General features: G+C 40.7%; 1 protein-coding gene and 1 long non-coding RNA gene across 2 annotated transcripts; both read left to right on the top strand.

Annotated features, from left to right (window-relative positions):
- The first annotated feature begins 41,940 nt into the window (after positions 1–41,940).
- Positions 41,941–43,825, top strand: LOC130163733 (uncharacterized). The gene is made up of 3 exons (XR_008826513.1): positions 41,941–42,030; positions 43,532–43,593; positions 43,686–43,825. It is a non-coding gene; the product is annotated as an uncharacterized LOC130163733 (long non-coding RNA).
- Positions 43,826–132,373: 88,548 nt separating this feature from the next.
- Positions 132,374–248,264, top strand: large1 (LARGE xylosyl- and glucuronyltransferase 1). Its single transcript, XM_056367687.1, has 15 exons — positions 132,374–133,225; positions 159,769–159,955; positions 179,512–179,810; positions 184,555–184,637; positions 193,227–193,350; positions 193,553–193,724; positions 215,632–215,736; positions 219,346–219,458; positions 223,188–223,313; positions 224,947–225,102; positions 230,492–230,655; positions 238,995–239,273; positions 239,423–239,569; positions 243,447–243,642; positions 244,366–248,264. Exons 2-15 carry the CDS (start codon positions 159,850–159,852, stop codon positions 244,561–244,563), a joined length of 2,268 nt encoding a protein of 755 aa, XP_056223662.1. The 5' UTR covers positions 132,374–133,225; positions 159,769–159,849; the 3' UTR covers positions 244,564–248,264.
- The last annotated feature ends 12,462 nt before the right edge of the window (positions 248,265–260,726 follow it).

Raw genomic sequence — 260,726 nt, 5'->3', positions numbered from 1 at the left:
GCTGTGTTGCAGTATGACTGTAGAATTAATACAGACCATAAATATAATGTAGCCTACAGTATATTTATGAATGGAATTCATGCTACAGTCATAATGATGGAATGTTTGTGAGCTGAAGCTGATGGGAGGAAACAGAAAATAGTAAACGCTAAAGATAAGTTAGTTTATTTGGTTTCCCTGGTTCTGAATGGAAATCACTGTAAATGTCAATGACTGATGGGGACAGTCTCCCTCTGTCATGTTTCCCAATCCGCTCATTGAATCACACTGATGCCAGGTTTTGCTGTCAGCCAGCTACGAGCCTGATGGGATGGGCTGTGTGTGGATTGGATGCTTCCTGGTTGTCAGGAGCAGAGGAGACTGGGAAGAAAGCTTTTCATTCTTGTGCGTTGCCATGGGACACAGACTGGGTCACAGAGACAACTGCTGCCTATAGGATCACTCTACTCTGTGTGTCTGCTCACACACTCCATGATGTTACCTTACTGTGGTTGTTATCCTGTTATTCTAACAATGGTACAATCCATTCAGACTGTGGTGTGGAATACTCTCAATGTAACATCTACTGTGACTAGTACTGGTCATGCAGTTTGATCTTAACAGTTCATTCTGACCTTGGAAACAGCAGTTGGCAAAGCGACACTGACTCAAGGTCCAACTTTAGATTGCTCTGTTGTAATCAAACTGTAGAAGTAGATGCAGATTTCCCATGATTCTGCACAGGACAAGTTTTCATCCATGTTAACTAAAAACGGACCTTGAAAGTTCATTCAACAAAGGATTAAGAGGACCATGAGTTGAGATTGTTCCCCAATCAGTGGCTCTAGTGCAAATATAGGGAACAAGAGCCTAAACATTCACAAAATCGTGGAATTTCCCATGGAAAAATTGCTCCTGTGGGCAAATTTAATGTTTTTATCACTTTAATTTTAATTACCTCAGAAACCCAAGAAAATCCTTGGACTCACCTGTCCTGTGTCCTGGTGGATAAATGTCATTAATCCCAGTACCAGTTTTAGGTTCCCTAAAGGAAACTGTAGTATGTGATTGAGGATTGACTAATTGAGGCATCCCTATAGTTTCTAGGCAGGTGTCTGCTAAACTCTTTGTTATGGATACTAATAATAATGATAATAATAATAATAATAATATATTTAATTGGTATAGCACACACACATGAACACACTATTCACTCAGTTCATAGAGTGAACATCTGCACCTTTAAGTTGATGTGAAATGAAATAAAAAACTCATACTGAAATTGAAACCTTACCATTAGCAGGTAGCTATGTGTCAGTCATGTTGATCACACAATCATATGTGTGTGTGTGTGTGTGTGTCACCCGTCTTAAGCGGTGGTACAGGTTAGGTTACTCAGAGATGTAGACAAGCCGGGATTCTCATTTAGCTTACTTATCTGAGGATCAGCGTGCAGATCTTGTAGAGTTGGTTTTGCCACATAAGGTGTTGTTTTCTGATGTACCCCTTGCACTCAACTGTATTGGAACACGATATTGATGTAGGTGACTCCCCTGCAATTAAACAACATGGATATTGTGTTAACCTCCCTTTGAAAACGCTGACGCTTATCAGAGTTAAGTATATACTTGCTTGCTTGTCACCAAAATCAATTCAGTTCATCCTTGAGTCCAAGTGAATGTTTGTTCCAAATTTGAAGAAGTTCTGTCTAAGTGTTACTGAGATATTGTGTCCATGAGAATGGGACATTCATACAAATGGACGGACAGAGGAATAAAAAAATCAAGTTCTGTGAAGAGAAACGCCTTTCCTGGATGCCCAGACAGCGCTCCTCTAAATGACTAAACTACAAGGTCAATTTTTACCTCAGCGGTGTATCAACTCCTGCTGCCTTCTGGTGAGCTCCAGCACAACAGCTCCATTTGTGAAAGGTGTTAAAATCACTTAACGCCATGTGTTATCCATCATTAAAACAAGCCACTATTAGTTCCTTGAAAACAGATGATAGAACGTGAGCAACAGGTGCCTGTAGCTGAGAAGCCTGCCTGTCACAGTGAGGTAGGAACTTTATTGTGTAACGCACATTAACAGTGGTCCGTGTTTTGTCAGCATGATCCCAGCACCACTTCCTGGACAGCCAGATGAAACAGATCTGGAGTTAAAATAGGATATTGACTGGGGGTCAAGCACCTAATTGCACAAATGCGTTTGTAATAGGCAAGGAGATTGAATATCATCACACATAATGGAGTTAGGGTTGTGTGCTGTGAATAACAATGAATGTAATCAAATTGAGAGTGAGTTGCTATGTGGGTCAATGGAGGATGCCTCTTTGTTGAACACCTGCTGTAGAGAAGCAGTGTGTGCTTAGAGGCTCCATGGTTTTCATTCTGTTTGGCAAAAAGTAAGTCACGATATAAAAATGAATTAAATGCACAGACTGTAATTTCGGTCACTAGGGTTCTGGAGATGTAGCGTGGGATCATGGGAGTTGTCTTCACCAACATTACCGAAAGCTCCTCCCAGTTCAGATTCCTTCAGTGTGAGTGGATCGAGAAATCAAACAGACCCGGTGATTCTAACTGTTAAAAACACTGAATAAAACAGTTTCCAATTTAAAGCCAGTGTTAGAGCGACGCTGTAGGAAGACAGAGATGTCAGGGAAGAGTTTGAGCTGAGATTGATGCTAACCTTTGTTTAAATTGCTTCTTTCAGAGTGTGAAATTTGAATTGTGTAATGATATTATCCATAACATAACCAGAACTAGAAGAGCACGCAGAGAGCCAGACCTCCGCCAAGGACGGTATCAAACAACATGCTCTAGACTTCAGTGATAAAAATTCAAATTCACAGTAAATGTTCCAGATCTGCCCCAAAATGTAATGTGTTCTTCCCCGGCTTATGCCCCATACTTCCACCGAGTACTATGTGAATCAGTTCAGTGCTTTTTGAGTAAACCAACAAACAAATAGACATGGGTGAAAACATAACCTCCTTGGCAGAGGTAATAACTGGTGTGCTATGATATGTTTACTTGCTTTCAGTTAAAATGTGACTACATTACTGTACTGTATGCTAACGGTTTTACATCAAGTCTCCTGGTGGTTGATAAATAATCATTAATTAAGGGTCCAAAATGCTCACTGCGCCTGTCTACTAAGCCGCTCTGGTTTCCTGGCTGCTTGGGAACTGCAGGGAAGAGGAGGAGCACTTCCAATACACTCAGCCTAGCCTTCATTAGAGCAAATAAACTACTTTGATTCCATGTATCATTATTACTGAAGGAGGCAGAGGAAGAACTAAACAGACACACAGAGCAGAGAGAGCAGGAGAGACTATGACCAACTCTACATATCAAACAGAGGGAGTTAGACATAAAGACCTGCCTCTAATAAAAGTCTGTTACATTCTGGAGTTAAAGTTAATAAAGAATAAACTACTGTGGATCCAGACGGCAGCTATGCTCTGTGTGACAGACTGAATAAGAAAGTCTGTCCCCGGTGGTTCACCTGGTGGAGTGAATGCCATTTGCCATTTGCCATTTCCTTGTCATGGCGGCCTGGGTTTGAGTCCGGCCTGTGGTCGTTTGCTTGCATGTAATCCTCTTTCACTATGACTGAAATATAGCCTGAAAATATAACTTTATAAAAAAAAGAATGCCACTTCTAACTTTCTCTCTGAGTGATCATGTTACAGTAAATACAGCTGAAATCACAGCTCAATCTTTGTCTCTCATTTATGTGTTTGGTGATTTTTCGGTCTTGTTTTCTTGAGTGCCACAGGAAGACAAAATCCCCATCCCATTCCCAAAAGACAAAGCTGTGATTGGCCCTACAACCATCAGGGAAACAACTCCAGATCTATTTGAAGCTGGATGGCAATCATCCACAAGGAGCTGCAGACACTCGGCTTGAGCATTAGCCTGTGATGTGTAAAACTCTAAAAGGCATGCTGTGACTCTGTGGGCATACTGCAATGTTCCCAGGCTTTTTCTGTCTCCCTTCTGCATGCTCAGTCTGTCACTACATCAGGTAGGGCAGGTGTATGGGGAGGAAACCTGCCCCTGTGGAGTGTAAACAGCTAAGTTAAATTAGTTTGATAATCAGCAGCTAGAGAGGTTTTACACAGCAGAGTCTGCATCTCCCCTCAGCAGATTTTCCTCTTTGTTTTTATATCTACTTTATATTTATGTGACACATTGTATCCTCAAAATATTAAGTTACTGGCTACATAAAGCTGAGAACTTAATTGTGTTGATGCTATGTGTGTATTTTTTAAGGAAATAAACAAAACTTTACCATGCTGTATTATGACAGTAGCTAACAAGGACTGAGACTCCCAAGCGGTGTATAATGGAAACAAAGACAGTCAGCATGTACGACCACTGGTATCAACATCAGCTGAATAAAACTGAGTCTAAGGATTTGTATGGGTCTGTAGTGCTGACCGGTTTTGGTAGAGAGCGCGTCAGTCGGTTGGTTACTGCAAACCCTTAAGCATCTGTCACAGTGCTCCAGTGAGTTTGTATGCCTCCGCATCAGCAACAGTCAGAGGCGGAGGCTTATTGTTTTTAGGTTTTTCGTCTGTCAGTCCCATTCTCGTGGACACGATATCTCAATAACACCGAGACGGAACTAACCCTAACCTCACAAAACACAGTTTTGACCTTGTGAATGCGATATATCAGTAACGCCTTGATGGAACTTCTACAAATTTGGGACAAAGGGTCAATGTGACGGTTCACAATATCTTGAGAACACCTCAAGGAAATCCCTTCAAATTTGGCACAAACGTTCACCTGGACTCACGGATGAACTGATTAAATTTTGGTGGTCAAATGTCAAAGGTCAGGGTCAGTGTGACCTAACAAAACACTTTTTTTAGCCATTTTTCGCCAGAACAGGCTTCCATGTATATGGCTGGCAGTTAGATTGGTGGCATATTACAGTTTTTAAATGTTTTTATGGCAGTTAAAAATATACTGTGTCATTTAATTTGTGTAGGGGATAAGTTACATGATCACAGCTGACTGGAGGGTTTTGTTATTCACCTCTTTTGTCAGAATAAATGCAACAGTGTGACTTCAATTACCTGTAAAAATTATAGTAGAAGCCATTTGGTTATTCATTTAGGGCCGGCACTAGCACACAGTGAGAGTCAGCTGAACAGCAGAATGTAAATGTAAGTCATGCAGCTGAAGCTTCAGGGCCACAGTATAAATTAAAGTACATCTGTTTGGATGTCAAGGCCTTGGGGAACTCGAGTGAAGCCTTTGCATGATTGTGATTTCTGTAATGATATTTAAATACAGCCAACCTTTGTCATGAGTCAGCAGAAAAGTTCACTTCCTCCTTACTCCTGGGTGCTTGTTGACAAGTGAGGTGTCCATGGCAACTGCATTCTCCTCTTTTACACTTTACATCCTTCTAATGAATATGCAGTATGTTTATCCCTGAAGCACAATTGAGGACATTCTCATTTTCTATACTGGAACGCTGCTAATCTAAACCCATCTGTGTTTGAGTGAAGGTCCTTGAGGTGTGCCTTAAAGCATTGATGGAAGTCCTTAAAAATGTATAAGGTTAAAACATGTACGTGTGTGTCTGTGGACAGAAATAATGAAGTCATCCATAACTAAAAATCAGGTGTTGAAACCTTATATGAGATAATTACCAAAACGAAAGGTCCCAACTATTTGTGCAATTACATGTAAATGAGACCTACTTCAGAAAGAAGTGATGCGTGTTGAGAAAGCACTGTTAAGCACTGAAAGCACAGGATAGCCACAGAGTCCCTTTCAGGAACATTGTGTTCAACAAATTATGTTTATACCTACAATGGGGAATCTCTTGTGGAAGTATTGTGATCTATGACTGGATTATGTTCAGTTTTTATTCCTCTGCACCGGCGACAACCACAGACAGAGGCATATTGTTGTCAGGTTGTCCGTCCGTCCCGTTCTCCTGGACACGATATCTCAATAATCCCTTGGCAGAACTTCTTTAAATTTGGCACAAACAGTGACTAGGACTCAAGGATGAACTAATACAGCTAAATACAGCTGTTTGTAATGATAGTGTGGCTGTGCTGTTTTTGGAAACATTCCGGTGGCTGTGTCTTATATTTGTACAGATTTTGTGTATAAGGGAGTGTAATGTTATTTGATTACAATGTCTCTCAGCAGGAGTTGGATCAACTGCTGAGCTTGTTTGGCACTCAGCGGCACAACATAATGTTGAGATTTGGGAGGTGAACATTTCAGTTCCTCTGCATCGCCTGGTTATCCATAACAGACTCTCTTAAATGGGCCCGCAAGGACGTTTACATGTAGCCTTGTGTGCATAGCAACACTGATTTTGTATTGGGCTGAGAGTGTTGCCAAAACACTCCTAGGACCTATTTAACTGAAAATGAACACAAGCACAGATGCAAACACTTGGAAAAAAGCACAAAGATGTCCTAACACACATATACTGTTGCTTAAGAAAGTATTCAGACCCCTTCACTTTTTACAAACTTTTAAAAGTGAATTTATTGAAAATCAAAAACTGAAATTTATTCAGGCCATCCAAATTGTGCTTCCTGTTTGCCTTAATCATCCTTGAGATGTGTCTAGAACTTGAATGGAGTCCAACTGTGGCAAATTGAATTGATTGGATATAGTTTAGAAAGCTACACACCTGTGTATATAAGATCCCACAATTCATAATGCATGTTAGGACAAAAACCAAGACAAGAAGGAACTCACAGTAGACCTCTGCGATGACATTGTGTCAAGAGATAGGTCAGGGTCTTTCGAAAACCATTTCTAAAGCTGAGTGTTCCCAGGAGCACAGTTGCTGCAATAATTGGGAAATGAAGAACTTTGGACTGTTCCTAGAGTTGGCTGCCCAGCCAAACTGAGCACCTGGGCAAGAAGGGTCATAGTCAGCAAGGTGACCAAGACCCTTTTATCTTGGCCTAAAGATATCGGCCAAGATTTATGATGATTCAACAAATAGTCAATAAGTCTTGGCCAATATGTCCAATGTTTTTCACATTATGCTTATTACCTAAAAATCTAATATGAAGGACTTGTATATGGTGGCCTAGATGGGTCAACACAATGCAAAAGCAACAACATGAATGAAAATTAAGTCACAATGGAAGTGAGCAGTGGTTCGTCTATACTATTACTAAAACAACAAATATGAAAATGAAAAAAGGGACATTAGAGACACTAGTGAAAAGAGAAAAATAAGACGGACACCCTAAATGAGCACTCGATGATGCATATGTTGCTGGCTAATTAAAGCTAACATTGGGTCAATTGGTTTGACTGCAAAAACATTCCAGCTTTGAAAACGACACATTTAGACTTAGTTGTTCAAAAACAGTATTACAAAAGATGAGGTAATGAGTAACATGAACAATGTAACATGAATTATAATTCATAAAATACTCTCTTTCTTTCCCTTTGGCTGGCTGTCCAAAACCACTTCACCTAGTTGTGTAATCCTGTCAGATCTAATGACTCTAGTTAGACAGCTGTCAGTGCAGTATGAAATTAATGGTGCAGATCACAACAAACAAATACCAATTACATTTAATTGCAACAAGGATCTTCAAGGCATCAGGGCTGTTGTGGATGAAAATTAACTGTCCATCCCTGTCTCCAAAGACATTGATAAGAGAAAGGATCTTCTAAATTAGATGAAAGGTGCACAGGGAATTGTTCTTAACTTTCTGCCATCACTTCAGTCATGACAAAGCCAATCCATACTACAGCCCAACGGATACATCAGAGGACTAAGCTGAGCTACCTGCAGATAACGTGGTATCTACATTCGTAAATGCGTTTAAGTAACAAAAATCTAAATATCATGTGTCCATTTAGTTTTGTCATGGCCTGAGGATATCTGCCAAGATTTATGATGATTGGACAAATGGTTAATGATTTGTGGCCAATATGACCAATGTTTTTCACATTATGCATATTACCTAAAAGTCCAATATGGAGGACGTTCGTACGGTGGCCCAGACGGGTCAACACAATACAAAAGCCCTCCCCCTCTCTCTGCCTCCCCATTTCCTGTCTCTTTACTGTCCTGTCCATTAAAGGAACAAAAAGCCCAAAAAATTCTTTAAAAAAAAAAAACGAAAAACATTGCTCATTTGTGACAATCACATGGCAACATTGAAAAGTGAGTGAAATGTTGTTGCTAGACAACTGACAAACTGCTTCATAAACGTTCCCAGTCAAAACAATGTAAGCAGCTGAGTGGTTAGGGTATTGAGTGGTATTGACTGAGCAGCGACTCCCAGCTGGCCGGACTTCTTGCTGCATGTCATTCCCTTTCTCTGTCCCTGCATTTTCCGTCTCTCTACACCGTCCTGTCAAAAAAAGGCATAAAGAGCCCAAATCCACTATTGTGAGGATAGATGGCCTATTTATTTATTTATTTTGAAATCAGCATCAGCTATGTATAAGCCAAATATTGCTACCATTGATCTTATTACTTATTCAGATGTGCAAAGTAAATGTATATGTATAGTATCATTGTATGTATTGTTGATGAGCTGTTCTTTAAGATATTGGGGAAATTCATCCACAGCAAAGTTCACATGCAGACTGGCTGTGTGTTGAAGTATGACCTTCACCATTACCTGCTTTGTTATCCTATTGGCTGGCGACCAGACACAAGTTTCATTTCAGAATAAATCATTTACAGAGAGTGGCTGGTTGGAGACCTGCCAGTAGTCTGCATAAGTAGGATATAGAAATTCCTGACTTTGGCACCACTCACTGGTAGACAAACTGCAGCCTGGTAACAGGGCTTCCACAAAGCTCAATCCTCCATCTCCTGTCTCTCTACACAAGAGTGCTCGGTGCTGTCATACACATGTATTCTGTCACTGCTATATAATGACACCCAGCTATTCTTCCTCTGACACTCAGATGGAGGCACAAACTGCTTGCATGGCATATATCTCAGAGGCACCAATTAAAGCTCAGCCTGGACAAGGCAGCGCTTGAGCTTCTTCAGGTTGAAGGATGTCTGCACTGGGACCAAGCTATCACCTTTTACAACATGGAGTGATGCCAACTCCGACGCTGGAGAATCTGGATATGACCCTCGACAACAAGATTCCGCTGTCTGTCTGGTGTCCAGTCTCCACAATTTTCCCCACACTACTCCTTTTTTATTCCATAAACTGGCCCCGTGCTGAAGCTTGCATCCAGTGCTGAGCTGCAGGGCAGTAAAGGTAACTGCTTCCAAGCCGCATTAAGACCCTACACTTTAACCTGACAGTTGCACCCATCTGCCAGTTGAACGTTTTGAGCACCCTGTCAATCACAGGTAGTCACTCATCCTGGCTAAGGCATTTGTCTGTTCTGGCCCCTAGGATGCACGCCTTTGCTGGCACTTACCCAGATCTCATTTATTTAAAAATAAGACCTAGTATATACAGTATGTCTGGACCACGTATGGTCAAATCCTGATTTCATAAACGCAAGTCATCTGACAACATCACCAAACACATGAATTAACACTAGAACCGCCAAGACGGTCTGACAGACCGAGATTTTATTATGTGAATAACTTTGTTTAAATGAAAACTACAGGTCTCTCACTCCATGACTTTTCCTAAATATATGTTTTTGATGTTTTCTGAAGCCTGGAAGGTATTAAAATAAAAAACACAAGATTTCTGAGCATTTATTTCTCGGACCGCTGTGGCCAGCTGTAGGAATTATTACAATGTTTCTATTTCGCGGTTTTCGCATCTCTACTTTTTTCACTTATTGTTTTCATTTAACATTAGGTCTACATTTTTATATGTGGATCTGGAGGGAGAGCAAGAGTCACTTTCTCAGGACCTTAGCGAGGGGGAAGCTGATGGTTTAGTGATGAGGAAAGTCACCATCGGCTGGCACATCTGTCAGCATGTCCACTCATGACGCAGCCACCTAGCAAACCTTATTTTGTGAGTACGAACTAGACCTTGCTTTTGTTAATAGTCGGCCTGTAGGCTATAAACAGTAAGCAGCATTAAAACCACCCTCCTTTATAATGAATAAAGAGTTATAATACAGCCTAATAAATCTCAACTGTCTAGTCCAGTACACACAGTACACCAGTCTCTGTGAGAGCTTGTAGGCTAGGTCAGATCCAGGTGGAACGACTGTAAAAAACACTCTGGCTGTTAATAAACAATAACAAAAAATAAAAATCCAATAAACCGCAGAGCGAACAGCGACAGCAGCTCTCGACATGAGAGCAAAACACCGTCTCCAGATGTGCGTGCCATAGGTTAGTCAGGTGGTGCTGTGTGATCACTATTAGTCAATCATTCTCTAACGTAATCTACCACCCCCACCCTCATCCCCGACCACTGACATAACATTATATGAAGAAGGAGAAGTACTAACAGTTATTTTTTCTACTTCAAGAGCTGCTTGTAAACCTAAACAATGTAAATACACGTGACAGTCTGGGAGACCGTTGTTGCGGCTTTAGGGGGGGGCTAGAATGTGTTAAAGACATAAGCTGAGTTGTGATTTCAGCTGCATTTACTGTAACATGATCAGAGAGAAAGTTAGAAGAGACAGACTATCTTTCTTATTTAGTGTCTCACACAGAGCACAGCCTCCGTCTGGATCCATAATAGTTTAGTCTTTGTTTACTTCAACTCCAGAACATCACAGACATAAAGACCTGCCTCTAATAAAAGTCTAACTCCCTCTGTTTCATATGTAGATGTAGCAGCATAGAGGGAGCTGCTCTTGATTGATGCCAGCTGGTAGCCAATAATTGGTCCAGCTTTGTATAAAAGCAGCAGCCTGTCACCTTCCCTTCGTCTTGCGCTTCCCCCATTGTGTCATTTACGGACTGGAAGTTTTTGCCCTCTCAGAGCGACTCCTGTTCAATTTGGCGTCCTCTGTATTGGTAGGTGTCTCTCTCTCTCTCTCTGCCATTGTTGTTGTCTCCGCTGGCTAAACGCTAGTGTGGTTGCAGGTAAATGCCGGTAGCCGTGCGGGTTTCGTCTCTCCCTCACTCTCCGTATGCCTGTATGAACCCTAGAAAGGTAGGTGTTTGCTATTGCTGCTTCCCAAATTTCCTTAATTTCAGATTAGTGATGCTAATTTAGTTTTTTTTATATTAGGAAGTCTCATCAGTCTGCGCTGCTGCTAGCCTCTGCATCCTCGCTCAGTTCCCGGCTCGGCCCTGGCCGGTCGGCCGCTCCGCTCTCTCCCTCCCGCCCTTGCTGCTGTGCGGTGCTTGCTGCTGGGGCTGCGGTTGGCTAACAGCTGCCTTACACAGCTATTTGGGTTGTGTATGCAGTGCAGAGTGTTTGGTTCTTAAAATTGTTTATTTCATTTCGGGCAGTTTTAATTTAGTTGTTACCGGCCCACTTTTCTCATTTTGTATGTTTATTTTGTGATTATTTTTGTAGTAACTTGTGTTATTCATTCTTCAGTTGCTGCAGGCCGGTGCTTTTTGCAATAAAGTATACCTTTTTGTAAAGTATTCGGAATCACGTCTCTTGACTTGAGTAGAACGAACCTGTGTGTCCTATTGACTGGTAATGGTAAGTAATTCTTTGGGTGAAATTCCCAAGGTGGCGTTGTCAGGCAACTTAACGTGAATTTGTATTGGCGTAACCCTCTGCTCGATGCCGCGACATAGAGTTGGTCATAGTCGTTAGTATGAAGTCTCATTACCGATTACTTCTCTCTCACCTTTCCTCCCTCTTTCTGCTTGGTGTGTCTTATGTTTAGTTTTTCCTCTGCCTCCTTTAGTAATAATGATACATGGAATGAAAGTAGTTTATTTGCTGTACTGGAGGCGAGGCTCAGAGTATTGGAAGCACTACTCATCTTCCCTGCAGTTCCCAAGCAGCCAGGAAACCAGAGCAGCTCAGTAGACTGGCAGTAACAAGAGATGTAGCCCTAAGCCCCCGGTCTGCATCCATACAGTCCAGACCTGAACCAGGTTTATGCCCAGTCTGTTTGAAAAAAGTCTCTAAATCTAGAGACAGTTTGCTGAGTTGGCAACACTGCAGTACCCCTAATAGAATCTGTTTGCACCAGAAACCCCAACTTACTCACTAAGCTGACCAGTGGTGGAAATTTGATCAGTCAGTCAGTCAGGGACATTCCAGATTATAAAGAGAAAGTAAGCACTGAACATGCTTTTAGTTGTAGTTTTTCATGACAGCTAGCTCCTATAAACTTAATGTATCGTTGTTTGCCAAATGTGTAACGGTAGTATATAAAGAATTGCACTTTGGCAGCCCATTATTGGTGATGATGTTGCTTTTGTTAGGTTAGGGTTAGGGATGTTTCACCTGGACAGTACAGTAAATCTACTGTACTGTAAATTACAATTGCTTTGACTAATTAATATTCATTTATTTACCGTGATTTCCTTATCAAAATTTAATATACCATTCAAAATGCAATCTGTTTCAAATGAGGAAACAGTAGATTGACAGACTATGACTATGCTCTTACATCTCGTACCCTCCGGTTCCCTCTACAACGGCTGTCATTCAAATCACTTCCTGGCCCACAGAGAGCTGCTGAGCTTTGTGACATACTCTTAATAGAAAATTTCATCATCCCTCAAACCTCTTCTTTCACTCTAATCTGATAGAACTTAAAAAGGGCCCTTGTGATGAATTGAATGATAGATGAATGTGTTCTGGAGATTCACAGGTTTACTGCAAATGAATGATCCTGTAATTAGTATAATTAGGAAATTACAGATCTCAAGATAGTGATGATCTGCTGTAACTTGAACTTACATTTTCCCAAATATTTCCAGTAATTTGCAAACCAAGAGAAATATGTAATTTTAATCATGGTAACACTTCATGTCATTTGTCATTTGTCAAAATTGACTTTTATCTAGTTTCACGCTACATACACTTTTTACACCTGGATAATTTTGAACTATATATTTGAACCTGATGAAGGATTTTAGTCATTGGACATCTGGATCTTAAGTTATCTGAGAAAAAAAGCTGAGCTGCTGGAGAAGTCCTGTCGTGTTTCCACCGAAGAAAATCAGGGAATCACTGATTTCTTTTGTAAAGTAAAAGTGCTTTATTCGTTTACCATTTTTAATGCCCTGGCCTGTTTGTTATGGAGAGGAGGACACCTCTGGATAATTCAGTTTCTGGTAAAAACCTCCTGAAAGTCTGGTTCATAAGTTATCAGAGAAACAATCAAAACTAAGGTTAGCATCAATCTCAGCTCTAACTATTGGACGTCGCTGTCCTCCATACAGCGTCAATGAAACATTGATTTTAAATGTGAAACTTCTTTATTCAGTGTTTTTAATGGTTAGAATTTGTTTGATTTCCTGAACCATTGACACTGAAGGAATCCAAACGGGAGAAGCTTATGGTAATGATGGAAGACAACAACTTCAATAATCCCACACTCTTTGATGATGTCATCCAAGGCTGTTTTATCTTATTGTTTTAATTCTGAAGACATTCTGGAAGTAGTTGTAGAGCAATCAAATCTACAGTGCATCCGGAAAGTATTCACACCCCTTCACTTTCCCCACATTTTGTTATGTTACAGCCGTATTCCAAAATTGATTAAATTCCTTTTTTTTCTCATCAATCTACACACAATACCCCATAATGACAAAGCAAAAAAGGTTTTTTAGAAATTTTTGCAAATTTATTGAAAATAAAAAAAACTGAAATATCACATGTACATAAGTATTCACACCCTTTACTCAGTACTTTGTTGAGGCACCTTTGGCAGCGATTACAGCCTCAAGTCTTCTTGGGTATGAAGCTACAAGCTTGGCACACCTGTATTTGGGGTATTTCTCCCATTCTTCTCTGCAGATCCTCTCAAGCTCTGTCAGGTTAGATGGGGAGCCTCACTGCACAGCTATTTTCAGGTCTTTCAAAAGATGTTCAATCAGGTTCAAGTCTGTGTTCTGGCCGGGCCGTTCAAGGACATTCACAGACTTGTCCCGAAGCCACTCCTTCGTTGTCTTGGCTGTGTGCTTAGGGCCGTTGTCCTGTTGGAAAGTAAACCTTCGCCCCAGTCTGAGGTCCTGAGCGCTCTGGAGCAGGTTTTCATCAAGGATCTCTCTGTACTTTGCTCCGTTGACCTTTCCCTCGATCCTGACTTGTCTCCCAGTTCCTGCTACTGAAAACCATCCCCACAGCATGATGCTGCCACCACCATGCTTCACCGTAGAGATGGTATTAGCCAGGTGATGAGGTGCCTGGTTTCCTCCAGACATGGCGCTTGGCATTCAGGCCAAAGAGTTCAATCTTGGTTTCATCAGACCAGAGAATCTTGTTTCTCATGGTCTGAGAGTCCTTTAGGTGCCTTCTGGCAAACTCCAAGCGGGCTGTCATGCCCCTTTTACTGAGTAGAGGCATCCGTCTGGCCACTCCCTACCATAAAGGCTTGATTGGTGGAGTGCTGCAGAGACAGTTGTCCTTCTGGAAGTTTCTCCCATCTCCACAGAGGAACGCTGGAACTCTGTCAGAATGACCATCGGGTTCTTGGTCACCTCCCTGACCAAGGCCCTTCTCTCCAAATTGCTCAGTTTGGCTGGACGGCCAGCTCTAGGAAGAGTCCAGGTGGTTCCAAACTTCTTCCATTTATGAATGATGGAGACCACTGTGCTCTTCGGGACCTTCAATGCTACAGAAATGTTTTTGTACCCTGTACCCAGATCTGTGCCTCGATACAATCCTGTCTCCGAGGTCTATAGACAATTCCTTTGACTTCATGGCTTGGTTTCTACTCTGACATGCACTGTCTACAGTGGGACCTTATATAGACATGTGTGTGCCTTTCCAAATCATGTCCAATCAACTAAATTTACTACAGGTAGACTCCAATCAAGTTAGGGTCACTCATCTTACCTTGAAGCTGCAGACGATCCCAATGGGTGAGAAGCTGGCTGTAGAGGAGCAGATGGTCATTTTCAAATGAAGAAATAGACTGCAACACCTGCCAGCAAAACCACAGAAATGGGGCTTCAAGATGCTCTTCTTGGCTCACAGGGAGAGTCGTGCGACCCCCTGAGCTGCCAGATATAGGAGCAAGTGGCAACATTGTTGTCCAGCTGGCCCAGCCCCAGGGATTACAATAAGAATATGGGTGGGGTGGATCTGCTGGACTCTCTCATTGCACTATACCCCACCAAAATCAGGTCGAAGAAGTGGTACCACCGGCTGATGTTCCACTTTATCGACATGACCATCGTGACTGCCTGGCTGCTCTACAGGAGAGATTGCAACAGCACTTTGTATATATATTGCTTGTTTGTTCCTCATTCCACTTATTATATACACTAGAAAACCACTGCGTATATTTAAATGTGAAGTGCTCCAGCCCTTGGGTTAGTGTTTGGCAAATTACTCTGGGCATTTAGTCAGGGATTTAATTAACACATACCAAAATTTGTTCCTCCAGCTGACAAGACCAGGTGAGCATACCAAACTATTCAGGCTCATTAATGTAAGAGTTAATTTAAGTTACGCACCTCTGCTGAGGAATAGGGATTAATGCAGGCTTCCATAATTTCAGTGATTTGGATCCTGCTGTTTATTCACCAGAACAAGAAAAGATGATAGTCTACACAATTGTGATTGTAATGATTACCCATATTCAACAAAGGGATTATTATCCACAAATGATGGGAAGTCTCTATTTTAGATTTTAATAACAAAGGAATACATCAGCATACTTGTATCATTGTGTAATTCACACATTCTCTAAAGGACATGTTTGCCTAATTACAGGGACAATTGCTGAAGGAAAACAGAACAGTGAAACTGTGTCTATTAATAGCCCGGTTTAATTAATGAACACAAAATGTGGTGTTTTAAACAGGAAAAGGGACTCCTTATCTATGAAAGGACAAAATGTAAAATTTGATTAAAAAAAAAAATTATATTCAAAATATATAGTATAAATCACACCACAATTACATTAAAAATATGCTATGCTGTAATCAATATTTTATTTTTTGTTTTTTCAATCTCCAGTCTGCTCAAAATTCAACAGGCGGCTCTAATACTGCCATACAGTGGACATTTAGACAAACACACCACATTACATGAAGATGTCCCCATTAGGAAATACGTTTGGCTGGGGTTGCTGGAGTTTTGGAATTTTAGTCACAACATTCAGTGCCAATGCAGGAAGTAGTGTGTGGCATCATACCTTACATACTTGCACCAAAATTACTAAAAGGACTAGTGGGCTTTTCCTTGTGCAATTATATTTAGATGAGTCATGAAACTAAATAACTTGTTACACGCTCCTACTACTCTCAGTTCATTTGAGATAGCACATAAGAAACAATCATTTGTCACTAAACAGGCAACAAAGGGTGTGGCAAGATTAGAGGTAAAATCAGTCATGAAGTCATCGGCTTCATGGAGCTCTGACTGCCTGCACGCTGGGTTCTCCAGTCGAGCAGAGTTATTGCCTGTCTCAATGTATCAAAGACATTAATCCATCATGTGCTGAGAGTCTGCCGTACAATGTTTCATGCAATTAGATTCCAGAAAGTTTGTGGCATAATGTCAAAAGTCTTATCTATCTCCTAGAAATAAACTTAGCCTTCTTTTATTCAAGCGCTTGTGTTCTGCTATTAAATAACCTGCGTCTGATACCTCAAAGTCATTGATTTTGAAAGCTTAACTTCAAATAGGTTACCGGTGAGAAAAGCTTAATTAGCTTAACATGAAATCCTAAAATGAAACCTAAGGCAAAATGATACCCGAGGAAGTAATAATGAGGTAGGATTATGGGAATGTTTTCACAGCAGGTTGCCGAGAGCCTGATATGGAAATGAGGGTGAAATATAAAATAGAAGGAGAAACAATGAATGATGTTCACCAGTTCTGAGCAGGAGGGCTGCTGGGTTAGCAACTGAGAGCGCTGCGACTGGATGATTCTGTCATGCGCAACCGCTGTGAGGGGTGAAGCAAACCATTTACCAACATCCTAATTCTCTCTCTGCTAGAACCCACGCTGAGAGACAAAGTTGGAGAATGGGACTGTAGGGCAGGAAAAAAAAGTTTTATTTCTGTAAGTTCAGCTTCTTTATTTGTTGAGGACCATAAACTGTAGGGAATGATGATGTAAGAGTCTTTGGGTTTTAGTCTCATTTGCATGCTGATGATGAGTTTTCTTGCTCAATGCTCCTTTTCAGCTCCACCCATAATTATATCCACTACTGGTATAGAACCAACAGATCAGTTCCCATGAAATGTGGTGCATCAGGGTTAATCATAAAACTTCCTTTAGAAGGAGCAACAGTCCAAATTTCACTTCTAATATCTTCTCGTAACGTTTGAACTATTCAATGTATAGAGAACATTTTTCTTCCAGTATAGGGAAGGTTGACATTTTTATATATCTGTTATAAGTCAGCCACTTAGTTCATCCACCGCTCTCAACTATAAGATAAATTGCCATGAAATTTGGTACAAACATTCATCCCATCAGTCTATGCTGTAATTTGTGTTTAGACCTAATTAACTATTGTTAACATGCTAAGATGCCAAACTCACATTTTGAACAGGTAAATATTATGGGCTCTATTCTAACTAGTGCAAGTGCATCCAAGGTGTGTCCACGTTTCATCTGGTTCTTTTGATATTTTAATGGTGGAAAAACCAGTTGCTGCAACAGGCAAATGGTTCAAAAGAGTTGTACTTAGTTATGAATCATCATGTTTTCAGCATCTGGCACCTCTGCATCATGTGTCCACACTGAGGAACAGCTTTTTCCCCAGAGCTGTAGCTGCTCTGAATCAGTCCACCATGTAGGCCCCATAATCTGTCCACCTGTCCCCCATAGGTGTCTGACAACTGACCTCACATACACACACACACATACTACACTATGCCACCAAAAAAGCTACATTATACACAGGGGTCCATTCACCTCCATTGTGTTACTGCTTGGATATTGTGTTCATATCCATAACTACAAGACAGGGACAGCTGCTGTAATTAATAACCTCAGTGTGCAAGGACCCACCGACATTGTTATGTACTGTTCATACTCTTTTTACTGTGTATACTACATTACTACTTTACTACTTTCCTCTGTACTGTATATCGCAGAAAGCTTGTGCAAAAGTGGAAAGAATCTGAAGCGCAAGAGAGGTCGTCCCATTTCAGCAATTGCTGGGGAGTATGAAGGGAAGAGGAGAAGAGGACCCACTACACCCATTCCAGTCCCTGATGTGCGCCTGGATGCCACAGCCCAGTGGATGGTCATGGTTGAAAAGAAGGGGAGATGCAAGGTACCAGGATGCAAAGGCACACCCGAAGCCAAGTGCAGAAAATGTGATGTCCCCCTCTGTTTCACATCCACCAGCGACTGCTTCCTGAGGTTCCATACAGAATAGTACAGAGTGTGCTTTGTAAAAAAAGACAAACACTGATTCAATCAGTAACCCACAGAAACACACGTAGATTGATAAACCATTTGTGGTTGATGTTTGTTGAAATAAAACTTTTTCTAATGTGTATATTGCTTGTTTGTTCCGCATTCCACTTATTATATACACTAAAAAAACCACTGCGTATATTTAAATGTGAAGTGCTCCAGCCCTTGGGTTAGTGTTTGGCAAATTACTCTGGGCATTTAGTCAGGGATTTAATTAACACATACAAAAATTTGTTCCTCCAGCTGACAAGACCAGGTGAGCATACCAAACTATTCAGTCTCATTTAAGTTGCGCACCTCTGCTGAGGAACAGGGATTAATGCAGGTGCCAAACATACTGACCCCAAGTGCAGAGCTGTTACTATATTGCACATCCAAATTGTATTTTTAATGTAAATTGCATACTATATTCACTACTTCCAACAGCTGGCACTGTCAATACTCATTTTACTATTCTTCTTGTCACCAATTTATCTCACTGTAGCACTCTTCTTATGTAATTATTTTTATGCCTCCGCGTGGCGACAGCCAGAGCCGAGGCATATTGTTTTCAGGTTGTCCGTCCCAAACTAACAATAAATAAATAAATAAAAGTCCCAAATTATTGAGTTTAAATGGATCCTGAAATGCAGACTCCCCTCTCGGCCCTAACCAGTTGGCCTCTTCCACTTGCTGCTGCCACAGTACAACATGCCATGTTTAACATAATTAAAGCAAGCAAAAAGAATGTTAATGACAGAATATTAAGAAAAATGTGTGCGCTCAATTTAACAAACTGCCAAACTAATAAAGTGTGTGCTGTATGAAAACAAAAGGGCTGCGTGTACTGTAATTACTTAGTGTCTACATGTGTTGCAGCCACCACACACTGTAACGAGACTCCACATACTGTACTCCTTAAAGAGAAAGATAACATAGAAAGGGATTTTTTTCCATTAATAAAGCCATTACTTACATTTTTGAACCGTTCTATAAAGGATGTCTCATTACTGTTCAGTTTACAAAAAAGTTTGGAAGGAAACAGCCAACACATTCTGAAAAGGAAAGCAGAGAATACAGTACAGTACAGCATGTCAATACCACATGACAAAAAGAATAAAAAAAACAAAATGCTGCAACCTGAAAAGAAGATTTAACATTTGATCCACATATCTGAACTGACCTGAAGGTCAGCTGTGAGACAATCGGAGGGCCCTGACTTCATTAAGATTCGGATTCTGATACTAAGCTGAGCTGGAGGTCTGAAGGCCTCAGTGTTTGGGAGATGTGCTAATGAGCTACAAGTTTGGCAGTCTTCCCTAATGACTGCAAATCACACTTACCTAGCTCACAGTGGATGCTCTGAACTTCCAGCAGCATATATTCACAGGTGGGTAACATTCACTGATTATTATTCTTGTTTACATTATTGCCTCCAGCATGAATTCATTCTGCTGCAAACAGCATGAAACGATGTGATGTAAATTCTGGGAGGTGGACAAACACATATGTGCCCAGCAAGAGTCGTGCATCAGCATCTGCGTGATTGGCTATTGAACAGCTGTAACAGAGCCAGTGGACATAAAGCTGTAGCCAGTTCACCCCCATTCACAGCTAGTGCCCATTACTGTGAGCCATGCTTCGCTTGAACCACAGCCAAGGGGCATTCAAGTGTGCTGCTTTTGGACAGGGATCTGCTCTCTGTGGTCCAATCAGAGAACAGCTACGGATCTTGAAAACACAATCCCTTCAATTGCACATGCCAACTTTAGATTTGACAGTGTTTGAGAGGACTGACCCCACTGAATTTCATCAACATCCAAGCAACTTCAACTCTGTTTGTTATGGAAAGGAGGACACCTCTGCAGATGAATGCAGATGTATAGGCCATACAGTATATATACTATAGTGTCAGTCAAAAGTTTGGACACCGTTTCCCACAATACAACATGGTAAACATAATAACAGTATGTGAAAGAAAAATGAAAATAGTCATGTGAGAAACAGAATGACAGTGAATGACATAAGACAGAGAATAGATGTGTTAGTGTTAGATTGTAATGGAAGAAAGCTGGATTCAAGTGTCAAGTATTCAATTAAAAGTTCCTGGTTGGTCTACACCAATTTCACTTACCAGGTCCTATAGACACTTACAGTGGCAGCAATTACAAGCTTATGGAGCACCTTCACTGTGGTTGAAATGCATTTGTCACAGCATTACACCGTGTGTTACAGTATCATGTCTGCACATGCGCTGACGACTGCCTCTCGTTCCTGCAGTCACTCAGGAAATAAAAAACACGAGCTGCTACGATACAGCATATGCAGCAAGTTTGTTTTTACTGACATCCTGATGTTGTGCTTGTGTGTGGTTGTGTGGTTTAAGCAGGTGTGTGTGTGTGTGTGTGTGTGTGTGTGTGTGTGTGTGTGTGTGTGTGTGTGTGTGTGGGCCACAGATGACCTTGGGTCTTTTCTCTGCTCCGCTGGGTGCTGGGTCTATTTCTGCCAGGCTTGCATCTATAGTAGAAGCCTAAATTCACTTGTTAATGAATATTGACAGGTCACTTAAAATTATTTTTCTATTTCGCATTTCATATGCCACTGACTTCATCTTAATACATATAGCAGCAAAACTATTTTTCATTCATATAATTATGGCACACACACACACTGAGAAACCTCTGCACAGGAGCTGTTGCTGCTGACAATCGTATTATTTTATAATTAAACAACACGGGCGATTGAAGGAATTGCGCTGCTGGTAATCAGAAACACCACGGCCACACTGCTTGGAGATGAAAGAGTCAGGGCAGCCCCCCCAAAAAAACACACAAACACTGATTCAAGTGTCCTACGGAGACTCCCCGACGTTTGCACGGCAGCTAACAGCACGGACATTTAAATGAGTACAATAAAAGAAGAGAGATAGTGTTTATTTTCTTTATCTTTATTTGGTTACATCGAAGTGTTAAAATTGTTAAAAGTCCCATTGCATTTGAATGCACCACTCAGTTCACGCAATCCCAGGTGGGGGTACCTAGCCTTCCACGGCCAATCAGAGGCTACGCAGGTTACGCTCAGCCTGTCGGATCAGAGGAGAAGTGCAGGTGCGTAACCACTTACCTTCCATCTGGACAGCTGCTGCCTTAATACACAGAGCAACGGTCAGGTTGTTTAGGAGGACGGAAAGGCCTGAGGGACAAACTTCCGGCCGTAACAGATGGCGAGCCAACTACCTTGGAAGAAAAGATCAGCACCGAGAGGATCCACGTACACACTCATTCACACACTCTACACATTTACATTACACATCAGGTGAACCTGCCATGACTCTACAACAACAAAACTGCAACAATTCTTATTTTGTTTAAGGGCCCCAACGGTGTGCACACTACTTTTTATTTTCTGACAGTTTGGGTTACTATTTTGTATTCTGTACAAGCCAGACAAATTATTTCATTCACTGAAAAAATTATACGTGACAAACATGACCTGATCTGGAGACCAGTGCTCGCAAAAACTCAACAAAGAAGGTTAACTGAGTATGCTGAGAAAAAGGAAACAATAGCAGTTTGGAAACGGAAAAGAGATAACTCATGATGCATTCCATTAGTAGTTTCTAGTTTCTAGTGCAAAAGTCATGGCTTATGGTCCTCAGGATTTTATTTTCTGGGGTAGCAAGGTAAAAAGCAGGCAGAGTGCTATTGATTTCTTTGTTTGCCTCTCATATCCAACAAGCGTTCCACTTGGCTAGCTTTAAAAACACAGGATTAGTAAGAAAATGCCCCCAGAAGCCTCCAGGGTTTGTAGACCTCGCTGGAATGAGCACATATAGAAACCTTCAAAGTCTTAACAATTTGTTCAAAAATGTTGAAGACCTGCTTTATCTTTATCATGACCATTGCCTTTCATCACCTGTTTGTGAAGCCCCAAGGCAGCAGTAAATAGTTGGATAAGAGTTTGAAAAGTTCCTCAGTGCAAAATCCTCTATATCCACATGTGTTACTATGGAAGCCAAATGCAATCACTTGAGAAAAAGGCCGTTCTTTTGACAGAATTCTGGGATAATGATCTTGTTAATTCAGAAAAACAGAGCAGGTTCTTTTTTTTTTCTTAAGTGAATGCATTACACTTCCATATGTTACAGCCAAGTTGATGCGACCAAAGAAACTACCTGTGTGAGGTTGGACAAGACATGATTTTACAGCAGAAACATAGCTGTGTCATATTTGTCTTAGAATGAGGAATATGGATTTTGACCCCCGTTTCTTACAGCGAGCCACTCTGTAAAGGAATTGCTTCATGGGTAGTTGGAGGAGGGAGGAAATCAGCAACAGCCACTGGCTGAAATGATGTCTATGACCTCCAAAACCATTATAAGTCACTGAACTCTTACTGTATTAGGTCCAGACAAACGACTTTGTTAAGGATACGGACATTTTGAAGTTTGGGTTAAAACAAGTTTGTCAAGGTTAGGTAACCTTCATTGCCTCGATTAAAAAAAACAGATTATTAGTAGCAATCAACACCACATCACAGTGTGAAATGTATCTTATTTTCGTAAAGCAAATACATATAGAGCCAAATGTTAGCTGTGTTTTTCAGGACAGCAGAGTAACGGCAGTAAGTATCAGTCTATACCTCTCCAGCTGTGCTGATGCTCTCTGCAGCCAAACTGGCTTTGACTTCCTGCCCTCCTCTCGCTGTCAGCTCTGACTCCGTCTTCCTGCCCCCTGCAAGTTCTCATTATCTGCCTTGCCTCTGAATTACCTCATCCCTGTGTCTTTGACACACAAAAAACAAATGCTAGAATCACTTTTTACTCTCTTTTTTAATGGTGTAACTTTTGACAACATAAAAGAAAGACTTGTTGTCACAAGTGACTTCATGTCAAGCCACTGAATTCCACTAAGGTGTTAAAATTGTCACTGGGGTTATTCAACCGTAGCAACATACAGTACAGCCTACAAAGCTTTCTCCAGACAAAAAACCAAACATTACCACAGGAACATGGTCAGCGATATCCTGCTACCTATACACAAAACAGAATGAGAATCAGGATGGAAAACAACAACTCCTTGGTGGAAGTAATAAGCAGTAACGAGGCATCCAAGAATCTTAATCACACACCCTGAACACCTCGACGGGAGAAGCACTTCTACTCCCAGCTCCTTCCATATTTAGACTAAAAACAGCAGCACATTAAAACAGTGCAGTGGGTTTGCTTTGGTGGTGGCATGTTTTTTAATGTACCGCTGAGACATTGAAATATGACCCCTGATGTCCAGCTTGAGTAAAAAAATTTGTGCTATTAAAGATTTATCATCAGGTGTCAGAACACTGTAGAAGTTTTTAATACAAGAGTAATTGTTTTAGTTTTCTTCCCAGTGATTGCGAGCTAAACTGTAGAAATACAGGGTCCGTTTGATTACTTACATGGATTTGATTGCCCATCACAGTGTGTTCCTTGATTGCATTGCAGCACAGGTTGAGTCTGGTTTAACTTTTTTGCCAGACAACCCTGCAGCCCTCTGTGTTGGCACCCTTTTTTTTTTAATTACACTGTTGCCCATAAAGCTGGAATCATTTAGTTTTCAGACACAATCCTCTGTTTATTCCTATTGAACCCTATTGAGCATGTCTGGGATGCCTTAGGCTAAGCCATCAATGAGAGGGACAATATTCCTCAAAGACGCCCTGCCCACTGACAACATCAACAAGCTTGTGGACCGTACGCCATGACGTCTTAATGCACTGATCCGTGTCAGGGGTGGCCATACTCGATATAAGTGACTGTGTGACATTTGAAAGAGTAAATATTGGACATTCATTTGCATGAAATCTTCTCGAAAATGTGTTTCCTGTTAAACTGACCAAGGCTGAAAAATTTAAACAAAGCCTTAATCCTATTGTTTCAATGCCCCCAATTTTGTTTAAGCCTGACTACAGTTTGTAAAGGTTAATTGTGGTCTCATTTCCATTGTAATATGTTTGGAGGAGATTTACTACTAAAGTTTTGAGAAGATATACACTTTATCTGTCAAGAATAAATCACATTTCATGGAAAGAGGTAAAAAATATTTTATTCCAACTTTATGAGCAACAGTGTATTATTATAATTTATCCTTATTTCTTTATTTATGTTATTTCTTTTATTATTCCATCTCATTTTACATGAATATTTTTAAGGTTTGTCATTTTGCATAAATGTTTTTCATGTTCATTTTGTCTTTTCATGTGAGGCACTTGGTGCATGTCATTTATAAAGCACTTTGTGCTACATGTCTGGTGTGAAAGCTGCTACACAAATAAAGATTATTATTATTATTATTATTATTATTATCATTATTTTTATTACCAGACTGGCTCCATTTAAAGGAATAAGAGGGCTGTCTATTTCCACGCATGGCCACTGTGGAGCCAGCCTGTGCAGGCCACTGGTTTCAGCTGCTTACTTCCTACCTAAATTCTCATGAAACATGCAGAAAACCTGACTCTCTCTCTCCACCGTGCACCATTCCACCTGTCAATCTGTCACGAACTCATACCTCAAACCTTTTACTTCAGACGTGGGAATCTGTGTCTGTTAACTTTTGAAGAGTTGCACCCTTATTGTGGTGAAGTGTGCGCCTGTGACCTGGGAGCTGTTCTGTGGTGAGTAACAGCTTCTGGTAGGGTCTCACAAGGCAAATTACAAGTGATGGAAAGTAATTACTTACATTTACTCATGTGCTGCACTTAAAGGACCAGTGTGTAGGATTTAGTGGCATCTAGTGGTGAGGTTGCAAACTGCAACCAACTGAAAATCCCTTCCCTCCCCCCCTCCCTTTCCGAGCTTGTAGGAGAACTAGGGTCAAGGAAAGATGAAGAATTCATAAGGACTTAGTTGAAAAAAAAAAAAACTTAGTGCAAGTGTAATTGCAGTCAGATCCTTTTCCTAACTTTATTTATAATACATGGATGATAAATCCTCCTTTCATAACCACAAATACAAAACAAATACAATTGAAATGTTGAAATAAGATAACATGAAAGAAATATACAAATAGAGAAAGTTCAGCCATTAAAACAATAATCAAATAAAAAGAAGGAAATGAGCAAAAGATCAGAATAAATTATATTAAGTAATAAGTTAGAGTAGAAGTAGAGAACATGTATTTTAATGCTTTACACAATGGGAGGGGGTTTAATGAAACAACATTTATGTATAGACTATAGTTTTTAGTTATGATGATGATATTGTTAACTATGAATTCAATCTGCTTGTTCTTCATGATGACTCTTAACAGGATTTAAAGATCATCTATATTTATGGATTCGGGCTTCAGTCGATCAGTTAAGGATTTCCATCAGTTCTGGATCGTGTCACAAACATAAAACAGCTGCTCTGTTGTTTCTACATTTACATGGGTAAAGGAAGGTCTGGTGTTTCCTATGCTAAAGGAGACAAGATAGGAAGCACTGAAGCTCCTTTCCTCATCATGTAGAGACGTGGTCAGATCGTGGCTGCTGCTCAGATACTTCAGATCATTTCACTCAGTTTGGACCTTCTTAATAAAAATGTAATTTTTGACCACACCCTACGTAACATAAAAAGCAAAAGGCCCTCTCTTGAGTCAGTTTTTGGTTTGTCCTTACTGGGCTACTGTAGCATAAAATGGTGGTGCAACATGGCGGACAATTCTTAATTTCAGGGAATTATACACTAATGAAAACATAATTATGAATATTATATTCCTTTTCTGCTGATATATTCCCCTGAATCCGACACACTGGTCCTGTAAAGACAATTTTGAAGTTCTCATATTATGAATATTTTCATTTTATGCCATTTTATACCTCGTCCAATACATTTCTTTAACAGCTCCAGTTACTAGGGGCTTTTGTTTCACTCGTGTATTATATTTTTCCGGGCTCTTGCTTAATGTTTGCTGGTTTAGTCTTTCCTGTGTGTCATTTTGTGATTCCATCCCGCATCTGAGGAAAGGGCTGGCATGGTGCAAGTGGCGGGAAATGAATAAAATAAGCCGTTGTGGCCCATCGCCAGAACTAGTAATGAGCCGAGTCTAGCACTTGTGGTGTACTTCAGGCTTAGTTGTGGGTTGTTGGTCTCGGGCCACCAGTTGGACCACATTTCAGCTGTATCTCTCTTTGCCAGACTCTGTCCAGAACTGTCGGTCCACGGCCGTACCTCACGGACGAGTCTATGCTAATTCAGCCAGCTGCTGTTGTGGGGGCGAGTACTTTTGTCCCTGTCAAGCACTGCATGTAGACCGATTCAGCTTTTGCTAGCTGGATCTGAATAGCATTGCATGTCATTCGATGTGACAATAACACAGGAAAAGTGTTACCTATGTTTGGGCACTGTCGCTATGTATCCTATCAATCTGTATGTTACGGACTTCATGTTGTGGGTCCATGTTGAAAGAAAAGCATCCCGCTGTCATCCCGCTTTTTCATCAGTGCGTTGATGAATGGAGATGATCAGCGTATCCATGGTGAATGATGCTGCTGATTTTTCCAGCACGGATGTGACACTGGAATAATGCGAAAGCTATCAGAGAAACGAGGTGACACTGAGACCCCACCGCTCCTCATCTGTCTCTATTTTTCTGTTTTGTTCTGTGCAGCCACCGGCCGCTACCTTTCATTTCCATTTCTAACATTTTCCTGGACTGCAAAACAAGAGCAAGGTCATCTAACATTAGATAATATGTACGACAGATCCTCTACACTGGTTCTGTCAGTGAGCTCTGCGCAGAGATCCTGTTTATCACCACTGATAACTAGAGTTTCTAATTAAACATTGAGATAAGAATGACTTGTACTCTACTGCATGTCATCTCTGCTAATTGCAGCTTGAGAAAGCTAGATGTGATCATTGAGGAAGAGGAGCCTAAAGCCTTACCAGCAGTCCCCAGAGCCTGCAATGTTCATCACACCCTATAATAGTGTTAGAAGAATATTGAGAATATTGAACTCTACTTAGATCCTTTCCAGCTGCAGAGCTCAAATGTAAAAGTTGGCCTAATTGTGGCAGTAGCGGAAAGGTGATGAGGTTATCCAACTACGAAGAAAGACAAATACGCTCTACAAGTCATATGAATTAAAACTGGATTTTGGTGTCTTTTAACCATCACCACAGTCTATCTCCACCCCGCTTTGTCATTTCAAGCATTTCACTCATATTTACACCTCTGTTAGCCTCACAATCACAAATCTGACCACAGTCTGTCTACGTTTTCTTGGGCTACATGCAAAGCAGGTGTGGCAGCAATAATAGCTAGCCATTAGCTCGTTACAGAGCGATAGAAGCAATATTACTTTTGAGTATGGTTCTAAGATTTACTGATCTTCAGGTAACATACAGTAAAACAAAGCTGGTTCATGAACACAGGCACTGAATTGGAATCCCATAAACATCTCTTCCTATGCTCTGAGGAGTCTCCACCTATTGGTGACTTACTCCTCAGGTCATCCCCTTCTTTTCTTTACTAGGGAATTTTTCCACCATTATCTACAGCTTCTTTTCTTGGAGTTTCTAAGCCCGACTTTTCAAATTTGGCATTGGTCTAAGTGCATTATTTTTACACACTAATGGCCTTGAGTTCCCATTGGATGTTTTTGGTTTGCGTTGGGTTTTTTTTTTTCTTTCAGCACAAGCTAATTTTACGTTGCTTACATAGGTGTAAAGTCGTACTGTAACAAAAACTCATGACTTTACTATCATGAGAGCCACAGTAGAAGAAACTAGAGACCATCTTGTGATGGGGATCACATCGGCCACAATGCCTGTCAACATGTCGACATGCCGACCCATAAATACTCAGTAGCCATTACTACATTGTTACATGAGTAGTCATGGGTTGCACCACACCCATCTTCAAACTGGCCTTCATTCTGATCTCAAATACACAACAATAAAGTTTGGGGACTACATCTCATTGAACACAGACAGACATATAATTACTTGCTTGCCATCTGCCACTCTTTGCCATGACGACACACACACACACAAAGTTGACAACGATACTGTCACAACGGTCCCCAGGCCTTAGTGTCTGTCTTGTCATTTCCTGTTTTATTTTGGTAGTTTCCCTCTTGTGTCTTTACTTCCTCCCGTGTGATTACCTGCCTTCTCCCTAATGTGTTTCACCTGTGTCTCGTTATTCCAAACAGTATTTATGCCCTGTGTGTCCCTTTTCACTTTGCCAGTTTGTTTTCTTCCCCAGTGAGTTACTTACCAGCGGTTTCCTGAGATCTGCCTGTTCCCTGTCGGTACCGTTGCCTTCTTCTGCCTGTCTGTTTCGACCCTGCCCGCCCGACCACGTCTCTCAGTTTTTTCCCCCCATTGGATTCCTCGCCTGTTTCTTTTAGGCTTGCCAGTTTTTCTGGAACGCTGTTGTTGGGATTCATTGATTTAGATCAATAAACTGCCTTATTGTTAACTGCCTCTCTGGTCGTGCTTTTGGGTTCAACCTTTGTGTCCTGAGCCTGACAGATACCAGCCTGCTGTTGCAGCTTATTCACTATAGTTGCAATTCTTTTTGCACTTATTGACAGCTTTTCTCCCCACAGGATGGATAGATGGAAACCATAAACTGGTGAGGAGGAGACAGTCTTTCATGGATGTGTTGATGACTTTAGCCGGACCATCATCAAAACAGAGGCTCACATTTTCACAGTGCATTCTAAATTTGTCTAAATGAAACATCCTCAACAGGTTACTTGGAGCAAACCTAATATTCTGCAGTTCTTTTTTCTACCAAAACCTAATGCATCCATTCCATGCTCGCTCTCACATCCTCATATCTGTCAAACAGTGGCAACTTCAGGCTGTTGGTCCAGGTGTTCCCCATAGGCAAAAAGCGTTTGGGGCTGAGGGATTGAGCATGCAGGAAATCAATTGCCACAGGCTGAGGGAAGAAGCAAAATGGAGGGACCCTGTGGCAATTGCTGTGATTTATATGAAGCTTTGATGGTCACTCCTTCTCTAAGAACAGAAAAAAAGAAGAACCAATGAAAATGTTTAGTCATACTTGACAGATTTGTGATCACATGTGCGGATCCCTGTGTGACCCTGATTGCTGGCTTAGAGCCACACACTGTTTGGGGGTCAGTTAAAGACGTTGTTGGCTGTGGATTTCCCTTAATGATGCAGAGTCAATGAGTGATCTAAATACATAGTGGAGTGAAGACGGGCACTGTGAGGAGCATTTAAGACCCATCTAATCTGAGTGTAAGAAAATGTAAAGTTTTTAAGTCTTTTGATTACTAATTGTGTATTTAAGACTTTTTAAGGACCACTCTGTTTAAGAAGGGCTCTGACTGAAAAATTGCAAATAGAGAATAAAGATATAGTCAGACAGATGTTCCTAAATAAAATGAATTAAAATAATATCTGTTTTTCAAATTTCAAATCCTCCTTCTTCTTTTCGCAGCTACTTGTGTTCTGAGCGGCCGGTTTCCTTTGAGCCAAAATTGACTGTTAGTTTGAATTCTGCTGAGGGAGATATTCATCCTAGTTACAGAGGGAAAGAAGTTGCTATTGGAGGCTTTATGAGTTTTCTGTCCAGAGCAGGGGGTCATTACTCAAACCATGTCAGTGCTGATCTCAGCACCGACACTGCAGTCCCTACTGAATGAGGAGCCGAATAAAGAAAATACACAGTGCTGTTCCCTGCTGATCAGGCTGCTGTGTGGCACCTGTTAAGTGAAAAGTTGTTTAAGGGTCACTGCCAGCTGGTGTACTGATGGAAGGATTTGTCCTTCCATTTCATTTTGAAAGTTTTGTAGAAAACTTGAAACTTTTAAAAAATAGAAACATGAATCCTTCTTTTGACTGTCAGTTTAATCAAAACCTTTAACTACGTTTGGTTTGGTATCTGGATTTCAACATCTGAAGACCATAAAGTTCCGGATCTTCCAAGATTTCCAAGAAAAAGATAAAAAAAAAAAGCAGAAGGTAAGGGGAAAAAATTAATTTGACCCCAGGCCATCAGTTGCCAAGACAACCAAATTAAATGTAATCTAAGAACAGCTGATATTGACGCCCAGGATATGGCTCCTGGCTCAAATGTACCTCCATCCATCCCTCTCAAATATGATATAGTCCCTCTGAAAATACTCTGTCTTAACAAACCCAAACCACAATGCAAAGAGCATTTTAACATCCTATACTTTTTGGACAAGCTTACTGCTATTTAATCTGAAATGAAAAAAACATTATTGAGCATGGAAACAGTTGAGTAAGCAATCTCACCGAAATGTCCTTAGGGCTTGGAAAAAAATGTGAACATTTACAGTTACATGACACCTCCATCTGCACATGGAGATGATAAAATAAAATCCAAAGTTCTAGATCGGCCTCTGAATGAATGAATTGTAGTGAGATTATTCTCTCGAACTTTTGTGTGTATTCATTTTTCATGGTTTAGCACAATAATAATCTCTATATGACCTCCAAAACACATCTCAGTGCCAACAGCTTTATTCTATACTCAATAGTTCAGCTGTCCCGATCGTAGCATCAGTTTAGATATTAGTCTCAGCAATAGATCTTACATGTCGCAAAGTAACGTTCTTGAAATAAGGTCCAAATAATAAAAAATAGATCTGCATCCAAAGAAAAATTGCATAAAAACTGCATTTGCCCGCATACTGACTTGGCGACTGCAACGAAACAGAGCTTCTGGTCATACAAGTTATACCCAAGTATTTATCACAATGCTATGCTATTTTAAACCTGTTACTGTCCAGCATAACCTTCTCTGTACTGTTCCTCTTTGGCGCCATTTGTACGCCATCTTTGAGTTCCATTACTACGTCACTTCAACTCGTCGCCGTCGAGTTGTTGTTTGTATAATTGCCTCAGTTTTCTTGTTGTTAATCATCAAACATCCTGGCTAGGCTAGCTTTTGTGATCGCAGGCCATCGCTCTTTTGATGCTGCTGCTGATTATCAGTGTGTATGTTTGTATGTTTGATGCTTTAATGTGAATGTTGCAAAGACGCATAATAATCAGGCACATCAGGGGTTAAAAGTAAATCATTCAAAAAAGAAAATAAAAATGCTAAAAGTAGAGATTCAAGTGAAAAAAGATCTTCTTACGGATAGGCGAATAAAACAGAGCACACCAAAGCACAAGCGATGTTTTTTGCCTGCAGAAACGGTGGGTAGATTAAAGAGATGGCATTATGTTTTTTTTTCCTTTCACAGCATTTCATTTGATGAATGTAAGCTGCAGATGGCTGAGGCGATGACTGACATAAATAAAGGGGAATCCAACCTGGGATTTCAAATGTATGAGAAATGTATGTGAGTATGGAAGGAGATTGGTTTCCAGCATCAAGGAATGTGTGGGTGAATGAAAAGCTCTGTGATGTTGTAGTGTCTGACAAACTGAGAGACACTATTGAAAAGCTACTGGCTTTCCTGCTTTTGTAACCCCGATCACACTTATATGTGTATTAATACAGAGTAATAACAGCATTTCAGACATGAGACATTTATGCAGTTTACACACACACGTCACATCTCAAATTCAGTGTAACAGTACTTCAAAATAACCTCGATTTAAAACAAGTACATCAGACTTTATACACTGTGAACCACTGAGGCTTCACACAGAATGCAGAAATCATAAATTAAAATAGCTGTGCAGCACAGTGTGCTATTAAATCTTAAAAATCTACAACACTTACATTAAGTATTCACAATTTGGAGCCATTAATATTAAAGATGTGTTGGTAAAAGGAACAAATCATATTGAGAAGAAGTGACTGTTATAGTGAAATGGTAAAAAAAAAAGAAAAAAAGACTCAAGCCTAAAATGAGAAGAAGCACTTGTACTTTAAATTGTACTTTAAACAACCCATCATTAATAAAACACGTGTGAAATTGGGGTGTGAAATAAAAACGTCTCTACAACATGTGTATTGTAGTGTTTTGTTAAAGCATGTAAAAGCTCACGAAGACGCACAGAGAGGTCATTAACAAGAGAAGACAGTGAACAACAACAAATGTGCACAAATAAAACCAAAAGGATAAAACATGGTGACTGTTTTTACTGCAACCCAAGGCCAGACTGGCTGATTCCAACCCTGGTGGAAAACATGAATGATGAAAATATGACATTTCTGTTTGTTTCATGTATTAATTTGAGGAAGGTTACAGTCATTATCTCTCCAGCTGAAGCTCCAGTGGAACATGATTCAGGTACAGCATATTCACTTTGTCTTTTTCCATGATACAGAATGTGATGTTTTCACCACGGCCAATCATAAAAAGCATTTAATGGCAGCCTGGATTGTCAGCTTGGCTCTTGACTTAAATCATGTTGTACTTCTTTATATATTCACATATATAACAGATCTAAAGTGACTTGACTGAGGTTCGGAGAGGGAAACCCCTAAACTGAGCACTCCTGTGAAATAAAGAGCATCTTTATATTCTGCAACAAATAGCGGTGATCTAGCAGGAGAGGAGGAAGTGAAAAGAATAGTGCTGTATCTCTGCATGCCTGTTGTGCAACACCAGCTTCTGTTCGGAGGTCAATTCCTTCCCTCTGGAGACGTCACACATCTTTACTGGACAGAGGAAGGAGAAGAAACCAGAGAGCATCACGTGAGCTTCAGTACATGATGCTCATGGCCTCTGTGTCAGCAGAGGAAAGGCGTAACAGGCATGGGGATACAGCAGAGGAGGAAATAAAAAGTTAGATTTAAAGTTATTGTTCAGATTAAAGCTGGTCCACTCTTCAAAAGGTAAAACTTCAATAGGAAAGTCTTCCTGTGTTGGGTGTTACAGTTTTCTTGTGACAGTGGGGGTTTGGAGGGAATAAGGTTGACAGAATATTCACTGTTATTGATTGAATTTAATTCATTCTCCCTTCACCGGTCATACGTATAAGTCAACTTACACAGATCTCTTGCACTGACAAACTGAAGAAAATCAGTGTTTACAGGAACTGATTTTCAGCCTGAACGACCCACACTGCAAAAAATGGAATTTCAAGGAAGTAAAAAAAAGCATTGTTTCTGGGAAGTTTGTTTTATTTTTTGTCTAAAAAAAAAATTAATCTGGTCAAGCATGATTTACATTAAAAAGATCGCACTGTAAGAAAAAACATCTATCTTTGACTTAATAAAATATTCCAGCTAATATTGAGCTAATCTGAACCAGTAACAAGCTATAACAATGTTATGTTTAATATCCCAGCAGATTATTTTATTAGGAAGACCATGTGTACAACTTCTCAATGTAGGAATCTTACAAAATGACAACAATGAAAGTTTGCTGATCTTTTTCTATTAATTGAAGACAACGATAGTAAGAGAGTGCCCCATCCTGAAATGTACTTAGAGGCTGAAAAACACACATTCAACTCAACAGCCAGAGCCACAATCAGCTCTGCCTCCACTGAGACTGTTGGCTGCGGTAATAGAAGCAAAAACTGTACAGAAATGATAAAATTGCCACCTAGAATTAATATTAGTGTGCGTACAGTGTGGGGGCGTAAAAAAGTAAAAAAAATAAAAAACCTTTATTTTTTTTTGTATGCAAATCATCCCTTAAGGCTGTTAACCTGAGAGACCAAGCTCAGGGCCAAAAAAATACAAGTGTAAATCTGAATTTTTGCGGTTGTGATCAAATCAGCTCTCCTACACTCACTTTGCTGAACTCAGACAGACTTACTGCAGTACAAAAACATAAAAACGTAGCCTCACTCAGTTTAAATATATAGATATATACAGTACATATCAGATGAGAATGAAGGATATCCCTCCTGTTGAATTGAGGGTGTCCTGGTTAAAATATGTCTCAACTTCTAATTTTAACTTTAAATCTTTTCTGGAATGTGACATTATCAAAAATAAGTCCGTCCACATTGACAACAGACCAACAATGAGGCTGTATACAAGAAGGAGATGAGCAGACTCTATTTCCTGAGGAAGCTGAGATCCTTCAATGTGTGCAGCAGGATGTTGATAATCTTCTACCAGTCTGTTGTGGCCGGTGTGCAGCTCTCCGCTGTAGTCTGCTGGCGGAGCAGCATCAACACACTGAAGAAATTGATCAAGAAGGCTGGCTCTGTAATTGGCAGATACAAGAAATTTCCCCTATCCTCCCACAGCAATAACTCTGTATAACTCTTCACAACTCCACACCTCATTCTGGCAGAGAACTCGGCGTCATTATTTCTGGCTGTGAAGTGTACATGTGTGTTTCAGCTGGGTGTTTGAAAAACTCTAACAGTGTCATATTAATCATAGAATCATAGAACATTTTTTTATTTTGTATGAAAAAGGATTTCAACCAAAACCTGTTCTTTATTAAGGCAGACTTCATAGAATGTACCATTTTCAGTCTGGAGCCTTTCACTTTTATTCCTCTGCGGCAGCGATAGTCTGAGCGGAGTATCATTTTCGGGTTGTCCGTGTGTACGTCCCATTCTCATGGACACAATATCTCAGCAACGCCTTGATGGAACTACTTCAAATTTGGCACAGATATTCACTTGGACTCACGGATGAACCGATTAAATTTTGGTGGCTAAGAGTCAAAGATGAAGGTCATGGTGACCTCACAAAACGTGATTTTGGCCTTGTGAACGCAACACCATTTCCACTCCATTCAGCCTTTGCATCCTTGATCATTTTTTTTCTCCTCCTCCACAAACGGTGACTCAGCCCAGTTAAAGCATGCTGGGCTGTTCCTGACTTCGGGGCAGATGTCTTGCCTTCCAGGCATTTCATTTTGACAGTAGAATGTATTTTATGAAGCATTCATTGTGTGTAATTGCTCTCATAATAGGCTGCTTCCTCTGTATTGAAAATAAAACCAGTCATTGCTGAAAGTGCATCTGCTTAGTGCTATGTGTTTGAGAGAAAGCTTCCTACAGAGCTGAGCTGAGCTGCGTGCACAAACCAAATGAATGCATCCTAATCAAATGTGACCTTCCCCTTCTCCGTTCATCCATGTTAATAATGTCTTTCCCCTCTCTGCCTCAGGTGCTCTCTCACTCTCATCTGCTCCTTCCTGAGCCCTCACACTCAAATAAGATGCTTCAAATTATGAAATATGGTCAAATTAATGCAACAGGGTAACGACCATTTAAATTCAGTGTCATTATTATCTCTCTACCCTCCCCTTCAGAGAGTCTCCAGGGACTACTACTATGCTGAATATTGTTCTACATAGGACATAGGTCTTGGTCTTGACCCTGGCCTCGAACCCCGTTTTTGAAGGTCTTGGTCTCATCTCAGAATCTACCACATTTTTACTGGGTCTCAGACTAAAAAGGAGTCCAGATGTTATTTCAAGACCAGTCAAGACCAGTCAAGGTGGAGGCAGATTGCCGCCCCCCCCTGAGTCTGGTTCTGCCTCTTAAAAGGAGGTTTTTCCTTGCCACTGTCGCCTAGCGATTCCTCTTGGTGGGAATTGTTGGGCCTTTGTAAATAATGTTATAAAGAGAAGGTCTAGACCTGCTCTATTTGGAAAGTGCCTTGTGAATTGGCGCCATACAAATAAAAATTGACTTGACAAGACCACAACTGCAGGAATATCACTAAATTGCCTATGCATGTGCTGTCAAATGAATTTACTGTAATGCCCTCAGGTTAGCATTACAATGAGCCCCTTTGGAGAACACACCGCTATTCCAAGTGCTTCATTCTTTCTACTGTCGGGCTACTAAAACGCCAACAGTTGTCATTTTAAATGACTGTTATATTAAAATGTTGTATTCAGTAATTTATGTATATTAGACACTAACATAATGTGTTATTTTTTTAACTATTACCTTGCTGCTTGTTGTTCCTTGTATTAACCCACGTATGTTTATCTGTTGCCTCTGACATATAACTACTCTGCTTGCTTTATAAGTTGTGTATGTGGACTGGGGAAGCTGCAAAGGAATTGCCCTTCTTGGGATAAATAAAGTTGTCTGAATCTGAATTGTCTGATTTATTTGTTAACATAAATGCAGTGATTGGATGTAACATTTCCCACTTAAAATGCAGCGAATAACTTATTTCTAATTTGAAATTTTTAATGCCTGTCATCATCACCCCTCACCGTCCCCTATCACGCGCACTCCAAGAAAGTGAATCTGGGAAACAGGAGAGGAAGCCGTCTGAAAGCCAAGGAAATGTCGTCCAAATCTAAGGTGACCAGATTTCTGACATTTAAAAAAACATGGCCATTACCAGTTCGGCAGTCAATCATTCTTAAAATAGCCAATGTTTTTATTAACCCATTTATACCGGATGCTGCGTAGCGCAACATTGCCCCTCCCACCGGTTACAGCATTGTTGATTCCTTGTCATTTTCATGACGCATGCAGCATATAAATATGTAAAATATGTATAAATATATCATGAAAATGACGAGGAATCAACAATGCTGTGCTACGCAGCAGCCGGCAGGAGACTCAATGCTGCGCTATGCAGCAACCGGCGGGAGGGGCAATGTTGTGCTACGCAGCATCCGGTATAAATGGGTTAATGAAATTCAAAAGTGGAGCAGTCCCGCTGTCATGCATTCTAACCATGGTAACTGTTGTACTGTAATAAACTAAGGATATGTGGATATGCTTGTTTTTGTTAGTTTACTGCTCCTCCTAACCTATGAGTCAGCCAGCTAATCTTTTCTCTGCCTAGAGACAACAAAAAAAAAGATAATTTGATTGGATAACTCTATTTTGATGGTTTGCTGTTGTGGTTTGGTTTTGTGTTCATTTTGTTTTGCTTCTGTATCTGTGTTCTCTCTTTCCTGAGAAAGTGTGTGTGTGGCAGGAAGTGTGGCTGGTCACTCTTTCTCTCCCGGTCTCTGGCAGACGAGGCACACCTGGGTTCAATCTTCAATAATCGTTTGGCAGCGCTCAACCGTCCTTTTGTTGTAATTTCAAGTGTGTTTTTGCTTATGATTTTTTGGTGTGTTCATGCAGCGTTGCTTCAGTGCCAGTTTCCTCGGCCCCGTCTCCGTTCAGCTTCTCAGTCCTTTGCTCCTCGTCCCGGTGAATTCCCTGGAAACCTGCCTACCAGCATCTGATAACATTCACCTGGAAACCTGTACTCCGTTGAGTCTCATCACCCCTTGCCCAAAAAAGATTCAGCGAATATTAGCTATATGTAGTTAATATAATGCGGTATGTTTTAGAGCACTACTTTCAGGTGCTTGCCAGCTAATGTTATTTGCCACCTAGCTAGCAAGCTCTGTTGAAGGATGTAATATGCTGCAAAAAATCTAAAATCATCAGAGAGGAGCTCACAACACAAACCACACAAGCACTAGGCTTTGACTAGGTACAAAGTTAGATTTGATCTGCAACCAACTGTATTCAAACTCAAAATTAGTGTAGCTAGTGGATAATAAAAACATGGGGAGTATAGTTGGGTTCAGTTTGGGTGATTGTGGAGGCCAGGTCATGTGATGCAGCACTCCTTCACTCTCTTTCTTGGTGAAATAGGTCTTATAGCCTGAAGGTCCTGTTGAAAACTCAAATGTGGACTCATCAGACCATAGTAAGGATTTCCACTGTGCAGTCCTTTTGTTTATCTTCTTCTTCTTGGCCTCCCTCAGGGGTTGTTTCTTTGCAGCAGTTTGACCCTGAAGGCCTGATTCATGTAGCATCCTCCGGACAGTTGATGATGAGATGTGGCTGCTAATTGAACACTTTGAACCATTCATGTAGGTGCTATTAATGGGTGAATTCTGAGGCTGTTAACTCTGCAGCAGAGGTCAGTCTTGGTCCTTTCCTGGGACGGTCCTCATAAAGCCAGTTTCATCAGAGCATTTGAAGATACATACAAAGTTCTGACTGAGCTTCATGTCTTATAGTAATGATGGACTGTCATTTACTTTTAATTTGTCATGTCAGTTCTTGACATAATGTGGATTAATACAGTTGCTCAATAGGGCTATTTACTGTATACCACCACTACCACAACACAACTGATGATCTCAAACACATTAAGAAGGCAAGAAATTGAAAATTGAAAAGTCACACCTGTTAATTGAAAAGCATTCCAGGTGTTGACCTCAAGAAGCTGGTTAAGATAATGACATTATTGTGCAAAGCTGTCATCAAGGTAAACAGTGGCTGCTTTGAAGAATCTAAAATATATTTAGTTTTTTTTTGTTTACTACATATTCCATAGTTCTGATATCTTCAGTTCTACAACATTAAAACATAAAAAGTAAAGAAGCATCTTTGAACAGGTGGGAGCAGAGACACAGTTTGTGAACAGCAAAGCAGGCAACTATTTTTAGTAAAGCTGCGCATACATACAAGATTATTATTATATTATATTATTATCACTGTTGCCCTCGCGAACTTACACTTGGCGAGGTTAAATGTAAGACATGTGTCGGATAGGCGGCTAAACAGAGCCCGGATGCGCTCCAGGTGAGAGGCCCAAGTGTCAGAGCAAACCACCACATCGTCTAAGTAGACTGTACAACCCTCCAGATCCCCCAGAACCTTGGTCATAAGTCTCTGAAATGTCGCCGGGGCATTACGCAACCCGAAAGGCATTACTTGGTAAGAAAACAACCCATTTGGTGTTATAAATGCTGAAATTTCACACGCCCGCTTTGACAAAGGAACCTGCCAATAGCCTTTTAGAAGGTCAAATTTACTAACACACCTTGCATGGCCAATCTGGTCTACACAATCTTCCATCTGCGGGAGCGGAAAAGAGTCAGGCTTGGTCACTGCCTTCACCTTGCGGTATTCCGAACAAAACCTGGGAGTGTTGTCAGATTTAGGAACCAGGAGGCAAGGTGATGCCCAGCTTGAACATAATGGCTCAGCAATTTCATTGTCCAGCATGTACTTCACCTCAGCATCCAGATGTTTCCGCTTTTCAGGGTTTGCACGATAAAATCTCTACCGGATCGGCTGAGCATCTCCAACAACGATATCGTGCTCGATGAGATGTGTCCGGGTGGGAGTGTCCCCAAACAAGCAAGGAAAAGCGCGGATGAGCCCAGACAAATCAGCCTGCTTTGGTTCAGACAGATGGCCCAGCAACACCTGTAAATTGCACAGCGACTCTGAGTTCTTTAAACGACCTTGCAATACAGCAGAAACTAGAACAGGCAACCCATCCTCCAACTCCGATGCCACAGGTTGAGGAGCAGACACTACGGATACCCTCCCCACTGAACATGCTAGGTGCACCGGCTGTAGAGGAGAATGAGCCTCAGCATCAGATGGTCCTGACCGACGACCATAATATGGCTTCAGCAAATTCACATGACAGAGTTGAGTTGCCCTCCTGCGCTCAGGAGTGAATATAATATAATTATGCTCAGAAACCTGTTTTAGTACCCTGTGCGGAACCCGTAAATTTAGCCTGAAACGGGGAGGTAACTATAGGCAGCAGTGCCAATACCTAGTCCCCCACACTAAAGACATGGCGCTCAGCACGGCGATCATACATTTTCTTCATCTTACCTTACGCAGACGTCAAGTTCTGCTTTGCCAGCTCCCCAGCTGCATATAACCTATGCCGAAAACCGTTCACATAACCAATGAGATTCCCACGCACTGTATGTCCAAACACCAAATCGTTAAGACTGAATCGAGTGCTCTCCTGCGTCACCTCCCTAGCAGCCAGCATTAACCAGGGCAACCCCTCCTCCCAATCTGCCTCCATCTGGGTACAGTAAGCCCACAACAGTGACTTAAGCGTCTGATGGAAACGCTCTAATGCTCCCTGACTTTGCGCATGATAAGCGGACACTCGATTGTGCTTAACATGAAGCTGCTTCAATACCTGAGAGAACAGATGGGAAGAAAAATTTGAGCCCTGGTCAGTTTGAATGATTTTTGGAATTCAAAAAATAGAAAGGAATTGAGAGAGAGCACAAACCACAGACCTAGCAGTTATTGTGCGCAACGGGTATGCAGCTGGGTATCAGGTATCTGACACATCACTGTGAGAAGATAAACCGCACCAGACCTGGACTGGGGTAGCGGACCCACACAATCAGTTATCAAATGCTCAAATGGCTGCCCTACTGCTGGAATAGGAAACAACGGAGCATGGACTATACTCGGTTCGGTTTGCCAGTAAGCAGACAGGTGTGACACGTTTTAACATACACAGCAACATCCTTTTTCACACGTGGCCAAAAGAAATGCCGCAGGACCCAATTGTACGTTTTCCCGACACCCCAGTGCCCAGATTCATCATGAGCCAGCTTCAACACAGAGTCACGATATTTCGATGGCAACACAAATTGGAAGATGGGATCCCCGATGAAACTGTCACCGTGAGGCACCCACTTCCTAACCAGCAACGAGTTGTGCATAAAGTAACCCCGAGAGAAATTTTTTCCCTCCCCTCCCTCCCCCTGACCTTTTTTGACAAAAATTGCAAACCTTATCCGAAATACACGTGCCGCGATCCCGTAGCTCCGACCCTGGCTACCTGAATGGACAGAAGAATAAGCACCACCTGCGTCTGAACCATCCACAAAGCCAGCACCGCGAGCCCGTGATTCCCCAAAGTTACGCCTATGTGTCAAGACAAAGTCATCGGCCAGCACAGCCGCGGCGGCAGCAGTTTTTACCTTCTGGTCCCCAACATAAGTGGCAATTCTCTCAGGCGCTGAATCTTTAAACTGTTCCAAGACTATTAAATCACACAGTTGCTCAAACTTCTCCACCTTCAATGCCGCACACCAGTGCGTAAAATGCGCGGTTAGATCTCGGGCAAATTCAAGGTGGGTCTGCTTCTCAAACTTCCTACACGTCTGAAAACGTTGACAGTAAGTTTCAGGGACCAGCTCATAAGCTTTCAACACAGTAGATTTAACGATGGAATAGCTCTGACTGTCAGCAGCAGACAATGACGAATAGGCCTCCTGCACTCTCCCAGTTAATGCGCACTGCAGCATTAATGTGTGAGTAGAATCCGGCCACCTCATTGTGTCCGCCACCCGCTCAAACAAAGCGAAAAATGTCTCCGGATCCTTCTCATTAAACTTCGGCAACAACCTCAGGTTACCCAAGATATCAAAGCATCCCTCAGCGGGACCAGAACCAGCGGAACTCTCCTCCTCCCCATCATCGCGAGCCGGCAATTTACCAGCTTTAAGTAAATCAAGCCTATACTGCTCCAATGACAACTTCGCCTGTTCAGTCTGCGAGCGCAGCCTTTCAACTGCCAGCTGCTTCTCCACTTCTACCGTATGTTTCATTTTATCGTGCTCAAGCTGTAACATAAGCAACTCTTTTTGCTGTTGTAAACCAGGTGACAGGTTCTTCCTCTCTTTGTTAGTCAGTTCAAAATCTCGCGGAGTTAGCCCCGGTTCTCGCGTGGTCCCTCTGGGCCAATCACAGTGACGCGGTTCAGTGACGTCACGGGGTCACGTGGGATGGCGCGACCAACCACGTTTATGTATAGAGCCGCGATGTTCAGTCTCTGTAAGAGGTGGGGAATCTGCAGGAGAGACGAGCTACAGGTTGGGTAAAATTATAATTTTCCGCTGCTTTCTCATTGTTATGATGGCCGATTGTTAAGCGATGTGTTAACTTTAGGAGCCTCTTGCCGGGCCGAACTTGCCGTGCGGAAATCTGCAATGAGTGAGCGTGTAACTTGCAAGGAGACTGGTGAGTCCAATTGTTTGTAGCATTTAGCATTAGCCTAGCCGCGCCATTCATTTTAATAGACGTGGTTAGCGTTCGGTTGCTAAATATGCCTGGGTTCTCCAAAATGAAAGCTAAGGGTCCTGCAATGAATGAATTGTGCAGAAGTACATTGCTGCAACGTAAATGAATGTATTTTGAATCATGGCATTTGTAACATAATGGATGTATTTTTTATTAGTATTTTGAATTATGAAATTTGGATAAATGATATTGTAAATGTTGTTTATGATTCAAATGTTAACCCACCGGCTTCCAATGGCGGCGACACGACAGCAACGGGAGGTCGTTCCTGACCGACAGACAAAAGCCCCCACTTTGACATGACCCGGCTCGTGAGCCATGACAAAAAAGTGGAGAAAACACCAAACAGGCCCTGCTAGGCAGGGACCGTCACAGTGCTCATGACAATGTAGCATTGTTTGCACAGATAGCTCTACTACGAGTCCAACATAATAGAGAGAAACTAAAACTGGTTCCTATCGTATTGACACTAAAATTGATATTTAAAAACAAAACATAATATCAAGCGTATCAATATTTTGGAATCAATCTAGTGTCTTATATTTTGTTAATCCCCTGCCTCCTTTAGTAATATTGATACATATGATGAAATTTACATTACAGTTTATTTTCTGTAATGGAGGTGAGACTCAGTGTATTGGAAGCACTCCTCCTCCTCCCTGCAGTTCCCTAGCAACTGGTAAACCAGAGCAGCTCAGTAAACTGCTTGTAACAAGAGATGTAGCACTAAGTAAGGTCGGCCTCTATAATGTCCAGTCATAAACAAGGTTCATACCCAGTCTGTTTGAAAAAAGTCTCTAAATCTAGAGACAATGAGCTAAGTTGACAATAGTGCAGCTGTAAACATCCCTGTAAACGTGCAAAACCCAGGTAGTAAAGGAGTACCTTTCTTTTTTATGTAATGGAATCTTAGTTCATGTGAAATTAATATATATAAAATACTTAAAGGGACAATAGTGATATGTATCGCAGTGCTACCTGCGTACATTTCTTAGACGCTATCAATTTTACTATTTTATATGATTTAAATTTAATTAATTACTTTCAAGTGACACATGCTCTGATAAATCCAAGGACAGATCCAGTAACAGTTATGCAGTTTGGTTGTAGTCACTCAAAGCTTGAAAGTGATTGGTCTCCATAGTGATAAATGTCAGCTATTCTCACCTCAGGCTCTGGTTTAATTTATTCAGGACATTATGTTTCTGCATACTTCAGGTTCTGTCCATGCTTAGTTTCATGCTTTAACTCTCATCAGTTCCTATTGTCTGTGATACAGCTCTGCTGTTACCCTAGTTTATCTCCCTTGTGTTTCTGCTTGTTTCCTTGTTCTTCCTTGTGTCTCCTCCTCCACTTCTGTCTGTGTAAATGTGTGTGGGCGTGGCTTCTCACTCCATGCTGCTGGCTTCACTCCACACCTGCGACTCATCTAATCATCAAGCTCCAGTTCAGGAACGCTGGCTACCCCCCACTTATAGCCAGGTTGTTACAGTCTACTAAGCGGTAACATACGTTTGGTTCTAGAGTTAACTTACCAGTGTTGATCTGTTTTTCTTCTCGGGCTCTTTGACTTTCCTGTGTCTTCTTGTGTTCAGAATCCCAGTGCCTGCCTCAAGCGACACCATGTTACCCACACCACCACCCTGCATTCATCTCAAGCCGGTCTCCACCATTCCTCCACCAGCCCACTCCAGTCACCAGCTTCCCCTTTGCTCACCCATTTAACATTAAAACACCTTAAACCACCTCCAGCTTCTCTATGTCTGCTCCTCGGTCCAACTCTAAATTCACAAAGCTGTAACAAATCCTACTTCTATTGCCATGAAGAGATAGGTGCCCCGTCTCCTCACTGCAGCAATTACCATATCCACTGTAATTTAACTTTCATACAACTTTGATAGAACATCTGGGTATTATTTATGACTTTTCACAGCATGCAGTGAGAGGGAGGTTGTGAGGGGATACATTTGTAATGGTGTGTCTAAGGCCTGCAGAGGGACAATATATATCAGACTTTTAGATCAGGTCTCAGTGAGTCACTGGCAGCTGCTGCTTCACTTCAGTGGCTCTCCCAGATCGCACTGCTGCCCCACAATGCCTCTGGAACATACATAAAAAGCCATGACCTCCTTATTCAGACCAACCACGGTAGCCTGCTGGAAGTAAACCGCCCAAAAGTCTGTAAAAACCCTGGCAGACACTAAATATTCAGAGGGTTGGATTCACTGACTCTGAGGCAGGGGTCCTCAAAGTACCGTCCATGTCACCCTGGGGTGCCTAAAAGACATGCCAAGAAAGCCTAAAGACATACAGTTTTCTCGTACTTGTACTTTACCTCCATATTAACGTTTTTACTACTTATTTTTTCAACTCCACTATAATTCAGAAGCAGATATCGTTGTATTTTACTCTACTAGATTTATCTGACAGATACAGTTCTTGTTACTTTTCAAATGTAGATTTTACAATAAAAAACATGTGAACTTATAAAGTGCAAGGTTAAGGATAAAACCAGTGACTCCCATTATTTTGGACTACTGACCTTTTTACAAAAAAAAGGAATTTTTCCTCTTAACTTCTTTTTCTTTTAAATAACTGTTCAAGGCCCAAAGAGGTACAAGCGTATTTCATCAAATAAAAAAATGAAAATAAAAAAATGCTAAAAATGTTTAGGCTGTAGAACTAGTTGTTAGGTTTAGGGGGGGCTGTTGTACGAAAATAATATGATGCTCGATGAGGAACTTGTTAAGAAAAAGTACAGGTCAGCTCGCTCGCTCTTTTTGTTTCTTTGTTTGTTTCTTTTAGTCTAACCGATATCAGAACACTGTTGTGCAAACACAACAACACAACAGATAGACAGGACAATATTTGTGTCCTTGGGCGAGTCTTGTGGGTAAGTGCTGAAAGGTAGAGCTTAACAGGTTCACAGTTACAACTGAAATTTAAAAAACGGACACATAGACATGAAGCTACCAGTTCATAAAACATCTGTGTTTATCAGACACTCCACAGTGTTAAGCTTGCCCCCTCTGTCCGGTCTTGTTAATAAATAAAAAGTAGCAGTGTCTGCTCAGAACAGGGAGCTGAGAGACCTGTGGGACGACACAAGGCTGCAAAGTCTAGAGGCAGAAACAATAACATGACTAATCCAGTAGGACACAACCCACACCTCTGTTACATACCCTGTCTTGTCTCTCTCGCTCTCTCTCAGACACACACACATTCCAGTACAGGCATCAAAGTGAGGACCAGAACAATTCACACTGGGAGTGAGGACCACCCTTTCTGCTATACTTAGAGACAAATGGATATGGCACTTCAACACTAGGTGGCCCCCTAACTCCAATTCCCACCTTAATGAGGACTTTTTCAAGTGGGTGCTATTGGGTCCCTTTCTGTTATATTTAATAATAATAATATTAATATATATAGTATATACAGATCTTTGCATCTCAGCCTGGCATCTTAAGCTTTCTTGTAGCTGCTCTCCTATTTAAGGTCACAATTCTGTTGTAAACGTAATCCTTTACGTTCTTCCAGGTCCTTCCACCAAGGGTTTTCTCTGCCTGTAGTGCCCGTACACAATCTTGTTTGCCAGGTACTCGTCTCTCTGCCATAAACCTTCGAGGTGCTTTTTTACTGCAATCTTTTCGGTTTCAGTCCATGGTCGTCTCACTTGGGGTGGCTCCATAAATGACAAAGAAGGCAATGTAGATTTTTAAATGTTTATAAAAAAGAACTCTATACATTTCTTGACTTGGCTTTTGCACAGCTAGCAAACAGTCATGGAGAGAGGGAGTGGAGCAAAAAAAGTCATCTGGCTTTTTTTTCAGGCCAAGTTATCAATCACAATCACTAAAACTAAGATGTAACTGGCAGCACCAGTTTTCTTTGCCATTTTGTTAACTGCTGTATGACTGTGAGACAGCCCATGCAAGCACAGCAGGGTGTGGGAGGCTTGACTGACTAGGTGTGAGGATATTATGCTGAGGTGAGCTCAATTAATAATTAGAGCTATTTATAATGAAGGCTACTTTTCTCCTCAGACCTACACTGATCTCATGCAGTCTCTCTTTAGAATCCCACTAACAGAAATCAGTCATAACAAGGCAAAGTGTCCTGTTTATAAGAATGTACCTTCTTCTTACCAAAAAGCACTTGAAAACTGTCATTCCTTTAGTTTAAGACTTTGTGTTGCAATAATTAAAAAAAAAAAAAAAATAGGGGGCGATAGAGAGTGTATTCAGTACGACCAGTGTGTGTGTACAGAGTGTACTTTTTCTCAGTTTTGCACTTCTCTGGGTACCTCTCTGAAACTTTGAGAGAAGCATGTTTACAGCCTCTGGAGGCTATTGCAATGAAAATCTAGTGAGGACCGGCCTAAATGTCCTCACTTTCAAAAATTGTCCTCACTCGAAAGGTTAAAAACCCATCATGGTCCTCACAAATATAGCAGTACAAACACACACACACACACACACACAGCAAACAAACAACAAACGTGGGGTTTCCTCTTGTGGTAACACTGCAGCACTAGGAAAGCTGCACATCCTGACTCCACTTGCTCTTCACTGTAAACACTGTGCATTGTGTTTGTGTTTACAGTGGATGCAGGACAACTGCTTCCAATTTTCTGGATATTTAGCACACCTACACACTGTCGCAAGTGGGCTGCCCCAGTGTGTGTGTGTGTACTTGATCATAGTTGACTACCTGCTGTGGTGTTGTTTGTTTACAGAAAATATGTCTTTCAGACATGTCTTAGATCGAGCATGATTGTATTTGTGTGTAATATTGACATACTGTCATACTGTAAATCATTGTCCTATCCTGTTTTTTGTCATATTTCCATTTAGATTAGTCTGTCTGTACAGTTTCTGATTCATTTTTGTTTCATTGCCATTGATTTTACTTCATAACATAGTAACAGTTACCTTTACTTTCATTAATGCCTGCAGCATCATTTTTGATGATAAGTGAGTGTCTGTGGCACTTATTAAATGCACAGTCTATAACTTCTGCTTTTAGGGGTCTCAATCAAAACAATAAGAAAAGACGGTGTTGTGTGACGTCATGAAGTAGCATTGGATCATGGCAGTTGTCGTCTTTACCACCATTACAGTAAGCTCCTCCCAGTTTGGATTCCTTTAGTGTCAGAGGTTCAGGAAATCAAACAGACCCGGTGATTCTAACCGTTGAAAACACTGAATAAAGCAGTTTCACATTTAAAGTCAGTGTTTATTGTTTGTGATTTAGTTTTCTGGACCAACTGAGGCAGACTCGGAGACTGGCGGCCTTTTTTACGTGATTGCATAAGATTGAATCCAGGTGAGCCTTACTGCCAGAGAACGAGAGAGAGAGAGAGTGATCAGCCATGCCTCCTGCCACACAGATACAGAAGAAAAACAAAACGAACACAAAACCAAAAAATAACAGTTTCACCAACACTATGCGGAGGACAGAGGCGTCAGGGAAGAGATGGAGCTGAGATTGATGCTAACCTTTGTTCTGATTGTTTCTCTGATAACTTATGAACCTCGGTCTTAGAATTGATGGAAACATTTGGGATAATCTAAGAACATAACTCAACAACAAATAGAACATAAGTCTAGTTGTTTTTAGACATTTTAACGTGGAAAAGTTGCAGATTAAAAGTTTAACTTTAATTAATGCACTGCACATTCCTCAGTTCTACATGTATATTTTTCTATTTGTATTTTATTTTACTCTTTATGTATAGACAGCAGGGGAAGAAATGAAAGGAAAACATGAATAAATGAGTGGAGAAACACATATGCAGATGCCTCCACACAGGGCAGAGGGTCGATGAATGGTTGGACTTGAATCATATACTACAGCCTCTGTGGTCACCAGCTCTTAACCCAGTTGAACACCTAATGGGAGATTTTGGACGGACATGTTTTTCAACCCTCTTCACCTCAATAACCAAGTAAGGGGATATACTTTGGAAGATTGGTGTTCCATCCCTCCTGTAGAGACTTTGCTCTTTTTACATAGTCTCTTTCTCACCTCAAAAATCATCAAAAACAGTTTTGACTGGACTGTAAGTGAACTAACACTCAATTTCTTACCAAGCTGTCACAGTTTTTCAGTTTGAAAACCAGAGACAGGCTCAGCTCAGCAGCTGTCTGCTACAATTCAAACACTAAATGTTGAGTACTGTAGCTGTCTGTTTCTGAGAAAATTAGAGGGAACTGTACAAAAAAAAAGTAATGTTGTAGTGTGCTCAATGTCAACACATGCAGGGAGGGAAACACATGAAACTTCCTTCTGTAAGCAACCAATAGTTGTGCATTCAGAATTGTTGGGTATGATAGCGCTTCCAAAATCAGTTGTCTAATTATTTAATGTTCACATCATATTTCAAAAATAAGAAAAGTTCCAAAATTCAGATTTTATACATGTTGAATTTTAGTTGTTCGTGTTTTTGTATGTTTACCTGCCAGCCGATTGACATAATGTGTGTGTCACATCCCTTCCTTTCAAGTCATAACTCAGGCATATCAGAACACTGGTGCCACTTAAGCCCCTTTTCCGCTGGTTAAAAAACCCGCTAAGACCCTCTAACATCAGGCTTTTGTCAGCAATGGAAAAGGGTTCAATCAGCATTGACACCTGGGTTAAAAGACTCTGCAGTAGATGTCAGCTCCTGCTCTGATCAGCATTGATTTTAAAACACAACACCTGGGTGAACTTGCTAATTTTCACCCCCTTTCCTGCTGTCAGGTCTCTCTACAGTGTTTATAGCTCTGGAAAACATGACACCTGTCAAGCATCATGCTGTTACACCAGAGACACTGCGCCATGACATGAAGTGCGCAACGAACACAGGTATTGGTGCCTTACCGTGATTTCACAAATTCTGTCTGATCTGGATTTAATGTTTTTGGGAAGGCATGTTTTCAAATCTGTGAGCTAACACTTCAGCAACAACTTTATAATCCACATTAAGTGGGACTAACAATCCAGGAGAATCTTGGAATTTTTTAAGAAGGTAATGGAAGGATATTTTGAAGAGGGTGGGATATTACCTTTGCAAATATCATTAGCAAGCGTAAGAATTGGTTTGATCTTGGATTAAACCCATCCTGGTCCGTACAGGTCGCATTCAGCAATAGTAGGGAATTAAATTTTATTTAAGTAAGAGGCAATGTCGGAATAGAATAGAAAGCCTTTTTTGTCATTGTACAAAATATACAACGAAATGCAGAGTGCTGCTCCTGATCAGTGAAAACAGACGACATCAGCACTCAGAAACAATATTGCAGTTAAGATATATTTAATACTTGAAAAGAAATTAAGTAGTGCTCTGCTGAGCAAACTCTTATTTACATTAAATATTATACAAGCAGATGACAGCAATCCTCATATCGTGTGTACATATATGGAATTAAGAGTTCTGGTGGCCCAGGGAAAGAAGCTGTTCTTAAGACTGGTAGCCCGCTGTTTGATGCACCTGTACCGCCTGCCAGAGGGCAGGAGGTTGAACAGGTGGTGTCCAGGATGGAAGGGGTCCTTAATTATTTTTCTGGCTCTGCTGAGGCACCCAGAGCTGGAGATGTCTTCCAGGGAAGGCAGAAGGGAAGGTTTTGACGACCCTCTGCAGGGCTCTCTCTCTGAGCTATAGAGGGATTTACAAAAATCGCTACATGTGCTATTAATAGTCAATGGATCATGAGACATTGCCACATGGTGTCCTTATATTATTATTTATTATCATTATTATTAATAGAACTTATGTTTAGTGAAAAGTAGTAGTTTCTAAATGTGATCAGTATGATCCATGTTAAGTTTGGTTTTTGAAGCTTCCAGCGCTTTGAGATGCGAATCATTATGTAATTGTTCTAATCTAGTGACCTCTTTATGAAGATTTTTCTTATTTCTCTCACTGACATCCTTCTGGTGTGTCTGGTGATAAGGGATCTTATGTAAAGTGGCTTTGGCTGTAGATCATTGCAGGAGACACTGGGGAGTTTTTTATTATCAAGCCAAAATCATGATAGATTGTTCCGCACAAAGGCACAAAAAGGGTCACTGTTCAGAAATGATGTATTGAATCTCCAAGTTGGAGTCCGATAAGATGATAGTAAAGGTGCCCTATAGACTAAGTGTAAAAACTGTTTGAGGATAAAAAATAATTAAGCCTGGAGTATAAATTATGAGGATGTGAATAGAGTGTATATATCTAGCAGCGTCTGTGCATAGATTATTAAGGACAGTAGGTGACTGTGGATTTGATATGTTTGTGGAAGAGGATTTATCATTATGCCATTAAAGTCACCAGCAGTGAGCAGTTTCACCTGTTGCATTACCCATTGGTCTGGTCCTGAAGGCTGATACTGTGAAGCCGTCACTCTTGCTCACCGGCAATAGTGTCTGGTGTGGGGTATCAGGTGGCTGGAAGGGAAGCCCCCTGCCAGCTACTCTAGCGCCGTGTCCCTCCTGCTCACTATCATAAACCGAGAGGTGCTAATACAACCGTGTTCCTGTGTCACCCGGGAGCACTGTCGTCATGGAGCCCACCTCTTCCCATTCAGCCCCTAAACACATCATTGTCGCACGAGTTGTGGCACCCATGTGGGGGAGATCTTGGTCCCGATGAAGATCCTCAACCCAACAGAGACCTGTGGCAATGTGCCACAATGCAAGAGTGACAGATGTCTTCTAATGTGTCACTGTAGAGGACCTCCCCATCTCACAGGCTGGTCGGGCAACTGACCGGCTCAGATACCACCTCTGCCCCCTTGCAGGAGCTGAAGGTCTGTGAATTGGCAGACAACAACCTAGAAGGTCAGATGTCTTCTCCAAAGACAAGCTGGACTGTAGGGAAAGAGGCTGTCCATCATATCCACCTCACTCATTGTTTAATTTCCTGTTTTATTTTGAAGTAGAGTTCCTTGTGTAACTCGTAGTCATTTTACTTCCTGTCTTTGTCCTGTTTCCCTCCTTGTTGATTTCTTTATTAAATCACCTTTTTCCCAACCAAACCACTTTTCTGTCTGTCTGCATTTTGGGTCCTAAGCTTCTTATACCTGACACTCCCTCCTGCTTACTACCATAAACTGAGAGAGGTGCTGTCTGAGATGGAGTTGAAAGGCATCATCAGCAAGTCATTAAGTGAGATGCTTCGCTGCTGGTTCTGGTCTGGAAAAAGTGAGGAGACTTGAGGATCTGCACCGATTTTTGCTGGCTTAATGCCGAGATCGTAGAGGATAAGATGAGATAAGATAAGATAGTCCTTTATTGGTAGCACGGTGAGGAAATGTGTTGTGTTACAGTAGCAAAGTGGACAGTACAAAAAAAAAGGTAATATAATATGTAGAATCAGATATTCAAACATAAAAACCCACGACCAAAAAATAGCAGATAAATAATTTTACAGTTATTTTAAGTTAATTATTGTTGTTCTCCAACAATAATAATAGATTAGCCATCATCCTCCTGTCACCCACCCAGTCGACAGGGCATCCCAGGACAGACCTGAGGCCTCATTTATAAACAGTGCGTAGGAATGTGCGCACAAAAGCTGAAAATGGTATATGCAAAAAAAGGAATCTGGTTTATAAAACTGTGCGCACACACCTGCAGAAAATGTTCCCTTTGAAAATCACAATCAACTTGGAGATGTGCGCATGTGGATCAGCGTCATATCCCGCCATCCATACGCCCACTTGACCATAAATGGTCAATGCGAAGCACTTCATGAATGCCAATGCATGTAAATGACCCTGTTGATCAATCATTTCAGGAGGCAAATGGCACGTTCTGCAACAGAGTGGGGCAACAGGGGGGGCACTGTCACCTTCAGGTTAGAGTAACTGTACATCAGGCTTGAATAACAATTACTATAATATTTTATATTATCACACACACAACTGCTTGAAGTGTATTGCCTAGACTGCTGTGTGCCAGGATAAAAGAGTTGTGTTGAGCCAGCTGCTACCACATCTGTCAGTTAGAGTCACATATGACTTGGACATTAACTCAATGCACGTGCTTTCTATTTGCATAAACATAACAATATGAGAGCAGTGAATCACGCTGATTATATTTGAGAAACTGGAAATTGCTGCAGATTTACTTTTGACATGGGCCTGTTCTCCCACAGTGAAAGGGAACTTGATGTATCCACTACTCATTTTAATAATCCCATCCACAACTGCAGGCATTATTGAACTCAGGGAGGCTGCCATATCCCAGACCTGGGATAGAATTTATCAGAATTATAGTATAACCAAAAGGGGCTTTAGACAGACAGGTAAACATTATATAGTGTTCATATCAAACATACAGTATACTGTCATGTCTGCTAATTCCCACTGGGAACAAAACCCCCAGAGTGGTAAGAACTGTACTTGTATTTGTACTGGGATAGTGCGGCTCTGTCTGGTTGGTCTGTCCAATGCTGGAGCCAGTTCAGCACATAGATCTAGCACCGCTGTAGGGAATCTTAACCGGCTTCTTAGCCAGTCATCATCATGGGAAATCATTGTGGTCCCAACAACTTGTTCCCTTCTAACTCTTCCATTCACATAGTCCTCTAGCAGTGCCAGAGCATCCATCATGCAGCATTACGCATGAGTGTCACCACGGTATTCATATGTTTACAGAGATCAGGCTGATCGATCCACACCTTGCCAAAAATGCAACAATCATTGGTAGCCCATCACACACCCTGGGATAAGGTTAGAAAATGGAAATTTAATTATTCAATTGGTGTCTCCAGTGGCTCTGTGCACTTGACAGCACAGTTGTGTTCACTGCAGCGATTTTACACACAAAACAATATGAAAACTAAAACGGTACATAAACAGTAGTATTAGTAATTAAATATGCACATATATGTGTGTTGGTTAAATGTGTGAGGGCAATCAGTTCAATTCACCACCTCACCATTTGCGTCGCCAATTTCTCCTGTCTCCAAAATGTTTGTACACATGGGTCAGAGTTGGCATACAGGTGCAAGTTCGTATTTCCAGATCCCAACCTTTGCGTGGGAAGAGGTGTACGCATCTTTCAAGCCCCATTTTGTTTGCTTATAAATGAGGCCCCACGTCTTAGGAAAAACCTGAACAGACTGACTGTCAGCCATGAAAACCACCACATGATGCCACCACAGAATCATGAACAGTCCTCAGGAGTGCTGATTAGAGTCTGCTCTGTCCTTTGTTTTAATAAGTGTGTTAGTGTTGTCATCAAGCCCAGTTTATTATTCCGGTGATCACCCAGGCACCTGTTAGAGTCCACAATCTCAGTGTTACCTCGGTGTTCACTGGTGTAAGAGGAGAGACTTTGACCCTGCAGAAGTCCACTCAAGATCTATTTGTGATTGATCTGGATGCCCAACCAAACCGACTTCGCTGCCGTTGGTGGAAATGCTCTTGCATCACGGATCTCACACTGGTCTCACCTCCATAAGTCTGACAAGCGGTTCACAGGCTCTACGACACTATTATGTCTGATGATGGTCAGCATCTTTGGGGACTTGTATGTCTGCAGTCTCCTCTGTTATCTGGATGAGCTACTGATCTTTGCTCCTTCTTGAGGAGGAACCCCGAAGACGACTGGAGACAGTCTTCTCACGTCTCAGGACCAACAACCTTAGCTGGTACAGAAGAAGTGCCACTTTCTTCGCAATCCCGTGAGCTTTCTGGTGGTGACTCAGTCGACCAGGAGAAAGTGAAGGTCATCTCGACTTTCAGGAAGGAGGACTTCATAATGATCATGATGGCTGCACTTCGGGTCATTCCTTGGGATGGTGCTGTACCGACATTTCATTCCTGGCTGCTCTTCCATCGTGAGGCCGCTCTGTACTTTGACCACAGGGAAGAAGAGGAGTGCTAAGGGCTCCTTTTGTTGCCTGGTACCATGTAAGAACTGACTGCTCAGGACTGGACTCAAGCTTTTGAGGATCTGAAAAGCACACTCCTCAGTAGCGTGGTGCTGACTCGCCCCCACACTTTGATAGGCCTTTCATTCTCTCCACCGATGCACCCCTTGATGGCCTGGGTGCTGCACTGTCTTGGGCGCCTGCTGGCAAGGAGACCATTCATGTAATAATCAGGGTAAAAGCACATTTTGTTCTTCATAAAAAAATCCAAAAATTTCAAGTGGGAAAACACCCACATCAATTGTCGGGCTGTCAAAAACTGTTCACTGAATCACAACCCTGGTTTGGTCCCTGTCAAACAACTTGCCCACTTACTTGAGATAAATGGGAAAACGAAACCTGTAGGAGAGTTCACTGAAAGAGTTAGCTGAATAGCCTCTCAGTGTGATTGGCAGGAGATTTATAACTAATCTGACTGAGCATTAGTGAGCCTTTCTCCCTCATCAGTACATGGATATTAAAAAGATTAAACTGAAGAGCTGCGAGGGGGAGGCCTGACAAGTGTTTGGCCAAAAAAGTGAACTCAACACTTGCCTTCTTTTGCTGTGATTTCATGGATGCAAAACTCATTTCTTTGGTCTCGATTGTTCGTCCCTGTGGCTTCTGTCAGTCACACTACACCAAGTAAAGAGAGTTTGTCCAATCCATAAATATAGATTTCTTCTCTTTAAGTCCAGTCAGGAGTCATTATGAAGAACAAGCAGATTGAATATATACACTGTTGCCCATAAAGTTGGAATAATTTTCTTTTCAGACACAATCCTCTGTTTATTCCTATTTAAATGCATCAGTAATCACTTTTGACCAGCTGCAATGATTACATTATGTGTCCCAATTACCCAGGTGAAATGAAATAAATCACAATGTCACAATCATTTCATGGAAATAGGTAAAAAATATTTTATTCCAACTTTATGAGCAACAGTGTATATATATATATATATATAAATAAATGTATGTTGGATCTGGTAGGAATGTGTTTGGTTATTGAGTAATTTATTTTTATTTTTGAAAATAAATAAATAATTTACTAAGAAATTATTATTGGCAGTTTGCTTTGGGTGGAACTGTTATAAGGCTTTGCCTTTTGAGTATGTTTTTGAGTTGTCGTGTTTTTTATATCACAAAGTTTGGCCTAGAAATCAGCCTTACAATACAGGCAGTATGCCCGTGTGCACAGGGTTGGTTACCTCCTTAAGTAAACTAGCTCACAGAGAAAGTTGACCAACTTTGGTGTAGTTACAATGGAAAGGTGTGCAGCCAGTCTTTTTGTGTTCCATGCATTCCTCTTCCTGGTTAAGATCTAGTGCCTAATTTACCCACAATGCAACTCAACCTCCAACAGCTTGGTCAGATATTTGGGTTTGTTATGTTCATAGCGGTTAAGTTAATTTAGCCTGAAGTCAGAGAAGAGGAGCGGGCTACAGAGGGATGGCATTTTCAAACTCTTCAGCCCCAACTGACGCCGACTCAAGTGGCATCACTTGATAAGATTTGCTTGACTTCTCACTCAGCTCCCTCCGGAAACACAACATGCTTAGCTGCACTAAGACTTTGACTTTGAGAGGTCATCAGCAGTCTCTCCAGGTAATGTGTCAATAACCAGATTACTTTTAGACCCAAATCACCCAAATAAGCGTTTTGTGGATTCCCTGGTTCTTTAGCTCAATGCATCTTCGTTCGTTATTATATTTCTCATAAATAAAGTGCCCCTTCTTCTGTAATTGGGGTGTCCTTGTTTATCTCAGATTCACTCTCTGTGTTAACTCTGCTGCATATTGATCAGAGGATGTAACTTTGCTGGAAAGGTTTCCACTTGCAATGTATCATTCTAAAATTCTCACTGTTAAGACTTGTGAATCTCCAGGTACAAGTAGTGATGCCATGCACACTCAAAATTTCAGATGTCCAGTGAGCTTCAGTCAACATATCATAGCACACTGATCTCTGATCAGTATGATGAATTCATGGAAACAAATTAGAATGGAGATGTGTCTTAATGGGAGACTTTTAAAGGTTCTGTAAGCGATTGTCACCACCACTAGATGTCGCACTAGACCACCAGCATCTCAGACCAAAACAAATGCTTCATCAGCCACACATCTGGTCTCTATTTGGCCAGAACTCCCCCCCCCCCCCCCCCCCCCCACGTTCTCAGTCAACAAGGTGTTATGAAACAAAGTGAAAGTGTCCACTAAACACCCAATTACAACACAACTGAAAAAAGTTACCTTGTGAACACAGGAGCAGACAAAAAATAATTAACCACAGCCATTAGCGTACGCTAGCATTGCTGACAGCTAGCGATAGCAACATTTGCAGAACAAATTCATTATAATGGTAACAGCACGTTAACTAAGGTTATCATGTCTACTCTAGCCGTCACTAATGAAAACAGACATGAAACATTATGTAGCTATCAAGTAACTGACACATGGAGGGGAAGAAAAACCACTTCTGAGTCCAGCTGGAGCCTTTAGCAGCTTGTAAGGCCTTCCATCTCTGTAAAACCAGATTAGTATTGGCTCCATGGTGGGACTTGGAAAGAAATTAGGACTGCCCAAATACACCACACAAATGACACTGACTAAGCCGGTAAAGACTCTGATTGAGCTGTTAAAGCCATTGAAGGAGCTAGTAAAAACAAAAAAAAAACAACTTTATGTATGTATTAACAGGCCACCAGCTGACCAGGATTTGAGCCAGTAGTCCTCATGTCCAGTCCATCTGTGCTCTGGTCTTGGCTCTTTCTTTGTCTGAGGCCTTTTTAGACAAAGAAAATGGTTCGCTGAGTAGAGGAAATTCTGGAAGGTCACTTTCACCCGAAGGTCGGATACTGCACGGTGTCAGCTCGCATGTGCATCATGCCTGTCTTTTTATAATGTGCGCTAACATGCACACACTCCCAGACTAAACAAAGACCAGAGAAACTCAGATTACAACAGAGACGGGTTGTGACTTTGTTATCCGCTCAAGACGCCGTTACTCAACTATATCTTTACGTAGAACATAGTTGGTTGCTGCTGTATTATAGTTTAAAATCTCATTTACAGAACCTTTAAAGTTTTAATTAGGTGGCACATTATCTCATATCATCATATCAATCAACTTGTAAGAGGAGGCAACAAAAGTACTTGACCGAGATACAGTCTCAGCTTCCTGTACTTGATGTGGCCTGTAGGGGGAGACTGGATTACAAGATGTTCTCGACAAAATATTGAACTTAAGATACGAATATAATAAAATTGTTTGGTCAGTAGGTAAGCAGTCTCTTTTGTAAACTAAAACAGAGACATTTTGAGCCGTGCATTCAGGCAGTTAGATTGCTTTCTCATCAGCTTCAAGGTTTGCAGGCAGAAAAGGCGATCCGTAGGATTCGCTCCACCTCTGGGCAGATGGTTGCAGATTCTAAACAAATAAATTATAGGTTTATGGAATATTATGCAAATGTCTATTCCTCCAGGTCTATAGCTACAGACTATAAAATTACAGACTTCTTTAAATCTATAAAAACACCAACTCTCAGCAGTGATGCCAGGAATGAATTGGATACAGCTTTCACTCTAGAAGTAATCATTTCTGCTTTAAACTCCTGTCCTAATGGAAAAGCCCTTGGACCCAATGACATCGGAACTGAATTTTATAAAAAACGTAAGCAGATGTAATAGCACCATTACTGCAGTGGATGATCACATGCTTACTGGATAATGATATATTACCTGAGTCATTGTATGAGGTGAATATTTGTCTTCTATTGAAAAAAAGATAGAGAAGAATCTCATCGGGCCTCCTATAGGCCGTTAAGTCCGCTGACAATGACCAAAAGATAATCACTGAGGTTTAAGCTAATCGGCTCAAAAAACATATTGGTTATATACTGATCAAACGGGATATGTCCCTGACATACTCATGTAAAGTCAGGGGAGAGAGAGGGAGCGACTTGCAGTAAATGGACAAGAACTCATATCGCTGCAGTACGGACTCAGTACCTGGTGAGCAACCACTACACCCCTATTTTTTTGCTGTTCTTAAAGTCTGGCACTGCTGAAAATGCTGTATTCTTGTACAAGGTCTGCTATCATAACCACCTGTGACAAATCCGTTCAGTTTCAATTACATCAGGGAACCCAGCAGGGATGTTGCCTTTAACCTATGCTCTTCAACTTAGCACTTGAGCTCCTTGCTGTTTCTATGAGAGTTGGTCCACTAATAACAGGAATAATGCTTGGTGCCACTGAATCCATTATTGTCTGTATGTAACTGTCTCCAGTGTTCAGACTTCTCTTTCCCCCCTCCTACTCATGACAAAAAACTATAAGCTTTGATCATGGTAACAATCTGTGTCATTTGGTCGCCATATGTCAATGACATCATATCGTCTATGATCATGTGTCAGTTGCCTCCTTGAAGCTCAAAATGTCTTTTATCTAGTTTTAAGCCACATACACTTTTTACACCTTGGTGGTTTTCAGTTTTATATTTGAACCAGATGAAGGATTTTAGTCGTCGGACGTCTGGATCTGAAGTTATCAGAGAAAACAAGCTGAGGAAATGTTAGACAGCTCAGCTCCCAGCTGCTGGAGACGTCCTGTCCTGTGTCACTGAAGAGCGTCTGTGAATCTCTGATTTATAAAGGTGAAATTGCTTTCTGGGTGTTTCTACTGGTTTTAATCCCCTGGTGTGTTTGTTGTGGAGAGGAGGACACCTCTGTGGGTAATTCAGCTGCTGGTAAAAACCTGCTGAACGTCTGTTCTGATTGTTTCTCTGATAACTTATGAACCAAAGGGAAGAGCTGGAGCTGAGATTGATGCTAACTTGACGTTTCTGTCCTCTGTCCAGCGTTGGTCAAACAAATTAATGTGAAACTGCTTTATTCAGTGTTTTTTTAATGGTTAGAATCACTGGGTCTGTTTGATTCCTGAGCCACTGACACTGAAGGAATCCAAACCGGGAGAAGCTTATGGTAATGGTGGTGAAAACAACAATTCCCACGATTTCCTATCCAAAACGATGTGGATATACACATACAAGTACTCAATAAATGAAAAAATAATGACCGAAAAAAAGCTGCTACTCAATGTTAAGAGTCCAAGTCCTAGAGACCTGAACATGACTGTCAAACTCTGAAACCAATGGGGATAAACAGTATACAATCCACAATAGTGTAACGCAATAAGTGTATAAGTGTAATATTCTAAAAAATAGCTGGATTTTCCATATCCACGCGGTAACCATAGAGGGTTGTTATAGCAACACACCTGTTACTAAATGCATGAGAGGAAGGTCATGGTGTGGATGTGGCTCAGCAGAACAGCACAAAGTCTACTGCTGAGTGCTTAGTGTGCTGTGCCCAGGCTAAATACTACATGATGACAGCATTAGCATGTGTCAGCCTTTTCTGCCTGTTTTCTTACCTTTGAACTCTCTGTGGAACTAGATCTGACAAAACACTTGACATAAGCACAGCAGTTTGCAGCATCCAAGACGTTTAATTATTTGCATAATGTTGCATTAATAATAAATGTCTGCTGGAAGCATGGGTGTCAAACCAGCTGCCTCTTCTGTAGTGTCTTTAGAGCTGCTCAGGCCTCCACCTCAGAGCTGTGTACTGTAAATCTTTGAGTTAAATGCATTTTGACACTCAGAGACTGTCAGATGCTATAAACAGTGAGGGGCAGGGACTGAGAGATGTTATATCTGTTCCTCCTGCTGTCAGATGCACTTATATCCGGCTCACAGCCCGTCGTCTGTCATCCTGATACTCCCCCGATGCTCCTCACTGCAGAGCCTCAGCCAGGCCTCAGAGCTGTAAGTAAGCACACAGTAAATGGCCAGACTGCAGCTGAAGTCCCAAGTGGCCCTCTGGAAATGGACTGAGTGGCCACCTGTCAGATAGACTTAGACTGGACTGGCTGTGCAGGCTTAGGGCACTTCTCCACTGGAAATGCAGACTTGTTTTAGCAAAATGAGTAGAAATGGAAATGTGCATATACACTACTGTCACTATCGCTATTAATAGTTATTTTTCTTTTTAATCAGTTATTTCCATACGAAGGGCAGTAAACAGAAAAAAAAAATCCCGCCTTTGTGTATTTAAGTCTCCTCTTTGTCTCTGTCAGTTCGACTGTTTTGTTCCTGTTTTGAATTTTTGAAATGTCCCTGTCTTCTGCTCCAGTGTTTTCCATCTTTAGATTTTATGTTTTACTTCTGTTTAGTATCCCCGGTTCTCCTCGTGTTTCCATTTTTTGACTTTGTTTTTTCCTGCCTGGATTCATTTCATATGTAAGACTTTATATTTTTTTTGTTGTTTCATAAAACAGCTTTTTCACATAGTCCCTTGGATGGTCTGCATTTGGGTCATTAAAGCTACAAAAAGATGGAACAATTATCAGGAACGCCCAGAAGGAACTTCATCACTTCTGTCACACTGTGACCTCACAAAACACATTCTTACCCATAACTCACAAATTCATTCTCTAATTATGACACAATTGAACTCAAATGTCTAAGAGGATAAAATGAAGTGATGACATTTTATATCTAAAAGGTCAAAGGTCAACTTCTCTGTGACATCATAATGCTCTGCAAAAACACTTCTAGCCATTATTCAATGTGAAGGAGAGACTGTAACTATATTTCCTGACACTTGGCCAGTTGAAAGAGGAAACAACATGAGGATGTGATTCTAGTTTCTTTCTTCTTATTAGTGTTTTCTTGTGTTTGGCGTTTTTGTTCTGACACCAGGACACTGCGTTTTGAATGTTTAGCTACTTATGATGCAGTTCTAACCTACTTGTGGTGAGGTTATATTCATACTCATCATGTTCCCAGCTCTGCCTTTCTTGTTTGCTGCAGTTGTTGGATTATAACACACCGCAGCTTTTGAGGATATCGACCAATAGCATGGATAGCTGAGGAATCTTTTGGGCACTGGTATTTCTGCAGGTTTGACTCCCTATGGAGTTTGTGTCAGCTAATGAACACAATCTCCTAGATAGTCTGCGAGTCACATACTGCTGAGACTTTCTGCTTCAGACTTCACTCAAATTTCACCCCCACCATGCCATTACTACAGGCACGTTTCTAGAGGAAATACTACACAAGTACTCTTCCAAACAAAGGGATTCTTCTCACAGCAAAAGGATGGTAACTAGAGGCGGGAAGAAGAGGGGTGGAAATAGAGCCAGAAAGGAGAAATGTAAACAACAACCACTCCCCTCAGTCATCCCGGCTAATGTGTGCTAACAGACAAACTACAAGCCAATATTAATACCAGGAATCCCTATGAATACAGAACCGCCTCCACTCTCGCATTCACTGAAACATTGTTCAATAAGAATGACGACGATGATTAAAATGATGCAAACACACAAAAAACACATAGAAAAAAATATTTGTAGCTTACACATTACTATAATAATAAATGAATAAATTAAATAAACAGAAGGGATACAAGTGATAAAACCCAATGATAAGAAGTTTAAAACATGATTCACTGATTCATTTTTCATTTCATAAAAACAAAAAGCAGCCTCTTACACATAAGGAACATTTAAAAGAAAGGCAGTGGAGGACCTTAGTGATGTGAGTGGAACATAAAATGAAAGAAAATAGGGAGGAGCAAGGCCATTTAAAGCTTTATACTTTCAAATCAATTCTAAAAAAGGTAAAGGTAAGTGCCAGTACAGTATCTTTAACTTCTGCCTCTAAGGGTCTCTCAGTCAAAACGATAACAAGATGCTGAAGAAAAGCAGGGCAAGTACTGCACAGGGTCGAAAAGGTATTGCTATTATTATTATTTTTTTTTTTTCTGACTGCCATTTTACAGTTTCCACTCTAACAAGACTTATTATACAGTTTATCTAATAACAAAGTGGTGTTGGGTGACGTCATGAAATATATACACCCTCTGGAACAACCTCCTGGCATCAGACCGTCTCCATTCAAACTTTCTTTCAGACTTTTTTTAGCTTCATATTCTTTTACAACTTCAGGCTTTGTACCTGTTACCATCCTCCCACCAGCAGGTCGGCCTCAGTCTAAATAAGCCAGTGTATAACAGTATAGTCCAGATTGTCCTGCATCCCTATAACCGTTTGTTTTTTACCTCATGCACATGAGCACCCAGGCTGTGCTCTCTTTCTCTATCTTCTTCCTGCTCACTTGCTCTCTCTCTCTTTCTCTCTTTCTCTCTCTCTCTCTCTCTATATATATATATATATCTCTGTCGCTCCCAACCCAACGGGTCGAGGCAGATGTCTGAGTCCGGTTCTGCTTCTTAAAAGGACATGTTTTTCTGACCACTGTCACCTAGTGCAGCTCTTGGTGGGATTGTTGGGTCTCTGTAAATAATATTATAAAGAGACCTGCTCTATTCGAATAATGCCTTGAGATAACTTCTGTTGTGAATTGGTGCTATACAAATAATATGGACCCTCTCCAGTGTGTTTATCGTGCAGGCAGAGGGGTCGACATTCATTATAGACACAATATGTAAGCACTGCAGCCATGATAATGGACTTACCCACCTACAGGTCACAGAGTGCTGGTCAATAACACCTTCTCCAACCTCTTACACATCTGGCTCTACACGTGTCCTCTCACCTCTATACTGATGACTGCAGGACCACCCAGCCAAACTGTCCTCTGGTCAAGTATTTTCAGGCCCCTCACAGCACAGCTCTTCATGTGTTTGTGGAGTGGTGTGATCAGTGCACTCCACAACAAGGAGAGGAGGCTGCAGCAGTCATCATCACTATCCACAGGAAGCCTGTAGAGACGGTGGGCACACTCTACAATAACCTGCGCCAATGTCCCTCCGACACAGAGGAGATCCTCAGGAAATGCCAGCAGGGACAATATATCTTCTGAGGGAGCTCGACTCCATCAGGGTCAGCAAGGACATCCTCACAACTCCGTCACCGAGAGCTTCATGACATTCTCCATCACCCGCTGGTCCTGCTCCATCAGCCTCCAGTCACAGGACCCCTCACCCACTCTGTCCCTCCCCCTCAGGATGCCGGCTTTGCTGTAGGACACACAGGAGGACAACCTTTGTCCCCATGGCTCTTCAGCTCCTCAGCTCCCAACTATCCCAGTTGCTCTGCTTCCCTCCACTGGCCCCCTCTCCCCACACTCATGCACTGAACACCTCTGCTGCGCACAGATGCAATGACTTTCACACTGACTTTTCTGCTATTCAGCCATGCTCATGTCTCTCAAATGCCAAATATGCACCTCTACTGTAATTTTACATTATATTTGCACCCTTTTTTTTTAGTAAAAGGTTATTCAAGAGGGGGAATAAAGCTCGCCAACATGCTCACCATAAATCAGTTGAAAAAAATGTAAGCTCATTAGCTTAGCATTAACGCCTTGACGGAACTTCTTCAAATTTGGTACAAACATTCACTAGGACTCAAGGATAAAGTGATTAGATTTTGGAGGCCAAAGATCAAAGGTCAAGGTCGTGGTGACCTCACAAAATGCAGTTTTGCCCTTGTGAACACTTGCTACTGCAAGAACTGTTTAAGGGAGTCCCTTCACATTTGGCACTAATGTCCACTGGGAAATTTCACACAAATGGTTCATACAGACAACCACGAGGAGGTGATTCTAGTTTTACTATCATCTCTGGTCTCATAACTGTGTGTAAATCATTGCTCTTCTGTGGAGTAGTTTATATTCCACCAAAGCAGGTTAAAGAAAAGTGAATGGTGCAACACAACTAATGGTAGCTTCCTGTGCATGCAGCCATTAACTCTGATTCAAATGTCAGATGATAGGTTTCTTATTTTATAAAAAAGGAGACAGCCATGTATTAAAATCAAGAAGTGCATTTTGAAGGTTAAGGGAATATTTTTACATAGAGTGTGCTATGGCTCAGTAGTCAGTGCTGCTGATGTGTACTGTATTATGGGAAATCCATTAAATGTTGGAATATTTTATCATTAAATTAGAAAATGCTTAACATTTGATAGATATTGTATCACAGTAAAACAGGCCAGTATGACCATCAGCCTGTGAATAAGTGTGTGTCTGTCAGTGGTTCATGTGTTGAGACCTGCTCTTGGCTCTGTGTGTTTCTGTAGAGGTCTACCGAGCAGAGAGCTGCAGTCCACATAAGGTTTGGCTCTGTGGCGACAGACTGTAGCGGAGCAGGTGATTTATTCCACCTGTCAGTACGGCAGATGCTCCAGTAGGATGCTCCAATGTTTCAGCTCCAGCAGATGTCTCCTTTCGTATATAGGGTGACTCACATGCTGAAGCCAGAAGGCTCAATGACAATTATATCCACTCCAATCAATACTGGTTTCCAACAGGGAAGACCCCTAATATGCTTCTACCTAGTTCTGCATGTCTGACTGCACTTGAAACCGAACTATATGTGACTTGAAATTGAACGAGAGTTTGTCAGGAACATGTATTACATCCTAGATTAGATACAATCACTCAGTCTTTGTGAATATTCAGTCTGTGACTTCAGATGAATCCTGTCTGACAAATTCAAGACGATATCAATCTATTATGAACTCAGCCACAATGCCAGATTGTCAATGTATAGATTACATCTAAGCTTAAAGGACAAGGCTGGCGTTAAATTTCATATTATTCCTACTGAGGACATAAATCTTTAAAAACATCTCACAAATATTCACTTCTGGTAAAAAGTTTTTTTGTTGGGGTGTCACTTCTGTTTGCTGGTGATGGTGTTATTGTGTGTTGCTGCTCTGTCTCAATTCAGCTATCTTAGCTCTTTTTTTTCATTACAGCAGCTAATTACCTATTGAACATTTAAAACATATGGTAGTTCTGTTCAATCACTCATAGCTCTCTCCTTCGGGTAGCCACCTTTCATGTGTGAAAAACTGGGGACACCCAAATGATATTGTTACAGCACAGCAGGAGTCTAGGGGTAAGGGAAGCAACATAGGCTGGTGTATATTTGGCAAGCAAAGCCTTTTGTTGTTTAATGAACAACTAGTCAACTTAAAGGCAACAAAATAACTTACAAACAGGTCACTAATTCCAGAACACAAAGACACAGAGAGGGGGCTAGGAACAAAGGGAATGGCAGCGGGTGGCACCAAATCATACATTATCACATCCTGCAATCAGCCAGCAGGCTGTGGATTGGTAGACAGGTCACAAAGGAAGAAAAGGAAGGGCAAGTTGCGAAAGGGGAAGACCAGTTCAAGCACAGGTGGGCAGTCCGAGGACATGTGGCACAACCTTTAGAAGAATCCCCCGTTTGAAGAGCGGGTGACGTCATCCAAACCTACAGAGCTGAACTAATGGCACCAAAACAAGGTCGGATGGGTGTGGGCTAACAGGACCTGTGTTTGATATAAATGTACAGTACCGTGATGCACCACCTGCCGACATGAGAGGACCCAGTAGCTGCGGCACTGCGAGGAAACACAAATGGGCCAACCCACCAGAGCGGGACGGGCCTCAAGCATGTAAGAGGCTGCTTGATTTGCCTGACTCAAGGAGGCATATCACGCCAGAACCCTTAGCTGTTCTGATCTCAAGGGCGAGTTAGAGGTACTTCATACCACAACCGCTAGCCATGGCCTCACCCTGGCAGCCTTTGAGAGTGTTCTTCAGGTGTTGACAACGGAAGTATGGCCAACTCCTGAACCTACCAAGTCAGGAGGCCTGGGTCCAGTGTTGACCCGCCAAAGAACCCACAAAAAGCCCCTAGGACAGCATGCAACCAAACCAAGCATGGGAGCCCCCAACCCAGCAAGCAGACATCCATGACAAACCAGCGGCAGACGAAAAGGCAGGCAATGACCATAGTGGGCCCCCAGGGTATGATCATTTATGGTCATCTGATAAGATTGGAACATTGCAACAATGCATAAGGAGCCTAGAAAGTGAGAACTCACTCAAGTGAGAACTCAAAGTGAGAACTGGTTAAGGATATAGGACAGGTGAAGTTGGTAGCCCCCAAACGCCGTACACCACCCCACGAGCCTGGTTAAGAACCTGAATACATACAGTGCCTCCAGTCCCCTTTGACAACTGTGGTCACTTACATTTAAGATAGCGAGCACCTTGCAGAGTGCATCACCAGGTCACAAATCGGCGAGAATTAGCTGCCCTTGGGACCAGGGACCAGACAAGGATACTGCATTTGCCAGATTCCTTATGGAAAGCATAAGGACCAGTTCCCCTCTAGATAGTTCACTAGCCTCTCATGCACTTAACGTCATTCTTGCTTGTGTAGTCAAAGATGTACTCACAGAGTTACAACCAGATACACCTGAGAGATGTAGGCTGACTGCTGAAGTGCTAGCAAGGAAATTATCTGACATGCTTCCGAGCTTGCCTTCAGATAGAAACTTCAGTGATGTTTGGGACATCAGCGACAACCGGCCACTTTTAAAAGTATCCCATCAGTTAGCTTTCCTGCTCAAACCTGCTGGCAGTGTCAGGATTCCTATCATTCTGGCACTAGGAGAGGGTAGCGCAAGGCATCGATCAGAGCTTGACAGACACGATGGGCTACACGAACAACTGGATGTTTTAACACAAGTTGTCACTAAGATATCAGAGGATATTTGTCAAATCACTATCAACATAAGTTTAGATAGGATTGTTGTCCCGAAATTAGAAATGTTGCGGCAAGGTTTCATCCTTACCCTCAGGCCCAGACCCAGAAGAATCAGCAGCCAGAGTTATAGATGAGGTTCTAAATTGCTCAGAATGAATATATATATATATATATATATATATATATATTAGAGGACAGTAAAGAAAATGCAGGGAAAGAGCGAAGGGGAATGACATGCAGCAAGGCCTGTGGCCAGCCAAGAGTTGGAACCATTCAAGGAATCTTCGCCCACTTTGTATGTTTGTTTGGCCTAGCCACTTGGCTATCGGGTCAACCAATTCATGGATCGTGGATGTGGATAGGTGGAAGGTGCTGGGTAATAAGGCAAATTGGCCACTGTTGTACCTGTTTTATTACATTTACAGACACAGGATTGAACATAACCAGGAAGAAAACCAGTAGAAGGAAACAAATTAGGTTTTATTTGAAACTATGAAATTCTGAAATAGGGAAAGAAAATCAATTGACCAGGACAGGTGGCAACCCTCTCTCGCCTTCTTTTTGCAACTTTCTCGCTAAACCACAGCTGTTTACATGCTATTCCGAACTGCTAATTACTTTAGCTTAGCAGTTAGCAACCTCCTTTAGTGTTAACAATATGTGTAATAAATGTAGGTTATTTGTAGATATGGGTTCCCCTGGAAACACTTCCATTGTGTTGTGAGTATTTACAGCGCATGTGTTTTAAATTGAGTGTTTTGTCTATTTGCATGTGTTTTCTTTAGTTACAGTGTGTTGAGCTCTCAGGGCCACCGTAATATCCTTTAATCAGTACAAACAGAATTAATATTAGAAGTATGACATGAAATAGTCCTCAAGACCAAATGTCACATCCAGTTGCCTTTAATCTACTACTGTTACTGCCACTGCTACTACTTATATCCTATAACCTGAATAATACACACTCTGGAACACACACACACTCTCCTGCCCATGTTAGATACCAGAGGAGTAAAATATAGTTTAAGACAGATTTACTAGGATCTCCTTCCACCAGTCCAAGCCCAGTGTGAGCTGCCAAATCAAGGGTGTGCACTGTCAGATGACTTGCTATTTTAGCAGGCGTTCACCACCATGCAGTTAATACATGGATCATTTCCTCTCAAATCTGTGCACACTTTGCAGGGAGAGGAAAGATGCTTGTGACACAGCAGCATGCAGGGCAGACATGGCAGATGGCTGACTATCTTGGTTTAAAGTTCAAAAGGGACAGAGCTGAGCTGTTCCTCCTCCAGAGTGGCCGCCCTCTGATGACAGCATGTCTGCTCTGAGCACACAGATTATCTTCTATGTCTTAGTGTGTCTCGCAACGTTTTGGCTCTTTTCCATATGGCAAAGATCTTTTTTTCATCTCTTACTGCACGGAACCTTATGTCTATTCAGCTCACTGACTTAAGATGTGCAAGAATACAAACTAACTTTGCAGACAGACTAAAACAAATGGACAAGTTTTCTATACCGATTTATCTGGCTATTTAGGGCCACATTAGTCATTAAATGTTTTTCATGGGGATACTTTTAGTCAATGATAATCTGTTATCTGTTTGTTTGTTCAAACTGGGTGAATACATGTGTTCCATTCAAAGCTGATTCTGTCTTATGTGTCTTTTTTACCACTTATTTTTGGTTTCAAGAACAGAACATTCATGTAGCATTCCCACAAGCAGTGGTGCTTTCAACCAACCATGTGCCTCACAAAACATGAGGTAATTTAGTTTGTTTTTGTCTCAAGAGTCATACAAAATGCTACATCGCACATATACTGGGCTCCAGTAAATGTACAATGCTCCAGCCTTTAACGGGCTTGGTTTACTTGGCTTGGTTTGAAGCTCAGCCTTGGCACCCATCTGTTGTTGTAGGATCAGGATGACTTCAACTCCTATGGCCTGCATTAATTGCGTCTTGCTGCTTATGTCCGACACCCACAACGAGTGCCTCTACTGCCTCGGCCAAGTCTAAGCTGTGGGATGAGTATGGCAAGGAAGACGACCATCGTTTGTACAAGGAAGAGAGCCCAGGAATGGTCTTCGTAGGTGACCAGCCAGTCCACCGCTACCCCCTCTGCAACCTCCATGACCTTTTTGCATCGGCAGCTCAGTGGATGGAAGTCACTCTCCCTCCTCGATCACTACCTAAGGCTCTGCGGGATGGCCTCAGCACTTGCCTTGCCGCTCAGCAGCACACCAGAGAGAGACTGAGGGTTTCCTGTCCCCCATGCAGCCCATTGTGTATTAAACCAGAGCATGCACAGCTGCATGCCTCCCTGGAACAGGTGACATTAAGGGAGGAGGTTGCCTCACACCTGAGGAAGGGAGTTATCATGACAGCTCCTCAGTCAGAAGAGCAGAAAGGGTTTTACTCCCCATATTTCCCAGGAAATAGAAATAGAGAGATTAAAGATTGCCTAGTAGCCTGCAACCTCCTACCAAGTAAGAATCTAAAAATATAGGAAATCTATTTTAAATTACATTTTTTTTCAGAGGGAGGACCACCAGACCCCCCTCCAATTGTGCATCTTTCCAAGTTTGCTCCTGCATTTTAAAACATAACCAGGTGCCCATGTAATGGAGGAACGCTACTAACCACACACATAACCCTACTCATTGTGCAGCAAACTATAAACTGCTAAACACATTGTGGAAACAGAACAGAACAGTCAATTAATGCTCGCGTATCAAGTATCATCTGTGATTTAAAACAAAATTTCACTTAAACTGCTCTCAGGTTGTTGTTATTAGCTTTTCATAGGCTTTTCCACATTCATCCTGGCCCCAGGCCTGTAGTTGTCAGCGCTGTCCAGGGTGCTGGTTAGCTCCATAGCTGCTCTGCGCATCAGGATCAGCACCTTGGAGAGTGCCACAGCACACAGTCCTGACAGTAGTACTGCTGCCAGAGTGCAGTGAGGATAAAGGAATAAAGCCCTCCTCTGTATTGGATGCGGGAGGGCCTAAAATAATGTTAAGGCGAACCTGCCCATTGTATAAATGTTATTATGCCTCAGCGCTGACGACAGTCAGAGGTGGCCATATTCTTTTCATGTTGTCCATCCGTTCAGATCTCATGGACACGATATCTCAGTAACGCTTTGACAGAACTTCTTAAAATTTGGCACAAACATTCTAGATTTTGCTGTTTTGGCCTTATGATCGCAATATCCTGAGAATTTTTCAGGGGGATCCCTTCACATTTGGCACTCTGGGACTCAAGGATGAACTGATTAGATTTTGGTGGTCAAAGGTCAGTGTCACTTCAAAAAACACTTTTTAGCCATAACTCAAGATTTCACACAGCAATTATGACAAAATTGAACACAAATGGTTCATATTTTCTATGACTCTGGATAAACAGGGATGTAATCTGAAACTAGTCTGAGTGGAGGAGGCAGACAACCACGAGGAGGTGATTCTAGTTTTTTTATGTTTTGATCATTTTGTGTGTTTGCCTTTTTACACAAAAACCCTGGCACTAAAAAATACTTTGTTGTCCCAGCAGTGGATGGTAACCAGCCGAGTGCCTCCAGAGCCTGCAAATATCAAACAGTCCAGTTAATAGATGATTTGTGTGGTTTTGGAGTTTGGGTCTTAAATTACCAGTGAAATTGGGCAAATTTGTATGCCGCCAGAACACACTCTGTACTGGTTGTGAGGTATTTGAGTCAAGGTTGTAAAGGGCATGTGTAGGACCCAAATACAGCACACAGTTCAATAAAAGCAGTTTGTAGCGACCTTTATTTATCACTCAGACAGAGGCCAAAGTCACAAAGCAGCTCTAAAGGTCAGGGACAGAGGGCTGAAGTGATTACCAGGGTTAAGACAAGAAAGGCAAGTCGGGGACAAACAGGTTCAGCAACAGGGAAGCAGTAGTGATGTTACCTGTGACACACTGAAAAAAAGTTTTTAAAAAAATGAATCTATTTTCAGTCAAGCTTTGTATTGAGGCTTGATTCGTTCCGTCGAAATCATGTGACCAATGATGCCCGAAATCTCATTTCACACACACGTGATTTCTTTGAAATCTGATTCAAAAGGTTTAAAAAATGCGCAAAACGCCCCACCCACTTTTACATGCTGGTCATGAGTTACCTGTGTACCGCTGCTTCCTCTGTGCCATGTGAACATATTTTTTTAAAATGCAGGCAAAGTGTTCAGCAAGAAGAGGAACAGGCTCTGCCCCAGCACTGTGGAAACAATCCTGTTCTTAAACAAAAACCAAACCATATAAGTTCCCATAAGAACCTTCAACTGCCACAATAAAATTCCCCCTGTCCATAAGCACTGTCCATACACTGTCCAACATTGTCCATAATAAAATATTTCCTGTCTCCGTATTTATTAAAGCACTTCAACTGTCAATTATACAAATACTCCCAAGTACTGCATTGCTCCCAGTATTAAATACTAAGCACCAGACCCTCTGCCCAAACACCAGTAATTATATAGAACACTTCTGCCATTATTCTTCCTAACTGATCCAACTCAAGGTCTATGATACATGTTGTCCCTTTTCTCTCTCCCTTTCATTTTACTTCCTCAATTCATGAGTTTTACTTGTTTACAAAAGGGAAATTGTCCAAATCCACAATACAAAATGTTATCTTTATTGTTGGTCCGTTATTTGGAGTACGCAGTGGAAGTTTATCTACTTATGTATCAATTTATTTATTCATTAATTGATTCACATATTCATCTACCAATTCATTCATTTTTGCTTCAAGGAGATCGGTGTTGGTCGGTTGTGGGATGTTTTGCATCACAGCACTTTTGCTCACATTAACCAGCTGATGACCACATTGAGATCTGATGTGAAAAGCTTTGATTAATGAACCATTGTTCGATACGACTGCGTTGAAAGCTTCGCTGGTTCGGAAAGCTTCACTTCGCCATGACTGGGAAGCAGTCCAAAGAAACTTGGAGAGTCTGGCATGGAGAAAATCAAAAAACAATGTGGCAGAGAATGACTGGGTGTATACTGGGTGAGTGTAATCAGGAGCAGCTGTGTGACCAGGTGAATGGAGTTGGCTCGATGAGGTGGGCGTGGCTAATGCAGGGAGGTGCACAAGAACAGGGTGAATTGAAATTTACAGATTGGGAGCTGGATGACAGGGAATGCTAGAGGGAGGCAGGTGGCCTGAGATGCAGAACTGTGACAAAGGTAAACATTAGAAATGGGAAAAAAGCAAACAGATTTTTTATTTTACACACTCACCCCAGCGCTAAGACAAAAACTAGATTTTGAAATTGTGACGGACCCCTGTTCCGTCATCAGCTTTCAGGCTGTGTTTTTGTGTTCTCATCCTGATTGTCAATTTGTCTGCAGGTTATTTGTGGGCGGAGTTGCTAACCTGTAGTTGAAGACACCTGGGCCCGGTGCCGCCCACTACTATAAAGCCCCGGCTTCATTCAACCAGAGTCCTCTCTCTCTGACTCCATTCATTTTTCCCAGCATTGCTGTCTTTTGTTTTTTCTACATCCAACACTTTCACACACACACATTGCCTTTCACTCACACACTCACGTACACTCACCGCAGATTTACTGATGCTCACATCCCACTGTATTTTGCGTTGCTCAGGTGTTGATTTTGTCTTTTGTTAAATAAATTTATCCTTATTTTAATCTAGGTCTGCGTTTCCCTCCTTGTGTGTCACGGCCTTAAAGCCAGGTCGTGACAAAATGTAAGCCAAGCCCTCTTCCATCGCCAGCGGAATTGAAACAGCAATAGACAATGGATCTTCTACATAACAGCCAATGGTGCCTCAGTCATGGTTAAAGAAAAGCCAATTTCACCAAAATACCACAAATTAATTAGAATGCCAAAATATTGGAGCACCCTCTGCAATAGTCATTGTGCCACCACACAAATAGTGACACAACAGGCCGCAACATATCCTGTGCCATCAGTTGCTTACGCCTAAGAATGGATGTGTGTCTACCTAAAAGCCACTCAGTTAGATTCCTCTCCCGCCGTCACTCACAACCAAAACGGTAAAAAGAAAATGCAGTTTCGAATTGGTAACATTTTAAAATGGATCCAGGCATTTTTTTTCCAACCAAAAACACAATTATCTCTGGACATAAAAGTTTACTTTCAAGTCAGTTATTGTGTCAACCACAACTGGAAAACCTGAAGGCGAGGATTCAAAAACACAACTCAGAGGAACTGGTTTCCAAAAACAAAAGTCTTTACCTGAAAAATAGCTTGGTACACAGGCAGTCAAACAGGAACTAGCAAATAAATCCAAAGGGCTAAGTTGAAAAGGCAACATCAAAGAGTACAAACTTGTAACTCTAACAGTCGGACAGGCTTATCACAGGGAACGGAGACAAACTGGCACCGAGGGAAGGGAGCACAGAGACTAAATACACTTGGAAAGGTAAGTGACACAAAGGTAAAACAGGAAAAAGACAACATGATCTAAGATGCGGAGCAGGACGTATCAAACACATAATAGAATAAAAATTTAAAAAATACTGTTTTTCTGCCAGATGAGTCTGAACTGTACCACTTCTTCCTACACTGCAGTCTTACTTACCTGGTTTTGTGTCCCTATTCTGACCTTCCTGTTTGTTTTTGACCTTTGTTTTTTGCCTATTGTCAACCACTGCCCTCCCCTGACTTTGCCTCCCGTTTATCTCTGTCTGCTGAGCCTGAATAAAGATGAATGTTCTGAACTTTTCTTGGTGTCTCGGAGTCCTGCATTGGAGTCCTTCCAATCCTGACCCGTGACACAGATGCTTTTCTTTCTACCCACTTTCTACCTTTCTGCCATTTCCAGGCACAGGAAATCCCTCCAGCATATTCTGTGTCTACTTCCAGTTCAACCTAGAATCACCTCCTCGTGGTTGTCTGTCTCCTCCACTCAGACTGTTGTCAGGTTACATCCCTGATTACCCAGATTCATAGAAAATATGAACCATTTGTGTGAAATTGTGTTATAATTGCTGTGTGAAAACCTTTGATCACCAAAATCTGTGCAACGCTGAGTCAAGCCAACCTGTGAAGGAAACTTACTGCGGCTGTTTGTATCTGTGATTTTGTTCTTTTGGTCATTACATAAAGCTCATGACCGCAGATGACGGTTGGAACCTACATTCAGTTGTCACTTTATTAGGAACGCCTAACTAAAACTAATGCTGTCTAATAAAACAGTCCTGCAATAAATACCACACCTTCATGAAGGTCGTAATGCTCAGTTTTTGTTGAAACTATGTTAAAGTGATGTTTGTTCAATCGTATGATATGAATTTTGAACTGTGTTGTGTTATGTTGACAGCTCTTTCACCCAGTACAAACCAATGAAGGTAGGTTGAGCAACAGACACCTCAGCTCCTTCGACACGTCAGTGTGGTGCAACACTTGCCTGAATGTAAAATTTATCCATCAATCTTGGCAATGTTGTATTAAAGTAATGGCAAATTCGTTCAGTGCCAGCAATAACTGTCATATTTTTATTACTTTATTACTTCCCAGTTTTCTACTTCTTTTATAACTTTATTGTTACTTGAGTTTGATTTGACCAGTGCTGATTTATTAGCAGCACAGAATTCCTGTTGTACGAAGGAGTATTACCGGAGCACATATACAGATGAACGATTAAGGGTGGTGAACAGGGAAGTGCAATAATCAAGACGAGAGGAAACAAAAGCATGGATGATTTTTTCTAGATCTTGAAACGATGGTAAAGATCTAATTTTGGCGATGTCTCTCGGCTGGAGGAAACAGGTGAGAAACGTGAGAGAGCCACTCTGCCATAAGTAATTGCATCTGCCAGCGACATGAAAAAGCAGAATTGTGCTTCTCTGATGGACAATTCAGCACTGTGTCATCACAGGAGTTTACAGTACAAGACACAACAAAAGCCATGTTTTAACAAATGGCCCCTGCGTAGGGCAGCCTATTGTACGTCTGGATATCTCCTCCTCCCCTGCCATTTGCATGACAGCCCACATTCCTCTTGTTCCAAACTCCAGGCCAAAGGGGAGGGAGACTCTCCCAGTGCGGGGACTCAACTGGTTGTTGCATCTGAAAATGACAGATGGTGCCATAGCGGGAAGACATCTATCCTGCACCACTGATCAATACGTGTAATAAGCGTGATGACACCTTCTCACTTTCCACTCGCAGGTTTCCCTGTGCTAGGAGCTGCCTCTGATCAATGGCTCTCCAGCATGCTACAGTAAATAATGATCCCCATCCTTGTTGCCGTGGGAAATGTAGTTATTGCAGAGACGCAGCATTGATATGGACTATAGAGTTTAACTATACATTCATGCTGAATGGCACTAAATGCAAGCACTTTCTTATGGAGAAAAATAGAGCAGAAATCTCTCCCAGCCTGTGTGATTGAGTGACAGCCAGTATTGATCTGATGATCGCTGCAAACTCTGAGGCTTAAGATGTAACAACACTCGAACCTGAAAGATCGAAACTCTTTTTTTTGTTTTGTATACAGGCAACAACTACCTTCAAATGCAGCTCATTATGTATGCACACATATATTTAGCCCTGCAGTATAACTAGGAGGGATGATGTTACAACTCAGAACCTCAAACAGTAAAATCCATGCCTTTATCTTCTTCCTTATCTCCATCTGGACGGTTTCCAAGTGAAAAAATTCCTCCACACTACCGTCTGATCGCCATTCTTCATACACCAGGAATGTTTCAATACAAGCAGAATTAGCGATCAATACGAGTGGCAGCTCCAGGCCATCCTCCTCATGGATTAGCTGCCTGGGAGCCTGCCTTTGCACGGGGCCGTTCACTTGTCAGAGCTCTTACTGAGGAAGAAAAAGGCCATTTTCCTGCTGTGTTCAAGTGAAGGTCATCCAACGCAGAAGTCTCTGTGCGGAGGAAAATTGCAGAGCATCATTGTTTAAATTGTAGTCTCCAATATATCAACTGAGCAGTGCAGGTGTTTCCAGACATGACTCTTTGTATTTCTGTCTGTATTTGTGGTTAGAAATGAACAATTCTACTTATTTCTATCAATATACATTCTTTTTACACTTGGGTCTCATTTTTTAGATGATAATGATGAAACCTAACTCTATTTTATGCTCAATGCATGTATTTAGCTTTTTGTAATAGCCACATAAAAATGCACAATAATAACCTCTCTCAGTATTTACAGTTCAACCATTGCAGTATTTACTTTTAATTTTTCTTATTTGGCAAGACAAAGACAAGTGTAACAAAACAACTGAGAGCTTTTGTTATTGTTATAATATTTTGACTTATTGGGAGAAAAAAGAGACAAAAAGAAAGAAAAAAACACAAAATCACATATTTTCTTTTTTCCCCTCCTCTTCCCTCCTTCTTCCCTCTCATTCTTACAATCTAGGTAGAAAACAGAAAACAGGTACTTGGGGTAGGGGGGTGGGGGAGTCAGGACCATTCATCAGCGGGGGAAGCGCTGCACTACTGTGGAGGTGGAGGTTTGTTTTCTTATGGTCCAGTGATGTAGGTGAGGGGGGGGGGGGGGGGGGGGGGTGGGGTGGGGGGGGGGGGTCATTCTCTCCACTTTGTAATGATTTCATCCTCATCCCCGGTGCACCTCCCCAATCTGTGCTGGGCAGTGACTTGCCACTCCCACAAAAAGAAAGAAAAAGGAAAGTTTTTCTGACTTTAAGGTTCATTTCATCATGTACAGATAAATCAACGTAAATAAATAAAGTAAATGGATAAATAACTGCAAAAAGATAAAGGGATAGAGATAAATAATAGTACATAAGTAGTGGAGTGACTATATAATATGAAATATGCAGATTGCTCAGTGTATATGCTCCTTTTTGTTTTCTTCTTCCCTCCTCCTCCTTCTCCTTCTCCATCCCTTTTCCCTCTTTTTCTGTTGAATTATTTTGATTATCCCTCCACTTTCCCTCCAAGACACAATTTATCATTTATCATGTCTACACAAAATATCTGCTTGCAAAAATTTCTATGCTAAAATGTCAAAATGTCCCCTTGTCACAGACTCTAAGAGTCTTTCACCACCATGAAACAAGATAACCTTGACAGAGCATAAAATATATATTCATTGTGATGGATTACTAGCAAGCAAGTTCAAGCAAGGCTTAAGTCTCTGCAACACGCTTTTATAACATGGTGACATGATTGGAAGCCAATGGCTTGAAGAGAAATTTTGATAATTAGTATTAGAAATTAGTATAGTATTTAGTAATTGCGCTTTGGCAACACATTGAAAATGTCATGACAATAAAGCATGTTGAATTGATTTGAATTGAATTGAATTGAGAAAAACATGAAAAAAATATTGTATGCACTATATGCTTGTAAAGAATATGTGAATATCAGGGTTAAAACATTTAAAAACTTTATTTGATTTCATAAATAATGCATGAAAAATTAGATTTTCATGTGACTTAGTCTTTTATCCTCATATACTACTTCCCAAGACAAATAATACTGAAGAACTGCTCAGAAAGAACAAACAGGTTTTACAAAATGCATTATTTGTGCTTTGCTGAATATTGTATTCAGATTAAGGAGCCTCTGTATTGAGCAGCCAAGCCACAGGCTAATGTCCATCTTTCACATTAATCCTTTAAGCTCCCAAGGCCTGTAAGCTTACTCTAATTCAAAATCCAATCCAGCATCTGCTCTTCATCTTCACTCATCCATTTAGCAGGTACAACCCTCTTACCGTTTGTCCCCCTCATGCTTTATTCTCCTTTCTTTCATCTGCTTCTCCTCCTGCTTTGAACCGAAGCTCCCTGCCTTCATTTATTCCCATCACACACCGCAGGTGGATGAGTCACACCGAAATGACCTTTTCACTAGATAATTGTCAATGTGAGGCAGAGGTTGCGGAGCTCCCCGCAGTCGGGCCTCGGCCAGGGCCGGAGTTTGATAGGTTGCTGCCTGAAAACAAATGACAAAGTGGCAAACATGTTGTGCACATTATATATGTCTGTGTGCCTTGACTTGAAGGCTGCCATTATTAAATAAACCAGCCACAGACAATGTGTGCTTTATGTGTCCTTGTTCTGCGGCAGATCTCCCCTGTGGAATATCACAGCGGCTCCTTCTGTCTCCTCTGCTGCTCCGATGATGCAGGAAGGAGAAGGTAGGAGACGTGTGCTGAGTCTAGGGGTCAAGTGTTAGGGGCAGTAGTTTACCTGCAGTGTTTACATTTCAGATACATGTCAATATATATTTCAAACTGTACAATGGCAGTCAGAGAAAATTCCGGGGAACTCCGACAGTAGATGTGAAACTAAAAATCCTTTATTTGAATATGGACACGCCAATGCGTTTCAACTCACAGAGTCTTCATCAGGGCATAGGTGCAATGAGAAACAGGTGTGAATTTAAAGTCATCAGGTAGTCATGTGACATAGTCGCATGATGTGTGAATTCAACCACTTGAAAACAAACAAATAACGACAATAGAAACAAGACATAAAAAATTTAAAAAACATATTTGAACTGCATCACACACATATATAAGGTAAGTTTCTCCCCAGCCTACAGTCTTATTTGTAGGTTTCTGTCTAATAGTAAAGAATAATATCATTGTCTAGAGAATGCAAAATCAGGAGAATGACTTGTGCACAGACTGGAAAAATGCATGTGAGTGAAAATACAGTTCTAAAGCGTCTAATATAGTAACATCACATATTAGAGAAACTCCCTAGTTCACATGAAAGAAAATATTGGAAAAAATCACAATGTGAACAACAATATGGATATATAATAAACAGAAAAAAAAAAACATAGAGATATGCATATTGTATCTCATGGTAAGTAAAACAGTTTATAGAAAGGGGCTGAAATCAATTTCATCATTCAGGCCTGGGTAAGAGGTGCCCCCCCCCCCCCTCCACATAATCTGAGGGAAAACTTCAATGGCCATGGCTTGCAGAGAGTCTAGGTTAATGAATTTTGCATTTGAATGCAAAATTCACACACTATACTATCCATATTCAAATAAAGGATTTTTAGTTTCACATCTACTATCGGAGTGCCCCAGATTTTCTTTCTGACTGCCATTGTACAGTTTCAACTCTCACAAGACTTATTACACTGGAAAGTTTGTTTTTGTCTAGTTTATTTGGACCGGCCTCATCCTCATCACCGTTTTCTTTTTTACATTCTCCACAACACCTATTTGACCCTGTGCAGCTCCCTCCCTACTTTCCAAGTGTACAATGTGTTTTCAACTTGAATTAGCCTTATTCGAGGCTAATCTATTTGCTGGCTAACGAGCAAAGCTAACAAGCCTATTATGGTGAGCACAGACATTTGCTTTTACTACCAAAATATGAATATGATTTATGAGTTCATAAAAAAAACTGAACCTTTTAAATCTTTTTTGGCAAATGTAATCAACCTTATCACACACACAAACACACAGTCAGCTGCAGCACATGTCTCCACCTGTCCTCTGGTGCCATGCACAATCAGGCTGGTTGATAATCATGGAGGAGGAGGAGGAGGAGAGGAGGAGGAGGAGGAGCCAGAAGGGAGCAGAGGAGGTCCGATATTATCCACACAGAAATGTAATACAAGCTGCTTTGGGTTGGAAATATATTGATGTAACATATGTCTACAATATAAGCATACAAACATAAATGTACATATTTGTATGGGCTGGACATATATGTCAATATATGATGTTCTATTTTCTAGTAGGTTACATATCTAATTTTTAACATATGCTCTTTTATTTAATAAGTACACTGTTGGCTGTAAAGTTGGAATAATTTTCTTTTCAGACACAATCGTCTGTTTATTCCTATTTAAATGCATCAGTAATCACTTTTGACCAGCTACAATGATTACATTATGTGTCCCAATCACCCAGGTGAAATTAAATTAATCACATTGTCACAATCATCTCATGGAAAGAGGTAAAAAATATTTTATTCCAACTTTATGAGCAACAGTGTATATATCAGTTTCCATCTGACTGATATTACATTCGCGTATGGGTAGGACATCTTTTCTCAAATAGTCTCAAAAACAAGTTGTGAGCCACTCAGAATGTTTTTTTTTTTTGTTGACTGTGTGTAGCGTTGTTTGCTAGTTTGCTAACTAATCTTAAAATAATGCTGCCTGCCCAAAAGCTTGTTAACTAGCTAAAACAGCCACAGACGACCTAATCCAGTCAAAGAGGAAAGCAGCATGTGATTTTTGCTTGAATTTGAATATTCCATTATATTTTGAACTGTCACCTGGTGCCTGAATTTTTTAATTCTCTATCTTTAAATAATTAAAGACATACCCACCATAATTTATGCAGAAAGTTTCACAGAATGCAGGAAATTCACGGAATTGAGATTAAAATTCCCTGGGGAAGGTCCCCCACACACCCTCTGTGTTTCCTTACCAAAGTTCACATAGGCATGAAACCTATGCTCCAGGGTATCTGTGCATGTCTGCTTCAGCATTAGGCTAATTATTGTGTATGCATTTTTTCAGGATAAAAATTACGTGCAATGTAAATTGGTTTATTCCATGTCGATGCCAAAACTAAAAAAAACGACAAAATGTGGCGGAGATGTGATTCTTCTGGGACTGAAGAGGGCAGAGTGATAACCCTACAAGAGTCCTGGCCTGACATCAAACTGGTGGAGAAGAAGAAGAACGCCGACATAATAAACAACAACAACATGTGGAATGGCAGCAGAAAGGTCCACCACGGGAAGAAGAAATAAACACAGCCAGACTGATGTGTGAATAGTAATTGGTTAAAAAACTTTATTATCCCATAATTATGAGAATTTCTCCTTGTCAACACCACATGTAATGATAGAGGAGGAATGCCAATACAATTTAAAATGTAATTTTTGAATTATTGTTATTTAAAACTTATTCAGTGTTATGACCTTCACAGTGGCTGTTTGTGACCTCTGCTGGTGACTTTATAGATGCTGGTAGTGGATGTGGAGTATTAGCTAAGTAGCTTAGCTAACTAGCTAAGTTTAGCTTAATCTGAAACTACAGGCTACCAGTTAATTCACAAAATGCCTTGTTCTGCTTGTTCGACCCCTTTCACCCGCTCGCTATTCAAACGTTCATGGACACTGGAAAAATGCTTTTTCATTTTTGATTTAAAATGGAAAAAACGTGCCTATGTTTCCAGTCTTTTCTCATAATTACGAGTTCAGGTGTCATTTTTTTTTAATTCTGCAGAGGCCACAGAGGAAGAAGATGTGAGGTGAAAGTGACACGGGCATGTTCTAAACCAACGCGGTCAGCAGTTGCAGCAGCAGTTGAGCTGCAGCGGTGGCTGTGACACACAAGTCACGGAGGCAATTACGATACTTAATTGTCTACTTCCCCGGCGCCCCTGATCACTGCAATTAACATCACAAATTGCACTCCCTCTCAGAGTCATAACACTTTCAACACTGTGTTAGACTTTGAAAAACCCTGCTCCAATAAAAACCTAGTGTTTAAACTTCCTCTGTTAAATCTGTCACATTTATTTATTGTTTTTACACATCACGGTTTGTTTTCAGGTGGTCAGCATATGTAGAAAGAAGCCCTTCATGTCTCCAGAGAGAACTGTGGGAAGTCCAAGTGTCCTCAAGTGATTCATTCAAACCTTTATTTCTACAGGGAAGGTTATTGAGAACAAGCCCTCTTTTTTAAGGACGCCCTGAAACAAAATAAACAATACGAGAGACATTAATACATAAGTGTAAAAACAATTTTGAATGGATGACCAATATACAGCATCATGTATAAAAAAAAACATAAAAGCAATAAATCTTATAATATAGGACATAGTCCATAAAAGTAATATGACTGAATTGAAGCACACACATTCACACTGCCGTGAGTCAGCTAACGAATAAAAACATTAAAAGGGATTAACTCATATCATTTAAATCTTTTTTGCATGTTATTCCACTTGTGTGGAGTGGAAAATTTAAAATGTCCAATTTTTCCCAATCTCAGTGCTAACATGTTGATTCTCAAGGGTAAAATAGTCTTGGGACAGGGGGGGTAGCGCAGTGTGAAGTTGAGCTAAAGTTAAAAACATGTCAGGTACCCAGGAGGTTTACCAATAAGTGCTTTGTAGATAAAATGAGTCCTGGTGTTGTCACTTATTATGAATCTAAGGGTGGAATAAATAAACTGCATCTAAAGGTTTAAGAGTAGACGCAGTGCGTGTAAATGATATCACCATGATCCGTTAAAAGGTTGACTGAACAATTAGCTTTCTGTCATTTCTTGGAATACATGTCTTATTTCTGTAAAATAATGCCAGTTGTGCTTTTAAAGATTTAGTCATTTCATCTATCCAGAACCCAAAGTATTTATAAAAAAGATAATCTTTCAATCCCTGTTCCATTTAATGTGGTAACATTAACCAATTGCAAGACTTTAAAAAAAAAATCAAAACCAGTGAATTGCAGGTGTTTTAAAAGAATTCGGTGGTTGACACACTCCTGTCTGCTATTCATGTCACCTGAGTCTGTGCCGTTGAGAATGAAGTCTGAAAATGAGTATGTCAGTATGTAAAACCAAACCTCCGGGAACAGAAGTAGATACGACCCCTGCAGCAATGATGGATCCTTTTTGAAGAAAGTAAATGGTATTGACCAGCAGTCTGAAGGAAATCCAAGGCAGTCTGGTTATAAGTTACAAATCTGTCATTCAGTCAAGGATTTATAAAGTAGTCAAGAGTGTAACTCACATATAATAATTATTTTGCTTTAATTTAACTGGCTCGTGGTTGAACAGAATTCATGGTGACCAGTAGATTTAACATTGTAGAACATACAAAAACACAAACACTAGAATCACCAATTGTTTCCACCAACCAGCCGTGTATCAGCAAATAAAGTCACACTAATATCATCATTTAATTTTATCCTCATAGACATTTGAGTTAAATTGCATCATAATTAGTGAATGAATTTATCAGAATTTCTTCCAGCGTGAGCTCATGACACAGCTCTTTGTCCATAACTCACAAAGTGTTGCTGAGATATTGCGTCCACGAGAATGGGATGGACAGACGGACGTATGTACAGACAACCTGAGAAAAATATGCCTCTGGCTCTGACTGTCTACACCGCGTAGCCATAAAAAAAAAAAGAAGAATTGATTTTTTTTCTAGGTATATTCTGCCAGGACACAGTGAGCAATCATGCAGCAATACAATGTATTTTTCTCCAGATAGACATTATCACCTCTCTGTGTCCAGCAGTACAGCCAGCAAACTAATGCACTGATCACAGTATGGATCATTGTAATGAATACTCTCTTGGGGACTCTGCACCAACAGACGGCAAGTAACAAATAGTTAAACTAACGATCAGAATCTTGTTATACTATTTAAATAAATGTGCATTTGCTACTTTGTATTTCCAGACGATTTCACAAACCTGATGTAACCTGTAGCTTGATGGTCAGAGATTTTCTGGGAGCACAACCTGAGCAGGACAAAGCTTGTCTGTCTGAAAAGAAATGATTTGTTGCTCTTACATAAAGTAGCCTATAAAAGAAAATTGAGTGTAATGAAATATGTACGGCTGCAAAAACACTGCCAATAACCTCTCAAAGATCCCCTCCGGACATACATACATATATATATATATATATAATATATATATATATATATATACAATCTTTTGTATCCATATCCAATCTTGTCGTAATGTCATAAAATCATAGTGGATGTCCAGGTGTTAAACTCAGATTTAAGCTCTGCATAAACATCATTGCACACAGTGAAGTAATAACAACAAAACACACTTTGAGAATGATTTCTGCTTCTTCGCTGAGGGTTACATCGTACCTCCTCATAACGAGACTGTCCTCCTGTGAAAAACAAGCGGTCAGGCCGTTTGTTCAGCAGCTTATCATGACCCATAGTTACGTTTCGTTGCTAGGCGACATCTAGTGTTCTTACAAGTTAAGACAGGAGCGATGGGAAAATGCGGTGACGTAGTATAAAAGACAAAGTCCATGTCAGGAGGAAGATGTGGTGGATGGATGGGTTAACATATCACAGGAACGTGACACAGGAGATCAGTGTTTGACTCAATGTGAAACCAGTAATTAATATTGTTATTATTGTAACCATGACAACAAAGATCGCCTGATGTTTAGGAAGTACTTATTTTAATCCAAATCATGATCTTTTCCTGACCGTAACCAAGTAGTTTTTGTGCCTAAACCTAACCAAGCTATTGCCATTATTATAGTAACCAGGGCAACTATCGGTACGCCGCTCTCAGTACAGTCCTGTGTTTATTATGGTAACCATGACAACGGAGGTCCAGCACTCATGCCACCGTAGGGGCACTATATTAGGAAATACTCCTGGTCATAAATGAGGGTAGGAACATACGAGCCAACGGTTCCCTGACTGCTGTTATGTACCGGGACGAAATCCTCAGGGCGACTGTCAGACCTTGTGCGTTGGGCCCTGGGTGCCTCATGTGGCCAGAGTGTGTAGGCAGTTCCTGGATGACGAAGGCATTGATGGCATTGACTGGCCCTCATGTTCCCCTGACCTGTTATGTATCGGTGCATCTGACAGCGCCAAGTACCCCCACAGACCAGTCCAGGAGCTCACTGACGCCCTGATCCAGGTCTGGGAGGAGATTTCCCCCCCTCATCAGGAGCGTGCCCACACGTTGTCAGGAGTTCATACAGGCACACTACAGTCACATTATGAGTTGCCATGATGAAATTCACGCAGGTTGGATCAGCCTTTTTACATAGATTTTCGGTGCTATTGTGAATTACATTTTTTTTTTTTGACAGTACCAGCTTTTCCATTAAATGGCTGTTTTTCGCCATGCGTTTGTGTATTTGTTCAAATTGATCAAAGATGTTTATTGATTTTGTTGGTCTTTTGTCGGTTGGCGTGTACGTGTTTTTCTGAAGTTGCAGTTAACTGTTAACTGCAGCTCTCAGTCATTTAGTCTCCAATGTGCCACTCGGGCTCTGTGCAACATTTGTTACAAAATCATGAATCATGCTAAAATTATTTTTCCATACTACTCCTAGGCTGCGTGTGCAACCTGATTGAAACTTTCCACTTATCATTTATATTGTTTTTTAAGATGACACGTTATCAAAAGAGTTTTGATATTGCAAAATATGCAAAAATTAAAAAAGGAAAAACTTTGAATTCATACAAAGGAAGTGATATTTACTTTAGGTAACACAAAACTGTATTATGCCATAATAAGCTTTTGTATGAAATTTGGTGCATATTGGCCAATAGGTGTATGCTTAAGAGTTTATTGAAGTAAGTGATGTTTAACTCATTGCAGGCAAACTTTCACATACATGTGAAATTAGGGAATCTAAAGTGAAACAAATATATTTCACTTGTGTCAGACAGAAACTGTGCTGCCCCCTCTCCAGGGATGAGGAGTACAACGTAAGTCAGCATCCAAACAAAACGTGATCCAACCTAATGCTGTGTGTGCAGCAGATAAAGATTCAGAGGCTTCTGGGGTGCTGATGCTCAGACATAAAGCTCTCTGCCTCCCATTGCTTCTGCCCCGCGCATTAAAGAGATAAATTAGGGTTTTAGAAGAAGCCTGATTGGAGACTCTTAAGATAGCTGTCAGCGTTTTGCAGCTAATCCTCCTTTGAAACCGGCGCCTCTGAAACCAGCACTCAGTAGGAAAGAAAAACGCCAGTTAATCAATAGTGATGTGTGGTTTTAATCTTAGTCTAGAAGAATCCAGTGTGGTCAATGACTTTAAATGACAAGCAAATGCATTGATATTTGGACTGGATTCAGCTAATGTGTTCGATCTGCTCACTTAGCCTTCACTTGGATGCTTCATTGTGCACTGATATGTTAATAAGGGTTGATTCATGTCATAATTTTGGGGCGAGAACTGGACTTTTGAGTAGATACTGAATGGCTATTTACAATATACAAACTGATCCAGAATATTTAAATCAGTTTGATTATATAAAATAATCATGTTCGTAAACATGGAGCAGCAAATATACATACATGACAACCTTTTCTAAACTTGGCCATGGCTGTTTGGTTTGACATGACATTCAGTCGATGATTTTTTATGATTTTGTTGAGCTTTGTTACAATTTAATGGTTTGTAAAATTTAAATTTTATCTTTGAGACCCATGATTTAGGATTTTAATAATTGGATAACAATGTACATCTCAAGAGCATGAACTCCAACAGGCCTGGCTCTATTGATGGTCACAGGGGGTAATGTCCCACCAAATCCTCCGACTGCCCCACCAAATCGTCCTGCTTCATCTCTTAATTTAAAAAAATGACTGAAATATTTTGTTTTTTCCATTGTCAACTTGATCAATCATAAATATATCACATTCCAATAATCTTTTAGTTTATTTGTATCTGATTGGCCATATAAAAACCGGATACAGCCAGGACAGCAGTTCCTTCTCTATCATTTCACTTCATCACTTCTCTCTGGTCACCAGGCTTCTGTGCTCACACACAGGGACTCGACTCCGATGAGAACAGCCTGGTTTTATTAATCCATGAGACTTGATCTCCAGATCTGACGGATCTATTTGGCGACTTGCGTTTTTTGGGATTATTTATTGTCAGTCATTTGCAATCACTTTGTAGCATTTAGCTCCAAGGTAGCATTTTTAGCTTGTTAGCTGCGTGTGTGTTAGTGTTAGGTAACTTCAGTTTTACACAGCACTCTCTCTCTATGTTCCTCTGTCACCATGCACCAATTTGTGGTTGTGCAACCAGCAATGCCACTGTTACGGCGGCCGCAGTCGACAGAGGCTCCACGGTGCTGTCACATGGTACTACAGCTCGATCCAATCCCCATACCAGTTGTACAAGCGCTGCACCCCCTGACATTCCCATTTACATCGTAGTGTTCTATAGACAAGAAAAATATACTGCATTAAGGCAGATCTCTTATTTTTTATATATCAGTGCATGTAAAAATAGATAATCAGATAAAAATAAAGTTGTCCTACTATGATGGGGTGTAGGTACATTTTATAGCTTCCAGTCCCAAAGAACACTGATGTCTGGTAGTTAGTGACCAGTCATCATCTCTTAATGCCCCCCCCAATCAAAGGAGTCTATAACCAGGCCTGGATTCCAATGTTTTTGGTGACCCCCTTGACAGAAGTGGGGTGCTGAAAGGAGTAGGTGGTCCTGTCTTTAGATTGTAGGGGGATAAAAGCTTACTGCTTGTCACTTCAAGACACTAGATGAGCGATTTAGAACTGCACTTAGACTGACGATGGGCAGTTTAAACTGTGAACAAAAATAAACTGCCTATTGAAATCACATTAGGTTTGATATTTGATGAGGTTAAATGGTGTTCATGTGTGAGATCTATCCCACTAAAAGGGGCAGTTTTGTGTTTGAGCTTTAATTGTCCTGCTCAGTCTCCACCTTGATGGCTGATGTCTGCTCGGTTTTTTTTTTTTCTAAAGGCTGCCTGGTCTCTGCTGCCTGCTCCAATAAGCGCCCATTAATCTTCCTTACAGCCTTCATTAAAGCTGTCACTGATACACTCCCTCCCTCTCTCACATCTCCCACAATATTTTCACTTAACACATTATTATATTGGCTTTGTGTATCTCACATACATTCTCTTATTCTGCCACCATCAGTCTATAATTACTGCTTAGTTAGAACTGTGGTCCAACATCCATGAAAATGCCAAATATGCTTTATTCTGATAGGCTTTGACTTCAGGAAATGAAAACTATTTTTTTGTGACCCCGACGCACTAGCAATAGCCACATACCAAAATCTCAACTAGCATCACCTGAGTTTAATAACTGCAAAGGTCATGTTAGAGTATTAATGTTCATCCATAATTTGGCAGATTCAACTCTTCTAAGAATAAGATTGGCAATATTCTATATTTTCTTATTGTCAGCAAATCCCCTGTGCAGATCAAACAGACATTGAATCTAACCTACTAACAAGTGTGTGTATCCAAAGCCTGTTATATCTTATTCCTCTGAGCCACAGAGCTCCATTGTTGTCCAGAAACACACCAGTGAACCACACTGTTGTGCTGAATGACGCGTTTCTTGATTATTATATATTAAACCCTTAGACTGTAATGTAGTGTTACTCAATCTGCAGCCAGAAAATTTTCACTAGAGCTCCAAATGTGGATTAATTCACCACTGAAAATAGATCCCCAACAAATGCAGTATTTCCTCCTGTTTGAGTAATGTTGGATGAAAACCAGGGTTTTTTTTCTTTTTAGGAAATCAGCCTTTTAGTGAGACCCACGGAATAAAGTATTGTTTGTCAGTGATGGGCTTTGCCGCTCAGGTATATGATTGCAAGACCCTATTGTTCATCACATATAGTGGTGGTCCACAGTGCTGTAAATCCATGGATTGGTGTCCCGCATTCCCTATTGCCCCCTGTTTGTTCCACAGCAATTCCTGGAGTGGCATGCTCCAGCGGTGCTCCCGGGTGTCCAGGTGACACTGAGACGTCTCAGGAAGTGAGGAGTCGTTGAAGGCCGCATCAATCATTGCCGGTGAGGCTTTGCTTGGCACATCCGTGAAATGACTTCCTCTCATCCGTGTTTGTGAATGACGCTCCTGTCTTCGGCCTGTCTTTCACGATACTCCTGGAGAGCCGTTTACCTTCCCTCAGGTGAGTGGAGTTTACCTGCCCATCACATCTGCACATCACTGTCATGAGCCCAGCCTCCATCTGCAGCAAACAAAACCTTTGTGCTTAATGATTTTGCTCTGTGTTAGAATTTAGATTGTCTGTTTCTGAATGAAAGCTGGCAGAGGGACGTGGAACATGGAACTCCTCATTGAGCCATGACAAAAGGATTATACTTTTATCAGCTCGCAGAGGACCCCGGGCCGTGGTGGAGGACTTGCTGCATTGTTCAGGTTCAGGCTTGGTGTGTTGGCTGGTGGGCACTGGGTCTTGCTAATCATTGGAAGTAAAAATGATCAAAGTTGGAAGTATTCACCCCTTTTATTGCATTTATATTTAATTCAGTGAATATTTGTCCTGCATCTCTCAAACTATCCAGACTATTTATTGTTGTGATTTTAACATTGATGTTGATGATGATTCTGACCGTTTTGCCAGAAAAGTTATTCATAATGTCTTTTAAATATCAGTTGTCCAAATATTAATTCTGTTTATTTTGAGGACCTTTTATTACAGATCATAACTTTGTCTTTTAATCCAAATTTTCATTTTAACAAAGATGTTGATTTTATTGTGCAATCGTTTTTTCAATCATCATTTATTTCATTAATTCTACTCCCTGAATTAATGACTAGTTATACTGTTAAATGTACGGGACAAAGAGTTCACCATCTTAACTTTAAGGAACTTTTATTAACTTTTGACAATATGGTCAAGGATGCCAGAGAAACCGAGTTTTCCCATCTTATCTCCAATATTAAACAAAATCCTAAATGTTTGTTTCATGCTGTCAGTACCGTTGTTGCTGTAACATCACCTGCAGTGACAATTTTTTGGATTGCAATAATTTTCTCTCTTTCTCTGTAGATAAGATCATGTCTGAGGCGATATCATCACATCATGCTCTTCCATTAGGGAAAGGTAATGGGAAAATCTTTCTCCTATTTCAATTGTTCCTTTGACATTTTACCAACTTCTCTGTTTAAAAATGTCATTGTTACAATCGGTTGTTTTGTGCTTACCATAATTAATAGGCAATTGATAGTGTATCTGGATGTGTTCCTGTCTATTTTAGGCATTCAACTGTTCAACTGTTTCTTTAAAAAATAAAACCTGAGCCTTCTCTACACCAAAAACTATAATTGGTATCTCTGAGCAGCCTTTAGATGCACAGTCTGTAACTTCTGCCTCTAAAAGTCTCTCAAACAATACATGAAAAAAGTTGGTGCTGCATGACATCGTGAAGTAGCATGGGATCATGGGAATTGTTGTCTTCACCACCATTACTGTAAGCTCCTCCATGTTCGGATTCGGATTCCATTATCAGTGGCTCAGGAAATCAAAAAGATCCGCAGGTCAATGAGGTAAGGACAAAGAGGAGGAACACTTCCAATACACTGAGCCTCGCCTCCATTATAGCAAATAAATTACTTTCATTACATGTCTCATTATTACTAAAGGAGGCAGAGGAATAACTAAAAAGACACACAGAGCAGAGAGAGCAGGAGAGAGGGAGGGGGAGAGAGAAGTCATTGGTAACGAGGCTTCATACTAACGAAGAAGGATAGTCTGTCTCCTTGCCCAGGCGGCCCGGGTTTGAGTCCGGTCTGTACCTCTTTGCTGCATGTCATCATTTATCCCATCTCTCTTTCACCACGACCATGATCATGTTGCAGTTAATCCAGCTGAAATCACAGCTCAGTCTTTGTCTCTCATTTATATGTCTGGTGATTTTGTCAGACGACATCGCAGTTCTAAAATCAGGATTTGACCATAGGTCTAGACATATACTGGGTTTAGACCTGTCTTGTCTTATTTCATCTTATTTTCTGAGGCACTTTGTGACTTCTTAAATAGAAAGGTGGTATATGAATAAACATCACCAACTTACTGACTAGTGTAAACCATGGATAATTTTGTTTTGGTAGTTCCAGATAAACAGTAAGCCAACATGAAACATAACAGTCGTTGCCCTGGCTATCTGCAATTTATTATATCAAGCAAAGTGATTTAGAACAGTTGACCAGAACAGGTCTGAGGTATCTTTAACACCAACGAGCCAATCCCAACCCAGTGTCTTTGGTGGAAACAGTATCTATCTATCAACATTCTGTCTCAATGGCAGAGCAATTTAACCACGGTCTGGCCCTGTGAGTTGTGGTCCTGTGTGAAGGGCTCTGCCTTGGACATGCCTCTCAGCCCTGAATGACTAACACTTGCTGCGCTGTATGAAGAGGGAACACTGCGTTCAGTGGGAACGACAGGGTGAGTGAGTTCTATTAGAGAGGGCTATCCCTTCAAATCAAACACTACATCTCTCTCACAGCAATCCCACCTTCAGACCTCAGAGCCTCTTGGCCCATTTCTGCTCATTCATTTGCTTTCACTCAAGCTCTTGTTCAAAATGTCTGAGTAATGTAACTTACGATATACAGCAGCTGCTTTTAGCATCCATACCACTGATATTCATTTTCAAAAATACAGCAAACATTCAATGAAAGCTGTTATGCCAATGCCACATGGGCTATTAATTACATAACCAAATGAATATTCAATAATAAAAGCCTAACATTAGCTCAATGTGCTTAATTTCTATGACTGCAATAAAATAATAATATGAAGAATCTGTCTCTGATATAAGGTGGTTTGGGACTGGTTCACTCTCAGTCAATTTTCACTAATTTGACATATTTCTGGTTTTAATGTCACATTTAGATGTAACTTTCACAATTAAAGGTTCTGTAAACGAGACTTTAAACATAACGGCAAACAACTATTCTCTATGTAAGAATAGAGTGGAGTAATGACGTCCTGAGCAGAGAACAAAGTCACGCACCCTCTGTGTTTATTGTAATTCTAGTGTCTCTGTTCTTGTTTTGCTAGCTGGTCTGGCCAAAACAACCTTCCATAATTTCCTCAAATGAAGACAAATTTTTCAGCTAAAAAGGCCTCAAACAAAGAAAGAGATGAGACCAGAGCACAGACAGACTGGACATGAGGACTACCGGCTCAAATCGTGGTCGGCCACTGAACTATCAAAAAATCCATAAAGTTTTTAACGTTTTTACCGGCTCCATTAGTGTCTTTACCTGCTCCGTCAGTGTCATTACTAGCTCCGTCAGTGTTTTTACCAGCTCCCTTAGTGTCTTTACTGGCTTGTTAACCGGCTCCGTTAGTGTCTTTACCTGCTGCGTCAGTGTCTAGCTCCGTCAGTGTCATTACAAGCTCCATCAGTGTTTTTACCAGCTCCCTTAGTGTCTTTACTGGCTTGTTAACCGGCTCCGTTAGTGTCCTCACTGCCTGTATCAGTGTCTGTTCTGGCTCCTTTTGTGTCCTTACCGGCTCTGTCGGTGTCATTCATGCGGCCAGTCCCAGTGGATATGTCTGGGGCTGAACTTCTGTCCCAGTCCGACCGTGGGGCGTGATGCTAAAAGGTCCAGGTTGAATCAGAACTGTCTTTTCTTTTCCTTCATGTGTAAGTAACTTGATAGCTACATGACACATCTATTTTCATTAGTGATGGCTACAGTAGACATGATAATGTTTGCTAACTTGCTGTTACCAAAATTTATTTTTTAGGCAAATATTGCTATCGCTAGTTGGCTTAATGCCAGCAATGCTAGTGTGGGTTTATGGTTGTGGCTGGATTGTTTCTTGAACAGAGTAACTTTATTCAGTTGTTCTTCTTGTTGTGTGTTTAATGGCTGCTCTTACTGAGCTTTGTAAAGCCTTACTGAGAACATGAAGCGAGGGGGAGGGAAGTTATGGCCAAATCAGTGTGATGTGTAATGCTTTTGAAACAAAGACATCTTCTCAACCATTAACTTCCTGCTGGGGTTTGATCACTTGCAGTAGGCTGAACACTTGCAGACACAGCTCACTAATCTGATGGCAGTTCTCCCGCTCTGTGTGGATAAGCATGTTATTACATCAATAAATTACTCTCTTTTCTCAGGTCTGTATGCTACAATATTGAGAATAACAAAGGCCCACAGACCAAGTCCATAAGGTATACAGTGCTGCAGTATGACTCTATCAGATCTTTGTTCAGCTCTGTTATCGCAGCATCTTGTGAGCATGATAATAATGTGTTTGCTTAACAGACGGCAGTTCCGTCATCAGCAGAGTCTGCCCACTGTGCCGAGTGCCGCCAGAGCACCAGAGCTCAGTAAGTGATGATGATATACAGTGGATGTATGTCTGGTTATAATCACCTCGGGAACTCAAACCAATGCATCTATGTAGAAGTTCTCCATCTGCTCCAATTACTCAGCAGAAGGGTTTAGACTTGCTTGCAGAGGAATCATCTAAATACCTTATTATCTCATGATCATGCTTGTTGTTTTTTAGGTGTTGGGTTTTCACATTAAAACCAGTTTCAAACTACAGCTGAAAAAGTTACAGTACCTGTTTTCCTGCTTGACCAGATGTCCATGATCATGTGTTAAAGTGCCTGTAATATTGTTTTAAACTAAACACAATCAAATAGACAAAAGACGAACTAATTCAGAAAACTTCTTTTTGAATTCACATGTACTGAAAATACTCACAGCACAACGGAATTGTTTCCAGTTCATCCTTGAGTGCAAGTGGACATTTGTGCCACTTCATTTCCGTGACCTTGACCTTTGACCTTTGACTACCAAAATCTAATCAGTTCCTCATCAGTGTAGTTTTCATCATTGAATAATGTTCCTGTCACAGTTCATGAATCACTAACCGTCTTGTCATTGCAGACCTGGCCACTCCCACTTGCCCTGCAGTAACCCCAGCCCTTCAGTCACTTGATTCACCCAACCGCCACCTGCTCACCTGTTCCCAATTTCCTCATTAGCTCCCACACCATTCCCCTTCCACTCACGCTCTGCCAGAGTGTCCATTGTGCAATCCCAGCCTTTTTGTATGCACCTGTGTTTGTCTATTTTTGTTCTGCTGCATGTTTTTTGGACTCTGCTGCCTTTTTACGTGGTTCCTGCCTGCTGACTTCGCCCCTGAACTGTTTGTATTTTTTCTTTGGTGTCTGAGTCTTGCATTTGATTCCTGTGTTTCTGGGCTGTGACAGTTTACTTAGTTGTCATGGAAGGAAATCTTGAATGTTTTCTGATCAAATGTTTTTATTTTCCATTTTTAACAAACATGGACATAAAAATAATGATGTACAGCCAGTAAACAAAGTATAACATCATTAGCAACCATCCACAAAACAAAAAAACCCACAAAAAAAACAAATATGATATGATAGACAGAAAACAAAACTCCGGACCTTGGGAACAGTTTATATGGATCTATTAGATGGATGATGGATTGGATGTGGGTCAAGTATGTAGCAGACAAGAGATCAGGCCTTCACATTCATATTCACCTCTTTAGCCCCATTTATACAAGCAGTTGATAACTCCATATAAATAACACTAAGAAAAGTTGGAACCCACTGTCTTCTGGTCAGAGTGTATGGGGGCTTCCGATGTATTGCAATAATTTTCTCAGCAGGTGTTAAGCCTGCAAGTACTATATATGTTTCTGACATTTAGGGACCTTAAGTGAGGAAATGTCATAATGTCGACGTTGCAACAAAACCAGTATAGTTGCAGATACTGTCTCTGATATAAGTGTCATCAACTCAAGAAACACTGCTAAAATTGGGCAACAACAGGGCATTCGCATGTCAAGTGAAGAAATGTGCCAGGGGTCTTTAATGTTCACAAAGTGCACAAGGCATCATCACTATCTTTCATGTGATACCTCTTGCGAGGAGTCAGGTAAGTGCTGTGCACAGAATTATAATGATCTGCGGATGGTCAGGATTCCTCGGGGCCAGCTTAATATACTGTGCTACAATTAAAATCATGTACAAGTTCTCCCCTCCATATTATATTTAATGGGAGCATTTTGTAGGAGGCTTCATTAAGATATTGGTAAAGGGTGGACATCGTACCCCTTGAGACTTTTTGTAACGATCAGTTCGTGAAGTGGATGTGTGGGCAACGGACGCTGCCAAGGCACACTGTGCGCCTTGAGGGCCGCCCTAAGTTGTAAATAAAAAAAAAGAAGGATGTGCCGGGCAGATTTAAGCTGTTCCTAATGTACTGAAGGAGCATAAACCATCTATATCAAACAGATCCTCCAGTAAATGAATACCCTGATTTTCCTACTGAGAAAAAGTGACCCGTCTGCCCCCAATCAACAGATCATGATTATTAGTGAGGGAAGGGAATTTTCAAGGTGGAGAAGAAACGTATATGTTCTGTCTAAAGTAGCATTTACAGTCAGATTTTTATCCGACTACAGACTTAGGTTTCATACCAAATACATGACCCACTGGTCCGGGTCTGAAAGGCTGCATACCAATCAAGGTAAACATCACCCAAAAAGTTTTAAGTTTTCTCTAGTTTCGCTGGACTAACTCTATCAAACTGTGTGAATCTCAACATAAAGTAACATTGAAAACAGGCAGTCAACCAAAGACATACTGTGCGTGTGGTGGTTAAGGTGAGCCTGAGGTGTGCTGAAATGCCGCCGTCCTCGGTGCTTTCTCACTGAGGGCGAGCAGGCTGAGGTCACAACACTTCGCTGAGATCTGCACCATTGCAGGCAGCTGTGGGGGCATCTTCTAATGAGGCAGCCTTTTCTCTCAGGGACATCATCAGACAGCCTAAGTAGAGGCCAGATTAGAGACAGAGGAGAGAGAAGTAGACCGAGGAGCTGCCCTTTTGCAGCTACAGAGAAAAAAGTAGACACAATTATGTGTGGTTGAGGATTTAGTGTGACCTTAGTAACCGTTGACTGTCTGTCCACTAATGAAAAAGCCATAAATAACCATAAAGATTAGTTTCTAGTATATGGAGCATATCTGTCTCACTCTGAAAAGAGCAGTCACTGTAAATGCCAGTAGACTTTGTCCAGACATCCAGCTACTTAATGGGGGATCCCAAAGTGTTCCAAGGATACATGGGATATTGACTGGGGTTTTGCCCCACTATGTCCTCCCAGTTCTGGTTCTCTGAGCTCCTCACCCTGATGCTGTCAGTAAGTAGCGTGACACATCTCATCCTTTGCTCACTACTCAAAGCTCATGAAGTGACAGTTGGAATATAAATTAACTGTGACTATTTTCTAAACTTAAAACAGTAATCAGTGAGGTCTGTGGATCCTGAGTTATGTGAATATTAGTGAATTAACTCCTGTATGATTTGAGATTTTAAATTAAATTATTCTATAGGAGTGGTTCGAGAGGTTTCTGTGGATGTTTTAATCCTTGTTTCCACCATTAAAACTGATCACTTCCAGAATCCATTGAAACCTACATGTAGCGTTGGGGAAGCTACTTTGAAAGCAGAGCTTTGCAAGCTACAATGACTTCACACTGGAAGAACCTGAACTACAGGAAAGCTACAGGAGGGATACATCTAGTTTGGTTAATAGAAAAAGTTCAAACTGCCTTGTAAAAAAAAAAAGATTAAAGTGAACAAGTGATATTAAATTATAACAAAATATAATACAAAAAAGTCACATGCCAGTTTATTGCAAAAAAATCCAAATAATTCACAGGTCATACATAAATTACAAAAACAAAAACCCAAGATTCATGGGAAGGTGCAGGAATGTCAGCTTTGGTTTTGTTTACAGTAAATGCTGAAGTATGACCATGAGGATTGATTCAAAACATTTACCCATGATGACGTTGTCGCTGTGTGAGCACTGAGCAACACCACAGCCGTTGCACACATGTACAACACAAAAGTCAAATATGTGGTGGTGGCTGCCCTGACAGATGCATTGTCTAGGACTTGAGTCCAGAGTGGTCAGGATACAAGAAGAAGGGGGTGGGGCTGGTGAAAGTGGGTTCAATTACAGTAGCCAAGCTGGTAAAATAGAAATAAAAATATGATTAATTTCCTTTCATGCCCCAAAATTGTAGTTTTCTTAGTCAAAATGGCAACACAACAACTTAAAGGAGTTATTTGTAAGTTTTGCTATTGCTACATAACTAACTTTAGCATTAGCAGCTGTTTACTTACCAGTTTTCAACATTTTCTATGAGTTCAGCATCAAACTTAATTCCTTTACTCACCAAAAGCTATCTTCAGAGGTGGAAAGCAACCCTCTTGTTTTGCTTTTATTTTCTCCTCTTTTTTTGTACCGAAGTTAGCGTGCTAACAAGTTAGCTCCGGCCCATTTGGCCTGTCTCGTCACTTTCCGATACCGAGTCACTGTAGCGTCCAGTCTGCCTTGAAGAAGTAGCTGCTTAGAGGACGTATTATAACCTCTTGTAAACACAGCGACGACTGACACTCTTGGCAAGACTGGTAAGTAAACAGCTGTTAATGCTAACGTTACAAGTGTAATAACATGTAGTTCACTACTCTCCAACGCTGCACACATGTACTTGAACAACCAGAAGCTGCTGATCTTTTAGCAGCAGCTGTGTTATATGTGATTACATGAAATGAAAAAACCACAAAATATTTACAGCCACTCTTCCACATGGAGTATAGGCTATTGATTATTGCACTTATGGCATAGTAGAAAACTATTTGAGCGTAGCTCTGTCCCCTTTCTTATGCAAATTTGGGTTAATTTTGTTGACGTGACATTTCTAAACAGAACATTTCATATGCTGAAATAATTGACATAAATGATGGAATGTTCTCTAGGTGGCAACTGTGCCTAAAACAAGTCGTTCTGTAACAAATTAAAAACCCTGGCATTGGACAAAATCCTGGCTTTGCAGAATTGTCCAATACTGAAATTCTCTTGTGGCAACTGGGTTGGTTTCTCTGCAGTCCATCTTTGAGGTCAGAACCTTTTGACTATTAGTTTTTCAATTTGGAGACAAGACATTTCGAACAAGGACAGTCCTGAGAGGAGAATCTCTCCACTTCTTTGCCGTGTACACCTTCATCTCACCTTGCTTTGGTTTCTTTCTTTCTTGCTGTCCTTTATTTATGTATCTCTAACGCACATCTTTTTTTGGTCTTTCTCATGTGCTGTTCATTCACCTCCTCCGTCCACCTCTTCCCTCATCAGCTATTCCGTCCACACTGCTTGCGTTGCTGCTCTGGCCCTCAGGCATTGCTTCTCCTGCATGATTTATTGTCCTCCCTGGCTGCTCTCAACACTCCGGTCCTCGTTCCTCCACTCCCCTCCTAGCTCGTCTGACAAGAGGAATGAGTAAACTTCCACTGCTGGGACATCATTGTACAGTCTGATGAGATGGTAAAGCAGCCTGCTGTTTATCCCGCTGACATGAAGGACACGAACGACATCTCATATGAGGTTTAGTGTTTGCTTTTTAATTAACTTATCATTTCAACTCAGAAGTTTTGTTTTCCCTTCCCAGTAAAAGAACTTATGATAGAGAAACATTCACAGCAGAGACAATTGAGCAATTCCCATAAATTGAGAGAATCCCGAAGCTACCCTGGTAAGATGAAATCAGAGGTTAAACTCTGAGACTGCATGAGAGGAAGAGAAAATAGTATAGTGTGCCAAGGGAAGGAAGACAAATTAATTAGAGGAGCACCAACCCAGCTCAATAGTTTGGCTTGCCAGCATGTTTTAATCACTAACAGTATAATTAGGAAGGGGCACAGTGAAGCATGTGAGGGTTCTTCATGAGGGATGAGAGCAACTCCAACTTTCAATTACAGAACACACTCTGAGGATACGCCCTTGGATAAAGTCTTTGATGCTAAATAGAAGCACACGCTGACCCTCCAACTGTGCCTGATGAACCCCTTCTCTACAACATCCTCTTCCCAGAGAATGGATCAATAATAAGCAGGTCTGTCAGCCCGGTGCCTGGCAGGTACGAGTGTTACACACCATCAACTGCCCAGTGCTAATGGATTCTAATCAGAGCTACTCATCGTTATGCCCAAACCATTTCCAAATCCAAAAAATTTTGTTTTAGTGTTTCCAATTTAGAACAACTTGGGTCTTGTTTTCATAGTTTTTCCCTCCATCCAGTCGTAATAATAACACTGTACACACCAAGTTAATAGAATAAGGTCAAATGGGGACAAAAACAAGAAGAGTCGGATGATCAGAAGGGGTGAAAACAAACCTCCAGGTCAGTCAAACTAATTTCCATGAGAAATCAAAGGTGGACAGTAAAATATCACCCGAACTGTCTGTTGTAAACCCCTATCACAGTTTTCAGACCCACTTCAGCACTAATGGGTGTGACACATTCACACATTGATTAAAGAGGACATAATATGCATTTCTAAGTTTTCCTTTTCCTATAGTGTGTTGTATAGCTTTTTGTGCATGATTCTACAAAGTCGCAAGGCTCAAAATACACACCAATGGGAGGAGTACCTCTGTCAGGGTAAAAAAACACTTTTTTAATTTGCATGAAAGGCCTTGTTGGTTTGTTGAGGCCTTACTTCTTAGACCTACTGATGTCAGTATGTCCCTCAGTGCTGCCCACCTGCAGGCTGAACACTCCCTGCAAGATTGGCAGGAAGCAAAGCACACAATTACTTAAAATGAAGGCCAGGAAAAGTTTTTTTGTTATTGTTTGTTTTGTAGCAATGCCCGAAAAGACACTGTGTTCTCAATTCCCTGGAGAAATGTATTTTGTATGAACCACAAAGAACTCAGTGGTTGGGATTCATGTTTACCACGGTTTCCTCCGCTGTTCTAAACTGTACTATGTGCCCAGCACTTTAAGGAGGACAATCCAGCGTTGGATTGTCGCAATGATTGTTTCTGTCAGCCAATGGGACTCAGGCTCACAACCTTACCCCAATACTATTTGAGGATTTGTGATCTGTAATGGGTCGCTGGCGACCTAATCGCGTTAGTCTGAAGCAGCGTAGCAACAGGCACAAAGAACTTGAATGAGAATCACTACATTTTTAGGATTTCTTCATCATCAAGTACTTGAGTGATAGTTGTCTGTATATCTATGGGTACATTGCAAACAGGAAGTGATTATGGTTCCAAAATGTAAACAAATGTCAGCTAAAAAGGGGGTTTAGTTACAGCCCACAGTGATGGAAAACCGCTGCACTAGAGGAAAGGATGTGTCGTTTACTCAAAAGGTTTGTCTCGGAGGCCTGAATTGATCAGCAACTTTCGTGGCAACCTCTTAGACTATGAAATATCTTGTGTGTTAGGTGGGCACAGCTCAGGAATTTACCGAATTATAAGTTATTGGAAAGTTGAAAATGCTGCTAGATGGATCAACAGACTGCCTGTTGACCACCATCACCAGAGTACTGCAGCTCTGATCAGAAATGAGTTGCCTGATCCTGAGAAAGCGAATGGAACCAGGGAGAGAGAGGAATAAACAAAGCAGAGTGGCAGCAGAACACAGCAAACCCAGCCGGAGATATCTGGCACCAGAAGTCTTCTTTTGGCATTGTGCTGCATTCAACAAAGCAAGTCTGGCAGAATACTCGATTAATAACAATCCGGAGAAGTGGGCGGTGGGTCACAAAGGATTTCAGTGCTCAGCACTTACTATAAATGTTCTCCTTTTGTCTTAGAGAGGTTAATCTCTTCATGGCGCCATTTGTTCTTTCTGTTGCCAGTGTTGAACCCAGTCACACTGATAACGGTACAGAGCTTTAGTCACAACATGTTCAGCCCACATGGTTCATGCCATCAAACAAATTTCAATGTGTGATGTACTAATATGAAATAAATAAACTTCAGAGAAGAGGTCATTGGGTTTGAAAGTAGACATTAATGTTCACCCTCCATCTCTGTATACAGCCACAGAAAAACATTTCTGATAATGAGAGTGAATGAGAGCGCCTCAAAATGGATCACCTTATTTATTCTTAATTACACAGTTGTATCTCACAGTAAGGAATTTTCACAGCACTTGAATTACTAATTTATTTTCGCTGAAAACAACGTGGTCAAAATGAAATGCTTCTATTGAGGTAAATAGAGGCGTATTGCTGTGCAGCTGCATTATATTTATTTAGTGTATTTGGAAGTAGAACAAAGACTGTCCAGCAGCAGCAGTGCAATTTTTTGTTGATTATATCATTATATATAATATCATCTCTGAGAGGTGTGGTTTCTTTAGTAACAGTTTGGCAGCAGTCTTAAAGCTACTGTGGATGATGCCAGATGTAAATAGGAAATGTGGAGATTTCTGTACCTGTGCACAGAAGATTTGGAACATACTCTGAACTTGTTTCTATGGTCTTTCTGTTAATTAATTCCACCTTTTATCTAAGATTTCTTTTATATTGCTTTATGGCTTTTATGTCTCAAAATTGCTTTTACTATAATCAGTTGTTTTTACTACCAGTATCGTCTCTTTTATCTCTCTATGATCTTAACTCCTTTATTTTTTTTCAGTTATCGCTTTACCGTCTTTTATTGATTTCATGTGTCCTGTCTTGAAGTATGTTGTTTTGTTTTAATATCTCTTCCTGTCAAGCACTTTGACCTATATTTTATTTGATTAAAGGTGCTATATATGGCAATGCACAGAGCATGCTTGTAATACAAAACGTACTCATGCCATGAAGGCAGAAAGCTTCTAGTTTAGATTTACGTCATCTGCACTCTCATCTCTTGCAGAACAGATCTTTGGTGCAACTGAGGAGAGCAGACAGTATTTAAGTTACTAGTACAGTTTTCAACAGGGTCCGTTGCTGTCGTAAAAAGCTTTCTCTGTTTATCGATCAATTCTCATCCGCCATCTTTGCTGCTGACTACTAGAGTCACGTCACTGAATTGGACATTCCTATTGGTTCCAATGAGTGCTGTCACAGCCAATCAGAGTGTCTGATTCAGAGGCTTGGCTGTTGGTTGCTTGTATACCCAAACTAAAAGGGAGCAAAACGGTATTATTCTGAGCTCAAAGTGGGGAGAAGTTGGTCTGAGTTTAAACAGACAGAAGGATGTGACAGTCAGATAGTTAGTGCAGCAGAGCCATGAATTCTGTTCAAAAGAACAGATAAAGATAGAAACTTCAAATCACCTCTAGAACAATCCAAACTAATGTGTCCAACTTTCTGAAGTTTTTCTTTCATTTTTATGATTTGCAGTGTTTTTATAAGGAAAAATTCAAGGTTTGTTTTTTCTTGTTGTATTGGCTATTAACCCCAATTATGCTGCACTGAAGTCTTTATTGAGTGACATATATAATTAGCTGAGGTTGTGCTGATTCTGAATCTGTGTAGCACTTAGTGAAACTTTTATTAGCCAAAAGGCAAAAGGTATGAAAAAACAGAAAAGTCTATATGAGGGCCTCAGAGGGTTTTAAGCACCACCAGTATCAGGCCAAATGTAGTAACTACAAGATATGGATTAAATAGAATATAATTTGTAACAACACATACTGTGCCAGTGCTTGAAATGTATTCAAATCAGCAGCTTTCTAATTCATTCATTTACATGTACTGTATATTGAAAAAAGTCTTCTTCAGAATCCATGTCTACTGTGTCGTTTCCTTTATTCTGCTGAGAAGCATCGGCACTTATGGGCTAATGGAGGTTCAGCTATCTCATAATGAGCGAAACTGATTGGCGAAGCTCATGAGGTCACCGTTATTTACCTGAAGGAGAAAGACATGCAGTACGCGATCATCCCATTACTGTGTGCTCTGTGATATAAAAGTGTTAGGAATACAGTTTTTCCATCCATATGTTGTGCGCACATGTTGTTTTATTCCTGGCGTACATCTGAGCAACCGGACAAAAATAAACCCAGAGACACATTTATTAATTGGCTGCATCACTGACAATGATGCTCCGGGCTTATTCCCATTCATATGCTCTCCATCTGAATCACAGAAAAAAACTCTGGGTATTATATTTGCAGCAGATAGATATTTACTCCACCTCCGAGAGCAATATCTGATTTACAGTGATAATGGTGTGTTTCTGAAGGCATGCAGGGAAAAAAAAAGGGCAGGCAGAAATAAAAGAAGCAGTACACCAACTGGGAGGAGGGTGGGGAGCAAATAAAATGTAGCATATGTGGTTCTGATGAAGTATCATAATTCACCTGAACGCCAAGCTGCTGTAAATGTGGCAGTTACATGACACAGGGTGTAGCAGAAGCTGTGTGATTAACCATTCTCACATTCCCCATGATGATCAAAGCACTTTTCACTGTCTCCATAGCTGAGTATCTCCATGTGACACTTTGTTTGACTGACTGAGAAGAGCCATGAAGAAGAAAAAGGGCTAAAGGTGACTGAAGGTAATAATGAATTTGTTTTGTAGATTTTACTCTAACTAAATAAAGGCATTTTAATGATATCCTTGGCTCTGTGCGAGTGTGTCTGAAGTTAGCCCAGCAGCTTCCCAAAGAGAAAAATACTCAGTAAGAAACTTAATGATAATGCACTATTTACAACAGACAGGAGCTTTAATCTCCTCCTCTATATGACCACATGTTGCCATGTGACCCAAGTTCCATAATTAGGTTGGCTGTACATCTGTGGGTGCAGTATATTAAGTTTGATTTTGAATTATATTATTTTGAGTCAAGAAATACTAATATTAGTTTGAGTAAGCTGGCTATAAGGACCCATAAGCAGAATATGGATGATGTGATTTCCTGATACTCACCTGTGTAGGTGTTGATTACCTGAGGTGATCCTGCTGTGTTTTTTCTGCTCTGGCGGCCTTTAAGCAGGTCTTGGATTTGTTGGCTGTTCTGACATGTTTAATCACCAATCAAAATCCTGTTTCGAATTTTTTTTTCTTTTGGAAAGTCAACAAAAATATATTATTTAATAAAATCCAGTTTCAGTTATTGAATATATTATACACCCTTGCTTTATAGTTGTGTGTGTCGATTACCGCACCTAACCCTAAAATAATTTTAATGGATAAGCCGCTACACAGGTGATCTGATAACAACTGAATCATCATTAAGACCATTGAGCCAATCTGCTGACCGTATCTTGTGATAGAATTGTCAAACTGCTTCTTCCAAGGTCAAGAATGAACCTTCAAGTTCGATCCAATTCAGCACTGAAGCAACCGACTGATGCTCAACAAATATGGAGCAGTATAAGCTTCAGGAAGGCATTGTTTATTAATGGGATGTATTTGATTCAGTTATGTTGTACACAATTCTTGATATTTTGTCCACCACCTATATATGTCTTTGTTTGTTAAGTGGGTCACACAAACATAATACCCCCATAATGCCATTTTGAGTTTGTAAGTGTATGTCTGTGTGTTTACAGCCACTTCCACACACTCAGCAAAGAGTAACTGCAAATTGGATTTCTCTGTTGGAGAAAGCCACAAAACTCACTTTGATGTTCCCTCATCGAGTTACCCTGCATGAGTGCAATCCAGCCATCCAGTGAAGAAGAGAAGAGCGTCCGTACCAAAGGTCTGTGAAAAGACATCAAAAGCCTCATTTCAACCAGACTGGAGAAATTCTTCCAGGTGATCTTCTGTTAGGTCACACTGAAACGTCTATTCGATGGATGGGGTTTTTTCTTTTTTCTATTTTTTTCTTTTTTTTTGGGGGGGGGGGGTTATCAAACAAAATTTTTTCACAGTAAAGGCAGCTTTAGAAGCAGAAAGTCTTATTGCCATGGTGACTTTACGGTTTGCAATATCGCTTGACTAAAATATTCTGGCCTTGAATTTGAGCTCTCTTCCTTTCTGTAAAGATTTACCATGTCCATCCTATGTGGGACACACCAAGCACTGAACAACGCATTTGTTGTTCAGTGCTTTTAATTACAAAAGTCACAAAGCATTGAACAAGTGCGTCCAAGCCAGGTTCATCACTTCTGTTGTGTTGTCAAATTGATGAAGATTTTTTCATAACTTGTTTGTGTTTTGTCTGTTTGCAAGTTACACTGCTTTGAGATCTCAGGGCCACCATAGTTTTCATCTAAATGCTATCAGCATACTAACATGTCAGCAATGACAATGCTAATATGCTGATACTTGGCTAACATGCTAATTTGTGTTGAACACAAAATACAGCCGAGGCTGATAGAGAGGTCACTGGTTCTGCAGGTAGTTGGTCATAGACTGAAGAGCTGGACAATTTAAAGGTGAAGAGATTGCCAAAGTCAGTAGGATTCATCTTCTGGAGACCATGAATGTCTGTACCAAATTGTGAGCCAATCTATCGAGCACATGTCACACTATTTCACTGTATATGAGAAAACTTGATCTTTTGTCGTAGCATGAAAGAAGAAGGCAGATAATCAACAAAGTCTTTGGGGGCCTTTATCATGGAGACCATGAACGTCTGTACATGGTTGTTGAGATATTTCTCTTTGGACCAAAGTGATGGACAGACAGACAAACACTGCCATCCCTAGAGCCACGCCACAAGCACCTTCCAACAGGAACAGAGCTTTCATTCACATTTTCACAGCTGATGTAGCCATGATGAAAGAACATTACATTAGGAGAAATCACCAGGACAAATATGGGGAGTTGCAGCAGTTCAAAGCAGAGGCTTACGGGAGGTGGCAGAGTTTAAGAAGAACCTTTTCACAAGGTGAGACTATAGTTAAAGCACATTTCATCATGGGAGCACAAAGAGGGAGAATTCTACTCAAAGCTTGATGGTTGTGTTGTTAAGTGTTTCCGGTACAAAGGCAAGCATTTGCAAAAATCAGCATTAACAGAAATAAAGTGGCCATTTGGAAAAGCTCACCACAGCTTTACAACAGATTACTGGAGAGGAGAAAGACTGTTAAGTGCAGTCACTGTGGATGGTAATGCTGATGTTAGATGATGGAGAGGACGCTAGGAAAGATGCATAAGGGCGACTGCTATAGAAACTTTGTGGTAGAGAATTTACATCTTAAATGAATGTATCAACACATTAATACATTTGATCTGTGACGTACTGAGCGTACTTTGCACGGCGGTTGCAAAACGATTGACATCATGGACATCCAAATATAGCGGATATAGTAGATATTTCTGTTTCACCCCAGAGGCAATATGCCCATTAACAATTCATTCATCCTCACTCGTTTCATGTAATTTGTACTACAGTTAGTACAACTGTCTAAATGAAGTAAACAGAATCCAACTAACTGGAAAATCAGCGTGTAAAATTTTGGATCCAATGGGAAAGCAGTTGTCTAGTCATTTTCAGTCACTGCATCAGACAACCACAAGGAGGTGATTCTAATTTCACAGATGTTGTAGTGATTATACAAATTATATATGTGTGAATTGGTTTTAGTTACGTTCCGACAGAGCGATGCTAGCCTATTTCTAGTCTTCATGCTAAGCTAAGAAGCTGGAGGCTGTAGCTTGATTTTTACCATACAGACATGAGAGTGATACCAACCTGAACATCTCACTCTCTGTGAGAGAGACAATGATTGTTTTTCCCAAATTGTTGAACTCTTTGTTAAAGATACTCTTTCCATTGGTCAGAATAAGTGCATATTTTTGTCTCCAGCCATCCAAGGTGAACTCAGCCAGTGAGATTTCTGTGCCACCAGCTGCTCTGCCTCCCACACATTTATAGACAAAAAGCTTCAACCTGCACACTGTGCTTATTTGACTCTGCTCTCTGTGGTCTGGCCTTCAAATATTAACCACCCTGCTCATAAAATACCTCTACACTGAGGGAAATTCAAGTAATAAAACAATTAAGAGAAAGTTGTTATGGAGGTGACTGTCAGTGACATAACTTGAGAGTAGAGGTGTCCTGTACATATGAGTATGGCGACCTTCGATGTTTGTGCTGTGGGGACAAGCGGGGATGAGGAGGATGCCCTGCAGCATGATTAAGAATTCCCTGCTGGCGGCTGGCTGCTGCATTAGTATGGATGCTGAGTAGGTGAAAGTCCTCTCTTGATGCTGTGTCCCCTCGGCTGCTGTCAGGTATGCAAGGCGCCTTCATCCAGACAGGAAGCAAGTGCAAACACTTAAGGATGATAACATACAAGAAGCTCAAAAGTAATGAGCCCACAGAGACTCCAAAAGTGCTTCCTCATTGTCTAGACCTTACAGGTCTCTGTGCCCGCCCCTACAAACACACACAATTACTCTCTCTCTCACACACACTCTCTTTCAACCACACTTCATCGGCGAGTTCATTTCCATTCTGAGCGCCTGGTGCTGGTGGGTCAAAGCCCTGATTGTGTGGAGAGCTGATGGAAGCAAAGACTCTCACTTCCCAGTGCCTTTATTATGGAGGAGGAGGCTTCCCCTCGGGCTCCCTCCTCTTACATCACAGTCTCACAGACCCGGCTGCAGCAGAGAAGACTTAAACGTATAGCAGCCACAGCCCCTGGATTGTTAGAAATGAGCCTGCGAGGGGATGATGCAGGTGAAGAGCTGGTGGTGCTGGGAGATGGTGGGAAGGGGGGGAGGGGGACGTTGTTGGATTAGATGCAATTCAGCTGAGCACTTTTATTTTCCACAGTCAGTCCCACTTGACCAAATGTGACCAAAATGTGTGAAGTGTTTGCAAAAGCTTTCATTGGAGAAGCAGAGAGAATGAACATGAAGAATTCAGTGAAAATTAATACTAACTAGAAAATTCCAGGGAAATTTTGTTTGCTGAACAGAAGATTAGTTAGCAACAATTGTTTGGTGGCAATGGTGTCAGTGATTTGTGTTTGACGACAAAGCCACGTGTTTATAAGGTTGTGCCATGAGATAACTTCAGTATTTTAGATCAATATAAGTCATTCTGAGGTTCAGAATCTTAAGCTGGTATGTGGCAAGTGTGTTGTCTAACTCACCCGTCCCTCTGCTGACTTGCTTCTTCAACAGCTCCTGCGTGGTTGGGACAGTGTCACCTGACAGAGGGCCATGTTGACAGGGATTCTTTGGCCTCATTCCTCTGATGTCATAGCTCTGCGCCGTGGTATACCCTCTGTAGCAACCAGCCGTCGGTGCAGAATAGCACTCTGGAGGTCCTGGATGTAGTCCTTGTCCACCTTCATTGTGTACAAGCTCCACTTCCTGGATTTCTTATTGTACACCTTTCCATATCTGGCAAAGAAAAACAGAGTGTGACTTTAGTGAAATAATAATATTAACTTATATTCGAAAGTATAGTACAGTTCGTATTTCAACTTAGGATGCCATTAACCCCTAAGTCTTAGTTATAGTTATCTACCAGAAGTGGTTGCAGATGTCTGTGTTCCACATCTGTAAAATTGATCACCCCTTTTGCTGTCCTGCCTGGAGAGTGAATGATCAGTGAAATAATATTTTGATGTGATGTCAACTAGATTTATGACATCCATCTACAGCTCAGTCAATGATCAAAAGATGTCCAAAGAGTGGTCTGGAGGGTAAGAACAAGTCATAGAAAACATATACTATGTAATAACCCAAAACAATGTCGAATAGAGCTGATATTTGTTTATGCACATCTGTTCAAATTTTCTGTCACTGTAAGCTCTTTGCACAGTGTGTCGAATGTGTGCACGAAACCCTCCTTCTCCATGGCAACAGAGTTTCTCTGCATCTCCCGCTTGTCAGTGTTGACCATGCATATGATTTGCTTCAAGTCATTGTCCATGGCACTGTACGTGTAATGCTGCGCACAGAATCCTGGACTGTCCACGTGAGCATCTCCTTTGAATAGAAATGAGAACTAAACTAAACTGTTTAACAATGAGCTAAAAATGACATTTATGCTGCAAGAACTACATGAAACTACACTAGGCTAACGCTTTGTATAAATCGCAGAACTACAAACTTCTTATAAACACACAGAAGCATGAGTAGCCTGGCATCAGTTCATAATCAGCTGTGTCTGAACAAAGCTTACCACCAATAAACAAAATATTGACATTTTGTATTGACTCTTACCCTAATGTTTTATGTGCTGTACTTACTGCACTTTTGTAGATGTTACTGTGTTTGGTCTTTGTATTTTATGTCTGCCTGCTAATACTGTCTCTTGGGAACAAATAAAGTTCTCTCTCTGGTGTAGTCTGTGTGTGTGTGTGTGTGTGTGTGTGTGTGTGTGTGTTTGTAAAAACCTACCCAGCACAACAACAGGCCCTTTTGATTGAAGCTGGGTGATGGTTTTGGCTCTCTTCTTATTCCAGAAGTCCCTTATGCCGTCCACACAGTAAGAGTCCTGGATCCTGAAGAAAGGGGAACTCTCTCCCATGCCCATATTCATACATTTGTTACTGGCTAATAAGACCCCAGCACATACTTTATAGTGGGCTGGGAAGCCCATGCACTTCCACACAGCGTGACCATGAGGACACATCTGAAAAAAGATATAGATTGAGTGACAACAGTTATTACTAAACATAGGACACATACAAAAACCAACCATTTGGTAGCACACATCTTGAGTCAATATATCTAATTTAAAAATGTGTTAAACTCAACCTGATTGAGACATCTCTTCCACTCAGTTTAGTTACATTATGCCAAAACAAATCCACTAGATATCACTGTGTCTTTAAGTAGTATATCTTTTCAGTTTGCCGCCAAACCAGGAAGTGAGAAAGACAAAATTGACCCCTGACGTGGATCAGTTTGGCAAAATTTTCACAGGTAAGCATATTTTTTTGAAATAGCTTCAGAGGTCTTACTGAACAGAATTATGTAACTTGATGCAAAAAGAAGTGTAATAAGTGTCCAAATTTTTTTTTTTTAAAACGTGCTCTTCTAATCGGTAAAATTGTCATTTTATGGTAAAAAATAAGTTAGCTAAAGTAATTAAAATTGACTATTTACTATGAAATAAAAAACTTCTGATCATTCATTCACACTATCTCCTCTATCAAGGGAGCGTCCATATTTTACAACGTTGCCCTAACTGAGCAGGAGGAGGTGCTACTCCAGGGGCCAAACTGGTGACAACGTTATGCAACACTGCCACAGCCTTCAGTTGTCTTCTGCGACAACTGCTTCACCAGTTTCGACTTGGTCCAGAACCAAACCTGGGTGTCTGACCTGTGCATTGGCACCATCCTACCAAACCACATGGGTAGAGGTCCCTTTAAGACAGACAAACAGCTGATGAAGGAAGGAGGTGGAGCTTTTGACTACAGGTCTGCCGAAGGGGTGATCGCAGTGAAATGGTTTGACAATGAATGTGTCAACCCTCTGAGCGATGCCTGTGGGATTATGCCTTTTTCAACTGGTGGGCGGTGCAACCTCTGTCCAAAGTGTCGAGATAGAAATGCCAGAAAGGCAATGTTTTCCTATGTTTGAATGCGAAGCAGGAAAGCTCCTCAGCATACCACCAGAAATAAAGAGGATCTAATGGATATAATACTGTGAGTGCTGTTTCACCAGCAGTCAAAAACACTGTGTGCTGCTGTACCACAACGAAGATGAGCAAGTTCAATTCATTTCTTGAAAAAGTTAGCATTTTATTTTTACTTTTTCTAAATGTTTTTGGTATTTGCAAATGTATTTAATTTGTAAATGTATTTATACTTGACCATGAAGGGCCTATATCTAAATAACTGTGGGGTCTGTTAAAAAAAAAAAGGAAACAATGATTGTTGACCCAAGTAAATAAAAAATGCAAAGGAAAGATTTTTGACCTGAAACGGTGGAGGTGCACGGCACTCTAGCTTGGTGTTTGGGTTCTCTATCGGGCCGTGCACAGAGTCCTCCATGCTGATTGTTGGAAGTGAATCTGAGCAAATCTGAGTCTTTAGAGTGCAGCCAGTCCTGTTGTAATGGATATAGCTTTGAGAAATCAAAAAACTAAAGGCTGACTGTAAACGTGGCCATAAGGTGTTGAACCTACTGCACACAAATAAGAGGCATATAATCTTCATCATCATTATCATGGTAGTCTGTGTTGATCTCTTTTGTATCATCCTCCTCCAACGATGACACGGACTCAGTGTCCAGATCAGGATACCAGGTGTCATCTTCTCAGCCAGGGAAGAAAGAATAAATTAAAATAGAGTGTTATTCACACACTATGATAAATAATTTTCCTTCAAACATTGGGCTGCAGTGCAGCAAGGGGATTCTCAGTAGTGGAGCAAATGTAAAGTCTAACTTACACAGAGTTTTGAATGTCGTTGAATTTATTTGCATTGATGAGATCATTGTTTAAATTCAGCGAAGACATACTTAAAAAAAAATGAAATGGAAGTTACATGACAAGCTGCAAGAAAAGCAAGGAACAAGAATAAATTTCAATTATTTAGTAGGAAATATGCTATTAACATTTTTCACTACAATTACCAAACCTTGCATCTAAATCATCTGAATAGCTGCGTCCTGCTTTTCTCCAACTCCTCATATCCAACTACTAAAAAGACATTTAAATTATAAGATCTGAATCTCTATATAGGAAGTATAACACAAAACAAGACTATTGCTACGTATAAATACACTTTTTAGGTTACTTTCTTTCCCATATTCTTGTGTGGCTGACCGACTAATAAATATAGATATAAATATAATAAAAATAGAACCAATATTGTGAGGTGCACCTTCATGTGTGTAAAACTAATGAGTTACATATGTAAGAAGGATGCATATATATGAATATATTTACACCAAAGAGAACAGTGGTCTAAGCAATTACACCTTAAGAACACCTTCTAGAACAGTGTACGTTCCTAAACAGCTCGTCGGCGATCTGATATTTAGAGGGTGTAAGAAGCGAAGCCATGTTTCTATGGCATGAAGTTATACTCACCCGTCGGAGAGAGACTCAGATGAAATGGTGGAAACAGTAGGTAGTGGTGGTCTAATCGATCCGCTTTTTAATGGTGTGGAGGTCGAGGAGTCTTTCTCACAACAACAAAAAAGAAAAAGAAAAACACAAACGTCCCATTTGCAGCCATTACAGACATAAGATAATTACCATCAAACGACATCTGCTCACAACTACAGTGCAGACGTCGGCAAACATGCAGGTTACATAGATTACATACAAAGCAATGTTACATGTAAACATGTAAAGTTACCGGCTAGCTGTTGTTGCTTACACCCACAGCGTTATCTCATTCTAGCTTTGGATAATACATTAAACGTAGGTTGGTCTATGTTGAAACAGCATCTTTTCAGGCCCCTCTGTTCCCTCAGTTGTCTCCATCTTTGAAAAGCAATGCCAATCTTGAGTCTTGTTAGGCTTCGTGCATCGTCTAATTTATTTTTGGTTGTAGCGTTCTCTACAAACGTCTTCCTTTTGCGCATTCTAACTGCTGCTGAAGCCACAGCCTTAGGTGGAACTGGATGTGCTTTCTCTGCCATTGAGCTTCTTCTTTTCCAAGATACTCTGATCATACGCAATAGTAAGCACGAGAGAGCACAGCCAGACAGGTTCTTACAGCCCTGTGACTGACACAAAGGACTTATTTTTTTCTGTTTATTGTCAGAGCATTTAATTTATTCTTTGCTACCAGAATATTAAGAGAATTTAAAGAAATATCACAAAAAGTGTTTCTGGAACAGATTACCCACTGCAGCTTTAATAGGTGTGAATAAGAATGTGATTGCAATCTTCCTGCATGCTAGCTCACTACATTTGAGAAACTAGAATCACCTCCTCGTTGTTGTCTGCCTCCTCCACTCAGCCTGTTTATCCAGAGTCATAGAAAATATGAACCATTTGTGTGATATTTTGTCATGATTGCTGTGTGAAGTCTTGAGTAATGGCTAAAAAGTGTTTTGTGAGGTCAGACTGACTTTGACCTTTGACCTTTGACCACCAAAGTGTAGTCAGTTCACCCTTTTTTCGGATTATAACTCAGATGTTTGAATGATCTCCAGGGACAGTATGTATGCTTTGACATTCACCATCTGTGGCAGTCAGGGAGTGTGATAGTACTGTACACTCAACACACTGCTTAGAGTTGGTTCCTATTTCATATGAGCTGCCCAGATCAAAGTGAATGTGACATCTATGGCAGCATGATGTTGTGCAACGTGTCTGACTTTGACACTGGACACCATGTTTGCATCCTGTCTACAGTCAACATTTATTCCTGTTAACCATTACCACATTGTTTCCATAACATTAACCATGTAATTTTATTGAATCAAATCTTAACTGTAGATGTGGCAGATCAGAAGATGCTTTTAACCTGTTCTGGTACAACCATATTTCTTTGGATGACTTGTTGAGGGCTGAGGGTTGAAACTTGGTTGTGATTGGACAGTGAGCCCAATCCCGGAAGTTATAAATAGTAAGTTAAGAAAAATATAGCACTTATAGCACAAAATTCACATTGCTGCACAGATATAAAGAAACAAAACAATTAAGATCAGTGTAAAAATATAGAAAACACACAACACAGAGATACAATAAAACACATAAGAAAGCACTTTACTGGGCCATTGAAGTGCTTTTCACAGCCGTAAATAACTAAATTCAGTCAATAGAATAGCATAGAAACACACCACTCAGGGATACAGTAAAGTATCCAGTAAAATATACACAGTTTATCCAAAAGCCTGTTTAAAGAGGTGAGTCTTTAAATGCTTTGAAATTACTCCACAGAATCAGCAAACCTTAGAGGTGCAGGAAGAGCACTCCAGAAGCTACAGCCTCAAAAGCTAATTTACCACAAGTCTTTAAATGGGTGCGTGGGACAGACAGTAGGTTTGACTTATTTGACCTGAGAGAGTGAGCTGATGAGAAGGGGTGGAGTAGATCAGTTAAATATGCAGGGGCTTGATGGTGCAGTGCTTTCTATGTAGGAGTGAGAATTTTGAACTAGAGTTTGTATGTGACAGCGAGGCAATGACGGGAAGTCAGTATGGGAAGTATGGGAAGTCTTTTGGCGGAATTCTGGATTACTTGCAGAAAATCCAGGGCAGATTTTTATTAAGGGTGGAGAAGAGTGCATTACAGTGCATTTCTGATTTTGTATTAGAAACTAATGGTCTCAGTTTAAACAGGAGAATATGGGTGTCAAACGACATGGACAGGTCAAATATAACGCTTAAATTACGCAAGTTGGAGTGGGAAGCTGAGGAAAGAAGTCCTAAACTTTGCTTCATCAAGGGAAAAGTCTTTTCTGAGGCAAAAATCATGATCTCCATCTTGTCTGCATTGAGCTGTAAGGATTTTTCCACCATCCAATCCCTGATAGCTGTGTTACATAGCACGCTCTCATGCGCACCCTGAGTGATTGGCAACAAAGAGAGGGCAGGAGAGTGAGTGAGGGCGGCAAAAAATTTTAGTGATTTTTTGACAGTCCCCAAATTATGTAAGTGCAATCAGAGACCGTTAAATATATGTAGCTTTCTACACTAGTAAATGCCCTGTTAGTGGTGAAATCCATGGTGCCAGATGATTAACAGTGTCACCAGAGGCACATGTTAATAAGTATGAAGGCAGCACAACATTAACATAATGTTACATGGGTTCAGATGAGCTCTGGAAATCCCCTAACAGGCTCTAGTTGCCCCCCCCCCCCTCCGGAGTTGAAGAAAGAAACTCAACCTTTCACTCATTGCGCTGATCCTGAAGCCGCCGCTCCATGAAATGAAGATAAGAGCTCTCATTTGAAGACATGGACACAAGGGATGCTGGATCATCAGAGCTCAGGGATGCACATGTTCTGTCTGATCACATCCTCTGTGGTCCGTGTGAAGGTTGCAGACGTGACCTGAGTCTGAAGCTTTGGTTTGTACTGAGACATCGTTTTTGTGTGTGGACTTCTCTGCCGGAGCAAAATAACAGCGAGCGCTGAGCAGGTCTGGGATGGAGAATTGTTTTGCTTGTTTGTATGGGTTCATGTGAATGTCACTGAATGTTAGTTCAGTGGGCTGAATGGCAATCCATCTTCCCTGTTTTCATCACTGCAGAGATGACAAGTGATCAGATGACAGATGATTAGAGAGTGTAAAACAAATGATGCAGGCGTCTGATATCCCAGCACGGATGTAACACTGGAATAATGTGAAAGCTATCAAAGTAATGAGGTGACACTGAGGCCCCTCTTAGACCCCTCTTCATCTGTCTCTATTTGTCTGTGTTTCCAGCAGCCAGAGCATTTCAATCCATGCTCTGATCTGATAGTTTCCACATTACTAAGTATTCAGATCATTCATTTATGTAAAGATAACAATACACCAATATAAGAACACTCTTTTACAAGAAACACCCTGCATTGAAATTATACTTAACTAGAATCACCTCCCGCCGAAGCCTTACTGAGATACAATATCCATGAGAATGGGATGGACAGAGAGACGACCTGAAAACAACATGCCTCCAGCTCTGATTTAAAAATTGAATAGTTTCTTCTATGGCCCCTCCCCCATCCCTCCACCAAGTTTGTTGCAAATCATATCAGTACTTTTGGCTGACAAATCAACAGACATGGGCGAAAACATAACCTCCTTGGTGGAGGTAACGATAATAATGAAACTCTACGTTGCCACAAAATGTCAAATATCAGTCAGATTTATAAGGTGTAAACAGCTCCAGCAGTTTTTTCATGACCACTGTCTCCAAATGATTTAAATTTGGAAACTGGGGCTGATCAGATTTTCATCTTGTGAAATTCACAGGGGCTTAGATGAATCTCTCTGTCTGAACAGTCAGAAATGAGGACTGTTGCAGAATTATCTGCTGTGTTTGGGTGCAAATTGCTAATGTTAAGCTGACCACAGCAGAGGCGGGTGAATCTCCACACGTCTAACAGAATAACTTAAGTTGCAACAGGCAAACAGAATTAAACCCTCAGCACACTTCACACACAATGAAAGGGTCGTGATCTACTCGGGTTAGGGTTCACCTTCTATTTGTCCTCCTGTTTAAATCAGGTTCAGTTTTATCATGTTTGTGTTCCTGTGTTTCTTGCTTTGTTTGCTCAAGTGTGTCTCATATCATCTCAGACACAGGTGAGACAATGCAATATGATTATAGACTATAAAGATGGACAAACCCTCTGTGACGTCACCCACAGGTTTCTGAAGAGTGGTTTTGAAGCTCAGAGTGAGCTGCTCCATCGTTGCCATCTTGGCAGTGTATGACTCCTCTAACTCCTAGCTAATCCAAAAATTGTCAAAAGAGGAGGGGCGTGTGTGGAGCGGAGACTTCAGTGCATACTGTTTTGTGGAAAACATAGACTCATATAAGACTTCACACAGTAGTTATGACAAAATTTCACACAAATGGTTCATATTTTCTATGACTGGATAAACAGGGATGTAACCTGAAACTAATCTGAGGAGCGGAGGCGGACGACCATGAGGAGGTAAACTGTCAGAAAGAGCAAAACTAACAGTGAAGTATCAAACTAACAACTGTGCACGTATCAAAGCCTGATATATGTGATTTCTCTGAGCCATACAGCTTCATTGTTGTCTAAAACACACCAGTGATCCACTCTGTTACACTGGGTGACATGTTCCTTCATTATTATCAACATACACACTGTAGTTTGCTCTGATTCAGCCATTGCCAGTAATACTCACACAAAATGTGGATTAAACCACCACAGAAAATACTCCCCAACAAATTCACTATTAACTCCTGTTTACTAATAACATTTGCTAGAAGCTACAGTTAGCTGCTGTTTAAGGAATTACTGAGCTTTCTTTCCTCTGAGCCGGCAACAGCCAGAGCCGGAGGTATAATATGTTCAGGTTGTCGGTCCCATTTTCGTGGACACCATATCTCACTAATTGATGGAATTTCTCTGGCACAAAAGTTTACCTGGCAAGGATGAACTAATTACATTTTGATGGTCAAAGGTCAAGGTCAATGTGACCTCACAAAACATGATTTTGGCCTTGTGAACGCAATATCTTGAGAATCCCTTGAAATTTGGCACAAACATTCACATGGACGCAGGGATGAACTGATTAGAGTTTAGTCGTCAAAGGTCAAAGGTCAAGGTCACAGTGACCTCATAAGACACTTTTTTTTTTTTATCCATTACTCAAAACTTCACACAGCAATTATGACAAAATGGTTCATATTTACTAACAGGGATGTAACCTGAAACTGTCTGAGTGGAGGCGGCAGAAAACCACGAGGAGGTGATTCTAGTTTTTTTTCATTTTTTTTCAATGAAGCTATATATTATATGATTTGTGTCTTCAGTGGGAAACAGTTGGCCTGGAGCTGAGAGCCACAGACAGGGTAGAGAGACAGACTTCAGTCATAGGACTTGTTGACAATAAGAAAAAGTACTGAATAACACCAATGTTATCTTTAAGTAGATCTGCTGGGAGTATGCATTGGAGTGTATATATGTTTTCTTTTTTTTTTTTGATACTTGTTTCCTCATTACAAATGACAGAATCAGGGTGGCATTACATTACCTACAGCATATTTGCTACTAGTTGTATATGAATGGAATTATCTATAAGACACGGTCGCATTGCTGCGCCACCACTCTGGAAACCCACTGTAGCTTTAACATATCAGGGATGCAGATTAAAGTGTGTGAGTGGGCTGTACAGTCATTATCGTTGTGCACCCTCTCTCGACTATATTCAGTGAAGCCAAAGAGCAGTTTGTGCTACCTGACTATCAGTCAACAGACAGTGGAGATGACAGCAGCTCTCCCTCTCTCTCTGCTGTGTGTTTGTAGTTCTCCACAGCAAGGTGACATTGGAAGACTGTCACTGCAACAGCAGCGAGTCTGTTTCATTGGAGTGGATAATCATTCACTGTTCCGCTTCAGGGACAGCGTTTTAAACAAATCACTACCCCCCCAAATGTAATATCCCAAAATAAAGCCTGCCAAAGATCAAGCATCAACCAAAGACCCATTTTAGGCGGGTATCGCTCTACACCTGTGTGATGATGATATAATTTGATGTAAAGTTCTCTTACTACCTGTCTCATAAATACAGTACATGTTCACCTACAGGGATGTAAGGATGCACAGCTGACATAGAGATGCAGGATGAATTTTAAAGAAACACATCAGTCAGCTGTCAGTTGCCCCATTGCATTGCTCCCTGCAGGCGTGAACACGCTGATGGAACCTCTGGAGACACCGCTGAATATATCATGTGTTCATACACAGTAATAACATGTATAATATACTGTATAGTGTATGTGTATGTGTGTGATGAGAGGACAGCAGCTGAGAATAGGATGAAAAAAGACTTTGTGCTTTATAAAGATGTGTCATTTTTGCTTTTTCTTTGTATCACTTTCAGAGACAAGCAGCGCTCCGCTGGAGGAGCTCTGGCACAATGACTCTTAGTTCATATTCCACAGAGGGGAGATATGGTGCTTATAGAGAGAGGCAGCGCTACAGGAGACTTTATGAGTTCCCGTCCAAAGCAGGGTGTCATTACTCAAGCCATGTCAGTGACAGTCTCAGTTAAAACACTGCCGTCCCCGCTGACTGAGGAGCCAAATAAAGGAAATCCAGTTTATCTGGTCAAGTCTGTTCAAGAGCTGAGTGAAGCCTCAACACTGCATCTTTTCTTTTCCCTACACTGGAGATTCAAATGGTCACAACTGCCATAAGGACTAAAGGTCGTATGAAAATTACTGTGAATGTCAATGCACTTTCACAAAGTCTCTAATGGCTGACAGGAAATGTGAAGCTTCATTCCACAGTCAATGGAAATGGTAAATATTAAACATAAGCATCCTAGCATTGTCACTCTTAGCAGGTTCAAAAACATACTTAAATTTGACTCTCCTTTACTTGAGCATCACAGCCTCAGGGAGCTGCTAGTGTAGCTCTAGACAGGATTTTTTGGAATAACAAAATGTGATGCTACTCTAATAGATCTTGAATTTTTTGTCACTTTGGTTAGTTGTGGGTCTCCAGTCCCAGCCTGTGAATAATTATCATCCATTGCAGGTGTGGTCTCACGAGGGGGGGGGACAAATGAGCCTGAAAGCACACCATGATTTCACACCATGACAGTGATGAGCTGTACTCGCGCCTGTCTGCTGGAGTACTGCTAGTCTCTCTGAACTCATTCTTAATTTAGCTGCATAATTTGTATCTGAAATGCTAATGTTGACTGAGAGTATGTTTGAAATGCCTCTGCATTCTTTAAAAGGTCAGCCAAAATACAACAGGCAGTGTGAGGGGCCCCAGAACAAATATGAATTGCACATTAGTTTGCCTCCCTTGAGGTCTCATTACGACTAATTGATTTACTTGCAGAATAGTTTGCACACAAGCACAGCACGCCAATCTCAAATAGTATCTCTACAGTGTTTTGCGGTCTGAAGCCAGTCAGTCTTTTATTAATCCAGACACAAAGATCAGAGGACACAGCAAAGCTAACATAACAGCACGTCCAGGCAGAATTGGCCTCTGTTGTCCTCGGGGGGTCGCTCAGCTTCCTCACCCTCTGGATCCCTGCTCTCCTCAGCAGTGTGCAACAGACTGTATTCAGTGAGAGAGAAACCAGTGCCTGTTTACATCAGCAAAACCCGCCCTCTCTCTGCTTCCCTCTCTGTAGGGAGTTTTCATTTGGGGCTGTTTGATATAATATTGTATGTGAAACAGAGGAGTGTGCATGTGTGTGTGTGTGTGTGTGTGTGTGTGTGTGTGTGTGTGCGAGTGAGAGCATGTCACACAGTTGGTTGTAATTACTTCCCAAGGGAGCTCTCCTCCCCCAGAGATATCTGCCTCAGTAGAAAAACAGAGGCAACCCTGTAAATATCATCTAATACTTATAATCTTAACCCTATTAATGTATTAATGTACCACTATATCCATGTCTGATATGAGTGCATTTCTATTTTTATAAAGCCATTGTTGGAATGGAGCATGTGTTGTACATTTACATTGGTCTTTCCCATGAGACCCTAGATGCTTGATCCACAACCATCCTGTACCTCTGGCTCAAAAGTTTCTGTTCTGCTTTACTCTCATCATTGTAGGCCGCAACATTGGCTAAATAACTGATTGTGCAGGTGCAAAGCTGCAGTTTGTAGCCTGCTGTTCAATCAGCAAAGATGATCATGTTTCTATTGACTGCATATAAAGATGGACGTAGGCTCCATGGCATCATCCATAGGTGTCTGAAGAACAGTTTTGAAGCTCCGAGTGAACTGCTCCACTGTTGCCATCTTGGCAGTGCCTGACTCCGCCCGACTCCCAGCTAATCGAATAGACTTTGCTGCATGCCAGTTGAACTGTGCACAGTTTGGCGTCTGGGTGTCTTGCTTGACGGCTAGCCCAAGGTTACTTCATTTGCTGGCTAATTAGCTAGTTAATGAGCTAAGCTAACAAGCCAGGTACGGTGAGCACAGACATCCATACCAGATAAATAGTGCTAACATATGAATAAAATAAAACTAGAATTTCACTCGCCTCAAAAAACAGGAGCACAGACTTCCTCGTGTTCAATTAACCGCACAGAGAGCCATATTTGTCCAAGGTCACATTCAGTGACTCGAATTAGCTGAGGTGACACAAAGCAGTTAGCGGCTAGACACCAAGCAGTTAGCCAACTGTGATGGCACCCACCTGTCACTCAAAGCCACCATGCCCCCGATTCTACATAACTTTAAGCCTTAATAAAATGTAAACAGGTGAGTTATGTAAACAGTTGTCATGAAGGAGGAAATTAGCTCTAGAGACCCAAACTGTTTTTGTACCAGGATGTAAACATGTTTATTTCTGCTGTAAAGTTGGACATTTTAACATGTGAGTCTATGTTGGAGCTGGACTCTAGTGGTCATTAGAGGAACTGCAGGTTTTGGCACTTCAGTGTTGGCTTCATTTTTCAGCCCTAATGTTGTCATGACAACAGCTACATCTTAGTTATTTTTGCATGTTTTCTGCCATTCATCATATGCCTGCTCTAACTTCTCCTGGCAGTCCCTTCCCACCCAGCTGTTCCCGCAGTCCCCAGTCTCTCATTACATGTGTTACTTGCACAGCTGCAGTAGGGTTGCTGTCCATGATAATCATCACCAGCCTCTGTAACGTAGTAACAATATTATCTGCCATTCATATTTAATGATTCACAAGGCTCCAATATCCAACATATTGCCATATACTTTACTTTACTATATATATACTATACTTACTACTTTACTCTTTTCCATGCCATCAGCTTGTTCCAGTATTAACCATATGCACTCATTAAGTGGGAGCTCGGGCACCCATGGGCAATTGTGAGAAATCATACCAAGGTGACCATGGCACATGAGGTAATAGGCAAAGCTGAATTTTAGAGGTTATACATACACAAGATTTAAAGAATATATGTAAAGATAGTGGAGTAAAGGTGTTCTTAGAACAAATTCAAACCCCCTCTGCTTTGTATGTATTGTAGTCCATTTTTTTGTTTTGGTAGCCGGTCATGTGTGCGTGTGTACGTGCATGTTAGTGCATGTGAAGAAACCATGTTCTTCAGCTAAAAATGTCTCCAACAAAGAAAGAGGTAAGACCAGAGCATATATAGGCAAAATATCCATACAGATTTTTAAGTTTTTGCCAGCTCCATGAGTGTCATTCATACAGGCCGGTCCCAGCGGATAAGTCCAAGGTGGAATTTATTTCCCAGTCCGACCATACCAGAGTCAATATTGTTCTGGCTTTTCCAATATTTTGGACCCTACGAGCTGCTAAAGGCTCCAGCTTGACTCAGAATTGGATTCTCTTCTTTTCCATGTGTATGTAACTTGATGCTACATAATATTACATGTCTGTTGTCATTAGTGACCAGCGAGAGTTGGCATAATAACGTTAATTAACTTGCTGCTGTTGATGCTGGTGGTTTAGTGCAACATCTAGTGGAAGTGAGTGTCATATATATAGCTGCTATATTGTTGATTAAAATGTCATACACATAACCTTTAAAGTGTAAGTAATATCCAGTATAATGCATCCTGTCCATTAACAGTTAGACCTTTCACCTCCGCTCTCTGATTACACTAAAATACAGTAATTGCAATGTCAGGTCATTTTGACAGTAGCTGCACACTTATTCACACTGAACTTGAAAAAACTGGGTTCAGATACTGTGTTGCATACAAATGAGCTCCAAAAGCTTCTCTTGTTTCACTGGAACGTTCAAAAAGCTTGTATTTACATACAAACTTTTCTTAAATGTGAAAATGCATGATGTGTGTCTGTCTATGTTCATTTTTGTACACAGGTCTTGATCTCAATGAGATTACCTGTTAAAGGATTTATAAAGGGGGAGGTCCTGGTGTCCAATAGTATTGAGCCTAAGCTTCCAGTAATGAAAGTGGGATATCTGTTGCATGTCCTGTCATCTCTCTCTGCTGTCAGCTGTCCAATACATTTATATAATACCCAAAAAATGAAAATATCTGTCAAATTAATGCCAATATTTCATTGATAAAAACTAAGAGGTGGAGCTACATTGTCCTTTCACTGTAGCTTTACAAATATCTAGAAGCATTCTTTTAAACCACACAAAAAATATAGTCATACTAACAGCCCCTTGTTATGGGATGTACTTAAATGTAAGTATGCCCCATGGGTTTCCCCAATATCTTTGAGAAAGGGCACTAATAGAATGTTTTGGCTGGACCGGGCAGTTTGCACTGTAAATAGATGAAAGTTAATGAAATGAAGCTGAAAAAGAGCAAGCCGAGTTTGAATCATGTCTTCAATATACAACAGATTAGTGGGGTTGTTCATTGTCATGCTAATAATTTTAGTGGTGATGGTCTTTCATCGCGGGGGCCAGCCCGGTCTGCCACTACCACTGACAGTTTTAAGCTCGGTTGCTCTGCTGCCGTTCAGGCGTTTCCTGCAGACTTCTGCCTCCATGACACTCCTCTGTCGCAGGCTGCCACTCTGAGTTAAAGCCCCGAGACTGATGCAACGGCCCCCTCTCCCTTGCAACTCTCTGTGGCATGAAGTTCTGTTAGCCCACTTAACAAACCCACACCTCTTTAGTAGGCTTGTCTTGCAAAATAGGTTCAAAGTCAGTGGATGCTGAGCACTATGGAGAGATGGGTTACACCAGAGAGACTAAAGTGTACAATATCATCTGTCCCTGTTGACCTGAGTGGATAAGAAAGAGAGTCTTTAAAGAGAGCGCTCAAAGCAGCACTGAATGAGAGTGACGTGATGTAAATATCAGCGTTAAAGGATGTGCCTTCAGGCCTCTGGAAGGCCCAGGTAAGTGTCCCATCAACCACAACTAGACCAAAAACCTTTCTTGCAATAGGGGCACACTCCAGTGTTTTAGTATTATACGTCAGTAAAGTTGAGGGACATTAAATAAACAGATTTTTAAATCTGGGAGAGGCAGACTGTAAACTGAGACTGACCTCAGAGGTACGTTTGCCATATCCTGGACTGATGACGTCAACTCTTGCTTTTAACTGTTCCTGATGGAGCCGACCAAAGTCCTAAATGTGACAAACTCAGAGGAGAGGTGGACAGACATGGGTCTGTTGATTGAGTCTTGTGTAGTCAGATCCAGAAATGACTCCACCTCTAGTTTATGGAATTCAGAACTCATGCCACTATGTCAGTGCAGATATTTCATATGTTGTCACGGGTGATCCGTTCTCACAATAGTAACACCCGACTTGGCTGTCGCTGACTCGATGAGCTTGCTGCAACCCGACAGACTAGGGACAAGTGATGGGATGGAGCACCTGCCACTTCATCTGTGGATCAGCACCGTGTCCCTTTCAAAGGTCGCTGTCCGTTGACCTTGGAGATACGGGATCAAGATTTGGGCAGCATGTTATGCCAGAACCAGCTACTGGAACCCTGGAATATGAAGGTGTACACAGGAAAACCTGGTGGAGCTCCAGAGAAGAACTAGGTCTCCAGGGGAACAACATTCAGGACTCATTCAATATTCAGTACTTTGATAGTTGCCGGTCACATGGACATACCCATGTGAAAGAAACATCACACACTGGCCCTTGGTGGTGGTTTTTTAACATCTAGGATGTGTCAGCTGACAATACTTTTTCATTCCTAACTAGAAACCACCACTTTCCTCTTTTCAAACACAAGTCTGAAATGATGAAAAATTGCTGCATATCATCCCCGCTCTCTCTCTCTCTCTCTCTCTCTTATGTTGCAGTGAGTTGAGCTCTCAGGGCCACCATATTTTTGTGTCATCTGGGCAATACCTAAACTTATCGAGCAAAAGTTAAGCAACGTAATAGGAGCTTTATCTCACATCAACCCACAAGAGAACAGGCAGACGACACGATCGACGGGATCAACAGTGGCGCCAACAGAGAAAGTCCGCTGACAGACTGCCATGCACTGAACAGCAGAGAGAAACGGTGGACCCGGCTACCCATTAACTACACGTTGTTTCCAGGGAAACCACCACCGACTCTCTTGTGAAGAAATTTCTCGACGGGTTCCAACCAAGTAAATCTCCAGCCAAGGCACAACTCTACTCTTCTGCTCGTGACTGGATTGATGTCGAGAAAAATAATTTATCTTCTAATCAACTAATTTCATTGTGGACATCTCAGTATAATTGTTAGTATCGCAGTAAATTAAAAAGCCAAAACATATGCTCCGCCCAAAAATGGGGAGGTGGAGGTCATTTTTAAAGTGTGGCCTTTGTTATGTTGCAAAATAAAGTTAATAACTAACATCCGGTTGTCATTATGTATCATAATAGCACTGTAAAAGCTTATAATGGGTTGGACAATTTTGACTGGGATCACAAAAGCTGGTAATATAAAATGAATGCAAGCCAAAGACTCATAACTCTTCACAGCTGAATGGAATCAGAATCACTGTTATATTCCACATAACGCCTCTCAGCCCTCGGTCACATCACTGCAGGGCCAGTACGCCATTAAAGCCTTCATTACACCTATTGTGTTCCCTGCTAAATGACACAAATAGAATTAGCTTTCGCCAATCCAATTTATTAGGTGCTCCGAGTCCCTCGGTCCTGTTCTGTACAGATTACATCGGCATTGAGTGAGATAGCGGGTGTACATAAACACTCACATAAACTTGACAGTTCCCTGGAAGAGAGAGCTTAACGCACAACATAAGAAAACACATGCAACTGTACAAAACACAAGCTAATTAAGAAAACATTATCAATTCGACGACACATGCTGCAAATACTCACAATACAACCAAATACAGAAATACTGTGTTTTCCAGGGGACACAAAAAGATGATGAACTCAGCTGGCGTTTCTCTATTTGTTTGTGTTGTGAGTATTTGTAGCGCATGTGTTGTCAAATTGATGATGTTTTCGTAATTTAGCTGTATGTGATTTTTCTTATGTTGCAGTGCACTGAGCTCTCTTGGCCACCGTTTGGCACTGATCTGCAGATGGCGGGTGATAAGTAAGACACCCTGGACAAGTCAAATGATGTATGACAAAATAATGAAACAGTGTTTAACATGTAATAGCCCCATGTGATCCTGACAATAGGGGGTTTGGCGGTGTTAATGAGGCAGTAGCCCTGTGAAGTCCTGCAGTAAATCAGCAGGAACCCTCCACCTTTAATGCTGAGGCAGTGCCAAGCTCTGTTCTGACTACACTCCTCTTTCCCTCCCTCTTTATCTCTATCGTTCTTATCTTTTTATTCTACTAGTAGCATTGGTGAGTTTGTCCATGCAACACATGTCAACCAATAAACTGCCATTGAGTTTGTTATATATATTAACAATTCTGATGTCTGGCCTTTCCTCTAACCCCACTAACAGATCCAAATTTCTAAAACACAAGGTGTTTTAAAGCAATGACTCAATTTCAATTAAATTTACTGTACATGTTTATGGTGGCCAGACAATTAATTGTCATCAGCAGAGGATCGTCACATTCTGAACAGCCCGTGTGCTTTCCTCTAGCATCAAGCCAAAATATCCACTTAATAGGAAGAATATTTTTCTTTCTCTTACTTTTTCTGTGTGGTATGTTCATCAGGCCCAGACTGGCACTGACCTGGCCAGCTGTTTGGCCCTAGTGTCAGGCGAAATACCAAATGAAATGGGGAAATAAAAGAAGCTACAGTCACTTATAGCTGAGCCCTATTCCATTAAGGCAGATAAAGGACAACCCTGGCTTCTTTTGATAAGTCTCACTAATTTGAACAATCCGTTCTATTACTGTGGTTTATAGGATTCCCGGCTCAGTGACTGACTGAGCTAACCTGCTCCATAGTGGGCTAACTGTCAGGCAGCTTTAGCTGTGTTTCCAAGAGTTTACAACAGCCAGACCTTTTTCTGACAATGTGACCAAGCATGATTTTACTTAGTTACAAAAAAAATGTATTATTAAAAATAAACAGGTGTAAAAACCCAGCTCATCCATGCAGACACTGCTAGACTGTTCAGTCACATGTGAGGCGAACGCCACCGCCAAGTTCTTTTTTTGTTGCCCGTTGTGCCTTGTACCTTTATAACCCTGTGTTCTGCCTGTGCCTCAGGTTCGATACTCCAGTTAATCTGTGCTGTGGCCTCGTCCAGCTCAGTCTTTGTCTGCTGCTCACTGTTGGATTGCTGATTTGCTGCCTGCCCTGCTCTGCCATCAGCCCTCTCTGCCTGTCTTGCTCCAGCTCAACCACTTGTTCCACTCCGCCATTCCCCAGCCCCTCTGCCAGTCACTCATGCAGGCTGCTCCAGCCTCATCACCAAATCCATCCACTATTCAGGTTTACAATAAACTGCCTTTTAGCTATTCACATAGATGAATGAATTAAAATACACACACAAATCAGGTATTTGCTTCTTGCCTATCTTCATTCAGGAGCATGGTCTGTCATTTTCAGAGAGGCTATTTGAGAGAGAGGGTTTTGAGGGCAAGCATTACAGAATCAGAACAAGACGTGAAGAAATAATGCTTTAAATGCACTCTTAAATAAAGATAGTAAAGAAATTCTATATTTCATTTCCTAACCAAACATGTCATAGCACTAACATGTAGCTTCAGAGAGCCTCTACAAATCTTTGACAGTGTCAGACACAAAGTTCAAAATTCTTTTCTGTAATGGGAGACAAATGTTCAGATAATGACCTGGATTTCACACTTTGAAACACACCACCATCAACCCTTCTCAGTCATGCTGAGCCATTTTTAAAATATGCTTTGCCAAGCAAAGTGTGCCACATCATTGAAGGTCACAGGTTACGTCCACACTACTACATTTTCATTTTAAAACTGTGTTTTAAAACAAAAACGATTTCCGTCCAGACTAACACACCTGAAAATTCATATATATATATATGTACACATATACACATACACTAGCAAAGAAAACAAGGGAACACTTATAATTCATTATCATGTTGTATTCACCACGGTTAGTCGAACCTGATGAGCGCCAATCAGGAGAGACCATGGATGTCCACGTCATTGTTTCCAAAGGTCTCAGTTTTTGCCCGTCCAGACTACAACACAACCCCAAAGTTTCCAACCTTAAAAAGGGGCCAGCAGCGTTTCCCAAACTCTGTTTTGGCTGCTCAAAAACTCCAGAGTAGTGTGGACAGCAGGAGTAAACGTAGGACTGTATATAAAGATGGACGTAGCCTCTGTGACGGCAATGATGAGGACATGGTGAACAATATGTTAATTTTGCATTAAAGGTGTAAGTGTACGATCGTGCTACTTGATCCACCTCCATAGGGGGCAGCATTTCACCTATTCACCCCTGTCCAGTTAATCATATTGTTGTTTTCCTCATGTTCCTTATAATTTATCATTTATATGTGCTTTTATTGTTGATAGTTAAAATTGTTGATAGAACTGAAACAATTATGAATAATTGTAATACGAACAGTATGTTTTTATATTTCTATAAAAATATGAAGGCAAGGGGACACTGCATGACACATGGGTGTCAGGCTACAGCAGCATGAGGAAGGGATGATGACATCATCACAAAGGCAGAATCAGAGAATAAGGTTTATTGTCAGGTAGGTTTTTACTTACAAGATATTTGGCTTGCTGTTTGATGCAGTATCCAATAAACATATTAACAGGAAATAACAATAAAAAGGTAAAATACTGCAACAGTCAACAAGATAAATATAAATAGATACACATATTGAAAAAATAAAACAGTGAAAAAAAGTGTTGACAAAACTCCTGCTGAGCAGGATGTGCAAAAGATCACAATATAGACAATATATGTTCTGTGCAGGGATAATACTCTGTACATACAGTATACAGCCGCAGGAACAGGCTAAATTCTACTACATCGCTAAAACATCAACATCATACATTTATGCCACTTGAAGTGTTTGTCAGTACGGTTTGTCATTTGCACTAATGATACTTTTCACTACAGACCGACATGATGTTACTCACCAGTCTAACAGAGAAGTAACAGCTCCGCATCAAACCGCATCTCCAGGATTTACTTGTGTTTTCTTCCTTTCTTGTCTGGGCAGTCCTTCGGGATGGAGATAAAGATCGCTCTCTAGGAGCTTCAGCCATATCTGCGTTTCTGTGGTGCTAGGCTGGGTTTTTGGGGGGTTTTTGGGGTTTTTTTTATGTCGGGAGCTGAAGCGTAACTTCAAGTACTGGAGGAAGCTGTTCTTTTTCGTGGGACTGAGGGCAGACTAGACGCTACACTGACTCACGCAGCATCTAGTGTCATAAAGTGGTATTACAACACTGTACGTTACGCAGCTAGTTGGTTAGCATGCTCATTTCAGTAGATATCTCTGAAATACAGTAGATGGAGGTCTTGGTCATGACATCATCACTGTGGCTCTTTCATATACTATTGATAGTGTTTTTTTGAACATTTTTAAACTAAAATTCTGGCCAGATCTGGCCAGATCTTACACTTTGCACGTTTAAACATTTCTCTTTTTATTTTCGTTGATGTCAGAAACACATGTAAACTCCAAATTCATTCAGATTAAGGCATTGTAATTAAATATGAGTAAAAAAAAATTGGGTTTTCCACTTGTGGATAGAAGCTACCTGTAACTCACGTCAGGCAGGTGTGGATGTAATGTTCATAGTGGTCAAATTTTGATTCAGTTCACACTTTTAATAATTTTCCCCTTTCAAATTGCAGCAAAATGAAAACCTGATTGAAATAATGTATAATATGTTGTAGGACTTTGTAGGACTACGGGCAAAACAATTGAGTAAGAATATTAAAAGACCTGCACCACCTGTAAAACATTGTTATGCATATTTTAAAATTACAATTTATCCCATTCAGTTACGAAATGTCAGTACTTCAACACTGTCTGACATTCAGCATCTTTCTGGGATGGGATAATTAGCTCCTCATCCAAAACTAACCTTTGATGTTTCTTTCAAAGCTGGTATCCAAGAGGCTCGTTGCTTGGACTCAGATTGATGCTGACCAGAGTGAAGCCTGGTTAGATCTCCAGGAGGATTTTCAGGTTTAGAGAGTCCAGAGCCCCTGCCAGCCAGTAGTAGAGCTCAGAGACCGACTCCCTGCTGGGGGGCTTTGAAGGCAACCACTGCAGCTTTAAAGTAGCCTGCCACCACTGATCCTACTCCTAGGTCATCACCACACAGTCCAGAGCTGGCAGAAAGTCTCTAATGTTGATTTCACCTACAAAGAAGCTGCTAAGAACAGACTTAGATTTAAGCTCATAAAATTGCATGGTAGAATTGCACGAATATAAGAAGATGATGCAAGGCAATGAGAGTCAAGAGACAGAATGTGGTTCAAATGTAAGTGATCAAAGATGGAGGTGGGCTGACAGGGAAGTAAAGACCTGATTGGTTCAAACTTCAGCTCAGGGCGATTTTTGTCTATATTCAGACTTAATTTAAAAAATAAAATAGGTTGTTTTAAACTGGCGAACCATTCCCTCAAGGCAAAGACAACATCAAGAAGAAAAAAGTAATTAACAGTTGACTGTCAAGTTCCTTTGAGCTGCTGTACAAATTATATAAGAGAGTGCCTTTTAGGCAGAGACTATCAGTGTGTTCTCAGAGGTCTCAGACCCATCAATAACATCCCAAAAAAGTTTCAAGAGTTTTGCTTGGTCTCAAAAATTAAACTAATTGATTTGTATTTAGCCAGAGTAAAGGTTATTTTCATGTAACTGTCAATATGTGTAATCATAGTGTTTTAGAGACAGTCTGGTGATATTTTAGTGGTAGAGCACTGTCACTGAAAATAGTCCCCAACAAAGGCCCTATTCAAACTTAAGTATCCATGTGTTTTTAGGATTTCTTTTTTTCAAGGAAGTGTATAGAAAATTTTCAGACCCCTTCACTTTTTAAGCCTCTGCATCGGCGACAGTCAGCGCCAGAGACATTATGTTTTCGGGTTGTTTGTCCATATGTCCATCGGTACGTCCGTCCCATTCTTGTGAACGTGATATCTCAGTAATGCCGTGATGGAATTTCTTCAAATTTGGCTCAAATTTCAACTTGGACTCAAGGATTGACTGGTTAGATTTTGATGGTCAAAGATCAGAGATCAAAGATCAAAGGTCAAGGTCGCTAGACCTCACAAAACATGGTTTTGGCCTCTTGAATGTGGTATCTCAAGACCACCTTGAGGAAATTTGTTTAGATTTGGTACAAACATTCACTTGGACTCAAAGATTAACTGATTAGATTTTGGTGGACAATGTATGATGATGTTGTTTGGCCAATAATGTGCAGTCTCAGTTATCAATCAGTCTGTGGGAGGGATGCTATACTGAGGTACTGATAGCAATGTAATGTAATGTTTGCCATTGTTTTTTATTAGTATCATTGGTGTGTGTATCAGCGATGTGCTTACCCTAGCGGATGCTAATTGTTTGCCATTTTGATATGTGATAATTATATTTACCTCTTATGTGACAGTTATGGTGGTACATGAGTGATAGCATTATGATAGGTGACGTCAATGCTAACCCCCTTTATATAGATGTATATATTTTCTTTCTTTATTCATAATTTGCTTTTAGTTTTATTGTTTTTATTATTATTATTATCATTAGCTCTTCTCTTTATTTCTTTGTTACGTGTGATGTCACTGTTTGTTTTGTTGTTTCTTCTGAAAAGCAATAAAAAGTGAATTACAAGTGACAAGCTTTGCACATCTGGATTTGGGAATTTTCTGCCATTCTCCTCAGCAGATCCTCTCAGGCGCTGTCAGGTTGGATTGGTCTCTCCAGAGATGTTAGATTGGGTTCAAGTCGGGACTCTGGCTGGGTCCCTCAAGGACATTCATAGAGCTGTCCCTAGAAGGCACTCCTGCCTTGTCTCGATTATGTCCTTAGGGTCCTAACAGCCTGATGCTGCCTCCACCATGCTTCACCGTTGGGATGGTGTTGGGCAGGTGATGAGCCAATGAATTAATCGTAATTTGTGATAGGCCATTTTATGTTGATTTACAGCCATCCACACTTTCCTGCTAGTTTCTGTTTCGGTATTGGAAAGTGCTTCACACATTATACAATAATTTGAAGGAATCAACTTTTTTTTTTCTATTTACCATTGAAGAACTTCTGAACATGAACTGTTTTAACTTGAGGTTTTCATACTTAAAATGATGAATTGAATGAACTGCTGAAGTTAAGTACGGTAGCTGTATGTTCTCATGTAAACTAAAGAACTAACTCATCAAAAGGAGAGATGAAACAAAGATAAACTTTATAAACAGACTATTGAAACTGATGTTTATGTAAAAAAAACAAAACACTGAAGGATATTAAAAAATTAGCATCAAATCAAATAAACAAGACTTACACATACACTAGACAAGGTTTACACTACCTACGATTAAGCTATGATTTGCAAGTTCAAACAGCTACATAAGCAGTTAAACAAATTAACAAAGCTAAATCAACTAAACTAAGACTGGGGTTTACACAACCAGTGATATTCAATCAAGGTAACATTTAACAGTGTTAGAAGAACAAAACCCTTTCACCACCAGCAGTTCTATTAGTAACTCAGTTCAATCTTTCATGAGTCTTTATGAAAAAAATGAAGTGCTAACCAGGGGTTTACTTTCAATGTTCATCCACTACAATGCTTGCTACAAGAAAATGATACTTTTGTGATTTTATCAAAATTAAACAGATTATTTTGTGGGAAAACAAAAAAGACTACAGCTCCCATGAAAAAGACAAACAAACTAGCAAGCAAGCAAAACTTTATTTATATAGCGCACTTCAGTCCAGGTGGCAGCATGTGCTGCACAAAGCATGAATTATCAAGGAAGTTTCAACCACAAAGACTATGTGGATAGTGTAAAGATAAAACATTAAACACAAATTTAAAAACATAAATGATACATGAATTAAAAAAAACCATTAAGTACATGAAATAATTGCCCTCTAATCTCTGCTGTCATTGAGTCCCTCGACTTCCTCACAGACTTGTCTCTTCTGTCAAGCCGTGATGGTCAGCCCACAGACATCAAGGCCTTATGGGAAATGGTGTTCATGAAAGGCAGGTAAAAACATATAGGCAACAAACAGAATAAACTACTGTTTGGAAAGGCTCTGTTCCAAAAAATGTCATATTAATAATAATAAATTGATTTCCTCTCCCTGCTGAAAAATCCCATTTGCAGTTTCAGCACCAATTTACTAGTAAGTGATCCAAGCGATTTTGTTGGCAGTTGCAGGGTCTGGGATACTGGGACAAAAGTGTGCATTCATTACTGTATATATACTTTATATTTGTATACCATATTGAGAGCCAAGTAAATGCCTGTATATTTGTGAACAGATCTGTACTATTCCTCCTTAACATTCAAATTGTTTCAGACCAGTGCCTCTTCAGATCAAGGCTCAACCAGCTGGACAAAGTGGCCAACTGCCAGGCGATGTAGCTTCGGAGACCCCAAAGGACCCAGGTTAATTGTGTGGCAAAGTCTGTGGTAATTTGATTCACTGATTAATATAAACTAAAATTGAACGGCTTTGAGGTGACTCCTGCATTTGTACCTAATCTTGGGGCTTTGTCCTTTTACAGTGGCCCTGTGTCAATTCCATTTTTAATACCTTTAACACTTTAGTTGATATTATGTACATATATCCTAGTACAGTGGTTCCCAACCTTTTTCCAACTCACAAATGTTGATGGCCCACATCCGACCCCGTAACAATACAGAAGCTAAATAATGCTAACATGTTCTCGGAGTTGTTGCCATGGATGTGATCTTATAGCGCACAATCAGACTGAGATAGAAAACAAGTATATGATGTGGTCCAGCGGTCATAATATAAAAGTACCTGTTATTGGTTTACCACATTGATTGGCCTTAATATGAGAAAAAAAACAACAAAAAAAAACAATGAAAAGAAACACATTTATTTTGTGTGTTTTTAAAGATAATTTTGTTTTAAAAAACATTTATTTATATATATATATATATATATATATATATATATATATATATATATATATATATATTACTACTCAGTTACTGTTTTGCAAATCTTTTGTCAGCCCACTACCAATATTTAACCTATATCCATTTAACCAATAACCAAACTGAGTTGGGGCCAATAGGGACCCTCAACTGTCTCTTGGCTTCAGAGCAAACTATAGGTCCCCAGTCCGTCAATCTTGTGGCCCAGTCCAGACTCCAGTCCGTTATGATCCACTCCCTTTTATCCTCCGTCCCCCTCTCTGAATCCAGCGCTGTGATTGGACGCTGGCTGCTTGTCAGGAAGAAAGAGCTGCTGTGTTGAGGCCGAAAACTCAGACACAACCAGGACTTGGACGGCAGTGGAATACCTCCACGCGGGATGTAGCCTACACTTCACTGGACACTCGCAGGACATTTTTAAGTAACTGACCGTCACCGACTGAGTCGCCGTGCTTCTGCTGTCGAGGCCGCCGCGGTTCTGTTTCTACCCCCCCCTCGGACTGTGTGTCGCTGCCTGCTGGTCGCAGTAATCCAGACCCGCTGTTATTAATGAGACTGAGAGGAGACTTGAGCTGCTGTGTCGCGACACAGCCACAAACCTGCCAGAGATTGAAGTCCGGAGGAAACATAACGTCTCATCTGTCATCGCTGGTAGCCGGGGCTAACTGCTGATGCTGCCGGACCGATAAACAACCTGATAAGGCTCCAACTACATGGAACAAGTCAGCGGCGGCGGACCTCCGTCTCATTTTGTGCAAGACGAACTGTTATGACTGACCTGAAGACACCGTTCTCCGTTTGAAACAGCACCGTGGGCTTTATTCCTGTGGATTTATTTGACTAAAGCGTCCTGAAAAGCAGCTGTTTGTAGTCTCTCTGCATCAGGTGAGTGGAATCCGCAGTTACTCACGTCTGACTAGCACGGCGATCTTACCTCACCAGTCCCGTTGTGTAGCCGCTTTAAACCGCTTGTCCCCGCGATATTTTTGGCACGACTTGTGTGGTTTTCACTTATCATAACCTTAAAAAGTCCTTGCGCTTAAATTTCCATTAACGCCTCTATTTGTGTGTATGTGTGTGTGTGTATGTGTTAGTGTGTGTGTTGATTCAGAGCGCAGGCAGCAACGCAGCAGATTTAGGCTTTACCATCCAAACCTACATAAACCAGGGAAATAACGGTCCTTTAATCCTCCTAAAAACACTAGATAAAGGAGGGGGCGAGGATTACAGCATATGGGTTCCCTCGGTCAACCCTGTTTCCCAGCTGACACATAATGCCTCTTCGTGTTTAAGAAATCTGGACAAACAGCTCGGTAAATCTTTTCTTATTGTCTTACAAGTAGGTATGCTAATTCTTGTCCCTTTGCACTTCTTGCGCGCACTGTAGCTGTGTGAGCACGCGGATCAACAGTCATACATAACACTGGAGCGAGCCGGATGGCAACAGTTGCACAGAAACGCTGCTACACTGTGACAGCGGGAATGTTACTATGCAGTAATAAGTGGCAGTGTCGTAAAACAACGACATTTAGTGTTGATGTTTCTTAGACTTAACTAATTTTTAATTTACTACTGTTTTTCTTTCTTACATTTCTTTTAGCACATAATTGTATACATTAAACAGTAAACAACATTCATATGAAATTATATAAAACATATAAACAATTATTGTTAGTTCTGTTTTGTAGCTAACAGTTTTCCTTGTGACAGCATTTTGTTTTGCCTTGAGCAACCAAGCTTCAGTTGTAACATAAGTTTATTGAAGTTAAATTTAATGGGCCTTTCTGTATGGCGGCCCTGAGAGTTCAAAGCGCTGCAACTTAAAAAAAAGACAAAACGCAAACAAATTCAGAAAACATCTTCATCAGTTTGACAACACATGAGCTGCAAATACTCACAACAGTGAGTGTTTCCAGGGGACACTAAAAAGTGAAGAACCTGGCTGGCACGCACTTGTTGTTTAATGCCCAATTGTGACTTTTGAATGTAAAAGCATTGAACAACAAGTGCTTCCCAGCTGGTCTATCTGTCATTTGTCTTTTTAATTAACCGATTCTGCATTTCATTGCTGTCCAGTCAAAAGCCTGTAGCTGTATTTTTCTCAGACCATACACTTTGTCTGAGGTTTATGTTATAGGCTAATGACTGCTTTCATCTGATGCTCCAGGGAATGGACTGGACATAAAACTAAGGCCAAAAAAACTACATCATAGGTCAGCAGGTAATGGTAATTTCAACAGTGATCATTTATTAATTTAAACTTTGAGTCTCTCAGATCCCAGATAAGGGTGGCTTCCAATGATGATTTTTATTTTTTAGTACATATTATATTTTGTCACTAAATTTATGAATCATTTGGTCCATAAAATGTCAGAAATTTTACTTTGCCTAAGGTGATTTCTTCAGAGAGCATTTGTTGTCTGACTTACCCAGCAGCTTCAGGATCTTTGACTTTGTGAGGCTCCTGCAGACCAAAAACTCACAGGAAATCAGTTTATAACCATGTAAAACACAGAAAATTTTCATATTAATGAAACTGTAATTCTGTTGTATTTGGTGTTTTTGACTGACGTAATGTTCTCTGGTTTAAATGTTTAATTTTATCACTACCACTGGCACCAAACCATGTGTATTTAAATTACAAAGAAACATCTATTTACCCATTAATTCTGTTTGATGGAATATCATAAATGCCAAGAAACATTATGCTTCTGAGCAACTTTAATGATCATATAATGTAGGAGCACTTCAATGTTAATCTTACCCTTCAACTTAAGTTTGGAGATAAGTGGTTTACCTTGACTGTCAAAGTCTTTATGTCCATAATATGCTTACCTGCATTGAAAAGTTCAACTCACCATTTAGACTGTGGTATTTAATAAGTCTATAATCTATAAACATCAGTTGACGATGGATATATCCATCTGTATCTGCATATAGTGTATCATCATTATGTCTGTTTGTCTTCATTAATGAGCACGGGGCCAGTCTCTTCACTGGATGTATGGTGGAACGGCAAACGAGCCTGTTCTGTCCACTGCTTCATTGATTTCCCCATTCAGGCCCGGAGGCATTAAACGGCCACATTTCAGGTGATGCACTCATCACGATGTAATCACTGGAGATATTCTGGAAGTTAATGCTCCTCCACTGGAGATAAGCTCACACTCTGAAACGACTGCTTTATGATTGAAGAAGATGATAGAGGAAAGCAGAATCAGAATAAACTTTATTGATTTGTGCAGGGGTCACACTATTCACTGCTGGATATGTTGAATGTCGACATTGTTGGATATTGACTGGTTGAATTATCTTTTGACTTGTCTTGTCACTAAACTGGGGAGAAAAACATTAATAACCCATGACTTCATCAGTGATACTCCTCCCATACTGCGTATATATATATATATATATATATATATAGTTAGATATTTACTTTATTTATCCCTTAGGGGAAATTCAGGATGTTGCGTTTTTTGTCCTTTGTAGGTTCATACCTTCGTGTTAACTCACACGTGATAGGTTCTAGGGTTGTCACGATACTAGAATTTCAAACTCGATACCCAGGAAAATAGTCGATACTCGATAACCATTTTCGATACCAAGGGGAGAAAAAAATGACCCTAACCCTATCCCTTTTTTAATAAAGATTAGAACAGTGCAACATCAATCACAACACTATTTTTAGGCTGTCTGAGGTAGTGCAAAAAACCCCCGTTACCCTTACTGTAAGGTGTATATACATGACATGGAAAGATATTCAGCTCCAACCCTGTTTTATTTTCTGTGCTTCTGGTGACTTGGCACCATATTTCCATTGTGTGGTAGTGTAGGCTGCCGCTGTTTCTGTGTAGTTGCTGGTCGACTTTTCTCAGCTTCAAACTGGGACTTACTAATAAATATAATACTTTTCAGACACAAATCATTGTTTTATCCTGTTAAATTAACACTATCTATTAATGTTACAGATGGGCAGGACTGATAACGTTTGCTGTCTAGCTCCCACATTAACGTTAGTCGTTTTATTTTTAGCCATAGCTGCTAGCTTAATGATAACTTAACAGACGGCTGATATGGCTATCGGCTAATTGCTAATAGTTAAATGCCTAAAGTTAACATGTGCTGCCGGCCAGGTAAAATAATAAAGCAAAATAATTCCAAACTGAAATTTTCCATTTTCAACTAAAACCGGTTGCAAAGGTCCTTCAGCAGCGGCTCTTGCCACGTTAATTTAGTTTTATATGTAATTTTAATATGGTAACGCTCCGTGTCATTTGGTCTGCTGTCAATGACATCATATCCTCTATGGGCATGGGTCTGTGTTGTAGTTGCCTGCCAGGAGCTCTAAGGATTTTAGTCATCGGACGTCTGGATCTGAAGTTATCAGAGAAAACAAGCTGAGGAAATGTTAGACAGCTCAGCTCCCAGCTGCTGGAGACGTCCTGTCCTGTTTCCGCCCAAGTGTGTTCGTTGAATCACTGTTTTTGAAACTGCTTTATTCGTTTACTGGTTTTAAGCCCCTGGTCTGTTTGTTATGGAGAGGATGGTTATTTGCGGGTAATTTGGCTACAGGGAAAAACCTGTTGAACATCTGGTTCATAATTTATTAACGAAATAAAGGTGAGCTTCTCAGTTTCCAACTACTCCCTGTACCCCGAAGTGCATCGAATCACTGATTTATTTTTGTAAGTGAAACTGCTTTATTTGTTTACCGGTTTAACCCCTCGTCCATGTGTTATGGAGAGCAGGAGATCACTGTGAATTATTAGGCTACCGGTTAAAACCTTCTGAACATCTGGTTCATAATTTATTAAAGATTCAAAGGTAAAGTTAAGCAGTCTCAGTTTCCAGCTACTACTTGACATCATATGTCCCACGCAAGCTTTGGTGAATCACTGATTTTTTATTTTTAGGGCATTTTGCCTTTATTCAGATGGCTACAGTGGGAGAGACCGGAAAGTTAGGGACAGAGAGAGAGGGGATGACATGCAGGCTACAGTTCGGACTGTAACCCCGGCTGCTGTGGGCAGGACTAAGCCTTTGTGGCCCTGAATGACTGATTTTTAAAGTGAACCTAGTTTATGAGTGTTTCTACTGGTATTAATCCCCTGGTGTGTTTGTTCTGGAGAGGAGGACACACTACGGGTAATTCGGCTGCCGGTAAAAACCTCAAAACAAGAAACAATCAAAACAAAGGTTGGCATCAATCTCAGTTCCAACTCTTCTCCGACATCTCTGTCCTCCGTACAGCGTCGCTCAAACACTGACTTTAAATGTGAAGCTGTTTTATTCAGTGTTTTTAATGGTTAGAATATCTGGGTCTGTTTGATTTCCTGAACCACTGACACTGAAGGAATCCAAACCGGGAGGAGCTTACAGTAATGGTGGTGAAGACAACAACTCCCATGATCCCATGCTATGTCGTTAGAAGTGAGCCAACACGTGAAAAGAAGTACAGCACATTTATCTGTTGAAAGAAGGTTATCATTGTATTTGTTGTTATCAAGGTTTATGCAAAGGTTTATTGTAATAAATATTTTCGGTCATAGTTAAGGTTTGGGGTACGAGAGCACTTTAGAGAATCTGTTATTCAAATCCCTTCTCCAGTCTAGTTTAGCTTTCAACATTTGCAAATAAATAAAGTTATAAATGACTAAAACTGAGATGTGTAATCAGCTTTGTTGTCTGAGAAAGCAGAAACAACCAGTTGATAAAATGGAACAGAAGAAATGTGTGAAATGCTGATTATCTGACACAGTGAATCAACAGCTGCAGCCCACTGACTTTGAGCACCTTGTTTTTCATGAGATACTGGAGGTCTAGAGAACTACGACTGGAAAAAGATGCTAAGTTGGAAGAAACCAGGATATAAATTCAGTTCATTTTATTACCACATCTTTCATTCGATGTAATTCTAATCATTAAGAGTCTAGAAATGTTTCATGATCTAGTGATGTGAAATGATAGACAAACACAAGTAATGTTGAAAAAGTATGATTAATTTGTCACCTATTGATTTATCACCAGTAGCTGCAGGGTTTTAATTTGACTTCTGGCACACTTCTCTTTTACAAATTTGTAAATATGACTTCCTTAAACATGCAGACAGCCTGTTTAATTGAAACTGAAGCCGAAATGAATCCACGACCAGTCAGCACAATATGAATGCAGCAGAAGTTCTGGGGGATACTGGGAGTACATCGAGTAGAGAGCAGTGAATGCAGGACTGTACTTGCACTGAAAGGACCCGTGCGTGCACCTAGCTGTTTAGTTCATGAGTTAAGGAAGTGTCACAGACAAGACTCACTTATTATCATAAATGATGTCTGCATTTTCAATTCAGAGAATATGCTTTTCATTGAAAATGTGTGTTCCACTTGTCCATCTGAACTACCTGCAGACTACACAGAGAGCAGCACAAAGTGGGACTATTTCCAATGAGCAGTGTTTCAGAGGCAGTAAAACAATGTGGATGGATGTCAGGTGATTGATAAGCAGCACCTCACCAGCATACTCTGTGGTTAACTTACATCCACTCTACAACTGCTGCCCCTGAATGAATCTTTTTAGCTTCCTAAATAATGGTGTTTGTGTGATGTTTTATGTTAGTCATTAGAAAGCCAGTCATATATAATGGTGTGATTGTTGTGCAGTGTTTCCTAAATGTAGGCAGCGGGGTGACTGCTGAAATAACCTCTGACATTCAGACTGAATGGAATGGCCCTTTTCCTTCCATCATCATTCTGCAGTTGGCGGTCATATGGGTGTAATTCAGAGGCTGGTGTCATGGCTGCTTACAGCCAACATGTTTCTGTCTCACGCAAGAGCAGAACTGTCAATCAGCCAGGAGCTGAGGTGTGTATCCAGCTGAGGCCCTATGGTCTAAGTATATGATAACGTGCATTTATAGAGACACACACGGTGAAGGTTTCCCTATTAAAACATTTCCCTTCAGCTTCTTCCTGCAGTATCATGTCATTTAATAAGCAGTGTACTGTCTACGCCTTCTCTCCTCCAGCTGTCACCAACCACTGTTGCTGCTAAATTACAGGATCGTTTTCCTCTGAATGTGATGCCATGAATGAGACGTAGCAAGAAGTGACAATGCTGCTGCAATTTTCCATGTCAGACTCATGTAAGTGCCTGAGTCGCTTTTACACAAAGGTCACAGCAGCAGTCTTTTCTGGGTCAGACCGGTAACATGTCTGATTTGAATGTTGTTACATCCATGTAAGAAGTGAGATTCATAAGGTTAAATACACAAAGATATTAAATGCACGTCTTTGAACAGCGTGTCAGTGTGTGTGTGTGTGTGTGTGTGTGTGTGTGTGTGTGTGTGTGTAGACACACGGAGTACTGGAGCTGCTGCTCTGCTACGCCGTCTGTGCAGACATGTATAAGGGGAATTGTTAAGCTAACAGGCAGTTAAGATAACTGGTGTTGATGAAAGTCACTGTCTGACTGAACAGGAAACACTGAGAAAAGTGTGTTAGACTGTGCAGCTTCTAATGTTAACTGCATTAATTTGGGAGCATGCTTTATTTTCAATTTTTTACCATCCCGACATCATATCATTTGTTCTGAGCCATTTGTTGGTCACTGTCTCAAAGTGATCATTTCTCTTAGGTGCCCAGTGACCCAGCATTAAGACAGCATAGTTAGACTGCTGCAGCTACTCAGCTGAAACAATCTTGTTAAATGTTGCAAGACAAATGGGAAGTGTTAAAACAGCCTGTGATAGAAGTTGACTCGCAGGTGGATCAGTGTCTTTATCGGTGTTAACTGATAAAGACAGACATTTTAATATCAATGAGTGTTGAGCGTAATTACAAAGCAGTGTAGTCTGTATGAAGTGAGGCCTGTCAGGCATCCAGACTCACCTGGACCAGAGAATTAACAAACCAAATGTTGGATGAACAAATGAACTCATTTTGAATTTGGACCAAGGATTCGCTCTGAAGCTCTAACAACTGCAGTTACACAGAGCTTCAGTAAATATTGAGCCAGGTGAGCTGCTGGGAAGATACGGTCCAGTTAACATGGTGGACCCTGAATACTGGCTGAGGTGCATGTTGCATGGTTCTGTGCTGGACTTCTTCTTTTGACAGAAAAGCTGTTTAGACAGGGGATATTAAACATGTTTTTTTAAGATGTGCATGCACATGAAATAAAAACATCAAAGCATTGTCATTTTATATATAAATCAGTGATTTAAAACAGTTTCATTTCTAGTGCATTGAGTTTGAGTATTTATGGAACATTAAAACTTGCTTGAAAACCGCTTTGTCATCAGTTTTTACGGGTAGGGTTGCAGGTTTTTATTGTAAACGAGTTTCTGTTTGAACTTGGTCTGCCAGGCCTTCACTGACATGATTTCACATGAACCACAGTGCAGCACACACAGCTAGTTTAAGTTACAAGAGACAGCTTTATACAGATGCCATTTATATCACTTTATGCAATAATGACATCATCATCACATCAACATCACGAGCATCAGATTTTTTTGCAGTGGATGAGAACTGGGGATTTGAATGAATAGTAGAGTAGAGAGAGTTTGAATTTCCCCTGAACACTGTACAAAGTGTAGTAGTAGTAGTACAAATAGCAGTAGTCAATGCATAGTATGATGAAATGTAAACTATATGTATTTCACTAACTCAAAAAAGGGTGTTTGACATGAATTTACTGTTTTTATGGGCATATCCTTCTTTGGCATTGGGCACTGCCACTGGCAGCAAATCATCCAATATAAATGCAATGCACACAATATACAACGACACATACATTATGTACAAAGGCTTCAGAAAGTATTAAGACTCTTTCACTTTGTGTTGTAGATTTAATTTTAAATCTATAAAATTGGCATTTTTGCCCATCAGTGTACTCAAAACATGTTTTTATTTTTTATTAATCAAAACCGGAATATCTCATTTATAAAAGTATTTACACCCTTAACTGTGACTCCAAACTGTGCTTTTCTTTTTGGCTCCAATCAAGTTCTAGACCTGTCAGAAATAATTAAGGTCCACCTGTGGCGAATTGAATTGAGTGGACATACTTTTGAAAGGCACACCTGTGCATAGGTCACAGCAGGGGTATCAAGCCATTTCAAAAGTTCCGAGTTTTCCCAGCAGCACAGTGGCCTCAACTTTAAAATGGAAGAAGTTTGGCGTCGAGTAGCTCAGTTGGTTGAGCATGTGCAGAGACTAAGGTCCTCGCTTCATTTAGCCCCGGTTCGAGCATCGGACAGCCCTTTGCTGCATGTCATTCCCCCTCTCTCTGCCTCCCCATTTCCTGTCTCTCTCTACTGCACTGTCAATAAAGGCATAAAAGGCCCAAAAAAAAAAAAAAAAAAAATCTGGCCAAACTGCGTAACCAGGTAAGAGGGGCCTGGGTCAGGGGAGTGACCAAGAACCAAAAAGTCCGTCTTAACAGTGTCAGAAGTTCTCTACAAATGATGGGAGAACATCAGCAGCTCTCCACCAATCAAGCCTTTGTGGTAGACTGGCTGCACAAATCCACTTTGAGTAAAAGGCATGTGATGTCCTGAGTTTGCCAGCTCCAAACACAGTGTCTGATGAACAACAGGCAGTGCTCATCACCTGGATAATGGCAGCCCTATGGAGGCCTTTCAGCCTTGCAGAAAACCTGCTGCAGAGTGCAGGAGACCTGAGACTGGGGGAATGTTTCACCTTTCAGCACAACAATGAGCCGAAGCAAACAGCTAAGACAGAGCTGGACAAGTCTCTGACTGTCCTTTAGTAGCTAAATGTAAACCCCAAGGAACATCTGTGAAGAGACCTGATGGAAGAATGGGATAAATTGCCCAAATCCAGATGTGCAAAGCTTGTAGAGACTCACCCAAGAAGAGAAGACTCAAAGCTGTAAGCACTGTTGAAGGGTCTGACTAATTGTGAAAATGTGAGAGTTCAGTTTTTAATCTTCCATTGTAGATTATTGAGTTTAAAGTGAAAAATTACAATTTTATCCATTTAAAATTATATCTATAACAGAATAAGACAATACAGTATGCAAAAAGTGAAGGGGGCTGAATCATTTCGGAGGCCCCGTTGCCACATTGCTCATCTTGTGTTGATATTAAAGTCACAGTAAAAACTCCAAACAGCTTTAATGTGACGGGTGACGGCACCTGTCGAGCAACAGAACACTAAGAAAGGCTGGAATGTTGCACATCAAACAAATGACAGACTCACCATACAGGGACTTTCATGCCATCAAACTGAAGCACCATGATCCATGTAATTCAGCTGATACAAGCCCATATGACCACATGCAGTTACACAGCTGTAAGTTATACATGATGCATGTTTGACCAGTTGTACTCTCACGGGTGATGTTGGCTACAGGATGAAATGTATACAGTGTAAAAAATGAATAATTGAAAAGCAGTTCTTTCCCCTATGGATTTGGTTTGGTGCTGTAAGCTTCACAGACTGTATTTGCACACTTCTTTTAAAGGCTGGTTATATCACGCAATTTATGGAGGACCAGGGATGTCACAGGAAAATGAATAAAACAGTTCCTTATTTTCGTATTTTAATATGCATTGAAAAAAGGAACCGTAAAAACAAATGATATTATTAATAATCCATCAATAAATACCTAGATAAGACAAAAACAGCATAAAACATTATTAATAAATCATTAAATAAGTCATTTAAAAATATATGTTACTTCATAAGTAAATAATAGAATTTGTTTGAAAACATATTTTAAAAATGGGAATACATTCCTGGATTCCCTCTTGAAATTTCCTTTTCCAGCTGCTTTTCCTTTTCCTATTAGTTAATCTATTAGCTTAGTCCTTAAGCTTCTACTGTTAGCCTTTCTGGGACAGTCTGGGCCTTCAGTGCTTTATTAATTAATACATGTATTTCTAAATGGTTTATTAAATGAGAGAAATCTGAAGCATTTATTGACGGATTAATTGTTCATTATAAATTCTTCATACACTTCCTATTTTTAATGCCTATTGAAATATGAAATTAAGGAAATGCTTCATTACGTTTCCTGTGACATCCCTGGTCCTCCGCAGTATGGAGTTAATAGATTATTCTAACACTCTAGGTCCACAGTGTTTGCCACCTTCTGCTCTGAGTGCTAGAACACTGCCGTACTGGTTCTCCTGATAGTTGGAGCACTAAAGTGGTAACTTGCTCAGTCTTCCACTAAACTGTCACTAAACTTCAATATTTCCTCATCACAAGTATCGACTAAACAAAGAATGATTCAGTGCCTTACTGATCATCATCTACTAATTGTAGATGTAGTTGGTCCTCTGATTCATTTTAGTCTTTAAACATTACATTTTGAGTGTTCTGTGTTCTCTGTGTGATGATATTATCACAAAACATCACTGCTACTCCAAGCTGCGACTGTGGACATTGTCTAAGTGTAGCTGCTGGTTGTTTACACCAAAGCGGATCTCCTATTTGTCAGACACATATTATCATCTGCTTGTATCAGTGCAGATATGCTCCGCATTACCTTTGTGTACCTGACAGAGCTCATGTAATCCAGATCCAGTCCAGTCAATAGTTCTTTTCCTCGTATTAAGGTCGCATAGCAACATGTAATGTGTGAAACATTTCCTTTTCATCCAAGGAGTCTCCTTCAGATCCTCCATTACTTTGGCATAAAGGGTGTCACTGCCAAGCGCTTGTGCTGTTGATTTTCTCAGAGGAGGGTTGATATTGACCCACTGGGACCCGCTACGCCCAGCTGACACCCAGCTGTAGGCTTCTACAGAGTTCGGCCTGTTTCTGATTGGCTTGTTCCACTATTTAAGCCAATCTGCTTCCGTGTTATTAACACAGTGGTACATCTTCCTTTCTGTTCACCTCACAGTGTTGTGTCCTGTTGAAGCACAAACACCGGGCTTGGCAGAGTGAATACTAATGACTAATCCAGGTGCTACTGGATTCCTGGATACTCATGACATAACTAAATGTACCATGGGTGAGGTACGACTGGCATAGGTAATGTAATTTCTGACTGCAGTATGGAAAACCCTAACAAGACCTCTGTTGTTCTATTGTGCAAGAGCTACGACCTAATATTATAGCCGCAAGCTGCAATTTTCGGGTGTCTAACCCCTTTGTGCTCAACAGATGGAAGCAGCTGAGTTTTAGCCAATTGCGCATATTAGCTAAAAGTACATCATGATGGCCTCTGTCATCACATAGGCTTTTTGTAGAGCTTGTAGGTGTGAGTTAAATTTGAAGTCAGTCGGACTCATGGTGTGGCAGGGGCAGCCTCGTCTTCTTTCTTCTACTTAGCCCTTTGGGGTAAGAACCGTAATAAATAAAGGTTCAGTAAGTTTCAAATAAAGTAGTTCTTACTGGTCACTGACCACATCTAAAGACAAAGATGTGTTTCCAGCTGTTATAATGGCCGCACTAAAGTTCCCCTCAGCTCAATGCCGATGTTTTATTTAACCATCTGAGTGGTTTTCCTGTACAAGGTGTTCTTAATACCAAGCTCCGCTACCCAAACGGACCAATCAAGCCATTGTGTTAGAGTTTTGTGGTTCAGGTTTGTTGGCTTTGTCACAGAGAGAAAAATAAAATTTCTTCAGAATAACACTTGGTAAAATAACCAGTATTAAACTCCTCCTTCCATACAATGCTCAGTGGGAGAAGCGAAAGAGACCGTTTAGTGAAGTTAATGAGTTGCATCAGCCTGGAGAGCTAATGGTCAGTGATGGTGAAATAAAGCAAAACTAGAATTACCACCTCATCGTTTATGCCTTAGACACTCAGATTAGTTTCAGTTACATCCCTGTTTATCAAGAGCCAGATAAAATATGAACCATTTGTGAGAAATTTTGTCATAATTACTGGGTGAAGTCTTGAGTTATGGCTGAAGAGTGTTTTGTGAGGTCACACTGACCTTGACCTTTGACCACCAAAATCTGATCAGGTCATCCTTGAGTCTCAGTGAATCTTTGTACCAAACTGTTTCACAGCTATCGAGTCCACGAGAATGGGACGGACAATCCGAAAACAATATGGGCTCCAGCTCTGGCTGTCACTGGCTTTAGGGTTTGAGAATGGGTGCAGTCCAGTCAGACCAGGTTTTAAAGACACTTATGGGTCTGGTTGGGGTCTCAGTTTTATGTCCATGCAGAACTATAATGCAGGAGTGTAGGAATAGAGGCTTTTTGTGTCTAAAGTCTGGAGTCTGAAGCCCTGACGGCCTGCTGTCTGCTGTTAGGGTTATTTCGCATCCAGGATGTGTAGAAGAGGCCTTTTGTAGAAACAAAATAAATCATTTATGTTTTTCAAAGGTCATGTCAACAGAAATCCATTCACCTCCATTGTATTGTAGGTGATGGCAGAGGTCTCAGAGGCAAAGAAATTAAAACCTCACCACATAAAAGTCAAACTATCTGCTTGGTTAGAGATCACCAACGGCAGCCCTGCTATAAATGTAGAAACGTTCCTGATGTTATATTTATTCTTGAGAAACAGGTTTTTGATTCAGCTGCGGTATTTATGAAGCTGTGTTGTTTGACAATACTTTGATGGTTGTCTTTTTATTTGCTGATGTTGCTTGGTGACACATAACTTGAAACTATCAGACAGAGGAGATCAGAGACACTAGTTGTACTTTTTTTTTATTTCCCCAGGAATCCAGAGAGACTTGAAAAGACTGTTTGTTATGCTAAATTTGTAAAGGCAGTACAGTGGAATATTTAATCCTATTACCTTGCTGCTGGATCTTATAACACATGCAAGACAAAGCTGCGCAACTGTAGTTTTTTTTTGTGTTTAAATGAAAAGGACCCAGTGACCAACCAAGGTTTTGCCACAAAAGAATCCCCTGTGGACCAAGAATGACTGATGGTGTTTTATTCTCAGTCTGATTCCAAACACCGCTCTAGTCTTGGTTTTGTAGTAGTGGCCTTTCATTGGACTGTAAAACTGAAACAGGAAGTACAGCAGCTCTGCAAACTGGAGCAACTAATCCAGCTTTACAGCGGATGGTTTCGGAAAATAAATTGAATGTTTTTCTTAAGGATGTCCTGATGAATTTGTTGGCCCTGATCCTGAGTTCAGTTCTTTTATACTGGGCATCTGCCAAGACACAGAGTCTGATATGACAGAGCTGCTCAGTACAACCTGAAAACGAGATGAGATACAACCTAGGGCTCGTATCGTAATAATCATAATCACGATTCTTTTGATCAATATTGAGATCACGATTAATTCAGCAAGATTACTCATTGACTTTGGGAAAAAAAACTGAAAAAAAAAAGATTTCAAAACAAAAAGTGCTGTGTGTATGTAGTTATTGATGTTATACACAATATAAAAGCATGATACCCCCCTTTTGCTAATCTTGGCACGTCATTTAGTGCTCATTAAAATGTATTAAGATTTAGCCTATTGATGATACCTCATAAATCACAACACTTCTTTCCCCTACATGAAAATACAGCTGCTTTTAGTAATAAAAACTATTGGTATCAACATCGATATCAGTGATTCTGGCCCTGTGTTACTTAATTGGTATGCAATTGAATAAAGAAATTTTGTGGTGTCGCCCACTACTAAAACACAGGACCTAGCATCAGGCAATATAAAATGTTGATTAAAGAACACTGACACATTGAAATAACAGCTGAAGCCTTCTAAATGTGACACTGTATTTTTCACAACCTAATTGGTTCAAATACTGAAGGTCCTTGTTCGACATTACAAAGCGAATGAGTTTAATTATTGATGTGATATGAGTGAAATTTTAACTGGAAGAATACATTTCCTGAAAAGTGAATGTGGTCCACCAGAGAGAAAACGTATCTCTCTGTTGGAGCAGAATTACAATACACTTTAGTGCGGTCATCAACCTAACCCCAACGTGCAATATTAACATTAATTAGCAACAGCTAATTTGACCTGCTGCTGCGACCTTCACATTCACACACACACCAGTGTTCACTCTCTTATGCATCAAATGCTGCCCTGCAGAACTCATCAGGTCATAAAGGAGCAACTCCAGCAGAGTAAAGTAAAGCTTTAAAGGTTTGACATGTGATTGGCTTTATTGGGGGGCGTGAAATGTTCTTCCTGGAAGATGAGACTGAGATTGTAGAAATGAAAGAGTTAAAATTCACTTACAGGGTTTAACGTAGTTGGAATGACACTGATAGTCGTCAGCCTCCATGGGGAAGACACTGATGACCCCATTTCTGTTTTTAGTCTCATCACCTACTTTACTCTGTATGGTATGTGTTCTTAGGTCTTAGGTGGGGGGGGTGCAGTACTAGGGCTACACCACAGACAGAACATGCCCCATGACTAAAATGATTTTAACCTTCTTATTGTCCTTTTCGCAAAGTATCGACCCAATGAATGAGGCTGGTGCAAAGAAATATCTTCAGTAACGATGATTCATACGTGTGATTTACTGCTCACTAGAGCGCAAACTATTGAGCATTTATTATGTAGGGATTATGTATTTTGGAAATAGCCTGAGATTAATTTTTTCTGACCTTCAAGTGTTTTGAAAGTAGACACTCAACAATATAAAAGTGTTGGAGTTTTAACTTTCCCAGAACTAACGCTGCTACTTGGCTTTTGTCAACAACAAAGAACTTGCAGCCAGAGAGAGAAATCACCATGAAGATGAATGTTTCAGTAGGATGTGTTGTTTTTCTTTTGCCTAGCCCCCAGCTCAGAGCTGGCCATGATTAATTGCTTCATCTGGGCCACTAAAGGTCTGTGTCCCTCCCAACTAAACACTAGTTCATCTTCAAGCTGTTGTATGAATGCATAGCGCTGCTTCATATGAAAAGAAGCTGAAATGCCAAGTGTAGCTGGGAGATGTTGTCTGCCGCTGAGTGATTACCGACCACTCAGCTGAGAGAATTGCCTGTCACTGCTGTGAGTGAGGTTTACGTTGGTACAGCGATTAAAGGGAAACGCTTTCTGAGATTTAAGGAAGACAGTGACTTTAAAGTGGTCACAAACAATTTCTTTTTGAGTGCACTCTTAAAGAATAGACTGTAGGTCTCCATGGTAGCAGAAGTTTGGCAGATCCCAAATCAGTGGAAAAGAACCCAGAGTCCAAGGTAACATTTTCACGACGTCTTGTTCTGTCCAACAGTCCAAAACTCAGATTCAGTTTACAGTAACACAGTAAAACAGAAAAGTAGCAAAGTCTCACATCAGAGAAGCTGGAAGCTGGTGTCGGTCAACAAGTGATTCTGCTCCCCTGCTCTTTCTTAGCTGATCTTTTTAATAACCTCATAAATTTATAATATAGACCTTTTTATGTGTTACTGGATAAGTGTTTCTACAATGAAGTTGAAAGGACCACCACCTTGTGTGATGATCTTTCTCACTCCAACCCCTGCTGGCAACCCTCCTCTATGGAAAGTAGCTAAGGTTTGTCCAAAAAGTTGCTGAGATTTGTCACTATTTTGAAAAAAACGGAATAACACGATCACTCAACTCTGTCACTCAGTCAGTCACTCAGTCAGTTACAGACATTTGCTGTTGCGGTCCGGCCCAAAAAAATGAGTCAGAATGATTAACTGATCATCAAAATGATGATTGATTGTAGCTCTAGTACACAGCTGCTGGTCCTGGGTCTGTGGTCCGTTGCACTGAGCTCAGCATTGATTAGGGGTTAACAAATAGACGGGGAAAAAACTAAACAGAAACTAAGTGACTTCGGGGATGAGCGATGTCATTCATCATCCTTCATGGTCTCAACGAAAAGAGCTAATATCTGTATCTTTCCCGCATTTGTATTTTCTTCCTCCTCTTCTCTTCTTTTTTGACAGTCTCATATTAGATAAGACCTGCCTTCTTGACATTTGGCAAACAAACAGTAGGACAAATGACAAGCAGTGACTGTGACGGGAGTTAGATGGAAAGTAAGGGTGTGGAGGTTGGTGTGGTGAATGAGCATGTGACACAGGAAACCAAAGTCCCATCACAGACCTGAAGTGAAAGTTTGCTTTTTATAACTGTACACACAGTCTTTCCCGGCCTCATCAAAGTGTTTAAGTTACCTATCCCTACCATACCATAGCTGCTATTGAACTTCAGAAATAAAGAAATCTCCTGCTTACAACCAATGCTTTCAACACTGACACACACACACACACACACACACACACACACACACACTGACCAACTGACTGTCAACTGCTGTTTGTTGTGAGTAGGTGCTGCGCTGTGATTAAACCGAGTGGAGGACATCATTAGACGGACGGACAGAACACGTGACTTAGTTTGGTTCTGTCGAGAACTGCAAGCCATAAACAACTGTCATTTATTGTGAATGCTCTGATTACATGTAAATAATTAATGCTTTGTTTGTGATGACTCATAGAAAGAGAGTTTCTTATTTGTAAGTTGTATTTTATGGTTTTCATGTTTCATGTTTTTTTTTTTTACCTGTTTCTTAAAATTAAGATTTAGATGTAATAATTATATAATAATCACAACATAATCAACCTTCACATCAAACATAGGGAGTTGGGCATAAAGATAAAGTTACCTTCTGCGGTAAATAAATGCCCTGTCCACTTTTAGAGGAAATACAGCTGTTGAAATACTGTTATATTGTCTTAATGGGCTGTGTGTCAGTGACTGTTTTAAACTTGTTCCTTTGTCTGACAACAGAAACAGACAAACATGTAAATGAGAGCACCTTTACGAAAGGAGGAGAGGAGCAAAACAAAGGGCTGAAACTGGCGAACAGGCAGAATGCAGCTTCGACGTGATGACGTCGGCTGGTAACAGTTTACAACATACGCGGCCCATCCATACACTAAGTTTACACCTAGTCTTGTTGGATTGTGTTTGAGGAAAATGTGAAATCTTATTACTGCATTAGGAACAACTCTGAGGTAGACCTCAGTAAGCTGATTTGCATGAAAAGCAGCCCGTGCCCATTGTGCACGACACCTTACTGCTGAGGATTAGTGTGAATTTTCACCTCTAAATGCCTTTATGTGGTTATGAAGCTCCAGTGACATACATACTGTAGAGCTTCCTTGCACACATCCCTCCTTGCTATAACAGAATACTAATGAGTGTACAGCCAAGGTAACATAATGAAATGGAGGGCAACTCCCTCTGCACAATCGATATATTTTTCTCCTCTCTGTGGGTAAGGCAAAAGCCATTTAAGTCCTGCGTACAGCCTGTACTCCTGTCAGGATAATGTTGATTGTTTTGACCTGTGGCCGCTCTTGATTATCACGTCCAGAGACAGGGAGTAAGACTCTGCTGGTGTCCACAGAACAGAAGCAGCTCTTCATCTTTGTACTTCTATCCAGCTGTGTGGCTGTATACGCATGCTCAGTCATGCTCAACAATGGGCTTTTTTTCTTTTTTTTTTTTTTTTTTATCACTTCCTGTTCAGTTCGGCTCTGAAAGCTGATGGAAAGTTGGGTCCCTTCTCTCCTTATCCGTCGATGAAATGTCTGGATGGTGTCGATGGCGGAGGGCGCAGTGTGTCTCTGCTGTCACCACTTCACAGGAGAGTTATGAGGTGCTCTTGTGGCTCAGTGTTAAGGGCAATCTGGGATCAAACCAGAAGTGACAGGTTTAATAAACCATTCTCAGGAAGTGTCACAGTTCTCTACAGCAGAAAAGATTTCTGACTCCGCGGACTTATTTCTTCTTCTCTTTCTACTGCATGATAAGAACTCATTATATGCTTTTCCACATTTTGAAAGTGTCAGGGCTCTGAACTGATATACGAGACTCAGTGATGAATGTTACAAACCCTTCACTGCTTTGCACTGAAACAACATAAAATATCAAACTCTGTTCATCTATGTTCGGAATATATGACAACAAAAATAAATCCCAAATCAAAAGTTCCACTTACTAACTTGATCATACATTTCAACCACATCTCATGGCTTTCATTAGTGAATGGAACTACCTCAGGTGTAATCAGGTGAGCTAAATAAAGAACCTCTGTCACGTGATAACTGGATGAAAATAGTCTCTAACTGGTTCTCTGTCTGCTTTCTTCTCTGTACTTGTGTTTTTGTGAAATGCCATCAGTCACAGATAAAGATGAAACGGTTACCGGTATCGCGCTATATCACAGTAGAAATGCCAGACAGTTAGTATTACCGTTTAAATTTTAATTATCACTATAACTGTGGTTAATTACTGTGGTTTATTTAAGTTTTTTTTTTACACCAAAGTTAGTAGGTAGAAGAGGGTTTTTAAAAGCGAACAAGACTGATTTTTGTCTGTTTACCTTTCTGTTTGGAGTGATGTCATCACATGCGCTTACACAGCACACACGCAGACGCAGGAGAGAAAGCCGCTGAGCCTCCCCGTGTGAGATGCTTTCAGCCTGTCATTGTGTGTTTTTGAAACTTATATCAGGCCTGCAGCTCACTCTTTCATCCTGGAGCGCAGTGTAGCTGCGGTGTTTCTGGTTTAACAGCACCGTGCCGGACAGGTGACAGGTCTGTCTACAGTGCCTCTGATCTGAAAGACATCTTTTATTAATAATAATACATTTGCTATTCCCTTGTTTACAGAGTGGGCATGCAGCAGGTAAACCCCGTACTGCTATTGGTCCCTGGTCCTGGTACATATATATATATATATATATATTTGTTGCTGCCTGTTGGCTTGAGAAGATTTGTTTTGACAGTTTAACAAAAGCTCTGCCTCTGTGAGCTTCTGTGTACAAATATACCACCACATTTCAATAAAAATAAATATAAATGAAAATGAACAGAGGAAGTGTGCTGCATATTAGATTTCATTAGATTTTAATACATATTACAGATCTGAATTGTATATTTTACTACACTGTCAATTCTGTTTTTCCGATTTGAGTTTAGATTCATTTGTCACAGTCCACTCAGCTACAGGTGCGTTGATGTGTAACCTGTGCCCAACTTTGTACTGAGAAACACAGGAAAGTGCTTTTGACTTGATCTGGTGGAAGTCAAATTCTGTGGGACGATGGCATTCAAGTAGAAAACCCCTGCTCACAAAACTACAAACTTTGCCAGGGACCATGAAAAGAAGCCTGATGAATGTTGGCACAACCTGGCAGCACATTCTTTAGTCCGATGAAACCATAATGAATTTGTTTGGATCAGATGGGGTGCAGCAGCGTTTGCGGTGGACCTGACCAAGACCACCCCAGTGAGTGACTGTGCTGAGGAGGATCAAATCTGTCATCAGAAAGGCAAATACAAAATGTATACAAAATAATACAAAATATTAATGATATTAATAATGAATGGATCATATGAATGAATGGAATATCACCAAAGAAGGCTGCACTGACTTTTGTTGCAGCTGGTTCTTAAATATGGATCTTTACAGCTCAATTAGTCAAAGATTTGTTTTTCCCAAATGAATTGTCTTCATTCCTCTTGGGCTTCGGCTAAAAACAAATAAAACTGTATTAATTGGATTTGTAATTACTTGACCGGGGGTGTGCTCAGTTTTGTTGTGTACTGTACATCCTGCTCATAAATAAGACATAATTGTTTCTAAGTGAGAAGCTGTTGGCTTATCACAAAAATGATCACATCCTGTAGGATAAGGTTTCCACTCTATATTTCTGGATCACCACAGTGTTTCCTCCAGGATCTTTTTCAGCATTAGACATGAGGAAACATTAACAAGCAAAATACAAAAAGGTTTCTGATTATTTCTTTCTCTATATATTTAATAATTCTGTAATTATGACAGTCATTGTAGATGTTTCAAAAATATAAAGTCTATAAACTTAAATTACTGATATAATGTGAAAGGAATTCGAGCTGGGAGAATGTACAGTTTTGTTGCAGTGGAGTGGAGTTTCTTCCCTCACAAACTATCTGTGATAAGCGCTAACAGTGGTGTGTGGAGAGGAGACAGGCCAACAGCAGCCTGACATTAAGTTACTGACTCAATTAACATTAATTAGTGACAGCTGCTGCGACGTTTATCATTTTAACGACCGGCTAAAGTGAGTAGCTTCATCTCAGTGTTGTTTTTTTTTTACAACGATTAACGCACCTGTGTATTTTTTTGATCCTCAGTGTCTGAACTCAGTCAGTCGCCGCTGCACCCAACCGACACATCTTTGTCACTTGCCAATTTTTTGCTGTTGGTCAGCTCGATCGAACCAAGCAGGTCGTCCGGCCGGCTTTGAGCTCGGCCGGCGGGCCACAGCGGGACTGCGCCTCCGCAGAGTCGTATAATTGCGACTTGGTGACATTTCATAAGATTCCGGAGCAGCAGCGGCAGCATTACTGCCGCAAGTACAGGCTGAACGCTGCACCGAACCGATCCTCAAAACGTGTCCCGTGTCACAAAAAGACAGGTGTTCAAGCCCAACTTACCTGGCTGACATACACCTGTACTTATATCTGCAGACAGCGGTCTTTGACAGAGCAGGAAATGGAAAATGAGGAGGAAAATTAAAACATGAGGAAATAGCAGACCTCATCAAGTGGCGGTTGTGGAGCTTGTATGGTGCCTTGTATGGTACAACTAAAGACACACTATTCTGCACAAACTAACCATTCATAAATACCACAGTAAAGTAACAAGAATCTCTCTCTCTCTTTGTGTGTATATATATATATATATATATATGTGTGTGTGTGTACTATATAGTACTGTATATTTAGTAATTTGGTTCTCCATTTTATTTGCACAAACACACACACACACAGACACGCACACATATATATATATATATACTAATAAAAAGGAGAACCAAATTACTAAATTGCGCAAATCCCTCATCGCACAAATAGATTAACACACTTAAGAGAACCTAATTATTACACTACTGCACTGGTGTGCAGACTAGTTTATTATTCTTAACGATTTCACACAACCCAGAGAAAAGATCTGTGTATTCACAGTATTATGAATGAATTGTGGTTTATTTGGGAACTTTTCCTGCTGTGACTGATTGGACTAATTGCATTAGCCCTGTACAGAGACAGAAGTGTGTTATTTGCTAGATTCCCCCTGCTCCAGTGGGGAGACCTGTGGTCAAACCACCCCCTCCTCGCCCCCCCTCCCCATCTACCAAGGTCGTCCGCTCCGACCCACACGATGATACATTTACATGATGTGCAAATGAAGATGTAGAAAACCGATCACGCAAATGTAACTTTTTGCGAGTGCCCATTTCGCCCCCCCCCCAAGAGACTGCCCTGGGCAACTGTCACTCATGTCTAAACCGCCACACTGACCTCATCCTTGCAAGATATTGTCCACCTTTGCTCTAACAGGGAGGAGTCATAACACACACAACCTCCCGAGGCGTTAAGGAAAATGAATTGATTTTACATGGAAGAACAGTGTCTCAGACAGTCTACACAACAGTGTGAACAGTTTTCATAGGTACTATTACTTTGGTAAAAAAGTAGTCCAAATGAAAACTGTTTATAGCAGCTACTGTGAGCAACACAAAGGAACTTCCATCCACCACAGTCAAATATCTGAACCTGGACAAATAAAACTGAAACTATCTTCAGGGCTCGAAGCCACCAGAGGGAAGAGAGTGAAAAGTCTTTTGTAATTTAGGCGTCTTATCCTTCAGTCTTCATCTGTTCCTGTAAATTGTGTATGAATAAAGGTGCCAGTCTTGACAAATTCAGTGGATTATTGAAATATAGTGGTAGTTTACAGACCATATAGTTTTGAATTTAAATGGACCTGGAATTATAGATTTGTTTTCATTTCATCTGAAGACTATTTGTTTTAATAATTCTGTCAGAGTGATTTTATATTTGTACCCTCTGTAAATCTTCCACCATTTCCCAGCCCCACCGCAGCGTCTGCCCTCAATTCACTCAGTGTCTCTCAGCGTGTTTCTCCATGGCCTTTTTCAACCAATAAAACACGCCTCTGTAGTCATTGCTCATCACTTTCAGCGTCAACACACAGCAATTTAATATTGAATTGTGGATATAAAATTCCATTTCCTATCAACCTACTGATGAGCCGTGAGGGAAGGCTCGCTATTGACATCTCTAGCAATCAGTGTAAACTTGAAGCCAGGCTGTGGACATCATGTTGGGTTCCGTGCGGGGCGAGATTAGAAAAAGATGGGATGTAATTCTCTCATAATCTAAATGTTTGTGAGTTTTAGGAAGGATTGGGGCTTTTATGGTACAAGTTTGACCAAGGAGTAAACTGAAGAAGAGATATACGCTCCATGTGAATGCTAGGATCGGAACGTGACCAGTGACTGAGTGAGTGACTTGATTATTTGGACGATTGACTAGAGGAAGAATTACACAGACTATTTGAAGGCAAAGTAAGCCTTAAGTAGTGAGAAGCGACCATTACTGTTGTGGTGGATAAAGAGTTTATCTGATTATCAGATTAATTCAAATTAGCCCTCTGGATTTATAACAAAAATCTGACTAACTATAACTTCTTTCTCAATCTCATCAAACTTTCCACCCAAAAATATTCTAAATGTACAGTTTACCCTTGAAAAATACATTTATTTCAGAGGGAAATATCAAATTTGTACTTCACGACATTTATTTAACAACTATGTAACCAGATTTTATTTTCAGATTAATAATTTCTATTTAAATAACTTTTTTATATAACTCTGAAATAAAAAAACAAAGACAAATAGAACAGAATCACCACCTCATGGTTGTTTCCTCCATCAACCTGCCAAGTGAGTTACAGCATTGAATAATGACCAGAAGTATTTTTACAGAATATTATGATGTCACAGTGAAGTTGACCTTTGATTTTTTCGATATAAAATGTCATCACTTCATTTTATCCTTCTAGATATTTGAGTTAAATTGCGTCATAATTAGTGAATTAATTTGTGAGTTATGGACAAAAACATGTTTTGTGAGGTCCACCAAAATCTAATCACTTCATCTTTGAGTCCAAGTGAATGTTCCAAATTCCCTCAAGGTGGTCTTGAGATACCACATTCAAGAGGCCAAAACTGCATCTCGTGAGGTCATTGTGACCTTTGACCTTTGTCCTCCAAAATCTAAGTGGTTTGTCCTTGAGTCCTAATTAATGTTTGTGCCAAATTAGAAGAAGTTCCTTCAAGGCGTTACTGAGATATCGCGTTCACAAGGCCGATACCGTGTTTTGTGAGGTCACAGTGACCTTGACCTTTGACCTTTGACCACCAAAATCTAATCAGTTTATCCTTAAGTGTGAGTGAATGTTTATGCCAAATTTGAAGAAGTTCCATCAAGGCCTGAGATATTCGTTGACGAGAATGGGATGGACAAACAAACGGACGCACATACAGACGGATGAACAACCCAAAAACAATATATAAAATTATTTCTAAACGATACAAGCCAAACTTTTGGCTTGTGACCTGTTGCAAAAACACATTGTCTGGTTGTAGTCAGTTGAGAACGAATCCAAATGTGTAGCAGAACTGTGTAGTAACAGACCTTGGCGAGTAACATACTGCTTACATCAGCAGCAACACTGCAATAATATCATATATAATTATGTATAAAACAGGTTATAGTTTTATGCAGAATGTGGACTTTTATGTATTTTGCTAATAATACTGATGTACATTCACTGAAGCAGGATTTTGATTACAGGACTATGGAGTATTTCTACAGGAAGAAAAGCATCTGAGTACTGCTTCCACCACTGAGCATACGACAACTGTAACATATGTTCAGTGCATTCACATACGTGTTCACGACGTCCAAATAAGTGGATTAGGCAAGTGGATTAAGCTTAGGTAGTGTTTAAACCTCACTGTCTGTGAAAAGCTGTGACAGCTGATGACATCATGTCACACCTTACCAGTGAAGCTGATAACAAAATGTCCTTCAGTCTACCCGCTGCTCCTCAGTCTGAGACACATAATGTCTCTTTTCCCTGTGTCCCTGCACGACTGGAGCTGCTTACTGTGTGGTCTGACACCTCGCTTGGATGTGGTAATAAATGCCTTGAGTGTAGCATTTGCAATTTAAATCACAGCATCCAGTGAAGAGCTAATATCACACAGGGGTCAAAGGCTAAGGAGCCACTGAAATGATTCATAGCATATCAAAGCAGTGGTTGTCATACTTGAGAGAGTTGTTTAATCTCCTCTAGCCTCATTTAACCCGGCCTCACTCTGAGCTCTTCACATTGCCCGGGCCACAATAAAAAATCTTGGAGATTCAGTAAGTGCTGGAAGAGTGCTTGAAATAGTTTTTTCTGAAATCTGCTCCCTCTACTGCTCTTTACCGGGTGACTCTATGATAATTGGCATCCTGGGTTGTGAATGTGCCGGCCAGAGGTATTATGTTTCATCCCTGGGCTGTTTTGGCAAAGGTAAAAAATGGACTGAGGTCAGCTGGATAATTGGACGAACGTAATTGAAAGGGATAGAGGATTTCAACTAACATCACACAATGAGACTTCAATACTCTCTGTGTCAAATGAAGCTGCAGTCTACACACAGAAAGTTTCCTTTTTAGCGTGTTCATAACAGTTTACTATTAGCTTAACATTAGCGCGCTGCGTTCATGTTAAACAAACTGCTGTGGATCAAGAAGTTGAAAATATAGCCTTTCTTCATGTTTAGATCTTGTGTTTTTCTTTTTCTTTACATCTGATTTTAGCTAAAACTCATTCTGCATCTCAAACCCTTGAAGGTGCAAATGTGGAATTTGCAGCAGACGAAGAAGCCAATTGCAACATGACCCATCATAAAGGGGTGCTATAATTAAAACAAACATGTTTTGGTTTATTTTGCTAGCTCCTTGCAAGTACATTCATGCATTTCTTACATATTTTAGTTCTGCATCTTCTGGTGTAGGCCACACTATACATGAAATCCACTTTTGCAAACTACAGTAGTCCAACAATAGGTGGCAGTTACACTGTTATTCTAATATTTCAGGATTTCATGGTTTAAGCATCAACAAATCTGGCAATGCTGTACAGCGCTGGTATACCAGGTTGGTGCTGTCACACATTTTTGGCTGGACTACAATGGCGGGGCCAGCCCTATAATCTTGAATGTGACTGACTGACTGACTGACTGAGTGATCATATTTCCACCACTGGTCAGCCGAGCCACAGTCTACTGAGCGGCTTTGTTTCGCTGCTGCTCAGGAACTGCAGAGAAGAGGAGGAGCACTTCCAATACACTGATCCTCACCTCCATTACAGCACTCACCTGGGGACCGATATGATCTGAATTTTTAACATTTAAAAATATTTATCCGCACAAACACACACATACACTTAAAATCAACGAAAAGTTATCATCTCTTGACAGTGTAAGCTCCTTATGCAATAGTCATCATAAATATTTTGCTACCTCTAATCTGTACAAATTGAACAGTTAGTATGCAATGAAGTAGAATGAAACAGCTCTATGCATGCATAACTGCATGAATAAACAACTATTTGGTCATTACCATTATATTATTTAATTTGTTCAGGGTTTTGCACATCAAATAATTTGAAATGAATGATACTTCTAGCAGAGCTTTTTTTTTTTGCCAGTTCCTGCTACTTCTACTTGAGTATGCATATTGTGTACTCCACAGCCACATGATTGTCATGGAGTCAGTCAAGTGTGTGTGAGTACACTGGTCCATTCTGATAACAATGCAGTCAGTGAGTATACTGGTACACTTGCACTGGTGCAATTTACCGTGGCACAAAAAACAACAAACAAAGCACAGCTGTAGTACAGTACGTATATTTCAGGGGACAGCAAAGGAGGTGTGGTGGGTGGTGGTGTTCCCTGTCTATGGCCCTTTGCTGCGTGTCATCCTCTCTCTCTCTCTCTCTCTCTCTCTCTCTCTCTGTCTCTCTTTATGACTGTAATAAAGGCAAAAGTCTGAAAAAATAACTTTAAAAAAGAAAGACAATCTCCTCTAACTTTCTCTCTGAGTGATCATGTTGCAGTAAATCCAGCTGAAATTACAGCTCCATCTTTGTTTTATTTATGTGTTTGGTGATTTTGTCAGACGCCATCACAGTTATAAAATAAGGATTTGACCATAGGTCCAGACATATACTAGGTTTAGACCTAGTCTTGATGACATTTTTTAATCATAATACATTCTCCAAATAACACACAATATGCGATGCATATCCCGGATCTGCTGCTGATTTGCTTTAGTGTTATCTTAAATCCACTATGTACTATTTATAATCAATGAGCACTAGATGCAGTGCAGGAGCCAATCACAGTATGAGTAATATTGGATGATTGGACCCATATATACCTGCTTATATATCTATTATATATTGCAATCATCTATATCGGACGATAATTAACAGTCCTATAGAATCTTGTGTCTTTTGCCTAAGGAGGTTAAGATGTGGGAATCGGCAGAAGCTGTGTGCTAAGCTGTAATTGCGTCTGTACAGGATGTGAAATGTTTAGTCCGCCTCTAACCTACTTTTTCCTTCTCTCTCTTCCAGTGCAATGAATCGGTCTGGACAACAGCTGCTACCCACATAGAGGTCACTTTACCTCTATTTGTATTTGCTTTGGTCCAGAGGATGCTGGTAATGTGTCGCGGGCGCAGGAAGTTCCTGGCGGCCTCCCTCGCCCTGGTCTTCATCCCAGCACTCACCTGGCTTTACTTGTCAGTTGGGAGCTTTCAAGGTACGTACATGAGCATTTACAGTAATATTTAGAGCTGATGAAACAACACGTTGGCAGTGAGAAAAACAGCTGGGTGTGTGGCACCAGATCTCAAACACAGAAGGGAAACACATTAACACATCAAGATGTGTTTTATCTGCGATTCCCAGGAGGTCAAGTCCTCCCCCAGTATATGAAAAATATATTTGTAATGATCAGTCATCAAAAGCCTCTAAAGCTAATTTTCTCCACTCTAATTTAATATGAACTGACTCCAAAACACAAGAGAACTCAAGTCAGTGTACATGTCAGTCAGCAACAGCTGTGTTGCTTTTGGCTGCTGTAAACACCGAATTATAACTGCAGCTAGTCCCTCCCCAGCTTTGTTTTTATTGGAAACACATAAATATGCCATAACAAATAGCACTTTGACCTAAAGTGTTAACAGTTTATAAAGAAATGCTATGTGTGTGGCGTTCACAAAGGGGGGGGGGTTCATATTTATTGTTACATATTGTTACAGACATATATTTATTGTTAATGTCCTGACATTAACCGTATCTTGTCAGTAACATGAATGAACTTTTTTTTTTCCTATATTAGAAGAACTAATGATGTCTGCACTCTGCACTGTTTCACCTGTCCTCGAGATTCTCCTCATTGTGAGCTCTCTTTTTAAAATAATCTGTGATTTGAGACATTACTGCAAAAAAAAACAAAAAAAAACAAAAAACCTATATACGATGGGATGTAACGTTAATTTAGGGAAACTTTTCAAGAAGCTGGGTGTGCGTTGATGTAAAAGAGATAATATCCATCTAATTGGCATTACATTATTCATAGCACTTTGAGGATATAACATGAACGAAAATACAGGACAGATTTCTTCCCGTACCGAGACTCAGGTACTAGAATTTTGTCGGGAGGCAGAGGCGTATTATACGGGACGGGCGGCAACCCTATTCACCTGTTCGAAGAGCCGCAAAATCAAGGCGGAAAATCCAGCGCATTCATATTCTTCTTCTGCTTCTTTTGCTTTTCTCTGTGCCTTTAACATCTAAAGTTTTCCCAGAGAGTCTTCAGAAACAAATGTCCTGTAGACAAAGTCACCCTGCCCTCCCCTCTTCCATGCGGAGGTGGTATATTAATGAATTACTGAGGCCTGTCCAAAGTTGATTACTTCCTCCAGACAATATAGTCCTGGAGTTCTTGGAACCATTTTAATGACTTTGACTTGCAGGATTGAAATGCTGCGGTAGTGCCATTATTAATTATGATTAAATTGACAATTTTGACTCGGGGTTGCTGGAGTCCTGGAGACTGTACATGTGAATACTCTCTCATAATGCAATTGTCGCCAAGGTCTGCAAAGTAATTATTAGATTTGGCAGTGAATTCCTGGCAGTGGGGAGTAGTTGCTGGATATGTGATAAGTTGTGAAAGGACCTGGCTGCAGGAGGCGTCAGCTGTAGGTGAAGCCTGAATGTGTGAGACAGGAACAATGTGCTTCAGCTGGCTCACACTCTCTCCCCCTAACACTAACACTCTCTCTCTCTCTCTCTCTCTCTCTCTCTCTGTCTCTCTGTCTTCATCTCTAACCTGTTTTTGTTGCTCTGTCTCCATCTTGACTGTTGTTTTTCCTCCTTCTCACCTCTCTCTCCTCTGTCTCTGCTGTGTTTATCTGTCTGACATACTGAGAGAAATACTGAGTCTCTGGGGTCTTTAGTGTTTTGTCTGGATGAGCTGCACATACAGCAGAGAGAATAAGTACTTATTGATAGAAAAAATACACCATAGGGCTCAGGGCGTGTAGCCACCCTGTTCACAGTCACATTGGTGTGGGGTTGTTTTTCATGGTCTGGGTTTGGGCAGGGTATCGAACCTGAAAACTTCTTTGGTACCAACAGAAATATTCCTTAAGATACTCTAAGGGTTCTGTAGCATTTTGTGAATCCACATATCCCTTTTCTAATCTCTGCTGGTCCTGTTGAAGCAGAAAAACACAGTCACACTGACATAAAGTGATAGTGTGATACAGAGTGCACATTAACCAGACCACAGTTTCATTTTAGTCATCATGGAATTTATATTAATCAGCAATAGCTGACATAATCATCATTTATCAATAATTATCAGTTACTTTAACCAGACAATTTCTACATTGCTCTTTGCTAATAAAAACAGAGCGATACAAGGTTCAGTAAGAGATGAATTAGTGTTGGACTAAATCCAAAATTTTAACCGGCTTTCAGAACTTGTGCTGAACAATTAGTCGAACTATTATGGAAATGTCTATATGGCATAAGTGCAAAATCCACATCTCAGGAGCTGCAGCGTTTTAATGAAGCTAAAATGTGTCACAACAACAAACCAGAAATGAAGCGTCGTGTTGCTACAGAGACGCTCCACAAATGATATTCTCCAGGCATAAAGGAACATGGTTGTTTGTGTTTTGTACACAGACCCCGAGCACACACGCACACACGCACACACACACAAAGACTCACACACTGAAAATACCAGCCACATGCTGTCACGGCTGTTTATTATGTTAAATAGTGAAAAAGAAACATAGTATTTTTTTGGCCATGTTATTGGATAGCACAGCGGAGACAGATATGAAACGCTGGGAGAGAGTATGGGAGTTGAACCGTGTTTGGGACGAACACAGATCTGAGCCGGGGCACTTCCAGACGAAAGGATATACATGTAGTTTTTCATTTACTTGTTTTACACTATAGTTAAGGAAATGACAAACTGAAGTGAGCGCTGCTTGACTGCAATCAGCACAGCGTGTGTTCGCCTGCTGTTGATATGGTTACCGTCACTCAGCACCAGACTTGACATCAGAGACACTTTCTCTCTCTGTGTCACATTGGATTCTCCACCTGTAGGAGACCAGCATCAGGTCTGAGTCTGTTCACTCCAATGGAAGAAGCGAACATGATCACAGATTGGGATTCTTTCACCTGAAATATACACTGATACACAAGCCACAGATCTTCAGAACACTCTGACATTAAAATGGCACTTTTCAGACGGATCAAGAGAAAATGAACTACACACTCTCATTAGATCTCACAGCACACATCTCTTCTCTCTGCCGGTTCTGGTTTCACTGCTGCAGTCGTGCTGCTGACATCACTTTCCAACCACAGACGTTTAGAGGGACCTATACGTGCAACCATGAATTCAAATTTAAAACTGAAATAAAACTTGTATTTCTTTGTGTTATAATACAATTAGTGTATTATCATTAAACAGTTTTGGAGGGAAAACAGAGAGTATTAGACTGATGTGATCTCGTACTGGGTTGATCAGATATAAACAAACGGATAAAAACAAGTGGCAAAATCAGGCACAAATTCCAACTGTATCGAGTTATAATGTGTTTTTGTTGTTGTTTTGACACGAACAAACAATCCTGACCACGCCCACTTAGGAAACAGGAAGTGTTTACCGTTACTTATCATTGGCGCTGCTTGTAATGCTTCATCTTTGTTAAAGAGGATCTTTGATGAAATGTTCCGGTGCAACACTCGCCGGGACCTCTCAAGTGCGCCACGCTGGTTAAACTAAACACAGAGCGAGTCCACCCAGACGCCTCCAGACCCCGAGTCTGAGCTAACTGAAAGACACATTTTAATGGGTGCATTTTTTATTAGGCATTGATTTGAAATAGTCACTAGCTGCTTGGTAAAGTTACTTCTTCGCTAACGTCACAGGTGGCACCTTGGCTGTGTGTGAGTTTATTAGCTAAAGCATAAATTCCAACAATTTCAATATATCAGTGTGATCTTTTTTGTTATCACAGTAAACGTAGCTTGTACATGGACAGTAGTGATTCCAGTTATATCCACAGGGTCGGGACAAAAAAGAACTCTGGGATTAGGAGCAGGTAGGTTGGCGTGTTGAGGTGATTCATCATTAATGTCACATTCTTTATAATGTGAGCAGAGAGGTGGTTCGCTGCTGCTCTGCAGCCGTCAGGTGAATTAATCCAGTGTTCTGACTATCAAATACGCAGACTGACAACTGAGAGTACCGAGCACGGAGTGGCTGATCGGGAGGCACGGGAAGATCCACCCGCTTTGAATCTTTGTCATGGTTTCAACACTGAGGCGGCAGTGGACTGATGATGACTCGTTTTACATGAATGACAGAGTTAAATAAGCAAAAAAAAAAACTGTGTCTGATCATCTCAGAGAAAAGAAGTTAAAATCCAGAAAAATCCAATGCTTCAAGTATCAGCAGTAACTCAGACAACAGACACGAGGAGCAGAGCAGCAGAGTGGATTCAGGACCACAGCTCCCAGTACTGCTCCCAGTGAGTCCAGTTTTAGGGTTAGAGTTACTTAGATTCTAGAGTTTATTCATCAGGAAAATGTATGGATTTGTTTTCTGCTATAATGAGTTAATAAGCTGTTTAAAGACCTCATAGTCTGTGGGATAAGCTCAGATCTACAGAATTTTATGTCGTATGTGATGGTGTCTCCAGCTGGGTTCTGGTTGTCCAGTCCAGGTCCAGTTCAAGTCAAAAGTCCAGGGCTGATCTTTATTCCTACTCCGTCCCTTAATATTAAGAGATAATAAGAAATCCGGACACTAATATCAGAAAACAGAACCGCGGCATGCAGCAGACATCCAGCTATCTACTCTAACTATAAAGCAAGAATCTCTGTCTGTCTCTGTGTGTGTGTGATATTAACAAAGTAAAGACACAACATTTTGATTTTGGGACAGTTCACATTCACTTGATATCATTTTTTTTTCGGGACGGCGGTGAAGTCTGGAGCCCTGCGAGCTAATGATGTGAATCACAGAAGATTCAGAGCGTTTCATGTGAGTCTGCGTCAGCCTGTCAGATAAAATGAGTCAATCAGGGCGCAATCGGAGAAATGGGGTCATCAGGCTCATAGGTCTAACTAATTCTATACTGTATATTTCTATGAATGTATGTTTGGAAAACACGCAAAACATACTCAGGATGTCCGGCAGGCTTTAAAAATTTGTCTGAAAATGAATTAACTTTAGACCAACTTATTAGATATTGTTTGATATAGGGGTTTTATTAATGAACCATTTAGCCGTTAACCGATAATAAGAATTTTGACTGATTAAACAATTAAAAAATATACATATCTGAGAGACAATCCACCCTCATTGGATACTAATCTTCGTGCCTGGTGGGAAGATAATCAGACCACTCAACAAGACTCTATCTGTGCATTCCTGGGACGCCGGTACCATCTGAGCGGGTATTCTTCACCACGGGTCTCACAGTGAACAGACTGACACCAGATTAACCCCACATGTCCGCATGTTGCTATTTTCTGAACAAAAACCAGTAGACAAGCTGTCCGCTATGAACGTTTTCATTTTGTTAAACTGTTTATACATTAGAACGTCTGGCTACTATTTGCTATTTATTTTACATTAGGAAATCTAGGCTATTATGCCGGTTCTGCACATGTAAAAATAAATCCCTTCTTATGGAAAAAAAGAACATTTGTTGTATTGGTATTCCATTCTTAATAGTACATTTTGATCTTGTCGGTTAACAGATAATAGTTGGTTAACGAGCATCGAAAATAATTCAAATCGAGCATCCCTAGTTTTATAGTATATTCTTTAACTTAAAACCTTGGCCAATTAACATGAATACATCAGTTACCTCGGCCAAAACTGTGACTTAATCATGAGTCATCGTGCAACGTCTCTGGTCGTACTCGATGCAGTTTCCATGGGAATGCAGCTGTCAAGGCTTGTGTCGTGTCTTTGAGGCTTTGTCATGTGGAAGTGGGCAGTGTGTTGCAGTGAGTGGCTGTGAGATGCTGCCCATGGAGGCTGGTGTAGTGATCGTTTTGCGTTAGTTGATGTGGGCTTGTATGGGGTGCTTATCCACAGCCAGTGTCTTACCTGCAGTAGGTCCGGGTCAGCACGCTCACAGATTGGAGAAGCAGAACAGTAGCTGAGTGATACACTGCTGTGGAGAGGGACAGCAGAAAAAACGTATTTTAGCTTTACCTGAAAAAAACAAACAAAAAAAAAACATCATCACTTAAGGTGTACGCTATATTTAGAATATTTTCACCGCTTTATCTTATCTTAAACCCACGTGAAATAACCCAAACTGTCCCTTTAAGGTACTTTAAAATGCTAAGTCTGATTGCTGCAATACGCATAAAAAAGACTCCTCGTGGACACGACATTTCAGTGACCTTGAATTTTGACCTTTGTCCACCAAAATCTTAGCAGTTCATCCTTGAGTCCAAGTGAATGTTTGTACCAAATTGGAAGAATTTCCGTCAAGGCGTTACTGAGATATCCTGTCCGGGAGAATGGGTCGGACGAACGTACGTACATATAAACAATATGATATATTTACAATTAAGTAATATAATTATTAGTAATAACATAGTTATTAATAATTACAATTTATAATAAAAATGTTATCCATGCTTCTATCTCACCATATCTGGATTATTGTTCAGTCTGTCTCAGTGGGACAGTTTCCTCACTGGTGTAAGTTCTCCCGGAACAATGCCAAATATTGGTGATGCCAAATTTGAAATGGCTTCCCTTAGGTTACAATGAACAAATGCATTGACACTGGGAATTTTGGCATTCCACTCAAATTTTAATACTATGTGGTCTTTAAACATTGTCATTAAATGACCACTCCAGGGCAGGGAGTCTAACAAGGAATTAGTGAATGAATAAAAAAAAAAAAAGAGTAAATAAATGAGTATTAGCTTGAATTACTCTTGTGCGTCTTAGAAAGCAAATCAAATTTGGCCCCAGAAACTAGATTAGTGAATCTTGTATTCCATTAGAACTGGCAGTAATGGGGTCTGAAAAATGCCAAAAAAATGGTTTATTTTGAATTCATCTTCGCTGCCTTCATGGTGAGTCTTGCTTTTGTAAATGGACAACAGTCTTTCAGATTCATAAGAAAAGAGATTCCCTCTGTTATCCCAGGAGTTCCTGTGTACTCAACATGACTTGGGCCTTTATAAGGCCCCACACAGCTGTCTGGATCACAGAGAACTACATCCTGAAACAATCAAATAATTGATGTCTGAGAGTTTTGTGTTGTTCCTGCAGCCTCTTACTTGGTTAAGCTCTTTTCTCATGCGGCGTGGGGAAAAATCCACGCCCAGAGGTAACCTCCATAGCCTGTGTCAACAAGTCAGGAGTCCATATACAGCTAATTTGATGCATGCCCCCATATATTTTGATGGGTTTGTGTGTGTTATATGTGTAGGTGATTTGGCTACTGTTAGTGTCATATATAGGGGAATGGGAACCTCTGGCTCTGAGATGGTGGTAGGATGTGTACTGTTGATCACAGCTGTTGGCAAAACCTTCAGCATAGGCCTGGAACTTGTTTCATGGTCATGGTAAGAATGATAGCATAAGGGGCAGCTGAGATAGATGAAGAATGACCTCCTCGTGGTGCTCTGCCTCCTAGTTTCAGATTACATCCCTGTTTATCCAGAATCATAGGAAATATGAACAATTTGAAGTCTTAGGTAACAGCTACAAAGTGTTTTGTGAGGTCTTACTGACATTGACCTTTGACCACCAAATTCTAATCAGTTCATACTTGAGTCCAGGTGAATATTTTTTACCAAATTTGAAGAAATTCCATCAAGGAATTACTGAGATATCGTGTCCACAAGAATGGGAAGGACGGACGTACGTACGGACAACCTGAAAACAATATGTCTCCAGCTCTAGCTGTCGCTGGCGTGGAGGCATAAAAATAGATTGGTGGGATGATGTGGCATTCATTTACAGTACCACGTAAAGAATATCTGCTGTGGATGATTTAACATACTGTAAAACAGTTACATCAATATAGCCTTTACCATACTTGAAGTTTTCTTGTTTCTATTTGAGTCACTTTACAATTCCACCAGACCTCGTACTCGTCCCAGTTCTCCCATAATTTAATCACCATCTTTGGAGGTGTAGTGCACTCCACAACACTGTAATTTGAGTCATACAAAACATGACAGTTTCAGGTCTCTGTAACTTGATTTAGCTCAGACACGACAAACAGCTCTCTGCTTCACCATGAGGCTTCACCCTCCAATAGAAACAGTGACTATTTTATTTTATCTTACAGTGGTGGGGGGGGGGCGAGGGAAAAGGATGGCTGTGGGTATCCTCTACATGTTGTCACTACCACACACATTTGTTAATTAAAAAACAAGAGAAGTGCTGCTCTTTAACTGTAAGAGATTCTTAGAGGTCTTCACAGATCCATTCAGTTCCAAGGAACCAAGACCTGACCTGGGATGCGAGTCACTCTTTTCCACCACTGCTGTTAAGGGTTCGACCTGCTCTACATAAAACTAGACTTATACTTTACACCTCAAAAGGCCAATAATATGGACGCCTCCAATCAGCTGATCAGCATTATCATTCCTAGCGCTTTCTCTGTATGGCTAACTCAAGGTCCCCTTATTTTTGATTGTTATATGATCACTCCCTTTGTTTTGTCGCCGACAGTAAGAGCTGGAGACATATTGTTTTTGGGTCGTCCGACCGAATGTACGTACGTCCTTCCGTCCCATTCTCGTGGACACGAAATCTCAGTAACGCCTTGAGGGAACTTCTTCAAATTTGGAACAAACATTCGCTTGGAACACGGTTTTGGCCTTGCGAACGCGATATCTGGAGAACTCAAGGGAATCCCTTCAAATTTGCCACACACACATTCACTTGGACTCAAGGACAAACAGATTAGATTTTGGTGGTCAAAGTCACTGTGACCCCACAAAACACTTTTTAGTCATACTCAAGACTTTGCACTATGGATAAACAGAGATATAACCTGAAACTAGTCTTAGGTGACGGAGGCAGGCAATAAGGCGAATATTCTAGTTTTATAAGGTCTTTGTTTTCTACTCTTTCAGGGCCAATTGTTATTTGGTTTGCTGCAGTACTACCAACTTTTGAAAAATGGCTCTCATTGTGTACCTCTTATCGGTACTTAAGTAGGTAATTTCATAGCATCAAGAAGGATGCCCCTGAAACTTATATTTAAGGTTGGATCTTCTATCATTACTGAGAAAACTAGAACATAAATGATAATAATGAATAATAATCTTTCGAGTTAACTTAAATAGAACTCTCCACTAAAAAATGTAATAGAGGCATTATTTGACCCCAGGCTTCCAGAATGATTGATTGACATTTCCCAACATAGAGTTATCTAGCACAATGTGACAGCACAGAACAGGCTGATGAATGTAGAGGAAATTCAGCAAAGTTGAGATGACTTTTACAATTTTTCATCTGTTCCCTCCAGCAGTTATAAAAACACCATAGGTCTTAGGAGTTCGCTTAATGCTGCAGTTAATCTTCACTTCAGTCTGAAGGACAAAGCATATAATCTGCAGGTGAATTATGTTTTGTTGTAGTTACAGAATTTTACTGTAAGTATGCAGAGCCACATTCTAAAGAAATGAATTTTTAGCCACATCACATGAGCAGCAGGAGTTGAAGTCCTTTCAAAGCAAAGCTCCCCAGTCATAGGGATCAGAAAATTAAGTTGAGATTAATTTAAATTAAATCACAATAAAAAATAATATTTAACTGTAAATCCTTCTTAGTCGGTGAATGAAGTCTACAAGTCGAGGACATCATTAGAAGAATACTCATGATGCTCATGGCAGATCTCAGCTGCTGCCGTCCTCTTCTGGTTTGTTTTTTGGTCCTTTATCGGTACCACTTTACAATAAGACGACCCTTGTAAAGGATTTATAAATTCTTTATAATTAGTTTGTTAATTAGTTTCTTAACACTTTATAAATAATAAATAAACAATTATAAATAAGTTATAACACAGTTTTCATACATTATGCAGGCTCACTATTTGGCCAGATCAAGTTAATGATTACTACTCATTACTTAATCTTACTAATGAGTAAAATTATAACTATAGATTATGATAAGTAAGATTATGACTATAACTGGTAAAAGGAGCCTTATAGTAACTCATTAATAAATGATGATGTGTTTTACGCTTTTACCAGTTTAAATGTCTATAACTGATAAATAAATGGTTATAAAAATGAGCTCAGTGAACAACAGGCCGATATTGGATTTTGGCGGCCAATGCCAATACTGATATTAGTATATGGGCAGGATATTTTACAGTTTAACAATAAACTTTATTGTCCAAAATGACATCAGTGCACTGAAACAGTAAACTTCACTGTGAATTAAATAAAATGACTACAAAAAAAACATAAGAACAAATATGTTTATATACATGTATATATATAGCCGTTAGTGCTTCTTTATAAAAGTATTCATATCAGTGCATATGGGAGAATACTATATTCACCAATACCAATATATCTGTGATAGGCCAATATCGGCGAGCTCCAATGAGGACGGCTGCTGAGAGCATGTCAAGGTCAACAATACTGCCAAGGCCTCAGAAGATGAATCTGAGACGTTTTTGCTGTTTCTCCTGTAAAAGTTATTGGTTAATTTAGGTTCATTGTCCTGCCGCATCGTTCAAACGCTCTGAAGCTGAAAGTCTGACTCCTTACCTCATTTCAAATCTGATGTGATGAAGTAGATAATGAAACAACTCTTCCCATCCTCACGCTTCCATTAGCCTGTTCTGGGTGATCTCTCAAGAACAAAAGATATTAGCTGTGAGAAGATGAGACGGAATTTGAGATCCCACTAAAAGCACTTTTATTTTGAAGAGGGAAAAAAAAGCAGTCTAGAATAAATATGCTGACTGTGGAGGTGAGCAGCCATATTGACTGAAAGCTCCAACTCATAATTTATTTACATTCTTCTCATGAATATGAAGGAAGTTGATGCCTCGAGCAAAACAAGTCATTCCCTCTATCCTGATAATTGGCACATTTGTGTATCTGAAAACTTTGTTATGTCACCTTGGAAAAGCTGTCTGTGAATTGTAATGCAAATTTATACTCACTGTTACCCTAGTTCACAGCAGGACAGTGTTCAGAGTGTTCAGAATCAGTGCTTTGGAACTGGGTAGTACTCATATATTTTGCCATTTACAGGCTTTGTATTTGAACTTTTTTAATCATATTAACATCATATGTGGTTAGAACAATCTAATGAAACAGGAAGTTATTGTAGCTCATATACATTGTCCAATCTATCTGACAGGTCAACCAGATTCACCTCAGACTGGTGAGAAAAGCCTGAGGACCTTTGTGATGCTAAATTGTGAAGTGTTGGAGTTTTCATCAAACAATGTTCTTATGGCAATATAGTGAATTTACATACTTGCTATAGAACAAAAGAGCTACTGTGACTCGACTCCACATGGTCAGGTCTTTCTCACATTTCATGTTTGATCGGAGTCCAGAGCTGAATACATCTATAGGTCAAATTTAAGTCACAGTTATAGCGCCACCTACTGGGAACGAGAAATGACAGTTTCTCACCTACTGACGTGCTCCTCCTGGCAGGTAACCAGCTCCACCTAATATTGTGGTTAGCAAAGTCTTAAGAGCTTGATGATGCTGTGATGCGTGGCTCTTTTGAGTTTTCATTAATGCCAGCTTTCGCTAACTCTAGGCTGCGCCGCGGGAGTTTAGCCCTGCAAGAACTAAACTACTGAAATCAAGCATGTGAAAGGGAAGGACATTTAGTAACAGATTGTCTCTCACAAGTGGTCATTAGTTAAACACGCTTTTTTTTGTGCATGTGAAAAGTTCATTCACTTTGCGCTGTAGTGATTCGTTTTTGTGACTTAGTGATTTTGTGTTCGAAAGAAAACGATGAAAAATGTACTTGGAATTTGTTTGACTGTCGTCCAGTGTGGATTCTGGCTATTTAAGTTGATGTTTTGGACATTTCATGGTATTGGGGACTGTTCAAGAATCTTAAGCCATTTGGTCGCTGTGAGCAACATTTACTTTTGTCTATAATATATGTCTATATTTCTATAATATGGTGGTAGTTTGTTTTGTGTCATGCCAACAAATCTGTAATGGAGTAATTTTTTTTGTTCGTTTTTTGGTTCAATGTCAGAAGCTGTGAATTTTGTTTTCTGATATGAATCTTGGGCTTAGGGTGTGGCATGGGATCTAGATGGCGCCGCCTTTAAATTTCAATGGAAGAGCCCTCACTGTATGTTCCACTTTGATGTGTGAAATTTGTTATGTACATGCAACATACTCAGCCTGCACCCCCACCTTGCATGACGGTGGAAGGGCATCTTTAGTTTTTTATTCCTCTGCACCGCCGCCTGCTTCAACTTCTCAGTGTGACCTCACAAAACACTTTTTAGCCACAACTGAAGGCTTCACACATGTTTAATAATTGATATGATTCTGGGTCGAGGAGGCAGACAACCATGAGGAGGTGATTCTAGCCTTTTTGTATTTCCATAAAAAGGAGGAAAAATTGACATAAAATGAAATATTTAACTTGAAATAGGCTCAAAACCAGCCAGTGAAATAGTTCTGCAATCAATGTGAATTGTGGAGACATGCTAATGTCACTGCAGAGAATACTAGTGTCAACATAAACAGTAACTCATGCTCCATCAGTCATTAGAAGTTACTATTACACAATACACTTAAAGCAATGTCCTGACTTAAACCAAACCAAACACAGCTGTAGCATCCATACACATGCAGTGGGCGCAACAATACAAGTAAATGTTGACTGACTGTGTACATGATATATTCTGTCGTGATGTAATTTAGCATAAATGAATAATGTTAGGTGGGTATTCAAACCTGTTAGCAGCTGGCACACAGAATACTATCCATCTAGCGTTCAAGGTCGTTGACCCAGACAGTTCATCAGTTATTCCCAGGCTGTGGTGACGCTGTCCGTGATGCCGCTCAGGATCAAACCATCACTGTCAACGCCAAAGATGAGACAGCTGACGCTATCCGTCTGTCCTGAGACACATGCACATCCTGTTGGGCGCACCCACCTGCTGAGCGTCAGTAAGGCTCATCAGACCTCACATGGTGGTCGTAGTCTTTGTGCACCTGGTGATAAACACATGCTTTGGCAACAAGCCTTTGTTAAAGGGTTAATTTAGGTTTTTGTGTTTTAATGGTGTGGATATGATTTTCGTAGTTTTGGCAAAAATAAAATTGTATTCACTGAAATCTGGGATTACGCCTACATCACTTTCAGCAGCAGAAGATTTTACCTTCAAATGTCTCCTATCTGCTCAGAGTGGCAAAATATTTGCAGAGGACAAATCTGACATTTAAATGGAGTATTTCTACAGAGTGTGTCAGCCAGTTCCCTGATCTGCTGTAAAGAAGTGCAGAGAGCGGCAAGACATTTTGAAAATGTTGGGACTTGACGTTGGTTTCACCCTGTACAACTAATGTTTTCTAATTCTGAGTGACTGTGGGAGCAAAAAATACCTTGTGCTGAGGTCACAAACAGGGCTAAGTTCAGTTTTAACTCACCATAGCTACAGTAGCTGTGCGCACACTTTACCTCTGCAGTGACAGATTAATAATGTTTTGAGTGTGCTCCTCTCTTTTGTTTAGATCTAAAGCTTCTTCTTTCTTTAACCTGTCTGATTGTATCACAGCATATGATTCTTGCACCATTGGACTTTGTTGTCACTGAGCTTCCAAAATCAGAGCAATGTTATTATAAATTTGGGAAATGATGGTTAAAAACTATGAAAATAAATTGCGATAAGACAGAATTTTACTTGAACAGAATAATCGCTTTTGTTAGCAGTTTTTTAAGCTTCTCAGTAAAAGTATTAATTGTAGGACCAACGTACTGCGCAGCCTACATTCTGCCGCAATCTTCCTGTTTTTACTCTTTTACATTCCAATCCAACATTTTTTGTAACCATGAAACAATAGTGCGCAGTTTACTGGTGTGAAAGAAGGCAGGGTTTACATCTCTCAGCTGTTTGTTTTCGCGTTTTTTCCATCCCTCGGATACACGATACACTTTATCTCGGTAATGCCTTGACAGAACAGCCAGGGCTGGAGCCATATTGTTTTATGACCCTGGATAAACAGGGATGTAACCTGAAACTAGTCTGAGTGAAGGAGGCAGAAAACCACGAGGAGGTGATTCTAGTTACATCAGTTTACACTTTTACAATCCGTTACATTGAGAATACAAAGAAACACAAAAGACAAAAGTCTCAGAAAAAGATCGGAGTGGCAGTGTGATGCAGCCAGCATTTTTTTTAATGCAGGACTGTAATGCATTATTTCTATACCCTTAACCTGCTACATTTCATTGTGAAGCTGGACATTAATAAATGACAAATCCTCAGTCGATTCGAATTAAACTGCATCATTTTTGGAATACTGAATCAGTCCTATTCATTTTCTGTCTGTTTTGTCCCAGAGGTTTCTTAAGCTTTCTTCACTGGTAATCTACTTTAGCCTTTAATCAAGGGTTTTGCTTAGGGTAGGGTCAGGCTTAATGGGGAATAGTAGTTCTTCACTCCTTTCTCCTTGTCCAAGTGATCAGACAAAATGGCGGCTGGCTGGTGTACTTGAGCAGAAGTGTTTTCGAGCTGTTTGCCAGGTGAACAGATGCCATCACGTGATGGATCTGTGGCCGAGATTTCTGGCTAAGAGCAGGAGGGAGAGGATGGACCTTTACAGCTGATGAGAATTAAACCTGACACACATGAATTCAGTGGGAGTGTGGCACCCAAACAGTCACGCGTCATTCAGCTAGTGGTCAGCTGATCAGCTTTAAGAACATATGTAGTTTTGACGCATCAGTCAGAGGTGGACATTTTGTGTTTGTAAGTAAATGTATTTTAGTCCTGGTTCTGACATTCTGATACCTAACTTGAGTGTTATTGTGAAAATTAATACATTTATTATTATTATTATTATTGGGATTTGGGAGTACATTGGAGAGCAATTAAAATAAATTAAAAAATGGGGGTACCTCGGTGGCTCACCTGGTAGAGTGCCTACTATTAAGGCTTAGTCCTAACTGTAGTGGCCTAGAGAATTTAGATGATGTATTAAGCGTCCACTTTAAAGGAGGTGTTCAGTGTTTAAAACCTGTGTGTGTGTGTGTGTGTGTGTGTGTGTGTGTGTGTGTGTGAAACATGCAACACATGAAAATCTGTGTAACGGCTGAAAAAGGTGCAGTTAAGTAAAGAAGAATAATCACCCATGTGATCACTGTATGATTCAAATATAAACACTCCAATAAATTCCTGACCAGTGAAAATTTCATCTCAGAGATCCCACCAACAGTCATGTCATACTCACCCAAATACATTTTTTTCATTCATTGATTCACTCCAATCTCTTCATCTCTTCTTCTTTTCTTTTCTGAGAAATCTGATTTTTAATCATGGTAACGTTTCATTGGCCGCCTGTCAGTGACATCATATCCTCTATGATCATGTGTCAGTGTGTTTGTCTGACAGAAGCTCAACATTGACTTTTATCTAGTTTTAAGCCGCATACACTTTTTACACCTTGGTGGTTTCCAGCTCTATATTTGAACCAGATGAAGGATTTTAGTCGTCGGACGTCTGGATCTGAAGTTATCAGAGAAACAAGCTGTGGATAATTCAGCTGCTGGTAAAAACCTGCTGAATGTCTGGTTCATAAGTTATCAGAGAAACAATCAGAAAAGGTTACCATCAATCTCAGCTCCAGCTCTTCCCTGAGTCTCTGTCCTCCGTATGGCATCGCTCAGACTCTGACTTTAAATGTGAAACTGCTTTCAGTGTTTTCAACGGTTAGAATCACCAGGTCTGTTTGATTTCCTGAACCACTGACACTGAAGGAACCCAAACCGAGAGGAGCTTACAGTAATGGGGGTGAAGTCAACTCCAATGATCCCACATTATTTCATGACGTCATCCAACGCTGTTTTTTGTGATTGTTTTGATCAAGAGAGGCAGAAGCTACAGACTGTGTTTAACACAGAGGCAGATCAGAAAATAGAGAGGTTTCTGAAAACAATATCAGAAAATATACTTATATAAAACAGGGGATTAGGAATAAAAGACTGTATCTGATATGAAAAAAAAAATCATAGTTTTCTCCACAGTCAGGATAATTAAATAATAATAATTTACAGTAATATAACATGTATGAGATGTTCAGTAATCGGGTTATTTGCTGATGGTTTTCTCTTGGATGTGAATAACTGAGCATTGTCCTCAGCTAAAACATTGTTATCTTTTGTCCTCTGCTGGGAAAATGTGATTCATGTGTTTTGCTGAGGCTTTTTGTTTGCACAGAGACGATGAGCTTCATGACAAATACCTAACGGCCAAATGAATTGGCTTGGCTGCATAAAAGACCAGGTGCATCTGCAGCCCTGAAAATGCCATATGCAATTTCTGAGCAGCACAAACAAAATGGTCATTGAGTCCAGTTCAGTGGGATTAGACCCAGCAAATCCACTCTGCAAATTAATTACAGCTTGGACGAGATGGAGTCCAGAAGGTGCTCTGGTTCTCCAGGAGAATGCAGAGTGGCCCGTCATGGTTGAGAGGACCCACATATATACAGGCTGTCTTTATATCTTATGACCACAGGGGACAATAAATCTGAAAGAAAAAAGTGTGCCACTTTATTAACACATGCGGGTTAGATAACGAAGTAACCCAAGGCCAAGTTTTATGACATTATTTCTCTTTATTGTGGGAAGTATTTAGAGGCCTTTTTATATATGAAATCTTTTGAGAAAAATGACGACTTATATCTGCTGAAGTTTATTGGCATTTTCTCTGTAGGCCTGTACTGTACAGGGATGTTTATATGAGCCTATGTCAAAAGGAGACCAAGACTCTCCCAGCTGGGTAACTGGTTGTTATCAGATGACAGATGGTATCATACTGGAAAGCCATCTTTTCCCCAACACGGATCAATGCATGTAATGTGAGCTATAATGCTTCTGGTTCCCCCCGCCATACTGTAATAACTGGAGGTCTCCGAGGCTGTCTGTTTTCCCCACTGAGATTCTGAAAAGCCATTGTGTTCTTTAATGATCTTCAACCAAGGCCGCCCCCCCCCCCCTCCCCCTTTGGGAGCTGAGGTATCTAAGATGTAGTGGTGGAGAGAGTGAGAGAACATTCATCCGTCTGCCTCTCTACAGGATTCAGAGCTGCTTGTTCATATTTGAATCAGTCGGAGACGAGGAGAGGAAATTGCTACTGACTTGAATTAGATACAGAGTTACACAGAGTGCAGGCTGCCCTGCTCTACTGACAGTATTGATCGAAAGATCTCTTTGTACTCCCCCGTCTTTAGATCAACACTTTGATGCAACTCCTAAAATGTAAAACCACCGCCTTCTCACTGATCCTCATTGGATCTCTCTATTAAAGGGAAATCTACCATAAATTACTTTCTGCGGAAACAGCTGTTGAAGCTGTGTTTCTGGGCAAAGTTTGTTAGTAAAATTAATTAAATTGTGAAAAGCTCTGCATTTTCTTTCAAGAGTTTTTTTTTCAGTGTCAGTGATTCTACTCGTTCCAGAGTGTCAGGCTCTGACTGAAACCTCTGTCACCTCTGGTTTTTAGCTTTGCCTCAGGAACAATAACAGACCTCTGCTGGAGGAACTGAGTCTACGAGCTGGTTCATATGCTTCTCAGACGTCAGATATAAAGCACGGCTAGAGGCTTTAAACGTCGACAGTAGGATCTTAAGATCAGTTCTAAAAACATACTGGGAGCCAGTGTCAGGAGGCAAAACCAGTGTGATGTGGTCACATCTCCTGGATCCTGTTCAAAGCCTAGACCGGAGTCCAGCTCAGTCTGGAGCTCACTGATAGATTTGTAGTTGAGGCAGGTGATGGGCGTAGGTTTGGTCTCATCATTGGTAGAGACGCAACAACCTGTGATAAAATAATGTTAATATCAGAACAGGTGGACTATGGTTATCTTAAATATAAATTAGCAATTTATAGATAATCCATAATAGTTTATATTTAATCACAACCCTGAAGATGCATCTGTTTCCTCACCGCTGATCGACTTACTACAAAATAATTCATTCATTGCAACGTTTTCATGGAATTTCTCACCTAAAATTCAGCTCATACTTTGACATATCTACGTGTCTATCACATATACATAAGGCTGTAATCTTTCTAGATTTATTTTATCTAAAGTAAAGACGGTAAACTTGACCTACTGTAGTGTAAAAAAAAAAAAAAAACAATAAAAAGGAAAATAAACATTTCTCAAAAAAGTATGTACTAGTGTGACGTGCTTGTTACTGTGGACAGACAGAGCAGATTAAAATATCGTGTTCTAAATGTTCACATTTATGCAGGTTGAGCAGGTGTATTATAAGTCTTTATTGCATTTACAGTAACTACACGAGTTGATGTAAACTACACTTCACGTTAAAAATCTGCATGTCTCCAACACAGGCCGTCAAGAGGGACAGAGTAGCCGGCTGGAATTGCTTTAATGTCAGGCAGTTTGGCTGCCAGCCGGTGCTTAGGGAAAACCCTGCATATGCAAACCTGGGCCCTTGGTTGCAGTAGTCTAGGCATGAGGAGATAAAAGCTTGTCTTTAAAAAATAAAATAGATTGAATTTTGGATGTATTTTTCAAATGGTGAAAACATGGCTGCACAAGTTTTGTTGTGTGCTGCTCAAAATTTACATTGCTGTCAAACCAAACACCAAGATTTATTAATTAATCAATGGTAAATACTTTATTTATCCCCTAGGGGAAATTCATGTGTCCTTCAGTTCATTGATGATGATGATGATGATGATGATGATGAATATAATAAGTTAATAATAGATAAACAATAATAATTAGATTAGTCCACATCCTTTGGCTGAGTTGTTGTATAGCCTGATGGCAGTGGGAACAAAGGATCTCCTGAACCTCTCTGTTCTGCAGCGCAGTGAGATGAGACGGCAGATGCTGCTGTAGCTGCTTCTCTGTCCTGCCAGAATGTTGTGGAGAGGATAGTTGGTATTGTCCAAGATGGCCTCCATCTTACATTGCATGCGTCTCTCTCCACAACAGTCCTGAGTGAGTCCAGACTCCTGCCAAGCACAGACCCAGCCTTTTTGACCAGCTTGTCCAGTCTCTTTGAGTTCTAGTCAGACATGCTGCCGCCCCAGCAGACTGCAGCATAAAAAAGTAAACTGTCCACCACTTACTGATAAAACATGTGCAGCATTTCACTGCAGACGTCAAAGGACCTGAGCTTCCTGAGGAAAAAGAGCCGGCTCTGCCCCTTCAGGAAAAGATAGCATCCATGTTCAGGGACCAGTCCAGTTTACTGTCCAGGTGCACACCTAGTTATTTATAAGTGTGCACCAACTCAATGTCAACCTCGAATGTTGACTGGCTGAAGTGTGACCCTAGACCTGAGGCGAGGCAAACCAAAATCTAAAATTTTGCCACAGTACCTCAGTATTTAGGATAAAAGTCTATTTGTTTGTTCGTTTATATAAATGTTGTTTAACGTGTTATTGTTTGTCATATTGATACTTTGTCCATATTTCCTTTTGGTTTGACACATATTTTCACAATGTTAAACTTCATCAAGCTCTTGTCAATCCTCATGTTGAATCCATTTCCTCCCTGACTTTACCCACAGTGAAACCCCTGCCACTATCTCCACTGGAGGTCCAGTCATCAACACCAGTGGGAGGAGCAGGCGAGCGGCAGGCTTTAGAACTGCGGGTCCGGGCAGTGGAGGAGGAGAACCGTGCACTGCGGCGAGAGCTCAGCCGGCCACCCAGGAGCCCGTCGGCACGCCTTCCACACGGCAGGCACCGCGGCAACCAAAGCCGAACCCACTCAGAGGAGGGCACCGGCGACAATGAGGGCCAGAAAGCTGCCGCAGTGGGTAATAGCTCAGACTGTGTGCAGCAGCCGGTGGTCGATAAATGTGAGGTGAGACACATTTAAAGTGAATTTGTCATCGCAGTTACTGAAACTACAAAATGTTCACTCAAAGCCTTTTTCTGCAGGATGCAATGTGAACTCGAAGCGAGTCTCCAGGAACTATTAGCACATTGTGAGACCATATCATAGACTGGCTTTAGCCTTCTATTAGTCCGATCAAGCAGCAGTGACGGTGTTTGCTGTTGGGATATTGCTCTCTGTCAGAAGCTTCAACATGGATATGCTGTGATCCCCATACTGATAGTACCTCACAGCACCACAGCACATCACTGCCCAGCTCATTGGTTAATCTTGTTGTTGGTGGACACTGTTTCTACATGACCTAACACTTAACTTTGACATTACCCAGATTTCCTGTCGCTTATCTACATCCTATGTGGCAGAACTGGTATCGCTTCAGCAGGCTATTATACTAAGCCCAGCCAATTTATTGGTTGGACTCCAATAAGTCCTGCCGTTTAGTGAATCAATTAATGATGATCTTTGTTTACCCTATTGTCAACAAATCCAATGCTCAGTGCCAAACCAACTATGAATGCATCCTAACAAGTATTGAATGTATATCAGAGCCTCCATCGCCATAAACAACACACACATTTTTGACTCAATCCCACATACACCATCCTGCAGCTAGAAATAGTCACTGGAGTTCCAAATGTGGATTAATCCGCCACTGAATATAGTCCCCAACAAATACCCTTTTTTTTGCCTGAGTAACATTTATTAAAACTTAGTGACAAGCTGTTTAAGAAAATTACTGACCCTTGTTTGTTTTCAGTAGGAACATAAGTGTTATTTTCTTTTCTTTTTTGGAACTTTTTTTTAGTTTATTTTTTTGTTATTTTACAGAACAATACACAATAAAGTGCCTGACATAGGACCACATACCCTAAAAGAAAAAAATGTAAATAGAGACACACACATTTCTCAAAGGGAGGCATTTGCAGCATATTATTATAGAGGAATATAATAAGGACATTTTCAGTGACACTCCATTACAACAACCAAATTTAGTTTGAACAAGCCATCTCACTCTGTTAAACATCTTGTTATGTTACACACATCCACCTTTATGTAAAAAAGCCTCCATTTTCAGTTGTACACAAGGGATTCATTCATTGGTTCCATTACATAGACTCCCACTGAGTCTGGTTTTGTATCTTTCCAATTCACCATTATCATGTTCTTGGCAATCAGTAGAAGTATCTGTATTATATACCTCTGATCTGTGTCACACAGTCCTTTAAGGTTCACCTCCCTTGCAGGTCAACCTTTGAGGCTAACCAGGTTTGGTCAACATGCCAGCCTCATGAACACCTTACAGGTGTGAGTGGTCTGTAGCAAGGCTCCCTTTGCTCACGAGGACTGACAGCTGCTTTGCCCTGGCGTTTCCTACACCCAGCATCTTCAGGATACGGCCGTTCCTTGGATGCCACTTCCCCCTCGCTCCAATTGGGGAAGCCACTTACAAGTACATCCCTGATCCCGCGTTACAGGGTTGACAGTCTTTTCCGTGCTCAGAATCAATTAGTGTGATATCTGAGACTTTGAAGCGAATAGCCACGTCCAGTACAAAGACTGATTTCCCTTTCACCATAATCGTGTCCAGGACTCCCACTCTACCATCTTTGGTAGTGAGATGCTTTTCTCTCATCACCGTCCAGCCCAGCCCTTCACCACTTCCTCCAGAAGTTCACAGATCTTGTTGTGACTCTTCATTCGGTTCGACTTGAAGCTCAGAAGAGGGAGATTTTTTTTATTTTGCATTTTGAGAATAAAGTCAACTCCTCTGTCATTTATCAAGCCTCTGTCAGGGCGCAGTCGCTCCGGGCATCCTTACAGGTGCTCAGTGGATTTAATGAAGTAGTCTGCTATTACTTTTGGGTTGTTGTTTGTTCTGCAGGCCTCCATCCACACTGCATAGCGATTAAAACCATATATACAACCACTGATAGCAATGCTGTATGGCTTCATCTTGCAAATTGATGTGACACAGTACGTTGGGACCTTCGTTGTGGTAATGCCTGCGTCTCAGGCGCCACACCCGCCTGAGCTCCACACCTTCAGGATCAAACAACTTCATCAGTTGTCTTATTGTGTCTTGTGAACAACATATCCCCTCTGAATTGCAAGCAGGTGTACCCAAAGATGTCCTTGCATTTGTCCATTACCCGCTATTCCAGTTTGCACGAATGTTTGGGTGGTTTTTCCTTCTGAACAGATGCAGTTTTTGGCACAATCTCTTCAGTCCTAATGCTGACAACTACACTGTGTTTATGAGCCAAAAGAGAAAGAATCTCCTTGTTGCCGATTCTGAAGTACAATTTCATCAGTTCATCCATACAAGGCATTTTGTAGAGGCAGTCATACGCGCTTGTTTGATATCAAAATCTGATCTCAAAAGAAGATGTCAAGTTCATTGTCGACATTTCGACTTTATTCTCGAAAGGCAAAATTAAAATAAAATTTTCCTATTCTGACTCAGTTCGACTTTATTCTCAACATGTCGACTTTTTTCCTGAAGTGCATGATGGAAAAAAAGTCTTCCTCCTCATTTTTTTTCTCTTATTTTCTCATCTATGGCCCTAATACTCCTTCATACAGATCAAATTATCATATCACATGACCAGATTCATCCTCTGAGGCCATGGCAATATTGTTATTATAATAAAAGCTGTTGATCAGATTGTTCTGCACAATGGAGATTAACATGGAGATGCTTTTTTCTGGTCAGTCTCTTCTTTAGGACTTTAGCATTCCAGGTAGAACACAGGTGATAACCTTCCTTTACTTAGTGAACTGCTCACCCATTCTTTGTCAAACTGTTCACATCTCTGTGATTCAACCTCCATCCAACTTTATGTTTCTTCATCTCATTTTTACAACCATTTATTTATCAGCTACAAACATTCATCATTTATGAAGGAGTTATTATAAGGCTCCTTTTACCAGTTAGAAATGGTAGTGATTAATGATTTACAAATTGTGTCTCCAGGTGTTGGAGAGCACTACAGCAGAGGTGAAAACAAGTTGTACAAAGTGACGTCTGATAAACGTCACCAGGTGATATCACTTGGGCCGACATCGCCTAGGTCTGAAGAATACAAGTTTAAAAATTTAAAAAAATCAGTGTGTCTCAGACCAAACTGTCAGTGGTGAAGTTGCATTGTGGGTAATGTACCCACCAGGTTTTGACAAGGAAGAAAAATAGATGGAATAAAGATGAAGTCTCTTATTCTGCTGCAGCGATGTTTTTTATCTGTCCAAAGCTAAATCGGTGCGGTACTGTTTTCATTCCATTCATATAATGAAGGAATAGACGGAGGGAAAGGGGCACTTAAATCTTAGATTGGAATTTATTTGATTAAAAATGGGATATCCAGTCAGTGCAGTCTCACTGTTGTATCTTAGGACACAGCTTCAATGTCACAGAGGAAGAGCTTCCAGAATCAGTGAGTTAGCCAGGCGACAGCAGAAGTTATTCTCACCGTTAATGTTGTTTGAAAAAGAAAAAATACTAAATATGAATATGTGCCTAATACATTTTCATATGTCTTTTATAGCCAGGATTAAGAATACAACGAGGAGAACTGCAGCTCCACACACACACACACACACACACACACACACACACACACTTTCTCACTGGCAGGTGTGTGTGATTTGAGTGTAGTGCTGTCAAAATATACCCTCAAATGGTTTCTTATCACCACCCTCTACTTTCCTCCTACATCAGCTGTCACTCACACACGATTCTTATACAACCAAGCATTGTTCGAAAGGCAGAGCCCCTTCAGGGTCGGGGGGGGGGGGGGGGGGTGGGGGGGGGGGGGGGGGGGGGGGGGCGGCTTGTAGAGAGGGCAGTCTGACTGTAGCACCCCTCCAGCAGTGCTTGAACATGACCCCTGCTCATTTGGAGGGGTTAGCGCGGTTGCCCTGATCCGGACCGCTGTTGGGAAGATCACTGTAGGAACCTTTTGCATTTCTGTTGTCAAGGTAACGTGATACTTCGCAAAGTGCTGTTCCATTCCTCTTTACACCGTTTTGAGCACTTGTAGCCTCTCGCACTCAGTCACTCACCAGGTGACGTCACTGAAGCCTGTGAGGGTTTAACGCATTGGGATTGAGCCTTAAAGCTGGGTTAGGCAACCCTGGAGATATTAGCGTGAGTTAGCTAAATTCTATAAAATTTGCAAAGAATTCCAGCCCCTCCTCAAGAGAGCAAATGTATGGGAGAAGCATAGCCTCACAATATCAACATTGAAATTGCCGAACATATAGGCTACACAGAGCACATACAAGCTAACGTAATGTGTAAACAGGTGACAGCAATAGCCAGAGACATACTGTTTACAGGCTGTCTATACGTGGCTCAGCTGGTAGAGAACGTACCAGTCAACTAGTCAACTAGTGTCATGGTCATTTACAGTCATTTTTGGTTTCACTTTGAAGTAAATGGTTCAGATAATTGCTATGATAAAAAAAAATAAAGAACCAGATTGTAAAGAATGAACAGAAATGTTCCCTCAAATGGAAATGTACAAATATACAAGGGTTTTTTTTTTTGTTGCAATTTTCTCATTTGAGTGAATCAACAATCTCCAGGAAGAAAACCTGTCAATATTTTTCTACCCTGTGTGCCGCAGAATGAAAGTCTCTCTTTCTAACCTGTTTTTCTTTTTTTTTTATTTCGATATATTCCCTCTAATCCTTCGCTCCTTCTCCTCCACAGACGATCCACGTGGCTATCGTATGTGCAGGTTATAATGCAAGTCGAGATGTGGTGACGCTGGTTAAATCGGTCCTTTTCCACAGGTACAGCAATGCTCTTTTTTTTCCTTCTCACACTAACCCATTCTCCTCAAAAATTACACTTACAATAATTTACACCAGCAAATACGTTTTGGAGGTAATACCAACAGGATTCCATTTTCTTCTAGTGTTCTGATGAAATATCTGGAAAGCTGTTAAAATGTTGATACTGAATGTATCAGTAAAATTTTCACTGACAACATCCAGTATTTGAACTATTTTCCCCTAAATGTCCCTTTAGCTTTATTAAACCATTTCTACGGTTATTTTTAGGAACTGGCAAGAGTTTAGGTTTGGTTTCAGAAATGGGGACAAAGTGAAATAAAGATAAAAAAAAGAAATGCTTTGTAAACCTCAGCTGGATTTTTAATTTGTTAACCCTTTTAAAATCATATTTACTTTCCTTGTTAGAGATAAATGTATGATAGATAGATAGATAGATAGATAGATAGATAGATAGATAGATAGATAGATAGATAGATAGATAGATAGATAGATAGATAGATAGATGCTTTACTGTCACCTGTGTCAAATTCTAGCATTTTCTTTCGGAGAATATTAAATGTAATTAAAAAATACAGATTCAGATTATTGGCTGGACCGCAACAGATATAATCTGGAATGTGATTGACTGACTGATCATATTTCCACCACTGGTCAGCAGAGTAACTCGTCACTGAGATGGAGTTTGTGGATCAAACAGGTTCTATAGGGGGTGTTTACAGCTGCAGTGTTGACAACTTAGCTCATTGTCTCTAGATTTCGAGAGTTTTTTTCAAACAGACTGGGTGTAAACCTGGTTCAGGTCTGGACCGTGTGTGGATGGCGATGTGGGGCTGAGAGCTACGCCTCCTGTTACAGGCAGTCTACTGAGCCGCTCTGATTTCCCAGCTGCTCAGGAACCGCAGGGAAGAGGAGGATCACTCCCAATACACTGAGCCTCACCTCCATTACAGCAAATAAACAACTTTCATTACATGTCTCATTATTACAAAGGAGACAGAGGAATAACTAAACATAAGACACACCAAGCAGAGAGCAGGAGAGAGGGAGGGAGAGAGAGAAGTCATCAGTAACGAGGCTTCGTACTAACGACTATCACCAACTCTACATATCAAACAGAGGGAGTTAGACATAAAAACCTGCCTCTAATAAAAGTCTGTTACGTTCTGAAGTTGAAGTAAATAAAGACTAAACTATTGTGGATCCAGACGGAGGCTGTGCTCCGGTTCAGACCTATACTAGGTTTAGACCTAGTCTTTGTTTTTAGATAGTGAGGCAATTGTGTAAGATCTGAGTGGTGTCTGCCAGTCTTCTCTTCTGTTTCCGTTCTATCCCAACAACCTACAGCAACAAGGTGGGGTAGGTGACTGAGCCTGTGAGCCCAGGCCCAGGGAAAAAAAGTTTGTAAAGCACTTGTTCCAGTTACTGGATGGAAAAGACGAGCCTCCACTCACATAATTTGACATCAGGAGCACTTAGCTGTTAAACAGTGTGAAACATCACTTGATGTTCAATGTGTGCCATTAGTCTTACGTAAATATGAATAATGAATGCTTTATTATGCGTTGGAGATGGAGGGTCCATTAGTAATCAGTCAGTGTGCATTCAGCATCACCACTTCTAACAGCACTACTTGTTAATTAGCTCCAAAGTTGCAGGTGAATTAATCATAAATGCAATTATAATTTCGTTTTATATCGATGGAAACTTCACTCTGACTCCTGCTGACAGAGACACACTCACACTGTCATTTATTTTCTTTACGACCAGAGATACTTAAGCAGCACAGCGCCTGTTTCTATTATTTCATTCAGGCTGAAGTAACAAGATTTTTGTCCGGGTAAAATGTTCTCCCTAATAAAACAATGGGGTTTCTACACAAAACTACTGTTGTGCTCATTATTAAATATTCTAATTGTGATTGATTAACTGAGTCCGAGTGAACATTTAACTTTTTTGAAACCATCTGAAGCATTCTCCCCATTTAGTCTTGTTAAAAATCATATACACATACACTCTCAGTGCAACTTTCTAACTTACTTTTAATGGTCCACGTTTGTTTAAAAAGTCGAATAAAAAAAGACAGGAAAAAAAAAAACTTTCAGTATCATTTTATCAAATTCTTAATTGAATATTTAAAATGCCTAGATTAAACAAATCAAACAACCACATTGTTATTTATATGACCCTTTTTATGAATGTACTGTTTTATAATTAAATAAAAACATTTGGTAAAAAAAGACCAGAAGCTGGCAGACAGCTGTGTGTGCATAATGCAGACCAGCCCACAGGAAACTTTTAAAGTGAAGGGATGTCAGTCAGGGCCGTCAGCTCGGTTCTGCACCCAAGCTGTCATTCAACAATTTATTGATTGTCTGAGATCAATTGATTTTTTTCTCTCTAGGTACAACCTGAAAATGTGATGAGTATAGAGGACCAGGGATGTCACAGGAAAAGTAATTACTTAGTATCATATTTCAAAGAAAAGGTATTAAAAAAAGGAATTGTAAAAATGTATAAGTTAACCATTAATCCATCAATAAATACTTCAGATTTTAGAAAATGGATTTACAAAAGCAGCATTTAGCTTCTCCACTTAGCGTTTCTGTGACACCAGGCTAAATCCCAATTGGCCATGAAATGTAACAAACTCTCTGATTGGTTGGCTAGCAACTAGAGGGTTTTACCAGCACGGAAGGCCCAGAGTGTCACAGAGAAGCTAAATGACAAGCAGCTGGAAAAAGGAAATGGAAATCAAATGTATTCCCATTTTTAAAATGCCTTTTCAATTAGTTTTTCAAATTCTATTATTCATTTATGAATTAATAAATGTATTTAGAAATGGTTTAGTTAATGAGAGTTTTAGGCTGTTTTTGTAAATCTGAAGTATTTATCGATGGATTAATCGTTCATTTATAAATTCTTTCTATAATTCCTGTTTTTATTGCCTATTAGAATATGGAATTTAAGGAAACACTTCATTACTTTTCCTGTGACGTCCCTGGTCCTCCACAGTTGAGCAGCACAAGCTGTGAAATGTATCTGAAAGACTGAAAAAACAGCTGTAGGACAGTGAGTTATAAATCTCTTCTTCCAAATATCAAATCCATGATTATTCACTTTTGTATGCTATTAATAACATGTCCATATAACATGTCAATATGGGTGTTTTATTCATTCATATACAAGTATTTGTGGCATATTGGCAAACTTAAGATGTCTTCACATGCTACCAAAACACCCAAACAAATTACTGTGTAACTTTTATTTTACATAAAAGATAACTGGCGTAGAAATGAAGCTTTTTCTGTCATTCTGAAAAGAAGACATGCAGTTCAGGTTTAATCCCCAGATCATTTTTACAAAATAATGCTCAAAGTGTAAAGCGAGTATGACTAACGTCTGAATTATACAGTGCATGAAGTTTAAAGATTCAACACATTTGGTCAAAAATGTGTTTTTTTATTGGGGACATGTCACCAGCAGCACAGCTGATATACCAACCCCCTGCAGGCTGTGTTTAATCAGAGGGGATGTTTAAATGTTGACTCACTGCTATGGACTGTCATCTGCGTGTTGGGAATCCTGCTGTCGGACTGAAATGATGGGACATTGATTGTCAAACACAGGCTGACTCTCCAGCATAGATGACCTGCAGCTTTTATCAAAAAGTCACTCCGGCTGTATTTCTTCCATATTGTCGATTTGTAATACAGTATTGAACATGCTATAAATTCCCGGTGAAACCAGATTTAAATGATGCGGTATTCCATTCTTTTCAGTCACCATGCTGCCAGCTAATTTCCAGCAGTGCTGCGTTGTTTAGTCTGCGCTGTAAATCATATTTGCCGTCAGTTCATCTCTTGCCCCAGTAATGGAGAGCCTCATTGTGTGACTGATGCTGTTCCACCTGAAAGATGGCCTCTTTCTGGTGTATTCAGTCAGACTGCAGGGCCTCTCATCATTCTGATGAGTCCGACAGCATCTGTATGTGACCTGTCGGGATAATCCATGGCCGTCCTCAGCAGAAAAACGACACATCAGTCCTTTTTTCGGAAGCTTTAAATGAGCTATGTCTCTCCTTTGTCAGAAGAAAAGGCTGAAGTGACACAGTGTTGTTACAGTGCTACAAAACCTCTCAGGGAGGGGGGGTCAGGCTGAACAGCTGGAAGTATAAAGTTTCCGCTTTTGTCACCAGAGACCACAGTGCACATCTCGTCACTAACAGATATTCAGACACACCGGGAATAGACCCAAATACACAACTCAACACACAGTCCACTTTCCAAAATATCAGGTCCTTTAATAAAAAACGAGTTCGGTACATAGGAGTCAGTCAGTAGAGGCAAATAGTTGAAAAGGGGCGAAGCTGAGGCAGAGTGAAGTCCAGAAAAAGGGTCAAACAACACTAGGAGAATAAAGGCTGGTACGTTCGCAACAACAGGCAAAGACGAACTGGCAAAGGTAGCAGGGAGTGCACGGACTAAATACACAAAGGAGGCAGGGATAATTACATGGCAGACAATCACAAAGATCTGAAATGAGAGGAGAGTTAGTCGCCTAAATAAAACAGAAACAGAAAAACTAAAAGATGACCTAGTGCCAAGGCGAGGCAGGACAATCTCCTACTAAAAGTGGTTCCTTTTAAACAAAGCTGCGATCGGAAAGTCTTTTTTTTCTTATGAAGGTTCTTGTATCTAGAAACAACAGAGCAGCTGTTTTATGTTTGTGACACGATCCAGAACTGATGGAAATCCTTGACTGATCGACTGAAGCCCGAATCCATAAATATAGATGATCTTTAAATCCTGTTGAATTCATAGTTAACAATATCATCATCATAACTGAATACTTATGTCTGCATATGATTTATTCTGATCTCTTGCACACTTATTGTTATTTAATTATTATTTTAATGGCTGAACTTTCTCTATTTGTATATTTCTTTATACATAAAGTTGGTTAAAAAAAAATGAGCCATACATTCTTATTCATCACCACACAGAAACAAAGACTTATCAATGAATGCATCTCTATTGCGGAATCAGATTGATTAACATACTAGGTAAATCATTGCAGAAATAATTGCTTAATAATGTTGCTGTGCAGAGGTTTTGCTCGTTTAGTAAAAGCTGCTCAGTGTGAATGAAAGGTCAAACAGAGAAAAGGTGAGCCTTGTAATTCTTGATATAAACCAAACCAAACAGTGTGTGGTGCAGATACAGATGTGAGCCACTGGTGCATCTGTATCTGCACTGATACTGGCATTATTAAGGGAAGAAGAGACTCAGTCTACATGATGTAATTCAGCGTTTGTGCTATTAGCTGCATTTATTCAGTCACGATGAGCTGATGACTCATGTTTAGTGCGACAGTTATTCCTGATAACACTGTCGTATTTGATATATTTAACTGTTTTATAGCATTATCACAGAAGAAGCTCTGTGGTGACCTAATGTCAGTTACTGCTGACACTAACTCATCAATCCCTGATGCAGATTTACATATTATCGGCTATCTGTTGTTTTGAGAAAGTGCCTGGAGGGAAGAGATTTTGTTCTGTTCTGACAGTGCATGTTAATGATGACAAGCTTTAAGCAGCTACAGCAGCAGCTCAGCTGAAGTGCACGGAAGAATATATAGAAGCATATAATTAAAACAATCACAAAGAGACACAAAACAACCACAAAATGATGCAAAACAACCACAAAGACACACAAAACAACTACTAAGAGACACAAAATGACCACAAAGAGTTGGAGAATGACAGAAACACAGAAACAGCTACAGCTACTACACAGACAAAGAATGATTACAAAGAGGGAAAATTACAACAAGATGTTGACATGCCATTTGCTATTGTTTCCTGGGTCTTTCTTTGTCTCCATCCCGGGGCTGATTGCCTAGAAATCTAGAACTACACAATACCGGTGGCTCTCACAAGAGGAAATGTTCACGTTACAAGTTGAACGGGATGTTGTGTCTGTGCTCAGGTCAGGTTAATGGTAAAACTGAGGGCTGAAGTATAATAGCAACACAACCTCATTGCATCCCGACTCTACACGGTGACTTCCTGTTCGCATCAAGGTGAATGCTCAGGTTCGGGGCAATCCTTCGCTCCTGTCTTCGTCAATGAGAGCGCAATAAATCTGAATCTGTGTCCACTCTGAAAGTCTTAGTAATATTATAAGATTAGGTGATGAGATTATCGCAGCCCCAGCCCTGATGAATCAGGATGAACTTGTCATATGTTCTTAGTCATTGATATAATCCCAAACATCCAGCGAAGGCCTTGTTGCTGTGGATGTCTGTGCTGCTTTGGCTGACAGTTTACATCAAGCCACAGTTCCAACACATTTTGACAGTTGCCAGCCTCTTGTACTTATTGAGCAAGTGCAGCTGACATATTCATTCCCAAAGTCATTCAGCACAAGACACCCGGGGTGCTCACATCCTCAGTTCAGTGTCACTATTTCTTGACCTGATTTGAATGTCCTGAATACATACCTTCCACACCCTCCTGTGTGTGAAGTCAGATACATACAGTCTTCTCTGGATGAAGCCCGTGGCCGGTTTCTACTCAAATTATTTACTCGTTTGGGGGCTTTCAATCATATCACACGGTCTTCATGAGCAAATGGAACTGTTGATGTAGGATTAGGGTTCTGCTCTAAGGTTCCTGTGAAAAGACAGGATACATGTGCATATTTGAACCCCTTGGTTCAGTTTGCTTTCACACGGGGGGAAAAATTCAAGCGAACCGAAATGCATCATTACAAACCATGTGAGATTGGTCAGATCGTCTGGTTGGAGGCGGAAAGTAAACACAGGAAGAAGGTTACAGGAACCGTCTAGCTCAGTAGTGTTGCTTTCGTCAACGAAAATTATGACTAAATATCTTCGTCAACGAACCTTTATCACATGACGAAAACGAGACGAGACGCAATGTAAATGCTGGTCATGTGACGATAACTATAATTAAATATATAATGCAATATTGTTGACGAATAAAAACGAGACTAAATGTGGTTTACAAAATAAAAACTCTGCTAAAATGTCTCATTTTCGTTGTCTAAAACGAGACGAGACGAAATGTTATAACGTCATTTCGACTTGTTTAGTCCAGTTATTATTATTTTGAAGTATTTCTGTTTCCTGTGTCTCACTTCATCAGGTCGCACTGCGCCGACGCACGCGACATCACTGCCTCAATCCCCTCTCGCGGGCGGCATTTAGAAGTTGCAGCTGCGGTTTCAGAAACATAACACGACAGAGAAAAGGACCGATGGCCGGCAGCCAGTCGGGGTTCTTCTTTGGAAGAAAAAGACGAAATGACATTTGGACACACTTTCATTACATAGAGGTGGAAAAAAAACAGAATGTGTTGGTGGGTTTGGCTAAAAGAAAATTTTGGTTTTGTCTATACTACTAGGTACTTATACTATACTGGGTTAAATAGAATTGCATTACTAGAAAGAGACTAAATTTTTCATTGACTAAAACTAGACTAAAATAGTCATGGATGATTCTGACTAAAATAAGACTAAAATGCTCAGACTTTTAGTCGACTAAAACTTGACTAGACTAAAAAGAGTATGAACGTGACTAAAACTAATAAAAACTAAAATGACAGCTTGACACAAAGACTAGACTAAAACTAAAATTAAAACAGGCCTCCAAAAACAACACTATAGCTCAGGGGCCGGATGGAATTCTTTCGTACCAAAAACGGGACGGGACCTAGACCACCTTCTCGAAAGGGTCTTGGCCCACATCCAAGTGTGATTACTGTATTCACACCTGCCCAAACGAATCGTACCAAAAAACGAACCAGGGATCGGTTTAACCGGACTGAAACGTGTAGGTGTGAGAACGATCTAGGGGAACCCTCTGGAATCACCCGTATTTATGAACAAAGAATCTGTTTTAGCTAATAACAAATGATTGCATTGTGTTTGTTCATATTGGAACCTCATTCAAACATTCACAGTGTAGGTTGGAAAAAGTATGTGAACCCCTCGACTAATGACTTCTACAAAAATCGACAAAATCTAATTGGAGTCGGGCGTTAGCACACCTGGAGTCAAGTCAATTTTGGTCAATTGTCAACGCAATATCTTGAGAACTCCTCAAGGGAATCTCTTCAAATTCACCTGGACTCAAGGATGAACTGATTAGATTTTGTTGGTTTTCAGATTTTAATATTGTTTTCATGTCTTAGGAAAAATAAAAAGTAAAGTAAATCCTGATGTACAATATGAACATTTGTAATTGGCTAGTCATCTGCTGAAACCCAGATCAATGGTTGTATTTCACGATGCAAAATGACAGGAAGTTGTATTGATATAGCCTTACATACTAAAGTCTGCAGGGCTGCAGAATGGTTTCCCCTCCTAGTTAATCCTGACATTGTTCAACCTAAATTCACACAGTTTTCCTGAAGTCATGAAATAGTTTAGTGGAGCAGTGGTGGAGACGATTAAGAAATATCTAGTAGGATGTTTCAGTGAAAGAACATTGAACTTATTCAATCTTTTGTTTGTTTGTGTGTGTGTGTGTGTGTGTGTGTGTGTGTGTGTGTGTCCACAGGCGGAACCCCCTACATTTCCATTTCATCACAGACTCCATTGCTCAGCAGATCCTGTCCTCTCTGTTCCATACCTGGATGGTTCCTGCTGTCAGGGTTGACTTCTACGACGCAGATGAGCTGAAGGTGAGAAACACTTCAACTCCAGATTCTCTCAGAAATACTGCAAGCTTCATTTACTCTCCCGTAGTGCTTGATGATCTGGCTGCTACCCGCTTTGTTTTCTACTGAGAAGTTCTGAAAAAAGTTGTTGTGTAAACGACAGATTTTTTAAAATTCAGTCAGTTAAACAGCAAAATGATCCCAACCCTGTGTTGGTGTGTTTCAGTCTGAGGTGTCATGGATCCCGAACAAACATTACTCCGGGATCTACGGTCTGATGAAGCTGGTGCTCACCAAGACTCTGCCGTCCGATCTGCAAAGAGTCATCGTTCTGGACACGGATATCACCTTTGCCACTGATATCGCTGAACTCTGGGCTGTCTTCCACAAGTTCAAAGGTAAAACAGCTTCTGTTTCCTGGCGACTGGCATCATGTTGATAGATGTAGTTTTGTAGTTTGACGATAAAGTATATTTTAGACTGTACTTGACTCTCCAAACTACGTGTGGAGATCTGTCCGGCTAACGTTAGGTTTTTTCTTTAGCAGGATTTATAAAACGTAATATCATTATTAGCTGATGTTGACCCTAGTTTTCCCATGATGTCAGTCACAGTCCCATTTGTTCCGGGGGGTTTCAAACTTTTTATGCCTCCTCGCTGGTGACAGTCAGAGCCAGAGGCATTTTGTTTTCATGTTGTCCATCCCATGAACGTGAACGCGATATCGCAAATATCTCTGATTTAGCACAAACATTCATTAGGACTGAAGGATGAAGTTCAAAGGTCAAGGTCACGGTGAGCAAACTAAACATGGTGTTGACCTTGTGAACACAATGTCGTAATGCCTTGAGGGATTTTCAAATTCTGCACCAATGTCCGCTTGAACTCAAGGATGAACTGATTAGAGTTTAGTGGTGAAAGGTGAAAGGTGAAAGTTCAAGGTTATGGTGACCTCACAAAACATGGTTTTATCCTCTTAATGTGGTATCTTAAGACCACCTTGAGGAAATTTGTTTGGACTTGGGACAAACATTCACTTGGACTCAAAGATGAACTGATTAGATTTCGGTGGACAAAGGTCAAACTTCAAGGTCACGGTGATTTCACATTCTTATCAGGAACAGCCCAGAGGGAATTTCATCACTTCCGTCACACTGTGACCTCACAAAATTCATTCACTAATTATGACACAATTTAACTTAAATGTCTGTAAGGATAAAATGAAGTGATGACATTTTGTATCCAAAAGGGTCAAAGGTCAACTTCACTGTGACATCATAATGTTCTATAAAAATACTTCTGGTCATTATTCAACGCTGTAACTCATGAAAGAGGAGACTGTGATCATATTTCCTGCAACTTAGCTTGTTGGTGGAGGAAACAACCACGGGGGGGGGGGGGGGGGGGGGTGATTCTAGTATATTCTTTGTTCTTGTAATCACGTGGAGTTTGTGTCGGAGTCTGCGTTGTGCTGTGAGCTGGTTGTTTGCTGACGTTTGGGCGCGGAGGAGAGGCACTCAGGGGCGAGCATGAACGTCACCTCCCGTCAGAACAGCCATGAACACGTCCAACACATCGTATGAACACGTTCTGTTCCAGGATAACATACAGATACTGCTGGACACAGCCCCACCACACTGTGCCATTTTGCTGTTAGACAACCAGACAAGCACTTAATAGCATCCTATCATCTTTCCCTGATAGAGGAGCAGCAGGAGGTGTGAAGGCGATAGGACACCTTCCTGTGAGCATATCCCTGGGTGGGTAGGGAGGAGAGGCTGGAGTGAAGATTGAAGAGGACACTGCAAAATACATTTTGCCTTAACTATGTGCCGTCACTAAAGAAGACAAAAGATGATTGTCTGAGATGGAATAACTTACCTTTTTCTTTAATTGGGGGAATGAACAGCAAAATGAATATTACTAAACTGTTTTTCCAACAACTCGGCTCTTGTCTCAGTTTATATGAAGAAATAAAGCACCCAGGACAAAACTAACAGTAGCAAAGCCCTCTTGAGAAAGATGGACTGAAAGACTTCTCTGAGGTGGCACAAATTCAAGCAGTGTGGACATGGAAAGCAATTGGATTCAGCACCATATGTCAGCTCTTAAAATTCTCTCCAGGTTATAACAACACACCAAATCATTGTCCACACAGGTAGAAACTGATCTATTTATGACAAACCCCCCCCTCTCACATAAAATCCCTCTTAACCTAAAGCCCTTAGAGGTGGCTTCACAAAACTACGGGTTGCTAAAGTTCCCGAAAAGCTCTTCAGACTTTTGAAGTGCTCTCCTTCCAGTACAGGCCACCCAGCACAGACCATCTAGCTCCTTGATCATCCCCAAAACCAACAGAGCTGCTACTTCAGGAGAACTGTGGAGTACAACCCCTGCGCCACACACACTGCCCGGCAACAGGTGATGCATCAAAATTAGAATACACATATGAACACTGTCTATTTTTTCTTTTAGTCGTGCCCAAGATGTAAAACCGGAATAGGAACACTGATATGTTTGTTCTGGAACTGCCCACGTCTTAATTTATATCGGACCTCCATGTTGAATGTGCTTCATGACATCTCTCCTGGTTGACTCATCTGTGATAAAAGTCAATAAATACCAACTCAAATCTATTAGAACTGGTCTTGTCACGGTCAACAAATGTAATGTCAAATTTAATGTCATGCAGTGGAGAGATGAACAGCCCCCCTACGTCTGCTGGATGGACTAATGAATTAGCATCATGTTTACCAGACGAAAAGATTATGAACTGAAGGGGAAGCCTGGAGAGTTCAAAAAGATCTGAGGGAGGGTTTCTAACATTTCTGGAGACAGTCCACAACATAGAGCTCCTTTTATTTTCAAAATATATTCAAAACATTGAATCCAACCGTCATGCGTGAGTCATGATTTATACTTGATTCAAATTATTACAAAAGGTCTGTTATTTATTCCCTCTCTGCAATTATCGTGTTTTTTTTTTTTGCCTCCACGTTGGCGACACTCAGAGCGGGAGGCATATTGTTTTCTTGACACACTATCTCAATAACGCCTTCACTGAACTTTTTCAAATTTGGCACAAACATTCACTTGGACCCAAGGATGAACTGATCAGATTTTGGTGGCTAAAGGTAAAGGTCACAGTGACCTCGGAAAACGCAGTTCTGGCCCTGTGAACACAATATCTCGATACCTATGCCTCGAGGGAAACCCTTCAAATTTGGTACAAATGGACTCAAGGACAAACTGATATTTGGCTGCAGACAACCTCGAGGAGGTCATCGTAGTTTTTATAATGTTGGTGTTCACACCTCAACTTGGCTTGTCTAGTTTTGAATTAGTTTTCTTCGTTTTTTTTTTTCTTTTTCGGGTCAGAAGAGGAAGATTTTTTTTATTTTGCATTTCGAGTATAAAGTGAAAATGTCCAGAATAAAGTCAACTCCTCTGTCGTTTTTCATGCCTCTGTCAGGGCGCAGTCGCTCCGGGTATCTTCACAAGTGCTGAATGGATGTGATGAAGTAGTCTGTTATTACTTTGGGGTGGTTGTTTGTTCTGTAGGCCTCCATCCACACTACATAGCAACTAAACCATCAATACAACCATTGATAGCAATTCTGTACGGCTTCAGCTTATCGTACGAATCGATGTGATTGGACAGAAGCTTTCCTGTACAAATGCTGTTTAAATAATTCTCTTACAGTACTGAAGTAGTCTGCTCAGCTTAGGTTACAGTAGTAGGCTACAAGTCTTGTCATATGCTCAGGCTCTCTTTTAACTTGTTTTTACAAGGTCCCAAGACACAAGTTCATTGTGTGAGTTTGTGCGCGTGTGTGTGTTTGTGTGTGTGTTTGTGTACTGGCTCGCCATGCCATATCTTCCCCGCTGTGGCTCAGTGAGTTATTTTGCCTCCCAATCCTGCTCTACTGGTGTTTTGGAGACTTTTCCAGTGTGTAATTATCTCTCTCACAGCAGCAGTGTGATGCTTTCATCCTGACCGTACAGACTCGGCTCGGAGCGGCAGCAGAGGGCCATGATGTACTGTGTTTTTTGTTTTTTTTACCTTTAAATCAGTAAATAGAGAAGCAGTCCCTTTCATTACTTTATATTCACTAATAAATAAATGTCAGTTAGATGGTAATCTGCATGAGAGATGAAGAAAAAGGAAAAAGTTTGGTTGTAATGATCATCCGTTTCATCCGCACAGACGTGATTCCTTTTTCTTTGCACAGAAGAAATCAGTGGTCAGACCAGAAGGGGTGGGTAGGATGTGTGTGTGTGTGTGTGTGTGTGTGTAATGGGGGTGGGCTTAGAGGGGGTGAGGGGCTGATCAGGCCACTGTGTGATTTTCCTTTTTTTCTGTTTTTTTGTACATGGTTGCATTATTCAGCTCCGGGGCTGTTGTGTTACGAAAGCAATAAAGAGAATCTTGATGAAAAAGTTTGAGGAAGGCATATAGGCAGGAGGAGGGAAGGAGGCGGTGGTGAGTCACTTCAAAGATTTATGGGTAGTGCGGTCCTATATCGCAGCACAGCCAGCAGGAGTTTGGATCAATCTTAATTAACAGTTGACTCCAATGTAGCACCTCTGCCACCCAGGCCTTCTGCTGTTCAGTCTGGCTGAACTGTCTATACCCATTATGTTTAAGGCATTACAACAATCCACTAAGGCACACTCTGTTACTCAGGCTTTAGCTCTGTGATACACAACATCATATAAGGACATTGAGAGCGAGCTGATGCAGTACCATGAGTCACTCACTGTTCTTATTTCACCTAGTCTTTAATTTAATCAGCATCATATAATGTTAATCTCTTCAACACAGACATGTATTAATACATGTCATCATGCATGGGGTTAGGTAAGAACCATTTTACTAAGACATTTGAGAGTGGTCTTTAGGATTAGACCAGTCTTAATCTGTGTCTAATGGAAGTTTCGGTTTCTTTCATTTACATCCCGTTAATTATCTAGTAATTACATGGTAATTTTGTAGTTAACATGAAGTAATTACCAAAAAATAACAGGGTAATTATGGAGTGAATTTTACTACAACTTGTTGTTATACTGGTTTTATTTGACTGTTATTTCTTGGTAATTTCTTCACATTACCACATAATTACTAAATAATTACTGGCCTGTAAATTAAAATGTTACTGAAGTTTTTACAAAAGTAAAGTGACTTATTTTAAGCCTGAAAAAAGTTAGCCACCCTACCACCAGGCTAACCTTTTAAACTAAGCGCCGTGTTTCCACAGTAACAATCGATGACATCTGTCAGTTGCGGTTGCTTTGTCAGCCATTCAATGCAAATCATTCCTACGAAACAGCTTTGTGAAACAGATGTATTGTAACTGTTTGATCCAAGCAATAATTAAAGTCTGTCTTTGTGAAGATCTTCTCCAGTCTGAGGACAGCAGCTTGTCTTTATCTGTCCTGCTCAGGTAATAGTGCTGCTGTTGCACACTCCTGCTGGGAGCTTCTCTCGCTACTCCTCACTCTCTTCCTTTATTTCATGTACCAACACTACTTCCTCATCTTTTCATCATCCTCTGTCTCCATCATCCCTCTCTCCACCTTCTGTTTTGACTATATTCACACTGTTTAGCTTTGAGTATATTCATTGTTGGAGGTACCTCCCTGAGCCCAGCATTGTTCCTAAACATACCCAGTGTGATACAGGCTTTATTATGTGACAAAATATCTCAATTTCAAGGACATATTGAAGTCCCAGGCTTCTTATTTCAGTCTGTTTAACAGCTTTATTATTTTCATGAAAACAATATTGCCACAGAATAATCTTAAACAATTCAGTTTTGCAAAAAAGAACTAAAAAAAAAACTTTTTCTTGATCATTCAACCCCATCTCACAGTCACATTGGTGGGCAGTTGTCATGAAGATGGCTCAGTTGTGATAAAGTGATAACAAGTTGTTGTATGTGGGGAGGAGATGATAAGCCCTGTCTCAAAGTCTCTGTTTAAAGATGGTCTCTGGTGTGAGACGTGAATGCCCCCCCTTGATCTGTCTCCAGTCGTCCACTGACTCCAGGTCCATGACCCTTAACCTCTTCCCAGGTCGTGGACGTGATATCTCAGTAACATTTTGAGGGAATTTCTTCAACTTTGCCACAAACATTCACTCGGACTCAAGCATGAGGTGATAATATTTTAGTGGTCAAAGGTCAAAATTAATGTGACCTCACAAAACATGTTTTTGGCAAGTGGCAACTGCAGTTCCTCTAATGACCACTAGAGTCTCACTCCAAAAGTGATATATAGAATGTCCAACTTTACAGTAGAAATAAACATGTTCACAGCCTGGTGCAAAAGAAGGTACACAAAAACTGTTTAAAGGCTTCTGCATTATCGAGGGCGTGGCCTCTTTGAGTGACATATGATTGATATATATATATACACACACATGTGATATGCTTGCTGCAAACTGGCATGCACCGAAATCTCGGCTACACACACACACGCCACACCTCTTTGTCCATTTTTGGAGTTAAGCGAAGTCAGACACTGCAAAGATGGTGGCGGTGGAGCAGCTCACTCTGAGCTTCAAAAACACTCTTCAGAAACCTGTCGGTGACGTCATAGAGGCTACATCCATCTTTATTTAAAGTCTATGCTTTTCTGGCCATAACGCCTGAATTCATACACTAATTGTGATACAATTTAACTCAAATGTCTATGAGGATAAAATGAAGTGATGACATTTCATATGCAAATGGTCAAAAATCAACTTCACTGTGACATCATGATGTTCTGCAAAAACATTTTTGGTCATTATTCATTCATTTATGATACTCAGGAAGGAGAGACTGTGACCTATATCCTGATACTTGGCTGGTTGGTGGAGGAAACAACCATCATGTTTAGTTTTGCTGATATAGTGCTGACACATGAGTCCAGCCTCTCAGGGGGCAGTCCTGTCTTCAGGGTGTACCAGCAGAGTGAGTGCTGACTCCTTGTGACTTGAGGACTCTGGTCAGATATTCTGACAGTGCAGCCATGTGTTGAAGCCCTTATGCAAAGCTAGTGCTCTCAGTACGTTAGCAGTGTGTGTAAATGAATGATAAACTCAGTATTATTTATATTATATTTCCAATGCAATTACTCCATCAGAGTCACTCTGCTGCCACAGTATCTTTCTCATGCAAAACATTTTTCTTTTCACAAACTAATTCCAGTCACTCCAATTTTTTTTGTGCTGTTAACTTACCATTACTAAAACCCAAGCCAGTTTAAAACCCAACTTTATTGCCATTTGCACAGGCACAAAGTACGAGCGCATTGGAATCCTTGTGCTGTTGAAGAAACAAATTTACAATAGATTATTAAAAAGAAGCAATAATATTTACAGCACTTACAGTAAAGCACTGGAGCAGCAGTTGCAGTGTAATACTGAAGCACACATCGCACCACAGTGTAGCAGCGTGGAAGACCAAGATATAAATAAGGGTTTTTGAATAAATGTCGACCTGCTTGATCTCAGTCAGGGGCTGCAGAGGGAGAACCTGTTTCCTGAAGTCCAGGATGACCTCCTTAGTGTTCAACTGCAGAGTAGACAATCTGCTTCCTGTTTACACCGGCTTATACATTCCCAATGTAGATGAATGATCATGTACATATGAGTTTTCAGGTGTGTTAGTCTGGACAGAGATCATTTCTGTTTTAAAAAGAAAATGTAGTGGTGTGGATGTTGCCTTAGTGGACTGGATTATATTGAAGGTGAAGCTAGAGTCCAGGAAGAGTGTGCATATGTAAGTGTTTGTATTCGTGTCCAAACGTTCCTGGGCAGAGTGGTGGGTAAGGGCTACCAACATCGTCTGCTGACCGGTTCAAGTGGTGGGCAAACTGCCAGGGGTCTGTAGGTTTTGGGATGGTGTTGTCTGTAGACCTTAACACCAGCTTCTCATCATTCATGCAGGTGGTTCAGCTTTTTGGGAAACAGGAAATCATAGTTCAACAAGAACACAGGGGATTTGGAAGTTGGGGGAAGTATTAAGTGAAATTGCAAACAACAAAAAGTTGTTTTAAATGATGGGGATCATTATCTGTATTCCCTGCTTGCTTTGGTTGATTTTATCCTCCAGATGCTTAATGTGGTCCTACAGGACTCTGCAGGGCATGTTTGTCCAATCCAATGTAATTGTTGGCAGAGTGGAGTCATATTTCACAGCTGGTTTGGTCACATTGTCAATTACTTGCTATGTCTACTTTATGGATTTCTTTCCAGCTCATCTGCAGGCCTTTTCTTTCAGCGTCTGCTGTGTTCTCTATATGAGCCTGGCCGCCCATCAGGAAGGTGAAACATTGAGTGTATGCCACTTCTTTTCCCTCAGCACTGATTGTATGTTTTGCTGACGGGCTCCGGGGCCACTCAAAGATGGTGACGTTCACCATTTATCCATTCTTTCTCAGAAATCACTGGTGCCCCGATTCATAAAGAGTTAACCGTCAAATTCTAATCAGCACATACTCTGAGGTTCATGTGGAGCCCCGGGGAAATTAACATTCTACTCAAGACCTCATATTTCATTTTAGCCTCATTCTCATACACCATGGCCTCCAGGGAGAACAATCCATGACCCTTGCCACTTTGACAAATTTGAGGCATGTGAGGGTGTGTACCAAAGGGAAGAGGGCAGACAGGCTGAGGTCAGGTGTAGAGGAGGGGAGGAGATTGGACAGACTGTTGTAATGTATTTGAACTCATTCATTCTTAAACATCTCTCAGGAGATGTCTAGAGCCCCGGGGCCATTTCTTCAAATCCATTCACAGACATACAGTACATTCCATGGGTCTTGGAAGTGTTCACTTGCATTAATGTGCACTTTGTAATAACACTTAAATTGAATATGTATATATATCAAAGAAACAAGTTATTGTAATTTGGCTGCTCTCCAGCGCAGTCAGCAGCTGGAGCAGCAGCACAGTGTTTAAAACCTTTAGCTCCTGATTCCTAGAATTTGCATCAAGATGTGTGTGAGTCAAAACTCAGACCGTCTCTACATTAATATTAGATTAATTAGAATCGCGACTTATTGAATGTTAGAGCTGAACTCACAGTTCAGACAGATGAACAAGTATGGACTAGTTATTTAGTTGTTGCTCATAAACACTACATGCAAACCAGCAGTCATTCCCAAGCTGCTGCACTGCATTGATAGAATGCCTATCAAATTCAAATTCAAATTCAAAGAAGCTATATTGACATGTCCATAGTCAGATACAACAGGGACTCAAACCAGCAACGGTTTAAGTGACGTCAAGGCACCCGTGAAACATTCCAACACGTTCCAGTAGTAATGGAAATCTAAGATCACTGAGCAACATAAAGCTTTACTTTATTTCTACTTTACTTCTTTAGGAAACCGAGGTCGCTCTGAACGTTGCGACAATATGTCTCTTAAAATGACCTGAGAGCCTTTTATATTTTCTGTAGAGACAATTTAATATTAAATGAGGAGTCTGTATGAAGTTTGTTACTTCAGCACCACGGACAGCGTCTTGGTTTCATCAACACACAGCACAGTGAGGTTGTGGGCTGCAGAGGGAGGATGGAGGTTAACAACAGTTTGAACTGACATGTCAAATTAGCAGGTGTCTTTAACAAACATACTCATAATCCCTAAAATTATTAATGATATAATTGAATATAAACAAATGACAGTGTCGAATTTGACAAAAATTACCCACTAACTGTTTAAGGTATCACAGGGTATCACATGGCAAACTTGTCTTTCTCCTGTAGTAGACAGTTGGGCTGCAACAGTAGGAAGTGTTGACTTAGAATGTACGTCGTCACATCATGCTGTTGCCGTCCCTTCAACTGCTGCTGTTCAAGTCCTTGTTGTGATTATAGTAAAGAAGCGAAAAATTTCAAACTAAATGAATCTTTATTTGTAATCCTTCAAACACAGACTTCAGATCAGATCAGGTCTCTTGTGAAGAATCTTCTGCCTCATCTTTATCTAACGTCGCCATCGTTAGGACACTGACAGGTTCAAACATGATAGTTTCAAACATGACTTTAAACACAGTGGTTTTTAAAGAACACACACACATTAGCACCTGCAGCGTGTCAGTCAGTCTGTACCGTCAGCTTTATCTGTTTGCCACTGACCAGCTCCACAGGAGCTGTTTGGGGTTAAGGGCCTCAGTATTCTTCACACAAACTAGGTCATGTGATGTGCTGTTTGATCACATCTGAAGGCTAAAGTGTGTCTACCTGTGCCAAATGACCTTGCTGGAAGGTGGAGTGTAAAGCCTGCTGTCATGGCCTCCTGTTGAGTTTGTCCCACTGCATCTCTGATCTCTTTCCAAGAATTCTGTCTTTGCTGTGTGTTTTGTACTCTCGACATGGTGAAATGTACCAAATGGGATAAAAGTTTCACACACAGTGTCTACATGAAGGAGTGTTGCACTGAGTAGTAAATATGTACAGAGCTTTCTGACACTGAGGATGATCCACCAAGCACTTTATCAGAGTGTGCAGAGGCCTGAAAGGATAACTCTGAGATTTTTCAATCTGAGCCTTACTTTCCACAGTTTGTATGTGTTATTGCGTAACTTTAAGTGGTGTTAGAAGTAATCAGACCCTTAAGTAAAAGGAACCCTAACTAAACAAGGCAGTGGTAGAACACCACCTCCAGTGTCCTGTGAGGTAAAATGACTGTTTTTGTAAATGGAGTCTGATGTCTTCAAACACAGGGAACTGTAGTTACAAATGGGGACCAAGCACTGTTCTTTAACTAAGCTCAGTTATCTCATTTGACCTCAGTTTGGGACTGTCTCCATGACAACTGAACAAACTCCTTCCACTGGGCTGCAAAATCAGTCTCCCACAATCAAAGATGCATGTCACTTTGACTTTTTTGAAAGGAACAAAAAATAAATCCAAGAATCTCCTCATGTGGGGACAGATTTATTTGCTCGCAGTGCCGAAATAAATTCTATGCATAGTAAACACTGTTTTCGACGCAGTGTCTCTGAGTGGTCCAAGTGCATGGAAGGATTTATGTAAGGAGGAAGAACACGGCTCATGAATATAGAATTCATCATGCACACACCTCTGTGTTTTTGTTGCTTTCTCTCCACATCTGACACACCAATGCATACATTTAACTAATATGCGTGAGCATTTTAATGTGCACAGATGTTGTTCAGTGTTAACTGATTCAAAATTGTACCATCCTAAAATATTTAATTATTTTTAAGTGAAAGTTAAGACATTTGATCTGAGTGCAGCCTCAATACAACAAAAGTGAGTTTACCTGTGACTTCCAGGTAAGGCTGACTGCATGAACAAGAGCATCACTAAGCTAATGAACACACTGTTCTTTTAGGACCTGAAAGCAGACCATAGATTCAGTGATGAAAGTTGAATAGATGCAGTTTGGTTGATTTGAGCTGGATTAAGACTGGTGGTGTGGAGGTTCTGGGATGGAGGCTGCTGGACCGATGAGGTGGCAGAGGGGCAGACAGGTGGTGATTGACTGAATGCCGGATCCATTGAGGCGGAAGAGTAGGATGGAGCACAGGTACAGGCAGGTAGACACGAGGTGAATGATCCTGAGGCACTGGTAGAGTAAGCCTTAGAGTGACTGTTGGACTCTTGGTCATCTCCCTGACCACGGTCCTTCTTGCCCAGTTTGGGTTGATGGCCAACTCACAGGAAAGTCCTGGTGGTTCCAAACTTCAAAAAGACTTCCTGACATGCAGTGTCAATTGGGGCCTTGTGGGAAGTCGAGTTCTAGATGCACATATACTTTATACTTGTGAGGAGTAAAGTCTGCACTTTGTGGAAGGCAGCATGGTCACAAGGTTCAGTGTCTTAACTCTCTTCATAGAGAAATAGTGGCTCAAACTTTTACAAAAAGATTCTGCCTCTATTCATGTATAGAGAGCTGCAGTGGGAAGGAGCATGTTGAGGATAATTGATTTATCCTCAGGTCTACATCGAGTCATTGTTCTGGACAGCAGCGGTTCACTCTTTGCTACTGCTACTGTGACTGCTGCTGCTTCTCATCAAGGCTCACTGAAATGAAAGGCTGCCAGCCACTTTTGTTCAGATCTTTTGGTGTGATCACACTGTTAAATATCACCCTTTAAGAGCTCAACAATAGTGTCAAAGAATCCATTTTACCAGCAGTCATGCAGCTTTTACTGTCTTTGTTTTATCTTTGTTATCTACCTTTTACCCCCAATTTTCTGGGTTGATATGAGAGACAGCAGAAATGGAGGCAGAGCTAGGAGAAATGCACATACACAGGGGAAACAGAGCCTCATCAGCGAACAGGGACTTGGCTTGATATCATTTTGATTGACATAAGCAATAATTGCCCATCACTGGTGTGATGAAGTCTTTCCACAAAAGCCAGTGAGCTGGAACCAGCCCTGTACACCGACACTGAGATGTAACCCATCCAGCATCCTTCAGCCTCAGGACCAATACTGCTGCAAACCAGAGCTTTTCCCTCGTAGTCGTCTTTCCCCGGTGGCAAAACGCATTCAAGGGAGGTCAGTCAGATATAGTACTGTACCACGCCATCTGCTGAATAAGCTGTCAATGCCGCTGCATAGTTTTAACTGAGGATCTACTCCGCGAAACATTCTCGTTCAAGGAAAAGTCATGTACTGTATACTGCAACTACAATGTATGATTTATTGAACAAGGTGCTGTTTTAGATGATCAGCATCAACACTTGTAGTAAAGAGCAACTTTATTGTAGACACATCTACTGTAACTTTTTGGCATGAAAAGTTTGAAACTGGGAGAGCGACCAGATGATGAAAGATGAGAAAACAAAATATCCAAACTTGAATTGAAAGGAGTCTCTCACATCAAAGCGAGGGCCAAAAGCCCATTCATTCTGGTTTGCTTTTATGTTGGGATCTGACGAAACTGATGAATTACTCCTTAACATTTCACTTTCCTGAAACGCAATTTCACAAGAGGACTTAATTTGTTGAAATCATTCTTTTCCCGGGGAGTTGTGTGGGGTCAAGATTTTATAATTTGTCTCCTCTTGAGTTAGTGACTCTTCAGGTTCGAGTTGGATATTAAAAACCTTCTTCTTCTTACTGCCCAGCAATGTGAAGACTGGAGGTGCTTCTGTCTTGTGGTGGGTGGGCACTACATCTACTGTGGTATGTTGGAAGAGTGGTACATAGTCTGTCAATACCAACCAGGAGTATTTCAGCCTCAGGTCAGGGCAATGAAAAAACTGATCTACGGACAGATTTACAGGAGCGTAACGTAAAAGAAGCGAAAGTGAAAGGCTCAGGTAGTTGAGGTATAACTGAAGAATTCTCTGGTTTTCAAAGCAAAATTGTTGGAAAAGCAAAATTGTCAATAGTATTATCCAAAAGTTTCATATCATGTGGTGTAATAAACACTGAGACCTCTGCAGCATTAAACAGGGAGCGTGATTTTAATGGCAACTGATATCAAAATTAAAGCTTCTCATATATTTGCTAGCAAGTACCAAAGACAGTTGTCAGGCCGGTCTCCAGGTAATGAGGTACTTGAAACAGAGAGATTTGTAAGTTCCCTCATCAAAACTACAGCCACATTTCACATTTCGTTTTGTGTCCACTCCAGACAGACGAGGTAGATTAACCACGAGCCAACCACTGTGCTCTTCAGGGCCACTAAAGACTGTTGACACTTGAAAAGTTACAGCTGTGTAGAAATATCTCAGCTTCCGTGGCTTTTCCGAGACCTACTTTCAATACAGACCTATACATAGATTGGTTTCCTAAAGTCTGAAGCCACAGTACCATTCACTGAATTGTACACAGCATATTTATCCAGTCAGTGCATGTTTCTCAGGCCCCTGGTCACTAGTGGCTTTTTAAACCTAAAAGTTTACGAGCAGCAAAGATAGAAAAGAGTAACAAGGGGAAAGATATGAGAAAATTGCATATTATACAAGTGACTGATGATGGAGGACTTTGCAGATCAGTTAGTTCTGTAGATGATCTCCAGAGTCTAAAAAGTGTTGAATTATGAAAATGTTCTCCTCAGCTGCTCATTAATTAGAAGGAAGGTTCATGGGGACATGAACCTTCATTTTGTTGGTATTAAAATGTAGATTTCATCCAAATTTACTCTGTAAAAATGACCCAAATCTACAGGGAGAATTTCCAGAGCATGAAAGTTGTGATTTTTTTTAACCGGACGAGGATGAAGGTGTTCAGAAGATAGATGCGGGAAACCCAATTCAAACCTGTTCTGCTCCTGCAGTTAATATGCAAACTTACATCCACGCCAATAACACAAGGTGGCCATCATGACAGCGCCCTGTGCTGCATTATGACATCAAGCTTTCCCTCAATCCCCCGCCACCTTCAATCAACACAACTAAATGGCAGATGATACTTTGGCAGTGTAACCTCCCAGCTACCCGTCCTTGAATTAGGGACGCTTAAGTGTATTGCGTTTTCAAAGAGCATGGGACTTTGTTTCACTCTTACTCAGCAGTTCAACCCTCATGTGACAGCAATGCTTTTTAGCTGATCACTTGGCATTCAAGGGCTGTGGGACACAGAAAGTGACTTTCTTCATCATGGCAGCTCACTAACTGCTCACTAACTAGCCTCTTGTTTAACCTGTTGCTTTTTCTAAGCTTGGTGGTTTTGTGTTTCTGTGGAAGTTCAGAAAAGTAAATGGAAAATAAAAATTGTGGTTTGTGCTTTCACAAAACTTAATAGGTCCGAGCAGAGCTACACTGTGGACACAGTTAGTAACACAGGTCTAAACCCAGTATATGTCTGGACCTCCTATGGCCAAAAATTTCCGGAGCAGCCGAAGACCAGTATAAAGTACTTGAAAGCAATATTTGAGTAAAAGTACAACTATCTTACCAGAAAATGACTTTGGTAGAAGTTAAAGTCACCTTTTAGAATACTACTTGAGTAAAAGTCTTAAAGCATCTGATATTTACTGTACTTAAGTATCAAAAGTAATTTTCTGATACTAAATGTACTTAAGTAAAGAAAAAGTTTTAAAAAAGTGAGCCGTTAGAATTTTCATTATAAACTTTATTGTGGCTTCCTTTATAGTGAAGCAAAAAATATTCAGGGTTCCCCCACCTTCTGTAACATCAAATTCAAAGACTTTTCCAGGGCTTTCCAGGCATAATTCCCTCAAATTCAAAGACCAAACACAGCATATTTTGAGAGAGCTCATACAAAGACTAACACTGATCCGGGACAATAACTGTTACATCACTGATTTTTTTTATTTTATTTTATTTTTATAATAAACAACTGAGAGGTTGGCAGTAATGAATATTTCAGTGACTTTCAGCAGACACAAGAGGCATTTCATCCAGTAGGAAAAACATTTCCTGTAAATACGGCCACAGGTGTGTAATGTTATCTCTGTTGCTACCTCGGAGTTCACTGAGATTACCACTGTAGTCGGGGTGGTCGTCGTCTGTTACTGGAGTTGTAACGTTAGCAGCAGATCCCGCAGCAGGTGCTTCCATGATGGCATCGTCGATTCTACTGTGATGACGCGGGACTTTTTACTCTTCTTCTGTAGTAAGCAAAGGACAGGCATTACGTCACCAACTTGAATTGGTGCATGAACTTGCAATAAAAAAATTAATTTCTTCTGATTTTATTTTGTAGTAACGAGTAACGTGGAGTAAAAGTGAAAGTTGAAATATAAATAACGAAGTAAAGTACAGATACGTGAAGTACAGTAACTATGTATTTGTACTTCGTTACATTAAAACACTGTGTATGTGTGTGTTTTCAGGTGTGTTAGTCTGGACGAAGATCGTTTTTGTTTGAAAATGCCATTTTAAAATGAAAACTGAAATGGATGTAGCCTGAGTTAGTGGGGCGTCTGGATAGCCAAATGGTTAAGTAGTGTATGGATGTCACTGGTTTGATTCCAGCTGTGGATCTTTGTTACATATCCGACCCCTTTCTCTCTCTGTGTAAAGGCAGGTGTGTGTGGATCCAAGTGCAGAGAGAGTCAGGCAGAAGTACAATGTCCGAAATCCAAATCTTTAATCCAAGAAATGTAGCAGAGGTCAAAATACCAAAAGACAGTCAGACCAGGCAAAAAAGGCAGATCAGGAACAGGCAGAATCGAGGGTCACAAAAATACCAAAACAGATCATACACAGGGAATCAAACAGGACTTAACCACAAGAGAGCTTGAACCCAAGGGTAACAAAGACAATCTGGCAAAGGCATGAGAAATGAGGCGGGGTTTAAATACACAGGAAACAAGACACAGGTGAAAGACATTAGGGCGGAGACAGCAATCAAAACAGGAGGGAAAAACCAGGAAGTAAAACAAACAGCAACACAACAGAACCAAGACTTCAAAATAAAACAGAAAATGCCAATAAAATGAATACAGATCCTGACACTCTGGCCGTGTTTCCTGTCTCTACAATAACTATCAGGTGAGTTAGTGAGGTAGTCAGCCGCATCCCACTGAACAACTTGAAACCAGGTACGGTCTGGTCCTTATGTTTTTTACACCACTGCTAACAAACCACTGTCTGATGTTGGCTTTGTCAGTTTGCCTCCAGCTCAGATGTGAAACCAACTCAGAGTCTAAAGGAGCATTTCTGATATCCTCAAAGACCTTTTTTTTTTTTATTCCCTCTAGTATAAAGAAACTATTCCATGATTCTTGTAACTGCCACTCAGTTGTACCGTATACCTGTGGAGCTCCCTCCCATACACTTTCCCATTACATGAAACCTCAAACAACAGTAACTGACATAAAGGGCAACATACTGAACTGTATGCACAGTTTGAGTTGTTGACAGATGTTATTGGTTTTCACTTTCCTAGTCAGGTATGAGTATGAGCCTTAAATTGCAAAAACAAGTATCAATCTCATCACCTTCTCCCCCTGTTGCTCAGTATGTTTCGTTTGTCAGACTTTTAATGAAACTGGCCAATAGCACCATCAGCCTTCTCCATAAAAGGGCTGTTAACTCTGGAACACATGACTGAAATCCACTGAACTCCAGATATAAATTATTTTACAACAAAGGTTAAGTTCTGGCTAAAACCAGTTAATTTAATCCATTCTTAATTGTTTTTATTTGATTCTTTGTAGCTTGTTGTGTTGTTGTCTCCTTTTACACTGCACATCTGTATAGTTTTAGCTAATTGTAGGATATTATCACTTGTGTTGTCTTTTTTGTGTTGTTTTTGCTTTTGATTTAATTACATTTCACATGTAAAAGCCCAACGACAGACAGGAGTTGAGAATCAGCAACAGCTATTAACCGTTTGTGCAACACATTAGTTTTGTGCTTTGAAACTATGTTGAGTTACTTTGTCCTTATCATGTAAATAAATAAACTAAAAAAAAAAGGAAAACCTGACACACCAGCCAGCCCCAACTGTCCTATTACTTACTACTTACTGTTTATCCACTTGCAATGTAGTACAAATTGCATTCATAGGGAATAATTCTGCATTTACTTCAGCCCAGTGTCCCTGATCTGAACCTCAGGGGTGGGTATAGATCTAATGGTTCAAGTAGTGTCTCCTTTTAGTAGAGCAGTGTGTAGTAAGAGGTAATGGAAGAATGAATTGATGAATTCTGGGGTTGTGCTGAATTGTCCAACATGGATGATCTGTTCTGGTGTCAGGGTTGAACATTTAACTACAACAGTAAGAGTTTGTGATGACTGTTTCAGGGGAAATGGGAAATTGTTTCCTCCGCGGAAGCAAAATGTTAAACTATCCACCAGATAACACTTAAAGGTACATCTGAGCTTCCGAAAGCTTTAGGGCCGACTGAAAGATGCACCTCTATAAACTGGCTTGAAGAAACTCACTCACGGTATAAATCACGTATAAGTGTGTGTATATATATATATATATATATATATATATATATATATATATATATATATATATACACAGAATAATCTATAAAAAAATCTCTGCGTACAAAAATGTATAGAGCACTTTCAAAAACTACACAATATATGACACCATGTTATGATAATATATAATGATTAAATTAACGTTTACTGCAATGAACTGTGTTCCTCTGTTATGTATTATATTAGACCAAACTACTCACAACCCTAACATGAACCCTTAGTTTTTAATTTCAATTTAATTGGAATCATGAATTTGGAAAACAACAAAACAATATCATTTAACCAGAACACAATTCCACTTATCCAGCCTCAGTCTGAAACAGAGATGTGTCAGTTATCACATGCTAAATGCTGAATAACGCCTCCCTGTGAGCTGCAGTAGGAGGATCAGGTGTTGGAGTGAAAAGTGTATGTTGGACCTGCTGACCCTGGCATTCATCTTTACTTGTATCAGCAACACTGACTCAGCGGTAAAAATTCCCACTGATCTCCTGGTACCTCTCCACAGCTAATTTAAGAACTCCCCCATCAGCCCCCAGCACGCCGGGAAATAGACTGTGGGTGGCCTGAGGTTCGCTGTGTGAGGATTTTGCTGAGTAGGACATGGATACATACTATTATGACCACTCTGCAACGCATTCTTCCCAGACTACAGCGGCTAAATAGCTGGTATTGGTTTAAATCCTTCAGCGGTTCACTGGCCAGGTAGCCAGTTGGTAAATTACAAAATCAATAGGAACTAAACAGCATAATGTAAATGAATGCGTTTAAGATTAAAAAGCTGATCCAGAAGATTCCGTTCATTTCGATGGAATATTTTCCAGAGATGTTATTCAAGAGCGGAACAGACAGATGGAGACGAGCTGTATTGAACTGATTTTGTTTCCTTTCTTTTGCCTGTCATGGCTCTTTGACTTGGAAACTGACTTTATGACTGTTTTTGAGAGATCGGCGTGTGAATGCTTGACGGTCAGATGCACATCACTTTTTTTGTCATTGTGAATGTCTGGATTTAGTCGCCTGTCAAAGTAAATGTTTCTGTTCATTTTTCTGGTCTGAAACTTTCTTTTTTCTACATCTTCTTCTTCTTCTTCTTCTGTGACATATTGAGCCTGAGACATATTGTTCACAGGTCCATTGTCCATCCGTCTGTCTCATTCTTGTGGCTTTGTGAACGTTTTTGTAGTTTTTATTTATTATCATCAGTTGCACAGTTCTCATCAGCTCTATGGAGCATTTTAGGCTCATTGTTTTCTTTCAAATAGTTTTAATTGTGACGAATGTATAAGCAGCGATACAAATGGTAGAATGGACATAATGTTTAATTTCAAGTGTTTAACTGCAAAAAAAAAAATAACACCGGGGAGAGAAACTTTGTTTGAGTTCAAATAAAGTGTTTTTTATAATCTTGATAAACTGCTGGTTTGTTTCTGAACTGTCTGATCGTCTGACTGTTGTGACTTTGTTGTGTAAATTATATTCAGTACAATGTTATCCCAACTGCTAGAACCAAATCTGTATAAAGAATAACCTAGATGAAGTTATTTTGTAAAATTGAGTTAAATTAAATTAAATGTCATTAACCAGAATGAATCACACAGGGTTATTTCTAAATAGCAGTAAAATCAATGACGAACCCTTTCTAAAGATGTGAAGCAGAATAGAAACAGACAGTGAGCGCTGACAATGAGATCAAGCTGACAAGCATTTTTCTGATGAGGCCAAAGTGAAGTAGAATCACCTGTGAGCTCCGTCCCAGCAGAAGCAGCAGTGTTTTGTTTTTTTCGCTCTAATTGTCCCTCTCCGTCGTCACCTTGATGGCAATTCTTCGTTCTTTGTTTTGCAGCCTTTCTAAAGGCTGCCTGCTCCAATAAGCTCTCATTAATCTTCCTTACAGCCTTCATTAAAGCTGCCACCGCTACACCCATGCCTGCTCTGCAGGTTCCTGTCTCCTCCCTAATGTCTATCCCCCCCCCGACCTTTATCTCTGCCCAGCGTGCCTTCTATAATCTGTCACCCTGAAGCCCACATACACCCCTCCCTTCTCATCCCTCCATCCTCTGGATCCTTGCTCTTTATTTCATTCCACCTCCTCTTTACACCTATTGTCTGGTGGCTCACAAACTTTAAATTCATATGAGTATTGAATTCAGTTTGCACCTTCTCCCGTGACGTGTTCTCTCCCGGTCTGCCGTTGACTCAGATGTAAAAGCCCACTGTATGTGTGGATTAGGTTTTCTGCTGGCTCTGTGTTGAACTAGTTAACCCCCGATCCGCTCCAACCTCCATTTCTGTCTGCGCAACAATTCAAACTGTCGGGAGGCCAAGAACAGCCGGTTATCAGGAGATCATGACTCAATTATCTTCTTATCTCCAGATGAAACCAGCAGCAACAAATAATGTTTTTATTGAGCTTATAACATGGCTTCCACACCAGCCGCAGCCGGAGGCCTCGTTTGTGGGTTGTACAGACAGGAGGTCCGTCCCCTTCTCATCAACGTCATATATCAGCGACGCCTCGAGGGAACTTTTTCTAATTTGATATAAACGTTCACTTGGATTCAAAGAGGAACTGATTGGATTTTGGCGGCCTTCACATCCCTCTCGTTCCTGATAATGACATATATCAGCAACACCTGGAGGGAAATTCATTACATCAGGCACAAATGTCGACTTAAACTCAAGGATGAACTGATTTAGATTTTAGTTGGCAAAGGCCAAAGGTCAAGGTCGCTGTGACCTCACATTCTTGGCCAGAACGAATTATGACACAGTTTAACGCAAATGTCTTAGAAAATGATGAAGTGATTACAAAAGGGTCAAAGGTCAGCTTCATAGTGACATCATGTTCTGCACAAACACTTCTGATCATTATTTAACACTGTGACTCAGGAAAAGAAGGAGAGGTTGTGAGAATATTGTGAACAGAGTTCCCTTCATTCCTGGAAGACTTTTACGCTGTGTCTACACAGAAGGCAAGAGGAAGAAAGTCGAAATGTTGAGAATAAAGCCAAACTGAGTCAGAAGAGGAAGATTTTAATTTTAATTTTGCCTTTCGAGAATAAAGTTGAAATGTCGAGAATAAACTTGACATTTCCTTTTGAGACGATATCAAACAGCGCGTATGACTGCCTCTACAAAACGCCTTGTACAGATGAACTGATGAAATTGTACTTCAGAATCGGCTTTAGCAACAAAGAAACTCTTTGGCTCATAAATGCGGTGTAGTCGTCAGCATTAGGACTGAAGAGATTGTGCCGAAAACTGCGTCTGTTCAGAAGGAAAAACCACACAAGCTTGGAAGAGGCGGCCGCATTCGTGCAAACTGAAATAGCGGGTAATGGACAAATGCAAAGGATATTGTTGGTTACACCTGCAGGGGATTTGTTGCTCACAAGACACAATAAGACAACTGATGAAGTTGTTTGATCCTGAAGGTGTGGAGCTCAGGCGGGCGCGGCGTCTGAGACGCAGGCGTTACCACAACAAAGGTCCCAAAGCGCTGTGTCATCACCGATTCGTACGATAAGCTGAACAGAATTGCTATCAATGGTTGTATTGATGGTTTAGTTGCTATGCAGTGTGGATGGAGGCCTACAGAACAAACAACAACCCCAAAGTAATAGCAGACTACTTCATCACATCCATTGCACGCTTGTGAGGATGCCCGCAGCGACTGCGCGCTGACAGAGGCATGAAGAAATGACAGAAGAGTTGACTTTATTCTTGACATTTTGACTTTATTCTCTAAATGCAAAATAAATAGAAAAATCTTCCTCCTCATATTTTTTTTTCTCATCTATGGCCCTAATACTCCTTTGTACGTTTTACAGTACCGTATGCCAGTTGTTTCTCCTGATGGTTAACATTTTAGTTTTGCTACTATATCTATATATAGCATTTCTGTTTTTCATCGTCTCTTTCTCTCAAGACAGGAATGACTGATAAAATTGGATAGATAATAATAGTGTTTGTCCAAATGCTTACATTTCATTTCAAGCAACAAGTCCACAGCCTTTCTCTGGGTTTTGACTGTATGTGAAAGTGTTTTGTATATGAACAGAAAATCAACAGCTGATGCAAAACTAGATGAGCCACCAACATCATAAAAACTAGAATCACCTCCTCGTGGTCCTCGGCCTCCTCCTCTCAGTTTCAGGTTACATCCCTGTTTATCCAGAGTCACAGAAAATATGAACCATTTGTGTGTAATGTTGTCATAATTGCTGTGAAGTCTTGAATAATAACTAAAAAGTGTTTTGTTAGGTCACACTGACCTTGACCTTTGACCTTTGACCACCAAAATCAAATCTGTTCATCCTTCAGTCCAGGTGAACGTTTCTGCCAAATTTTAAGAAGTTCTATCCGTCAACTATTAATAGACATTAGTAATGACGTTGTGTCTGCTGTGTTCAGGTCAACAGGTCCTGGGTCTGGTGGAGAACCAGAGCGACTGGTACCTGGGGAACCTGTGGAAGAACCATCGACCGTGGCCGGCTCTGGGCAGGGGCTTCAACACCGGTGAGTGCATGATCGTGTGATGTTAGCATGATGAAGGGTTTCAGTCTGTTTGTGTTCATGATGAAAACAGAGACACATTTATCATGTCAGTGAAATGACTTTAAAGAATATCAGTGTGTGTGGTAAAAACACCTGTTTGTGGACTGATACCAGAACGTATAAGAACGGTGGAGAGACTCAAGCAGAATGTATTTTTACACATCTGATCTGTTCTGCTGTGATGTAAATATTCAACTTTAATGTGGCTCTAATGGATATTTTTATAAAAATTAACATTTTTATTAAAATTTTAAATGACAGCTATGCAGTATATTTGATAAGCACTTTCACAGAATGGCTCTTCCACTGGCTTTCTTTTATAACAATGACATTAATTATTTACATTTGAACATGGAAATCTTTCTGCTCAAATATTACTGGGAGTTGAGGGGGGAAAAATGTCCAATGTCCTTGTGTACATGCATGTAAATATCTGTATACGCACACAAGCTGGATGTAAATGGTGTATTAAATACATAATGAATACAGTATGCATGCGTAATTAGCATGTCTCCAAGTACCTTTATAATTACTTGGAGGGGCATAGAAAAAGAAACAGACCACCTTGATGATTCCATATCTGGTCCCTGTAATATATACAAATAGACAAGCAAAAATAAAAGTGAAAAATATGGTAACTGTCCTGAAATGAAAAAAGCTACTAAAGTAATGGGCATAGTTCTTAGTTTGCCTAAATATGTCAAAACTGGACCCTGGACTGAAGAGAATTTGTCCCTATAACCCCTAAGTGAGAACTTAATCTTCTCTATCCGTATAAATTGCATCAGATTGCTTAACCACAAAGACACTTCTTCTACATGCAAGCAGTGTGGTAAAAGCAATGATGACTTTTTGTTTTTTCTTTATGTTTACCATCTGTAATACCAAATATAGCTGCAATTGCATTGGGTTGGAAATCTATATTAAGTGATTCTGATAGTGTTAGTGGCATGACCAAAACATGTGGGTTAAGTTAGCAGGGGTATTATAGCACAACTCTTGTCTGAATCAGGGTACAGTATATTTTAGCTAGTCTAACTTTGGAAAAGTGAGCTCTATGTACGACTTTAAATTATATAATGCTTAGTTTTGCACAAGAGGTGCTGTCATTCACCCTTTTGAAGAGCACAGTCGCTCTCCTCTCCTATGTCCTCCCCCAGCTCGCCCACCCAGTCTGCCTTCATCTTTGTGAGGGTTACATTTCTAATAGAAGCTATAAGGTCATTTATTCTTGAAACTAGCCCCTTTGAATTAAAGGGGAATCTCTAAAACCTCATCTAAGCCTGAAACTGAGGGTATGTTGGGATCATGCCACTGAAGGAAGTGGCGGACTTGAAAATAGCGAAATACGCTGGACCGAGGAAGCTCATAGATAGATCATCAAAGTTTGTGTATTTAGACGTTTTCTTTCTAAAAGCCCAGCATCAGGCGGCAGGCAGACACAGTTAGACAGCAGCTGGTGAACACTTCTTTGGAGTTGGTGGAGACCAAAAGTAGAGCTAAAAGAGAGTGAATTCTGGACTAACCTTCAGCAGGAGTACACGAACACTACTCCAAATGATTAAGTGCTTTGCTAACAAGTTTGTCATATCAGCTTAAAAAGTGATGATATGTCAGTGTTGTGTGTTATCACAGCTTTAAATTAACACAAGCTCTTGTTAGTTTTCTTATGTAATATTCTCTGTAATTCAATAAATATAGATACAAAACACAGATCAGTCAACATGCTGCATACAGTCATTCAAACCAGCAAAGAAAAACAACCATCAATCATGAATAAGCTGCGAACGTGTTTTCATCTGTAAAACACAAATCTCCCAGTGGACTTTGGAACCACGACTCAGCCGCTGTATTAAATCATTTAGAAAAACACGCAGCTTCTTTGTGATGTTCCATCTGAAGTTGTCTTTGATTGTGTCAGCTCATGTGACGCATCATTTCATACCAGCACAAAATGGAAGATACATTGATTCTTCTTCTCCCAGCTGGCAGCAGACATCACTGTAACATCAAGACTCTAATGCAGCTAATGTCGGACAGATGTTAAATTTTACCCAACAGTGGCTGTTTGACATTGTGGCGTTTAGCTAACGTTGGGTGTCAGTATTCTTTGTCAAGATGGCGTCGGTGTGAGACGTTTAGAAGATGTTGGATTGTGGCGACTTAACAACCCAACTTAAAAACAACAAAATATCAATGTCAGCCGATTTAATAGCAATAACATAATTTCAGATGATCCTGGTTATCTCTAAATAATTCCTCCACTGATTTTTGCAGGAAAACGTTCTATATTAAAATGACACAAACTATGAGAGATGATTTTATCCATACTGCCCACTCCTACTGTGACAATACATTCTCATACTGTGCATTATTAGTACGTATGTATATAGAAGTTTTTATCCTCTGTGATTATTTGGTGTGTTACACCGCAGTAGATACATTTTAGTGAAATTGAATGTATTTTTATTTTCTGTTCCTGTCTTCCTCCTAACATCTTCGGTCTCCATGTTTTAATGGGTACAGTCAGGCAGTTTCCTTCCTTGCAAGACCGGAGAACATTTGATGAAATATGCAGGCATCCACCAGGCCTGTTAAAGTTGTATGGAAAATCATTTTCAAAAAGGTGTGGGGTATAATTTCACAGAACCTCAGAGCAGCTGATAGTAGAATTGATTGGATTCCCATTACACCTTGTTATTATTTTCCCCCCGCCTATATATTTTTTTTCCCCTCCATCAAACCCTGCAGGTCTTTTCCTTCAGGAGACAGATAGCTCTCTCTCTCTCTCTCTCTCTCTCTCTCTCTCTCTCTCTCTCTCTCTGTCTGTGCCGTTTGGAGCAGGAGGATAATCTTTCTATTGAGTAGAACCCAAAACAGCCTGGACGGCCCACAGCAGCAGCCCCGTGAATTTCACAGCAGACGCATTTCAGCGACAGCGGTGGAAAACTCACTTGAACGCGTCTGTGTCGTAAACTCGCCATCAGTCCGACTGAACAGCATATCTCGTGAACACAAAGGCATATGTTGCATTTACACAGAACAGCGACTTGACAGAAAAAAAACCTCCATCTCAGCCACGGTTGGTCGACTTTGCGGCGTCGGCCGTGGCGACAGATGGGGCACGGCAGGGTGTGAAAGATGGCGTGTTTGTTTCAATCCAAAAAAATTATTCACCGTGTCTCTCCCCTCTGAGCATTGGCTGCTCGACTTTATTTGTGGCAACCGGGAACATTCTTTATTAGCCAGGGAACTGGGAAGAAAAGGTTTTTGTTTTAGATTTTTCCTGTTTCTTGGGGGAGAAACACGTGAGCTTCTAAGAATAATTTGTGTTTCTAGGAGGATTTTAACATGTTTTGTCCTTCGACTGCCAGCCTGTCTCCAAGCTTAAAGTCTACAGCTTTATCTCAGAAAACACAAGGCTGTGATTCACAGCCTCGTGATGGGACTTTATCACCTTTACCAGGCAGCAAGATACTGATCTGTCTGTTTCTTAAGCTACCGTATCTCTGTCTGAATGTGTGCGTGTGTATGTGCATGTGTGTGTGTGTGTGTGTGTGTGCTTTCCAGGAGTGATTTTGCTTCTCCTGGATCGGCTGCGGAAGCTGAGATGGGAGCAGATGTGGAGGTTGACTGCGGAGAGAGAACTAATGAGTATGCTGTCCACCTCCCTGGCAGATCAGGTAACATACATCCTCACACATGCTCACACCTCAGACGTGCAAACTCATCCCCTTCTGCCAATATTTGCAAAAGGACAAATTACAGAAACACCTGTACTCGATGCAGGAGCCTGCTTGACCATACACACTGTTAGACTCACATTATCTGAATCATGCGAATGGGGGTCGACAGTGCGTAAACAAAGGTATTCATAGTGTTGCTCTCAGTTTTTTACATGTGTTGCTGTCAGCCAAGAGTCATAGGTACATTTTCAAAGGTCTTTATTTACCCAAAATGAAGAATATAACAATTTATGAAATATGTAACAAAGTTGTGAGGTTGGAAGCGCCCTTCCTCTTCCCTGCAGCTCCCAAGCAGTCATGACCAAAGTGTATACCCAGTCTGTTTGAAACAAAGTCTCTAAATCTAGAGACAATGAGCTGACTTGTCAATACTGCAGATGTAAACCCCCTCCCTGATAGAACCTGTTTGATCCAGAAACTCCAACTCAGTGACGAGGCACTCTGCTGACCAGTGGTGGAAATATGATCAATCAGTCAGTCAGTCAGTCAGTCAGGGACATCCCAGGTAATAGGGCTGGCCCTGCTGTTGCGGTTGAGTTAATTGCAGGTCTGTGACGTGACTCACTACACACCCATCCACCGCTCTGTTCTCTCATACTCTCATGCTCCGCTACTTGTTACTTGTTACTTACTGCACTGACATTGGACGTTAGCAGAGTGTCTACAGAATCATCTAAATGGATGTAGTTCCCAGGATACCCGCCTGTGTGTTGTAGGTTTCAACTGATGGGGCACAGTGTGTGTTGCTCTATAACAAATGAAGTTTTACTGGCTGCCATTTTCAAGTACAGCAACAATGTTGCTAAGCAGCAACAATGAGCACTTGAAATCCCTGTCTAGGCCAAAAGACAGAAGAAGTAATGCACATTGAACTGAAATATTCAGTCAACTTTTCTCTCCTGCTGGTGTTTGAGGTTGTTCCTTTGAAAGGTGTCCATAGCAACTTTAATTCAGTCAACTCCAAATCTGAATAAGGTACATCGTACGTCCATCATCTATCTATACATCTGAAAGTCATGGGTTTTATCTTACCGTGCACTGCGTTCCCAACATAGTAAGGGCATACGCTAAGACCTTGCCGAAGGGTCATTCTATTATCTTGGAGCTATTCACAGCTCATCTAGACGAGAGGTGCGTTTATGAGATTTTAATTAAACCTTCATTAAGTAACGTCCCGCAAGGTATGCCGTTTGGAAAACGAGCTGGGCTTTGGAAATGGTCTCAGTGCTTCATCTGCCTTCTGCTGTATTAGCTCTTCCAATGTAATGTCAGCCCTCTTTATCACAGCATTCATTATGTGGCTATAGGGTTTTTATGTCTCCTATTAAGAAGCTGGAATCTGTCACTGAGACCCTCCAAGATCTCAAAGTCAAAAAAAGTCTCTCCAGTGTAACCCAAGTACATTTCCCCAAAGCAGTTTGAAGTATTCAGCTTTATGTGATTACACATAAATTAAGAATGAAAGCCTGAACATCTGGAGACACAAAAACACTAACAAGACAGAGCAAGAGTCGCTACTGTTAAACTCTACAGCAATAAAAGCAGTTTACAGTGTATTTCTATTTAAGGTGAAGCCATCAACAGGGAGATAATTCTTCAACCTCTACTGCTAGTGGTGATGATGAAATTATTCATGTATCGAAAGGTATTTTAATAGCCTCTTGAACCTCACAGTACAAACTCATACTGTGCAGCCAAACCTTTGGAAATATATTTCAAATTCTAGTGGAGATCCCAAAGTTACCAAATCTGTCAGGATAAAGAAGAATTAATGGGAAATGCATCTAAACTGACGCAGAAGACAAGTAGAGTATTTGATGACATGGTACAGAGTCAATCCTTTTTGGCTGTGTTCTCGTAAAACAAACTGGTCCGACTGTTCAAACCTTCAGTCGCTGATGGTTTAGCTTTTCCCCTACTCCCTCCATGTTTTAAATTAAAGAACTCTGTGGATCCTCAATAGAAATGCATTGTGTTTGAGCATGAAATACAACACTAAGACCCATGTTGTAATAAACCAAAATTATCCTCTAAAGTCTGACAAACATGTTGAATTATTTTCTGATGAAAAAAAGATAAAAGATATCAAACACCCCTGAGGAACAGAATTCTGGCGTTCACAGAAACCAAACCCCTAAACACTCGGACCAAACGGGAGCAAGATCTGGACTGTACTTTTGATGATGTGGGGTGGGAATCCCTCTGGGAGAAAGCACTGCTCGTAAAACAGCCGCCATAAGCTCCTGCAGTTTAATAGAATCCACAGAACCTACTTCACACCAGACAGACTCCATAAGATTAATCAATCAGTCTTAAATTGATATAAAATAGAGACAGGTCACCTTTTTCACATGTTCTGCAAATGTAATAAATTAAAACATTACTGGGGTTCGATATTGGAGATCCTTAAAGAGATAAATTAGCCTCACTAGGCGACATATCTGACTTCCCCCTCGCAAAAAAGAAACAAGGTGTGGTTTATAAAACTGCTCATGATTGCTGGCACCCCACTTCCCAAAAATGAAGACCCAATATAAAGAAATTTCCCCATAAAAGGCATCAGAAAAAATCATGTTAAACATCAAAAGACACATCTCTGTGATCAATGCTGGGCTGATATTAGTAGCTACATGGGTAATATTTCACTTTCTGCTTTGGGCTGACAACAAGATACTTGAACCACACACATAACCATTAGTGTATGTGGGATTCTTCCACCTCTATATTGGCTCCTGTCTGGTGGTGAGCTCAGTCGAGAGGTCAATGGAAATGACACTGGTTACTTGTTCACACACAATACCCATGTCGCTCTGCTCTGAGGGAAGTAAATCAATGATTAAGAACTTCTCTGTGTTATGACATTAGCACAGCCCCCAGTGCGCGACACTGCAGAGCAGCGACTCATTCAGAAGCTGATTCACCAAAATAATCTTCATTGTCTGGGTTTAGTTTGAGGGGAGGAGCTGAAACATCAGAGTCACACAGATTTAGATGTTTAACTCCTGATGTTCATACTGGAATTTACTCATTTCTCCCGATAGCACCACCTGAGATAGTCGACTGACAGTTAATAACGTTAATATTAGATCCACATTCACAGCACATGATAATGTTACATTCCTGCATGTTTTTGTAGTTTGTCTCAGCTTTTTTTTTGTCACTACTCCTTGTCTCATTCTCTGTGGATTTAGTCCATAAATCTGTTTCTGCCGAGAACTGATAACGTCATATCGCATTATTGATTCTTCAGAGACATAACGTTACTTCTTATTAAAAGCAGAGCAACAGGTCGAACAGGTTAATCAATGTCAATCAAATATTTCAGGTGGCACTTGTGTTTGTTGCACACAAGTCTGCAGCAGCTGCTTATACAGAAGTACAATAGAAAAACATGTTAGATATACTGTATGGTAATTTGAAAAAGTGTTTGTTATTGACACATTATTTTACTGTGCTGTTTAAATTGGTCTGTAGTCACAGATCCATGCGAACAGCAGGTTGCGATTAAATACAGCTTCATGTGGACATCAAATAAACTGTAGCCGGGTCAGATTAAACTGTGCGGCACGGGCACCGTAGATGATGAAACATAAGGCAAATCATAACGCTCAGTGTGTGTTTTTTGTGTGTGTGTGTGTGTGTGTGTGTGCGTGTGTGTGCGTGCAGGACATATTCAACGCTGTGATCAAACAGAACCCTTTCCTGGTTCACCAGCTGCCGTGCTTCTGGAACGTCCAGCTGTCCGATCACACCCGCTCTGAGAAGTGCTACAAAGATGTTTCAGACCTCAAGGTGAGACCCTGCTGTCCCCACTGTGCATCCACTCAGTCACTTCAGACATACAAGACCTGACCTGCATTAATCAGTCTCAGGCCAGCCGCACTCTGTGACGTACACGTGCTTCTACTTTTAGGCCTTTTATGGATTTTGTTAACCTTGAACAGGCGGCCTGTTTGTGAAGAGCTGTCTGAGCCTGTCAGTAGTTCTCAGTCTGTGGACAATGATAACAGCATGTATTGTTGAACACCCACATATGATGCTTTTATATTTAGTTTCCCTGCAGTAAAATAACTGGACAAGACTATAACCCTTCAAGCCAGGGTTTGACTTGAAAAAAAAAAAAAAAACAAGATGTAAATCAAATAATCAAATCAGAAACTTTGCTCAGGACTTGGTTCTTATTCTGCATGAAAAGTGATCAATGGATTCAGTCTACTGCAGTGTGACCACTTTTGTTACCAAGGGGTCTTAAAACACAAGGTCAGTTTACATAACATAGAAAAGAGTTATTTGCTGGCTTCCGTGAAAAACTGCATTTGAAGCATTTGAAGCAGTGTTTCCAATGTGAGTCTGTGGCGCTTTAACTGTGTTTCTGTGGGAGTAGAGGTGATAAAGTGGTTGTTTTGGCAGTGTAAACAGTGAGAGACGTTAACGTTGAGTAGTTGAGGTGTAACCAGTGGCCACTTAATGCACAGGTTTACCTGGGCCTAAAAGGTCAAAGGTCAAGGTCATGGTGACCTCACAAAATTCAATTTTTGGCCTTGAACGCGATATCTCCATATCCCTTAAGGGAGCACAAATTTGGCAGAAACTTTCACTAGGGGAGGTAGTACATTCATTTTGTGAGTATTTGGACAACAACTATTCTGCTGAAAATATTGTGAGGTAGTAAGATTTTCTGTCATTTATGCTTTAAAGTCAGCTAATCAATGATATTAGAAGATTGCTAATTGAAAAGATCTTGTTGTAATCGTGCTTTATCACTGGATTCACCCGCTCAAGTGAACTGACTTAGTGAAACATAGATAGACACCCATTCCTTGTCTCTACTGGGGTGGGATGTTTGGCCTAATGTGTCCCTACTGTGTGACCTATGACCTATGTGCGAAATGTATAAACTGTTTTTTGTAATAAAATCCTCATTGTTTGGTGTGATAGTCTGGTAGGGGAGGGAATGGTTAATCAGATTCTATGTTTCTCATGTGGAGTCTGTTTCCTGTGACCAGAGTAAAGTGTTAAAGTCAGTGGAGATTGACCAGAGCCGTTTTTTTGTTTTTTTTAAAAACTACTACAACGTGACTTTGCCTTTCTATGTACTCGAAACTTGATAATGATAAAAGGAATTGCCAAAAACCAAAAACGGTCCATTTTGATTGTTTTTTCGTCTTTTCATTGTGACACCAAAGATTTTTTTTCCATTTTCGTTATGAAACAAATAACAGATTAATGTTTTCTTTTCATTTTTAAATTATAAATGAGCCAAATGAGTCTTTAGTATGACAGTGGCTGAAATCCCAGGAGCAGACACTTGATTATTTGGTGGAATGCAACCAATTCACTGTTGGGTGCGTTAGAATAAAACACTAGCATTCAACGCTAACCTGTTAACCCTTTTTCACTGCTCCGCTGTGGTTCCTCTGAACAGGTGATCCACTGGAACTCTCCCAAGAAGCTGCGAGTGAAGAACAAGCATGTCGAGTTTTTCCGGAACCTCTATCTGACCTTTCTGGAGTACGATGGCAACCTGCTGCGGCGAGAGCTGTTCGGCTGTCCCAGCGAGGCCGACCACAACAGCGAGAACGTAGGTGGAATGGATTCTGTGTCTCTGCTTGTGGTGTTTATTTAGTGCTGAAGAGACGAGGGTCGGTGGTAAACTTGTAGTAGACGGCTGCAGCAGAGCCAAACACTTCTAGAAACTGTCTTCAGTCTTGCCAGAGCACCCTTGAATCCCAGATTTATGAAGTTATTTATGAATTTGTTTGAGCTGCTTATTGGTATATGGGGGAAAAAAAATCATTTTCTATATGGAACTAAACAAACAACCTTAATTAACTATTGGCAGGTAATGTAGACTCCACACTGTGAAAAACTGCCATTATCTGATAAGAAGTGTGGTTAGAGCAAGTATCAACCTCCGAGGCTGAAACCAAAAACTGCAGTTCCTCTAATGGCCGCTGCAGTCGGACTCCAACCAACATGCACCGAAGTCTCAGCTCCACACACACCCCTCCTCTTTGCCCATTTTTGGATTAGCTGGGAGTTAGGGGCGGAGTCAGGCACTGCACTCTAAGCTTCAAATCTGCGCTTCAGAAACCTGTGGGTGATACGTCCATTCTGTTTCTACTAATATGTCAGTTCTGCAAATGAGACACTTTGTTACCTTCCACCACCTACATGTTTTACACCTTTTTTTTCTGCTACACTATTGAAGCATGTTGTCTATGGATCTCCTATTTACTGTATGTTGTGGCACATGAACACTAGATTCCACTGTAGGCAAACAACACACTTAGTAAGTAACAAGACTGAATGGGGTTTTATGGCTGTGTGGCCAGTGGGTGGGGCTATGCTGTAGCTGTCATGGGCCTCCTCGAACATTGGAACAACTGATCATATAACTGTGATTGGTCAGCAAAGGTCAGGTTTTTTTTTTTACCTTCAAATTTCCAATGTATCTTGATACTATTGATATATGAACAGTATTAAAATCCAGCACGAACTACAAATCAAAATTTAAAGACACAGGCTGCTGTTTTGTTGTTAACCCCAGTTTCCAGCAGTGAAACAAGGTCCAGCTGAGGCTGATATTATACATTAATTCTGCAGGTATTTGGTCACGTCAGTGTATTGAATAAATTCAAATTTTGACAATAGTGGGGGCGCCCCAGTGCCTTACCTGGTACAGCACGTACCATGAAGGCTTAGTCCTAACCACAGGACTCCTTCTCTCTCCCGGACTTTCCTGTCTCTCTCTCACTGCAACTGTTGAATTAAAGGCAAAAATGCCAAAAAGAATAATTAAAAAAAAAAAAACAGTTCTACATAAACGACAGCAGATCTATAAATTCTAGAAAATTCATCTTCTGGGGACCACGGCTGTCTGCAGAAAACATAATGGAAAATCATCCATTAATTGTTACGATATTTTGGTCTAAAGTGGTCAGTCCACTAAAAGACCGACATTGCAGTGGTGTGTTCCACACCGAGCTGCTAAAAAAACGTATGTCCCAGCACTATGGTACGAGTTATGTGGGACATCATGTCATCGCGCTGGCATCTGTGAGTCTATAGACACAACATGTGAACACAGTAACACAGACACATACACACCTGGTATATACGCTACAGGTACATGGAGTACATGATGAGATCAGCACCTTTCTGCAGACACGTATCAGTGAGGGAACACACTGATGTCCCAAACATCACAACACAACTGTAATTGATTAAGATTTGAAGTTCAAACTGATAGCAGCTATGTAGCATCCACAGACACATTTGTTGGTATAATGAATGTTTTCTAATTAATAAGTTAATTGGGTTAATTAGAAGGAGACTGTTTCTTTTCTTTGGGGGAGAAGATCAGATTCTGGTGTGCCTTACCTTTGATTTTTTTTTGAAACTTCTAACATTTTTGTTGTCAAACTACTCAAAGAGTGGGCGTACGTGTTCTTTTATCATGGAGTTGTCAGTTGAAGTTCTATATCAATCATCCTGGTGAAGCCTGTTTGTCTGGCTGCTCGTCAGCGGCTGTGCTGATGAAAGAACAGCTGCTCCTGGGGACAGTGGACGGCCCTACCGCTGTCACTCCGTGTCAGCGTGGACTGAACAGATGGACGCTTCAATAGCTCATATGCACCACTGACAGCCCACGTCTGGTTTAATTTTGGGGTTCGTTCAAATGTATGCACATTAGATTAGGATGTTGACACACGGTTCTGTGGTACAGCAGGAGTGAATGTCGTGAATGTCTTTGAACAGAGAGTGTCTGAAATTGTGTGTCGTTATTGCAATTTATGCAATTTATCATATCGATGTGACAGGAGACATAAAAGACTGGAGGATTCGTAGAGAACGCTGGACCGCCTTCCAGTGTGTCCATTAAGAACAGCTAGAAAACACTTAAACACACAGTCTGTAACTTCTACCTCTAGGGGTCTCTCAGTCATTGGGTGATGTCATAAAATAGCGTGGTATCATGGGAGTTGTTACCATTACCACAAGTTTCAGATTATAACTTTAACTTTAGAGGTTCTGTTTAACATACTGTCCAGACTCTGCAGGTGACCTTCAGCTTCTATCCTGCTGGAGGTCACCATGGTCAGGAGTCAGGTTTTTCCAGGACCAGCCTCTGTGGGCTATAAAGTTATTTTAAGTGTCAGCTCTGTGGTCAGTTAATCACATTATAATTTCCCATCATGATATGCCAGACTCTTTTTTGCTAACAGTCAATTCTAATGTGTCCTTAACTCAGGAAATAGTTTGCTCACTCAATTTTTCAGAGTTTGAGCAGTGATTTAAATCCCATTAAAGTGATGATTAGACTAATGAAGTCACTGAGGGATTGGCTCCAGCAGCACATTGCAGACCGGGCTCCTTCAGGCCACAGTGCCACTGCAGCCCAGTCACTCGCTGCAGCTCCACTAATCACACTGTTGAAAGCAGAGCGACGCCACACACCGAGTCCTCTGCTGACAGCCCTTCAGCCGCCTCTCTCCTTTTTTTCCCCACAGCGCAGTTCGACTGTGCTTCGTTGAGCCGCAGCGATTCCAGTGCGTTGAGCTCATCTTCACTTGAATTTAAATCAAGTTAGATAGACCTGGGAACACAATGCTGACGTCCAGTCACACCGGTTGATGTGATTCTTTATTAAAATATCACTTTTACAGTTTGCACACGCTGTGCCAAAGGCCCCGGCAAATCCTTCATCACTGTTGGTGTGTGACATCCCATCAGAAAGTTGACAAGAGCTAATCGGGAGAAATTAAATGGAAAACTGCATTTTATTTGCATAACATTGTATCAGCTTGGTGCCAAATTGACTTATGTGGGATTAGTCCTGGCTCTGTGGTGTGCAGTGTCAGACTGACACACAGAAAAGCCCCTGTGCTGCTCCAGCATAACCAACCCACTGATTCAGAACATACGTAGATATGGACAGGGGAAGTTCTCTGGTGAAAAACAACTGAGTCAGCTGTTCATTCAACACCTCAATATGTTACTATAATATGATACTTCTAGCCCAACGCAAGCAGTATGACTGTTGTGAGCAAGGTTGAAATAGCATGTTGTTATGGTACCCCCTGTAAAAATGTATAAGGAGATTCATCATCATCACCATCATCATCACCATCACCATCATCAATTTTATATGTTTCCGCTCTGGTGACTGTCAGAGCTGGAGGCGTATTGTTTTCAGGTTGTCCGTCCGTCCGATTCTCGTGAACGCGATATCTCTGTAACAACTTGAGGGACTTTCTTCACATTTAGTAAAAACATTCACTTGGACTCAAGGATGAACTGATTAGACTTTGGTGGTCAAAGGTCAAAGGTCAAAAGCCAGACACCCACAAGGAGGTGATTCTACTTTCACATTAATCAGAAAATGATTCAAGTAAAAGCCTCCAAATATGATAATAGCAAAAGTGCAAAAATGGGAAACCCCAATAAGCTTCAGAAGCTTGTGAATAGGGGCCCAGACACTGCATGTACAAAATACAATTTCAGCCACACGATACTTACATCATAAAACCTAACCATAAAAAGAAAAAGTAAATGGTCAAAAAACATCTATTAATAAACAAATATTAATTAAATAGGCAGGATACACAGTCAGAAATGAATGGTAAATAAAAATGATAGCTCAGTAGAGTAACCAGTTGTGAAGACCCCAACCTTTCAGGTTATACAAGTTTAAACATATTTTAGTAGCAACTGCTGCTTTAAGTTCTTTTTAAAAAAAACAGACATAGTCACATTTTACAGTGTTATCAGGCTAATTCACACCTGTGGACCTCTGCACACCACACTACAACTCTACATTTAAGTTGACGTTTCTTTCCTTTTATAAGAAGCATTTTTCTAGTCTTGTATGTATGTGAGGGAAAGTTAATTGGAAGAAAGTCAGAGAGTTTACATTTAGTTTACACATTTAGCTTAAATACAACATTTTACACAATACAAGCAGTGTGACAGATACCGCTTCCAGTAAGCTTCAAAAGCTGTAACAGTGTTGTAGAGGGTCAGTGGCAGCGTTAACTGTGTTAACTGAGTTTTTTCTGTAAAATCTGTAGTTTCTCAAGATAACTAAGATAGAAATTGGCATCGTCATTTATATGAAGTGCAAATGAGAACTGATTAGAAGGTTAGAAGTCTTCAAGGGGTACAAAATGCCTTAATTTAAACCAACGTATTTGGACAATTTCTCGTCAACTCATCGATATGGAGCTTAATCTTCAGGGAATCATTGAAGTGAACCCCCAGGAAATCGGTGGACTTCACTCTCTCACTTTCAAAAAAATGTTTTTTTTTTCTTTTTGCCATGACCAAGAACCTTAACCTAAATCATCACAAAGGTTATTGTGAAGTAGTTTTTTGTGCCAAAACCAAATCAAACCATAACCAGTGATCAGAAAAACTCAGAATGTGTGATCAGGAGTGATCTGTTTCTAACCTTCACTCTGTTACTGCTGACCTCACACCACAAGTCTGGCCTTTCCATGTGATGCAGCTATTTTTATCTGAGCACAGTTCTAAAGGAGTTGTCAAGTGATTTAGTATTTGCACTCATGAACAGCTGGTGATCTTTGATGTGAAGCCACTTCTGGCTGCCGATATATACAAAACAAGTAACATGAAAAAGTCTAACTCAAGGGGCAGTGATGTGCCACATGGCTGAAGGTGTTTGATGTCACACACAGACCTCCCTTATTCTGTAACAGCAGTGCAGTCTGAAGACTCAATTCCGTGAAAATGAGATTTAACAATTGTTTAATTAACCCAGCACCACATAAAAACATAAGAGTATCTCTGGTAGAGTCTGGTATGTGAGAAGTGATTAATGAGGTTTCTGATTTAGCTCAGTTTTTATCACGGTGTAGATAATACTCCACAACAACAGCATCTTCAGGGGTTTCCCTCTGATCCGAGCACCGTCTCACTGTTGGCTTTCTTCTCCTCTCTGTCTGCAGCTCCAGAAGACTCTGTCGGAGCTCGATGAAGATGATCCTTGTTACGAGTTTCGTCGAGAGCGATTCACCGTCCATCGAACACACCTCTACTTCCTCCACTATGAGTATGAACCCAGCTCTGACAACACTGACGTCACTCTAGTCGCCCAGCTCTCTATGGACAGGTACTGTTCTACACCTACAGCAACAATACTCTGCTCTTACTTACATTAACATATATACATAGAAAACTCTCTGAAACACCCTTGTATGAAACTGTTACACAAGTGTTAAAGTAGGCAGAGTCTGACAGTGTCTGTCTCAGACTTTTAGACTTTTGGACATTCAAGTGAAAGAACATGAAACGTGAACATGAAACTGTCTTGGTTAAATTATCAGTACAAGAGATGAAGAACTGTGTGTGCTTTCATATTCTTCTTGATATAATGCCACGGCTACAAGTCTGGGTAGATAAACTGAAAGATAATGTCACCTACGACGCCCAGACCTTAAAATTCTGTTCTTTGTGAGCTGAAGCCAAGTGCTTTACTTGGTAAAAACAGGTTCACTTTCAGCCTCTGGGTCACTTTGGAATAATTCAAGAACTATTGCAATGACAAACCATTCAAGTTCTGATCCGTACCTCTGACTGGCTTCATCTCCATAATAACAGCAGCCAAGCCTCAGGGCTGTTGTAGTAATTAGAGGCATCAACCACTCCAAACTAATGAAAAAAGATTTGTCAGAAAAGTAGAGATAATTCATAGTGATGGTTTAACATGATCGTCACTGCCACTAGATATCGTACTAGACCACCAGCATCTCAGACCAAAAAAAATGTTTCATTGGCCACACCTCCGTCCTCTGCCAGTGATATGCTCCATTTGCAATGCTAACAGTAAGCCAGCTAGCGATAGCAATATTTGCCTAACAAATTCATATTGGTAACAGCGAGTTAGCTAATTTTATCATGCCTAATGCAGCTGTTCACTAATGAAAACAGAGCATGTAGCATCAAGTTACTTACACATTGAGGGGAAGAAAAGACAGTTCTGAGTCGAGCCGGACCGTTTAGCAGCTCATAGGGTTCTCCATCTCAGTTAAACCAGACCAGTATTGGCTCCACGGTCGGACTGGGACAGAAATTCAGCCTTGGACTGATCCACTGGGATCGCGGTCGCAGGAATGACACTGATGCAGCCAGTAAAGACACTGATGGAGACTATATAGACACTGACGCAGCCAGAACAGATAGTAATGGAGACGGTAAAGACACTGACGGAGCTAGACACTGAAGGAGCTAGATACTGACGGAGCAAGATACTGACTCAGCCAGTAAAGACACTGATACAGCCGGTAAAGACACTGACGGAGCTGGCAAAAACTTTATGGATGTGTTGATGGTCCCCCGGCTGACCGGAATTTGAGCCCGTAGTCCTCATGACCAGTACACCTGTGTTCTGGTCTCATCTCTTCCTTTGTCTGAGGCCTTTTTAGATGAAAACATTGTTTCTTTTTCAGTAGAAGAAATTCTTGAAGGTCACTTTCACCTGAACACTTGTACTGCACTGTGCCATCTCACCTGTGGGCGTTTATAAATGTGGGGAGGACCAATGGTATAACAGGAGGGACTAACAGGCACATACACACAAACTAAAAATGCAAGCACGACCAAACCAACAACCACAACAAAGACCAGAGAGATTCATATTACAACACACACAGAGTGGGTGTGGCTTCGTTCTCTGCCCAGGACACCATTACTCCACGATATCTTTACATAGAAAATAGTTGTTTGCTGCTAAATTCTTGTTTAACCTTGTTTACAGAATCTTTTAATTTTCCATGAGACTCCTGTGTTTCTGTGTTTCTGTGTCTCTGTGTATCGGAAGAGATCACTGAAAGAAAATTCTGAAATGAGAATTTACAGCGGGTAAAAAAAAAAAACTTCTGATAGCAGTCGCTTCTCTCAATCTGCAACTCTGTTCTATTATTCATGACACAAATACATCCACCGTCTTCAAAGGTGACTGCTCAACTAGTTACAAAAAAATAATGTCAAGGAGAAATTTGACAGTGTGAAATGTATGTCTTTATTCCCAATGACAAGCCTGTGTAGTGCATAGAGGAAGAGGTGCGGATGACTAGGAATCAGTTTGTTCTCCGTTGTGCTGCTTTTACCAGTCGTTATTGAATGTATTCTCTGCATCCATTCTTACTTCCCTCGTCTACAGTCTTTTCCATGCACATGCACACACATGGAAGCCTTCAGAGAATCCTGGCTTAAAATGTACACGGGCGACTAATCAGGTTTATATTTCATGTGATGGGGGTCATTTATAAACGATGAAGCAGAATGGTTGTCAGCGTTCTCCTCACACCATGCTGAGACACAATGGGGCATATTGACAGATCTGCAGTATCTGATGAGCCATACAATGTTGAGCTTTTAGTGGATTGGAGACACCCCACTGATAGATTTAATAAAGAGCATTATGTTAGGTTTGAAGATACAGAATAAATCCAGGGATTTTACCATCAAACATCAATCTGCCATCGTCACTCTGCTATCTATATGCTAATTTTGCAGTTTGTTTCGTTGTTAGCAGTGAGCAGGGGGATTGTAAGCATTTTTTTTGCAGCGAGTATTGTGTTCATGTGAACATCCAATTCTTCCTAAATCTGAAAGATCCATATATTCAGTAGTTACATGTATCTACCACCTCCTTCTCTTTGTCTTCTCAGAACAGGTTTGAGTCGTTGGAGTGATTCAAGGTTTTCCCAGCAGACGTTTGAACCTGAACTGGAATCATACTTTAGGCTCAGTTCAAACAGTCATTTGTTCTCAGAAACCGCTTGTTTTATTTCGTTCATTACTTTCACCAGTAAAGAGCTTTAGTGCTTTCGCATCAGAAAGCGGCGCAGGAGTCTGGTAACTTAGTGACTACTTTAGGGCTGCATGATACGATGATGAAACTAGATAGTGACACATAGTCTGTGCGAGAAGTACTCAGATCTCACAATGTAAAAATACAAGTCCTACATTCAAAGCAAAATATATGTAAAATATATGTAAAGTATCGTCAGTATCTGCTCTGCTCAGTGTCTGATCTTTATAATAACCTCATTAATTTATAACATAGAGCATTTTATATGTTCCTGGATAAACGGGGAGTCTTCACTTCTTCTGCAATGAAGTTGAAAGGACCATCGCCTTTGCGTGATGATCTTGTTTCTCCTGCCTGTGTGTGTGTGTGCGTATGTGTGTGTGCATGCATGTCTGCTCATCTGTCTTGCTGTCTGCTCAGCACTAGATTTATTCACTTTATGATTATGATTTCATAGTACTCACAAGAAGTGTATGTCTGTGTATAGGCTACCTTAATGTTTCCCACACACGCACATATGTCTACTCATTAAACGAGTGAGTGAGCGAGAGAGAGAGAGAGATTGATTCATGTATTTTAGCGCTAAAGTTAAGACACAAAACCACTATAAAACTGATTAGCCGGCTGATTAACAAGCTACAGTATACTATTATATACTATATTGAATATCCCCGAGAAACAGGCAGTAAGAGTCGACATTAAGCAACAGGTTCCCTCATTAAGCAGCATCATCATAAGAACATATTGTCTAACTTACTACTAAACGATATACAACAGCAAGACGGCAAGCTTCTGAAAATAATCAAAAAGCCTCATGAGACAATGAAATGAAATAGTATTTCTACCTGTTTGAAGTTCATTCTGTGTCTGAACGTTACATCAAACTGTTACAGAACGGCCTCCATATCAATGCAATTTCATTATGGATGTTCATCAGTGCTCCACATCTGCAGTGTCAACATCAAAGCACCAAACTCCTCCTCTGTCTCCTGCTCTCCTCTTCAATCTGGACTCATAACATTAGTGAGTGAATGCAGCCAAAAAATAAGACAGGATCTCACACAGTACGTACAGGATTACAGCTGCCAGCGCCACTGGCTGTTAGTCTGGAGAGCTTTTTTTTTACCTCACTCATCATTCTGTGTTTGGAGTCAACTCTCCTGGAGAGTAGCCACAGAATGAAATCATCTGTGTTTATATTCAGTTTGTCTGACTGTGGACTGAGATGACTCTGTAACCCTTTCAGCTTTATGCTAATCAACACCTCTTAATCATTCTGAGATCTCATTTCTTACGAGGCCCGGTTCACATCAGCTGATGTTTCCTAGTAAATAACAAACTCAGAGTGTCTCTAACCCTCTAAACCTCCAATCTGGTTTTAATGACCGGACTCCAGGTCTCATAGCTCCTGGCTCCAGTTAGCTTTTGTTAATGTCATTAGCCAAGGGGTTCACACACTGTTTCCAACCTACGCACAATGGATAAGAACAACACAATGGTTTGAGTGTTATCAGTGAACATAAATAAAGACCTGACCATATTTTAGCTTTTTTATTCAGATAATTCAAAAAGCTTCACTTACTTTTACTTTACTTTAACTTAATGGTTCCCAATCCAGTTGTTTGACCCTCATCTCATCCGGAATGAGAGTCAGCACTTCTAAGTCCGAGTCCATGGTTGAGTCGGAAAACGCTGGACTGCTTCCTCCAAGTTGGGGATGAGTTACTGCCCCAAATGAAGGAGTTCAAGTGTCTCGGGGGTCTTGTTCACGGGTTAGGATTAGATGGAGCGGGAGATTGATCGGCGGGTCGGGGCTGCATCAGCAGTAATGCAAGCGTTGTACCTGACCGTTGTAGTGAAAGGGGAAATGAGCCAGATGGCAAAGCTCTCGATTTACCAGTCGATCTTCATTCCAACCCTCACCTATGGTCATGAGTTATGGGTAGCAACTGAAAGTATAAGATCGCAGATGCAAGCGGCTGAAAACAGTTTCCTCCGTAAGGTGGCTGGGATTAGAGATATGATGACCTCAGACGTCCGGAGGGAGCTGGGAATAGAGTCGCTGCTCCTTCGCGTCGAAAGGAGCTATTGAGGTGGCTCGGGCTAATAGGGATACCTCCTGGGCGCCACCCTTTGGAGGTTTTCTGGGCATTTCCAACTGGGAGGAGACCCAGAACTCTCTGGAGGGATTACATATCCCATCTGGCCTAGGAAAGCTTCGGGATCCCCCAGGAGGAACCTGAGAGCATTGCCAGAGAAAGGGAGGTCTGGGGTCTCCTGCTTAGCCTGTTGCCACAGCGGCCCGACCCTGGATAAGCGGAAGATAATGGATGGATGGATAATTTTATCTCTCTGAGTTGAAACCCATGTGAGAAGTTAAAGGAGAAACTAAAAGGAAGCAGGAAATAGAAACAGGAAAAGGTAGAACTAACATCTCACACACCAAAAATGTTGGGAACCACTAGTTTAATCAGTAACAATACATTTTGTTCTATAAGATATTTTATATATATATATATATATATACACACATATTATTCATATTTTGAATGTAAAATCATCTGAATTATAAAGCTTAAAGTAATTATAAAGTATTATAACCACTGCACACAGCATAATATGAGAGCTTGCTCCATTATGGTCACTGAAGACTCCACTGTGATGACGGCCTGCTGTTGACCAGAGGCCACCAAAGTGGAATTTCACACAAAAGTAGCACAGTGTCAATTTTCTAAGCCTCTGCCAGCTAATCCACTGAGTGTGGTGATTCCATGAACTTGCCCCGTGGTTCAATGTCTCAGTAAATCACATTAACCCAACCTACCCCACCCCCCACCCTCCCTGCTGTGCACATCCTCTTATGCCAGTTCATTAGACTCTGCAAATTGTAAGCAGCTCTATGCATTTATTTTAAATCTTGTAGGTCATTGAGAGTATTTCTAATGTTAATATGTTGGTAGATAATATCAGTCTCTCCAACTTATATATATATATATATATATATTATATACAGTAAATATATGACAGTTTATTGCTTTTCTTGCTTTTCTCCACCATTAAAGATGATGCTTGAATTTTGAGATTACCATCAGAATTAATTAAGATTAATTTGTCAGAGTGAGCAGAATAGTTTCTAACTGAACAAACAACTTTGTTTCCAGTTTGTTTAATCTGGCTGGCAATGGTACAGGTCTGAAAGTCCTCTGTTTGCTCTGTCTGAGCTCTTTCTGCCTTAAGGATAGTGAACTCAAAGAATAAAGCCTCAAGACGTGGAGCATTCCCACCAACAAGACTGTGAGCTAGGCTGCAGGTGGAGTAAGCTCAGGGATCTCTGCAGGTATTGAAGTCAGAGTGGAGAGAAATTCCTGCAATGAAAAAAAAAAACAAACGCAGACAGATTGTTCTGCAGATGTGTTTTTATTCCTCCATGCCAGCAACAACCAGAGCCAGAGGCTTATCGTTTTCAGGTCGTCCGTACATACGTACATATGTTCATCCAGTTCTCTTGGACACGATATCTCAGTAACGCATTGAAAGAACTTCTTCAAATTTGGCACAAACATTCACTTGGACTCAAGGATGAACCGATTAGATTTTGGTGGCAAAAAGTCAAAGGTCACCGTGACCTCACAAAACATGATTTTGGCCTTGAGAATGCAATATTTCCAGAACTCCTCAAAGGAAACCCTTCACACATTTGCCACAAATGTTCACTTGGACTCAAGGGTGGACGGTTTTGACTTTTTTACTCATGGCTTCACTCAGCTATTATGACAAAATGTCACACAAATTGTTCATATTTTATATGATTCCGGATAAAAATGGATGTAATTTGAAACTTGTGTGAGTGGAGGATTCAAACAACCACGAGGAGGTAATTCTGGCTATATTAAGGTGATTGAGATGTAATTCTGTACATGTTGTCATGTGTTTTTTCATCCTAATGTTTTGCCAGTATTCATTCCATGTCGTTGCTGTAACCTCAATTTCCCATTGGGGACATTTAACTCCTACCTTATTGAAGGTCGTGTCCTTATTGCTCATCCCTATGGAATGTAACCTTCCTCAAATTCAAACATGAAACCAACAAAAATGTCACATTTTCCACATGGTTGAGGATGATTGCAAATCATTTTGATGATCCCCTGCAAAGCTCCATCAGTATGTTGGAAATGAACTAGTTCCTTTGAGGATGAACTCTTTTCATTATAGACATCCCGCAGGCCTTCATACTGTGCCACACAATGTAAACCTTCCACACAAAATAATTATCCACTGTGTATTAATCAAGTACATCGTCAGAGAATTTGTACAATCATGCCTCAGGGGAATATACCTTTTGATTTAAAGCATGTTTTAAATCACCCTCAGGGCGAACATCATTTTAGCTCTTTTTTAATATTGTCAGTTTGTTGTGTCTTCTGCTCAGCAATATATTATTGTGGAGTATGTATAATAAACACAGCTGCCTCTGGGGGCTGCGAGCTGCCTTTAGACTTTGTCTTGGTTTAATGAGGCCCACGGTGGCTCAGTGGAGGGAAACACTGGCATTCCAGATCCAAAATAGTGTGAGACACTGAGCAAATAAGACAGCCGCACCTTCACATAGCATACCAAATGAAATGTCACTGTAGTGAGATGCATTGCAGAGTTAGACAGTTTGACAAAGCTTGGTTTTACAAATCAAGGCACTGAAGCTTCCAATTGAAATACTAAACTACACCTGACTCAGTCAAGTGAAAAACAATAGCATCTATGAATTTGCTTCCCCTCTCCCGCATCAACACTTTACTTCACGTCTGTCGCCTATTCAGAATGTGTGACACTGAACAGTCAGCCTGACCAGAGCAGTTTTTAAAGCCTGGCTCTTCAAAGAAAAGCCAAGTCTCCCCCAAAGACAAAGCTTTCTCTAGATTTCTTTTAATGTAACAAATATTAAACAAATTTCTATTTGCATATCAAGTCCAAGGCTGAGTAATTCATTATTCCATATCTTCACAAAAACCAATTAAAGCTGTGGGCATCAATGGCTAATTGTAATAGTTGCTTTTTAAAGTCACAAAGAAACAAACCACAGCTGGAAACAGTCACAGGCTCAACACTTTAAAATCTTCCAGACTTTCAAGAAGAATAAACTTCAGCCACCAGGGCACATCTCAGAAGTTTTGTTATTTAATGTGTGTATTCAGAAGCTTATTGGTATTGTATAGTTTATGTACAGCTTCTTCTACCTCTCCAGTCTCCAGTCTGTCCCTACAAACCGACTAGATCACTATGATGTCCAGTTATTCCACCACTCCATCCACTATGTTTTCTCTTCTTGTTTATGTTTCTGAATGTTTTTATTTGCTATTTATTTGGTAGCAGAAACACCAGGAATGAGGGGTACAGCCGGTACCATGACAAAATATGTCTTTAGTATAGTTTATCTAAAATTTTCAGGTACCTCCTCACAAGTAGTTTTTTTTTGTTATTATCTTATCTTTTTATGCTGTCATTACATAGGTGTTACCTGCCAGGAATTTTGGGCACAAATTATCCCTCATTCCCCCAAAAAAGAACAGAAATGGAAAAGAGTAGTAGAATAGTACTACATTTTTGTAATGTCACAGATCCCTCTGTCCTATCCTCTGCAGGCTCCAAATGTTGGAGGCCATCTGTAAGCACTGGGAGGGCCCCATCAGCCTGGCCCTGTACCTGTCCGATGCCGAGGCCCAGCAGTTCCTGCGCTACGCTCAGGGTTCCGAGGTGCTGATGAGCCGTGGGAACGTAGGTTACCACATCGTCTACAAAGAGGGACAGTTCTACCCAGTCAACCTCCTGCGTAATGTGGCCATGCGGCAGGTCAACACACCCTACATGTTTCTATCGGACATCGACTTCCTGCCCATGTATGGCCTCTACGAGTATCTCAGGTAAGAGGAGAACCGATGACAACCAGACATGCTGGTCGTGTTATCTGACATTTTCAGTGTGTTGTTAATTCACAATCATTTGTTCTTAATTCTTGCACATTCAATCACACTGCTTTAGTAATAACTTAAGAATCCGTGGGTGTTTTTAGGAAGTCAGTGGTGCAGCTAGATATGGCCAACACCAAGAAAGCTCTGGTGGTTCCAGCCTTTGAGACGCTGCGATATCGCCTGTCCTACCCAAAATCCAAGGCTGAGCTGCTCTCTCAGCTAGACATGGGGACACTCTTCACCTTCAGGTAAACAACTGCTCTGTTTCTGTAGCCAACAAGGTTTTCATTCAACAAAGTTGAATAAATGAGTAATTACCAGCCGTGACAAGTGGGGCCAGTATTGTTTTCACCTTGTGAGCCTGGAGACTTGCGGCCTTCTACCTACTGTAGCGGGAACTACCACAGAGGTATATGTCTCTCTGTCTGTCTGCCTGTGGACAGTTTGTCACTGCGATTGCGTCCCAACCTGCAAGATACAGTCATGAAACTTTACAGGTGTGTAGTTGAGGTCAAAGTGAAGGCCAAGTTGGTAGGTGGGTCTGGTCAGACCCAATTGAATACTCATGTAATAGTGTAGTACTACTCAGTACTGAATGTCATCATGTTGACGGGGGTTACGTGTGATTCCATCACAAGATGGTCTGTAGTATTGATTCGTCTTTTGTTTCATTCATTTATTCAGACCTCTACTTTGTAAGTTTTGCTATTGCTACAGAGCACAATGTTAGCATTAACAGCTGTTCATGAAGTTCCCCTAGGGCAGGGGTCTGCAACCTTTATTATTAAAAGAGCCATTTTTGGCCCCTCTCACACAAATGAAAATCATCTGAAGCCGCAAAAAACCTATTCGACCCTTAAAATGAAGATAACACAGCGTTAAAGTTTTATACTGTGTATACACTGTTGCTCATAAAGTTGGAATAAAATATTTTTTACCTCTTTCCATGAAATGATTGTGACAATGTGATTTATTCTTGACAGATAAAATATATATCTTCTCAAAACTTTAGTAGTCAATCTCTTACAAAGTGATTACTGATGCATTTAAACAGGAATAAACAGAGGATTGTGCCTGAAAACAAAATTATTCCAACTTTATGGGCAACAGTGTAGTTATACTATATATAAAATCTTTCTGAAACTATAGAACTACAAAAAACACTTTTGAAATTTTATTGCTGTTTTTACCTGTTATAACAAATGGAAACACCGAACTCTTATGAAAAAACACTGACATGTGTACACTTTTAAATAAAACACAGAACTATGCTGGTTAATTTGAGTCCTTTTCTTATTTGTGAAGGATTAAAATAATAAAAAGTAACCCACTTTAAAATAAATAAAACATATAGCTGCAGCCTAATAGCTTTAAGAGTAAACATAGGAACAGGCCAGTTTGTATTTAATTATGACTCAAGTCCATTTCAGTGTGCCATCATCCTCTTCTGTTTTTATCCTCAGCCAAGTACAGCATTCAACTGTTGAAACATTCCGAATTAAACTCTCTATTTTCCTCTGAGACTTTTCTTTTTTTGGATTTATCCATGGTTAGCTTACCAGGGGTCCAAAACTCAAGATTAGCCACCTATCAGCGGCAGGAAAAGGCAGTTGGCTATAAACGTTGAAAACATATAAGATGTTAGTTGTAAGATGTGACGTATATTTTAGTCGATGAAATACTATCAGTATCACCTCGAGCTCCAAAATATGAAGTGTTATCTTTAGCCTTGAAAAAAATAAAATAATATGAAAATAAATGATTTCTTTTAGAGGCAGCCACTGCAGAAGGGCTGAAGAGCCGCGGATTGCCGACCCCTGCCCTAGGGGATAAATAAAGCATCTATCTATCTATCTATCTATCTATCTATCTATCTATCTATCTATCTATCTGCTTACTTACTAGTCTTCAGCCATCAATGTATTTACAGGAGGTTAGATTGTGCCATCTGAGCAGCTACTTCTTCAGGGTAGACTGGATACTACAGTGACTCAGTATCGGAAAGTTGCTGGAGCTAGCTGGTTAGCATGCTAACTTAAAATAAACACCTCTGGAGACAGCTGTTGGTGAGTAAAGAAGTTTGATGCTGAACTCACAATGTTTCTTCTAGACTGGTTAGTAAACTGCTATTAATGCTGTGAAACGTTAGCTATGTAGCAAGCAGGACTGAGAATCACTGTCACTACCAACAGATAAAGCACAAAGATCAGATAATAATTGAGAAAAGCAATTCCAATGATGGGTAGTTACAAATTTGAGTCTGAAAACTTTAACTTGAAAAATAAGCAAATGCAAAACAATGTTAACAATTTCATTGAAACTGATTCGAAAAGAAACTTTAAACACAAATTTTATCTTCTCTGTTTCACATACTGACTGACTGACTGACTGACTGACTGATGATATTTCCACCACTGGTCAGCAGAGGTCTGAGCCATAGTCCACTGAGCTGCTCTGGTTTCCAGGGCTGCTGGGAAGAGGAGTGAAGAGGAGGAGCGCTTCCAATACACTGAGCCTTGCCTCCATTACAGCAAATAAAATACTTTCATTACGCACATCATTATTACTAAAACAGTCAGATTATACCTGAAAGTTGGGGAGAGATAATCAGGAAATGACTGCAGTTGTCCCCGGTGTATGGATGAATACAAAACCAACTGATCTCCAACATTGATCAGCCAGTCACACAGTTGTTACTTCTGTGTGAATCCTCATTTATGACATGTAAATGGTCAATTTATCATCAGAAAATTATAATAATTTCTCACACAGCAGTAGTAAAAATAATTAATTATTTGCAGCCAAATAAGTTCCAGTTTAATTAGTCTAGGTTTTGAGACACCCAGATGTTCACCATGCATACAGTGAAGTAAAACCAACCATGGCTGGAGTGAAGTATTTATTTTGTGTATTATTTAGTCTATTATTTATGCTTATTTATTTGAGTGAACAGACCCTTTACTAAAATTTTTACTGTGCTTTATTGTAAGTGTGATGGGTCAATAACCAGAACTATATGTCATGATGAACAGTAGCTACAGCAGGGTTGTTTTTATTGTTGTCTTTATCACAATGTGTGACAGTGCACACAGAGCAACTCCTACACCACACACTGTGGATTTGATTCAGCTACATGCTGGTAATATTTTTCTGTAATGTTGGAGAGAAAAGGGGTGTTTACTTTTCTCATGAGTGCAGCCCTTACAGGCAGTCACACTCCCTTCAGTCACACTCGCTGTGCTCCACCTGCCTGCAATTTGCTGTCAGTAAATACCTCTTTTACCTTGGTGGGTGTTATGGTGGCACAGACAGAACAAGAGAAACAAACTGCGGTGTCAGGTAAACAAACACTTTTTAAAATATAGCAACAAGCAGCAAGTATCAGGGTCCAAGCAGCTCACAAGCATATGTATGAATTGCTATTGAAAATCTCACGTCATCTGGGGTTTGTATGCCCAGAGAAGGTGACTTACTTTACATATTTTGAAAAATATAGAGTGACAGACTTCTGAATTGACCATAGGGTACAGTGAAGCAAACTTTCATCACCATTTAGTGGATTTGCTGAAAAAATGTCAGCTCTGTAGGACATACGTGTGATTTATTGTGATTTGAAGTTTGGAAGGTGGAATAATTAGAAATTTATATTTTTTCTATTAAGTCACGCCCATTTTAATCAATCATTACCGAATGTTATGCCTGGGCTGAGTAATGACTTAGATCATGTGAAGTATAACAGTGGTATGGGTTTACGTTAGTAGGCATTTTTCAGATCCAAATGGGGAAAGAATTTCATGTCAAGCCATTTTTGAGAAAATTACACTAACTATCCCTAACTATTGAAAAAATAAGTGTCATTTTTTGTGCCTGAGTAGTGGGTGGAATTTGTTTTTCTCTTGTAGTTTTTGCTGGGTTAACACTTTTAGCGGAGAAAACAACAACAGGTTTCCCTAATAAAGTCTGTTTTTAAGAGCTTATATGATACAGACAAAGGTTTGTAACTGAAATGACTCCAAATAATTTAGAAACTGTAAATCACACATCCTCCCAGACTTGCCGAGACAGCAGAGTTCAATCTCCCTCCAGCGTAGCTTGATGAGAACCTTTTCTTTCTTCTCCTGCTAGGTATCATGTGTGGACTAAAGGCCACGCACCAACTAACTTTGCCAAATGGCGGACTGCAACCACACCCTACAGGGTGCAGTGGGAGGCGGACTTTGAGCCCTACGTCATGGTGAGGAGGGACAGTCCTGAGTACGACCGCCGCTTTGTGGGCTTCGGCTGGAACAAGGTGGCTCACATCATGGAACTGGATGCACAGGTAACTGTCTCACCTCCACTTTATCTATCTCTTATTTAGGTACCAGTCTGAACTGATCCTTGTTTCAGAATAAAAGTCTTATTTGTCTATAAATAAAACTTTTAATTATCTAGAACATTTATTAAGCTCATTAAAATAAGATTAACCTGATTACTAAACAAGGTTATGTTTTTTTTTTTTTTATACATTTTTTTATTATTATTCATTAAAAAAGACAATAAATAAATAAATTAAAAAAAAAAAATGTTATGCCTCCACCTGGCCACAGTCAGAGCCGGAGGCTTGTCTGTCCGTCTGTCTCATTCTCGTGGACACAATATATCAGTAATGCATTGACAGAATTTCTTAAAATTCGGCACGAACATTCACTAGGACTCAAGGATAAACTGATTCGATTTTGGTGGTCAAAGGTCAAGGTCACGGTGAACTCACAAAAAGAGGTTTTTGGCCTTGTTAATGCAATATCTCCATAATGCCAACAGATATTACGAAGCCAAGCTAATGTTAGCTACCATATGAAACCAAGTGGGACAACAGCAACAAAACCCCTGAGTGTACTGAACCAACGGTGTCTTGCCATCTGCAATGCATGCCAAAAATGATCATATCGTATGGGCAGCAAACAGCGTGATCGCGGCATCCCTGGTTGTAATCAAGAGGCTGTATGGCAGCATTACTCAGCTGTGGAGACTGAAACTTCCTCTCACTCTTTTCTCTCTGCAGGAGTACGAGTTTGTGGTTCTGCCCAACGCCTACATGATCCACATGCCTCATGCGCCCAGCTTCGACATCACCAAGTTCCGCTCCAATAAGCAGTACCGGGTCTGTCTCAAGACCCTGAAGGAGGAGTTCCAACAGAACATGTCGCGGCGCTACGGCTTCGCCGCCCTCAAGTACATGACGGCCGAGAACAACAGCTAGCTACCACTGCACACTCTCTCACCCCCTGTGCTGAACTACTGACACACTCCACAGGCTGTGGAGGGGGGGGGGGGTGGAGGGCACATGAAACAGACGGCCCACATGAGGCCATCAGGATACTTTGAGACTCGAGTCTCTCTGACTTTGTTAGAACTTTTGACCCTCGATATGGGACTTCACTGCTGTGGATAGAAGAGATGATCCAGGATCTTAAAGCTGTGAAAGATGACATGAGTGACTGCCGGACATGGGCCCCAGCTGTGTGGCCCCTGACCTCCATCTGTGGAATCTGTCAGACAACAGGCAAAGGAAATGAAGACGTTCAATGCCTTGCCATATTTGTAAGACCAGTGACAAAGTTGTGGGCTACATGTAACATTATGTATGTATGCGTGTGTGTGTGTGTGTGTGTGTGTGTGTGTGTGTACATGCAGAAAGATGGAAAGTGCAACTGTGTGTGTGTTCCTTCAGGCCGGCGCTTAGCAAAAAGCTTAAGGAGAGCTGAAGATGTGAAGCGTCGTGGGCTTTACATTGTGTTTGCACGCTGCAGAGAGAGATGCCTTCCAAGTGCCACAACGTAACAAAAAGCAGCTGCAGTTTGACTGACAGCGCACCCCGACTCAAATGCAAATTGTCAGCAAGCAGCAAGATAAGACAAAGCGGTAAACATGTCCACACTGATTTTGAAAATCTCATTGTGACGAGTGACACACACTCAGATATGGAGGCGAGCAGCCAGTCAGCCAGCCGTCTGCTGCTGTCGAATTTGTCTCATAGCTGATGAAGATCAGAATAAATCCTCTTCCTAGAATGACAAGGGAAGTGAAGTGCAAGGAGAGCCGGAGGTCGTCCACACGGTTGATATTCAGGGTATCTCTATGTTAGCCTGAGCGTGCTACTAGCCAGTGTTTCCAGTGTTTTATTACGATTACAGAATCTGACAGAAGCTAGTGCAGTGGGCTTTTTTCTCTCTATTTTAAACGGACGCCTGACGCTCTGCACACACACCTGCTGGAAGTCCTGTCGGTTTGTTAAGCTACCAGCCCACCACACACGAGCAGCATGTGGCGAAGCACCAATCACTGTTTACTTTTCTGTCCAACAATCAGTGTTATCTATCAGTGTGTTTACAGTCCCAATGATGGAGCAGGGAGAGTCAGTCAGAGTGTCTCCTGGAGGAGAGCAGTGGACGACAGGTTTCAACTCTCAACATGAACCAACTTACTGGCCAGAGCCAGAGAGCCGCAGTCTCTCTCTCTCTCTCTCTCTCTTCCTCTCTCTCTCTCTCTCTCTCTCTGGTCTCTAGTTTTATGCAGGTGGTCAGTAAACAGTGTGTGTGAATGATGCTACAGCTCGTAGTCTGATATTGTGATAAAGTTGGATGCTGTACTCAGTATCAGACTAAAACTAACCGTATTAGTGAACAGTAATGAGCAACAACAGATTATGATTTGTTTTTTTTTTATTTCATCATTTATTTGGCTACGACAACACAAATAGTTCCACAACTGGACTTGTACTGGACTGTTGCTAAGCAACACACAAACATTTCCCTGACCTGCACAGTAGCTTGCTACTTTGTCTACAAATTGCCTCAGGTGTGCGCTGAAGTATCCAGGCTTCTTCCTTCATCCTCTCCTGACGACCACACATCATTTCATTCAAATGTAACTTCTGGAAATATTTTCATCTTTGCAAAGTTTGTTAGAGTCTAAGATAGATAACTACCGTTAATGTAACACTAATTAAAAGTTAATAGAACACCTGTACAGTGGAGTAATACATGTAGTTAAAAGTCCCAGTGCTGTTGTACTCTATATCAGCACTCATGCAATGACTCTTGTCCAATCAAATTACTTGGTCGGAACTAACTGTTTTGTAATAACTTCTCTATGTTCAAACCCAGTGTCAGTGTTTGTACCAGCCAACCAAACATCTGCTAAACATCTGCCAAACATCTGCCGGGTCATAGTCAGAACAGCTGGGAAATCTCTTTCCAGTTCTCTGGAGAGACTGTGACAGTTTGACTTTTTATGTTCTGATTTGCTGATGAAGTTTTGTTTTCATCAAGGTGTCAGCCAGGTCAAGTTTAGTTTTGTCCATAGTTTTTCTCCCTTTTTAAAATTATGTCAAACTACACAAAGAATGCACATACACATTGAACAATTGTTCAAGCCCCACAAAGAACACAAACACATTTTTTTTACCGCAAAAAAAATATTTTAAGATGTTCAACAAATCAGCCCAAATCCTAAAGTCACAAAACCAAAAAAAGAACAATCCAACTCAAAATTCCATTCCATTTTAGTTATTTTCAGTCCAGGTAAAAATACTGTTGACAAAAAAACTACTTAAATTCCGTTTGTTTTGAGAGTAAAATTAAGTTCAGTTCAGTTCGCAAACAAAAGAAACAGAAAAATAAAGTAGACTGTGACTATAATATTATACTGATAAAAATATAAAGCCACTGCTGTATCACTGAGTATCTACGTCGATGTGCACGATGTATGTTAATGACAATTAAATATAGAATGAAAACATTAAAACTAGTTACTGGGCAAAGTCATGATGTATGAATACAATACAGACAACAGAATTTACCCAGAGTACTTTCAAATATGAATATGAAGAATGTAAATTGTGTTCATCTCACTGTGAGTTCTGACAGGAATTTTATAGGAAAGTGAAAGATTAAACTAAAAATCCAGGTAAGACTACAGTCTGTCTGGGTTTTCCCTGTCCACATGCACTTTATTGGTTTTAATTATAGCACTTTAGCAATGATGAACTTCATGAACGGACGAGCAGAAGAAAAGCTGTATGGTCTTTACGGGGTCACACTCGTGCTGCTTCGCTCACACTGAGCGATGAACCGTGACACCGGAGCAGCTCAGTGTGTGTGATCGTATGTGTTGAAGTCACTGAAGCGTCTTTCTTCCGTTCACCGGGAGGACAAGTGGCTGATTGTATGTGTTTACAAAATATCAAGGTTAGAATGTGTCTCAAAAACCTCTTCCAGAAGTGATCCAGGTCAGTCTCTAATAACCTCCTCCCCAAGAAATAGAATTCACATAAATCCATGATCCAGTTGAAATATCTGAACAAAAAAAAAATCAAGCAAGTGGACCTTGACCTGGGATTGTTTTTTGTCATGCTAAATGACACAATTTTTAAGATGTGTTTCCCTCAGATTTCTTTCCAGAATCTCAGACACAGTAGATATAGTTTGAGTAGAAGCTGATCATCTCAATAAAGTTCTGTGAAACCAGCAGCTTGTGCAGGGACGAACCCCCACAGATTAGATTATTAATGAGCCCCAACCTCTCAGTCTGCTCTGTGGTTCTGCACATGGTGGCTCCCCAAGTACATACTGTAGAGAAACTAGAGGCCTCTATCTCTCTCTCTCTCTCTCTCTCTATCTCTCTCTCTCTCTCTCTCTGTGTACAGGAAAGCTGCAGAAGGGCTCGGTGCAGTCATGCAGGTGTGTGTGTAAGTGAATAGGCTGTTTCTGATTGTAGATGTCTGTTCGGTTTGCAGGTTTGTGTGTGTGTGTGTGTGTGTGTGTGTGTGTGTGTATTATGTGTGTGTGTTTGACTCTGAATGTGTGCGTGGCTTTGCAGGGCTGGGAGGAGCTGCAGTGTGTAAGTAGGACAGTGCTGACTGATGCTGCTACCTGAATAAAAGCAAAGAGTCAAACACTCTGCTGTTACTTTGTTTCTTCATTTCTTTCTTCATGAATATCAATTTAGCCTCGTGAACCCAGAGTAAACAGGAATTCATGGAGACACGCACTGCTACACCTCACACACACAGTAGAATAGTGCATCTGTGTGTAGTTATACCTGCACAAACTCCCAAGAGCTTTCAGAGTTAAGGGGCCTTTCTGCAGATTTTATCTGTCAAACTCAAACAAATGAAACACTCAAACAACAAACAGCTGTGTGTTGTGTTATTAAGAACTTTAAGCGGCGGTTGAAGGGATGGCTACAGCCTTATGTGATGATGTAGATTCTATGTCAGCACTTCCTACTGTTACAGCCCAACTGTCTACTACAGGAGAAAGACTTGCAAAGAGTTAGCAGATAATTATATGTTTTGTCATATTTGACACTGTCATTTCATTTATATTCAATTATACCATTAGTAGTTTTATGGAGTATGAGTATATTTGTTAAAGATACATGATAATTTGACAGATCTTTCCAGTTTATTCATAGACATGTCAGTTCAAACTGTTGTTAACCTCCATCCTCCCTCTGCAGCCCACAACCTCACTGTGCTGTGTGTTGATGAAACCATGACGCTGTCCGTGGTGCTGAAGTAACAGACGAAATTAAATTGTCTCTAAAGCAAATATCAAGCTCTCTCATTTTAAGAGACATATTGTAGCAACGTTCAGAGTGACCTCGGTTTCCTGAAGAAGTGAAGTAGCCGTTGTTAGAGTTGAATGTTGCTTAGTGATCTTTGATTTCCGCTGCTACGGCAACACGTTGGAATGTTTCACAGGTGCCACCACTTCAACCGTCGCTGCTTAAAGTCCCTACTATGTCTATGTGTCTATGACATCACTATGACATCATCAGGTTCATCAGTGTTTGGGCTTTAAGACTACGGCTGTGTTCTGAACCGCCTACTAACGTACTTCTTATTACAAACTTAGTGAGTATATACTGCATACTATTTACCTAATGAATAAATTAATTTGCAATTACCAAGTTGACTGTTCACAATGAAGTGTACTGTATAGCCAGTATCCCAGAATGCATTTCACACGAACCGGCAGTTACAGCGATGACTGGCGGGGATTTTAAAGAAGGCTGAAAGCTGTTATAAGATTCACTAATAACACTGTTAATAGGTCACTTTTGAAAGTATGAACATTTCTTCAGGTGAGAATGTAACAGTATAGACTCACAACTTTTGGTCCATTTATATGAGTATGTAAATCTGCTGCCATGATTTTGGAGATTTGGGGCGAGCAGCTGGCCAGTTTATTGTACCATAACGTCCTGGGTCTAGAGCAGCGCTTCACGGTCATGGCTCTTACATCGGGAACATACTGCATATGCGGTGGCTGAAGCCGCTGAGCTACTATGGAGAATCATGCCTGTGGGTTCACACAAGCTCCTTCTCCGCTGCATTGCTGCTGCTGCAGCTCTATCTCTCTACATAGAGTTTACAGTTCACTGTAATGTTGGATTTCTTTTCATTATGAATTGATTTCTGACTTATTTTTGAAAGAAAATGTCACTAAATGTCACTGTCTCCACATGCAGCTGCTGAAATGGTTTCATGTTTGTGTCAAATTCAGATTCAGTCTAGACATAGACTAGAGAAATCTCTAGATCACGCAAACCAAGAGACTTGTCTCACGTCTCACGCAGCCAGTGTTTCACTCTAACCTGTTAACATGTATTTTTTTACAAACAGTCAAACATTTCATCACTAATCTATGAGTGTTTCAGGTGGTTGCCGCAGTTTTTCTTCACAATGTGTGGTAGTGTGGTGCGCAGCTTGCGATTCGTGAGGAGCTCAGCTGGAGATGCTCCGCCTTCCAAAGGTGCAGCCCTGTAGCTCAACAAAGCCAGATAAGGGCGGTTTCACTGTCAGTTGTCTTTTTACAATTTGAACCCCTTTGTCTTCCTTTACATTAGCCTGTGGATGTAGAGGGCTGGAGGCAATGTGTTGAAATCCATACTGTTTGTCAAACTCCTTGAATTCTCCACAGCTGTACTGGGATGCCGTGCCATGACAGAACGTGCTGATGTGCTGGATAGCTGTGCTAAGTCAGGGATGTTTGATTAGTAATCTTTTACCATAAGATAGTCGTTGCCATTCAGATGAAATAGGTCAGTTCCCACCTTGGCTCAGTTGGCATGTCAGCAATCAAGTGTTGGCTCCTTTTGTTTGTTTGTAATGGTGTCTGAAGCATGTGTCACATTTCCCGATCATTTTCTCAATATCCATGTTAATACCTGGCCAATAGACAGCTTCTCTGGCTGTCCTTTTACATTCTATGCCATCTATGCCTTCATGGATCCTGTGAAGCATATCCTGACGCATAGTGGACTGATGATTCTGTTTTGTCTCAGCAGATGGCCATTAGCCACACTCAGGGTGTGGCTAATGGTGATTCAATGTCATCAACTGTGGAACTAACCAGTTTATCCAAAGAGGATACTGGTGCCGTTGACAATGTATCTGCGAGCACAATGTATTTTCCTGGGGTGTAGACCAACTCAATATCATATTGCTTCAGATTTATTATCATACACTGAAATCGGGGGTCATGACATTGAGGTTCTTTTTGATGATTGAAATCAGCAGTTAGTGGTCAGTCTCTGCCAGGAAGGTTGTCAAACCATAGACATATCTATGGAATTTCCCACACCCAAAAACTAAACCCAAAGTCAATTTGCGCATAGTGCTTTTCCGTCTGTCATGGTTCTCGAAGTGTATGCAACATGCTGCCATTTGTCTCCCTCAGCCTGGAGTAGTATAGCTCCCAAACCATCTTTTGAAGCATCTGTGGAGATTTTTATTCTCTTAGATGGATCAAAGAATGTGAGGACTGGCTCAGTGGTTAGAGTCTGTTTCAGTTTTTTCCATTCCTTCTCATGTCTTGCTGGTCATTCAAACACATTATTGTCGTGTAGCAGCTCTCTGAGGCAAGCAGTTTTGACGGAAAGATTAGGAATAAATTTACCCAGGAAATTGATCATCACCATGGCTCGCAGGACTCCTTTTTTTGTCTGTAGGGGCAGGCATGTCCGGTATGGCCTGGACTTTTGATTGATCTGGCTCAACCCCCTTCCTCTGTGAGCTTGTCGCCCAAGCAGATGATTTCAGTAACACCAAACTGGCATTTTCTTTCGGGTCAGTTTCAGCCCTTTCTCTTGGACTCTGCAGGAGCTTTTCTAGTCTTTCATCATGCTCTCTTCGTGTGGACCCCCAAACCACCAAGTCATCAATGTACACTCTTGTCCCTTCAAGCCCCTATATTATGGACTCCATTGCCTTGTGAAAGATCTCTGGTGCGGGGATGATGCCAAATGGAAGCCTGAGGAAACAATATCGCCCAAACAACATGTTTAAGGTGCAGCACCTACTGCTTTCTGGATCAAGTCTCAGCTGCCAGAATCCCTGAGAAGCATCCAGCTTACTGAAAAACTTTGCACCAACCATTTCACTGGTTAGTTCCTCTTTTTTTGGATCTGGTAGTGCTCTCTTTTTATGTTTTCATTAAGATCTTTGGGATCAAGGCAAACTCTTAAACCCCCATCAGTTTTCTTCACATGTTTGAATTTACCCAGTCTGTGGGTTCCTCCACTTGTTCAATGACACCCAGCCAAATGATCCTGTCTAGCTCCTGTTTTAGAGGTGCTGGTACTCTTCAAGGAGAATGCACAACAGGTATGCATCACTTTCAGCTGGATTTTATAGGTGTACGGTAAAGTCCCAAGTCCTTTGAAAACTGTATGACACTTAGCGGATACACATGATTTTTCTAGGCTTTTCTTGAAGTTCACCAGTGTCAATCTTAAATTGTATTACAGTCCCATTGACCAACAGTGGTGCAACCCATTTGTCTTTTTTAACTGCACTTACAGTTTGGCCAGTGTCTTCATTTTTGGAGACTGGGTGCAGTCAGCATTTTCAGGTGACACCATCTTGATGAAAAATGTTTCACTTAAATCATCACTGCCATCTGTTTCATCCGATTCCTTCACTGTGTGAACTTGACATCCTCTCTTTTTGTCTTTGGAGAAACACATTTTCACATAATGGTTCTGTCCATTGTATTTTGAATACTTTTTCCCATATGCAGGACATCTTTTTGGTTTGTGATTTTCCCCATATGTTTTGCAATGAAACACTTCATTTTCCTTGTTTTTAAATTTGCTCTGTCGTTTTGCATTTACTGTGGTAAATGCAAAACCGTGCATCTACCGCTTCACCACCTTGGTTCAAGGCTCCATGTGCCGACTCTTCAAAACTCTGTGCAGCTAGCTCACTGGCATGGTATATTTTTACTGCACTTTCCATGGAGAGCTCTGTTTCTCTCAGTAATTTCTCTCAAAGCTTTTTTGTCTTTTACTCCAAACACTATCTGATCTCGAATCACAGAGTCTCTAAGATCATTGAAATTACAGGGCTGTGCTTTTAGCTTTAAGTCCATGAGGAAGTTATGAAATGACTCCCCTTGTTGCTGCATTCATGTACGGAAGACCTACCTTTCATAAGTTTCAGTTTTCTTCAACAAACAGTGCTCATCAAATTCCTTTTAAACCTCTTCTAACTTATCTTTGTCCTCAGGGTTAGCGAACACAAATGTATTTAAGACTTCTATTGCTTCTGGGCTGACGACAGTTAGCAGAATGACTATTTTCCTCTCATCTCCCCGTTTATCCACTCAAAAGCAACATACAGCACGAATTGCTATTTGAATGTCTTCCAAATAGCATCCGCATTTCCAGTCAGTTTTAACGGACCTGGCAGTTTCAATGCATCCATCTTGCTTTGCTTCTCCTTTGATAAAGTTATCCCCGTCCTGGTACCATGTAATGTTCTTATTTATAAGAAAACAACATTTTTCATCATGTAACTCAGACGAGTTTTATATGTGCCATTTTGCTGTCTCCGTTTTCCTTCAAAAACTAGTCTCACAGGTCTCAAATGATATACTGCCACCTACTGGCAACACATAACAACACCACCTATCATTACAGACGCTACTAATCAGTCTGTGGATTTTAATGGATTTTCCTGTTCAGAATGAAGGTGTCATTTTAACACAGAATACAGACCTGAAATTAATATGTGGTTTAAACAATCTGCATGAGTCAAATCTTCCTTGCTGTGTCCTGGAAGTCACACACAGGGTCATCAAGAGACTCCAGGACTCAGCAGGTGCTTATAAACTCGAATGTTTCCCAACCTATGGGCCGGGGCCAACTGGTGGGCCGTGAAGGTATTGCAAGTGGGCCGACAAATCATTCTCAAAACAGTACCGTAGTAGTAATAGTAAAAAAGATGTAATTATAAAAAAAAAAAATTTTTTTAATTTAAATATAAATAATGTTTTTGAAACAAAATTATCTTTAAAAACATTTTTTTTAAAAAGCCAATAACAGGAACATTTATGTTACCCCCGCTGGACCACATCATATACTTGTTTGCTATCTCAGTCTGATTGTGCGCTATAAGATCACATCCATGGCCAACTGTAGCATCAACATGGATAGCTGGTTAGCAACAGGAAGAATTAAAAGGCAAGAGAGTCAAGAGACAGATGGTGAATCAATTGAAAAATGGAGCTTCCTATGTTTCCACTGCTTTCAAGTCAGTCCTAAATGTTTGATCATTATCATTAAAATAAAAAGTGCTCCGAGAATGTGTTAGCATTATTTGGCCTCCATATTGTTACAGGGTCGGATGTGGGCCACCATCATTTTTGAGATTTTCAAGTGGGCCATGAGTTGGAAAAGGTTGGTTTGAACCACTGATCTAATGAGCAGTGAGTCCAGGGTTACTTCAGGGTATTTCTGCAGTTGCCAGGGATACATGGAAAGCTAGAGATTATGATTGGGTAAAAAACATACATCAACATATTTGTGTTCAGGAGGAAAATAAACACAAACTATTATCACAGCACCCCTCCCACCAACCTGACTCCCCTGTAGCATCTGAACAACGCCTGCAATCAAGAGCAAGAACGTGTTAATAATCCAGCAGAGGAGTTCAAATAAAGCAGCCAGAAGTAGTGAAGAATTTGTTTGCCGCTGCTCCATGAAGAAGTTGTTCAAATGCAAACATAACGAGACCAGGCCTAAACTTTGTCTTGTATGAAAAAGTCTGGACTCTGTGTCATAACATCCAGTTTTAAATGGATTCAGATGAATACATTTTGTCACATGACAGCTGTTGTGAGTGAGAGAGTTTATGGTTCATGGAGGTTTATGAGATGAAATAAAAAAGGTCATCATCTTCTCATTTCCTCATTCATGCAAATAAATGAATGGGTACTAACTAAACACACTGTCTCAGAACATTAACTGTATTTTTCCTTCTAATTGGAACCAAATTACTTTTTAAGACACATTAGAGGAAATCATTAAAAGGGTATTTATTTATATTCTAAGGTTTTTTTATCCTCCAGGAGCTTGTGGGACCAATTTACATATATGATGATTTTGTTGTTTTTGCAGATAGCCATCACATATTACATCCCTAATTTGTAAGTCATATGAAGCTAGTATCAATTTGATGCTTCAGAGCCAGAGGCATATTGCTTTCAGGTTTTCAGGTTTCTTCAAATTGGTAAAAACATTCACCTGGAATCAAGGATGAACTGATTAGATTTTGGTGGTCAAAAATCAAGGTCACAGTGACCTCACAAAATATATTTTTTGCCATTACTCAGGACAGTAATAATGGTATATAGTCAGAGTGGCATACAACCACTAGGCGGTAATTCTATTTTATTTTAGTTGTTGTATCCAGTAGTCATTCACTAAGTGAATGGCTACTTTTTTATTAGTCTTATTTAGCTTTTTTATTTCCCCTCATGCCTGATGCCTGTGTGTAGTCCTGCTGGTGGGACGGTTGAGGCTGAAGGGACAGTGGGGTGACCCGAGTCTGAATGAAATGAGAGCAGGGAGAGCGGAGCACCCAGTTTATCAGCTCCCTGGAGTCTGCCTGTCCCTGGAAGAGAACTTCCCTTAACTTCTCATTAATGAAGGTCCCACGACACTATTTCTCTTATCGGATAGGCTATTAAAAGTTTTAGAGGAGCCGCTCATTAATTCAATTTAAAATTTAATGCATGAATTTCAGCTGACTTTCAGATAATACATTCAGAGGACTGGAGGAAGTTAGTCTCACACTGATGTGCCGTGGCTTCTGTTATTAAAAGATTTCCGAGGGTGTAGCTAAACCTACAGCTGTGTTTGTGGAGATTATACTGGAAGATTTAAACAAACAGAATTCTGTGTCCTGCATTACTTACCTTCTCAGCTGTTCATAAGTACAACTACAGCTCGTGACAACACTGGTTTTAGTTTCATATCTTCTGCCATTGATTCTAATAGTGTAATCACCAGAGTAATGGCTAAGATCAATGTAGCTAAAACTGGTTGAAGGAGTCAAAAACTCAAGCAGTCACATGATCAAACAGGTTGGAAACAAATGTCCATCTCAGACAAAAAAATGTCGAGCGTCAGTTTCAAACATCCAACACAGACTTCCTGCCTCACCTTTGACCAACTACTTACTGTAGATGTATGTTGCAGTTTCCCTGTGTGATGACAGATTTCAAATGTGGTTTCTTTCACTTTGACCCCAAAATAAATTGGTTTAGATAATCTGGATAAACTGTCCGATCATCTGATTCACTGAGGAGGAGTACAAATCAAATACTATTTACACACCAGGAAGAATCCCTGAGGGACATCACATGTTAGATATGGTTGTTGCACATGTCTCAGTCTTACAGACAACTCTGCAGGGAGGACACACACAGCCTGGGACAGCTGGGGACAGCTGTGGACAGCTGTGGCTTTAAGACACCAGCTGATCATCAGCAGGATGTTTCTCACCAAAACATTGTCAAGAGAGACTGAATCCTATCAGCATCTCAGTTACTCACAGAACTGAAGTTTAATTCAAAAAGCAATTCATTCAGGACCTTCACTGAACAACACTGAATTCTGATTTATTATTTCATCAACATGCATAAAGGAGGGAAGCACAGGGACTGGGAGTCTTTGCTTTCCTGCTTCCTTCAGCCACATTGTAACTACCTTTGTATGAATCCATTTACATATAACCATTCAGTAATTCTTTCTCATATATGCCAAACAGATTTATTGATATTAAGCTTTATGTTGCAATTAATGATGTTTCAGTCTTGGATGAGAAAATGGAGTCTGTATTTATGAGGTTGTATTATGGTTCCATACTGACACCTAGTGGCCATCTATTTTCATTCACCATATTTTTGATCAATTATGAATCATATCAAAATATATGCTCACACAAATGTTAAATGGCAGTTTATTTGTTATTCCATACACTTTGATATTGTATAAGACCATAGCTCTGCAATAAATCTGACATTTATGAGGCTTATGATCAGTTTATGTTGCAACTGTGTCAGAGCAGCACTGGTTCAAACCTGTGGTCAGTTCTGAAGCTGTAATGTAATGCTGTTGTATTAGACTACATTATTTTACTAAGTGGTTTTGATATTCTGTTGCCCTGATATGTTAATGAAAGTGGACAAAATTTGTATTAGAGTCCAATTCAACACCACCACAAAACCAAAACGAATTGAATGAAATCCTCTGCAACACAGTGTCAATAGAAATGGAAAATTCTGAGCATTATAAAAGTGGAATTTATGTCAGAGTTGTTTAATGAGTGTATGATGCTGCACTAAGGGTTGTATGATAATAAAACAGACTAGAATAGAGTTCAATAAGATAATATATTCATAACAATAAAGTGTATACGATAATGAGTTAATTCATCTTGGATCTTCTTTAGAAAAACTAAAATTAAGGTCATGGATGACTATCTCTAATTGTAGCTAATTAAAATGTTTTATAAAGTGGATTGAGACTCACTAAATTATCATTTAATTTAAGTAAGACTAAGCATCTGATATAAAAAGATTTTTTTTAAACACAAGTTATAATCATTAATAAATGACTTTGAGATAGAATGAGTATTAAAATTGATTTCTGGGTGTTGTCAATGACCATAAATTATGTTGGAAGCGTAAATAATGTAAAGATAAATGATCTAAAGCAGCTGCAGTGTTGCACAAAGCAAAACACACATACAGTTTATCATGCTGCTTTGAGTCCTCTGGGAACTTTGCACCACTGACCAACTGGAAACCAACTTGATGCTGACGAGCTTTGACAGAACAACTAGAGCAGCAGAGTCCAAAATGGAATTATATTAGCTGGTGGCAGCATCCAGTTTTATACAGCGCTGCGCTGTCAAATGAGAAGCGACATCAATAGAGCTTTCTCATTCACGTCCATTTTGCCACACTGCCTCACTACTAGTGTCACTTTCTCCTGTCAGACCTATTTTTAGTGATATTAAATTGGTGAGTACAATCTTATAACTGCTGATAGAAATGTGAGATCTCCAGGTTCCAGTCTTGGAAAGAATCAGCCTCTGAAATCAGAGGAAGGTGGGGGGAGGGGGGGGGTGTTTCAGCAGCTAGAGAGAAGCAGTGGAAGAGAAGCAAACAGCTGGAGGTTAAACAGTGGACAATCAAAGCAGCAGCTCAGGGTTCAGCACCGGCAGGGTCACCACCGCCCTCCCCGCCTCTAACTCCACAAATATTTACAGATGGCCCCGACAGAGGAAGGTAGAGGGACGGCGATGTGACACTGGGCGCCTTTTCCTAGAGGCCCGAGTGCAGTCTCCTCACGTACAACTATAATGGAGATTGTCTGAGCGGACTGATTGAAGCAATCAATCACTATGTGCAGGCCTCCCCCCGTGGACGGCGCAGCTCGCAGCAACATGCACACAGTTTAACACCAAAGCCAAACTATTCCTTTTACATCACATCCCCCGGGAGTACAGGATCACCGTGCCCCCCCAATGCACTGATTTGTAATAACTAGAGAACAAGAACAAAGAAAATCAACTTCCACACACTCTGCTGAAGTCTCCAGAGATTTACCAGAACAAACTGCATCTATATTCATTCATTAGCCATACCACTTATCCTTTTAAGGCCCCCAGGGGGTTCGGAGCCAATCCCAGCTGACGGTAGGTACACCCCTGAACACGTCACCAGTCTATCACAGGGCTGACATATAGAGACAAGCAACCATTCACAGTCACATTCGCAAATTCGAGTCACCACTTAACATGCATGTGTTTGGACTGTTGGAGGAAGCCGGAGTACGGTGGCCCTGAGAGCTCAACACACTGTAATTTGAGAAAACACCTGCACATAGACAAAATACAAATTCAGAAAACATCTTCCATCTTACTCTGCAAATATTTTATATACTACGTCTTTTATTTGCATGTGTTTTCTTAAGTTGCAGCGCATTGACCTTTCAGGGCCTCCGTACAGCAGCACACAGAGAAACCCAGGTAGGCACATGGAAAACAGGTTCAAACCCAGAACCTTCTTGCTGTGACGCAACAATGCTAACCACTGTACCACCGTGCCACCCTGTATCTTCATTCAGTATTTGAGAAACTGCTTTGACATTTTATGAATAGCTGTCAGTGTGCAGAGGCTGCTTCGCTTTGTTACTGCTGTGATTTTGAGAACACAGCAGCAAGTGATGGAAATCCTAAATATTTGGCATTTATATCAGGAAGCAACATTGGCTGAACTTTCATTCCTGAAACTCACCCACTTTCCCTTGACTTTTTGTCTGCTAAGAACCTGAAAACTAAATTGTCCTTGGCTTCAACACACACGACATAATGAAAAAATGAATATTGAAGACAGACATCCACAAACGATACAGATGAATCTTTGTCTTGGCTCAAGATACTTTTAGCATCCTGCCTCTGACAGTAGTCTGTATCTCAGATGAGAAGGACTTTGCTAGCATTAAAGGGAAAGTGCAACATGTTTGTTCAAGCAGTCCTCCGACCTGCACAACCACACAGCTCGTTTTTTTCAACCCTCTTATTCGACCCATAGGAGTGTCTCCTGAAATAGCAACCCTACGACAGCAGGCGTACCGGACATTGGTTGTCATGGTTACAGTAATAAACACACCCACTACCGTAGTCCATATAGCCATGGATACTGTGATAATGGTCATGGCTTGGTTAGGTTTAGGAAAAGATCAGGATTTGGGTTAAAATAAGTACTTCCTCAACATTACACTTTCTCTGTTGTCATGGTTACAATATAACGGCTAGTTTGACATGGGAATCAAACACCGCTCTCCTGTGTCATATTCCTCCATCCACCACAACCTCCTCCTGACGTGGACTTTGTCTCCTTTATACTACGTCACCGTACTTTTCCCTTTGCTCCAGTCATAATTACTACGACCGCTAGATGTTGCCTAGCAACATAACATATCTACAGGTCATAATAACCTGCTACACAGAAGACCTATGGGCACGGGAGGTATTCATTCTTACCTTTCAGATGAGAGGGGCTTTGCGATCATTCAAAGTTGCAACATGTGACTTCACAGAGGTTCATGTAGCTCAGCAGCAGAACACACATCTCTGCCTGGATACACTGATTCAAACAAAGAACCTTTTCTGTCAAATCTCACTTCAATCATGAGAGACTTTTGTCACATTTGAGGGATAGTTGAACCCAAACGCAGACAACAAAAGGGGATTGGTGGGAAAAAATGATTTAATAACAAACGACATGACAGACTGGAAACTTCACAAAGGGAAACTGGAGTACAAAGTGGATTACAGGATGACAACAGTCGGACGACAGATGGACTGACGAAGCAAAGGGTGATTGAGGGCAGGGCATCAGGGCAGGGCAGACACCCAGCAAGGAGGGAAACACAAGACAAAGACAGTAAGTAAAAATACAGTGGACACACAAGGGTCTCTACTAAAAAATAAAACAGGAAATGAATCAAAAGTCCAAACAGAAGGAGTCCAAAAGTTTCTAAACATAAAGTCTCTTCTTAGGGCAGACCATGACTACGTTATTCTGAGTGAATTAATGGAAAAGTTTCATTGCCATGTGCACATAAAACAAAAGTGTGAGACCCCATGGTGATGTCATCACATTAAAATCAGGTGATGCTGTGCATGGTATAGGAAATTCCCCAAAGAAAAAGAAAATCATGAAAGAACTGAAGAGGATAATAATAAGCCAACTCGACGTATATCAGTCCTGACTTTACCAGGCAGCAGAGGAGTTACAGACAAATGAGTAGGGAAATGCATCATGGAAAGAAAATAATTACTATGGCTACGTTCATATATTAATTTATGCCATGAATGAGGTGTTGATCATGAAGCAGTGATGTGGTTACTACCGGCCTGAAGTGACAACCATGAGGAGGCAGCCATTAATAGTTACATTTGAAAGTGAAGCACGATGTGAGCTGAACACCAGAACATTTCTTTAAGTAGACCCATGTGGAGCAAAGTAAAAGGTCAGCAAGGACCAAACAGAATTT

This window comes from Seriola aureovittata, chromosome 22 (genome assembly GCF_021018895.1).
Source record: "Seriola aureovittata isolate HTS-2021-v1 ecotype China chromosome 22, ASM2101889v1, whole genome shotgun sequence".
NCBI classification, from domain to species: Eukaryota; Metazoa; Chordata; class Actinopteri; order Carangiformes; family Carangidae; genus Seriola; species Seriola aureovittata.
This window is presented reverse-complemented; position numbering and strand designations above follow the sequence as displayed.

Bases quoted from the DNA above. Each gene is read 5' to 3' on its own strand.
- large1 (XM_056367687.1), top strand. From the start codon at position 159,850: ATGCTGGTAATGTGTCGCGGGCGCAGGAAGTTCCTGGCGGCCTCCCTC. The intron at 219,459-223,187 runs GTAACATACATC...GTGTGCGTGCAG, and splicing joins CCACCTCCCTGGCAGATCAG to GACATATTCAACGCTGTGAT. The intron at 243,643-244,365 runs GTAACTGTCTCA...TTCTCTCTGCAG, and splicing joins TCATGGAACTGGATGCACAG to GAGTACGAGTTTGTGGTTCT.